General features: G+C 36.1%; 1 protein-coding gene, 2 non-coding genes and 3 pseudogenes across 12 annotated transcripts; 5 read left to right on the top strand and 1 right to left on the bottom strand.

The window, feature by feature from the left end:
- The first annotated feature begins 423 nt into the window (after positions 1 to 423).
- LOC101972538 (tyrosine-protein kinase Fer-like) lies at positions 424 to 34491 on the top strand (annotated as a pseudogene).
- Thoc2 (THO complex subunit 2) lies at positions 24621 to 148073 on the bottom strand. 10 transcript variants are annotated; one of them, XM_078034308.1, is made up of 39 exons: positions 147917 to 148073; positions 126586 to 126644; positions 120848 to 120939; positions 117669 to 117720; positions 113200 to 113270; positions 112273 to 112394; positions 111576 to 111709; positions 102538 to 102704; positions 91098 to 91190; positions 88040 to 88195; positions 86691 to 86863; positions 85282 to 85477; positions 72538 to 72579; positions 71981 to 72111; positions 71777 to 71878; positions 67428 to 67512; positions 66724 to 66817; positions 66232 to 66312; positions 64707 to 64803; positions 62994 to 63111; positions 60993 to 61172; positions 59539 to 59703; positions 54827 to 55102; positions 53476 to 53617; positions 52857 to 53014; positions 51857 to 51985; positions 51402 to 51533; positions 51131 to 51315; positions 50449 to 50627; positions 50108 to 50210; positions 49038 to 49468; positions 48779 to 48837; positions 47250 to 47366; positions 43260 to 43397; positions 42852 to 42921; positions 42609 to 42769; positions 40515 to 40591; positions 39981 to 40026; positions 24621 to 24905 (listed from the first exon to the last, which is right to left on the bottom strand). In XM_078034308.1, the coding sequence occupies exons 1-38, from the start codon at positions 147985 to 147987 to the stop codon at positions 39999 to 40001; spliced, it is 4866 nt and encodes a 1621-aa protein (XP_077890434.1). In that variant the 5' UTR covers positions 147988 to 148073; the 3' UTR covers positions 24621 to 24905; positions 39981 to 39998. The 10 variants fall into 10 exon arrangements, with proteins under 10 accessions (XP_077890434.1, XP_077890437.1, XP_021578049.1 ...); XM_078034311.1 differs by having other exon boundaries at positions 39981 to 40021; positions 40516 to 40591; XM_021722374.3 differs by lacking the exon at positions 24621 to 24905 and adding an exon at positions 31720 to 34206.
- On the top strand, positions 145035 to 145107 carry Trnaa-ugc (transfer RNA alanine (anticodon UGC)). Its single transcript has one exon. It is a non-coding gene; the product is annotated as a tRNA-Ala (tRNA).
- Positions 148074 to 150115: 2042 nt separating the features above from the next.
- LOC120891234 (small nucleolar RNA U13) lies at positions 150116 to 150227 on the top strand (annotated as a pseudogene).
- A 32615-nt stretch (positions 150228 to 182842) lies between these two features.
- Positions 182843 to 183556, top strand: LOC101974716 (ribosomal protein eL22-like; annotated as a pseudogene).
- A 14601-nt stretch (positions 183557 to 198157) lies between these two features.
- Positions 198158 to 198283, top strand: LOC120891209 (U6atac minor spliceosomal RNA). Its single transcript, XR_005735586.2, has one exon. It is a non-coding gene; the product is annotated as a U6atac minor spliceosomal RNA (small nuclear RNA).
- Positions 198284 to 243793: the final 45510 nt, after the last annotated feature.

Here is a 243793-nt window from a genome sequence, read left to right as displayed (position 1 = left end):
GAGCTTCCCCAGTGCCTGGATTACTCTAGATAAGAAGTCAGGAAACCATTCATGGGGGCCTTGGATCATATTTCTGAACAATTCCTCATATATTTTTTAAGAGTTCTTAAAGCGATGTCTTTGACTTGACAAGATACCTAATATAGGGGCCCAAGATGTTGACATGAAGGCCCTAAGAAAAACAAAAGATGTGTTTAGGGTCCAATGTCTTGTGCTTAGTGGGGGACTTCCTTGACTTGTTAGATCAAGGCCTTATACCCACATGGTGTCTCCAGAGCGGAGTTCCCTTTAACAGAGAAAACCCAGGTTCTGAATTCTGGAAGGACCAGTCCCTTATGTGAATTCACCAGGTGAACCAGGGGGAAGGAGGGTCATAAGGTATCACCAGTCCTTATGACGGTGTGTGCCTGAACTCGGGGTACCATGGTACGACAGGGACAAGGAAAGGGGGTAGAGGAGGGGGTTCCTTGCTCACCTTCAAGGAACCAACAGCACACGGAACACAAATGGAGTCTAGAACCCAAAATCCTACCTGAAACAAACGGGATGGCCAGTCCCAAGGTGTGAGGGTGCAAGAGACCACATTGACGCCAAATTATTTGTGTTCCTATGTTCCTGGTGTGGTCGATGGTCACTCGGGTGTCACTCGGGTACCTCAGCCGAAGGGGGTGGAGATGCAGTGTCAAATCAACATACGGACACTGGGAGCTGGTGAGAGAGCTGGCTGATGAGAAACCGGAGTGGACATTCAACAAGCTCAGTTGACGTTCAGCAAACTCAAGCTCATTCATTTTTGGAATGCATACAGCTATTATAGGGTTCAGGTCATGCCTGCCAATCACACATAAGCACCTTAACATCTATAAGCAAATCATCTTATGCCTAATGTAACCGCACTATGAGGAAGCACTAAATGTTGCTGTCATGATGGAAGGCAGTCTGGAAGGGTCTTTGTCCCTAAGGGAGGGGGGCTTTATGAATTGGGGGTTATATGCCCTGAAGCACTTGACTCTCAGTTTCCTGAACTGGTAGTCTGGTATCTTGGCAACGCTGACCACAAGTGCTGAGGATGTGGTTTCACAGACGGCTTGCTAGGGCAGAGCACCCCGTCCTGCAGGTGTTCCTGTCAGGCCTGTACAAGCATAGGTTTTCCTAGCACTCTGAGCTGCTCATAGCTACTAGCTGTGAACTGAAAGTTATTCCAACACCCTATTCCTTCTCATTATCCTGAATAAGATAAAGTTATAATTTTCTTTCTCCAGATTTCTCTCTCTCAGGTATTTACATCTGTATTCTCCTTTGAAAGCACCATGCACCCTTCATGAAAGCTTCCAGTCTTCCTTAAGCCAATCAATTTTCCAAGTGTTTGGGAAGAGGAACTCTTCAAGTAAATACATAGGCTCTGCTGATATCACTCAAACTTCTCTTTTGCCAAGGAGAGCTTATCCCAACAATTGGTGTCCTCAATACTACTCCACAGGGGAAAAAAAGGACAACAAAAAACCAGCTTGAATCATCTTTTCTTAAAAATTCACAACTGTTGAAATGAATTATCCAAGTTCTCACTGAGCCCTCATAGCACAGACTGTGTAGGGATAAGTTTAATATGACTACAGCAATCTTGGTCATAATCTCCATTTTGCCCTCCAAGTTACCCTTCCATATACTCCAAACCCTGTAGAATAAACAAAATGGTTAAGATAATCAGCCACCAGCCACTAACACCTAGACTGTTACTTAACTGGCACTTGACATATCACTGGAGGTTTTTGTTGTTGTTATTCATTAGTTTGTTTGTTTGTTTCCAGAAAGCCCAGATGCTTGTCAGTTGGCCATAGCTCACCTTTATCTAGCTTAGCCTCTTACCTTGATGTGTGGATATCCTCCTGTCTTATTGCTTCTTTCTTAAAGTTCCTAATAAATTGTACTCTGTGCAATCTTGGATTTGTTCTCTTTCTTCAGTCTCTTGGCAACTTTCTACTTTTGAAGACTAGTTTTCATATACCAGGTTCTCTCAAAACAAACAGTAAACTATCACCTAGGGCCAACTTGGAAATTTTTTCCTATAGATCAATACCTGGGGCCACACACCAGAGGTTCTCCACTTTGACAATATTAACATTTTGGGCTGGATCTCTCTGTTTTGAGAGACTGTTCTGTGTGTTTGGGATGTTTAGAAGCATCACAAGACTCTACCCCCTATATGCCAGTATCACAATTTCCCTTCTCAGTTATTACAAACAAAAATAGCTCTAGATTTCACAAATGTACCCTAGGTGAGGGTGAGCAAAATTGTCCCCAGCTATTTTTCTAGACAATGAAATCAGAATAATATATGGTGAGTGCAGAATAATATTCTTTATACCCCACCCCACATAATTCCAATGAGCAGCCAGAGTTGAGAGCCACTGCTTTATGTAGATCTATGAGCCTCAGCTTTGTCAGGTCTAAAATGGGGATGATGATAATATATCCTTCATAAAATTGTTATATATATCAAGTAAGATAACATGTCTGAAGATACATTGTTAAATAAATGTAACATGACATTTTTCCCCTATTGTGAAGTATTAATCCAGAGGTTGTCAAAGTGTCAAAATTCAGCTTGTCATCAGTTTTTTTTTATAACCCATGGGCTAAGAATAGTTTGCACTATGATGTGATATAGCCAGGGTGGCCCTTGCAAGAGCAGAACCGTGGTGTTTGGACTTTCAGCCTCCAAAACTATGAGTTAAAACAAGTTTTCTTTATAAAGTATCCATCTGTCTTAGTCAGTTTTTCACTGCTGTGACCAAAAGACCTGAAAAGAACGATTAGAAGAGGAAAAGTTTACTTGAGGGCTCACAATTTCAGAGGTTTCACTAGTGACTCCATTCCTCAGGGCCTGAGGTAAGTCATATGAATGTGGTAGAAGAAAGCTGCTCAGGATGTGGAACCAGGAAGCAGAGAAAAACAGACCTCCCCTAACCACAGAAAAAATATAAACCCCAAAGGCATGCCCCCAGTGACCTACCACCTCAAGCCATAACCTACCTAAGTTACCACCCGGTTAATTCTTACCACGGATCAATACACTGATAAGCTTAAACTCTCATAACCCAAACATTTCACCTCTAAACTTTCTTGCATTGTCTCACACATAAGCCTTTGGGAGACAACTAATATCTAAACCATAATACCATCCTTGGGTATTTTGTCATAATAACAGAAAATAGATTAATACACCATAAATAAAAATTTTACAGAAACAGACACACCTATTTACTTACAGATTACATATGAATGCTTTTATATTATAAATTCAGTAGTTGTGACAGAGACTTATGATTACAAAGCCTAAAATATTTACTATCTAGCCCCTTACATTAAAATTATGATATACTAGATGAATTCACTAACTGAATTAGCCATGTACTCTTTGAGTTTTGCAAGAGAATGAAGGAAGGGAAGAAGACAAAAGTGAGGCAATAAACTTCTATTTTTTGTTTTTTTTTTCAGTGGGGGGGATACCAGAGATTGAACTCAGGGGCACTAGACCACTGAGCCACATTCCCAGCTCTATTTTGTATTTTAATAGAGACAGGGTCTCTCCAAGTTGCTTAGTACCTCACCACTGCTGAGGCTGGTTTTGAACTCATGATCCTCCTATCTCAGCCGCCCCCCCCCCCAGCCACTGGGATTACAGATGTAATTACAATACTGAGCCCGGCTATTTTTTGTTTTAAACCACATAAATGAAGTTGAGATAACCATCACAATCCACTGAAAGAAAAATATGCAATTTCTTCCTCTAAATTTAATTCATTTTTGAAAAAAAACTCTATGTTCATTTCATTGACAAGACCTTTCTTAAAAACATATTTTTGGTTGTAGATGGACACAATATTTTGTTTATTTAGCTTTTTTTATGTGGTGTTGGGGATCGAACACAGTGCCTCATGCGTGGTAGGCAAGTGCTCTACCACTGAGCCACAACCCCAGCCCAACAAGATCTTTTTGACTCCTTGTCTTGGAAATTATAATACTTCATATTTGCTCGTCTGTAGGGATTCTGTTTTCTCAGAGGTCATCAAAAGCTCTGAACTTGATTTTTTTAAAAAACGTGCATATGTGATAAAGAACTTCCCCTTTATACATAGGTAGGAAGAACCAATCAAACATAAATGAATAGATAAGTAAAAGGAAGTCCAATAGAGGAAGGAGAATGGGAGAGGGGAGGCCGGACGGGAGGAGGGAAAGGGGGTGGGAATCTTGAACTGAAATTGAAGTTCTTATTCTCATGAAGGATCCTACAGGATCATGTATGAGTTTGTCAGAATGGACCCAAATACATGTATAAGTATAAAGCTGAAAAAAAAAAAGCTCTGAACTTTAACTCTTCTATTGTAACTGAAAGTGTTTTTGGCTTCATCTGGTACTTAAAGTAAATATTTTCTTCTTAATTAAAAAGAAGAAAAGTTTCTGTAGCTACTACAGAAACACCTTCTTGAAAAAGAGCTTAATAGTAGACTATCCCTACGGCATAGAAACAGTCTAGGAGTAATGAGTTTCATAGGAAGGTTGTGCAGGATTGATTAAGACAGCTGCTTTCATACACTGAAGTATTTACACATGAAATTATATGATGTTTTAGAGTTGTTTCACAATAATGGAGAACAGTGGAGAGAGATGTGAATGAAACAAGAGTGACTAAATGTTCAAATTGTTGCAGCTGAGCATTAGGTAAATATGTGCTCATTACATTATTCCTCATTTTTTATCACTTTGAGAAATTCAGCAATAGCTTTTTAATTAAGAAGAAAATATTTGCTTTAAGTACCAGATGAAGCCACAAACACTTTCAGTTAAAATGGAAATATTCTTAATTTTCTTCTAAAACAGCATTTTGATGTTCTGATTTGCTATAATTTGGGTCAAAAGGAGACAATTCTCCCAAATTCTGTACTCTTGGTTCTCAGTGCCTGACCTGATGTAGGTGCAAAATAAATATTTACTAAATGAATGAACATTAGATCTTTCATGCTGTAGGATCCTTCGTGAGAATAATAAATAGCCATGGTAGCAACAATAACTAATATTTATTGAGGATTTATTATGTAGTACTGGAAATTCATCATTATCTCATTTATTCCTCTTATAATCTTATGAATATATGCTCCACAAGGGCATGGGTTTTTAATGTTTTATTCACTATGGACCCAGTGTTTCAAACAAGACTGACCCAGTAAAATATTTGTTCATTTGTTCAATGAATGAATCTAAAGTAGGTAACTCTGCTGTACTTCTTATAGTCTAAAAAGAGTTGATTTGCCCAGATATTTAATGTTAGATTCAAATCAATATAACTCAAAAACCCCTCTTTAATTACTAGCTACACTAACATTAATTTACACTTTAAAGTCTTACCTATTTTTATAACTGTGCAAACCAATGACATACAATGGCCCTGAAATATTATATATATATATATATATATATATATATATATATATATATATATATATATATATATATATATAATGAAGATATTTTCACAAAAAGCATCAGAACTCAATAAACTTCCAGTGTTGGGAATAACTAGGGCAGGAGTAGAAGGGAACTTAAAAGTGAAAAAGGATTCCCAAAACACCTATACTTAAGATCATTGTGAAATTGTAGAGGCATTTTCATTAAAGATAGGATGAAGGAAGGAATAGCTATGCCAAAGATATCTTCTCACCACTAGCATTTATCATTATATTGAAGGTCATATACAAAGTAATAAGAAAGGAAAATAACTAATATCTGTTAGAATTGAAAAGGAAAAGACAATATCATAACTGTTTTCAGAGAAAATAAGAACCTATTAGAAAATCCACAAAAAGCTAAAAACTATCAAAACTAACAGTTTAACAATATCATTCAATAGAATACAGTATTCTTATACTTTAGAAGCTACCAATTAGAAATGCAAAATTAATTCAAACTTTTTTGAAGTCATCTACCATAACTTTAAAAACCTTATGGCATTTGTTAGTAAATATAATAAGTGTGTAAGATATTCATGAAGAAAAATAAAACACTATTGAAATCTATATGACATAGATAAATATATTAATGGGTAAAGATTATATAGCAAATTTAAATTTCCTCAGATTGACTTGCTAGCTCATTGCAATTCCAATTAAAATTCTGACTATATTTAAGAACAAAGAAGAAGGAGAGACAAAAATATTTTGGACAAGAACAAGGAATCTTGCCCTACTATATTTTAAGATTGATAAGGAATTTTCAATGTGGTATTGGTAAAACAATATACAAGAGACAGACAACTAGAACATATCAGAGAGCCAAGAAATAGTCTCATGTATATAAAGAAATTTTGTATATGGCAGAGATGGAATTAAAATTCAGTGCTTAAGAAGAAAAGATTATTCAAAAAGTAGGACAAAAATCTTTTCAGGTAGAAAATTAGAAAACTATACCATATATCACACATGAAAAATAAATTTCAGATAGCTTGAAGACCTAAAAGTAGGCTGTGGGGAGTTCTACTATCTTTATCTTTATTATCATCATCTCCATCTCCATCTCCTCCTCCATCTCCTCCTCCTCCATCATCTCCTCCTCCTCCTCCTCCTCCTCCTCCTCCTCCTCCCCTCCTCCTCCCCTCCTTCTCCTCCTCCTCCTCCTCCCCTCCTCCTCCTCCTCCTCCTCCCCTCCTCCTCCTCCTCTTTTTTCTTTTCTTTTTTTTTTTTTTGGTACTGGGGATTGAACTCAGGGGCACTCAACCACTGAGCCACATCCTCAGCCCTATTTTGTATTTTATTTAGAGACAAGGTCTCACTGAGTTGCTTAGCAGCCTTGCAGTTGCTGATGCTGGCTTTGAACTTGGGATCCTCCTGCCTCAGCCTCCCAAGCCCCTGGGATTACAGGCATGTGCCATGGTACCTGGTGAGTTGTAATACTTTTAAGAAACTAATATAAGTGACATAGGAGAGAATTTATCAATCTCAACACTAAAAGCACAAGTATTAGAGGGGAAAAATTAACATTTGACTTTATTTTCTATTGGTTCTTCTTAGGTATAATGACAGAATTAAATTTGATAAATTATGCAAGCATGGAATATATCCTATTCTAATTAACAACTCATTCGTGTGGGTGGGCATGATGGTGGGATTCAGTTAGGTATTTTTATATGTATACATAGGAAAATTGTGTTAATTTATGCTACTGTCTTTCCTATTCATATCCCACCTCCCTTCCCTTCACTCCCCTTTGTCTAATCCACTGAATTTCTCTTCTTCCTTTTATTGTGCTTTAGCTTCCACCTATCAGCAAAAACATTCAACCTTTGGTTTTTGGAATTGGCTTATTTCACTTAGCATGATAGTCTCCAGATCCATCCATTTACTGGCAAATTTCATAAAGTCATTTTTCTTTATGGCTGAGTAATACTCCATTGTATATGCTGCATTTTCTTTATCCATTCATCCACTGAAGGTCATCTACATTGGGTTTCATAGTTTCCATAGGGTTCATAGTTTACCTATTTTGAATTGTGGTGCTATAAGCATTGATGCAGGCATGTCATGGTAATATGCTGATTTAAACCTTTGGATATATGCTGAGGAGACTATATTTAAATTCAAAACTTCCAGATGACAAAATTCACAACTAAAAATTGTAAATAAGAATCACAAATAGGAGAAAATATTTGTATCATTATATATATGAATATATTTACATATGTATATATTTATATTATAGTATTGATTATATTGCTATATTAAGAGTTAGGCTATATAAAGAGTTCATTAAAACACAAGGAAAATAATAAAACAATATAAAAAATAGACAGAGAATATGTCAGGCAATTCATAAAAGAGGAAATCACAGTGACCAATAAATATACACAAAAAATGTATAGCTTCACTTGAGATCAGTGAAATGCAAAGTAAAACACGAAGATTTGTGTTACATCTGTCATTTGGCAAAATGTTTTAAATTCGATAATACCAGGTATTAATGAGAACATGAAAAAAGAGGAATCTGAGTACCTTGCTGGTAGAAAAGTAAATTTCTATAACCATAAAGGAGAACAACTTGGCAATATCAAGTAAAATTGAAGATGTGCACACCTACAATTCAATAATTCCACTTTCACCTATATGCCCCACACCTGCAGTACTCAAAAGTAAGGCCCTGGACCCATGGGGGTGGGGTTGAGATAGGCTGAATAATAAAATATCCAGGTTTTAATTACTTAGAATCTTGTGAATGTTCCCTTATATGGTAAAAAGAACTTGGTGGATGTGATTAAGTGATAGATATTGAAATGGAAAATTATCCTGGCTCAATATAAGGAATGCAACTCCTGAAGCTGGGCAAAGTAACACAACACATTCTCTCCTAAAACCTCCAGAGGGAGAGTAGCCTCTCTGACACCTCTGATTTTGGTACATTGAAACTGATTTCAGACTTCTGTCCTACAGAACCATAAGAAAATAATGTGTGTTGTTCCAAATCATTAAACTTATACAAATTTGTAACAGCAGCCTGATGAAATTAAGACAAGTGGGTAAGACCACTGGAGTTTTAATGTTGGGTAGGAGTTCTAGGACATCAAGATGGCAGGGATAGGGTATAAGAAGGATGCCACTGGAGGACAAGAGGATAAATCCCATTATCATGACAACTCCCACCCCTGAGAACTTATCACCATGACAACTCCTACCATGTGTTCAGTATTTTAAAATGGCCAATGGGAGTAAAGTGGGAAGTATTCTAATTCAGTTTTCTAAAGTTACCAATGAGGGGAAATTGGACAATATTCTAATGAGGTATCATAAGGTAACTAATGGGAGCAAATGGGGTAAGGTCTTCCACCAGGTCTGTATAGGGGAGAGAACACCTCACAGCTCAGCATATAAGGCACTAATTTCTAGAGATCAGGGCCTTGAGCTCTTCTCCCTTGCTTGGCCCATTCTGCTCTACCTAATGGATTGCTACTCTCACCTTTACCTTCAATAAATCTGTACTTTGCCTGTTACTTGAGTGTGTCTTGCTCAAGTCTTTGTTCAGGACACCAAGGACCTGGACCCCAACTGGACACCCTGACGATAATATTAGCAGAGATTAAAGCAGTGGTAGCAAATGACTCTAATAGTCATTGTGTTCCATACCATCATATCTAGTTTTATTAAAAATGCCAGTTGTACTGAAGAATGCCTTAGATAAAGCAGTGAAATTATTAACGTTATAAATATTGACCCTTGAGAACATGTGGGGTTTTTTTTTAGTATGACAAAATGGGAAGTATGCACAAAGTACTAAGGCTACATCCCAAAGTATAATAATTGTCTCAGAGACAAATATTTGCAATTTAAAAGCAACCCTTTCCATGAAACACCATTTTTAGTTAAAAGAATTACTGACAGACAAACTTTGGTTATTCAGAGTTGGGTTTTTGGCAGGCTCTTCTCTAAAATTAATAAAATGAGCCTGTCATTTCAAGAAAACAACTGACAACATTTTTTGCCAATTATAAAATTCAACTTTTCAACTAAAAGTTAGACTTTTATAAAACTTATAGCTTGAAAAGTTTCCAAAACATAAATACTCACCTAATAAAATCAGTTGTGATAGTAACCAAGAGGAATTTTTTAGTACTATATCATGAAATATGTCAATATTTGGAAGAACTGCATGACTGAGTGGAGTAATATTTTTCAAATAATCAATGCATGATGTCACAAAATCATACATGGAGTGGATGTGTAACCGATGTAATTCTGCAATATGTAGCCGGGGTAAAAATGGGAGTTCATAATCTGCTTGAATCAAATGTATGAAATATGATACATCAAGAGCTTTGTAATGTTTTGAACAACTAATAAAAAAAAAATTTGTTTAAATCATACGTGGATAAAAACTCCATTCCAGTGAGCATAAACTGATTGATTTTTCATGTATGAGAACACAAAAAAATTCATTGATATGGTTTCAGTTTCCACATTGGCGCTAAACTCCAACAAACTTCTACTTATCCAATATTGGTATAATATGAAAGAATATCCACAATTACCTGAAAAGTCTAATAAAACATTTCTGTCTTTTCCAACTACATCCATATATATATATATATATGATAAATTATTTTGTCTATTTTAAACAGAAAAACATCAATAATCAATACAGAGTGAATACAGAAGGAGATAAGAGAACTCAAATTTTTTTTCATTAAACTAAGCATCAAAGAAATTTGGAAAAAACATATCAAGTACTTCTCTCAATAATTTTTTTTTGTTTTGAAAGACAGTTATTTTATTTTAAAAAATATTTTTAGCAGTAGATGGATTGAATACCTTTTGTTTATTTATTTTAATGTGATGCTGAGATTCAAACCAGGGCCTCATATGTGCCTCTACCACTGAGCTACAACCCCAGCCCGATATAGTTATTTTCTTGAAATAATTTTTCATAAAAGTAAATAATTTTAAATAAAACATATCATATTCAATGTTAAGTGGATTTCTAATTAAATATTTTTAAATTTCTTAGGTTTAAGTTTTAATATAGATATTAATAGTTTCAACTCACATAAATGAAAGCTAATATCATTACTCAGTAATTTTTAAGAGTAAAAGCTAAAAGTCTGAGAACTGCTCTCATGAAGAAACCATCACACTTACATGCAGGAAAACATGTCTCTTGCAGCTTTGTCTGAAATGGTGAAAAACTGGAGATAATTTAAATATTCAAGATGAGGTAAATAAATACTATTATAATGTAATAATATGTAGCTGTTGAAATGAACCAAGAGGTAAAAGTATTAACATACTATAAATCACTAAAACATAGTAGGAAAGTTATAAAATTCTATGTACAGGATGAAAGACATATATACATATACAGAAAAATTATATATATTAAAATGATTGAGATGAATGCACGCTAACTTCAGGATGTAATTCCTCCAGGAATGAAGTGAATGATTAGGAAAAACTACAAATAGACATCAATTGTATCCATAATATTTTATTTCTTTAACAAAATACAAATCCAAAGCAGGGGCTGGGGCTGTAGTTCAGTGGTAGAGTGCTCACTTAGCATATATGAGGCACTGGGTTCAATCCTCAGCACCACATAAAAATAAATAAATAAAATAAAGGTATTATAAAAAAAGTTGTTTAAAACAAATCCAAAGCAAATATGACAAACTATTAACATGTGAACCTGGAGTAGTAGATACATGGGTCTGTTTCATCGAATGATTGGTTAATGCCATTCTGGAGATTGAACCCAGGGGCACTTAACCACTGAGCCAAATCCTCAGCCCTTTTTATTTTTTACTTTGAGAAAGGGTCTCTCTAAGTTGCTGAGGCTGGCCTCAAACTTACAATCCTACTGCCTCTACTTCTCTAATTCCTTCTGTTGGAATTACAGGTGTGCACCACCACACCCAGTTACATCTCTTTAATTTGTCTCCCAGGTACATTTTCACACTGCTGTCCTCTCCCAGTTCATATATTACAGTCACAAAATCTCCAAAGAGAGGAGCAAGAGTGACAAGGCAGAGGGGTTCTCACTACCATGCTCTCCTCTTCATTCTCTTTCAGAAGATTACAATCAGTTGTTGTTTATCTGTGCAATCATGAAAAGAATCTCAAATTTTATATATACATTTAAATAAATCAGGCTTTAAAATCTGGATAAGTGGCTTGAAAAGATTCTTACAAATAAATGAATTCAAAATAAGTCTGCAAATGGCAAATAACTTCGAATTGAAAAGAATTCTAAGAATAATCCAGGCACAGGCCAAAAACAAGAGCATGGAGGATCTACATTTCTCTTACTTCCAGAACAAGTCCTTCAACAACCACAATGAACAATCTAGTCAGATCATGTCAGCTCTCAGAATTGAATAATCAAGAAAAATATATGTGACTCTATCTCCTATAATATTGATGACTATCTCCCCAAACCTATTTTCTTAATAGTTCATGATCTTAATTGATGATATTGACAAGATATTTTTAAATATTGTTTATTTCATCTTTATACCATTCTAATTTATATTTTGTATATGCTTATTATAATATGCATAGTATATTAGCATAACAGTGCATGCATACAACTCACAAATATATGAAATATCTACACATATATGATTTTTTTTTTACTGTCAAGGGTTGTCTAATCAAAACTAAAATTTATTGGTCTGTACAAGTGGTGAATCTAGCTTTGGGGAGCCCTAAGTTCAACAATTGGGGGAGCCATCTTTATGAAAAAATAACACATAGTTATGAATACAAAATTAGATAAGAAGTGAACATTTAGAATGTGAAAATAAATCACAAAATATTAAAAATATTTGAAGGCTCATAACTACCACTAGCACCACAAAATCCAATAAGACAATGTAATATTTTTAAATTAAGCACCTGACATCACTATAGACTCCTGAAATTCTATAGGCAGGAAACAGACTAATAAAACATCTCAGCTGCAAGCACATGCTACCTGTCATGCAAAAGGAAGGATGGCTCTGAGGACAGAGTCTTGGGTCCAGAGGATTATTCCCAGGCCTTAAAAAAAACCTCATGTAAAGGGCTACAGTTGTGACTCAGTGGTAGAGCACGTGTGAGGGATTGGGTTCCATCCTTAGCACCACACAAAAGTAAGTAAATAAAATAAAGGTATTGTGTCCATCTACAACTAAAAAGTTTGGGGAAAAAAAACTCATGTTACTTTCCCAGCCAGATTTCAAAATTACTTAAACTAGTGACTTCCTTTCCCCTCTTATTCTCTCCTTTTCTGAGCATGAATATCTGTGTCTATCCTACCATAGTATTTTCAAGGCAGATAACTTGTGTTCTATTTTTACAAGTACATAAATGGAAATTTTTGCCTTCAGATGGCTCATACCCAGAGCCTTCCCCATATCTAATTTAGATGATGTGTATGATACTTGGCACTTTTGCATTCATAAGACCTAGATGAGATTTTGAACTTAAGTTGATGTTTTTAATGGAGTGAGATATTGGGGAACACTGGGATGGGATGAATGTATTTTGCATGTGAAAAGGGCACAAATCTTTAGATTCAGAGGTCAGATTATAGTAGATAAATAACACCCCACTCAAGATGTCCACATTCTAAACTCAGAGCCTGTGAGTATATTAATGTACAAGGCAAAAAACAAAAAGGAAACTTTGCAGATGTCATTAAGTTAAGGATCTTAAAATGGGGAGATTATCCTGTATTATCTGGGACAGCCCAATATAAGACAAAGGTCCTTATAAGAGGGAGGCAGAGCCAGGTGCAATGGAACCTACCTGTAATGCCAGCTAGTGGGGAGGCTGAGGTAAAGATTGAAAGTTCAAGGCCAGCCTGGGCAACTTAATGAGAACCCATCTCAAAATCAAAGGTTAAAAAAGGGAATAGGGATGTAGCTCAGTAGTAGAGTGCTTGCCTAGCATGTACCAGTCATAGTATCAAAAAATAAAATAAGACAGAAGCAGAAGGGTCAGAATCAGAGGAAAAAGATATGATGATGGAAGGTGGGATGTCAGAAAGAAAGATCTGACAAGGTGATGCAGCTGGCTTTGAAGATGGAGGGCAGGTGCCCCTAGAAGCAGGGAATAAAGCAAGTAATAACTTTTGTACTAGAGCATCCAAAAGGCTGCCAATACCTTGTATTCAGTCCAGTGATACTGATTTCAGACATCTGACCTACAGACCCATAAGATTGTATTGTTTTAAGCCACTGATTTTCTGGCATTTGTTATAGCAGCAATAGGAAACTAATGCAGTACCTTAAGAATATATCTTTATAGCTTAGCTACTGTGAGTTGAGCTGCTATAAACATTGATGTGGCTGCATCACTATTGGGTATATACAGAGGAATGGTATAACCAGGTCAAATGGTTGTTCCATTCTTACTTTTATCAGGAATCTCCATTCTGCTTTCCAGAGTAGTTGCACCAATTTGCAGTGCCACAAGTGTACCTTTTCCCCCGCATCCTAGCCAACACTTATTATTGCTTGTATTCTTGATTATTGTCATTCTGACTAGATTGAGATGAAATTTCAGTGTAGTTTTAATTTGCATTTCTCTAACTGCTAGAGAGATTGAACATTTTTCATTTATTTGTTGACTATTCATATTTCTTCTTCTGTGAAGTGCTTGTTCATTTTCTTTGCCCTTTTATTGATTGGGTTGTTTTGTTTTATTTTTGGTGTTAAGTTTTTAAAGTTCTTTATATATCCTGGAGATTTATCCTCTGAGGTGCAGATGGCAAAGATTTTATACCATTCTGTGGGTTCTCTCTTCATACTCTTTGTTTTCTTTGTTGTGTGTCCTTCAACAGATGAATGGATAAAGAAAATGTAGTATATATATACACAATGGAATATAACTCAGCTATAAAAAAGAATGGCTTTATGACTTTTGCCAGTAAATGGATGGATCTGGAAACTATCAGGCTAAGTGAAATATGCCAGTCCCCTAAAAACAAAGGTTGAATGTTCTGATATATGGATGCTAACACAACAAGGGGGAACAGGGGAAGAATAGAAGTTCAATGGATTAGACAGAGGGAACAAAGTGAAAGGAGATGGGGCAGGAATAGGAAAGACAGTGGAATGAACTTTACATAACTATCCTATGTTCATATATGAATACATGACCAGGGAAACTCCACATCATCTACAACCACAAGAATGGGATCCTAAATAGAGTAAGTCATTCTCCATGTATGTATAATATGTCAAAATACACTGTATTGAGAATTTCTCAATTCTCACTGATGTGGCTCAGTAGTCAAGTGCCCCTGAGTTCAGTTCCAAGTACACCACCCAAAAAAGTGTTAACACATTAAAGCTTCTGCCATTCTTCTTTTAGTTTTTGCTTTTGACTTACACAAGGGTACTTTCTGTCATATTAAAAAAGAATATGGCATATACCTAAAAAGAACAAAAAATATATCTCTATCAGGATTCAGAAATTTCTCAATTCTTTTACTGAGATATTCCAAAATATCTTTCCAAATGGCATTGTGCTTTATCAACTTTTGAATATTTTATGTCATTTGTACTTGAATTTCAATTATCCACAGTTATAGAGTACTTAAAACATCATTATATCCTTGTTGCAAGATTTTAAAAGCCTTATAACGGGCAGACTATCTTATTAGACAATAATGTCTAATATAAAATATAAAGTAGGAGGCTGAAGCGGGAGAATCACAAGTTCAAAGCCAGCCTCAGCAACTTAGGGAGGCTCTAAGCAACTCATCAAGACCCTGTCTCTAAATAAAATACAAAAAAGGGCTGGGGATGTGGCTCAGTGGTTAAGTGCCTCTGGATTCAATCGCCAGTAACAAAAAATAAATAAAATACACATGTCTTTTAGAACTTCAAGTATTATGGAGGCTGCTATTCACTTATTAAGGGAAAAAGCCACCTATCTTGCATATCTCTCAATGTCTTTAAAGAATTTATACAGCCCTTTATTCTAACCATTTTAAAAATCAAATATAAATATTTTATTGAAAACATTAGTGTCAAACTAAACTTGCTGAATATCCTAACCATTCTTAACAGCTAAATTGTCCTGCTGACAGTAAATGTTCTTCAACAGGAGTTACAACCATCAAATGGCTTGTTTCAGTGTGTTGAATAAAGTCACTGATAAATGGTTTTCACTTGGTAAAAATGCTGAAATAGGAGTAATGCCCAATAATCACCAACCAGTTGATGTTGGTCACAGACAATGTATAATAATGGGGTTGTATTTAGTGTCTGGCTTATTAATTTCCCATTTTGTTTTCTTGTTTATTCTAATAATTCTTTGTAAGCCAGTTTAAATAAATGTCACATTTGTTAATTTTGATGTTTTTCTAAGTGTTCATGTAATAATTAAATTCAGATATGTTTGATTCCCATGAAATTTCTGGGTTTTGAAGAATGCCACTTTTCATTGTAGCTTCTGAAGGGAATACACTTTCACTTAAAACTTTAATAATTGCAACTGCTATTTTTTTTTTAGCAATCTGAAATAGTATTGAAGCTCTTCGTATCTGTCTTTCAGACACTGATTTAGTTCAGTTTTGATTTTCAGGTATCTCAAGTAAACATAGCTTTTTGGTGCTTTTGGAGTCTTAATGACTTAATATATTCATCTAGTCTATTTTGTTGAAAAGAGTTTAGAAGCAAAACAATAAGCTTTTATCTTGGAATAGACTAATGAGAATCATATCACAGTTTAATTTAACCATTTATGATATAGAATCTATATTCTGTTTTATTTTCTATAAATACCACTATGATAATGATTTGGGGGAAAATGTGTCTTTCAGTAAGCAATGTTGAATAAAATTATTGTACATCATAATAGACCACAATGAAAGATTACAGTTTTGTAAAAATATTTTTTTAGTTGTAGGTGGACACAATGCCTTTATTTTTATTTATTTATTTTTATGTAGTGCTGAGGATTGAACTCAGTGCCTTACCCATGCTAAGTGAGCACTCTACCACTGAGCCACAACCCCAGCCCCAAGATCATAGTTTTTATTGAAGTCAATGAATTATAACCTACATATGTGCTTTGTTGACAATACAAATTATATTTTATTATCACTTTAATTTTCTGCTTTTTTCAATTTTTCTTATGGTATGTAGGGTGCTTATAATCTCTCCTTCTGTTGTCAGCTTAATTATCTATATTTTCTTGATTACAGTGTTTATCTTCCTTAATTTCATGATTTTTAAATTTTCAGAGTGTTTAGTTTCTATTGTGATATAATAAGAGTATTTTTGCCAGGCATGTGGCACACACCTATAATCCCAGCAGCACGAAAGGCTGACATAGGAGGATGGTGATTTCAAAGCCAACCTCAGCAACAGTGAGGGGCTAAGCAACTCAGTGAGACCCTGTCTCTAAATAAAATACAAAATAGGGCTGGGGATGTGGCTCAGTGGTCAAGTGCCCCTGAGTTCAATTCCAAGTACCCCACCCAAAGAAAGTGTTTTTAACACATTAAAGCTTCTGCCATCCTTCTTTCTTTTAGTTTTTGCTTTTGACTTACACAAGGGTACTTTCTGTCATATTCAAATTTTGATTGGTCAGTATTTCTGAATAAAGATACACAATATAAAATTCATTCACAAGAACTATTGACATGATTTTGCATCATATTGAGGTACATAATTGTGCATTGTAGATCAGAGTACTCTTACTACTCCATGTATACAGATAAATATGTATAGGTGTTTTTCTACTGGAACATTTGTTTCTTTGAGTCATTTTGCATACTATTCCACACAGAACTGCCATACTTCATTTGGACATGTATCATACTACTAAAACACACTCTGATACACTGGAATGCATAAAACATAAGACTTTATACATATAGTCATTGCTTGTAGTACTGAAGATTTGGGCCTTACAAACAGAAATTCTGATGTATTCCTTTTAATTATATTTCCATCAAAAAAGAAAATGTTTATGGTATACTTATGATCATTTATGCTACATTATTTGTTTTATTTCTGACAGACTAGAATTTATGTTTTAGTTAGACATTGATAAAAACAAACCCAAATACATATAAAACTTTATATGTCTGGTGATAGGACTTTCTAAAGGTAAGCTTCTAGCTGAGTACATTTTAAACCTTGTTTCTCCTCCATTAATCACATGTTCTCTGTGCCAGCACTATAAGTACATTTGTTATTTCTGCACAAATTTGACTACATTTGGGCAGAGTGAAGATTCCAGGAAGACAACCTTACTGTGGTAATAATCTTGCTATATAGAGAAATTATTTTGCACTAAACCCCAAAACATGTCCATCAAGTGTATTCATTAGCCAGACCCCAAAATTTCCCACAGTCCAGTCCAAGACCTATCCAATATGAGGGAAAATATGATGGATAAGTTAGAATGGAAAGAGATGGCAGTCTTAAATTATTTTTGCTAAAATATTTAACTTCTACAAGTGTTACAAAAACATATGACTATGGAAACACATTGCTAGGGCTCCTCTAGGCTCTTAGAAGGGACTCATTTGCTTCATGGTAAATTCACCTTTGGTTCACACAACAGCCAAAGCGATTTTAAAAACTATAAACTATTTGTGCCTCTCCCTTACTTTATAGCTTCTGATGACTAACCACTGTTTTTAGATTAAAATACAAGCTCTTGCCAGGCACAGTGGCACACACCTATAATTCTATCAACTTGAGGGGTTGAGGCAGGAGAACAGTAAATTAGGGCCAGCCTGGGCAACTTAGTGAGACTCTGTCTCAAAATAAAATTTAAAAAGGTCTGCAGATGGGCTGGGGTTGTGGCTCAGTAGTAAAATGCTTGCCTAGATGCAGGAGACACTAGGTTCAATCCTCAGTACCACATTAAAAAATGAAATAAAAATACTGTGTCATCTACAACTAAAAAATATTTTTAAAAAGCCTGGGAATATAGCTTAATGATAAAGACCCCTGGGTTCAATGTCACTACCAGAAAATAATTTAAATAATTTAAAATAAAATGCAAACTCCTTACCAAACCTGATCTGTTCTTTTCTGTGTCTCTAACTCTACTGCTGATATTTGCCCTGTCCATTACACATTATCCACACGACATACTCCTGTATGCTTATTAAAACCCCAATAATCCCCTCCTCTTTGTGTCAGATTCTTCCTGTATTGAGTACAAGAAAGTTTAAGAATCTGTTGGTAAAGTACACTGACTGTAAACTTTGCTCTTTCTAGTATACTTTAATCAAATAATATATAAAAGCCTGCTATCCCTTAAGCACTAACTTGTAAATTTAAAAACGAACAAAGAAAGGAACCAGAGCTTCTTGGAGAAATGGTTGGTTGATTCTAGGCATGGGGCAGGAAATATATAAAATGAGTCTGGAAATACTTGTTCACACCAGAAAACAAGGATGCCATCAATGACTAGAGAGGTCATCTCAAAAGACATAGGAGACAAACTGAAAGAATCAATGAGGTTAATAACTCTAATGCATTGAAACACATTAAATGTTTAAATCCATGAGTTAATACAAATTTCAAGTATACAATATTGGTCATTTTGGAAAAAAACAATGAATTAATTTATTATTGTGAAAACAGATAAATGCGGGGGGCAAAATCAAATATTTATCCTACCTTTCCTGTAAAACTGTACCTACCACTTGAAAAAATAATAGTTATGGGGAAGTTCCACTCATTATAAAAGTGCTCCAGCTTTTAAATGAAAAAGAAATGATAGAGTTATCATATCACCCATTTTGCAACACCTAACAAATTAATACATTTAGGTATTGATCATCAACTTCTACTAATATCACACCAAAAAAGGAACCACAAATCTAATATTCTTTGTGATAAAATGTACAACATCTCTAATGAAATATTCTTGTTTAAAAGGGGGGGGGGTGGATAGAGAGGAGAGTAAAGAGAAAGAAGGGGAGGGGGAAGAGGAAGAACAGTGATGACAAAAGAATATAGTTACTATTAGCACAAATAGCAAAATCCAAGCAGTGGACTTTCTTTGGGAAAAATAATCTAGTTTCTAAATAATTTTAATAAACTAGTAAATAATTTCAAGAAAAATAAAAAGAAATAGAAGAGAATCATAAGGTAAGAGGCTTAACAGACATATGATCCTAACTTTTAAAAACATGACTACAAGAGAAATAAAAACATATGTCCATACAAAAACCTTCCCTGTTGGTAGGACTGAAAATAAGTACAACTTGGGAAAGCAGTATGGAGATTCCTCAAAAGACTAGGAATAGAGACATCCTATGAACCAGCTATCCCACTCTTCAGTGCCTGTGTAAAATAACTAAAATCAGGACACTACAGTGATACAGGCACATCAATGATTAGATCTGTGCAATTCACAATTACCAAGTTAGGGAATCAGCCCAGCTGCCTGTCAAGAGATGAATGGATAAAGAAAATGTAGTGTGTATATATTCACAATGAAGTTTTACTGAGCCATAAAGAAGAATGAAATTGTGGCATTTGCTAGTAAATGGATGGAACTGAAGAACATTATGCTAAGTGAAATAAGCAAGACTCAGAAAGTCGAGGGTCAAATGTTTTCTCTCATATGCAGAAGCTAGAGCATAATAAGGAAAAAGAAGGGGAAGGATTAGATATCACAAAAATAGAGGAATGATCAGTGGAGTAAAGGAAAGAGATACTGGGGGAAGGTGCAAGGACAGGAAAAAGCAGCCACACAGAATGTATTTAACAAAATACACTATGTACTTATATAAATATATCAGTGAATTGCACCTTCATATATAACTATAAAGCACCACTTTAAAAAAACAATAAATAAATAGAAGGAATACCCGTAGAATAGAAGGGAACAAGAGGAGAGAGAAAGGGAAGCAAATAGGAAGCACTGGGGATTGAAATGAAGCATATTAAATTCCACGCATTTATGTCAAAATTCACCCCACTGTTTCAGTCAGCTTTTTGGCCACTGTGACCAAAAGACCAGACAAGAACAATTAGAGAAGGAAAAATTTATTTGGCTCACAGTTTCAGAGGTCTCAGTCCATAGATGGCCAACTCCATTGCTCTGGGCCCAAGATGAGGAAAAACATCATGGTGGAAGTATGTGGAGGAGGTAAGCAGCTCAGGACATGGCAATCAGGAAGCAACAAGAATTCTCCTCACCAAGGACAAAATACTAACCCCAACATCATGCCCCCAGTGACCCAGCTTCTCCAGCCACAACCTACCTACCTACAGTTACCACCCAATTATCCATAATAGTAAATTAATGCACTGATTAAAGTTCTCATAATCCAATTATTTCACCTCTAGAATTTCTTGCATTATTTTACACATGAGCTTTTGGGGGACACCTCATATCTAAACCATAATATCCACTATTGTGTATAACTACAATGCATTGATAAAAGCATTTTTAAAAATTTGAAAACTACTTGTACCTCAATGTTCACAGCAGCATTATTTAGCCCAAAATAAATATAACTTAACTGTCTATCAACTGATAAATGGATAAATAAAATGTAGCATATTCATATAATGGAATGTTATATAACAGAAAAGGAATGAAAGATGGCACATGCCTGTAACCCCAGCTACACAGGAGGTTAAGGATGATCACAGGTTTGAGGCCAGTCTGGGAAACATAGTGAGACCCTGTCTCAAAATTAAATTTGAAAAAGGGGTGGGAGTGAAGCTCAGTGGTAGAGCACTTTCCTAGCATGAGCAAGGCCTGGGTTCAATACTCAGTAAAATGAATGAATGAATGAATGAATGAGGTTGGGCGCAGTAGCACATGTCTGTAATCCCAGCAGCTTGGGAGGCTGAGGCAGGAGGATCACGAGTTAAAAATCAGCCTCAGCAAAAGCGAGGTTCTAAGCAACTCAGTGAGGCCCTGTCTCTAAATAAAATATAAAAATAGAGCTGGGAATGTGGCTCAGTGGTTGAGTGCCCCCAAGTTCAATCCCCGGCACCCCCACAAGAAAATATAAAGGAAGTACTGATCAGTGCTACAGCATGAATGAACCTTGAAAATATTATGCCAAGTAAAAGAAGCCAGTCATAAAATACTACATATTGTATGGCTTCATTTATGTGAAATGTCTAGAATAAGTAAATTATAAGAATAGAAAGTAGATTAGGGGTTGCCTACAGTGGGGAAATTGGAGAGAAATGAGAGAAAGGATCACTACAAGTAGGCGATTTCTTTTTAGGGTGATGAAAAAGTTCTAAATTGATTATGGTGAAAGTTATACAACTTCAAAGATATGTTAAAGGCCACTGAATTGTATACATCAAATGGGTTAATTGTGTATAATGTACATTATATCTTAATAAAGTTGTTTTAAAATTATGACATTTATGAAATCATCAGAAATTTGAACATTGGCTATATAAAGATATATAACTGTTGATATTTTAGTTGACAATGGTCATGAGTATTATTAAATAATCCATTTTTAGAGAAAAATACTAAATTATTTACAGCTGAAATTATGTGACATATAAGAAGTGCTTCAAAATAATTTAGGAGAAAAGTGAGAATATAGATGCAACAGATTGATCATAATAGTTTAAGTTAAGTGATGTGTACATAGAAGTTCACTATACTATTCTTCTTTTTACTTTGCTTAAAATTTTTTCATCAAATTTCATTTCAATGATTTAAAATAATACTCCAGAAGGACTGATCTTTAGTCATTGTATACAAAAGTCATCCTGTGAGTCAGACTGATGTTTTACCTAAAGGGAGAAGACAGTCTCATTGCTAATAATCCATGAAGAAAAATGAAGACTAGAAAGTCAGGCTTAGACTGACTCCTGATGTGGTAGAGTACTAATGTAACTAGTATGTAATTTGTAATCCTAGGTTGGTGAAGATTGGTTATCCACATAAACACAAACATCCGGAAGAGTCAAAGGCAAAAATCTAATAAGACACAAAATATACAAATTACTTTTTAAATTAATAAATTTAGCCATTTAAAAAATTAATAATTTCTTTTCACACTTAAACTAAAAGTAGGCCAGAGACTTGAAAAAGGTATTTGTAAAACAAATAACTTTGTAAAAAAAAACAGACCTTTTTATCCTGAATATATCAAAAACTGCTAAAATTCAACAAGGGAAAGACAACCTAACAGAAAACTGGGTAAAAGATTTCAATGGGCACTTTGTAAAAGAGAGTATTCAAATGAGTAATAAGCATATAAAAGGTACACAACTTTTTTTAATCCATTCATCTATTGAAGGGCATCTAGATTGGTTCCACAGTTTAGCTATTGTGAATTGTGCTGCTATAAACATTGATGTGGCTATGTCCCTGTAGGATGCTGTTTTTAAGTCCTTTGGGTATAGTCCAAGAAGAGGAATAGCTGGGTCAAATGGTGATTCCATTCCCAGATTTCCAAGGAATCTTCATACTGCTTTCCATATTGGCTACACCAATTTGCAGTCCCACCAGCAATGTATGAGTGTGCCCTTTCCCCTACATCCTCACCAACACTTATTGTTGGTGTCTTCATAATAGCTGCCATTCTGACTGGAGTGAGATGATATCTTAGAGTAATTTTGATTTGTATTTCTCTAATTTCTGGAGATGATGAACACTTTTTCATATATTTATTGATTGATTGTATATCCTCTTCTGAGAAGTGTCTGTTCAGGTTCTTGGCCCATTTGTTGATTAGGTTATTCATTTTTTTGTGTGTGTGTGTGCTTAGGTTTTGAGTTCTTTATATACCCTAGAGATTAGTGCTCTATCTGACATGTGAGGGGTAAAAATTTGCTCCCAGGATGTAGGCTCTCTGTCCACCTCACTGATTGTGGCATATATACACAATGGAATTTTACTCAGCAATAAAAGAGAATAAAATCATGGCATTTGCAGGTAAATGGATGGCATTGGAGAAGATAATGCTAAGTGAAGTTAGCCAATCCCCCCAAAAACAAATGGCAAATGTTTTGTTTGATATAAGGAAGCTGATTCATAGTGGGGTAGGAAGGGGGAGCATGGGAAGATTAGATGAATTCTAGACAGGACAAAAGGGTGGGGGGGGGAATAGAGGGGGCAGGGTGGAATGTGATATCATTATCCAAAGGACATGTATGAAGACACAAATTGGTGTCAACACACTTTATATACAACCAGAGATATGAAAAATTGTGCTGTATACATGTAATAAGAATTGTAATGCAGTCTGCTGTGATTTTTTTAAAAAAATCAATAAAAAGGTATACAACTCATTAGTCATCAGAGAAATATAAATTGACACATAAATACACATCCATCAGAAAGGCTAAAATGAAGAAAAAATAGAATATACTGTGTATTAACAAGGATATAGAGCAATTGGAATTGAAATATATTGCCATTAGGATATAAATTGGTGCAACCACTTTAGACAACTGTTTGACACTGTCCACTAGAGCATAATACGTATATGTATACCCTATAGTTATACAATTTCAATTCAAGGTAAGTACCCAAAAGAAATCCATGCATATACTCACCAAAAGATTTATACAATACCATTTATATCAACACTATTTGTAATAGCCAATACCTAAAAATGGCAACATACTCATCAGCAAAGAAAGAATACATACATATAACAGTGAGAATGTATGATCTATAACTTCACATAAGAGGTGAACCCCCAAAACTTAATATCGAATGAAAGAAGACAGACACAAAGAATACATACTGTATGAATGCACCTACCTAAAGTTCAAAACCAGGCAATTTCATTATAAATGATAGAATCAAGAGAGTGGTCACACTTGGCAGAGGGGGTGGGAAAGTGATATAAGAGGAGGCTTCTAGAGTTTGCAATTCCTTGTATTTTTATTGAATGATGGTTATAGCTGTGCTTATTTTTGCAAAAGTGAACAGTTATTATAATTTTTCTGTATGAAACACTTCAACTAAAATTATCAGTTTTTTAGGGTGAAAGACTTAAAATTATTATTTTTAAAAAAGATGAAACACTAAAAATAACCTAATATACAGAGTTCTACTCCTTTAGAATCTTCTAACTTTCTCCTACAGTAGTTATTCTCACTCAGTTTTAGGGACAAGGAATCTGAAAACAAACAGCTTTATTAAGGTTTAACATATATAAGATGAAATTCATCAATTGTAATGAAAGGGAATAGTTTAATGACAGAGTAAGTGCCAAGCCCTCTGACAAGCAAGATACAGACATAAACTTGACACAGTCCTTGTCATTAACAATGAAAATAAGATTAAGAGGTAAATTGGGGCTGGGGATGTGGCTCAAGCGGTAGTGCGCTCGCCTGGCATACGTGCAGCCTGGGTTCGATCCTCAGCACCACATACAAACAAAGATGTTGTGTCCGCCGAAAACTAAAAAAAAATAAATATTAAAAAAATTAAAAGGTGAAATTGATTTTTTTTTAAAAAAAGAGGTAAGTCAACAATCACTGAAAAGTTAGTGTAATCTTTCAGTAGGGCACGGTGGCAAAGGCCCAGTGGCTCAGGAAGTTGAGGCAGGAGGATAAAAAGTTCAAAGCCAGCCTCAAGAACTTAGCAAGGCCCTAAGAAAATTAGCAAGACCCCGACTCAAAATCATCATCATCATCAAAGGGCTAAGGATACGGCTCAGTGGTAAAGCACCTCTGGGTCCAGTTCCCAATACAAAAAAGAAAAAGATATTTCATACCTCACTGACTTTCATGCCTCACCAAAGTAAAGAATATTTCAGACATCTACTTATTACTTAGAGAAGGAAATTAGACTTTGAGCCAGTAGGTAGTTAGAATTTCCTTGGACATATCTCACAGGAAGCAGAGGGATATGACCCTTAAAATATTCCTAATGACTTCAACATACTAGCTTTAAAATGATTGGAAGAATGACTATATGTAAGGTCCACTTGGTTGCTATCTTCTACTGCCCCAAAATGTTCTTCTCCAAAGATTAACATATTCCTGTTCCCAGCACGTTGGAAGAACTGAATAAATAAACAGATCCTGGGAGCCTGGATCATGTAAATTACCTCGATAGTATTATTTTAATCATAAAGAGAACGCATTTAAAAAAATTAAACTCTTAGTATTTTTCAAAGTTGCTCTAAACCCACTCTTTCTCAAACTAATGACAATTACCACCAAAAGAAAAAATTACAGGAATCTTTTTCATCTTCCATCAAAATAATTATACAAATTTTAGGAAATCTTCTCTATTATTTACCCAGATTATAGAAAAGGGGTGGCAGACCTTATAATGTAGGGACCAACCTAGAAATTCATTTGCTCAGGTTCCCTGATGGAAAAACATTTCTGATTAGCTGACTAGCCATCTTCAATGTATCAATAATTTGGGTTCCAAAAAAATGTATCTGCATGTCAACTGTTTCAAATTCAGAACATATTTTCCCATATAAACAAAGGATGGTTAGTATCTCAGATCAGCTCCCAAGTCTATGACTTATAAATTGACCTCAACCATAACACTACCAGTACTAGTCTGGGTCCCAAGAGCAATAGGCTGCAGTACAGGAGAGAAAAGTCTCTTCCTTTCCATTGCTGAGCACTTCAGAAAAAAGTTTCCCAAAGGGCCAAGCCCAGGTCTTCTAATATTCCTCTCCAAATGTGTTTCTCTCTCCCACATCCCTCGTGACTACCATAACCCCTACTTTAGAGCTTGGGTTGAGGGAGAGGGAAGCAGGCTGAGCAACAGCTGACTCAGCTATGATATCTGGTATGTAAGACATGGACATCACCTCTAGAAAAACTGATATAGAGAAAGGATTCTGCCAGGCACATGCCTATAATCTCAGCAGCTTGGGAGGCCTCAGCAACTTAGCAAGGTGCTAAACAACTCTTGTGATCCTGTCTCTAAATAAAATACAAAAATAGGTCTAGGGATGTGGCTCAGTGATTGGGTGCCCCTGAGTTCAATCCCCAGTACCAGAGGAGGGGGGATTCTGTTTATGGGATATGGGCGCACAAGATGGGATTAGTCATAAAGGACAAGAGAAAAATTCTGTTACCAAAACCTGCCTGCAAGGTTGAAGCAGGACCAACAGCAAATCTAATGCTGAACCTACTAAATGATTTATCTAGCACTTTTTACACTCCTCCAGCCCAGGGACAGAATGCTTACATAAATTTCACTTGCCACCGGTACATTTTCCAGGAAAAAAAAAAATAAGAACAAAATTCAGTCTTGAACACAACTCCAATCATAGAAAAGTGAACTATCATTGATGAAAGTTAATGGAGAAGGATGTTTAAGTTGTCAGAAGCAGCTCTAAACTTCAAATCGCTTATTTTGGTAATTGATGCTTGCTGGCAATACATATCTATGTGACTGAAGGTAGTGAAGGTTGTTTAAAGAAGGCTAGGGGTCAGTGAACAACAGCAGCATGAACTAGCAAAGTTGATGAACTCTAATCCCAGGTCAGAGGCTGATGTTCTTGCTTTTAAAATATTCTTTGCTACCCATGGGTTGTGTGGGGCCTAATATACTTATCATCCACAGAAATAAGTCTCTAAATGAATCTGTCCCAAGTAAGGACAGAGATGTTGGAATTTCATGCTGGTTATACACTGTCATTCTCAAATATTATTTACTCCATTACAATCACATGAAGAAGTGTTTTTCTTGAATTCTCCAGGAATTCACCCTTAAGAGATACTGATTCAATATATCAATATGTTTAAGTGGAGGTTTCCTAAAGCTTTTCAATTAATTCTGATGCTTCCCAGTATGGAAACTAGTATAAAATATTGCCAATAATAACAAAACTGCTGTCAGTGTTTTAGGAGGTCCTATTTTTGGTGTTTTGCCTGTAATGTTAAGATTTAATTCATTAGAAAAAGGGCACATTTGAAAACTAGATGAGGAATGTAGGTCAGTTAGTATAGTTCATTTTTTTTTACAGAGCAATAGAAATGGACAAGGAAAGTCATCTTGACATAGAGGCAACGAATTTTCAATTACCTATAAGCATACCACAAGTATAATTAACAGTAGTCTTGAGGAAGCATGAATATCCAAAGGGTTAGAATTTGCATCCTGAATCTGATCCAGTCTTGGGCCAGTGCAATTCACAGATTGGCATGAAAGACTCTGTGCAGTATCAGAACTGGTCTTGATTCTAAACTCAACATTCTCTTTCCAACAATGCCAATTTAGGATTAAGCCAGACACCAGAGGACCTATGCTTTCTAGATCTAAGTAAAAGTGGACTGGCTTCCTGAAAATCCAAATCCTTCACGACGCCCTCCAATATCAACCAGTTGTAAACAACACTTCCCAAATTCTTCTTAATTTAGGTAATTCTTACCCAGTATTCATCATCCTCTTCAAATTTAACTGGTATGAATATCTTACTCATTTTACATCATTTCCTCCTTTTACCTTGTAAACATTCTGCTTTATTACTGATGTCTCTGATAAATTATCCAGGAAAGCACAAAAAGTGCCTGTATAATAGTACACATCCAGTTAAAACTCATTTCTTTGATGATGAGTACTTATCTCTGTGACAGGAGATAAGTACTATTGCATAATTCATAAAAAGTCATGAAGTCCTTAGGGCTGGGGATGTAGTTTGGTGATAGAATGCTTGCTTACCATGTGCAAGAAAGCCCTGGATTCAATCCCCAGCACTTGAAGTGGGGAAAAAAAAAAAAAACCTTTGTGAATGAAGTCCTTGAACATGGTTCAATATCACTCAGGTTAAAACAAGAAAATATTGTGAGGACAGAGGAAATAGTAGCATTTTTAAGTCTGATAACTCAAGTCCAAGGACATTTAGCTGTCATGCGACAAATAAACAGAAGTCAGCTAAGCTCGAGGCTGTCATTTTCTAGCTCCTATCCCTGAAAATGAAGGTCATTTCTTATTTGCAATCTTGTTTCTCTCAAGTTCATGTGCCCTGTGCCTAAGTGGAATCTCCTTCCCCTTTCCCTCTTCTTCCTCCATTAACTATCACCATTTAGCAAAAACATCAAAGAAATTAAGCTTTTAAAACCTAACCCATGTAAGAAATGGCAATTACAAAGCTTAAAACAGTATCAACAGTAGAAAAGCCCTATCATTTTTACATTAAGGCATATCTCCTCAGATTGCCACAAATCCCTTATTATTAATCATGCCTACTTATGTCTATAAATACAACAAAATCTGTATTCAATTAGCATGAATTAGCAACTTTTAAGCAGTTCCTCTTTTTATATTCAACTCTAGACACAAGAAAATCTCTTTGGTCCTGATGGGAAGTTAGCTCCAGAAATATTACTGTAATTTAAAAACCTTTAAAAACTTTTAAACTATGCTTCTGATGAGTGATGAGACTGAATATTAAGCAACTATTATAAGCTTTAGTCTACCTAAGAGGCAGCCTACAGATCAATACCTATAAAAATAAAAACAAAGGACAGATACAGCTTTTAAACTAATAATACTGTTTACATTAATTGTATTTTTGGAACCAAACAATAGTCATAGAAGTTTTCCAATCTTTACACACATGCTTATAAAGAATAAGGTTATCATAAATCCCAGTTTACACACTCTGTCCCTAATATTCAAAAAGAGTTTTCCTAGACCAAACCAAATAATCAAAAATCTGTTTTAGGTATTGTAGAAATATCCTTATTAGCATGAAGTGACGTGTCAGGACCACTGCAAGATATTTCCTTTTTTAAAAAAAAATTCACTGAAATAACCTGGCTTCTTCAATAATCAAAAAAAATTTCTATCAGGCCTCAGTGCCAGAAAACATCCTTTCCCACTGCAACTACCTTTTTGATTGATGGACATATCCATTGCTATAACTAACCATATTACCTTGTGTAGCCTACCAGTTTCTCAGAGCTGATTCATGTCCTAAATGTACACATTTTTGGATGTAACTTCATTTTAACTAATTTCATGCAGAAACAAAACTTCCCCATTTAAAAATACTGTACACTTTTTCATAAATCCTTTTGGAACATGGAGGGGTAGAAACTATATAACTGGCTACTAAATAAGTCTACTAGGGTTTCCACCTGTACTTAGCTTAAGTGCTTCCTTGAAATAAAAATGATCCTATATCATGGGTCAATAATAAATTGCAATAATTTGCAAGGAAAAGAAAGATGCTCTCATATCCCTATTATATAACCCAAGGTAGACTATCAACTGTCTTCCAACTTTTCACCAGCTCCAAATAGATCCAGGGTTATAAAGGTTTTAGACTTCTTTGGAACAAGACCGGGGTGGGGGGGAGGGAGAAGGGGCACAAAACATACCATCTTAGATCTTTTTTGAGAATCAGACAAAAACTATAAATCCAGGAAAGTACAAATTATCACAAAATAATATTCACTACGGGTGGGGGAGATAAATACTCCCAAGCTCAATAATAAACCTAAAGTTAAGAACACCTTTCTGGAAATGTCAAGCCTAGGTGCTCTTTAGAACTTAAAATTTTTGCATATTATACAATTTTCACGTAAAAAGTTTCAAAGATGAGTTTGAGATCAGGAATATCTCTTGGCTCACATTATTTACTCTGTACGTAAAGTAGTAAGCTCTATCTCAGCCTTGTCAACAGGTTTACTTTTCCTCAGAGCACCTCCGTTCACCTAACATACATTTATTATCTCCACTGACTAGAATGGAAGCTCCATGAGGACAGGGACTTATTTTACTCATGGTTGTTCCTCTGGTGCACAGGAGGCACTCAATATTTTTTCAATGAATTTCCTAAAGGAGATTCTACTCACTATAGTGGAATTGGCAAACTATAGCCTACATGCCAAATCTAGGCTTCCACTGGTTTTTGTAAATGAAATCACCTTTGGGACCAGAATTAATTCTTTATTCCTTTTTACCTAGAACAGAGCAAATGTTAAAAATAGCTATCATTACAGAAAAAAATACAGATTTTCTACTTCCAGCATATTTTCACACAGTTAAATCCAAAGCTATTGTGTTCCATCATCAATGCATTTATAGTAAGGCCAAAACCAAAGAGTACCTGTATTCAATAAATGGAGAACAAGTAGAAAATATTTGGATGCTAATTAGTACCAACTTTCTGATTCAAAATAATAACCATGTAATCTTTAAAATGTGAATGCAACATAGCAATTAGAAAGCTTTTCCCTTGTGTTTCAAGTGATTTTGAGGTGAACCATGGTTATTTTCTCAAAAGTCAAAAATCACTTTAATGAAATACTTTTTATGTTAGGCACATTATGGGTGCTCAACAGTGGAGTGAATAGATCACTCACAAATAATTATTCTGCATATTATCTTCCACAAATTACAATTACCTGAAAGGGGGCATCACGATTCATGCCCCTTTGTCAATTCTAAGATAGGCTCAATATTTCTTTTTTAATGTCTTTTAATATTTTTTAGTTGTCAATGGGACTTTTATTTATTTATATGTGGTGCCGAGAATCAAACCCAGTGCCTCACACATGCTAGGTAAGCACTCTACTTATCACTGAGCCACAACCCCAGCCCCTCAACATTTCTTAATTTTTTAAAAATATATATACTTTTTGTCTCTGAAAATTTTGATTTGTATAAGTATCATTGTTTCTGAAAGCTCAACATGAAGTGGATACTTCTGGGCATATGTTCAGCCCACTGCTTACTCCAAGTACACAAGTAACCAAACAAAATGTTTCGTTTTTCCATATTATAGGATAATGTTATCTGACAATAATGTAGTTTATCCACAATAAAATGGAGAAGGGCTAGGAAGCTCAATGAATTATCTTTGCTAAATTATTCTAAATAAGCAACAATATACACAATGATATACAATCATTTGAGAAAACTATTTTTTATTTAGAAAAAAAGTTTACACTGGTAGAATTCAGTAGATTAAAAAATTCTCTTTTAAAAATGTCACTGTGAAACTTTTCCAGATGAAAGTTCAGCAATACAAAGCTCCTATAGCTGTAGAATTAAAACACAATTAACTTTTGACACCCCTCCCCCAAGATTTTTGTAAATACAAGGAAAAAATGGCAAGGGACAAGTGAGCGCTATTATCTTTTTCTTTTTTAAACAGGTTTTAATGTACATGTTCTATATAAAATGATTCCTAGGCATTGCATAAAGACACTCCTTCCAATTTAAGTAATATTAAAAACAGGCCAAATAATAAATTAAAACCGAGCTTTAAAATGAGGTAAATTCAAAATGGTTCAATAATTGTTTATTTTCAGTTTCAAACAGTAAAAAGGAAGCATTTAAAATGGGGGAGGGGGGAGACTAAACTCAGGCAATATTTAGTTAACCAAAAGTGAAATTCTGTACACATGTAACCTTATTTGCTTGTTGGGAAGTGTATGCAGCACATTGTGCTAAAAATATGGAACAATCAACACTTTCAGCCATTACTGAAAATAAACATGTAGAAATTAAGCAACAAGTTAAAAATACAGTAATGCACAACTCAACAATTTTAGGTTTTCCACATGGAGCAATAAAGCAGATAACTGAATAATTTAAGGAGATGCAAATGGGCCCTCTTCATTCATAATTCTCATTCTCGGCAATCTACTCAGGAAAATAAATTTCTGGTCACAGATGAACAATTTCATTCCAATCTCACCTGAAAGAAACAAAGTGATTATATTGATAGATAAGAAAGGAAGGAAGGAAGAGAGGGTATGAGGGAAGTCAAAGGAAGAGGGAAGGAAGTAGAAGAGAGGAAGCAAGGAAGGATAGAAAGGAGGAGAGTGGGCAGGGTGGGGAAGGAAGGTAAGGAAAGGAGGAGGAAGGGAAGAAAAAAGAAGGAAGGAAAGAAGTTTAAAGAAAGAAAAGTTAGTGAGTTCCGTCAATAACAAAGACTTGAATTGAATTGCCAGAAAAGGATGAAAATATTCATGTATTTCTCATTGTCCACTCTTAGAAACCATTTGGATGGGCATACTATGTATGACTCTTTAAAAAAATACAACACTGAACAATTTGTGTATAAAGGAGTGGTAGGGGTTAGGGGAGGGGAAAAAATAGCAAGAAGTAAAACATTCCATGGGGCAAGTAATAGCTTATCAAAAATGAACAGAATACATTTACCAAAGAAAAGGAACCTATTTTACATAATTAACAAAAAAGAGGAAAATAACATCACATTTTTCACAAGGACACAATTTTAATAATGACTTATATTAAGATGCAACGTCTGCTAAATTATAAAAATTGCTTAAAAAATATATTGACTCAATTATACTCATTTCCTTTCCTTTATGTATTGACATTTTCAAATACTGCATATTGAAATAAATTCAAAACATGATCATTACAACATGTGGCAAATAACTTCATATCTGCCTAACATTTGTTCTCAAATTTTAAACTAATGCTTAACGCATTAAACTTTATTGATGAAAATACTACATTCACATATTTCATAAAACGAGAGCTAGAAGGGGCCTTAGAAAATAATCACACTTGCATGAAATGCTGACAAATAATTTACATATCATTTCTACACAGAATTCTGTTCACACCATGTATTAATCTTGACATTATCAATTATAATTGTGGATACACTGATGTTGAACTTACAATTTAATACTTAAAGTCATTGTTCCTGTTCATCAACTGATGAATAGATAAACAAAATATGATACACATTCACACAATGGAATATTATTTACCCATAAAAAGGAATGGAGTACTGATACATGCTACAACATGGATGAATCTTGAAAACATGATGCTAAGTGAAAGAACCTGGACACAAAAGGCCACAGTATTGCATGATTCCATTCATATGAAATGTCCAAAATAGGCAAATCCGTAGAAAGTACATTGTGGTTTCCAGGGGTTGGAGGAAGGGGAGAATTAAGAGTGACTGCTAACAAACATGGGGCTTCTTTTGGAAGTGAGAGAAATGTTTTGAAATTAGACAGTGGTGATGATTGCACAATATAATGAATATACTAAAAACCATTGAATTGTACACTTTAAAATGGTGAATATCTCAATTTCTTCAATTGAAAAAAAAGTAATGTTCCAATAAAGAACATCATGGTGTCCATATGACCATAATTAGTAGAATAAGAAATGGGTACTCAATCATGAAGACATCACATTAGGAGAATTACTAGGCAAGGGAAATTGTAATGACATACTTAAGGGGACATTAAAGGATAAAATTCATGTTGCTATTAAAACATGTAAAGAAGATCTTTTCCAGGAACTGAAATTAAAATTTTTACAAGAAGCCAAAATCCTCAAGTGACATAATCATCCCAACGTTGTCAAACTTATAGGAGTTCGAACACAAAGACAGCCTATCTACATCTTTAAGGAACTGGTTCCAGGACGTGGTTTCCTCTCCTTTCTGAGAAAGAAGGATGAACTAAAACTCAGTTAGTTAGTGAAATTTTCATTAGATGCTGCTTCTGGATGGCGTATCTCGAGTAAAAATTGTATGCACAGGGACCTTGCTGCAAGAAACTGCCTGGAGGTGAAAATAATGTTCTGAAAATCAGTGACTTTGGAATGTCTCATCAAGAGGATATTGGTGTATATTCATCTTCTGACTTAAAGCAGATTCCCATTAAATGGACAGCACCAGAAGCTCTTAATTATGGGAGAGATCGTTCTTAGAGTGACGCATGGAGCTTTGGCATCCTCCTCTGGGAGACCTTCAGCTTAGGGGTCTGTCCATACCCTGGAATGACAAATCAGCAAGCACAAGAGCAAGTGGAAAGAGGATACTGGATGTCAATCTCTCATCAGTGTCCAGAGAATATTACAAAATAATGCTGAAGTGCTGTGATTACAAACTTGAAAATTGCCCCTAAGTTCAATGAACTTCAGAAGAGCTAGCTATCATCAAGAAGAAAGTCACATAGCGATGAAACAGTGCCAAATTCAGTCTTTGGGACCCTATCTTCACCAGAGTTAATAGTTTTCTTCTCTTTAACATTGAATTTATATCACATTACCTGCAATATTCTTTAAAGTTTATTTTTTAAACTAACTTCTTTTTAAAAAATGTGCCATTTTAACCACTGTAAATAAGAAAGCATAGGTTCTAAATGTAAAGGGTCACAGAGATTTGTCTTTTTCACACCTAGGATTGTTGATGTTTCTCAAAAACACCGTATCCTTCAGGCTCAATTCAGTCTGCTGTCCTTCACCACAGACATCGACACTATATTGACTATGAACTGTACCACGTTTGTAGGACACATTCAAATAAAAGGTGGCCTTCTACCCCACTGAAGCAGGAATACATTTGTAAACATCATTTTACATTGGTAATTATCTGGACTTCCTAGGTTTTCCTTTTTGCTGAAATAGGTTCTGTATTAGGAAGGTTATCATTTTCCTATGTTCCACCATGCCCTCCATTAGGAAATCAGAACACTATGCATGAAAAGTCCCTTAAAGAGCACTCTCTCAAAGAGTTGAGGCAGTTGACTCTAAATGATGTTCTAAACAGTTGTGACAGAAAGAGGCAAGTTTGGAAAAGTAAGGTGGTTTGGAGAAAAGGGTAGGTGATCAAAGTGGAGAAGGCAAACAAAATCTTATCAGAGGGATGCCTTTATAAATACATGCTTATTAAGTTTATGGTCAAATACATCAAAAAGGTCCTAAGAAATGTCTCAGTAGTTCATAGATTCCTCCCTAAATAGCCATTTTGATGGCAACAAAAACATTTTAAGAGGAACTATAAAATACAAATCCACCAAAATAATACCTTACTCATGGTTAAGTGTCTTTACCTCAAAGAAGGCATCCCAGAATTGTATTCCCTGCATTTGTATTAGTGTCTGAAGCTGTCAGGATTTCATAATCCGTGTGCGTGTGTGCGTGCGTGTGTGTGTGTGTGTGTGTCTCCCCGTCCCCCACACAAAAACATACCAAGTAAAAATGCATATACAAATAAAGTCAATGTTTAAAATGTCAAGTGAACATTTATAAGGAAGAAAGAAATTATAAGGAGAAAGACTTAGGGACAGCCATACCGATTCCACTTTATACCTTCATTTGCCCTTATACTGCAACCTAAGAACTCTCGTAGCAAACAATTACTGAGATGTTCCATGTAAACAAAATGTAACAGAGTTAAAACAGGCTCTGTTGAGATGAATCTTGACTGGATCCAGGGATGCCTCTCAGAATAAATGTGTGCAGAGGACAGTAACACTCGGGCAAAGGTGGCACAGGATCCATTTGTAAGGGCTCATACCCATATTCAGATGTTTAAAAAAAAAAAAACAGTACCTTAGTGAATATTTGTCTACCTTAAGAGGAGGAGTAAGGAACAGAAAGTTCCTCCTGCCCTCAACTGTGTACTGTCTATGAATACCAGTACACAGAGCCCATATCCAGTACTTTTTAAAAGTATAAAGGATAATGCAGACAAAAATGTTTCATGTCTATCATTTCAATCTCCCAACAATAATTTCAAGCATACTTAATGATTACTACAAAATGAAATAAAAGCATAATAAATCTGCCCTCAAAACATGTTGCAACATACAAAACAACTTCTTTTTAATTAGTATGGTTTCCCCTTCTAATAAATAGTGTAAGTAAACTGAACCTACTTTTGATGGCCAAAAAATACTAAAGTGTTGCTCGTTATCAATGTTCACACTGATCCCAGAGAAAACACTACCTCTACACACAGCTTTCCATGTAAAGTGAACAGAGTATCTAAAATATCCCAAGTAATAAAGAAAACTACTTGGTTGTTTGACTAGAAGGAAAGGATACATAGCCTCTAACAAAATCACAATCTAGGAAGGTATATATTCATAGGAACCAGTGACTAGGACAAGCTCACATGTAAGCAATGGCTATCCTAACATACTCCCTACCCCAGTCCACATTATCACCATCTAGGAATAGGCCTTAGAATGGCAATACAATCTTAAAATAAGAAATCTGTGAGAGCTTAGGAAGTAAATTTCCAAGTATGGACTTAAGGTGGAGGGGATTATAAAAATCACCTGTCTATAGGGGCTATATAATGAAAACAAATGAAGTGAGATGAGTGAGGACTGACTGAGGCGAATGGTTTTAACTGTGGGCATTGGGGATGTGCAGGGTGGAAGGTCCTAGCTCTATGTGGGTTGTACCTAGGGAGATCTGATTGTTGCCATGCAGAAATCAGGACACAATGTTATCAGATGTTCTAATTCTTCAAGAAAAACTGAAATCTGGATTTGTCAAATCTTCTGATTGCTAAATTAAACTAATGTTTTTTAAAAAATTAATTTTGTGTGAGGCTAAAGAGGTAAACAGCCACAATTTGACAAGGGGCTGAGAATTTGCCAATCTTGGGTTCAGAAGATAAGAGTTTGTTTACACATATGACAATGGAGATGAGAATTTAACCAACCAAATACACTTGGCCTTGTTGGAATAGAATGTTACAGAAATATAATAAACTAAACATACAGTTGCATAGGATATGAGATGAGGATTACAAATATAAATTAAAATTGAGAAGACAAAAAATGGCTTTGCAGGACAATCTTAATAGGCAGGAATTTATTAATCTCTCTTATTTGTTTATTTATCCATTTGGGTGTTGGGGACTGAATCTCAGCACCCATTTGGGCATTTTATCACTGAGCTACCTCCCCAGGCCCTTTATTTTTATTTTGAGACAGGATCTAGCTAAGTTACTTAGGGTCTTGCTAAATTGCTAAGGTTGGCCTCAAACTTGTGATCATCAATAGGCAAGAATTTTTAAAGAGTAAGGTAGAACAAAAGGTTAAATGCAAAGCTGCTAATGTTCAAGAGACTCAATCAAGAAAGGAAAGGATATATAACCTCCAACAAAACCACAATCTAGGGAGGTAGATAAGTAACATACTTATATATGCTTATTAAATGAAATTGGACAAAAACTTTACAGGTAACAAAAGATGCAGCGAACAGGCAGAATTTGCAACTAAAAATAGCAGTCAGAACAGGAAGGCAGACTCTGAAAGGAATGTAATCGGGGTCACATTTATATATTTCTTAGTTCTAATGTGATTATTTCAATGTTTCTAAAATCAGGGTGATGGATACAAATCAATAACACTTCTCTAGCTATTCTCCTAAATTGTTCTAAAAATCAATAATGAAATCTTAAAATTAGTGACATCTTTTGTGACATATATTAGCAGCTCTCCTCTCTGTAGAATAGAAAATAAATTTAAAGTAAAGGTAGTAGATTTAGAAGCATCTTAAAGGTAGATGATGCCAATCAAAAATGATGAGATTTATGAAGGAAAGGAAAAAAAGAACCAGAAGGATTTGCCCAATAGCTGAATGAATCCAAATAGAAAGAGGCAGCCAGAAAACAAAAGACAGACAGGAAAAGGACAAATCAAGACTCTAACAAAAGTGAAGAGTTTATCCAAGAAAAAAGTATATACATAGTTGTCAGCAAGAAAACTGAAGGAGCTACATTTATCTTTACAAGAACATCTGAATCTAGAAGCTTTGCTACAAGATCAGGAGCCAAACATACAGCTTTAGCCAGCTTTTTCATGACTTTCCTCCAGAGGGATTATATAGACAGGAAAAGTACAAATTCATGGCCAGTATAAGAACAACTCAAATCTTTAGCACAATCCTCACATAAAAAATAATAATACTTAGGAACTGAATAAAAAAAGATGTATAAAAGTATGGTGAAAGTTGTAAGTGACAATGGTGGTCCCATTAAAATGAAGATCTGAGAAGTAGGATTTTTCTTTAATGGAGATCCTAGGTGAAAGCAAAATGCCAAATTAAAAGAAAGATTAAGATGGTCAGGCATGATAGCATATACCTGTAATCCCTGAAGAAAGAGTATTGCAAGTTCAAGGCCAACCTCAACAACTGGTGGGACCCTCATCAACTTAGCAAGACCCTGTCTCAAAATAAAAACATAAGGGAGCATGGTGATGCTTGCATTATAATGTCAGTGATTTGGGAGGTCAAGGCTGGAGGATTTCAAGTTTGAGGCCAGACTCAGAAACTTAGTCTAGAGTCCCTAAGCAATGTAGTGAGAGTCTACCTCAAAACAGAAAATATAAAAAATAAAATAAAATGTGCTGTGGATATAGCTCAGTGGTAAAGCAAGCCTGGGTTCAATCCCCAGTACCAAGAAATAGAAATAAAACGGACTGAGGATTTGGCTCAGTGGTAAAGCATGCCTGGGTTCAATCCTCAGTAGCAAAACAAAACAAAAGGTTAAGAATTAAAATAACAAAGTTTAAGTGTTTGAACTAAGGAAAGGAATTCTAGCCCCCTCCCCCAGCAAGGAAAACAGCTGGGGTGGAGCAGAATTGAAGGATGGGCAACAGTATTTCTTTTACAATCTTCTTAATTAAAAAAAAATTAGTAAATTTTATATTCTCTTTCAGAACTCTTGTTTATCCTGGTTTACTACTTAGATAACAAACACAAGCTAACAAAGCACAAAAGGCACACCATTATCAGGAGGTCACCAACCTGACAACCTTAAATCCCTGCTTTGCAGCCAAAATAAACATGACAAAACCCACACCCTAAAACCTTTATTCTAATACTGAACTGGCTCTCAGACATTTCTCATTTATAATTTAAACTATGAATAACCCTGGTTATCTATCTGGTTGCATTAAAAAAAATAACTGCAGCAGCCAATAACACTAGGAGCAAGGTAGACAGAACGGGTATACTTAATACCACTAAGACAGCTAAAATGGGCAATAAAAAAGCACAGTCAACAACTTCAAGAATGTCTATTTGGAACTATTAAATGTAGGGAGCAAATCACCCTACAGACTTTGATAATCCTACAGTATCACCAAAAAAGTCTGAACACTCCAAACACTAAGATACACATAATTTACTTAAAATGTTTAAAACACTTTTTACATCTCACATAAAAACTAAATGTATTACCTTGCAAACAAAGTTGTATATTTAAATTCTATAAAAGCACAGACCTTATTTTCTGACGTTGCAAAACATGGACAGTGGTAGGAAAAAAAAGGCACAAAAACTTAAAAAACCTTTGGATAACTCATTTACCTAACAAGGCAAAAAGAAGAACAGAAAACACTAAATACTTGTGTTCGAGTACTGGCTCAATTAGCTAATATCTCTGTGACCTTCTTTAATGCAAATACCACCAAGACTTACAGAGCTACAGGTATTTTTAAAAGGGAATTAATAATCCAGAAAATATGAGAATGAGTGACAAAGAGAGTGCCAGATGTTCTTAAATACATTCAATGCTTTCCCCCAGCCTAAAGTGTGGCTAATCAACAAACTTAAGATGAAATCAGCTTAAAAATAACTGCAAATCTTACTCTACATCTGTACCCAAAGACTTGGTCATTATATTTAAGTGAAAATTTCAGGTAGCTTTATCTTGCAAAATTGATTTTGTTTCTTCAATATTATCCAATCTCATTTTTATATTTCTATCTTTAAATGAAAAGAAGGTGAGAAAACACTCACCTTGGCTGAAAGTCTTCATTATCTGTGCTTGTCCGAGGACTTATGAGTAGATGACAAATTAAGGGAAAACAACTTTGGGGAGACAGTAGAAATAGCATCCCACCTTTTAATACAATTCCTCATCTTGTAGGTCTAATTGGCTCTTACCAGCCTGGTAGCCTCAAACTCTTATCAGCTCTGCTCATCTGCCACATCATTTTGCCCTTCTATTCACCATGCTCCTAGCCCAAGGCCCTCTGTTCCTTTTTTCTTTTTGGTGACAATACTGTCAGAGGGTCAATAAATTCATTGTTGGCAAAAGACACCTCAGTCACCACAGAAGTTTAAAACCAAAACAAGAACATGAAATCTCCTACTTTCAGATTTCATACATTTGAGAAGATTAACTGGAAAGTTCATTTTGAAACTAATAAATTCCACAGTATTTAGACTACATACTACAAAATGTATAATTCTAAACATGATGGGTAGGTACCAAAGCTTTCCATTAAAACTACTGAAAATTATTAATTAATATTAAGATGAAAAGGATATTGTTTCTTCTCTTCCTTTCCTCCAGAACTGTCCCTTTTCTCTTTCTTTTCTATCTTTTCTTTATCATGCCTGGATTCCTATAAGGAATGGTGAAATTAGTTGGGGAAGGGAAACCAAACACATTTAAAACAACAATCAGCTCAAAATCCCTTTTCATCACCCAATAGCCATAATGTTTCTTCAAAAAGTTAATATGACACCAAAAGCACAAGCAATAAAAGAAAAAAATACACTGGACTCAATCAAAAGTATACACTTTTATGCACCGAAGGACACATCACAAAAATAAAAAGACAGCCTACAGAATGGGAGAAAATATCTACAAACTATATCAGGGATCTAGTATATAAGATACATTAATTAAAAAAACTTGAGGCTGGGGATGTGGCTCAAGTGGTAGCGCGCTCGCCTGGCATGCGTGCAGCCCGGGTTCGATCCTCAGCACCACATACAAACAAAGATGTTGTGTCTGCCGATAACTAAAAAATAAATATTAAAAAAAATTTCTCTCTCTTAAAAAAAAAAAAAAAACTCTTGCAACTGAGCAACAAATAGACAACTCAATTTTTAAATGGCCAAAGCTTTCTGAATAGATTTCTCCAAAGAAGATATACAAATGGCTAACAAGCAAATGAAAAGACATTTATCATCATTATTCATTAAGGAAATGCAAATAAGAACCATGAGATAGGACTTCAAACCCATTAGGATGGTTATAAAAAAGGAAAAAAAAGAAAACAATAACCAGTGTTGACAAGAATGTAGAGAAATTTGCACCCTGATCACTTGCTGGAAGAAATGTAAACTCCACAGCCACTGGGAAAAACATTTTGACAATTCCTCAAAAAAGTTAAACATAAAATTATTATATAACCTAGAAATTCCATTTCTAGGTATATACAAAAGAGGATTAAATACTTTATAACAGCACACAATTACCTGTAGTAGTACCATTCATAGCTGTCAAAAGATAAAAACCACTAAAAATCCATCAACTGAAAAATGGATGAACAAATGTGGCATATTCATATGCTATGTACTCATAAAAAGAAATCAAGTAATGAAAGATGTTACAACATGGAAGAACCCCAAAAATGTCATGCTAATAAGTAAAGAAGACAGAAACAAAAGGCCATATTATTGTACAATTCCACTTATATATAATATTAAGGATAGGTAAATCCATAGAGACAGAAAGCAGATTAATAGTTGCCAGGGGCTGGGAGGAGGGAAAGTAGAGAGTGACCGCTTAACAGGTATAAGGTTCCCCTTTAGGACAACTGAAATGTTTTGGAACTAAATGGAGATGACTGTGTAACATTATCAACACACTAAATGCCACTGAACTGTATACTTAATTTTATGTTATATGAGTTTTACCTCAATTAAAAAACACATTTAAAAGGAGCAGCCTATTGTTGGAGGCAAACAGAATTAAACCGTTCAAAATCCTTTTCAATTTTTTAAAACTGCATTTGTGAACTAATAATATACTGCATATATTACGAATATATGTAATAATGCTTTGCAAACACACTTTAGTAATGACATTACTTGATGTCACATGCATGAGATTTAATTTGAATATTATCCATTAGCATATAAGAGAATATATCTTATACTTAATTTTAAAACCAAATATAAATTTCAAATGAGTTTATTATTCGGATAAAATATTATGAAATTGGTTCAAATCCCATTTAATGAAGAATTTGACACTGTAATGGTCAAGGAGAATCCATGACATTATATTTTAATCTCAGGAGTGAAGACACTAAAAGCAAAGAATTGTGGGTAGCAAAAAAAAAAAAAAATCCACAAAGAAAGCTTAAAACTCAAAGACAGAAGTAGGTGGAAGTAGAAGAGAGGAAAGGAAATTTCAAAGGTATATTAACTCTACCCTCCCAGTAATTTGGGACTGATTTGGTTCAAATTCCCAAAACACATAATTTGCCCAATGCCTTTTCTTCCCAATACCAAAAAATTTAAAAACAAAAAACATGACTTGACTAGGGTAAAAATAATCAATATTTGCCAAATTTTCAAAGAGTTTATTTTTTCAAAGTATACTGTTCCATTATATTCCTAATTTACCTTCTTGCCACCAGAAGAGATTTTATCCATCTTCTCAGATTTAAATGAATCACCACCGCCTTTTTCTTTGCCTGAAGATTTTGACTTATTTTTTTCCTTGTCTTTCTCATTTGGATAAGGAGACTCACATGGGCTTTCACTTTTGTGTTTTGAAACCCCCACTAAAATTACAAAAGAGAAATCATAAAAGCCTTTTCTGATATATTTGATGATTGCTTTGAAGGTATCAATAAATCTACCTACTTGTTCCATTTTCCTCTTTCCGCCTCTTGGTTAAGTCTGGTGGCACTTCCCGGTCATTGTTTGAGTGATCCTAAAACCAAGAATTGTGAACTACATTGATCAACAGTTTATGCTTTTATTTTAAAGCATTACTTTTATACAAGAAAGGTACAGCTAACTAGCACTGGAGAATATTTGCAGCAGTTTCACATACTTGGTAAAATGGCATGAAAGACAAGCAGAGCTGGTAGAGATTACTAGGCTGAAGATCCTTATTACTGTAGAAGATGCAAACACACTTTAGGGTGAAAATACCAATTAAAACTCAAAACAACAGACTACTATGGAACAAAGTAGTATTTTTTGAAAGGTAAACACACTACTGTACAATAACCAACTTTCCAAACTAGTTTTTAAAAAAGTACAAACCCTTTTCCGCTCTTTCCTGTCCTTTTCATCTTTTTTCTCTCTTTCTCTGGATCTTTCCCTTGACTTGTCCAAATCTTTCTTGTCCATTTCTCTCTCCTTACTCTTGGACAGTGGTGGAGGAGTATGATTAATGTAGAGCTGTTAAATTAAGGCAATATTACTAAAGATTATTAGTTTTCCAGTATTGGAATCTTTTGGGGTTTTTTGTTTGTTTGTTTGTTTATTAAATGAAAGACAAGTGGCAGTTAGACACAAAGTTAAAACTGGTCAGCTGTCTGTATTACAAGAGATAAAATAAAAGAGCATCACACAAATACAAAGGTTTTCATGTCTTGTCCTTATAAAAACAGCTACTTAAACTCAATCAGTTCATTATTGCCTTGACTGAGACTCCTTATTTAGTAAATTCACTAGCCAGAGTCCTCATCATCAATCTGTTGTAAAGACCTATAACCACAAATATTAGAGTCCATATGTGGAAAACAATGATTGGACTTTCTCTGTTGCATAAAAAAATACAAACCTCTGCACAATCATGGAAATTTTAAATTCTTACCATCCATGAATAGGCAGTCAATGATGACTGTGAGCAAAAGTATAAAAAAAACAGAGGTATGACTTTACTAGCAAGTCCTTTCTGCCTCAGTATAAACCATGTAGCAACTGTCCAAAATTATTTTTTATAAATGTAAATAAAAACTGCTGCATATTCTCTACTTCTCAAATAACCACAACTGAGTATGAAATTTGTCTAATTGGTTCTAATCAGCTCAAAAAGCCATCGTGTGATTACATTACTAAAATACTAGAAAGTAGTGAACAAATATTCTCCTCTGCTTGTTCTTTCTCTGCCAAAAGACAGAGGGGCAAGATAACAACCACACATCAAGGATATTCTAACTCTAAGTAACTGAGAGATAACCCTACTTATACAAGTTACAAATATGGAAATCCACTTTAAAATAAATATTTAAGCAACAGTCAGGAAATAGCCCAAAACCTAATCTTAGGGTATTATAACCATCCTACAAGTTTATGTTTAATTTAATACATTCAAATATTAGGCAACAGAATACCAAATACAACTCCATTACATAACTGCACAATTCCAGATGTACCTTAGAAATTAACAGAATATTGAGACAAAAGTCAAATATTTTTACATGAAGGAATTCTTTGGTATTCAAAGGAATACAAGAAAAAGGAAGACATCAGTATGAGAATTAAACACATTTTTTTTACACCAAACAATTGCAATTCAGTTGGCTGAGAAATATTGCCATAGCAATGAAGAAGTATATTTTTTAAAATTTCAAAGTTTAAAAGTTGATGATCAACTGAAATATACAAAATGCTTATTAATAACAAAGAGCAAGAGAATGATAAACAGTCATAAAAGTACTTGCCTAAAAGATACTCTTGCTGGATATGACTTAACACTTCAGGATTTTTCTAATTGTGAGGATTATTCACACCTTAGGTTAATATTATTTATTAAATGATAAAATAAAGGAAATAATTATTACTGCAATACTCAAAAAGATTTTTCTAAAAGAAGTATTGCTTATTTCTCCCCAAGAAAAGAGGGGTGTGTGTGTGTGTGTGTGTGTGTGTGTGTGTGTATACGGCTCCCTAACTCTGAATCTTTCCAGTAGTTCTCTTTACTAAAATGGTTACTCACTTTTAATTTCTTAAAATCCTACTTAGCCTTCAGACACAGCTCAATAGCCATCAGCACTGCAACCATCCCTCAACTCTGCAACTCATTTTCCAATGAACTCATTTTATTGATTGATTGACTATGACAGGTGTTCCCTATTAATTTCATGTCATTTGTTTTTATCATAATAGTTTTTGGTATGCTATCAGAGCTAGGGTGTCTTTTCTACTTTTATATACTTCCTAGTGCTAACTACACACAATGAGTGCTCAATACATTGGCCAAATAAAATTAATAAAAGAGAGATTCCCAGAGGCAAAACATACCTAAAAGCAGGGAAACAATTTTATATGCACAAGTGACATGATAACACAAAACACATATCCTCCAAACTGTCTAGAAAATGAAAGCTATCCCAGAAACGGTGAGGTTATGCATAATCAATTTTAGAGATCACTCAAGTCCAGGAAAAAATTGTATTCTAACACATTCATATGCTATTAAACTTTCTATACACATAAAAATTCAACATCAGCTACTACACATAACAGTACTTTGGATGTTTCAGCAAAGTCCAAAGGCTTAAGAGTTCATTTCAAATATGTATTGAATACCTAATTTATTGCTGAGCATCATGCTAAACACTAAAGATCTGAAAAGTGGTATGAGTCACATAATTTTAGAAGCATATTTATATGCCATTTTCAAATTTTTCTGGTTGTACGCAGAATAAGTAATTGAATATTAAGTGCCCACAAAGTTGTTATTAAAAAAAAAAAAGTGGGGAAACCGACTTGAATCACTATAATTTAAAAAATAAAAACACACTAAAGGAGCTGGGTTCCCTTTCGACTGCTGTTGAAATGGGTGCTAAGAATAGAGGAACCTTGATTTTAGTTCCCATTTTGATACTAACTAGCTGTATGCCACTGGGAAGTCTCAAGAATTTTTTTCAGCCTCTCATTTGTCAAAACGACAGTACCATCTGCCCTATTTAGCCTCACAGCACTGTTATGAGAATGAAATGAGACAAATACATGTCATCTCACATTTTATTTTCAAAAGTGTTTTACGTATGTGAGAAACCGTAATTTTCTTCATTGTTTAGAAAATTCAGTTAATTTTTAAACAGCAGATCTCAAACTGCTTCATAGTACATTTCAGTAAATAAATACAAGACTGTTAACCCATGAATTTAAAATAGCCCACACAAGCCACTGATGGTTAAGACTGGCACATACAATCCCAAACTGGTTATGAAGACCTACTATATTGCATTACATATTTAACTTAGCCAAAAAAATGGTTTTACTTTGTTGTTAAAGGTACTCATGGTAAAAGCTGATACTATTTTGATCAATATAGTATATTCTAAAAACAATGCCACATTCTTAGAGCACAAGCACATTAGCTAATCTACACTGTTAAAAAGTAGTGCTTATTTGCCCAGAATCCACAGACATTTCATTATAAAGCTATAGGTCTAAAAGCAGTTAGTAGTCATGTCAAGTGACTTTCAAAGTTCCATTTGGTCCATCAGTAAGGAATCATAATAAGCAAATAAAATAGGCAGTAAAATAGAAAAAGTAAAGGAGGGTATGAATTTATAATAAAAACAAAATGGCATGAACAATAAGCAATTCAACTATGATACTGAAAATAACTCCATAATTGTCATGATACACAAACTGTACACTATTTTTAGTAGCAGAATACCCAGAAAAGTAGAATAATAAAAATACTGACACATAAACACAAACACCAATTTGAGTATTCCCATCCAGGGGAATTATTATTTTATATTAACTGTATTTCATGATATTATGCTACAACTGCCAAAAAGATATCTCAGGAAAGGAAATATTTAAAAAATTTACAGATTGAAATGGACTCAGCTTTTTAAAAAGTTATGTGAATCCATCGAATTACCTTTTTGGTCTTCTGAGCTGTCTTTAAAAAACAGTCCAAAATAGTCTGTCAGATTCAAGAAATTAAATAACCCTATGCCGCCCCCCCCAAAAAACAGAAATTCTCCCCTCCAAAACCTTCAACTTATTTAAAATTTTGAAGCATAAAAGAATGCATAACACAGCAAGCAAGGATAGATTATAGAAATGTTGCCACATTACACATATTTAATAACAATCTCTCTAAAGGGACCATTGTCATCTGTTCTTTTAGTTTGTGATAAGAAATTCTAAATAAACAGGGTACTTTTTCCCACTGATCCTGGCTTAATAATTTACTAGTGTGAGAGTATCTACTGAAAAAAAAAAGAAGTAAAGAACTTTTTGGTTTACTTAGGCATGATGATTTTAAAAGACTCAAACCTTTGCGGAAGACTCCTTGAGTTCGATGAGACTGTCCTGTAGAAAATGAATGGAGATGACAGGTGAGCTGGCATAGTTCTCAGAACCCAGAGGAACTTTGGGAAGTATGGCTGTAACCTGGAAATAAATCAGCTACCTCTTGTGAAGATAAATTCCATGATATCATTATCAATATGAATATCAACAATAAAAAAACTATGTAATGGAATTATGTAAAAAAACTAAATTATATGCACTCGATGTAAGAAATAAAAAAATTTCATTCTTTCTGCTCAAATTTGTAAATGTCAATGCCACTTTTTTTAAATATCTCTGCACTTATGCTTTAAGTAATTTAAGAGGCTTAAGAAAGCAAAACATTTTTTTCTCCACAAAATATTTAAAATAGTGGAGGTCACTGTGGAAGAACATTAACTTATATTTTCATAGTCTTTCTTTCATTGGAAGATTTCAAACTTTACTTCACTTAAAACTCTTATACATATTTTTTAATCCTAGCTGAAAAATTTAGTGGCATTATATTACAATAAAACAAAATATATTCAACAAAAGAGTAGAGCACTGTTTTTGCAAAGCATCTATGATTGGTGAATCTCATAACTCCCACAAGAAAAAAAAAAGAGTATTTAAAAAAAAAAAGAAAGGAAGAAAGAAAAAGAAATCAATTACGGTATTCCACCACAGTGCTCTTGATGAAGAATTAATAACTTACAGTTTTAAAAGTTCAACGTACTGCAAATTCAAAGATTCCATGAAATTAGATGACTTTAGTATTAAAATTAAATATGGAGCAAGGAATGGCTACCCTGAGTCTTCAAGAAGGCTACACCCACGATTTTGTGCTGCAGTTGAATGCCTGGGGTTTCTCTTTGCTGGGTGGTAGGATTGGATGCCACATCTGCTCTTATCGTAACGCAAGGTTCAACTTGTTGGGAACCCAATGGGTATAAACAAACCTCCAAGGGAAGATACAACAGAAGCTGCATGCTCACTGAATATACACAACTACAGGAGAACTGATCACCAAGGAGACTTTAAAATGGAACTCCTTTCAAGACTCCTTCTTAGAAGGCACATCGGTATGATGCTCATCAAGAAGCTTGATGAATTCAGAGGTATCTTGTTTATCCTGTATCATCCAGGAAGTCTTCAGTGCTATATATTCTTCAATATTTATGCTGAAAAATAGGCTTCTTTCTGCTGAAAAGATTCATTTGCTTGTAGCTACCATTGCACTCCAAAAAAGCCTGCTTAAAGCAGTGAGGCACTTCTGGGTAAAATTTCTCTTGCACTTTGAAACACTACAAAATTAGTGCTAGGTCCTTGAAGTTTTAACATTTTTATAATAAAAATACTCAATAGGAAAAAATATCAGTCCACCAATACAGAAAAAATTCATTTTCTAATGCAATATAAAACCTCCAGTGGCTCCAGTGAATACTTGGCACAAGACTTGAAGGAAGTCAGGACACTGGTATTCCAAACAGGTGAGCCTAACATGGACGCTGCCTTCCTCAGGCTATACTAACCTTTACTGTGGAGGAATGTGACGGAGAAGGGTGGGTATCAATTTTGCGGCGTTTTTGTTCTGTTAGGACAAAAAGAAATGGTCAGAATAGAGTGTATTTCTAGTTTTCCAAACACTTAAAAGAAAAGGAACAACTTTTAAGATCATCATGAGTTCATCTCCCTAGCAAAATCTCTACATAACTTACCAAAACAAGGAGACAAACAAATGCACATTAAAATAACAAAAAGGTAAACAAATATAAAGAAAGGCACACTTGCCCCTTTCAGGCTCTGCAATATCTGATCGGGGAACAGGTGACTTCAAGGACCCAGAAACTGTTGTTTTTTCTCCTCCTTTAACATTTTCCTTTGATTTCATTTCCTTTGCTATATCTCTTTCTCTGGATGGCTCCTTCTCTCTTTCCCTTTCTTGAGTTGATTTTGATTCTACGATGGGAACAGTCGTCTTGAATTTCTCATCTTTAGTTTTTTCTTCCTTCTTGAATTTTTCTTTTTCTTTGTCAGACTTAGGCGTTCTTTCCTTGGTTTCTCTTGCTTTTTCATCTTTATTTGGCCGCTCTTCCTTTGGTTTTTCTTTACCATCTTTACCAAGTACCCTGGCCTCTGGAGTAGTAGCTGGAGTCTTTTCTTTTTTCTCTTTTTCTTTGTCTTTCCCTTTTTCTTTGTCATTTTCTTTAACAGCTTTGCTGCTTAAGAATAAAAGCGGATTTTAGGATAAATACTCATAAAATATATTCCATGTTTAAAATCATAATAGGGTTTCTTACTGACTTCAAAAATCCTAGAACTAAGAGGAATCCTTTGAAAAGTAAAGGACAACTTAAGTAAAAAGGAAAATATTTCTTTATCCAGTAAATAATAAGCAAATTCATGAAAGCAAATTAAAAGAACATCAGGTTCTTTCTATAGACATTCATAATCTTTGAGACTAACAAAGTAAAATCCAAAAATATATTCCACAAATCAACCAAGGGTGCTAGCATCAGGGGATGAATTATTGAGCTGGATGGATTTACTACTCTAAATTAGTGTAGGCTTTTCCTAGGTTAACTAGACTTACTCAGATTGCCCACAGCAATCACTCTATCCTAAATTTTTTTCTAACTTCACCACCTACATCTCCTTGAATATCCCAACATGGGAAACAAAACTGCTAAACCATAATTTAGATGGTGAGCACACATCATCAAAATAGAGGTATATACAAAATTTCAAAGTCCAACTTAAATGACTTTCATACTGCTCAACTACTACCCTCCTTCAATTTATGCTTAATGAGGCCAATTAAAGGAAATTTAGAATTGTGACATATGGCACTATGTTCCTACCTGTTTGAGCCACTATTTCCATTGCTTGAATTCCCTTTTGGTGTGGCACTAGAAGCTTTATTAACAGCTTTCACACCACACTGAGATCTCTCCCTTGATTTATCTGAAATAAAAATAAGGTTTTCTTTAACAAGCCCCTAAATGTAAATAAACAATTTCACAGCCAAATGATTAGAGGATAATTAGAATCAGCAGAATGATTACTTTTTGACAGTTACATATTCTCACCTAAGGAATAAAATTATAATATTAGGCTAGTACCATACTTGTCACATGATATAAAACATTCCAATATGATAAAACAAAAACTATTATTTATAAGTTTCTACAAGTAAGCATACCAGTCTCCTCAGTACTGCTTTCATCTGATTTAGATGCACTTCCTATCGATGATGAAGAAGGCCCACCACCAGGCCCATTTTGTACACTGGCCACAGCATTCCTCGGAGGGGGGTCTTTGTGATGAAACTCATTTTCAGGTATCATGTATGACTTTTTACTTTTCAACTGCCCAGAGTAGCTGAAAGTCGCACAAAGTGTTTAAATATACAAATACAAATCAAAAAGCACAAACATGGGGTTTAAAAGAATAAAATTAGCAAATTATTTGTTCAACTACTTGGTTCTAGAGAATGAAAAATATTAATTTTCAGTAATTTCTTAAAGGTGCTTTTAGAGAGTCCTAAATACTTTCTTAAAAATAACTTCAAAATAAACTAATCCTTAAACTGACTTTTTTTTTGCTCTTGAAGATCTGATAAATTCACTATGGTGTTAATATTACATTTCCTCCCATTTGAGACGTAGTATATATGACTTGTGACACTATCATCCAGTATAGACCGGAAGTTGATAATCAGAAGTGACAACTCTCACCAGCCTGTGGGAACATGAGCGCATAATCTCCCATAATCTCCTGAAGTAAGGCAGAAGATAAACTTCAACACTGTAAAACATTTTAAAGTCTTCAGAATCCTTCTGTCAGCTAGTCTCATAAATTACATTAAAGTATAATTTTGTTACCCCATAGCCAATGCATATAGATCTGGCCTCTTCTCTTTTTCTTCTTGGCAGATTTTATGCACTCTTCTTTCCAAAGCCTGACCCAGATTCAAAACTTTTGGATACCAAGGAAGTATTTTTGTTAGCACAATCAAGATATTCCTGATGTGAGTATATTCGCCCGTTTCAAGGCAATGTACCGATGCCTACAACAAACATTTTAAGATCCATTATTATTATTAAAGTACAAATACGAAGAGAAAATACTTTTTAAAAACCCATTTTTTTTTACCTTGGTTAGTTTGTAATGCCATTTATGTACAACATGCCGAAAATTTTCATAATCTAATTGATCAGCTTTATTTCCACCATCAAACCCAGTTGCCCGTAATATGGTAAGGAATCCTGGGTAGTTTCCACATTCCTAAGGAAAAACAGTTTGTCACCTTTAAAGTTACATCTGACAAAACAAAAGCTGAAACTTAAGTAGACTAGCTGAAACTCAAGTAGACTAGATCAATGATTCCACATAAAAACAGTATGAATATTTGGATAGGTAGTTTTCACAGAAACGTTTGGATTATTGCATGATCCCAATTTGAAATGCCAGTTTAAAATAGAATAAAAAGGTATGCTATTCTTTACAACTGGATCTTAAACTCAGCTTCCCTCTGAAAATTGAACAATCTAAAGATTACTGCAAGTGGTCATTCTATACATGAGTAAAACATAAGGTATTTATCATACCTTTTCATATGTGGCTCTATCACTATGCCACCTGGTCACAGTCTCTAACATGCAACAAAGAAATCTCCCATATCGACTAGCTTCATTTTCAGTACAGCTTGCAACTGTGTAAATGATGTCAGAGAAAACCTACAGGGAAAAGTAGTTAAGAAAAAAAAAAAGCCAAGGTCAAACCAGTTTAATTATTAGAACATTGTATTATAGCAAGTCATACCAGGTAAATTCAGTCAAAATGTATTTCCCCTTTTATATTCATACTTGCAGAGACTTTTGGAGAGTCTGGCTATTGAGAGATAATAGCACATTCATAAAGCAACAACAAGAAAAGAACTTTTATAAAGAAAGCTGATTTATGACAGAAAAAAAACTATCATCATTATCACATAATAACTTCTTAAAGACAGATATAAATATGACTAGGACTGGGGGACAATAAGCAGAAGCAAAACTGAAACTAAAATAGGCAGCTGACATGCTAAAATGTACATGACATTTCTAAACCACAAAATATAAGAAAAAAAGCCAGATGCAAAAATCTGTGAATATGACCACACTAAAAAGCTTCCCTGATTTTTATGTAGGAAAGAAGATGTAAAATTTTTTATTCTGTTTTGTGTTTTTTTTTTTTGAGAAATGAAGAATGGAGAAGAATCCTGTCTATGATGATAAGACATAAATTCAAATGATTTAATAGCTTAATCTTGAATGCTGTTACATACAGTTATTACTCAAAGTGCTTTTTACGTGTAGTGACTCATTTAATCATCACAACAATCTCATGAAGCAAGTGCTTTTGTCCCATCTTACAGATAAGAAAACTGAGGCACAGAGAAGTTAAATAACTTGTCAAAGATCAGACTGCAAGAAAGTAGTAGAGCTAGGATTCAAGTTCAGGCACTTGGCTCTTGAGTTCATGCTTTTAACCAAACACACAATACCTCTATAATGTTTTAGCTATCTTTGTGTGAGACTTTTTAAAGTTGCAATAAAAAGAACTTACTCGATCATAGCAAAGAAGTGTGGAAAAATTTGGAGTTTTCTGTTGATGTACCAATTCAACAAAACGAGCACAGTAAACAGCATCAATTGCTGAAAAAATACATCGAGGAAATATACACAGCTGTAGAAATTTTGTGATGGTCTCATTTTTGGTAGATTCTAAAAATAAGGGAAGAATATATTAAGTGGTAAATTTCTTCCTCAAGTGCCTCAAGGCCACTAAATATGACAACATATTAACTTTAGTGTAGAGAATGCTATAAAACCACAAGCTATTTATAGTTTGTAACCAAAAGGTCATGCCTGGGATAAGACTATCATTTTTATTCAATGTGTACATATTCTATCTACAATTTTCCCAGAAATATGATTTTTATACAGAAAAGTTGAATGATAAGCTGCTAATATTATAGTTATGAGTTAATTAATTTCACTTCAAACTAAATCAGTTCCTTCGGTGGAAATGTGAAGTTGATTCTGCATTAATGAGTAACCAAAGAATGGGATAGTGAACACTGAGTTGAAATACAAACAATACACTTCAACACCTCCAAAGTTATAAAGGTTTGTTTTTTGTAATTTAGCAGTAGCAGGGATATGTAATATTTCCAACAACTTACTTGCTAAAAGCCAGTTGTCCTTTTCCAATTTCAGTCTCTGTAGAACTCTCTGTACATGTTCCATCTGTTTCTTTTCTTCTTCAAGAAGTTTGTCCTGAAGAGCAGTACAACGCTCCTTCTCTTTTTTCTTTTTATTTGGAGGCTACAAAGTAGAAGTTAAATACTTTCTAATTATATGCACATTACCCTCCCTTTTTAATTAAAAAATTTAACAGCTAAATGTTGGCACTTTGTAATAACTTCAATACAGATGTACAGTAGATCCACTTGGATGTGTTACTTTCATCTCCATTTCATCACATCCAGAACAGTGTCAGAGTCTTAGCACACCAGGCCCCTTCCTTAACACTGATAAATTCCATCTGGGGCATGCATGGAGTTATCTTTGACTCTTCCTTCTTTATTAATATATCCCAATTATCTGCAGTATCCCACTATCTTGACCATGGTCAGTGGTCTATATCTCATAATGAATTACCCAGAAAAGTCACCTAGGGTCTCTAGCCTAATGCTTGCTCCTTTCCTTATCAAAAGTACCCGTAATACTGCTGTCATTACCTTTTTAAAGTACCATTTTTAATGATTATTACTTCCCTGCTTAGCTAAAGCAGCTCTCAATTTCATCTATTTTTATTTTTATTTTTTATTTTTGGTGGTGCTGGGGATTGAACTCAGGGCCCTGTGCATGTGAGGCAAGCACTCTATCATCTAAGCTATATCCCCAGCCCCCTCAATTTCATCTATTTTTCTATCTTTCAATGCCTTATATAATCTGGCACCATCCTTACTATATAAATTCATCACTATGCTATTTCTTCCTTTACTCGAACACTATAGAGTGGTGTCCCTTTTACCTCCATATTTCCAAGGCCTGCCTGACTCTAGACTCAGCTCTTCAAGAAAGTCTTCTCTAAAGAGTTCCCCTTCTGGAAAGTCCTACTGTTCTTGCAATTGGAGTCACATAGGTCACTTTCAGTTACCAGCACAGCCTTCAGAAGAAAAGCAAACTCAACTGCGTTTTTTTCTTAGATACTTTTCTAGTTGTCAAAGGACCTTTTTAAATATATATATATATTGCTGAGAATCGATCCCAGTGCCCCCCACATGCCAGGCAAGCGCTCTTCGACTAAGCGACAACCCAGCCTCCTCAACTGCTTTTTGATTAATCATAATTTCCATCCATTCACCAAGCCTCTGCCCCACCAATTAAGAGGTTACCATTAAACCCACTCAAGAAAATATTATCCAGCAACAAGAGCTTCAAGAATCCCGAGCTAAAACAAAATATGGAGTAACCCTGAATTAATTACCATAAAGTTATTGCACTTGAGTTGCTAGAACAAAAACATACCATTTCCTGATTGTCATCAATTGCTTTCATCTGGACTTTTAGCTTATTGACTTCTCGTTCATAGCTGGTATGTGGAACAGCAAGGTCATACATTGTCAATGACCAGAATGTGGCATAGAATTGTGGGCTGATGTCATCCCAGACTTTGGAAACATGTAAGGAGACCACTGCTTCATGGACAGGAGCCATCACCATCTCACATGACGTAATGTACTTATGAACTTTATGCTGCTGTTTACTTCCCTTTTCTGATTTTTTAAGTTCATCATATTTTGACTGGAGATAAAAAGTAAAAAAAAAATTCATACACACACAACACAATTTACAGCTTTGACTTTCATGATATAAAAACTTGTATTCCCTTTGAAAGAATCAAGATGACCATCTTAAAACTGTTGTGGAAATTCTAGTTCCTGAACATTAACACTTTAAGATAAATCATCCCTGGAAGCTGTTCCAATCTTTAGTCTCATGTTCTGCAGTTTTTCAGGAGATTTAATAAAAGCTGATCTTCTGAGTGGCTGAACAAGATATATGTACCCCCAACCATTCTCCTCACCCTACTCCATCTTACTGCTCTATCAGGGATGGAACATGCAGGACTCCTTACAGTCCATGAACATGCAGGGCTTCCAGTCCTCCTTTTGAGATGTTTGACAGAACCAAGGAGGGTTGTAACATTAGTGAAGAAGTACAATGGAACTAGTAACAGCCAACCAAAGATGTAACGTAGTATCAATGCACACAGTTTCCACCAACTGTTACAATTTGTCAATTAATAAGCCAGATCAACTCTAGGAAAAGTTGAGAAAATTTCTTTAAGACTGCTAAAGTAGGGTGACCATCTATCCTGGTTTGCCAGGGATCTAAAGGTTTATCCAGATGCAAGACTTTAGTGCTAAAACTGGGAAAGTTCAAGGCAAACCGGGACCAGCTGGTTACTCTACTGCTAAGCCAAATAAATTTTTCTATAATTAGCTGTGGTATATTGAAGTTTAAAGCATGTGATAACTAATGTTATTGCTTCTTTGGCCTGACTAATGTATGCTAACTTGGAAGAAAGTCAGAGGAAGGGCCATCCTCTTAGCTATATGAGAAAAAAATCTGTTAGTATAAGATGGACTGTATATTAGTCCATAGAGGAAATGTAAAAAAGAAAAGTAATACAAAGTAGAGTTGTTATTATCTCATGTCCATCAGTCTCTTTAGGATAAAAGAGCTCTCACCAGGAAAATTACATTTGGATTAGGCATCATTCTTAAAGTGTTAAGAAAGAACTTAAGTCTTTCAGTTTGTGCTAAACATGTAACCCAAAAATGGATGGTCAGAGGTCAAAGGTTCTATACCAGTTCTGTACTAACAGGCAAGAGGCTCAACTCCTTACAGTCCAGATGCCTTACTTCCTAAGTGCCTTGGATGCTGCTCTACCCCTAGGTTCAATGAACTAAAAGCATATCAAGTCCTTAGTACTGTTCTAGAAGTTGGAAGACTTATCTCCTGTTATCTCCATGTTAGAGAACATGCTGACAGTGAGAATATACAAGTGACAAAGCTACAAAGAAAACTAGTTATGAGTGTAAGTCTCAATTACATCAGAGACCTATGAGAATAGCAACCGGGGAACACGGGGTTTTTAAATTTATAAAGTAGATCTTATTGAAGGTAACTAATATGAATCTAGGTGAGCAGAATGACATCTGCTAAGGTCTAACAAAACACAGGATAAAACAGTGCTGAAACTACATGCATTAGATAACATAGCTAACTAATTTGAGAAAGACTAAGAACATGCACGGGGGCAAAGCTTTTCCTTCAAACCTGTGTCTCAAGATGTTTCAACAATTAAAAGTAAAAAGTATGCTACAGGTATAAGAGGGCTATTTGATAACTCCAGTCTCCCCAGTCCTCTGTTTCTGAACCTGTGACTTCTATGGCTAGGCCTCTTCCTAATCCCTATCTAGTTAGAAAAATAAGCTCGATCAGAAAAGTCAGTGGTATTTCATATTTACCTAGGATGACTATTTCTTGGTCTAGTTAAACTAACTAGCACTTGAAGCTCATATCTTCAGTAGAAAGAAGAATCAAACAGTTTTTTATATCACAAGTCACCTGGGAAACAAGATGTATGGAACAGAACTGGTAACAAATCATTATACTGTACTTCTGACTACTGTTCAAAAAGTTCTTTTCTTATTGGCCTAAAAATCTGAGCAGTGTTTGGTTGAATTATTCCCGAGAGAGACTTGTAATCACCAATTTATGGAAGGAACCCAACAGTCCTCTAATATTCATGTGCTTTCCTTCTTTCATGAAAGGCCCTTCAAAAGAAGGAGTTCACCTAAAATACAAAAGTAAGGATCCCCAGGGCAGTATGGATGACCACTCAGTGCAACCTATGTTTCAGAGAGGGGCATGAAAAAGAAGTTCTCTCTGCATGGACTATATAACCAACTTCATATACTCTTGTTTTTTTCCTTAGCCCTGAGAAGGAAATTCCACTTCTTTGATTTTCTCTCTTAAAATACACAGAAACAATATTTTACATGGGCCAGTAAATAGGTAGTTACTGGTATGAATGACCTGCTCCATTTTCTGACCAGGAAAAATTCAGACAACCAGGTATTCCTGTTTGCCAAGGTTCATTATCACCAATTAGTGTGTTCACTTCTCAGTACAGGATAGGACAAGTTAGAATTTCTGAGATTAAGCAATTCTCCCATCTCAGATCTTCAAGAAATCAGATCCCTTGTTTCTATAGCTGAGACACATCTACTGTGAGGTAGAGCAACAATTTAAGACATAACTACAGAAAGACAGCATATAATTCTTCAGATTGAGAGATTCTAAAGGGGAAGAAGAGGCCTAACCCTACTCCCTGATCCTAGTTTTCTCACTAGAGTGTATAGGACAGAAAGCATTGCATGATGCTAATAAAGTGGTAATTCAATCCAGGAACATTTAGTTAGTTATTAGAGGGAAGCGAAAAACTGCAGCAGTTGATACATAAACACTAACAGTGAATGGTCAATTACACGATCAGTTGAACCTCACATTTCTCAGCACCTTTTTTTCATACCTCTACTACACAGCTCTGTGTCCCTACTGGGAAAAAAAAAAAAGAAGGAATCTTAGTTTAAGAGAAAGGAACAAGATCTTCCCCAAAATCTTAACTGAAATTTCTATATAGTATAGATTTTAAAACAACAAAAAACAAAAAGGCCAAAATCCATGTCTACAGAAAAAATGAAGGATATGCTGGGGGTTCCATAAATTGACAAGGCCCTGAGGGGGGAAAAGTAGGTTCCCATTAGAGGTCATACTTTGCAGGTGACAGTTGAGGAAGGGCTATCTACTCTGCCCCATATCTTCACTGGAATTCCAATATAGTCACTACTGGGATGCCATGCTTGGGAAGTTTTCAGCTTATTTTTTTGGTGTGTGTTGTGGGGTGTTGCCAGGGATTAAAAACTCAGCGGCACTCAACCCCTGAGCCACATCCCCAGCCCTATTACGTATTTTATTTAGAGTCAGGGTCTGACTTGCTTACAGCCTCACTTTTGCTGAGTCTGGCTCTGAACTTTAGATCCTCCTGTCTCAGCCCCCACACCACTGGGATTACAGGCCTGTACCACCATGCTGGGCGGGCTTTGGCTTATTTTGAGGTAGTTTTTTTTAATGGTTTCATTTAAATGGAGAGAAGAAAATAACCATAAATACACCTTTCCTAGAAGCTAAACAAAAGAAAAGGCAATAATTTTTAGGCATTGGTTGTTAATTCTTCTTCCTTTCTAAGCATTATGGGTAATAGTCATCTGACAGGAATATTCTGAAAAAAAAAAAAAACACGTTTCTCTGTAGCCATTAGGAATGTTACTCAAGAGACATACTCATATTCACAAGCATCATAAACACACAGAGACACACACACAATAACAACCAAAACCAAAAAAAAAAAAAATCACACACACACAACACACTCACAAATTTCCAAGCACTTTTTAATTTACTGAATTAGAATTTGGGGCCTGAGGATGCTGAGTTTTTAAGATGCTTCTCTGGTAATTCTCATCTGGGCTTGAAAACTAGTTTGCAAGTGTCCATAAGACATCAATCAGGACAACTGTTGGAGCAGTAACAATAAAATGACTTTTGGGGGGGAGGGAGGTTACTGGGGATTGAACAAAGGGGTGCTTTTCCACTGAGCTGCATTCCAAGTCTTTTTTATTTTTATTTTTTATTTTTTTTTGTACTTTGAGACAAGGTCTCATGAAATTGCTAAGGCTGGCCTTGAATTTGCAATCCTACTGCCTCAGCCTCCTGAGTCACTGGTATTACAGGCATGCACCACTACACCCAACAGATTCATTGTTAAAGGATGTATTTTCACTTATATAAATAGAGGAAGGAGAATGGGAGAGGAGAGGGAGGGCGGAAAGGAAAATGGGGAGATCATGAACTGAAATCAAATTCCAAGCATGAATGATTTTGTCAGGACGAATCTGACTACTATATATAACTAAAATGTGCTAATAAAAATAAGCTATTAAAAAAGGATACACTTGTATTGTACACCATTTAGAAATAAATATTAACAAAAGATAATAACTCTAAAGAGACCTAATCTATATTAAACTAAAATACATTTAAAACTCAAACACTTAAGAAAGAATTTTGAATCATTCTTGAATGGTAACAAAGATACCTGTACTTACCGAAATATGATGCGCATACATTGGCCTAGACAGAAAAAATGCTGCATCATGGGGTGTATGGAATTCATTACAGAGCACATCAATTGAAGGCACTCGCTTTATATAATCTTCTGTGCTTAGATTTGATGCTAAAAACCCACCAAATTGTACCAGGGTATCATGACACTAAATTTTTAAAATGAGACAAAAAACACAGAATGTTACATTCTATAAAACCATCATAAACATTTTAAAAAATGATTAAGATATGTCATTTCAATAACATTTTGATCAACAATTAAGAATCCAAATTTTAATTGTGGGAACATGGTTGGAACTAAAGGACATTGTGTTAAATGGCATAAGCCAGGCACAGAAAGACAATTACCACATGTTCCCACTCATATGTAGAAGCTAAAAAAAGTTGATTTCATAGAAGCAGCAAGCAGAAGAGTGGTCACTAAAGACAAAGAAGGATGAGGTCAGAGGAGGAGTGATATGTTGAGGCTGAATCACAGGTACCAAACTATAGTTACATAGAATGAATAAGATCTAGTGTTGAGTAGTACACAATAGGCAAATTATAGCTTACAACAATATATTTTACAAAGAACTAGAAAAGGGGAGTTACAAGGTTTCCAACACAAAGCAATGATAAATGTTTAAGGAGATGGAAACGCTAATTGCTAATTTAGTCATTACACACTGTATATAGCTGATTATCACACTACACCCCATAAATACATAATTCTTATATGTCAATTAAATATTTTAAAAACTTAAATCTGATGCTTTCACATATATATTGGCCAAATAAATATTTTACTATTGTCAAAAAACTACAAATTTTACATCTAAAGACTACCTACAAACACAATCACAAAATCATATTACAAAGAAGATGCCAATACCCTAATAGGTTGATTAATCTAAGGCTTTAATAGTCAATTAAGTCTCTTAAGTTCCAAGCTATTATTTGGCATTTTAAATAGAATATATTTACCTAAAATTACATAATAATATGCACAGGCAAATCAAATCCAATTCCTTTGCTATTAAAAGATGAAAACTTTATAGTATACATAAATATTAAGCACTAAAACCTACAATTAGCACACTAGCAACCATATTACAAAGAAAAAATGAGATGGCATCTACTATGTTGTGATTGAATTCCAGATTTCCAGAGATAAATAAAGATAGGAAAAGAAACAACTTGAAACTACAGGAATTTAATAATAGGATATTTAACTAAAAACATTATACATATTATAACATCTCCTACAGCCATCTCTTAAATACCAAAAATGGTACAGAAATAGAGGCCCTAATTTCAGAATGCCCATTTGAACATTACCACTCTTTCCCACTCACATGACGTGCAAAATTGAAATTTTCCAAATTATGTCATGTTCTCTATTTCCCTTTATCAGGATTTAAAAATCTACATCAATACAAAAGTCACTTTAACTTACCTGGTCATAGAGCTTTCCCACAAGTTTCAAATGTTTCTCTCCGCCTTCCTGGAAGATTACCCCATTCCTCTGCTGAGCCATAAGCAAACAGAGAGGAAGAGCAAGATCATGGTCCAATAATGCATCCTTTAATCTCTGAGAGGATTTTTTAGTGTTTCTAATCTGGCCAAAATAACCACCCTGCGTAAGAGAAAATAAATTTACTGGCATACAATGCACATAGCCCATACCCTCTGACTTGATAAAGACAAAGAAGAAAGCTAAGTCATAATTTTGAAAATAAAACATTCCTACATTTGATATTCCTTCCTTTTTTCACAAATTTATTCTAATGACACCGTTATCGATCACACTGAATTAAAGATAACTGTTAATTGTATTTAAACTTCTGCATATTTTCCATTTCTTCACTTTGCAGTCCCTTGTCAATTTTTATTCAATGTGGAAAAGGTTCAATAGAGTTACTATGCATATCACTGAGGATATCACTGAGCACTGAAGATCTAGAACTTCTTTTTAGTACACATATAATACTGTCTTTTATATTGTTTTTTAAAAAATATTACTATAATTAATATATCTCAATTTTTTAAAAGGGAGGTAGTATGGTTGCTGAAAGGGGACACATATGGCTTTGACACTGGCTTTATATACTTATGTATTGTTTGAATTTGGGGGGCTTCATACCTGGGATCAAACTCAGAGACAGGGTTGCTTAGGGCCTCATTAAATGGCTGAGCTGGCTTTGAACTCACAATCCTCCTGCCTCAGCCTCCTGAGCTGCTGGAGTTATGGTTGTATACCATCACACCTGAAACATTCCTTTTTTTTTTTTTTTTTTTTAGTACAGGGGATTGAACTCAGGGACACTCAACCACTGAGCCACATTCCCAACAACCCTATTTTGTATTTTACTTAGAGACACGGTCTTACTGAGTTGTTTAGTGTCTCACTTTGGCTGAGGCTAGCTCTGAATTCACAATTCTCCTGCCTCAGCCTCCTGAGCCACTGGGATTACAGATGTGCACCACTGCACGGAGCTACTGTTTAAATTTTTGACTATGACCATGAACATAGTACTGCTACCTTATAATATATATATACCTTATATATATTCCAAAATTCATTGTATATTTTTGAAACCACAGATAGCATCAAACTATAAACATATAGCAGTTTTTTCTATACAGGCATACATATATGATAAAGTTTAATATATAAACTAGGCACTGTAAGATATTAATAGTAACTGATAAAGAATTATAAGAATATATTACAATAAAAATTATATGACATTATGTGTGGATGTTCTCTCCCTGCCTCAAAATATTTTATTGTACTGTACTTTCCTTTCTTATGATGCAATGTCTATGTGATGACATGAAGGACATAGGCATTATGATGTAGCATGAGCCTATTTAAGTGAAGTGTTACTTGAATTCAAGTACTACGGTGATCAATCTGATAATGAAGACACCTATTTATATCATCAATCTGATAACTTGAGATGGCTACTAAGTGGCTAATGGGCTGTTAGCATATACAACATATATATGCGGGACAAAGGGATGATTCACATCCCAGGTGAGAATAAGTGAGAGGCATGACTTCATCCTTCATCATGCTACTCAGAATGGAGTTCAAATTAAGACTTATAATCAATGTGTATCTGTTTTGTGTTGTAGCATTTGTTCTGGAAGCTTGTATTTACATTTTAAGTGTATCTGGTGAATGGGCTGGAGCCCTCATCTGGGCTGGAAAAAAAAAAAAAAAAAAAAGAAGCCCTCCAGTCAAAAAAAAAAAAAAAAAGACTTATAATCATTACGTATTATATTACATATATATTATATATAATAATTATATCTGCATTTTTTTATTTCATATTTTTGAACCATGATTGACTATGGATTAATTGAAACCTTGAAATACAAAACCAAAGATTAGGTTTGATCAGTGTACATTCTAAATTTTAAGTCGGTAAACAAAATTAGCAACTCTTACCTCAGCTTTTAGCTGCTCCCCACCAGTCATGGCTTCTAGTTGCTCCATTGTCATTTCCTCTGTAATTTCTATTCCTGCCATTTTTTGTACCACTTCTTTTAATATAAGCAGGTCAAAACTATTCCAAAAGTAAAAACAAATATTCGATAGTTAAAACATCCAATATGAAAGCCACACTACACTATAATTAATATACTTAGAATGCCCCAATTATTTGTACATACACATGGAGGAGAGGTTAACACGGTTTTTAAAGAACTATTCTGAAAAAATATTTTATGCATGTTTATGTTTAATTTTTTACTTGGAAATAACTTCAAACTTACACATAGGATACAAATAATTAAGAGTATAAAGCACTCTCATACCCTATACCCCAATTTCATCTACTTTTACCACTTTTACTCCTGTTTGCTTTTATCTTTTGCATTTTTTCTCTCCTTCCCGTTCTATGCACGCACAGGATTTTTGAACAATTTGAGATGAATTATTTAAATCATGGCCTTTTATTCCCTAAAATTCCTAAGAACACATTTTTTAAAAGCAGAGCAATTCTTTTATATAACCACAGCATAGTTATCAAGTTCTGTAACTCTAATACTTAATCTATTATTCATATTTCATCTTCGTAAGTGGACCCAATTTCAAAAGAGTTATCGTGCAAATTAGTATACAAGTACCAATGAAATAATTTTTCTTTAAACTGTGTTTTAATCAGATGATCACAAAAATATATTCACAGTACAGAAAACTGAGTATAGATTAAAAGATGTTTGTTCTTCTAGCCTACAGACAGTAAAATGTATAGGAATAGCTGATAAATGATCTGTTGACAAAATCCTGGGTCTACACATTCTAAAATGTTTTCACAAAGTCAAAATAAGAAATCAGTCAAGAATCACTTTAATACTTCTTTAAAACATCAGATAGAAAGCAAACAAACTAAAAGCTATCAAAAAACTTTAGGAGGGGCTAGAGTTGTGGCTCAGTGGTGGGACACTTGCCTCGCATGTGCAAGGCCCTGGGTTCAATCCTCAGCACCACATAAAAATAAAGGTATTGTGTCCAAGTACAACTAAAAAAATAATTAAAAAAAAAAAAAGCTTTAGGAAAAAATTTCAATTTCTGTGATACTAGCCAATTTACTGCTGATGATGTTTAATATATATACTAATTCACTATAAGTACTAATATTGGACCAAAATTAAATAAATTTTGGTACTTATAAAGAAGAGAACACTGTTCAAAAGTTATATAAGCCTTATGTACATCTTAAGTTCAAATTTTAAAAATAATTATACTTTAAAGATACTATACACTCCTTTAAAATAAACATGTTCCTACCAGATGCTCAATGTGGTAAATTACTGCCCAGAAGCACAATATGCTTTGTCATGAGAGGATATACAATATACCATATTAACTATTTACTCAAAAGCCTAACAGGCAGTCAAAATGGGTAAATGTATCTTTTTAGTGAGCTACATTTATAGGCAAATACTACATTTATTTCTGAAAAGGGGTGTCTCTCTTTGTATTAAATTATAATTTCTCTTCATTAAAAATTCCATATAAATAAGTGAGCAACTGTTCTACTTGAGCCTATAATCAACAAGCAGTCTTTCAGGACAGATGTCTATAATCAACAGTAGTCTTTCCAAAACCACAGATGCACTCTAATTATTTAATTTCATTTACATATGTTATGATTACCTTTTGCCTGCTTTGAGTTGATTGGCCACATACTGAAGGAGACCAGCAAGATCAATTGGATATTTACGAAAAACCGCACCACAGAAACTAGCCAGACCTATATAATTTTTTTTTTAAAAAAAGAATAAACAGTTTATAAAACAAAATGCATATTGTCATTTCTTCAACTAATTCGATTTTCAAGACAAAATGAGGTAGGAATGATTATATTGCTGATGCCACTTGTATATCTGAAAACTATAAATAAATTTTTAAAAAGTTTTTAAAGCACAGGCAACAGAATACAAATGAATAGTGATAGCTAACATTTATTGAGAGTGTGAGTGTGTGTGTGTGTAAAACAGCGTATCGAACACTTTACATAGAAAATCTCATTTAATGCTTGCAACAATTATCTTAGATTGGTATAAATGTACCGATGAGGCCAATATATGTCATGTAATTTGCTCCTGGTCACACAGTACAAAGTAGTGATTCAAACCTGATTAATGAGGACACAACAAAAATCTTGCAGATCACAGAGTAAATTTAAATGATAAAATACCCCTCTCGAAAGTTTGAGTCAAAAAAAAATTTTTTTTTTTTTGTCTAGAAACATGCTACTAGTTGTGAAGCACCAAGGAAAGAGGTAAAGTATTGCAGACCAAAATGAAGACAAAAGACCAGTTTTAACAAATAGTGCAAAAGGTTCAAGCAAAGTGCAAGAAGTTCAGATTAATGGAGCCTAGAATATTGGGAAGGGTAAAAACATGAGGCTAAAACAGTAACCTGATTCCATAAGAAAAACCTGTATGACTTATTAAATATTTTAGATGTTATAGGATAATAGGGAACCAGTGCACAATTCAGATATCAGACACATCAGGTTGAAAGAAAGAGAAGTGAGAAGGAGTGTGACCAGTTCCCTGTAAGATCAACTCCTTTAAAATAACAGTAATTTAGGGGCTGGGGTTGTGGCTCAGTGGTAAAGTGCTAGTATGCATGAGGCACTGGGTTCAATCCTCAGCAACACATAAATGTAAAATGATATTATATCTACCTATAACTTAAGAATGCTTCCCCAAACTCTATCATAGTCAATAATGGTCTCAAGTTTGGAAAATCAATAAGTATTATATAGCAAAGGACTTGGACACTGTGTACACATCTGAGTGCCTTTTTATTCTTAAGAGCCCTCGACAAATATACTCTTGTATAGAAGTTCATTGAATCAGACAAAGAGTAATGAAGGGAAGTTGGGGGAATAGGAAAGATAGTAGAATGAATTGGGCATAACTTTCCTATGTTCATATATGAATACATAACCAGTATAACTACACATCATGTTCAACCAAAAGAATGAGATCAAAATTGTAATAGGTTGCACCCCATGTATGTATAGTATGTCAAGATATACCCTATTGTCATGTATATCTAAAAACCACAAATAAATAAATTTTTAAAAAGTTTTTAAGCATAGGCAACAATACAAAACAGCAGTTATCACCAACAGTAATCTCATCTTTGAAAAAATAAAATTACTTACTCTGAAGCCAGCTTGAGATGGTTGTGTCATCATGTTTCATTCTCTCCTTTTCTGGATTAGCCAAAGCTTCAATGATACAATCTTTCATACATTAAGAAAAAAATATTTAACTACATCTCGAACAAAGACCCTTACAACAAACAAAAACTGCATCTTGAGAGAAAATAAAACTGTTTGCTTCAAGTAATTACAAATTATTGACAAATATTCATTGTAATACCAACTTTTCTTCTTTAGTCTCTTTTCTACCTTTCAACAAACAAGATAGACTCCAGCTATATCAAGATGTTTGATAAACCTAATGCCTTTATATAACACAAAGGCACTCACACAAGTGTACAGACACTCATTCTCCAGCTCACAATCTTGGTGGGCCAAACTTCAGATAATCCACCTGAATTAACCTCATTTGGTTACTAAAAGAAATTAGAATGAAAATAAATCATTCACCATTAATGGGAAATCTATGTATTCCTTCACTTGAAAGGATACAGGCCAAGACATCATAATTCAGTGACGTGAGGTATTTCAATGAATCAACTACAGGTGTTATTAAATTATCATATTTCTGTATTTGTGACAAGATCTGGAAGATAGCAACAAAAAACAGATGTCATTAACTAAACAAAAGAGAACTACTATGCCAACTAAGTGATGGCTATAATTTTCCAGTACAAACAATGCTTATAATTAAAATGTTTTCCTATCATTTTACATTTATACAAAACTTATTATTCTATCAATGCCTTAGAGAATATTTTCTTAGTCTACACTTTACAACTAAGAAATAATTCCAGGGAGTCTAAACATGGATTTTGAAAAGAGAGAGGCTAGTCTCATGTTAAATGTGTTTTTGAATCAAAGAAATGAAAGTCACAGTGTTATATCTGAATCACAATGAAATGCTATTCAAATGCTTCTAAAAGCTAAAATCAACAAATAATGTTTCTAGGAATGAAAATATGGTAAACAAGATAACAGCGTATTTATATTTGTAGTGCTATTGTGTATTACTACAAAAATAAGTCAATGTATTACATTGTGTAGTAAGTTTTCTTAGTACAACCAAATGTTTCATTTGCTTAAATTTTATCCTAAAACTACCAAACAATTATAAGATTATATCTATATCAATTTCTGTATTAAAGACAACCCAAAGAAAAATTCCTTAAAATAATATTAATCTTAAAACATACATAATCAAACAAAATGGTTGGATTGCTGTGGCTCAACTTCCCAATTTGTCTTCCAGAAGGCTTCACATTTTCCTTGGTTAAACGCCTACAGGGGGAGAAAAAGGTGGCAGGGATCATCTTAAGTAACATTACCCATCATGTTGACAGCTTTGTTATATCATGGGGTTAGGGGACTGGACAATAGTTCTTTCCCAAATATCCAATATGGATCCATGTAAACAACTGCATTTATCATATACTCTATTGTAGTAGTTAGGTTAGGGTGTCTCCCAGAGGATATCAAATGTGTAACATTTATAAAATACACATTTCCATTTTATACTAATAATCTAATAAGCAGTAAAATTTTTAATGTACTCTATAAGTATATAAAATTCTTTTTATAGAATGTCATAATCATTTTTAGATTTAGAAGTGCTCATTTATAAGCTTAGAGATTAAAATATCAAATTTGGTATAATGCAATCAAATGCCTCATGCCATCTGGCTCAGTGACCCTAAAGAAGTAATAGTCAATGTTATACTCCTTGATATGAATGTTCTCTGCTTTTCTATTCAAGTTAAACAATTTTAAAAAAATTAAATTCTACTTCTTTCCTTCCTCTCTATTTCTTCTTCTGCTTGGAAGTCTTTTACCAACATTCTGTAAACTTATATCAATAAAATTTTTACAGCTCAAAACAATTATTACACCAAAACTTAAATACTTCTGATGAAAATTTTACACAATAAATTAGAAACTTGAGAGACTTTTCACAAAATGATTATATGTGAAAGGAAAGAAGTTTTTCCTTAAAAGAATTTTACATTGTGAATTTGGTATATAAATTAGGGACTGTGATCATTCTAAAAATAACAAATGATATAATCATCTCAAGAATCTTATGACAAAACAAACCCAATAATTAAAATGATTTCATCATTGGCCATTTTCTTTTCCCATTTTCCACTGCCCAGTTTCTTGCTCCTGCTTCCAGAAAAGAGAACAGTAGTTTTAAACTTTGGCTATATTCTATTCCAGCTTCAAACTTACTACCACCTGTCTCCACCTATTTGCCAAGGCTAACCCTTCCCTACTTTTAATTCCACTCCCTTCTGCCTCCACTATGGGGAGAAGAGGGCAAACAAACAGAAATTAAAATGAATATTTACTTGATTATGCCTTACCCTCAAGCTACCATGGTATCTGGCACATAAAATATAATCAATAAGCACTTGTAGAATGAATTATTAAATGCCCTACAGCAAGTTCATGTTTTAAGCAATATTCAAACCTTGTGAGATTCTACAAGTAGGGGCTGGGGATGTGGCTCAAGTGGTAGCGCACTCGCCTGGCATGCATGAGGCACTGGGTTCGATCCTCAGCACCACATAAAAATAAAATAAATATATTGTGTCCACCTAAAAAAACTAAAAAGTAAATATTTTTTAAAAAGAAATTTTACAAGTAATAATTAATATTGTCCACTCTCAGTGTAAAAAGTTCAAACAATATCAAACTCATAATGTTCAAGCCTGGTTTACAGTTCCAATTTACAAATGCAATAATCCAAGTGTATTAAAAACTCTGCATATTTTTCTATGATAAATTATATTTTTATTCATCAATTAATTAATTCATATTAATGCCTAGTATGACATACAAAATGCTAAGTATCAGGAATACAAAGATGAATAACAGTTCCTGCTTTCGAGCTTGATATAGAGGGAAACAGATTTAAATCCATGTTTTAAATTTCTATAGTCTTAAAATTTTTCAGAACAGTACTTATATTCTATCAATAATATAAAAAGTGAGAATAAGGGATGGGGTTATAGCTCAGTAGTAGAGCACTTGCCTAGTGTGTGTGAGGTACTGGATTCAATCCTCAGCATCACATAAAAACAAACAAATAAAATAAAGGTACTGGGCTGGGGTTGTGGCTCAGTGGTACAGCACTTGCCTAGCATGTGTGAGGCACTATATTAGATCCTCAGCACCACATAAAAATAAAGGTATTGTGTTCACCTACAACTTAAAAATATATTTTTAAAAAGATGTGGTATTCCATCTACAAGTAAAAATATTTTTTTAAAGTGAGGATAATATATTTGTATTGCCTTGTGCATACATAAAATTATCTGGAAAGATAAATAAGAAACTAAACCTGAACTGTTAAATAAATAGACAGATAGATAAATAAATGAAAAGAAGGAAGGAAAGGAGGAAGGAACTAAACACTGATTACTACCCCTGCCCCTTGGGGAGTAACTGAATGAAAGGAGAATAGGATAAGAGACCTTTTATGGCATAACTTTTTTACTTTTTTAAATTGTTATATATCTATGGGGCAAAACGGGATGTTTTGATCTATTTATGCACAATAGAAAGATTCCATCAAGCTAACTAACATTCCATCACCCCACCAAGTTTTCTTTGAGTGTGTGCACATGCATGTGTGTGTATGGTGCTAATACTAAAAAATATATTCTTTTTGCAATTTTGAAATAAACATTATCATCAGCTGTGGTCACCATGCAGTTCAAGAGATCACTAAAACTTATTCCTCCAATCTAACTGAAATTTTATATTCTTTGATCAACATCTCCCCTTTCTCCATGCCTTCCCTCACCCCCACAGCTTCTGGCAGACTTTTTACTATACAGCTTTTAAAAAGAAAGAAATTGTATTCAAGGCAACATGGATGAAACTGGAGGACATTATAAGTGAAACAAGCCAGGCACAGAAAGACACTCACTATACGATCTCACTTACATGTAAACTCTATATACCTCTTTAGATTTAAGATATATATGAACATATCAACTTTAAAGAGATAATTTTTTTAAAAAAAGAAAACAATCATAGCAATGTACTTAAGTGATATGCTAGCATTATTTGCCTAAGGAATAGTGATGGCACAAATAAAAGACAATCGATGAATTTGGGTAGTATGTGCTAGGGAAAGTTTCAGAGAAGTGACACTGGAGCTCCTCTCCAAGAATGAATCACCAATGGAGAAGGGAAAGGGAGATAAGGGAAAAACCTGTACAAATATAGGAAACAAAAATATATGCAAAGGAAGTAAAGCTAAGGAGACCATGATACATTTAGGAAATACATTTAGGCTCAGTACAGCTCGAGGTAGAATCTCTTACCTCACCATGTCATAAAGCTTGACATACAACCTGCAGGCAATGGTCAGTAGGCAAAGGATTTTGAAGTAAAAGAATAATATAAGGCACTGTAATACTCCAGATCAAAGAACCAAGGTTATAGTGGTAGAGAGAGTAAATGAAATGAATTCAAGGAATTTAATAATATTTAATATTATTAAAGAATCTAATAAAGCACTTAGTTCAGTGCCTAGCACACATAGTAACAGCTCCATAAATATTAACTTTTCTTAACTGAGAAACTGTACCTGGAGAACTTTAAAGATCAGAACTCTTTCAGGAAAGCCAGGCCTAATAACTCGAATAAGAACTTGCCCAGGCAAAATAATTCACTATTTTGTCTATCCTCCCATAGCATTTCATACATAATATAAAAGAGCACCTATTAAACCATACTGTGACTCTGCATAGCTCCCAGCAGACTGTGACTAAAGACACTATCATTGAGCAAGGACATCATCACTGCATACTATTAAATCTAGTTAAACTAAAGAGTGTACAACTTTTAATTAGAATGGCCATACCACCGCATGAATTTACAAATGGAACAACAATTGATAATACTGCCTTGCTGAAAACACATACAAATACAGCAAGTGTATTTAGTATCTAAAGTGATACTAATCAGAAGTATATAAGCTTTATAATTAAACTTCAAGTAGTCTACCAAGAAGTAGAATTAACATTACTCTTACGTTTTTAATGACATAAAATAAAAGCACACAAATAAAAGAAATTTCTTGAAAGTTGGCTCCCTATGGAGATAGGAAGGTCTAATTCAATTATGCAGAACTAACAGATAAAACATCTTTATTAGAATAACTATCAGTGGAAGAAATTCTTAGAACTTTGACTACCTTGCATAAACCATCAACTGTATTATGCAAATTAAAGAAAAGCCACAGCAGGCTGTCATTTTTTAAAAGAACTCATCCTATAATATGATGCATTTAGAGAATTTTTATTAGATTTTATACATAGACAACTATGAAAACAATAACTTGGTAGTTAAAATGAGCTAAAAAAAAATCACAAAAATTCATATTCCATCTACAGTATAAATCAGCTATTCCTTTAGCAAATATTTATGTGCTTTCTCAAAACTGAGGTGCTGACATAAGCTACCTTAAACAAAGTAAATTAAATCCAGATATAGTTTAGATTAATATGAAGAAAAATAAATTAAAACTTACTTCATGATATATTTGGCTCTGTCTATTGTTTGAGCTTTAACTTTTACTAAAAGTGGGTGACTGTTATAAGTTTCATTCTTCCACTGGCCATACAGATGATATCTTAAAAAATGATGAGATGAAGAATTAGGAAAAGTTAAATACTTGGAGGTTAATACACTAGAATTACTAGTAGTTAAAAATACAAAAATAATGTGTATTTACCTATGCTGATAGGGAAATGTTTTAAACATCCCCCATAGTTCCTCAGACATACAAGCATTGCAGTCCATCAAAGAAAGAGATGGAAGTAGTACCTGGTCAGTAATGCTAAGCAAACAGCTAAGGATAACTTCCTAAGAAGAAAGGAGGAAAAAAAAAAACTATATCAATAAGAGGTCCATACCAATCCAGCTTCAAAATAATTTTTTGAAGAAATTACCATTTCTTGATTTCATAACACAATATCTAATTCCCCACCCTATCACTGTCCTTACTTGTTTTTCTCCATCCAAGATAGCAAATGGGGTGAGAGAAGGAAAGGGAGAGCAAGGGAATGAGGGACTTTTATCTCTCTCCCTTTCTCAACATGTTAATCTTCAAAGGAAAGGGATATTATTCTTAAAAAGGTAACTTTGTACAGTTGCCAAAAGCTGTACTCAGTATGTAAAGCATAAAATAATTATTTACACAGATGATTAAAGCTTATTCACAGTAAAATTTGCAATATGCTATACCTAAACAAACATTGGACACATTATTGGATTGTTCCAATCTCTTACCGTTTTCTCTTTATCTTCTTGTTTGCTTCCATCAGACTGAAACTAAAATTTAAAAAAAAATTAATAAAATACAAAGGTTGAAATTATGCAGTCACAATGTAGTTTCTAATTTGAAAAAAAATTAACTTACACATATAGCAAATTGTTTTTACCTTTTACACACTTGAAAATTCTAAATATAGCCTATTAAAAATTAACATTCTTAAATTTTATCTATATTTCTAACCTCCAAATCATTCTTGGCACATGAATCTTAAGTTTTATAAGCCAATTCTTTTCTCAACCTCCTTATTATAAACCAAAGCATCCTAAAATTGATGAAAGTATATAAAACCAAATATTAAAAAATTACAGCCCGTACAATCATTTAGTTATAATGCATTTGCATTTTCTACCCGTATTTCCTCTACAGAATTAGTTTAAAAAAATCAAACAATGACGCAACAAAAACACAAAAAGAAAATTAAACACGAAGAAATTTAAAGCTATGTTTTAATTCATGGCTACCAAAGTACTCGCTGAAAAATCAGCCCAATATTAAAAACATTGCTGATAAAGACAAAACCATTAGCTAACTTGGACTCACTGAATAAAAAACAACTTAAGTTCCTGTTATATCATAATTTGCAGATAGTCCCCTAAAGTGATATGACTGACAATGTTGACTACTCATTCAAAATGAAGCAGTAAATGGTACTTATGAGTGTTTTTTAGGGGTAAAGGGTTGGAGGAATGCGTGTAGAGGCCAAAAGGACAACTAAAGAACCTAAGGACAATCTAGATTTCTGGAAAGGATTTTAGTTCAATAGCAAGTGCAAGAAAGATAAAAGCTAGTATGTACCTAACAAAGTTCTTATTTTCTTGGTAAATAAGCATATTTTGTGTATGTATATGTTTTTGTACTTAAGCAGTTCAGTGAATGCTAACTACAGTGAAGTCTAAATACTACATTTTCACTTAACACTAGTTTGGGACCTACCATGTCTCCTTTATGGGAAAATGAATACAAACACTTCATTTTAAATTGGCAGGTCAAAAAGGTTACCCCTCACAGAAACAATTAAGTCAGCATATATCCTGTTCCCAAATAAGGAACTGGGTTACAGAGAAATGGCCTGGTAAAAACAAATTTAGATAGATGTTTTGTGTTGTTTTGTTTCAAGTATGGAGATTGTAATTGTGGTGGCATACTACATATACACTTGGAAACACAAATGAGGGTATGCCATAATTGGAAAAATTAAGTTTACAGTCTATTATGTTAAAGTTAAGCTAACCCTTTCCTAGAATACATACTATGATTCAAACAAACCTTAAACAGCTACATATAGTTTTTACCATAGAAATAAAACATTTTCTTCATTAGTAAGCTAGCCTAATTCTCTTACTAGGTAATTCATATGAGTTTATAACATCTATGTGTCAATTCTCTGGATTTCATAAGCAGGAAATTTTGAAAAAGAAACAGGGAAATAAAGTCATCTAGAAGAGCAGTAAGACATCTTCCTATGAAAGTTAATAAGAGCAAGAATGAACAAAAATAATTCAAGAGGTAAAAGCAAATAAAAGCAATTTTCTTTTGTTTGGTAAGAAGATAAATGAATTCCACTCCCTTGATGCTTTCTTTTTCTTTAAGCTTACTTTGCTTTTTAATTCAGAGTAATGTAAGATTCTCCTTTCACATAATATAATACTACAATTTTTACTGAATGCCAGGCTAAATAATGGGAGGGAGGCAAAAGAGAGGGAGTAAAAAGAAATATTTATTTATCCATTTACTAAGTGCCAGACATGAAAATTTAAAGTTGAACAGGACAAAACCCCTATATTTGAAAAGCTAACGTCACTATAAGATCAAAACTATAAGTAGTGATTTAATTTTTATGTCTGAATAAGACAGAACACTCACAAATATGTCTAGAGAGGCTATCAGCTCAATGGCCGAAAACAAGTTCCAACATCACCCTATAAAGACAGAACAGCTGGTTGGGCTGCACAGCAGTACTGGGCACAAAAAAAAAAAAAAAAAAAAAAAAAAATCACATAGATCATCCATCAAGAGGGAGGCTTTGGGAGAGTTAAGGAATAAAGGGAAAAGTTATAGATATAACTACATAAATTACATTTTTATTACTAACAATCTATTTTTTAGTACTTCTAATCCATGAACATCTCAAATACTACTTGTGATTATACTTAATCTCAGAAGAGAAAATAAAAAATACTTCAGGCCTATGACTAGATTGGACCTGAAGCTAAATTATGGCACCATTTTCACCATGCTTATTCTTCTCATTCTTATTAACTACCATTTATTGAGTATCCACTAGGTGTCATGTACTATGCTAAAAACTTCATATTTATGTATTACAACTACATTGTGAGGAAAACCTTTGCTAGGAAGAATCCAAATAAGACCTATAAAATAATTTAGAAAATGGGAAATATAATCCACAAATAAAAGTTACAGGAACATGAGCTTAACAAGCTTGTGTAAGAGATTATCAATCACCTTTCAGTTTTTGGTTCACAATTTTGCTTTTAACTCTTAAGACTTTATTAATGCTTAGAAATACACAATAATGTTGATAGTACATCATCTAAAGGTACTAATTGAAGTATTATCTTCTACCACATTTCATTTTTGGTCAATACAAATCTATATTATGATTCTAAACAATGATAACATGGTTATGTACACAGAGGATGATCATATGTGCTGGCTCTTACATTTTATTCCAGTATAAGAGCACAACATTTCAATAGAAAGAGTTGTGGTTTAGACAATAAATTACATGGTTTCCCTACCTATCACATTGGTAGAATTCAAATTGTAGTAAACAACTTTGTAAGAGTGATTTAAATATTAAAATATACCCAGAAATCCCTGCCATACAGCTCTATTTAATTTCACAAAATTGACCACCCAAAAGTAGAGCATTTTCAGTGTCCTTCATGAATGTGCTATATTTAAACGATTCTCTTTATTTAAAAATTGCTCTGGGGGCTGAGGATGTGGCTCAAGCGGTAGTGCGCTCGCCTGGCATGCGTGCGGCCTGGGTTCGATTCTCAGCACCACATACAAACAAAGATGTTGTGTCTGCCGATAACTAAAAAATAAATATTAAAAAATTTCTCTCTCTCTCTCATTCTCTCTCTCCCTCTCTCACTCTCTCTTTAAAAAAATATTTTTAAAAAATTGCTCTGTAAATCTAATTTGAAGGAAAATTAAGGTTTCTACATTGAATTTGTTTAAAGTAACATGCCGCTGTATTTTAGTTTCAATTCCCCAAAAACAAACCTTATTCTAGTGTAAGCACTACTTACTTATAAAACAGCCTTTAAAGTACCACCAGTAGGAAACTATCTATCTGTGTGGGTAAATGCAGTTCAATCCCATGTGAAGACTTTGAGAGTCTGTGTAGAAATCCATCACAGGATTATTCCAACAGAGAGCAAGGCAGTTAATAGACCAACTCTCATATTTCACAGGTTGAAAGTTGGGGAAGAGGAGAAAGATGTTAGCTCTCTGATAATTCAATCCTGCACTGCATGGCTCCCAGGACCAGGCTCACAGGTACCATCAATTGAAAATTGGAATGGCAGACATTGGAATAATAAGGAACTGACATATAAACTGAAGAAATGCAGGTAGAATTTGACAGCTTTCTCCAATGTCCTACATACAAAAATGGCCAAACCTCCACTAGGTGAGCATTAACAGAAATGTTTTCACATGTTACCTCACCTTTTCACACTTTGTTTTCTGAAAATAAATCTCAAAATTAATCTCAGAGAAAAAATTCAAAGTATTTGGGTAAAGGGACAGGGATTGAATAAATTGTCTACAACATGCATTTGGTCCACAATAAAATGTCTATTTTTCTTTCTTGTATAAAATGTGCTTTTTGCTGGGCATGGTGGTGCACACACCTGTAATCCCAGCTACTTGGGAGACTGAAACAAGAGGACCCAAAATTTGAAGCCAACCTGAGCAACCTAGTAAGACCCTGTCTCAAAATTTAAACGGGCGAATGGACTTTGTTGGGGATGTAGCAGAGTGGTAGACAACTTGCCCAACATGCATGAGGTCCCGGGAGGGAAGGAAGGAGGGGGGGAGGGGGGAAGGAGGAAGAAAGACACACATCAGAGCATATTGTATTCCTTAGCAGGGTCTCACAACAGGAGGCAGGAGGGAGAGAAGGAGGAGCCTGAGAAGCATAAGTCAAGTACATAGGCACCGGGGTCATTAGACCGAGACCTGGGCTGGGTTGTAGCTCAGTGGTGGAACGCTTGCCTCACATGCCTGAGGGCCTGGATTTGATACTCAGCACCACATAAAAATAAAGATATTGTGTCCATCTACAACTAAGAAAAAAAAAGACTGAGACCTAAAATACAGGACTGTAATATGCACCCGTAATACTAAAAGCGTATCTACAACAGTTCTTTGTATCTAGTACATCAAGTCATGCTACCAAGAAAAATTACAAGTCATATTGAAATATGAAATCAAACACAGTTGGAAAAGACAAATTGAAGAAAATCTGAAGCATTAGAACCAGACTCAGATATGGCAGGGATGTTAAAAAACAGCTTTAATTGATATGCTAAGAGATGAAGTAAAAAGCATGCAAGCTCAGATAGGCAATGTAAGCAGAGAGATGGAAATCCTATTAAAGAACCAAAAGAAAGAAATGCTACAGATCAAAAACACTAACAAAGGGCTGGGGCTGGGGCTCAACAGTAGTGCACTTGCCTGGCATATGTGAGGCACTGGGCTCATTCTCAGCACCATGTACAAATAAATAAAGGTCTATCAACAACTAAAAATATATTTTAAAAAAACACTAACAACCAGGCATGGTGGTGAATACCTATAGTCCCAGCACTCAGGTGGAAGAATCACTTGAGTCCAGGCATTGAAGAACAGCCTGAGCAATGTAGTAAGACCTCCATCTGGGGAAAGGAGCACTGTCACACAGTAAAGAATGCCTCTGAAAGCTGGGGTTGGTGGCTCACACCTGAAATCTCAGCAACTCAGGAGACTGAAGCAGAAGGATCACAAGTCTGAGGCCAATCTCAGCAGTTTAGCAAGGCCCTAAGCAACTAAACAAGACCTTGTCTCAAAATACAAAGGTTTGAAAAATCAAAGATAAAGAAAATTCCTGAAAGAAGCCAGAGAGAATATGTTACCCTTAAAAAACAAAAGTAAGCATTATATCAGATTCCTCCTCAGACAACATGTAAGCAAAAAGTAAATGAAGTAAAATATTTAAAAGTATTGAGGAACAAAAACACACCAACTTAGAATTCTAGACCTGTTTAATTACCCCTCAAAAGTGAAGGAGACAGGGACTGGGGATGTGGCTCAAGCAGCAGCGTGCTCGCCTGGCATGTGCAGGGCGCCGGGTTCGATCTCAGCACCACATAAAAATAAAGATGTTGTGTCCACTAAAAAATAAATATTAAAAATATCTCTCTCTCTCTCTCTCTCTCTCTCTCTCTCTCTCTCTCTCTTAAAAAAAAAGTGAAGGAGACAAAGACTTTCTCAGAGAAATAAAATCTCAGGGAATTTGTTGCCCTTAGACCTGCCTTGAAAGAAATGCTAAAGAAGTTCTTTACAGAGGAGAAAAATTATATAAATCAGTACTCGGATCCACACAAAGAAAAGAAGAAAAAAAAGAACAAAGACAAAGGAGTAGAAATAAGTAAAGATAAAATAAAAACCTTCCAGGCATGGGGGTGTGTACCTATAATCTCAGCAATTTGAGAGACTGAGACAGGAAGATAGCAAGCTTAAGGCAAGCATCAGCAACTTGGCAAGACCCGGTCTCAAAATTAAAAGTAAAAAGGACCGCTCAGCCTGGGTTCAATCCCCAGTACCCACCTTGAAGCCCCCCCCCAATACCCTTTATTTTTTCTTAGGTGATCTAACAGATTACTGCTCAAAATAACAACAACAACAATGCATTTCATTATACATAATTATGGTGTTCTCCCTAACCTTGGGCCCAAAATGATGGAGTCAGCCAAACACTGACTAAACCCTGAAACTCTGAGCCCCAAATAAACTTCTCCTTTAAGTTGGTCTTGCTGGGTATTTTGATCACAGCAATGTAAAGCTGACTAACACAGTGGGTAAATGGATAAATATGCTGTGGTACATTCAAACATACTACAGGGACACAGCCACCTCAATGTTTACAGCAGCACAATTCACAATAGCTAAACTGGGGAGCCAACCTAAATGCCCTTCAGTAGATGAATGGATAAAAAAAAATGTGGCATATTTACACAATGGAATTTTACTCAGCATTTAAAGAGAATAAAATCATGGCATCTGCAGGTAAATGGATGGTGTTGGAGAAGATAATGCTAAGTGAAGTTAGCCAACCCCCAAAAAACAAATGATGAATGTTTTCTCTGATATAAGGAGGCTGGCTCATAGTGGGGTAGGGAGGTGGGCAGGGGAGGAATAGATGAATTCTAGATAAAGAAGAGGGTGGGAGGGAAAGGGAGGGGCAGGGGATTAGCAAGGGCAGTGGAATGTGGTGGACATCATTATCCAAATTACATGTATGAAGACTTGAATAGCATGTCAACATACATTATATATAAACAGAGATATGAAAAATTTGTGGTATATATGTGTAATAAGAATTGTAATACAGGCCAGGGCTGTGGCTCATTGGTTGAGCACTTGCCTCACATGTGTGAGGCACTGGGTTCAATCCTCTGCACCACATACAAAAAATAAATAAAATAAAATAAAGATACTGTATTCATCTACAACTAAAAAAATATTTAAAAAAAAAAGAATTGTAATGCAAAAAAAAAGTGCATGTATAAAGGCATGAGTTGGCGGGAACATACTCTATATACAAAGATATGAAAAAATGTACTCTATGTAATAAGAATTGTAATGCATTCCGCTGTCATGTATTTAAAATCAATAAAACTTAAAAAAAAGGTTTAGAAATATAAAAAAGAAAAGGCATACTATTTGCATATAATATATACCCATCCTCCCATATAATTTAAATAACATCTAAATACTTAACATATTGAATACAACATGAACACTATGTAAATAGTTGTTATACTGTTATTATTTAGGGAATAATAACAAGACAAGAAAGTACATATTTAGTACAAACACTTTTTTATTTTCTAATTTTTTAATTCTACTTTGTTATATATGACAGCAGAATGCATTACAATTCATATATACTTATAGAGCATATTTTTCATATCTCTGGTTATACACAAAATAGTCATACCATTGCATATCTCCATACATGTACTTAGGGTAATGATGTCCACCTCATTCCACCATCTTTCCTACTCCCATGCCCCCTCCCTCTCCTTTGCTCTATTCTAGAGTTCAGCTAATCCTCCCTGCCTCCATCTCCATTATGAATCAGTATCCTTCTAACAGAAAACATTTTTCATTTGTTTTTTGGGGGGGATCGGCTAACTTCACTTAGCATTGTCTTCCCCAATTCCATCCATTTACCTGCAAATGCCATGATTTTCTTTTCTTTTAATGCTGAATAGTATTCCATTGTGTGTGTGTGTGTGTGTGGTGTGTATGTGTGTGCGTGCGTGTGTGTGTGTGTGTGTGTGTGTGTGCGTGCGTGTGTGTGTGTGTGTATCACATTTTCTTTGCCCATTCATCTACTGAAAGGCATCTAGGTTGGTTCCACAGTTTAGCTATTGTGAATTGTGCTGCTATAAACATTGATGTGGCTGTGTCCATGTAGTATGCTGTTTTTAAGTCCTCTAGGTATAGACTGAGGAGTGGAATGGCTAGGTCAAATGGTGGTTCCATTCCCAGGTTTCCAAGGATTCTCCATATTGCTTTCCATACTGGCTGCACCAATTTGCAATCCTGCCAGCAATGTTTGAGTGTGCCCTTTTTCCCCCCACATCCTTGCCATTTGTTTGTATCCTTAATAGCTGCCATTCTGACTGGAGTGAGATGATATCTTAGAGTAGTTTTGATTTGCATTTCTCTAATTGCTAGAGATGTTGAACATTATTTCATATATTTGTTGATTGATTGTATATCTTCTTCTGAGAAGGTCTGTTCAGGTCCTTGGTCCATTTACTGACTGGATTGTTTATTTTTTTGGTGTTAAGATTTTTTAGTTCTTTATATATTCTAGAGATTAGTGCTCTATCTAATGTGCATGTGGTAAAAATTTGGTCCCAAACTGCAGGCTCTCTATATTCACCTCACTGATCATTTCTTTTGCTGAGAAGAAACTTTTTAGTTTGACTCCATCCCATTTATTGATTCTTGATTTTAACTCTTGCACTATAGGAGTCTTATTAAGGAAGTCCCAGGTGGGGTGCCAAAATTTGTATCCAAAAGCTAAATCCCTGTCCCCACTACCAATTTAATAACGAGAACAAGGTTTTGAGGAAAAGGAAAAAGAAGGTTTATTGCTTTGCTAGCAAAGGAGAAACACAGGGGACTCTGGTCTCAAAGGCTGTGACTCTGCTGATCAGGAAGGACAGGGGGGTTTTAAAAAATTTTTCAAGGGTTACATTCCAGTAGGGGGTCCCAGGGATCACTGATGAGTATGCTAGTATTCACTTGTTATTTTGGGAGATATTCACTTCCCAGATCCTCAGCAGGATCCTCTTTCCTGTAGTGGGTGTGTTCAAGGGAAGTTAACTAGGGGAATCAAAGATAACACCATCTCCCTAATCTTGTTAGGGAGGGAGAGAGGGGAGAAGAGAGAAAAAAAACATTTTTTATAAATAAACCTTACAGCAATGAGGGCTACATTCAGAAGGTGAAGGGACCTCACTTTTACTTTTCAAATATTTTATATCTTGGTTGAATTATCAGATGCAAACCCACAGACAAAAGGCTGCCAGTATATGACATTCTGGAAATGGCAAAACTACAAAGATAGCAAAAAGGGCAATGTCTTACAGGGCTTAGAAGTCAAAAGGGAGGGATGGATAGGCAAAATACAAAAGGTCTTTAAGGCAGTGAAAATACTCTTTAAGATACTATAACAGTGGATGTCATTATACATTTGTTTAAATCCCCAGAATGTACAACTGAACTACAGATGTGTCGGTGTAGTTTCATCACTTTTAACAGTGAGGGACACTGATAACAAGGAGGCTATAAATATGTGAGAAAACAGGGTACATGAGAAACCTCTGTACCTTCAATTTTGCACCTAAAACTGCCCTTAAAAATATACTTTAAAAAGTGCTATGAAAAACATTTGAATATGTCAGATGGGCATGTCAAAGCTGTGGTCTACAAAGAAAGAAAATGTTAATGGTTGCAAAATTAACAAGTCTATAAAATCACCACCACCACCTTTAAATCTGAAAAAGACCAAAACTGGTTAACATATCAGAACAATTTGATCTTTGGACTCCATCATAAACATCACCAAGGTACTTGCTAGAAATAAAAATTTTCAGGTCCCATCTCAGATCCTGATGAATGTGAGCGAAACACTATACCAGAAAGTCCTATATTATATACCTCAAAATTAAGAAAGATATATGTACCTAATCAGAGAAATAGATGATTGCAAATTACTATTGTTAAGTAATAACTGGTAAAAGCCACTTTTAAAACATTCATAAGCAACCCCAAGCTATAAATGAGACTTGTTAAAGAAGTTTAACTACGAATGCATAATTTGAAAGTAAGGCAACATTCACCCTTTAGAAGCAATTTTATGTGTTGGTCATAGTGAAATACATTTTTGTGCAAAATGAACCAACATTGTCACTCAGATCACTGGAAAGATTCACTTTTCCTACCACAACCCTGGTAATGACAAAAGAAGGATTTCTTCTTACACTAGCCCTGGTGGTCAAAATAGATATATTTTTCTCCTCCTTTCTACCAAGAACAGAATAGAATGGAATGAGGTAAGGAAACAGGCACAAATGGGACAGTATGGAGAAAAGGAGGAGCACAGCAAAGGTAAAGGGGGGGAGGCAAGTATGACAGCTCTAACAATTTGTATATCTTCATATCAATAGTGTATATGTTTATATTTATTTCCACAAGTTGGATTTAGGCTTCCTGCTTTAAGTTTATGACGCTTATAGTCAAAGAATTTCAGAACAAGAGATATGAACATTAAGATTTTCAACTAAGGGTATGAGGTTGAGTAGCTCAATGGTAGAGGACTTGCCTAGCCATGTGTGAGGCACTGGGCTCAATCCTCAACACCACATAAAAATGAATAATAAAAGGTTAAAAAAGATTTTCAATTAAAAAGAACAGCATTAGTAAGGTGATAGTATAATGAGAAACCGGCTATTTACAGTCTCAAAGTATTATCTCACAAGAAATATATTAACAACAAAGGGAAAAACAATAAGTGCATAATAGAGAAACCTGGCTGCAAAGATCTTCAAAGTTAACACCAGTACAGAAACAAATTGACTTCACATGCTTCCTGATATGATGCACTGAGAAAGATCTAACATTTGTTTTTGAAGCACATACTAATTTAAAATCACTCATCCTTTTTCAGACTATAAGGATCAAGATGGTGAAAAATTGTTATACTTCCTTTTCATATGACTGTATTACACAGTAAATGATGTGTGATTATATTTAACTACTTAACAGATTTCTTTACAATACCTTTTCACAGTGTAAATTTGTGAGCATTAAAAAAATCTACTAGCCAAAAATTAAAAGCCAAGTCAAGTTGGACCTAGTGGCCCACACCTCTACTCCCAGCTACTCAGGAAGGCTGAAGCAGAGGATAGTGAGTTCGTAGCAAGTCTCTACAAACAATAACAAAAAAGTTAACAGCCAAGTCAAATATTTCAGGTGTCAATGGATTAATATATCACAGCTGTTAATCTTTCTATACACCGTTCCTGTTATCCAAAATTGAAATCAGATACAATTACCAAACAACAGAGAAATCTATATTTGTGCCTATAACAATTTCTAGATCTTCTTTTGGGTGTTTTGTTTTACAACTGAAAAGAAAGAATTTTTTTTTTAGCTTCAAGTCCTTGAGTTGGGCAAAGTTTTCTTAAGGTATAAAACATATTTTTAAATTGGAATTAACCAAAATTATATTTTTCCTTTTCAAAAGAAAACAAGATAAAAAGGGAAACCAGACTGAAGAAAAAAAAGTTCAAAATCACATATCTGATAAAGACCTTATACGCATACCACAATATACAAAGAACTCTTAGAACTCAGAAATAAAAGGACAACACAATTTAAAAACGGGCAAGTAACATACACTTTGCTAAAGATTATTACAAATGACAAATACGCTCATGAAATGATGCTCAACATCACTAGTCATGAGATGAAGATTAGAAGCAACAATGAGATACCACAACATACTCACTAGAATGACTGAAATTTAAGAGAGTGACAATACCAAGTAGTGGTAAGGAAGTCTCAGACAATTGCTTCCATGTATGCAAAATGGTATAGACACTTTGAAACAGTTTGAACAGTTTGGCAATTTCTTATGAAGTTAAACATAAACTTACTGACGTGACCCAGCAATCCCACCCCTGGTGACACAAAAATAAGTACCTCCCAAAATACTTGTACACGATTCAAAGCAGCTTTATAAAAGCCCCCAACTAGTAACAACCTAAAATCCCATCAAATGGTGAATGGATAAGCTCTGGTATGTCTATATAATGAAGTATTATTCAGCAAAAGGAACTAATGTCATATGCAACATCTTGGATGAATTTCAAAAGTATTAAGTGGAAGAAATCACATACAACTTCATTCATATGAAGTTCTAGGAAAAGCAAAAATATAGTGGGCAGGAAGCCTATCAGAGGTTGCCACGAACCAGCAATGTAAAGAGGAAACTGAAGGATAATGAAAATAAAGGAAGTAAGAGGAAACTTTCTAGATAATGAAAATATTTCACAGATTATTCTGGTGATGGTGGTGATAAACATACAACTGTATACATTTGACAAAACTCTTTGATCTATAAATTAAGATTGAAGAAACTAACTATATGTAAATTTTACCTCAAAGTGGATTTTAAAAGTTTAAAAAAAAACAGCATAAAGTCATGCCTGGGGTGGTGACTTAAAGAGCATACAAAGGAGACCTTGAGTTGCTGGTACTATTCTATTTCTTGGCTTGGGTGTTAGACACGTGTGTGAGAGTTTGGGAAAGGTCACTGAGCTATTTAGTTATTATGTGTGTTTTTTTGTATATGTTTTATTTTAATAAAAAAGTTATTTAAAAAAATTAAGGGGCGAAGAGCATAGCTCAGCAGTACAACATATGCTTAGCATGTGTGAAGCCATGAGCTCAATCTCCAACATGAAAAAATAAGTTAAAAAAATAAATAAAACAATGTGTCCTCAACAGTCTGATATTGAAAGGGCTTCATAAAAATAACAGTAATGATTCAAAACTCTAGTCAAGAAAAAGAGTAGAAGACAAGGGAAAAGAATACAAAGTAATCATTACAAGGGGATTCAAAAGGCGGCCATTTGTCAAAAGCTATTTGGAGGCACAGAGAGAGGAAGGAGGTTTGAATAATAATTTAGCTAGATTTTTTACACAGATACATGTCTGGTTAGGACACAAAGGACTTACCACAAACCTCAATAACCTTTTCTTAAATTAGGTTTACTTTATTTTTGTTCCTAGAAATGTTCGTAAATACAAATATATTCCAAACATTTTCATTCCAACATTTAGTTTTCTACCAGGAAGAAAAAAATCTTACTAACCTCCTTCATAAATGACTTGCCTATGCGCACCACTTTTGCAAATAAAATGGGATCGTGAGAAAGGTGGGGACCGAGGTAACAGAACATATTGAATACATCTCTCCTCAAATCTTCAAAAGTTTCTGCCTGCTTTGGTGCTTTCTTGTTTTGCAAAGCATTAACAGGTGAGCCTTTAGCACCTTTAGGAACGCCAACTCTTTAAAAAGAAGAGAAAAATTATAAATATATATACACACAATATCTGCCATTTTAAGTTAAAATGATCATCTAAGTAAGTGAATCTTTCCTTGCTCACATTTTCTTTCTGTATTTTAATCATGCCTAACTTTATTATACCAAATGATTCTTAACTGTAGAAAAACAAAAATAATATTAAGAATAAAATTAGAGTTCAGAGGAGAATGGTTCAAATTAACACCTTAAAAACAGAAATCAGAGAAAGACAAATCAAGTAATATTTAACTTACATCAAATGAAACTGTTTTAAATTAAACCTGGCCAGTATAAAGAATTTGGATATGAGAATGGAGAACAAAGTAGGAACACCTCAGATATAAAACTGAAACCAAAAAAGAATATAGATATAACAATACTAATTCATATCAATAAAACATACCCCAAACTAGGCCCCACTACCTAGGACTGAGTAAGGAGGAGGATATGGTACAGAAGGTTAGCTGCATAATAAGAGAATATCATAATAAAAAGGACAGCATGCCCAGAGTTCTCATCTTCTGAGTAGATGTACCACTATGGCGTCACAGAGGGTCACTCTATAAGAAAAAACCTTCACGGTCCATGGCCCAGGTGGCACTGAAGGCAGCAGCCAGTAGCTACGCATCAGTCTCAATGTTGAAACTTTTGAGGAAGGCTCTGATCTACAGGGTTAAAACCAGCACTGCTACTAATGCTGCTAAGTACCCTGCAAGTAAAGACTAGAGGACTGTGGCATAGTAACTAGGGATGATGAGAGTGGCTAGACTAGTAAATTTCCCAAATAGCAGCCTATATGCCAAGATTGGAGATAAAGCAAGCGGAGTGGCAAAGTCCTCACTCAGAGCCATTCAACCCAGGACAAATGCATATTCCGCTACATAAAACTTCAGAAATTCTCTGCCTCTCAAGAAAAGAAGAAAAGTTAATGGATAATGAAGTTTTCACTCTACAGAGCAAACCCAACCCACAAGTTTAACCTATACTTTTCATACTGCATTGCAGCACACATTCTAGAACCCCTGAACTAGATATTAGAAGTAACTCATTAACATATATCAGACTCATCACTCTGAATAGTTCATATCTATTGAGAAAATGTACTAAAATATATGCTTGGTTTGAGAAGACAATATAAATACACGGATATTTTTGGTAGTCCTAAACTATTTCTACCTGAATGATTAGTTACATACCTTCTGTAAAGAGGCTCAATAGTGATATGGATTAGCTTGCAAATAGCAAGGGCTATTAGTTTATGTGAAGCTGCATAGTACGGAGGCATCTGATCCATAATGTTCTGTGCATGCTGCCAATCGCCAATCTTTAATAAGGCTTCCAACAAACCAAGTTTTTGGTTGTCAGGCGGCTAAAAAATGAATAGGCACAACAAAGATGCTTAGAATATAGACATCGAGCCAGGTATGGGGGTGCAAGCCTGTAATCCCAGCAACTCAGAAGACTAAGCAGGAGGATCGTAAATTCAAGGTCAACAACTGAGACACTGTTTCAAAATTAAAAATAAAAAGTGATGGGGATGTAGCTCAGTGGTAGAGTCCGCCTGGGCTCCCTCTCCATTGCCAGGGGAAAAAAAAAAAAAAGAAGGGGACAGGGAAGAAAACCAGGATCTGCTTTTCTATTTAGCAAACACAGGCATTACAGTTTATAAACTTAAAATTTAGTTCTACGTAATGTTATATTGTGCCACAGGGAGCTAGAATTCATTTATCTTTGAGAATCCCTTTACGATCTGAGAGGCATTAATATATAAGCATTACAATTTGTGATTTTACATGAAATACATTTTGAAATTTTTTAAAGAGCATCCTCTTTTGGGAAGATGCCATTCAGATTTTTTGTTTTGATTGATTCTTTTCAGTTATATATAATTTAAGTATACATTTTGACATAATCACAAAAGCATGGAATACAAATTGCCCTAATTCAGTCCCAAGTACTTCCCCCTCCCCCATCTTCCCTCTCCCTCATCCCCTCCCTCTACTGTTCTTTCTGCAATATATAGTATTTTTTTTCAATGTATGTCTTGTGGGTATACTTGATGTTGGGATTCACTGTGATATATTCATGTACGTGAATACAAAAGTTTGGACAGATTCATTCCACAGTTCTTCCCTTTTCCCATCCTTCCTTCCTCCACCTTAATCCCCTTCACATCTACTCATCTTTCCTCCATCTTGAAATTCCCTCTCCCTTTCATTTTCCTCTGACTTAAAAAAACATTTCTACAAAATAATTATCTCAAAAATCAAGTTTTAGAATGACCAAAATTAAGAAATCATGCTTACATAACTTGATTAACTATTATAAGTTAAATTTTATAATTCTAAATGAACAATGCTAGTCCTTTTTTTACTAGAATAAAATCATATTCTGGGGCTGCAGTTGTGGCTCAAGCAGTAGAGCACTTGCCTAGCATGTGTGAGGAACTGGGTTCCATCCTCAGCACCACATAAAAATAAATAAATAAAATAAAGGTATTGTGTCCATCTAAAACTAAAAAAAGTTTTTTTAAAAAATTATATACCTTATCTACTTTGTCCTCTTCTTTTTCCTTTTCTTTCTCTCGCTCATCAATTTTTTCAGAAGACAACACAACCATCGTAAGTTTTCTAACGATTTGCTTAGCTTCCACAATTTCTCGTTTGTGTTCATCCATAATGCAATTATCAGCTGGAAGAAGCTAAAAATGGTTCATTAGAATTTCATAAAACAGCTAATAAAAACTATTTGCTCACATAAAAAGCAAACAATATCTAGTCTCAAAATAAATATGTAAATTTTTTGATAAATTTGATAAAAAATGTAAATAAGTAGTCTACTTATTTGTGACTGTGATTTCCTATCTAAGTTTCACTCAATTCTTGAGTTTAACAATAAATGCAAGCAAAGTGTACCTTTTAGCTACATGAATTTTATACTTTAAAATCTTTTATACTTTAAAATCAGGTAGCATTTCAAAGTTCCAAACCTTCTATCTGGTAAAGGTCCTAAATTACTACTACAACAGTGATTCTTACCATTAAATTTACTAGTTTACCCCCCAAAAAATAAGGATCTTCTCCATTAAAAATATAACATTTGGGGCTGGGGTTGTGGCTCAGTGGTAGAGCACTTGCCTAGCACTTGCAAGGCGCTGGGTTTGATCCCCAGCACCAAATAAAAATAAATGAAGTATTGTGTCCAAATATCAAAATACGTGTGTGTATACACACACACACACACACACACACACACACACACACACAACATTTTCTTTTTTAAAGATCAAACTCCAAATTAAGTACTGTATATAGATCAAATTTGGGAGAAGTGAGCTACTGTTGAATCTTTAAATGAAAATTATCAAGTACAAAAATTAATGATTAGACCTTTTTCCTTTTCTTCCCTTTGGTACTGGGGATTAAACTTAGGGTCTCACAACACACACTAGGCAAGTGCTATATCATTGGGCTATATCCCCAGCTCTTGTTTTTCATTTTCTAAGAATTTTTTTGACCTAAGTCACAAACTAGTTTGTAAATTTTTGCAAAGAGAAATTGTGTAGATCAAATCTCCATTATGAAAAAGGTTCAGGTAATCTGAAGTACAGCCACACTGTATGAGTGGAAGACAGTAATGTAAACATTAAATATAATAACTCCAACAAAGAAAAATACAATCAACAAATTATTACTTAATAGTTTCTGGCAGGTACCTATGATGAGCTACAAGAGAAGTACTACTACCCCCCAGGAATATATGATCTAATTTAATAACTAAGACTAATGCAAAGTAAACAATAAAAGGCGAAATATTAAATATTGTAGACTCCATCCTGTTATTTGGAAAAAGGGAGAGAGAAAAGTCATTATGGAATGGTGGAAAGAGGAAATCAAAGACTTTCTCTCATTCTGTGTGGCAAACACATCCTTATTGCTTCACTTATATGCCTAGCCTATATTCTTCTCTCTTACCTGGACTACAGCAACTGCCTCTAAAGGGCAAACTATATGCTTCTTATAGTTATCTCAATTACTAGTTTTCTATTTTGAGAACATGTTTTTGAGTATAATATAAAGTTAGAACTATTTTGTCTTCCTAGTGAACACAATTTTATTATGATGAAGTGATCCTTTTATCTTTTTTTAACCAGAAAGTCTCTTTTTTCTAACAATAATAATTTCTCTGATTTATTTTTCTCACTCTTTTACTTTCAATACTTTTTTATTGTTGGGTTTTGGCTGTGTCTCACATAAACAATAAACTGGTTTTTAGATCCTATTCTGACAACCTTTGCCATCTTAACAGAAACACTTGGTCTGCTTGAATTTATTGTGAAACAAATTAGTACTAAATCATCATTTTAAATCTTCCATTTGTTATACCAGACTACTATATATCCTCAAATTCTCTCTTTTCTGGCCAATTTTTCATTCTCGGTTTGTAAATCATTTCTCTTTAAATTCTAAATAATTTTAAATAAAGGTATTGTGTCCATCCAAGAGAAAAATCCAAACTCCTGGCTCGGTGCACTAAAAGCCCTTCTTATAGTTTAGGCCCTTCCTATAGTTCTCTATCCTCAATCCTTGTACATTACACCCCTAGGCTCCAACCACTCTCTCTAAGCTTCCTAAAGGATCACTTGCCTTTATACTCAGTTAATTCTACCTATAGAGCTTGTTACCTTTTAAACCTGATCAACTCCTACTCATCTATCAAGATTTTAGTTCAACATCACTAGTTTGGAAGAGTCTTCCAGCACTACCCTGCAACACACAAAGTGATCCCACAGCATTTTGTGAATATCTCCAATAGAGTACTTAATACACAATGCAAATTTTTTTATCTTCCTTGCTAGACTATGACTGTTTCCAAGGTAGAAACCAACTTTTACTACACATCATAGCCACAGTATACAAAAATGGGAAAGGAAGTTTATAAAGATACTTCAAAGTCAGGAAAAATGATGTTAGCTTTGGACTAAATTAAGTCCATAAATATCCTAATGCAAAACCTAATAAAACAATTTTTACACTGCAAACCTGGCTTTGTCTAAACTAGAGGTCTTCTATCACAATCACAGACTCTTCTAAATCTTGGATCCAGCAATAAAAGCACAATAGTAGTCACTTATTACACAGTAAAATGATAGGAAGAGTATTTTTTAAAATACTAAAAAGAAAAATAGACTAATGGAGTTCCTCATTTGTCTTGAATGCCTAAGATTAAAGCACTGCAGATAGAAGAAAGACGTACCTAGATAATTTCACATTTCCCATAATCTGTATCTAGTAGAAAAACCTAAAATCACATTGGGTCAGAACTTTGCCTTTTTCACCATGATATACAACTTGATGATGATTTAAAGAACTGAAACTTCATATCCAACCTTGATTTTTATAGACCATATAATTTCCATTGTTGGCCAAATAATTAAATGCACCACTTTATATAGTACATGCAAAGCAAAAATGTATTAGGGATTCAAAAAAAGACAACTTGCAATCCTAGAACCAAACTTGGAAGTGCTACATGGCTGCCTACTCCTCTTCCCCACCCCTGGGATGGACAACCAAATATTCTTAGCAGCCCACTTGACTTACATGTACATAAAGATCATCTAAATCAATAAGATTAAATTGCAGAAGTACTGCTGCAACTCTGTATAAAGATGATGGAGTCTCCCCATTTGGTTCCTTAAAAAACAAAAGAAAAGTTTCTACTCAGTATATAAAGCACAACAATTAAAATCAGATTTTTTATTAACCAATAATAAAAACAATTAGATTGAATAATTCAAGAATATACTTCATTGCTCTTCCTTAGCATACCAAACACTGAATTTAGGACAAAGATTATTTTGTCAGCATCCCTTTTCACATTCCAACATCTGATGAACAAAAGGGAAAACAGTTTCAAAAATAGACACCTTTTACAATGCATGCTAATATTTAAATAAAATCTAACAAGTGAGATTTTTATACTGCATAATATTTTGTCTGCATTTCTGTTTACACATACGTTTTCATAAATTGCTTTTTCAAGTAGTTCTCTCAGTAGACATGCAGATAGATAAGGCCGACAAACTTGGAAGTGCATCAGTATTTGATTTGCAATTTCCCCTTACACTTTTATTTCTTGGGTTATATATTAAGTGTAGCTGCTTTCCCACTGACTTCCCCTTTAAAACAAGTATCTACACAAATTACAGATGGATAAGTTACAGAATGGCAAAGTCAATTTCAGGCCAGCCGTGAGTCCCCTACAGAGAAACACAAGGATCTTGGAATGGTGCCCATTTTTTAAGATAATTTTTAAACTGCTAGGATCAGAGGAATAAAAAAGTGTAGTCAGAATAATAGGCAATACTGTAAATAAAATATAAATGAAAAGCAAAGAGTAACAACACACTATCCTATTATGCTACTCAGTAATGAACAGAAAACCTCTGTAGCTAAGACTCCTTCCATAGTTGTGATGGGTACTGTGAATATAAAATATGAAAATAACCAAACTAATACACTCCATTTAAAGAAGGCATTGTTACACTTTATTTTTTAAGACAGATAAGATAATCTTTGATTTAACAATAGTGTCCTGGTTTCAAAATGATTATTTAGTATCAAACATTTTATTTTTTTAGAGAGAGAGAGAGAATATGAGAGAATGAGAATGAATTTTAATATTTATTTTTTTAGTTTTCAGCAGACACAACATCTTTGTATGTGGTGCTGAGGATCAAATCCGGGCTGCACGCATGCCAGGCGAGCATGCTACCGCTTGAGCCACATCCCCAGCCCACAAACATTTTTTAATAAAAACAAATGGTGGTCAGGATATCAAAACAAACTCACAAAAACTTACTGACAACTTCCCCTCTACTACCTGACTTGAAAGCACAAGTACCACTTTAACTATTCTCTTTATCCTTGTTTATTAAACAAATTACCACAAGAAATCACAGACTCAGAGGTCAAATATCAACTCCCATACTCTGATCCCTATATTATTCCACACAATCCCAATTCTGTCCTATTTCACTTTTCCACATTCTTAAAATACTTCCATGGAATCCTCTGAAATTCATGATCACAACTCAGCAAAACACCCTATATTCTGACCTCTCCTCTAAATGTTCCCTCTACCTTGATGCTTGAATAGAGAGCTTGGCTCACTCTGAGAACACCAATGGCATAGTAACCCTCATACTATCAAGCCTGGGTTAATGTAGGAGCATTATTCCCATATTTCCAGCCAGTTCTCCCTCCATCCTCCCTAAAGCCTTTTCAGCTTTGAATTCCATATCACTCACTACCCTTCATTATAGCTATAATCTAATTTCATTCTATTGTAGTTAGAAGATACTTTGTGTGATTTCAATTAAGTATCGTTTTGGTCGGGTGTTGTGGCATACACTTGTAATCCCAGTGGCTCAGGAGGCTGAGGTAGGAGGCTCACAAGTTCAAAGCAAGTCTCAGCAACTTAGCAAAGCTCTGTCTCAAATTAAAATATAAAAAGAGCTGGGATTGGGGCTCAGTAGTTATGCACTCCTGGGCTCAAATCCCAGTAGCCACCCCCCCCAAAAAAAAAGACTTGTTTTGTAATCTGATATATGGTCTATGCTGGAGAAGATCCCATGTACGTTGAGAAAAATATATTCTGTTGTTGAGCATTCTATACATGTCTATCAGACCTTATTAGCTTATTGTTCAAATCCTTTATTTCCTTACTTTTGTCTAGTTGTCTTAACCATGAATGAAAGCAGGATATAGAAGTGTCCTATGATGATAACTTTCCTCCAATTCTATCAATGTTTTCTTCATATACTCAGGAGACCTGGTATTCAGTACATATATGTTTATACAACTATTATATCTTCATGATATGTTGTCCATTTTATCTATAAAGTCCTTCATTATCTTATAAATATTTTTGCCTTGAAGTCTGTTTTGTCTGATATTAATCAATTCATCCCAGCTTTTTTCTCAATACTGCTTACATGGAATATCTTTTTCAATACTTTCACTTTCAAATTTTGTATCTTTTTGCTATAAACTGAGTTTCTTACAGAAAACACATTGCTGGATCACACATTCTGCCAAATTCTGCTTTATATAAAACTATTTGAAACTATTTAAAGTGAGTTTTGATCTATTTACATTTAAAATAATTACTGATAAGCACAAACTTCTGGTATTTTCCTATTTATTTTCATACTTTTTTGTTCCTCATTTCCTCCATTACTGTCCTCTCTCATGTTTGATTGCATTGTGAGTATGTGCCATTTTTATTCCTTCTTTTCCTTTTCGGTTTTTTCCCCTTAGTGATTACCTTGGATATTGCAATTAATATTTAAACTCAGAACAATCTAGTTTGAATAAATACCAACTTAGCTTCAATGGTATTTTAAAAAGTCTATACATATACATCTCTCCCTCCCTCCTTCCCTCTTTAAATTGCTAGTCACAAATCACATCTTCATACAGTATGCCACTTACCAGATCAATAATTATTGTTTTATGTCTTTTTAAAAATCATACAGGGAAAAAAGAGGAGTTATAACCAAACATATAATAATACTAGCTTTTATATTTTACTTATGTAGTTACCTTTGCCAGTGTTCTTTATTTTCCACATGGCTTCAAGTTATTGTCATTTCAACATGAAAGACTGTTTAACATTTACTATAGGGCAGGTCTATTAGCAACAATATCCCTTGGCTTTAGTTATCAATATTTCTTACTTTTCAAACATAGTTTTGCAAAACAGAATTCTTGACTTAGTTTTTTCCTATATGCCATTATATTTACCTTCTAATTTCCATGGTTTCCAAAGAGAAATCAGATGTCAACTTTACTAAGGATCCCTTGCATTGATGGGTATCTCTCTTACCACTCACAATATTCATTTTTTTAAAAAAAAAAAGAGAATTTTTTTAATATTTATTTTTTAGTTCTTGGTGGACACAACATCTTTGTTTGTACGTGGTGCTGAGGATCGAAGCTGGGCCGCACGCATGCCAGGCGAGCGCGCTAAGGCTTGAGCCACATCCCCAGCCCCACAATATTCATTTTTTATCTTAGTCTTTTAAAAACTTTAATGTCTCAGTGTGGATTTTTAAGTTTATCCTGCTTGATCTTCACTGAGCTGCTTAGACGTGTAGATTTATATCTTTCATCAGATTTGGGAAGTTTTCAACCATTATTTCTTCAGATATTCTTTCTGTCCCTTTCTCTCTCTTCTTCGTCCAGGATTCCCACGATGCATATGTGGTACATCTCACGGTATCCTCTTAGGCTCAGTTAATTTTCTTCATTTTTCATCTCTTTCTGCTCCTTATACTGCATAAACTCACTTGATTTATCGAGTTGGCTGACCACTCCTTATGCCTGCTCAAATATACTGGTGAACCACTTTGGTGATTTTTCCATTTGAATTACTATACCATTCAACTCCAGAATCCGTCTTTGGTTCCTTTTCATAATTTTTATCTTTTTATTGTTATTATCTATTTGGTGAGGCAGTACTCTAGTTTTCATAAGCATGTCTGCATATACTGATTTAAATACTTTATTTGGTATGTCTGGGCTTTCCTCGGACACAGTTTCTAATAATTTCTTTTGTCTTATGAATGAGCCATACTGTCTCTCCATGCTTAATTAGTTCTTACTGAATACTAGACATGTTGAATGTTATGTGAAAACTCTAGAAATCAGATTCTCCACCCCATCCCCAAAGATTTGTTGATAGTGCTTTGCGTGGTTTATTGATGTTATTAATAGTGACTTTACTAAACTTTTTGCAAAGTCTATATTCTTTGTCATTTGTGGCCCCTGAAATCTTTCTTTTAACTTAGTATCCAACTAGTAGACTGACAATTTTCTTTAAGATCTGTAGCAAACAAATGGGGGAGGAACACTCCCAGTCTTTGAAGACTGATACAGTGTAAAGGCACTGTTTTGCCAGGCCATTTACAATTCTGCCTTAGTCTTCACATCCTGTTTGATCACAGCATACCAACCAAAGGAGAAAGCTTAGGGTCTTCTTAGGCCTTTTCTAACCATGTGTTTAGCTCTGGGCACGGCATGGCCTTCTCAACTTCCTGGTATATGCAAAAGCTTTATAAAAGTCCTTATTTTCCCATCTATCTCCTTTTCTAACTTCCCATCTATCTCCTTTTCTAACTTCTTCCCTCTCAGGCTTCTAAATCTCCCTGCTATTTGTCTCAATTTGCTCTAGGCTGCTACAGCCAATAGTTGTGCCTTCAAATTGGCAAAAGCAGCCCCAGCCATGGGAAAAAACTTAGTTAAAGGAAACAAAGGCAGGCCACCAAGCTGGTCCTTCAGGGAGCAGCCAGACAGATGGAGACCCATAAATACAATTCTTTGAACATAATACTTTGCTCCCTCTGACATTAGCAACCTGCACCAGAAGTGTGGGATTCTCTCATTACAATTACTGTTGATTTGGATATGGAGAAGAGTAGGCAGACAATTAAAATGTCATAACACTCCTTTACCCCACAGTTACAGCTTCATTCTTCAAAAGCCTTTCCCTGGATGTTATAAGATTTTTTACTAGATTTTAGAGCTCTGCAAAGTTGACAGTTTTTGCCAGTTCATTAGTTGTTTCTGTAGAGGGACACAGCTCTAGATTTCCCTACTATGTTATTTTCAGTCATATCCTGTCACTGCCATCTGAAGACCTCTGGGTTAATTCTCTTTCATTTCTGACTTTCCCTTCACTTCTGACTCACTATCACTCTAATTCTACCTTTTATTGTCATTAAGACAAGAGTCTCACTGTGTTGCCCGGCCTTGTCTTGAACTACTGGGCTCAAGTGATCCTTCTGCCTCAGTGTCCCAAGTAGCTGATTCTATAGGTATATGTTACTACACCTGATTCCCTCCTTCCTAACTTTTGGATGTTTTCATATGCAGGTATGAGCTTCTTCTACCACACTAGTCTCTCAATTCCTTTAATTCCTTCATCACTTTCAAATACCTTCTCCTTTACCGTATCCTAGCTACTCACTCTATATCCTAAACCTTAATTTCACCAATAGCTGCAATGCCAATTTCATATATCCAGCCTCAAGTGCACCCTGAATGCTGCTAACTATACTCTATTTGTCTCATCCATTCACTCAAGTACTTCCTACCTTCTCTAAACTCCAATGTCTCCCTCACCTCGCCCCACAATGACGACTTTGCTTTCCATTTCAGTAAGAAAATAATAATAAATTGGGTTTCTACAAATTCCCACAATCACACTTACCCACCTACCAACAACTGAACCTACATATGCTGCCTTCCCATCTGCTATTATAGGTGAACTCTTTTTGGTCCTATTTTAAGTCAAACCTATGCATCTACTTAAGCACTAAACTCCATTCTCTCTATCGTCTTCAAAAATAAACTGTTCCACATGGGAGGTATAGACGAAGTCTAGATAGGGCAGAGGGGCGGGAGGGGAAGGGAGGGGCACAGGGTTAGCAATGATGGAGGAATGTGATAGACATCATTATCCAAAGTACATGTTTGAAGACAGGAATTGGTGTGAACATACTTTTATACAAACAGATATGAAAAATTGTGTACCGTATGTGTAATAAGAATTGTGATGCATTCCACTATCATGTATTTTTTAAAAAAGCAATTAAATAAACAAATACATAAACTGCTCCAGAACTGGGTACAGTGGTATATACCTGTAATCCCAGCTACTGAGGAAGCTGAAGCCAGATAATCACAAGTTCAAGGCCAGCCTGGGCAGCTTAGCAAGACACTGTCTCGAAATTTAAAAAAAAAAATAAATAAATAAATAAATAAATAAATAAAGGCTGGAAGTGTAGCTCAGGGGCAGAGCAACTGCCTACAATGCAGGAGGACCAGCGTTTAATCCACAGCACCAAAAAAGGAAAGGAAGAGGAGGTGAAAGCAGGTGAAAGGAAGGACAAGGCAAAGGAAAAACTACTGCCCCAATAAGTCTCTCCTGTATCACTGACTGTCATTGTTGTTGTTTGCGATGGTTGTTTTGTTTTTGGTGGTACTAGGGATTAAACCAAGGGCCTAGCACATGCTAGGCAAGTACTCTACCACTAAGCAATACACCAGCCCTTTCTGCATTTTATTTTGAGATGGGACTTCTCCTAAGCTGCCCATGCTGGCCTCCAATTTGTGATCCTCCGTCCTCAGTCTCCCAAGTAGCTGGGCAGTTTCCCCCTTTCTACTCAATCATTCCCATATGCACACAAGTATGTTCTCACTCTCCCATTTTTGCACCCATTTCCTCTACCATCTACCACCCCATGTGTCTGCATACATTTGTAGTAACTGCTTGACAGTTGTTGATTCTGTCTCTAATTCAACTCTTCCCATTATATCTTACTACAACCCCAACTCCACCAAAATAGCTCACTGTTACCTCATAAATGATAAATCAAATAGTCAATTTTCAGTCCTTAAATGACCTATCAGAAGCATTTGACACAGTTGATCACTTCTTCCTCAAGTAAGCTTCCAAAATGCATTTTCATTGTTTTCCTCATACATTTGTTCCTTCTCCACTTTTTCTGCTGGTTCCTCTTTCTCTCAGACCCCTTAACAACTGAAGTGCCCCAGTGTTCAGTCCTTAGGTCTTTCCTCATATTTCTCTCTATATCCAAATTTTGCTGACTTCATCCAATGTCACAACTTTAAATAGCATCCATATGCTTTTGATACACATATTTCTATTTGTAGCCCAGTCCGTTCTCCTGAACACTAGATTCCATGCATCCAGTTATTGATTCAAATTCAGTGATTTACCAGATTCAAATATCAGTTATTTACACTTGGATATGGAACACATATCTCAAAAATTAACACATACACAACTGAATTCTACATTCCCACCTCCAACATTCTGAACCCATTTCACCTGAAATTTTCCGCATCTCAGTAGATAATACCATCTTTATAGCTGCTTGGTCCAAAAAAAATTTCAAAATAGTCCTCCACTCTACTTTCTCACATCCTGCATCCAATCAATCAAAAACTATTATTGCTCTATCTTCAAAATATATTTAGAATCTTATCAACATTCACTGCTACCATAATCAGTCAGATGAATCCTTTTAAAATCAACACAAATATGCACAAGCACATCCCACACACCCACTCACCATTCATATCACCACTGGAGGTTGCTACTAAAGAAACTCTTTACTCTGACAGCTGGTAATTAATGGGAAAAATTAAAGCACACGTCTGACTTTCCAGTAGAAACTGCATTTTTAAGGAAACCAAATGGCCTGAGCTGATAAAGGGCAGCTCTTCTTTGTTGAAGAATGACAGCTAATGATTATAGAGGTAAATTAGCATTAGTAAATCAGCAATTTAGAACCTCTAAGGAAAAAAAATGTGGCTCAAGAAAGGATTAACCATGGATTATAAACCATTTAACAAAAGGTTGATAAGAAACTGAATGTTCACAAGATGACATAGTATTTACCTTGCTACTGATGAGAAGGGGAATGTCACTGTATAATGGAGGCATCAGGCTGCCACCATTACTGAATCATTTAAAGATAGTCATTAGAGTTATGCAATATACAACATTATAACCATATATTTTTGTCATTAATCATTTTACTCAGTATAATCAAGCCTTTAGACTCAACTCCAAGTATATAAGAAATACAGGGACAAAGAACAAATTAATCCAACTGTGAAAAAGCAATTATATAAATCCAAAAGGTAGAGTCTTCTAGGGATTTGCCTTGTCAATATTATGCAATGCTGTGGAGTGGGGAAGAGATGAGCTCAATTAAGAAAAAAATGTAGCCTCAGCACCTAGTACCCAAGAGGTGTTCAATCAACATTTCTTAAATGAATGAATTTGGGGTAAGCATAACAGGGCTTGACCATGTTAACACTGTTTTGAACCAGAAATCAAGGGGTTGAGACACAGATGAGAGCCACAATCTCTTTTCCTGTGGCAAAACAACTCTAGCCAAACTTGCCTTTTAGTACCCTTACGCTTCGTAGCACTTCTTTCCTACTGTTCTTTGTGCTTTACCTTATCCCTATATTTCCCTTAACCCTGTAAGAGGAACAGAGATGTGCCTGCCCTTACTCTTCAAAATGATCATGTGCTTTAAAACTGCTTACATCTTCTATTACTCTTCCAAGTCAAAACATTCAGTATCACAGGTTGATATTAGAATTAAATCCCTCTTGCCAACATCATAGTAGGAAAATTTAGTTCTGCCTACAGAAGCCTGCTGTTCCAAACAATTCCCAATTGGTCAAAATATGGGTTGGTAGAAAGGAGAGGAAACATCTTCAGGAAGTCATGGAAAAGGGGTATGGTGGAGTTAGGCAAAGTACAGGTTGACCATACATGCCTGGGAGCCAATTCTCAAGGATATATTTCCTAAGCAGTTTTTGATTTTCATAGCTTTCCTTACTTTTCTTCCCATACAAAATAACTAAAATCCCTGATATTTCTTTCCCTACCTTTAGTGGCCCTGGATACAACAGATTCTCACAAGGAAAAAATAGCAATAGAAACAATTTTTCTACTGCAATTAGAATAGAAACAATGTTAACAATTAGAACAGAAACAACCTTAACAATAGAAAAAATGTTCCTAGCAACAGAAACAGTGGACCAGTATTACTTAAAGCAATATGAGACTCACTCCTTCCAATAATAGGTTATTTTTAAATCAGATATTTTTTGGATGGATACTTCTTATTAAGAAAAACAATGCCCATTATCTACAAAAAAAAAAAAAAGGATTATTTGAAAACTGTCAGGCACTTCTCCAGTATACTTCCGCTCAAAAAAAAAGCTACATAAGAATATTTTCATAAGATTTTTTTATTCTAAAACCAACCACTTAAATAACTTGATGTTATATAGTTCATCATTATTCACTGTAATATACTCTAAAATCTACAGTATCCAAAACCCTAACATATATTCTAATTAATCATGCCCAAAATTAAATGTTAGCTACCTTTTTGCCACAGAGGTTGGCTTTATGTTCTCAAACCCAAAGCAATCATGCTGCCTCTTAAAATCTGATGAAGTACTTGAAACTCTGTTTCCTTAAACTAAGAGTTTTTTCTCAGGCTCCTGACAGGAAAAGGAACACCCTGCCATTGCTAATTTTTAAACAAATGTATAGTACTCTCTTGCCCAAAACGCTGCCATGCACCTTGTTTGGGCTTGAAAGCTATATGCTTTTGAATTCTGATCTGCTTTATCTTCTGGAGCATTCTATCTCCTGGACCATTAGAGGGAATACACAAATAAAAGATAAGCAGAGACAGCAGGTGCTATATCATTCTTTTTATCCTAAACACAAGCTCCAAGAGTACGGGAATGGACCTTCCTCTTCAGCAAAGTACTACCAGTGTCTAGCAAAGCAACAGGATGTAATTAACATTCAATGAATGAGAATTTTTTGAGTAGCTGATTATCCCAGGTAAGTAGGCACATTAGCAAAGCTATACCAAAAGTACAGTGAAGGCCTTATTAAATTAAAATATTCCCTGCTCTCAAGAGAATTATCTTCATAAAACATAGAGCACACATTTACAATTAATAAACATTCACCATAGGCTAATTCCAGACATTAATAAAACATAGAATCTGCCCTATATGGCTCACAATCTGGCAAAAAAAAAAAAAAGTTTATTTGGGGCTGGTGATGTGGCTCAAGCGGTAGCGTGCTCGCCTGGCATGCGTGTGGCCCAGGTTCGATCCTCAGCACCACATACAAACAAGAATGTTGTGTCCGCCAAAAACTGAAAAATAAATATTAAAAAAAAGAAAAGTTTATTCTATGTAACCTGATGAAGTGTTAGAAATGTGTGTGTCAGGTTTTATGTGAATACATATTAAGAAATGACTAATTCTGAATAGGTAAAGTGCCAGTTAAGACTTTATAGAGCAAGTAGCACATTTATTCTTAAAGAATAAATAGGAGTTCACAAGATGAAGAAAAGAAAGAGGGTTTTCTAGTTATAAGGAACTGCATGAACAAAAGTTCATAGCAATGTCTATAACTAAATGTGGGAAATAGCTAGTCATTTGATAATGACTAGAATATCAGATTTAAGGGAAAAAAATGACTACGATAAGTCTGAGGAAAAAAGAACAGTGCCAGATTGATGAGCTTTTTCTGCTACACATATACATTTGGATTTCATCCTATAAGCAAAGATTTTTTTAAATATTTATTTTTTAGTTATAGTCGGACACAATACCTTTATTTTATTTATTTATTTTTATGTGGTGCTGAGGATCAAACCCAGGGCCTCGCACTTGCTAAGTGAGCACTCTATTGCTCAACCACAACCCCAGGCTTTTAAGCAAAGATTTTTGAACCTCAATTAAATCTTTTAAGAATATAACAGTGATAATATGAAGGATGAATTTGAAAGAAATAACCAGAGGCATAGATTAGATTGACAGCTTTTGTAGAGACTCAATGAAAAATTATGTAAGATATGCCTCACGTACTTATTCGTGTCCATAAAAAATTCCAATAGCCATTTTCTATATAATAAAATTCTAATCTGACACAACATTCAAGGCCTATGACAACTAAAGTGCACCTACCTTTCCAGAGTCATTTTCTGTCCTTTCTTTTCCCATTTTATAATCCAGGCACATTCTAGACCTGGACCATTCCTTCAATCAGTTATGTATATTCACACCACCACATCTTCACTATCACACTGTTTACCACTCCTGCGTAGAAAACTCATAACAAACTCCTACTTATTCTTTAAAGACCAGGTCAAAAAAAGGTTACATCAATAAAGTCTTCCCTGAATCCATCTTTTCTGAGACAAAATTTAATCATGCTCTCCTCTATGCTTTCATACCACATCATTCATACTACTAGGATGGTACTCATTATGATGCATCATTAGCTCTCCATTGCTTTAAATAAATCAGAGCTGAAACAAATCATTTATAAATGAAACTCAAATTATATACATAAAAGTATGAATTTAATCTGTATATACATATTTTTTTTTACCTGGTAAAACTTGAATTTGAACCCAAGAATATGACACAGTGTTTGCGGTTCACACATACTCATGTAAGATTCTAATAAAGATATAAAGAAGTCATCATGTTCGGGCCTGCATTCAAACACTTCTAAAATGACATCCAAAACTCTATTGGGATCCAGATTAAAGCATCCTGTAACAAATGAGATATACACAAATTCAAAAGTGATTATATGACATTTCTACTAAAAGCCATTAACTTTCAGGGATAACATATAGCAAGATAAAAATGGTTTCAAAAACAACTTCTTTTTAGTTTACTCCCCCTCTTCTGGAGGAAAATCTTCATAACTTCCAAAATTATAAGAACACCATGCATTTTACAGATAAGAATGTGACTTGCCCAGAATCATAGAATGGGTTAATGACAGAACTGGGTTGGAGCTTAAATCCTGTGATATTAGTCAAATAAACATGCTTCTATGTCATACTATCTCATCAGTTCTTGATTACTCAGATTAGTGAAAGAGATCCACATTACTAATTCTTAGCAAAATAGGCAAATAAAGCAATTTTGAAAAATGTTTTAGGGAAAAGTATGTAGAACACCAATATATGATTACAGTTTAGATTCATGAAATTGGACTATCATTTTTAGAATCATGAATAGTTTATCTTACATATACAACAAAGCTACAAAATATACTTGTACTACTGATTTATATTGATAGTTTTTTGTTAGCATCCTAAAGGAAAAAGTGGTAGTCTACTGATACCAAAGAGATAGAGAACACCTAGGAAATCGGGGAATGACAAAGGAGTTTAGATGACACAAGAAAAAAAGGAAGAAAACAACCAACTTAGGTAGAGCATGGGAAGGAAAGGGTGGGGCACTGACTAGGTGTCCACTGGCTACTTATCCATGCTAATCTCCTAGTGTGAACTAAAAAGGGGCAATTGGACCTGATCTTTATAAACATTCCTACCAACCTCCCTACCCTGTTTTTTAACTCTATATGAATTCAGCTTCAGCTGTTACCACAATGATATTATAGTGAAATTGTATCATATAAACATTTAAGTTATGAGAATTCAACCATCTGCACATGGCAAAAAAAGAGAAATAATGTAAATACTATAAGCAATTCTATATACCATTCCTTTCAATAAAACATATTCTTATGACCTGGAGTGAGCATGTGATATCCATGTGCTGTTCCTTCAGTTCCCACATGCTTTGTATAAAGCTGAATGGGACTCTAGTATTGTAAATTATGTATTTTTTCATTAGATATTAAGCCCCTAAATGCAAACTAACCACATCATTGGGCCAGCAAAGAAACACTGGTTTCTTCTAATAGTAAAGAACTGTGCTGGATTTAGGGAGATATGTGAGGTTAAATATTTGAAGTTATAAATTCATGATAGTCAACTGAAGGAATTTTTAAGAAAACTCTTAAACGTATTCCTGCCCAAAACCTTTTTAAAGGATCTTCAGAGTTACTTCTACTAACTCCACACTTATTTTATTAATGCCATACTAACATCTGTTTCTTAGTATCTTACCAATCACTCAGAAAACCAAATAATCCAAATACAAGTATTTTTCCCTCTTTTATGTGACACATTTAACACACTGTTTTTTTTTTCAATTTCTCACACTAAGGAAGAAAAAAAGAACAAAAATATGATATCTTACCAATAAGAGTTCCAAGTTTTTGCAAGTTATTCAAAAATGTTTTTCAAAAGCGTGGAGAAAAAACTCCTAAATATTTTGCCTCCCTCTGTACCTCCAAAATGCTGCTAATGGCAATGTAAAATGGTACAACTACTTTGCTAAACTTGCAGTTTCTTTAAAAGTTAATGTACCATATGACCCAGCTACTCCGTTCCTAGGCTACTTACCCAAGAGAAAGAAATATCTGTGTCAATACAAAGACTTGTACGCCAATGTTCATAGCAGCATTGTTTGTAATAGGAAACACTCCCAAATGTCCACAAACATGTGAATGAATAGACAAATAGTCTAATACAAGGGTAGCATGCATAGTCAAATACTGCTCGGCAATAAAAAGGAAAGAACTATTGATACAGGCACCAACACAGAAAAAATAATTATGCTAAAATAGTAATAATGCTGAATAAGCCAGATAAGAAAAAGCAAACTAATCTAAAATGACAGAAAGCAGATCTATGGTGGCCTGGGGAGAAGGAAAGGAGGAGGAATGGAAGATAATACCAAAAGATAAGAGGGTATTTGAAGGAAAAAGACGGGAATATGCACTATCTTGTTTGGGTACTGTTTTCACAGACGTGTACATCAATTATGCCTCAATGAAACTGAAAAACTACAATCAAATTGCTATAACACTGACAACAGATTGTGTAAGACCCAGTAAATTCTCCAATCTTATAACAACTTCATGTAATACAAAATCACTAGGGCTATGGCTATAGCTCAATGGCAGAGCACTTGCCTAGCAGGTGAGAGACCCTGGGTTCAATCCCCAGTGTCATGCAAGAATTTTTAAAAACAAATAATATAAAAGCACTAAAAAGGAATAACACTTTATCATGGAGAACCAAAGAGAGACTGAATAAAATTTTCAAAACCAGCTGGCCAATAGTCACACATTAAGCCACATAGACAAAACTTGTGATTAAGGAGTAGAAGAGCAAAATGTTAGATGGAAATCTTTTAAGCATTCCATTCACTTTACTTTGAAGTTTATGAACTGTGAACCAATGACATGTTCTATTTAATAGTATTCCTTCATCAAGGGTAGTCTATCAGTAATCTATGCTGTTAACCACCATTTCTTTCTAGGTTCAATTTAAGGCAGCAATATGAAAGAAGAGATATGTGTTTTTATAAATAAATAACAGATATCAGCCTTGTAGCTTTCACAAAAGAAAAACTGGAAACTACTAACCTCAAGTATTTTAAGTTAGTCCAATAAATTCTGTTTATAAAAGTAGCCAAACTGAAGGTTTAGAAAATCTTTTTTTTAATCTTAATGTGTTAGGTAACAGTTAACCTATTTCATGAATAATGAGACTCTAATAACAATAAACTTGACTATGCAAAAAATACTTTTTTATAATGGTGGCTGTGATAGGCACTCTTGTGTTAAGGCATCTTATAAAGGTTTTTCTCTACTCCAAGGATCAATAGACAAGTGATCTTGTAAGGAATCATAAGGCTAGCTCCCTACCTCTACCACCAGTTATATTAAGGAATGTGCACACGCGCGCGCACACACACACACACACACACACACACACACACACACACACACACACACAATGCCTTTGGAGGAACAATCAGGAAACCATAGAAGGGAACAAGCAGAAAAATAAACAAATGACAAACTGTAATGGCTAGGGATTCCTTAATTTATTTAAATAAATATTAACTATCCACTATGTGCCAGGTCCCTCTATCCTCAAGGAGAGTTCACACATTTTGGATGATAGATACTGAAAGAAATGCACTGCAAAACACCTGGAGTTTCCCCAAAGATGGACCAGATAGATGGTCATTATATTAGAGTGAATACAACTAGAGACAAGAAATATGATTAAACTGACAATGGTTGTTGTAGGAATAAGGTCAAATTGAAATTCTTAGCAGGACAATAATAGACCAAGATAATATTGTAAATATGACTAGGAGAGATGTTCAATTTACACATTTCAGAAAAGAAAACAAAATTACAGGCTCAATCATCATATCCCTGACAGAAGAGACCTTATGAGATTGAAAAACCATGCTTTTAACAAAAGGAAATATTTGGAATATGAAAAGAATTCCTTTAGAAACAAGCTAATAAAAATCTAGGCTTGATTATAGATCAAGGACCATAATACTCATATTTTGAAGACATTTTCAAATTAGAACGACTGTTACATGTGTACAGTTTATTCAAGACTGTCAGATACATAGTAAACAAATTGAGTCCGTACTTAAAAACATCTACTGTCTCTAGAAGTTTAGAAATACCCACTGTATATTAAATGTTGAGATAGTAAAGTATATTTTAATAATAAAATATAAGAGATATCTCATATATAAGATAATAATACTTAATGAGATATTTGTAAATATCTCTGCTAAAATTCCTATGAAATATTGTCTTTTGGGAATAGAACTGTTAAACCACCATTGTGAGCAGTATAGTACTGTCTGCACTTGTTCAATGATGTGGAGGAGGTAGGAGGGAAGCAATTGCAAACAGGTAGTATGTTAATGTGTTCATACTTGAACATTTTTAGATATCTTTTTTCTGCATGTTTTGTGCATTTTGTTTTGCTCTCTATATAGTACATATAATGGACAAATGAGTCCCAGTTTTGTAACATCTAGTCTCTAGATAGTAAAGAGGTTGCCATATATGACCAAGTAGTTAGTAAAATTAGTATATTTTGTACATTTTGTGTTGAAATTCATAGGAAAACTTGTACTCTATAAATGACTTCTGGATATGAATTTGTTCAGCCATCTGTAAATATTACATATGCCTACACTTGTCCACTGGAATGAAAGTAGAAAGAACGAAGTGAGGAGGGAAAGGTTCAAGGAAAAAATGGTTGTATTAGAAGATAACCCTGGGGCTGGGGACGTGGCTCAAGCAGTAGCGCACTTGCCTGGCATGCGTGCGGCCCGGGTTTGATCCTCAGCACCACATACAAACAAAGATGTTGTGTCCGCCAATAATTAAAAAATAAATATTAAAATTCTCTCTCTCTTAAAAAAAAAAGAAGATAACCTCATATTATAACCATTGCCATATGTGCAGTTTTACTTACCAGTGCTATGTGCATAGTAGACAAGTTCTTTTGTAAAATATCTAGTTCTAGATATTTAGAAGTGCTTGATATATTTAAAAGTAGAATAAAACTTTTTTGTTAATAGCTTTGAAAAACTGATAGGAAATACTATATTTGGAATTGTTAAATCACCTCTCAACGTTAAAAAAACTTATGCTAGACTATTTCTGCAAAATAGTGTTTGTTAAAAAAAAAGCATCTCAGGGTAAAAAAAATAAATCAAGATGCAGAAAAATATAGCTAATAAAATAAAAGTATTATTTTTTAAAAGCCTATGCTTAAAAACATTAATCACTGTTTCATAGCAGAAGGAAAAAATGACTTTTTTATTAACATACAGTCAAGAAATTTTAATAAAGCCGATTTTTAAGTAAAGCTGGCAGACAAATAACTTCCCTTTCAAAGGAATAGGAGAAAGCTGACATGATGACAATATGGGCTAAATGGACCAGTTTTCAAATTAATTCAAAGATAATTAAATACTAACTATTCTCAAAATAATTAGTCAAAGGGGTTAAGTGTACTATAATCTTCCCGAGGTGGGGGGGAACTGTTTGGCTTGGGGTATTACTTTGTTTTCAATATTTCTCTGATCATTTGACAAGAAACCAAGAGAACTGGTGAAGTTAAAAGGACAAAGACCCTATCTTTCCTAGGCGATCTACAACTTTAGACACCAAGCAACAAATGAAGGTTCTGAACTCTTAATTCTAGGAGAAAATAAGGATTAGAGCTTAGGACAACTACACCCTGGAACTGCTAACCCCAAAACCAAAGAAGAATCATTCTTAATCTCCAAAACTAAGCTCAAGTAAAGTAGCTCCACGACTAGTTTTTAGGCAGATATATCTATATATCTATATATCTATATGTCTTTATAGATATATATAGATATATGGATATATCAAGAATCAACAAGCTATGGCCTGTGGGTTAAATCCATTTGGCTGTTTTGGTAAAAAAAACTTTCACTGAAACAGTCATATTTATGTACTATCTGTGGCTACTTTCACCCTATAATGGCAGAGTGAGTAGTTGCAACAAAAAACATGACCCCAAAAAATTAAAGAAAAAAAAAACTCTTACCTCTTACAAAAAAAAAATTGCTAACTACTGATTTAGAAGGAAAGAATACCTATCAATCACTTTTTTATTGCATATATTTAGGGCATATAACAAGATGTTTTGATTTTTTGAAGGGCATCCAAAAGGGTAGTATACTTAATAGTTCAACCAAAGGAGCCCAACTCTAATATTCTTTCCTCTAATTTCTAAAAAGATGCTTTTTGCCACCCTGATGCAAGAACCACCTGACAGGATCTATATGAGACTTGGCAGATCAAGAGTCTACTAATCACTCTTGATTGCTCTTTAGTAAGTCATTCAAATTTAGTGCTATACATGAGATTGCAACCACCCTACAGATTCATAATAGTTCTGCTTCTCTGCATGCACATGCTGTAAATAAATAGCCCCAGGCTGTCAAACAAGATATAAACATTCTGCTGTGCCACAATCTTTTAGGGAGCAAACAATTGCCTTTTAGATAAAGGATAATAAATAAGGATTTCTCTATCAAACCAAGTACACTGAATATAAGTACACCTAGCTTACATTATCTCTAGTAATGTACACTGAATGTAAGTGCACCTAGCTTACACATACCTCTCCTTCATTAACAAACTGATAATGGTTAGTGAAGGAGAGCGGATATAAAATAGTTTTGTGGAAGGTATTACACCTTTCTAGATGGCTCCGAAAGAGAAACTAGTGGGAATAAACACAGATAAATCCATCTGAAGATGTTATGAAAAATAAGATGCCTTGTTAGTGTGCTGTTCTAGTCAGAAGAGATGAGGTCTAAGATGGAGTTTGCAATGAGAAGGAATCTTAACAAATTCATACACTAAAAAGCATACTCATTGGAATTAAAGTCTTGACATCAATTTTCACATCAAAAGTTCCTTTCTCAGGCAACCATGGGGAATGAGAGGTCATCTGCCACAGAGAAACAAGGACTGGGCAAGGGACATAAACTTTCTAAATTTCTCCAAGTCAGGGAAGAGATAAGAACCACTATGAACTCTGTAAGAAAGGGAGAAGGAGTAATTCATTTTCTACCCAGGATTTATTTAGCACCCACATACCAGCAGTGAGGAAAAGGTACTAAACAAACCAGACCAGAAAAAAATGCTGTCCTCATGGAGTATACATTTAGTGGGAACAAGGAGGATAAAATACATAGTACTGTTGTCCATCAGTATTTGAGAGAGGCTGTTCCAGAATACCTAAGGATATCAAAATCTACACATGCTCAAATCCCTTATATAAAACAGAACATTATCTGCATATGACCTACATATATTCTCTTGTATACTTTAAACCATCTCTAGATTACTTATAATATCTAAGACAACATAAAATATATATAATGTTCCTAATACACTGTAGGTATCACACAGTATTGTTTAGGGATTAATGTCAAGAAAAGTCTCTAGACATTTAGTACTGTTTTAATTTTTTCCCTGAATGCTTTTAACCCACAGTTAGTTTAATCTGGAGATAGAGAGGGCTGACTGTACATTATAAGGTAGTAATTGCTAAAAAGAAAAATGATCAGGGAACAACAGGAAGTATTGACAGGGGTAGTCAAGAAAGGCTACAAGAGCTGCTATTTTGAGTGCATCTAGTCTATATACTTGATGGGTTAGAGCAAAGAGGCCGCCCAATAAATCAAACTGTTTATACTCATGGAATATCCACATATGTCATGAACTTATGGTGGTAATTGTCACATTTGTTCTTCAGAGATAGTAACATATCCTGCTCTCTATGAGAGCAAATTTGAAGAAAAGTAATGTACATTTTCCAGTTAGATAAAAATACACCTTCAAGCAAATCCCTTTGAACTGTTGCCCAAAATTAACAAAGGAATAAAAAGGTATAAATTCATAAGGACCAAAAAAAAAAACCAGAAGAAATAAAAATGTCAACAGTGAAAACAAAGGACTGAGAAGCTTACATACCACAGTATTTTTATGGAGGGAATACTATCTTAAGTACATGACAAGATACAGGAAAGACAAATAATGCAACAGTACTAACAAGCTTCTCAAAAGAGATTTTAAAAACTACTGTAAGGAAAATGTAGAGCTTACCCTAGAAAGAACAGAAAAGAATAATTATAGGAGAACTTTTAAAAATGAGTCACTGCCAAACAGGTAAGCAAGAGTCCTGCCACTCTAGAAAACCACTCATCCTGATGTTAAATCAACACAGAGCAGAAGTAGCAAAGAAGGCAGAACTGCCAGAACTAGATGTATTTCAAAGAAAAAGTTGCATTACCTTCTACACTTTTTTGGTTACCAAAAGCCAAACCAAAGAACAAGGAAGACTGTAATAAGTATAATTTTATTTGTGTGCTTACAGAAAGCATTGGAGGAAGGGGATATGGATTAAACCACCAGCTTTCTTAAGCACATATAAATTGCAAAAACAAAGAACCACCAAGAAGCTGGGGGAAAGCATTCTACAAGATAAAAATCAATAAGCAGGAAATAAGACTCCTCTTGCAGGTCTCAAAACCTAACAGAGCATAGTGTTGCAAAATCTTCCCTAAAACAACACAACACCTAGGAAATAATAACAGAAAATCTTTCTGCCCTCAGAAAATCAAGATTACCCTATTTTTCTATGATTCATTCAACCTTTTTATAGAAATTAACCCTCCAAATGCTCAATGCAAATAAATAATGCTATAGAAATGTTACTTAAAAGGGAGGGAGAATAACACAGCTCTTATCTGTTACACTTTCACACATTCTGCAAGAGGCTGTTATAAAGATAATGTGCATCAAAGTCTCCTTAAAGAGATTTTTTAAAATCAAGTCCAAAAGAACCAATAGATGCCGAGGTTTCAGGAGTGCACTGAAGAAAATAAACAAAGTTTTCACATTTGTTTATTTTCTGCCCTCTATAAGATGACTGAGAAATACTTAAGAATACAGACATGCTAGAAAGAACAATAACTAATATAAACACATAAGTAACAGGTAACAAAAAGATTTTTCAGGAATACCATGTTAAATTTTATAATTACTGATAAAACACTAAAAGTATAAGCTAGACACTTCTCTTGAAATAAAAATAATTATATGTAATACAAGCCTTTTATCTTTATGGATATTATTCACTGGGTGAAAAAAACTTAACATATAGAGTGTATATATCTTACCTATTAAAGATTTGATATTTTCTAAGATTAAATCACTAGTAATATTTCCAGATAAATCTTGCCCCAATTCAGCAATCAGCTTGGCATAACCTTCATTTTCTTCTCTTAACAAATTGAATTTTTGTTGCTTATAACTGAAATCAGAGAAATATCATTAAAGAGAAAAATTGAATTTCAATTAACAAGCTTGTACAGAATAGTATATTCTTCTCATTGAATATCTCTAACTTAAAACAATCATAAAAATGGCTATTGATAGACAGTTAACCTCATTGTGTCTCTTTTAGTATAGAAAGCAACAGTAGTTCATAAAAGAACCCTAACATTACTTACATGGGGAATACCAGTAACAAAAGGAAAGAATATTACTAATACCAAGGAACAATAACAAACCATTATTTCCATTATTGATAAAGAATATATAGAATATGGTCATAGCTATGAAATTATTTTACTGCTAATAATACAAAGCATTGAGTATTATTTTAACTTTATAATGGACAAAATTAACATTGGTTTCACACATGTAAAACCCACTGCCGACTCAATAATCTTAGGCTACTTTTAGAAGGAAAAAAACACAAGACCCACGCTAATCACAAAAAAATTCTTCAAAGTATACTTAGAAACTGCTAGTATTTAAAATGAGAAAGTACATTCAGCTATTTGATCTGCAACATAAGATATATATACTTACAAAAGTTTTGTCTTGATTTTAACAGACTTTTGATTGAATTGCTGTGATTGTTTGATAAGCCCTAATGATTCCAATGTTTCTGGATCCAAGCGTTCCTTTAGAACTGTGTCTGAAACTAAATACTGTATTAAAAAATAATTAAAGAACTTTTATTCTTTAGCATTCCAACGATGCATCCACAATCTTAAATATATTAAAAATAACTTTTTTACAAGAATACAAAAAACACAAATTATAATTTGCAAAAAGGCATGGAAAGTCTAGTAAACAAAAATGACTACAAGTAATGAAATATATAGTATACAGCTCTTTCCAAAAATTTACTTAAAAATTATAAGCATGCTATTCACTGCCATCAAACAATAAGAACTACAGATGAAATTCTCATTGAGTCTGTCTTAACTGAATTTTCACTTAAGATAATACAGTACGTACTTTGGCCTCCTCTAGTTTCTACTGTAAGTCAAATTCCAACAGCAAAGACAGGATATTCTTCAAGGTCAGAGTAATGGCATTCCTACTTGGTTCCTAGACAATGATTATAACAAGTTCTAGAATTTATTATTTTTAAACTACCTCCATCTTGTCCTTGCCTAAAAAAGCGTTTATGAAAAAATTCAGTTTAAAAGCTATCTACAACCATTTCAACTTACTTTATTTATAAATGCTTACCTTTTGCTTTGTTAGGAACTTACTAGGTCAGGAATATCACTGAAAAGTTTTTCTTGTACAGTTTAAATGATTTGGTAACAAGCTTATGTCATAGAAACAGCATGTCTAATTTCATGAAACACTCAATTCCAAAACCCAAATCTCACCTTATATTGAAGTCCATAGCATGTCAATATTCTTGTCCATTAACGTGAGTAACTGTGATTATAACTTTTAAATGAAAAATTTAGAAAAGGAACTTTTTTTAAAACTTACCAAACATGCTAATACCAACTGTGTAAAATAGTCTCTCTTGCTTTTTTCTTCTAAACAATTTGTCTCAATATCTATAATGATGAAAAAGAAAGATTAAAAATTTGACTAGACTTCCTTAGCACTAAAATAAATTGCTTATTTTTTAATGACTAATTTTATTTTTGAAATTTTTTTTAGATGTTGGTGGACCTTTATTTTATTCATTTATTTATATGTGGTGCTGAGAATCAAACCCAGTACTTCACACATGCTAGGCAAATTCTCTACCACTGAGCCACAACTCCAGCCCCAAGACTAGCTAATTTTAAAATGCTTCATTCTGAATTTGGAAAAATTTAGAATCATAGTAACATGAGATATCTTTCATATGTATATGAATGCTTTCATTTCTCCTCATATTAGAGAGTGACCCTATCACCTATGATATATCCATAAAAATAGTAAGTTGGTCACACAGGAACAACCTGCTCTGGCATTAGAAGCAACATAGCTTAAAAAAATATATACTGTTTTCACAGCTGGGCACAGTGTCACAAACCTGTAATCTCAACAACTCAAAGTGGCTAAGGCAGGAGGATTGCAAATTTAAAGCTAACCTCAGCAATTTAGCAAGTCTCTAAGCACCTTAGGGAGACCCTGCCTCAAAATGAAAAGGGTGAGATCAGTAGTAAAGCACCTCTGGGTTCCATCTCCAGTCCCAAAAAATAACAATAATACTATTCTTAAAAAAGGGAAATATTCAAGTTTAATTAGCACTTCTTGGAAACACTAACAAAGGGATGATTTCCTTTATTGCAAAGTTGAACTGGGTAATGACAAAATATCTTTTAACTCGAAAGATCCTCTAACTCTCAAACCTCTGACCACAACCACCTTGCTCAAGCTAACATACTCTAAGTTACCTGGCCACCAACATTATGAAAAGACAATACTAAAAGATACTTAATATCATATTTTGAATGACAATTCTAGTCACTAAATTAAAAATTATTCATATTTATGTTTTCTTTCTACTGAAATATTTAAAACCAGGACCTCCCTGAGTTTCAACAAATTATTCAGAAAGCTTATCAAGCTAGTTCTGGATCTGAGATGTACAGAAATAAAACAATTGGTGGTAAATGCCAAGCATCAAAAATTCCAACCAGGATTGGCAGAAAGAGCAATAATCCTGAAATCAGCCTTGTTTGCCTAACTGATTACATACTATAAGCCTATCTTTGAATTTGATAACTTAGAATATTAAAAAGACACCAATTTTAGTGAAGTAATAAAAATTGGTCTCTATGTGGTCTTAAAAAAACAACAGAAGTCCTTTCACAGCTTTGCTTAGTTTACTTTCTATTGTCAAGACTGAAAATCAAAAGAAAGGGGGATTTATCATCAAACATAACCATATTTTTCTGGCCCTTTTTCATCTTTCCTTCTTCAGGAGTTGCCATTTCTCCATATCCTGGCCACTACAACTAAGCACAAAGCCAGCTCAAGAGTATTAAGGAAATGGTAAGGGTGGGGATATGGCTCAGTGGTATAAACACTTGTCCAGCATGTGTAAGGCCTTGTATGCACTCTGTTGCACCAAAGAGGGGGGATGGGGTTAGGGTGTGATCTATGCATGCAAAATGCAATACAATCTCCAATTTCTCATTAAGACTTTTTAGTCTGTTTGTATCTCTCATCAGGGAATCACTTTCCTCACACTATTAATCTGTTCTTCTGGTTCTTTCTCAATCTAGAACTTTAAGGATACTGACCTGAAAGGGCTGAAGCTAATCTGTAATCATTCTTTGAACCAATAACTACTTATCCTCTGGGGCCCTAAAGTCCATAATATTCACCCCCCAAGGTCCTTAAGATCAGAGAACCTATGAACAAATTCATTTTCTTCAAGTCAAGGCTGCTCTCCTCTCAGCCACCTAACATGATGACTATGATATCATTATCTCAAGTTCTGACCATATGAGCAAATGCTTAACAGGACCACAGTAAATTTTCTGTAAGTTCTTTTTAATTTCCCCTTCAATTTTAATAAAAAGCCCAACCATTTCCAACTCTTGTCCTCAGTATCTCAGAGGTCACATTAGCACATCAAGTTACAACAGCGTCCTGCTTTCAGGTTACTACAGCTCTCACACTCCCTTCACCTCACATGAAAGTTATTATGAGAACCTGGAAATTACAGCACCCTTAAAACTCTTAATATATTAGAAAGACAACATAGAAAAATCACTTCTCCGAACCTTATTTTCCTCATCTACATACCTACCTTACAAAAGATGCTATGAGGATTAAAATTAAATGGTTAATACAATACCTAAAACACACAAGGTGCTCCAAAAATAGCACCTACATCATCAGCATCATCGTTATCATCATCATCATTACAGATAGCTCACATTCTTATTCCTATTCTCCTACCTTGATCTGGGGTCACCCTTGGATTGTATTTTATTTTCTGCCAAGGGTTGGGGTGGGTGAGTGAGGGGGCAGGTGAGGGAAATTCTCTTTCCAACTGTGCCATCCTAATCTTGCTTGTAAAAATGGGCTGGATAAGCTAAAAGAAATTTCCCAAGAGAACCAAACATCATCTTAATGAATTCATGTTACCAATAAAAAGCAATGACTTGGGCTGGGTTTGTGGCAGTACAACGCTTGCCTAGCACATGCAAGGCACTGGGTTCAATCCTCAGCACCACGTAAAAAAATAAATAAATAAAATGAAGGTTGTGTGTGTGTGTGTGTGTGTGTGTGTGTGTATGGTGTGTGTGTGTGTATATACATATAGTGTGTGTGTATATATGTATATATACACACACACATATATATACAATGACTTGTAACAATAATTCATATCACTAAATAACTATGAAGGGAAACTATATGCTAATAAAGTTAATAAAGACATTACTAGAACAAGTAAGCTGATAATTGATTACAAACTATGCTCTTGATTTTTTTGTTTGTTTTGGTGTGGTGGTGGTAGTGGAGATTGAGCCCAAGAGGCGTTCTACCAGTGAACTACAGTACCACCCCCTTTTATCTTTTATATTTTGAGACAAGGTCTAAGTTGCTAGGGCTGGCCTCAAACTTGTAATCCTCCTGGCCTTGGTCTCCTGAGTAGCTGGGATTTCAGCAGGGCACCACGATGACCAGACACCTAACACTATTATTAAGAAACAACAGCTTTCACAAAACATCACCTACAAATCAGTCTTTCAGTCTTACAAATATATTGTAAAAAAAAATCAAAATTGAAACTTGTTTCATATTATACTTCCTTATAAACTAACAAAATATCTTTAGTACCTATTTTAAAAATTAAGTTTCAAAGGTTTTCTATTTGGCATCAATCAATCAATCCACCTGAGAGCAGGAACATGTACTTTATCTTCCAAAAAGGACAGTTTTGAGATTGAAAGAGGGCACTATCGATAATCATACCAGGAAAAATAAAACTAAAACACATGGTCGCACCATCAATGGTTTGTTCTTTTCATTTATCACTCACAGTCCACATATATTTGACCTGTTCCCAACATAACCACTATTATGAAATTTGAAACATCCCAAAGGATCTAGCACAGACATTTATATATTTGTTGAGATCAAATTCTGGACTCTCAGTGAAACATTTAATTTACCTAATTCTAGGGATTAAGATTAATGAGCTAAAATATTCATTACAGCTTGACAAACTCTCAGAGGATATCTTGTTTTACAATGATTATCATAATGTCTAGAAATGTTTCCATTTGATTCAAAGTTTTAGGAAAGCACAAAAGTGATGGGGGAAACAGTGTTCAAAGCTATTTTATTGTGAATCTAAAATTAGAAAAAAAATTGTAATCCACACTATTTTTTAAGTCTGTGCTTCCCATAGAGGGACACTACTTTTTGTTCTAAGTCAAAGAAATATTCCTTTTTTATCCTGCATGAATTCTTATTTATTCTGGACAAATAAAGAAGTTGCTATTTCCAAAGCAGGTTACTCATCCTCCAAAGTACTTTTGATTACTTAGGCTCTTTTTGCTCGTTCTAAAACTAAGAAGAATTAAAAGAGTTCAACAACAAAGTAAATATCTTGAATGTCCTAAGATTTTGACATCATTCACTGAAAACCTATTTGGCATAAATCAATTAAGTGACATTAATTATTTGGTTACTAACCTTTCAATAACTGACAAGCTAAATGTTGGAAAACTTGGCTGTTTTTACTTGAAATAATTTAGCTTAAATTTATATGAATATATGTTAAACACTCAAAAATTTTGAATTATATTTTAAAACTATAAGTGATTGTACCAACATTTGTCTCAAAATACTATATTCTCTACAAAGTAAAAAAATTGCTTTAGATTTGTAGAAACTTTTGCACACTTGTAAAATCTTTATTTTGAAAAAAACATTTTATTTAACATTAATTTATCAAACAACATACATTACAGGTGAAATAAAGATTTTATACCTACCTAATATGCAGAATACATCAGCAAGAATGGAAGGCATATCCTCACGAAATTCCTAATTTTAAAAATATATTTACAATAAATACCAGAATAATACACAACAAGTATTATGGTCTCAGAATAGCAGTACTCTTCAGTTTATTTTCTGCCAAGGGTTGGGGTGGGTGAGTGAAGGGGCAGGTGAGGGAAATTCTCTTTCCAACTGTGCCATCCTAATCTTGCTTGTAAAAATGGGCTGGATAAGCTAAAAGAAATTTCCCAAGAGAACCAAACATCATCTTAATGAATTCATGTTACCAATAAAAAGCAATGACTTGGGCTGGGGTTGTGGCTCAGCAGTAGAGTGTTCACCAAGCACGCGCAAGGTGCTGGGTTCAATCCTCAATACCACATAAAAATAAATAAATAAAATAAAGGTATTGTGTCCAACTACAACCTAAAAAAAAAAAAATTTAAAAAGATACCTGAACAAGTACCTCAGGTAAGCAATGAAATTTAGAGTACCTTATACCACCTAAAGCAGAACTGTTAAGAATGATACATTTTTTTAATCCAAACTTTAAATGTTGTTGTGCTCATGCCTGAGTCAATACTTGATCTATGCAAAAATCATAGTGATTCAAGCTGGCTCAGTGGCACACACCTGTAATCCCAGCAGCTCAGGAAGCTGAGGCAGGAGGATCACAAGGTCAAAGCCAGCCTCAGCAACTATGAGGCACTAAGCAACTCTGTGAGACCCTGTCTCTAAATAAAATACAAAGTAGGGCTAGGGATGTGGCTCAGTGGTTAAATGCACCCGAGTTCAATCCCCAGTATGAAAAAAAAATCATAATGATTCAGAACATCAAAAAATCTAAAAACAATATAAAACTAATTAACAGAACTCAAAATTCTCTGAAGATGAAAATAATTATCAAAAAATATATTTTCTTTATACACTCAAATCCTCTGCTTCTGAATGAAAAAAAAAAAAACATCAGCATTATTCTGTATTTGTCTCCTGTCTTCCTACTCCCATGCTCAATTTTAGAACCATTTGCCAACCAAGGCCATGGTTCAATTATAGCAATTATAGTTTGCTAGCACTACAGTAACTCCAAAATTAGCATATTTTCAGACACTATAATAAAGAAATTCTAAAGAAAAACAAGAAACTGCAAGGAGACACACAAAATACATTTCTGTGGCTAAGACACTGGACCCTGTGTAGTGCTATGAGAGCCAGGACAAAGATAATCAGCTGTAAAAGTATATACAAAGATATCACTAAATAATCAAAAAGAAAGGAGACACTAAGTCCAAGCACACATACGTAACACTTACTTGAACTATTTACTATTATTAAATGGGAAAATAGTTACATTCCATAAACACACTAAAACTTATATCAATGTCCAATTTACAGAATGATATCACCTTCATGGTCAACCCAATTTAGTGAAGTTTCTAAGGGCTATGAATTCTTAACTATATTTATTTGATTGCCAAGTACTAAGGCTACCTGAAGACCAAAAATGAATCAATGCAAGAATTTTCAAACATGGAATGTTGGTTGTTTAAAAACAATACCATTCCAACTGGGTGAGGTAGCACACATCTGTAATCCCAGTTACTCAGGAGGCTGAGGCAAGAGGACTGCAAGTTCAAAGCCAGCCTTAGCAATTTAGCAAGGCCCTGTCTCAAAATAAAATTTTAAAGGGGAGGGGGTGTGCTAGGGATGTTGCTCAGTGGAGGAGCATTTATCTAGCATGCACAAAGCCCTGGGTTCAACCTCTAGTATGGCAAAATAAAAAAGCAAGAGACCATTCCAACATAGATTCTGCAGGTATCAGCTGCAGACAATCTGGGTGTAAGAGAAATATCAAAGTCATACCACTCAAAACACAACAAAGAATGGGGGGGCTACGCTTAGAATTTCCTAAAGAATTGTGTACAACTACAATGCACCAATGGAAAAATGGATGGGGGGATTTCTTTATGAGTATTCCAGGAAAGCACAAAAATCATACAAAAGAGATAGTCTCCCAAAACAGAAAAAGGCTTCAGAAGCTTAAATCAACACAACAAGTGAAATTCATACTGAGACAAAAAGCTCCAGATTCTCAACTCAATATAAAAGCTGTTCTGAACTGGACAAGTATTTTTATTTGTAAAAGTCTAAAAATCAACCTAAGTAGCAACAGACTAACATGCCAATTGTAAAACTTGAATCATAGCTATTGGGTTCAATAAACCCCTCTTATACTTTGACAGCCAATCTTCCAGTTCAAATACAAACTATCATGTAAAGCATATGGTCTGAATCTTTTTTGTTTGTTTGTTTTGTTTTGTTGGCTGTAGATGGACAGAGTACTTTATTTTACTTATTCAATTTTTTAATGTGGTGCTGAGGATCGAACTCAGTGCCTCACATGTGCTAGGCAAGCACCCTACCACTGAGCCATAATCCCAGCCCATTCTGGTCTAAATCTAACTTTAATTCTAGAAATAGAAATAGCTAACTAAAGGTTTAAAAAAATCTAATATTTTCTAAAACAAACAGCAAGCAGGTGAAAACCAGAAATACATGTTAGAGCCATGGAACCATAATTTAAAATAATTTAATACTCAATTTTAAAAATAGTTAATTTTTAAACTTAACTGCAAACCAAAAACAGCTCATTATACTTTAATTAGGAGAAAATATTTTAGCCAACTTATTATTTACAGCAGCACTTTTCATTAAGGATACCTAGACTTTGTTATAGTACACTTTTTTGCTCTTCCAATTTCCCTAACATTTTCTGCATTACTTACAACCAGACAGAAAGATTAAAATACGTTTATTGCTGTCTAGCAAAAATAGCTTACCAATATTACCTTAAAAAACGAACTACTATAATTTTGAATAAAATGAAACCTAAGCTACATACACTTAAAAGATCTTTGTATCAGCTGGGCATGGTGACACACCCAGGCCTGTAATCCCAATGATTTGGGAGGCTGAGGCAGGAGGACTGCAAGTTCAAAGGCAGCCCTAAGCAATTTTAGCAAGACCCTGTCTCAAAAAAAACTTTTTTTTTAAAGGGATGGGGATGTGGCTCAGTGGCTAAGCACCCCTGGGTTCAGTCCCTGGAAAGATCTTTATATTAAACTCAAAAGGAGATATGCAACAATTAAGTTTTAAACATAGATATACTTACACTAATGTCATTAAGAACATTAGATGCCTGTTCGTGCTTTAGATTTCCTTTAATGACATGGTATGACAACTCATAGAGAGCTTGCTGGAAATCTGTTAAACACAAAAGAAATAGTTGAAGGACACATTCTTCTGAACATGATAGGCAGATTTTTGAGGGAAATCGATACATTTCCTACATCTCAGAATTACTATAAACATCAATAATAAAAAGAAAAATATACTTCTAATGTTTTTATCTAGTAGTTTATACTTTCATTTTTTACAAAAATCCAATGCTAATGTGTTCTTTTACTTATGTCTACAGACTCCACATATTTACATCAACTGTGCATATTGTTTGGTATTTTGATTCCCCTACAACACTTCTAAAAACATTTATTCATGCTACTGTAAGGGGGCAAATAGATGAGGATGGTGGGAACATGAGGTTAAGAAAATAATTCTATAAAATAAGCCCCCTGTACTAACTCCCCACAGGCTTTCTTTGCCAAAAAGCAATCTGCCTACAGCCCCACCTGGCCTGAGGGGACAGGAAATGTCACATTCCTCAACTAACTCAGGCAGGGGGCAGAAGGCCTGGCATTAAGTGTAGATAATGAAAGATGGGGGTGGAGAAAGGATGATGGCTGGTTATCACTGGGAGGCTAAAAGCTAACCACTGGGATCACACTTTCCAGATCTAACACCTCCACACCTCCAGGGATCCAATTTCCCAACACAATGGATTACACCAGTGCTGCTCCTTCTTGCCCTTAGGCACAAACAAGGAGAAAAGAGAGAAGGGGGGGGGGGGAGACTCTGGGGTCTATAACAGAGCAAGACACACCCACATCCATAAAATTTCAACAGCCCCATTTCCTGAAAAAAAAAATCTTTTGTTTTTGGAGTGGACACCTTCTGCTGGCCATCTTCAGTTCCACACACTAAAAACTTTACCTCTTTCTAACCACTAAAATCAGGAAAACAAGCACCTCTAAAAACACTTATATAAAATAAATCCTATTATTATTCCCTTTTGAGGGAAATCATAATTTCAGGGCAAAACAGCAAGCAAAAAATGAAATATTTAAAAATCTTCTCTCCTGGTATGACTACTATTTACAAAACAGGGACATGACAGATATCAAAGCATGTATCAATCTCCTTTTTACCAATAAAAACATGATTTTACAATGAAATAAATTTGTCCATTAAATCATTTGCTAAATAAATATAACTAAATTACTCCAATTCTCTATGAGAAATCATTACATATATTCTGCCTTTTTACAACTATGCCTTCATAGTGCTTATAACTATATATTAAAACAGAAAATGCCAGGCATGGTGATACGTGCCTGTAATCCCAGCAGCTCCAGGGTCTGAGTTCAAAGCCAGCCTCAGCAAAAGCGAAGCACTAAGCAACTCAGTGAGACCCTGTTGCTACATAAAATACAAAAAAGGGATGAGGATGGGCTCAGTGGTTGAATGTCCCCGAGTTCAATCCCCAGTACCAAAAAGGAAAAATTTCTACCTGTTGGTACGGTAGGAACATGACATCAATTTCATGCCTTCCATTTTCATTAATAAAACATCTTACCACACACAATATTTATTTCAAATTATCCAGACAGCTACGATTTGGGTAAGAGGTTTACTGGGGAACTGAACCCAGCCAGAGGTTTTTGTTTTGTTTTTTTTTTTTTAACTGAGAGACATCCCCAACCCTTTTTATTTCTTATTTTGAGTCAAGATCTCACTAAGTTGTTTAGAGCCTCGCTGAGTTGCTGAAGCTGGCCTTGAACTTGTGATCCTCCTGTCTTAGCCTTCAGAATCCCTGGGATTACTGGTATACACCAAGGTGCCTAGCTAAAAAATATTGTTTTAATAAAAGCAATCACTCAGAAGGACAAAACAGGTGATTATCATAAGCTACGATCCAATAAGAGTTATGTCCCCTAAAGATCATGGGGGCTCAGGGTATTCTCTTTATCACAGAGAAAAATTTAAAAAGAGATAACAAATGGGGTCATCTTGCTAACACTGATAGGACATAAAAACATTCACATTATAATCAATTAAGTAGCAAAGATAGTCCCCAATTCACAAGTTTTCTAAATGCTTATTTAAAAGTGGTTAGGAACTCCCATTGTGTTTATCTAGAGTAATAGTAAGTGATATTTTAAGTCAACCAGGCTAATCACACAAAAGCATGTAAAATCTATACTGGAGTCAAAAAGAAAGCTTTACAATGGTGGGAGAAATTTATGTTTTTTGTTTTTTAAGAGAGAGAGAGACAATTTTTTAATATTTATTTTTTAGTTTTTTGGTGGACACAACATCTATATTTTAGTTTTATGTGGTGCTGAGGATCAAACCCAGGGCCCCGCGATGACAGGTGAGCGAGTTACCACTTGAGCCACATCCCCAGCCCGGGAGAAATTTATAATTACACACAAAAAAAAAATTAACAGAACACTTTGTATGCCATTAGTGTTATGTTCTAGCCAAGAAATTGCCTACATTTTGCCCGTGTCCTGAGACTTTCTGTGGGGTTGATTTAAAAGTGGTGGACTAATTCTTAATCTGACATAAGAAATTTCTAGGCAGGATATTATTTAGGCAGTGGCATGGGTATTGCTGGAGGCTTTTAGCCAAGTTTATTGCAATATTCAGGAACACAAGGCACAACGAAAAGATTTGAAAACCCTGGACTTGAAAGGTGGGAGTAAAACTGGAGCTAAGGAAGTAACAGTTGTTAAAGATATCAGGGCCACTAAAGAATGTTAAAAACTCTGCCCAGAGACAAAAAGAAAGATGGCTTGAGGGAATCACAGGAATTAGCAAGACTACAACCATCTTAGGCTCAAGAGAGTTTAAGAAAAAAATGAATCTATGGGTAAATGGCAGAAAGATCAATAGAAGAAAGAGAGCAGAGGTGGGTAGAAGGAAGGGGAAGGAGAGGTACTGGGGTATGAATTAGAACAAGACATATTCCATGTTTGTATAATTATGTCAAAATGGATTCTACTATTGCCTGGTATAAAGGCACACACTTGTAATCCCAGCAGCTCAGATGTGCTCCAGATGGTGGACACAGAACTGCAGGACTTGTTTGCCCAACTGGATTTTGGTCTTGTTTTGGTCCCATCCCTTCTTTCTATGCCCCTCTTTTTTCTAAATAGAAATGTAACTTTGTACCTTTACATATATGACACCAATAAATTGATTTTGATTTTTTCTAAGGAGCTCACAATACAAGTCTGCCCTGAAACTAAGAGACTTTGTACTTGAACTTTTGGGCAATGCTTAAACTACATTGAGACTATAGGAACTCTTGGAAACAGACTAACTGTACTTTGCATTGTGAGATAAGTCTGTACTTCTAGGGACCAGAGGTAGAACATTATGGTTTAAGATATAAGGTGTCCCCCAAGAGCTTATGTGTAAGAACATTCAGAAGTGAACTGAATGGGTTCTGTCTCACCTAGATCCCTGAGGAATGGAGCCAACTGTCTATCAACTGAGTCGTCTGAAACCATGAGCCGCCAAATAAACATTTCCTCCTCTAAAATTGTTCCTATCTGTGTTTTTAGTCACAGCAACGAAAAAGATAACTAAAACACCACCAGTTCTTGGTTATGTCTAATTTCACTAGTACTATTCATGATTATAAGCCATCATCACATTGTTGTTTTATTGGTGAAGGTCAGGGATAATTTAGAAAAGGAACAAGCAGTGTGTACCTGAAATGAAATTAACAGCCTGCCTGAAATGAAATTAATTCAAGGGAGGGATAGAAATGAAAGGTCAAAGGGACACTACACAAACTTAATAACCCAGAACAGCAACAAAGACAATTCCAAAGAAATGGCATTCACTCAGTTTTGTGCATGGACTACCAAATGGGGACCTCAGACAGGAGCCTAACTATTGGCAGAGATCAGCCAAAATGCACATGTGTTGAAAAAGCAAACAGGGTTAAAAAAAGAGCACTCACTGGCTGTTCAGCCAATGAGGCCACATACATAACTATTTTTGGTTTCACACATGAATCAAAATAACCATAAAAATTAACAATGATCCAACAGTTATTAAAGATCCACAGTCCCACTTAAAACTGAAAGAATAGTAATGCTGTGTTATATTAACATCATGGGTTGTTTTTTTCTTTTTTGTTTTTTTTTTTTAAAGACTTTCTTATCCATCAAGGTTTCAAGCAAAAATCAAAGTTAACTGAGTAGTTAGAAAGTGATTTTAAGTGTGGGGGAGACAAAAATTAAGTATCCATGTGATTTTGTAATGCTGGGCTTGAACCCAGGGCTTCAAACATGTTAGGCAAACACTTCATCACTGAGCTACACCCCCAAGTGATTTTATGAAGAAATATTTTTATACATCCTTAATTTCTGGCAGTCAACTGACTTAAACAAGAACATGTTACCTTAACCACAAAAGTCTTTATGAGTGATCATACAATCTTTTTTTTCTTTCAGTGCTTGGGATTAACCCCGAGCCTCACGATTGCTAGGCAAGTGCTCTATTGCTAAGCTAAACTGCCAGTCCTTAATTATACAATTTTATAAGTAGGATAAACAAGTTAATAATATTGGGGGGGGGTTGTACGCTAAGGATGTTAAATCAAAAATGGCTCTTTGATTTGTTAAGAAAAATACTTTCCACTAAAGCATATAAACATTCCTTTTTTCTGGGGAGGTGGGGGGTGGGGACTGAAGTCGGGGTACTCAACCATTGAGCCACATCCCCAGCCCTATTTTGTATTTTGTTTAGAGACTGAGTTGCTTAGTGCCTTGCTTTTATTGTGGCTGGCTTTGAACTTGCAATCTTCCTGTCTCAGCCTCCCCAGCCACTGGGATTACAGGCTTGCACCACTACACCCAGGTAAATGTTCTTTAAAAAGTATATCCTGTAATGTTAAGGTAATATTTAATTTTTTATAAAAATGAAAGTAAACATTTATTGGAAAACATTCTGTCCTAATCTTCTACTCACAAAATCATAATTTAAATAAGCAAAATAAATTTTACATATTGATTTTTAAAAATAGAATGTTGGTTGTAAAAGTATTTTTTCATACTAAAAACACTGTAGGTTTTATGCTCAACAAAAGCTACATGTGAAAAATGCTTAAAACTTAATTGATACAATTGCTTTTATTCTTGCCCCTCCTTTGCCAAATCCAATACCTATTTTTAAATTAATAAATGTTTAATAGTAAAATCCTTCAAAATTCAAATCTCCATCCAATTTAATTATATAACATTTTACATAATAAATCATATTTGTGTGATATGCAGTAAACAACTCCTTTGCTTTTCATGTTTTCCATGACAACTGCCTTTAACAAGATCCCCAGGTACCACCTGAACATAATCAGCTTTAGTAAAAACACTGAACTCTGGAAATTTTCTAGTACAAACAAAAACAGTTTTTCTTTCCAGACTAGTTTTTTCTCAACTTTATGATTGGTACAGCTAACTGCTAAAATTTAACTAAATATACAAAGTCCCAATTATAAAAATTAGTTAACAGCATATGACTATAATGCAGGTCAAATACAAGATATATACTCTTACTATAATTTTAATCCTGAGTGTAATGTATTCATATAAATGCTTTACATAATGTGGACTCTTATACATTTGGTTTTCATATATAAAAATGAATGGAAAGCAGGATAGTTACAAATTTTAATCAAGCCAAAAACGACAGCTATGAAACTTTTAAAAATCTTACCTCTATAAGTAGAACTATCATGGCTTTTATTTTCACTGAGAATCCGGCATAAATGCAAACTAGAATAAAACAGAAAAAAAAATCTGTATCAATTTCCAATCCTAACACTAGAAGAGTCTTATAAATAAAGTTATATCAGTTAAAAAATATATGGAACTGGATGTGGTGGTTCACGCCTGTAATCCCAGCTACTCATGAGACTAAAGCAGGAGGATCAAAAGTTCAAGGGCAGCCTCAGCTACTTACAGAGACCCTGTCTCAAAATAAAAACAAAACAGGCAGTGGATTTAGTTCAGTGTATATAGAGTGTTGCTGGGGTGGGGTTCAATCTTCCATACTGCAGGAGAGAGAAAATAGAAAGATTAGGGCAAAAACAGCATTTGAACAAATGATAAGAAACAACTCAGTTTTCCAGAACTGAAGCAAAATCTACATCTGGGAATATAATAGTTAAGATACAGAAAACCAAAGACAAAATTTTTCAAGCACCTAAAGGATAAAAGACAAGATTATATCATCATTAGAGGACTTCACAAAGTAAAAAAATTTTAAAAAAAAAACTAAATGCCAGAGATAGTGAAGATAGAGATAGTGGAGATTCACCATGCAGAAACAAAGTATGTGCAAATGTGAATTCTATACCCAAAGAAAATAGTTCCAAAAAAAGGCAAACTAAAGACTGAACTTCAGTCAGTCACAAAGGCATACATCTATAATCCCAGAGACTCAGGCAGGATGATCAAAAGTCAAATTCTTACTATACACACATCAGATAGAGCACTAATCTCTAGGATATCTAAACACAAAAATCTTAACACCAAAAAAAAAAAATACTTCTCAGAAGATATACAATCAGTCAACAAATATATGAAAAAATGATCAACATCTCTAGCAATTAGAGAAATGCAAATCAAAACTACTCCTCTAAGATTTCATCTCACTCCAGTTAGAATGACAGCTATTAAGAATACAAACAACAATACGTGTTAGCAAGGATGTGGGGGAAAAGGCACACTCATGCATTGCTGATAGGACTGAAAATTGGTGTAGCCAGTTTGGAAAGCAGTATAGAGAATCCTTGGAAACCTGAGAATGGAGCCACCATTTGACCCAGCTATCCCACTCCTTGGTCTATACCCGAAGGACTTAAAAACAGCATACTACAGGGACACAGCCACATCAATGTTTACTGCACCACAATTCACAATAGCTAAACTGTGGAACCAACCTAGATGCCCTTCAGTAGATGAATGGATCAAGAAAATGTGTTATATATACATAATGGAATATTATTCAGCATTAAGAGAGAACAAAATCATGGCATTTGCAGGTAAATGGATGGAGTTGGAGAAGATAATGCAAAGTGAAGTTAGCCAAACCCAAAAACCAAATGCTTTCTCTGATTTAAGGCTGATGATTCATAATGTGGTGGGAGTGGGGGGCATGGGAGGATTAGATGTACTCTAGATAGGGCAAAGGAAGGTAGGGAGCATGGGGGTAGGAAAGATGGACATCATTAACTAAGTACATGTATGAAGACACAAATGGTATGACTCTACTTTGTGTACAACAAGAGATACAAAAAATTGTGCTCTATATGTGTAATATGAATTGTAATGCATTCTGCTGTCATATATAACAAATTAAAATGAAAAAAAAAGTCCAAGGCCAGCCTCAGCAACTTTGTGAGACCCTAACTCAAAATTTAAAAGAGGCTGGGAATGTAACTCAGCAGCAATATGCCCCTGGGTTTAATTTCTAGTAAAAAAAAAAAAAAAGATCAAACTTCAAAAAACCAAAATAGAGTTTACACATTAAATGAAATGCTTAAGGAACTTCCCCACTCTTTTTTTGCAGCGCTGGGTCTCACAAACAGGTCTCCAGAAAGCTAGGCAAGCACACTAACTGAACTACCAATCCACCTCCAAGCCCTAAGGATATTATTTAGGCAGGATAATAAAGATTCCAGATAGAACCTTAGAGTTACAGTAAAAAGTACATACAGGAAAAATAATAAACATATAGGTAATTCTAAATGAATGTTGTTATCATCATCATCATCATGGTATTTAAATATATACAGTATTAAGTATATATAGTTAGAAAAATAATACCAAAATATATCAAGACTAAATTAAACTTATCCCAAACACACAAGGTTCTTTCAAAGTAATTTACACCACTGTTTTCTAATTGTCTTTTTTCGTGTTTTTTTCCCCCACATTATGGGGTTAGGGATGTAGCTCAGTGGCAAAGCACATGTGCAAAGCCCTGGGTTCAATCCCTAGCACAGCAAAAAAAGGAAGTAAAATCATATAATAGTTCAAAAGAAGCATGAAAAGCATTAGACAGGGGTTGGGGATCTAGTTCAGTGGCAGAACACTTGCCTAATATGCATGATGCCTGGATTTGCTCCCCAGCACCATGAGAAAAATATATATATATAACAAAAGTCACTATTCATTCATTTTTTAATAATTTTTAAAGTCTCTTAGGTGAACAATAGAAGGGAATTTATTTAATTCAATGAAGTAGCAGTTCTGAGCATGTGCTTCAACAAACCCAATCTCTGAGTTTCTCTGGAGATCTGCAATATCAAACTTAAATTCATAATAATACCCAGACATCATTTTCTTTTATTGCTGTACAGATATTTTCATTAATAAATAACCCAAGAGCAGTGAATGGTAAGACTGCTGGGTGCCTAGGCACATACCAAGACAGTAGCACCAAACTGTCTTATTGACTTCTTCATGGTCAAGAACTCAAAGCAAATTTAAAAAAAAAAAAAAAAAAGGCCAATCTAAAGATGTCAACAGTCAGTTTATTTCAGAATTTCCTTGGGGCTGGGGATGTAATTCAGTAGTAGAGCAGTAAAGCACCTGTCTGGCATGCACAAAACCCTGGATTTGGACCCGAGTACCACAAAAGAATAAAATGAACTTGCATACAATTTAAATGTGGCTAGTGAGGCCTAGCTAGCCCTAAACTGTGTTGTTTGTTTGGGGGTTTGGGTTTTCTTTTTTCCTTTTTGTGTACCAAGATTGAACCCAGGGGTGCTGAACCAAAGAACATTCCCCAGCGCCCTCGCCACCCTTTTGAGACAGAGTCCAAGTTGCCTACGGCCTTGCTAAATTGCTAAGGGTAGCCTTAAACTCACAATCCTGCCTCAGCCTCCCCAGTCACAATTATAGGAGTACACCACCATGCCCAGCCCAAATCTAATTTTAATTTTTAATTAAGAAAAAACAAATAAATGCCCTTGATGGGACTGATGTCAGTAATAACAGACTGGGAATCCCCAAAACTTCCTCCCTCCTATTAAAACATCCATTCAACAACACAAAAAACAATTCCCTTTATGAGGAATCTAGACACCAATTGAAAGACTCCTGTACCCAAGGCAAGTACAAAATCAGTCACATTGAAGCCAGCAAGAAAGTTCTGGGGATGTTCTCACCAGAGTTGCTCCCCACCCCACCCCAGCACAGTTATCATGTGATCAGGCAAAAGCTCCGACACCTGAAGTCTCCCAAGGGAGAAAAACAGAAGACTGGACTCTATGTCCAAAGTGCTGAGCATTTCACAAGAGTAAACCAAGGGAGGAGTTTCTATCTTGCCTGTATTGGAATACAGATGGATCTTAGTAGCCTGAGCTGGGCATCACGCTATAGCTCCATAGGACCAATTGCTTCTTCCTTAGGGAAAACAGAGTGGATAACATGTCCAACATTCCATCTTTTGCTAGAACTGCAGAAGGGACTGGGCTGTGACTGACCTGAATCAGGGTGCTAACAGGATCTGGCTTACTCAAGATGCAGGGAGTGGGGGGCACTGAGAACATAAAAGGGGGCTGGTAGGCATGACACTACTTCAAAGGTGTATAATACATGAACACCAGACAGACCAAGACATCACAAACACCCCAAAACAAAAAGAAACCAGCAATTTTCTTACTATAATGTATAAACACAAATCCAGAGAAGACATACCCACAGAAAAGGTTTGAGAGGCTCCAACAATTCCTCAGCTGGACTGATAAAAGTTCTCCCCTTTATAAAGTCAGTCCATAAGGAGTATAAGGACTAGGAAAGAAAATTTGCATATTTTCAAATGTGCAAATACCAATACAAAGCTACAAGGAACATGGAGAAACAGGAAGGCATGGCCAAGGACCAAAATAAATCTGAGTTACCCAAGAAAGGATTCAAAATAACTATCATAACAATGTTCAACAAGCTCAGGAAAATGATGTATGAACAAAACAACAATTTCAACAAAGAGCAAATATTTTAAAAGAACCAGAGAGAAAGTCTGGAACTGAAGAATGCAAAAAACTGAACTAAACTGGGCGCAGTGGCGCAAACCCATAATCCCAGCAGCTCAGGAGGCTAAAACAGGGGTATCCAGAGTTCAAAGCCAACCTCAGCAACTTAGCAAAGCACTAAGCAACTCAGTGAGAGCCTGTCTCTAATAAAATACAAAACAGGGCTGGAGATGTGGCTCAATGGTTAAATGCCCCTGAGTTCAATTCCCAGAACAACAAAAAAAAAAAAAAAAAAAAAAAAAAACCTGAACTAAAAAAATCCAGTAAAGGAGTTCACCAGCAGACATTACCAAGCAGAAGAATCCATGAACTCAAAGACAGGTCAGAAATTATCCAGTCAGAGAACTGAAGTAGGAAAAAAGAGTGAAAAGAACTTAACAGACTCTGGAACAATATTAAGTAAACCAATATATGCACCATGGGAGTTGCAGAAGAATGGACCATTACTTTGGTCAAAAACTTCCCAAATATGGATAACAGATATCCAGATTCAAGAAGCTCAAAGGATCCCAAATATGATAAACGCAAAAAGGTCCACACCAAGTCATATAATCAAATTCTCAAAAGTCAAGAACAGAAGACAGATGTTAATAGTAGTATGAGAAAAGTATCAAATATGAGGTAAACTCTATTAATAATAACAGTGAATTTCCCAGCAGACATCTTGCAGGTAGAAAAGTGGGATTAAGAAAAAAATGACAACCATGAATACCATATTTGACAAAAAAAATATCATTCAAAACTGAGATTTTCTCAGATTAAAAAAAAGCTGAGGAAGTTCATCAATAGCAGACCTGCCTTACAAGAAATACTAAAGGAAGTCTTTCAAGTGGAAATGAAAAGGCTGTAAGCATTTGAAAATATAACTCACTGGTAAAGGTATAAATACAGGATACTATAACCCTGAAACATAAATGATTTTTAATTCTAGTATAGACATTGAAAGACAAAAGTACAAATAAACTAACAAATATGTTAATGGAGACACATAAAAACATGTGACTTCTGACTAATAAAATGTGAGTGAGGAAAAGGTAAAAATATAGTTTCTGTGTGTAATTGAATACAATCTATTATCAGCTTAAAACAGGTTATGATGCTTTACATAAATCCCATGGTAACCAAAAAGAAAACATCTACAGAATATACACCCCCCCAAAATGAGAATGCAATCATAGCATGTTCAGTAGAAAAAATATAAGACACAAAAGAAGACAGCCATGAGGAGAAAAAGAACTACAAGACAAAATACAACATAATGGCAACAGTAAGTCCTTTTCTGCCAATTACTAAACATAAATGGATTTAACTCCATGTCCAAAAGAAAGTGGCTAAATGGATTTTTTAAAACAATAAGATCCAACTATGTGCTATCTACAAGAAACTTATCTTAAATTTAAGGACAAAGATAACCTGAAAGCGGAAAAAAAGAATAAAGGTATTCATGCACATGGTAACCAAAATAAGAGCATGAGTAGCTATACTTAAAATAAATTTTCACTCAAAACTGTCACAGGAGATACAGACACTATATAATAGTAAATTCACAAGAAAAATAATTATAAAAAATATATACACAACTATACCAGAGAACATAAATAAATTAAACAAACATGGCCAACAAAGGGTAAAAGCAACAAAATAATAGGAAATCTCAATAATGTACAGAACATCCATCCAGACAAATGATTAGTAAGGACACAGGATTTGAATGGTACAGAACAAGTGAACCTAACACATATACAGAATATTCCCCCAACAGGAGAAAATACACTCTTTTCTAGCATACCAAAAAAGAACAAGAAAAAGAAGGAAAGAAACTTTCTCCAAGACACAGCACATTAGAGCACAAAAAAATTAACAAATTAAAGAAGTATGAAATCATAACAAGTACCTTTTCCAGCCACAATGAAATAAAACTAGTTATCAATCAATATTAGAATGAATACTGGCAAATTCACAATTATGTGAAAATTAAACAACAAAATCTTGACCAACCAATGGGTCAAAGGAAAAAAACAAAAGGGAAATAATATTTTGAGACAACTAAAAAAAGCAACATAACAAAAATTATGAGAAGCAGCAAAAGCAGTACTAAGGAGGAAGTTTGTAGCAGTAAAGGCTACATTAGGAAGAAGTTCTCAAGGACTGGGGATCTAGCTTGGTGGTAGAGCACTAGCCCACCATTCTCTGAATTCAATCCCCAGCACCACTAGAGGGTGGAGGGGATCAAATAACAACCTAATGCAAAACCTGAAGGAACTAGAAAATGACAAACTAAGCCCAAAGTTAACAAAAGGAAGGAAATACTAAAGATGAGAGCATAAACAAATGAAACTGAGAAGGGGGGCAATCAACAAATTTTTGGTGGGAGAGGGAGTATTGGTGATTGAACTCAGGGGCACTTAACCACTGAGCCACATTCCCAACCCTACTTTGCATTTTATTTAAAGGCTGGGTCTCACTGAGTTGCTTAGTGCCTCACTTTTGTTGAGGGTGGCTTTGAACATGCAATCCTCCTGGCTACTGGGATTACAGGTGTGCACCACCATGCCCAGCAATCAAAAATTTAATTTTTTGAAAGATCCAGAAAATTGGCAAATCTTCAGCTATGCAAAAAAAGAACAAAGATTCAAATCACAAATGAAAGAGGAGACATTATAACAAATTACAGAAAAAAAGATTATAAGAGACTACTATACTCTGATACCAAAATCAAACAAGAACATTAAAAGAAAAATTACAATTGTTGTGTTTTTTTCCTTTTTAATTGAATTCAGGGGCTCTCTACCACTGAGCCTCAGCCTTCCAAATCACTGGGATTATAGGCATGTGCCCAGTTTACAGTTCAGTATCTTTGATGAACACAAGACTCAAAAATCCTCAACAAAATACTAGTAAAGCAAATTCAACAGCACATTAAAGGGATCATTCATCGTGACCAAGTGATATTTACCCCAGGAATGCAAGATGGTTCAACATATGAAAATCCATCAATATAATAAACCACACTAACAGAACAAAAAATAAAATTTATGCCTGGCCTGGTGGCACACACCTGTAATCCCAGCAGCTCATGAGGCTGGGGCAGAAGGAACAAGAGTTCAAAGCCAGCCACAGCAATTTAGCAAGGTCCTAAAGAACTCAGTGAGACCCTGTCTCAAAATTTTTTTAAAAAATTAAAGACTTCTGGCTGGGGTAGAGTGCTCACTGTATGAGGCCCTGGGTTAGATCCTCAGCACCACATTAAAATAAATAAATAAAATAGAGATATTGTGCCCAACTACAACTAAAAAATAAATAAATATTAAAAAAAATTAAAGACTGAGGATGTGGCTCAGTGGTTAAAAGCCCCTGGGTTCAATCTCGGGTACTTCAAAAAATAATAAAAATTATAAAATCATCTCAATAAATGCAGAAAGTCTTTGGACAAAACAACACTTTCATGATAAAAACTAGGAACAGAAGGCCATTACCTCAACATAATAAAACCATATATGGAAAGCTTACTGTTAACACTCTATCCAATGGTGAAAAACTGAAAACTTTTCCTATAAGACCAGGAACATAACATGAATGCCCATACTCACTACTTTTATTCAACAGAGCAATTAGAAAATAAATAAAAGGCATCCAAATCAGAAAAGACAATGTAAAATTATCTCTCTTTGCAGATAGTATGATCTTCTCTGTAGAAAACCTTAAAAAGATTTTACCCAGGGGAGATGGACCCCAAATATAAAGCAGCCAGCAAACCTCCCCAACCTCAAACATAGATGGGGACGATCTGTGTTTCGTTGATATGATCATCTAGCTTCACTGTTATCCCACAACTTGGATTAGAAGATGTAATGTGGCAGGTAGAGACTTTAAACAATTATACTCAAATTGCCCTCCATAAGGTTGAGGAAAGTATCTCTCTCCTTAACACTGAAATAACACTTATGAGGAAGGCAATCTTACAAAACCGGATGGCTTTAGATGTCCTCACTGCTGCTCAAGGCGGTACTTGTGCCATTATTAAAACTGAATTTTGTGTTTACATCCCTGACAATTCTGGCAATGTGACTAATATCCTTAAAGATTTACATGCTCAGATAGAAGTCATGTCCTCGCCAACCTTGTCATGGGAACAATATCTTAGCTCCTGGTACTCTGGTACTTCCTGGTAGAAAACATTGTTAGTCTCTGTCATTGTCATTATACTTGTTGGCATATTCCTATGCTGTGGCATTTACTGTTAATTTACTTCCAGTGCTAATAACTTCTTGTTTCTCTTATAGACCACCCATCACTCAAATGGCCCACCAGCCTGTTACTTCTCAATCGGACTTCTATCATGGACCACTCAGATAGACCAGATTTTTAAAAAAGGGGACTCCAAACTGCTTGCTCAACACCACCCGCTTTCAGCTGGAAGAAGCCCCCTTTCCTTACAGTAGTAAGGAGTTCCCAAAATTAGAGGGGGGAATGAAGCCAGATTTAAAGATAGGTAGTTAATGTAGATGCCGTAAACTGGGTCTAATATCGAGTAAGATGAATAAAATGCAGGCCACTATTGAGAATGGAATCCAGGAAACCAGAGCAGCACTTGGGAAAATTGAGATGTTAATGTCCCCAAGGCCCGGAACCCATTCTAAGGAACTGTTAATGAAACAGCTCCCAGCAAACAGAGAAATGCTGATCAAAAGCTGCCCCAGGCCCTTCCTGCCCAGATTACTCCTTCAGCCCACCTGTCCCCAACCCTTTGGGCCTTCCCACCTGCATTCAATCACTGCAAGATAGAGGGAAACAAAGAACAGGAATGAGGGGAAAGCTGAAAAAAGACCTTCTTAGTTATAAAAGAGGGAAGACCTCCCCCTTCCACGGATTCCACCTTTTGGGTCCCTTTCTTCCTCTGGGGAGAAGTCTTTTCTGCTGTCCTTTAATAAAGCTTCTACTTTTCACTCTAAAAAAAAAAAAAAAAAGATTCCACCCAAACAAAAAAATATTAGAATAAAGTTGCAGGACACAAAATCAATATTCAAAAGTTATAGCAATGTATTGGTGGTGCACCCATGATCCCAACTACTCAGGAGGCTGAGGAAGGAAAAGCCCAAGTGGGAGGCCAGGCTGGGCAACTTGGCTGGGCAACTTAGCAAGACAATTGTCTCAAAATAAAAAAAATTAAAATGGGTGGGGATGTAGCTCATTGGCAGAACACTTGCTTAGCAAGCACAAGGCCCTAGATTCAATCCCCAGTACCACACACATTTTTTTTTTAAAGTTTGTGTATAATGAACCACACAAATGTCATTTTATTACTCTTTGTGTGCATGCTCAATAGGATAATCTAGACATGGGGGTCATGTGGCACATGCAGACAAAAAAACTCAAAAAATGAAAGGGGATGAAAGAATCCTCCCCCCTTGGAGACATTAAATAAATTGTTGTATACCTAAGTTTTGAATGCAACTTGTCATCTGATGTCAGGTGTGAAATTTTTATGGCATCATGTCATGACTCAGTATTTCCAATTTTGAATCATATTGTACCTTGGATTAGGGATGCTCAACCTGTATCTGATAAGGAGTTAATATCCAGCACATAAAAGAAACTTCAACAACAACAGGAAAAAAAAAAAACCAGGACTTTAAAATGGGCAAAAGGAGCTGGGCATGATAGTATACACCTGTAATCCCAGCTACTCAGGAGGCTGAGGCCAGAGGATCTCAAATTTGAAGCCAGTCTGGATTACTTAGTAAGATCCTGTCTCAATATAAAAAGGCTGGGAATATAGCTCAGTGTTTGAACGTCCCTGGGTTCAATTGCCAATACCCTCCCCCAACATATGCCCAAAGTGCAAAGAACTTATAAGATACTTCTCCAAAGACAACATAGCCAACAAGTATATTCAAAGATGCTCAACATCAATAACCATGAGAAATGCAAATTAAAAACACAATGAGATATCACCTCTCACTTGTCACAATGACCATTATTTTTACAGTAAAATAAATAAGACCTGGGGATGTAGCTCAGTAGTATAGCATTTGCCTAGCATGCATGAGACCCTGGGTTCAATCCCCAGTCCTAGGGGATAAAAAAATAGAAAATAAGTGGGCTGGGGTTGTGACTCAGTGGTAGAATGCTTGCCTAGCATTTGTGAGGCACTGGGTTCGATCCTCAGCACCACATAAAAATAAAAAAGGTATTGATTGTGTCCACCTACAACTAAAAATATATATATTAAACAAAACTTTGTTAAAAATAGAAAATAAGTGTTGGGAAGAATGTAAAGAAATTAAAACTCCTGTGCACTGCTGGTGGGAATATAAAATGAGGCATACTACAGAAAACAGTATGACAGTTACTCAAAAATACTGAAAAAGAACTACCATGTGATCCAGTAATCCCAATTCTAGGTATTTACCTGAAAGAACTGAAATCAGGATCTCAGAGACAACTGAACTCCCATGTTCACTGGAGCATTATTCACAATAATCAAGAATGTGGAAACAGATCAAGAGAAGAATGGTTAGTGTTGTTGTACATATATGCAATGATTATTCAGTCATAAAAATGGAAATCCTGCCATGTACGAAAACATGGATAAACCTTGAAGACGGTATTCTAAGTGAAATAAGCCAGTCACAGACAAACACTGAATGATTCTACCATGTAAGTATTAATATTCAAACTCATAGAAGCAAAAGGTAAAATGCTGGTTACCAGGGGCTAGGGTGGGGAAAACAGGAGTTGCTGTTTAAGGGGTATAAATTTCCAGTCTGGGAGATGAAAAAGATCTAGAGATATGCTTATACCATGCTTATAGTTAACAAACTCTACTGTTCACTTAAAAATTTTTAAGAAGGTAGATCTTATGTTACATGTTTTGTTTCTTGGTTTTTTATTGTTTTGGCCTAGGGGTATAGCTCCATGGCAGAGGTGCTCTAAGGATGCAGTGCAGTCCTCTTCCTTCCTCAGATAAATCTCCACCCTGGGACCTATGCTTGCTTGTCCAATGACTCACTGGAATGTTCTCCTTCTCTCTCCCCACTTCTCTCCCTCCTTCTTTGATCTAATCTACTTCTCAGGTGTTCTTAACCATTAACTACCTCAGATTTTATCCCTCCCAGAATCATATTTACAACTGCTTAGTGGATATTATGCATTGGATGCCTGACACAACAGATGAAAAATGACTCAACCCTTAAATCTTGGTCTTCTCCCCCAAACTGGCTGTGACACACTTTCAGTCTAAATAAATAGTAGCACTGGTTTTTAAAAAAAATCCCCAGCACCAAAAAGTTTAAAAAATTAAAAAGTTATTATTAATTCCTGAGCTCTGGCAGAGCACTTGCCTAGCATGGGTGAAGCCCCAGTTTCAATCCCCAGCACCATCACCCCCAAAAGAATCCTGAGCCCTAGGAATATGTCCTCTTTTAAAGAACAAGTCTTTTCAATAGTCTGTATAATAAAATGAGAAGTGTGCATAATTTCTGCCATGCATCAAAATACCATGTTTGTCTATAGGAAAAACATTTGTGCAACTATCTGAATTGTAAGCTGAACTATCTTGTTTTTATGGAACACCATTTTTTACTTGAAAGAATGACTAGCAATTAAACTATGGTTACTTAGACTTGGATCTTTAGCTGGTCACTTTCTCAAAAATGAACCCACGGAATCTGTCACTTCAAGGAAAACAACAGAGTACTTGTTGCCAATAATAAAATTTAAGATTTCAAACAAAAACTAGAATTTTGGAAAACTTGTTTCTGCCACCATGGGACTGATTATTTTCCAATTCATAAAGACTCTCCTGATAACTCAGTGAAGATATTAAAGAATGTGTTTGATATCATACAATGAAGTGTGCCAATATTTGGAAAAGCTGCATAATTCAGTGAATGAAAACTTCCCAACTGACCAATGCATAATGTCTCAAAATAATGAAAGCATGCATAAAAGATCCACTCCAAGTGAAAGAGAAACAAATGAGTTTTAATTTAACAAAGTACAGAAAGTTCACTAATGTGGTTTCAAATTCAATATTGCAACAAACTGTCAAGAAACTGCCACTTGGGAGGAGGGAGCAGTTACTTGGGCCCAGGAATTCCAAATCAACCTGGGAAACACAGCAAGACTATCTCAAAAAAAAAAAAAAAAGAGAGAGAAAAGTTAATGCCACTTGATAGAATTTTGACATAATATCAAAGAATAATGCATACAATTATCTGAAAGAACTAATAAAATTATCCTCCTCTTGCCAAGTACTTAAATTGTCTGAGGCAAGATTTTCTTTACATACTTCAATCACAGCAACACACAGCACCCAACCTCACAGCAAAACTCAACACCAGGTACTTAAGACTTAAAAATGAGAAGAAAAATAGCTAAGTTTCCAAAAGATTATAGAAGGATAACTTCATTTACCCTGGAGTCAAAAAAGATTGCTTAAACACAAAAAAGTACTAATCATAAAGCAAATGATGTATAAATTTGACTATATTAAGATGAATAATTCCTGTTCATCTAAAGTCACCATTTTAAGAGTAGATATTCAAGCCAAAGAATCAGAAAATTGCAACAAATGCAGTGTAATACAAAAGGTTCAAATGCAGACTATAAAAAAACCTCTACAGATCCATAAAAGAAATGAAAATAATTCAAGAGAAATATAGAGGCCCTTCACACAAAGAAACCAGAATGCCAAATGACCAAAACATATGAAAAGATGCTCAATGGAAATATAAGCTGCAATTAAAAAGAAAATATAAGCCACAATTTTAAAATACATATACGCGCGCACACACGTATACATACATGTATATCATATTGACAAAACTTTTAAAGTTTGACAGTATTGAATGTTAGTGAGAATGTGAAACAAGGTCAACTCTCATACACTGCTGGTGCCATCACACAGAGAAATAGTTTGGCAATATCTAGTAAGGCTGAAGTTAACTGTAATCTATAATTCAGCAAATCTATTCAAGTATATACTCCACAAAACCCCATGCTTGCATACACCAAGACGTGAGATTTTTTTCTATTGGCACTGCTGGTAATAGCCAAAAACTGGAAAAAACAAAAATGTACATCAAAAGCATAAGAAAAAAACACATCATTGTACAGCTTTACAATGGAATATCTTACAACTACAAAAATAAATGAAAATGCAAACATGAACGGATCCTAAAAAACTGTTGAGCAAAAGCAGCCAGATACAATAGAATACATACTTATGATTTGATTTATATCATGTTCAAGAACAATATTAAACTTACTAGGTAGTAAAACTATAAAGAAAACCAGAGAAAAAACAGAAATGTCAAGATAATGGTTACCACAGTGTTGGAAGGGTTTCATCAGGAAGGGAGATGATGTTTTTTGAATGAGTATAAGTCAAGTGCGTGTGCATTTTACAATGATTCTTCAACCTCTTCTTTTAGGTTTTATGCACTATTCTGTATTTTTGTTAAAATTCACATTTTAGAAAAAAAATATTTTTTCCTTACAAGTTTAAAGAAAATGAAACAAACCAATAAATGTACATACAAAAATTTCTTATTCTTATATCTAGCTATCCTTTTTCTAGTCGATGAAACAAATAACTTTAAGACTTACATAATCATACATCACATCTAAGGCTAAATATGATGCCACATTTACCATCATCCACAGAGAGATTATCTACTTTGCAGATTACCCATATCCTTGGAGCTCACCTCTGTGTCTTTTAACTATTTTAATACTCTATCATCAGAGTGAGCAAGGTAAGGATGTTAAAAATCAACAGAATAGGGGCTGGGGATGTGGCTCAAGCGGTAGCGTGCTCGCCTGGCATGCGTGCAGCCCGGGTTTCATCCTCAGCACCATATACAAACAAAGATGTTGTGTCCTCTAAAAAACTAAAAAAAAAAAAAAAATTCAAATTCTCTCTCTCTCTCTCTCTCTTTAAAAAAAATCAACAGAATAAAGTTTTGCTGGTCAACAATTCACATCTGTCACAAAATTATTTTCAAAACCAAAGAATAAAAAGGTCAATGGAAAGCAATTATTAAATTAAATTTGCATAAGTCTGAAAACTTCACTGTACAAGTTTTTAATAACCTCCCATTTTTAAAAAATTCAATAGCTTGTAGAAAGGATTTTGAATGTTCCTTGCAAAGAAATCATAAATGTCTGATGTGATAAATACACCAATGACCCAGATTTGATCATTATGCATCATGTATCAAAATATCATATATCCCATAAATAGTGCAATTGTTGTATCAATTCAAATAAAAATACAAACAATACTGACATAATTATATTGTTATATCATTTGCATGCATCAGTATGTAACAAAGAATCCCACTACTAGATATAAATATAATACACCACTAAAAAAAAATGGAAAAATTTTAAATGTATACACTTTTAAAAAAGAAAAAAACTCATAAGAGTACCTTATAAGTGGTAAAATAAACTGGTTTTAATTTGATCCCCAATATTTTAACCCTTTCTCTGGAAACTACACAGGCCCTCCAAGGAGTTAAGAACACTAGTTAAGCTTCTACATTCACAAAATGTTAAACTTACAACAAGTTTGTATGGAATATAAAACAAAATCAATCTTTCTTCCAGCAGGCAACATAAGAATAAAATCTGCTTCAGATTATCAGAGAATATAACCTAAAAATGTCTACCATCTAGTTCTTTTGTTGAGAGTAAATACATAAAAAAGGAATAACTGCTTCAATAAAGAAAAAATTTTAAAGTTGTTTCAATATTTACTATAAGATATTAACCCCTTATGGTTCTCAATGTCCCTATAACTCAATTCCTTTTAGAATGTAATAGTAGGAAGCTTTGTGTTTTGACAGAATTTAACAGACTCCAATAACTAATCTGTCCCTTTATACTCAGACTACAAAAATGCAAGGTCAAAAATTCCTTTTTATAGAAACAGAAATTAATCTTTAAAATGCCTTCTGGTGGCAAATACATTTGTTTCCTCACATTTTCAATAGCTTCATTTTCTACTTCTTTGAACAATCTTAATACACGTCTCTTTCAATAAGCCTTCCAATTGTTGAGGGGGGGTTGTGTCAGTGCTCCAAACTCCTACCTAATGGTGTAGTCATCATTACATAATCTGAGGATATAATTGAAATATAATTCTATATTGTCACTCACTAGGCCACAAACATATTCATGAGGATGCAGATCATAATGTCTTCAGCAATTATTAATTAGCATCTCTCTTCAAAGATTTGTTCAAATTGTGCACAGAATCATTAATAGGTTATTACAATCAATTCACTTGCATAACTATACACACAAGTATTCCTTAGCTATAGGAGAAAACAAAGTAATCACTAAGAATTTTCTCCCAATAACTACTATGGATTTATCTATGTGCTCCTTTCTCTAAGGAATCACAAATAGAAGGGCACCAAGTATCCTTAAAGAAATTATTGTTTTTCAATGCTGCATCTGTCTTACCACATCTGTCAGTTTTAGTAACCTAGCCTAAATTATGGAAAGGACACAAAATGACCTCCAATAGTTGCCCATTTTAATATGGCTTTTAAATTGATCACATTTTCTGATGCAGTCCAAATTCAAATTATTATTTTAGTTGCTAAATATATTCCAAATATCTGAGTTTACTGTACAAATTTTTTTTCTACATTTAAAAGTTTCATGCTGTTGTGAAGATACTGTCTCAGGGTGCTGAGAATAAAATTAGAATCTACTTTCCATCAAAGATCAGTGAAAAACTGAATAAAATGATAAAATGTCTTAAATTCTTCCAAGGACTTCAGAAGTATTTTGTGACTACTTCTAAATGTACATATTTAGCTTTTCACCTTATACTCCCATCTTCCAGGAAAAAGAAAATATGACATAAGCCTCACATCTCAAACTTGGCCTCACAAATAAAAGGCTGATATTCACCAGTGCTTCACTTAATTCTTAAAAAAAAAAAAAAAAAAAGAATGAAAAAGGTTCAATTTGGTTAACCAAAGTGCTACATCTATTGTTACTGAGCATGGTGCCCCCCCACCTGTAATCCCAGCTATTCAGAATGCTGAAGATCACAAGTTCAAGGGCAGCCTCCAAATTAACAATAACTTGTCTCAAAAACACAAATTTTAGGGCTGGGGATATAGCTGGGTTGGTAGAGTGCTTGCCTCACATGCGCAAGGCCCTGAGTTCAAATCTCCAGCACCACAAAAAATACAAATTTTATAAGGGCTGGGATATCACTCAGTGGTAGAGTGACCCTTGGTTCAATCCCCAGTACCACAAAATAAAAATGAATATTGAGACATAATAGTTTTATCTTGTGGAAAAATGCATTTATAAAGTAAGCAAACAACAAATGTTTAAAAGACTTGAAAGAAATTTCTGCATTTACAGTAAGGAAAAAGCACAAATATATTAATAGCATTCACTCTACCTTAATGTTTAAGCATTATGAAATATTTTTTTAACAAAGAAAGCAGTAGCCTAGATAATCTCCTAATATTGCTTCAACATTTTCTGAAAAATGTATTTCTCTTCCCAGGAAGACAGACCAAGATTTAACTTCTGAATACAGGTTGAAATGAGAAATTAAATGCCAAGTGAAAACTAAGACACCAAGAAAAGGTTGCTGAGGCTGGGGTTCAGTGGCAGAGTGCTTGCCTGTCATGTGTGGGGCACTAGGTTCGATCCTCAGCACCACATACCAAAAACAAAAAAGCAAATAAAATAAAGTCATGCTGTCCATCTCAACTACAAAAAGAAAAAAAGAAAAGGTTTCAGTAAAAGTTCCAGCTGAATTTAGAGCAACTCTTTTTTTGGAGGGAGAGCATTCAACCACCAAAACTAAAATTTCTTAGAACAATTATATCTCCCCTACTTCCTTCCAAGAAATTCACATCAGATGACATTTATTAAACATCTAAATGTACTAAGTTTTGCAATGCCTAAAATCATTTGAAAGCAGAAGAAAAAGAATGACATCTAAAACATTTGGCAATTAAATTTTAAAACTTTATTAAAACTATCAATAATCAATAAGATCTAACAAAAACTTCTAATTGGAATGTTAAATTTTTAAAGAAAAAACTCTTCAAACAGATAAATAGATGGTACTCAATGAATGAAAGCATTTCAAAATTAGACTAAATATTGATTTTGAGAGCATATAAGATAGCATTTTCAGATTAGGAACCTGGAATAGCAAATGTCCATTAAGATTGAAATGCTAAACTCACTGAGTTAATGATTTCTACAAGAAAAAGAATTCTCCACTGGATATACCAGTTACATGCAAGTTTATTACTTTAATCATGGGTAAGTCTTATGTGCCCATGAAATTATCAAAAAAAAAACTAATTCCAAAATTAGAGTGATTAAATTCATATCTTGTATATGTGCAGAATTTGAAAGGGTTTGCAATTAGATGTGAAACTTGTAAGACACAGTCTTAAGTATTACTGAAAAGAACACTTAAATTATGTTTTGGTACTCCTCCTCGGCCTTTCTGATACCCCTTGGGAAAGAACACATTAAGAGTTTAATAATTTATCATTAAAAACAATCAGTATCTCTAGAAACATAATAGGGTAGCTAGGTATGCAATGGATGTACCAGTCTAATAGACAAAATACAATTTTAATTTTCTGCATAATTACCTAACAAAGCTTATTATTCAAAGCCAAGATCTTCTATCTATAGAGTTGTCTTTCATGGGGCATAATTAAGAATTTGCCATCTTTGTTAGTTATAAAATGCCCACAAATTTCATGTTGCTTTTAACAGTATGACAATGTAGTTGACTACAACTCCCAGAATAAACTTATGCTAGTAAAATGTGACAGACAGGAAGCCCAGCATGAAGTTCCACACCTGTAATTCCAGCTACTTGGGAGGCTGAGGCAGGAGAACCACCAAGTTCAAGGTCAGCCTGCACAACTCAGTGAGACCCTGTATTCAATTTTTAAAAAAAAAATTTACATGGCCAGGATGTAACTCAGTAGTAAAGCATCCCTGAGTTCAATCCCCAGTATCATAAAAAAGAAGTGACAAAAAAGAAATGAATTAACAATCTCATGATATGCATCATATATTTTTTAAAAGATAATTTTCAGGGGCTGGGAATATAGCTCAGTTGGTAGAGCGCTTGCCTTGCATGCACAAGGCCCTGGGTTCAATCCCCAGCATCACCAAAAAAAAAAAAAAAGATAATTTTCAGTCAAGTAAAATCTCATCTGCTTGTTAAAAAGAAAACAAAATACATAAGAAACAATTTGAAATATTTGTCATAGTCCAAAAGCCAAATCCATAAGTGGATTCACTAATAATTTGGTTGCACTGTCTTTAACGTTTTCTGATGCTGTTTTTCGTTTTTTTTTAACGGACACAATACCTTTTATTTATTTTTTATGCGGTGTTGAGGATAGAACCCAGTGCCTCACACATGCCAGATGAGTGCACTACCACTGAGCCTCAACCCCAGCCCCTCCAGATGCTGTTTTATATTTAAGATACATTCTTTTCAGACAAAGGATTTTCTGGTAATGTTTACAATACTATTTGTTCTAATAAAATAAAAATGCTAACATCTATCTTTAGCAAGATAAACTCTGAAGTAGGCTATATGTAATGAAGTTTTCACAGAAGAAAAAAGAAGTCAAATAAATGAAAGTGAAGTACTGGATGGTGGTTTGTCAATTTAAAATATTTCAGTATATAACTTTAAATTATTTTCATGTAATACAGTTATAAAACTGACCATACTGATTTGGACCTACTATAATTCAAACCCCATTCCATAAGCCAAGCAATAACTTCATGCATATAAGTGCTGATAACAGTTTTAAAGTAGCTCTTTAACACAAGGAACTATGACTGTTAGCATGGATCATGTAAATACACATAAAGTGAACCCCAAATTCTACTTTAACTAGGTATTTTGACCTCTTACATCTCTTAGTCTTCTTCCAATCAATGCCAGTCAGAAGCAAGCAGAAGTTCACCTTCCAGCCCAATATTTGTCATTCTAAGTTGGAAGCAACAATAGTAAAAATGTCAAAAACAGCAGCTGGGGGCCAGGGATGTAGCTCACCGAAAAAGAATGTACAAACACCACAAAAAAATTTAAACGTGGAAGAGGACACTAAGCAATTTACAAAAATGAAAGCCCCTAAATAGATGATCTGGCTCTAAAGGTAAATAAAACAACCATGAACCAATTTATCCATTTTCAGGGGATTACCCTAAGATAGATGATGATGATGGTCTGGTTGGATTTGTTAACTAGTACATATGAGGATTTGAAAAATGTTCCTAACAGTTAAAAATGAATGTTTATCTGTCAGTCAATAAACCAATAAGCATTATAAGTATATGCTGGAGGGGGGGGGGTTAAACCAAGAGAAATATGAGACATAATCCCTATCCTTCAAAGACCTCTCAATTCATTAGAGTATAAGAGTAAATACACATGAAGAAGTCAGAGATCAATTAATTGCTAACCCGAGTGGTACAGACTTTAAGTGCAAAAGCTGTCCTGAGAAGTTTAAATATCTAAAGGCTGGAATAATATTACTTTTAATAGCCATCACTTGAGCACTTACTATAAGCCAAGTGCTTTACAAGCATTATTTAGTCTTCACAACAATCCTTTGAGTACTTATTATTCCCAATTTACTCAAGGGGAAACAAAGTGGTTAAGGAACTTACCCAAGGTCACTCAGCTAGTTAAGTGGCTAAGACGTCCGCTTATTCAGGCAATCCAATTCTAGAGCTCACACTAAGTTTCATAAAACAGTGCGGGGGGGGGGGGGGGGGCGGGGAGAGTAAGCCATAATATAGGCTGGCAACATTACAAGAGCAAGACCGGGCAACGCGTTCCTGGCGCTTGGTTCCAAGCAACAAAGTTCCAAAGATTCGTATCTTTCCTACCAGCAACAGTAAACTGGTTACTGGAATTGGGGGGACGACCAAAATGACTAACAAGAATTAATATCATACAAGGTTGACCTTTAGCTTCTAAAGCGATTCAGAAGGAAAGTAGAACTAAATTATTTGGTTTTAAATTTGTGGTTTTACTGCTTAAACAATTTTTTCGGGGGGAGGGGCGGAGCTCTGAAATTATGGGCGAGGAAATCGCCGGTATGGCAAACTACTGTTGTATTACCGAAAAGAAAAATAAGTTTTGTGACTAAAGGAAACGCGTTATCCTAGGTGCTAGAGAAGCTTGGAGAGTTGCCAGAATTAGTTACAGTCCCAGGACAAAATGGGTTTTAGGAAACGTTCAATGACAAAAGTTGAATCCAACCCGAAATAGCTCCAAGGTGAAAAGACGGAGCAAAGAAATGCCGATAGGTCTTCGGGGAAACGGCAATAGCGGCCACTCTTCCCCACGGCCCGTGGCGCTGCGCAAGGCCGGGACAGTCCAAGACACCGCTCCCCCGGAGGACCAGAGGTGCCAAACGGGGCTCTTCACGACGCCCCGGGCTTCTCGGCGGCGGGCGAAGGGGAGAGTCCGGGACGGTTCACCCTCCTCGGACTTCGTGCAAAGGAGGCGGCAGGCTCCAAACTGCGGAGTCGAACGGGCGCAAAGTGAAGAAATGGAACAGAAAAAAATGAAAAGTCTGAATCGCTCCGGCGCAGACCCATAAAAAGAAAGGAGCCAAGTGAGCTCAAGCGAAGAGGGGGACAAAAAGAGACAGAGCGGGAGCGTGGGGACCGGCAGGGACGAAACAAGAGTTCTGCTAAGAGGCCAAAGGAAGCTGACCTGCTGCGGACAGCAGGGATTTGGAGGAGGTCAAGGAAGGAGGGAGGCCGACGGCAGTTACCAGTACCGCACCTCCCAGAGTTCGAAACTCCTAGCCAACCATCCACGCCCGCCACCGGGTGGGGGAGGGGGCACATCTTCCCCCCCGACACTCACAACCTCCCACCACACTTGAGTGTATGGCCGACGCCCTGTCTCGGCCAGGCCCTGCGCCCACCTCTGGCCCGAATACTCACAATTCGCTTCTCCCTGATTTCTCCCAGTTCTTTATCCACTCTGCGGGAACCACCACAGTTGCGGCCGCCATCTTCCCCTCACTAGTAACAGAGGCCCGGATGTGTAGCACGCGAGCGAGGGGTCAAAGGGGAGTACCGCCCACGGGGAATGCCGGGAGCTGCAAGTTCGGTTTTCGATTTCCCGCCCCACCTTCCTTCCCACCCTGCGGAAGCCTGAGGCCCAGCAGCCAACCAAGTAGCAGAGACTCCTGGGCCCTTTGCAAAGTGACTACGCTGGCCGCGCCCCGCACCGTCCTCGCCTTTGCTTCCCTTTAGAACAGAACAAATGCCACACCCCGGCCGACTCGTATCCCTTACCGTCTTGCGTAATATCTACCCCAGACCACTATTTCGAACACGTATTTTTCAAGCACCCAATACGTGCTAGACACTGGGGAAAAATAAGCCACTTCGTCTACCTTCAATGAGCTCACAATCTGTGAAAGACAGGAATAGAAGTAGATAAATTACAACTCTGCTAACTGCCGAGATAAAATAAATTAATTGGGGAGGGAAGCGACCATTTATCATGTGCCAAGCAATATGCTAACACAAGGGATACAATCTATCCCTGGGAAACACAGGAGCCTTGAGTTCTGACCCCCTGCTGTGTCTGCCAACCTAGGGGGTGCAAGTATGATGAGAAACAAAATATTTACATTACATTGTCTCAAAGTATCGCTCCACAAGATACTATAACAAAGGTCAAAGTGGAATCTTTACAATGGGAAAACATGACAGACATCATCCCATGTGGTAAAAATAATTTCTCCAAGATTGATGGTGAAGTTGCAGGTAAAGCCCTTGCCTAGCATATGCAAGACCCTGGGTTTGATCCCAAAAAAGTAAATGTCCCCAAAAATAGAACAAAGGGACATCATATGACACCTGATAAGGTGCTAGGAAAAACACTAATCAAATTTTTCATATTAATCATGCCCCAAAATTACATAACCTGAATTTAAGCATGAGGAAACTCTGAGACAGACCCATGTTGAGGGACAATATACAAAATTACTGGCTTGCACTCTTCAAAGTCGTCAATGTCATGGAAGACAGATCAAGGAATTCTTCCAGATTAATAGAGACAAGAAACATGATAACTGGGGAGGGGAGGGGGGATAGTAGAGGATAGGAAAGGTAGCAGAATACAACAATTACTAATTGGGCATTATGTAAAATTGTGGATGTGTAACCAACGTGATTCTGCAATCTGCATTTGGGGTAAAATTGGGAGTTCATAACCCACTTCAATCTAATGTATGAAATATGATATGTCAAGAGCTTTGTAATGTTGTGAACAACCAATAAAAAAAATAAATAAATAAATAAATAAAATAAACATGATAACTGAATCTCCGCAAGATTTTTTTTTTTTTTTCATTTGCTGTAAAGAGCATTAGTGAGGGGCTGGGGTTGTGGCTCAGTGATAGAGCACTTGCCTCACACGTGTGAGATACTGGGCTCCATCCTCAGCACCACATAAAAATAAATAGATTTTTTTAAGAGAGCTTTAATGGGAGAACTGACCAAATTTGAATACCTGTAGATCAAGTAATAATATTATATTAGTGTTAATTGCAATGCTTGGACTGTGATTACTAAGAAAACCTTTCTTTCTTTCCCCCTACCCCCTGTGCTGGGATTGAAGGGGTGGGGCGTTGAGCCATTTTTTTCTTTTTTTCTTTTCTTTTTTTTTTTTTTTCACCAGGGATTGAACTCTGGGGCATTCGACCACTGAGCCACATCGCTAGCCCTATTTTGTATTTTTATTTTAGAGACAGGTTCTCACTGAGTTGCTTAGCACCTCACAGTTCCTGAGGCTGACTTTGAACTTGTGATCCTCCTGCCTCAGCCTCCGGAGCCACTGGGATTATAGGCGTGCACCACTGCACCTGGCATAAATCACTACACTGATAATGCAATCCTCCTGTCTCAGCCTTCAGAGTCGCTGGGATTACAGGAGTGTACCACCATGCCCTGCAAAGGAATTTCTTGTTGTAATAAACAATCTCATTGTGGCCTTGCTTAGGTGGTGCCCCCTGTAATCCTAGCTGCTAGGGAAGCTGAGGAAGGAAGATTGGAAGTTTGAGACTACTGAGATGATGGATCATTGATTTGCAATTTACTTGGAAAGGGTTCAGAGAAAAACTCAGAGGAAAGCATTTTTGGTTCAAAAGAGTGATGATTGGGTGTTCCAGCTGGTGTGTGCTAGATATGTGCATCTCTCCCTCTAAACCTTGTTAAGATGTGGCACATTGTCCAGCTGAAGTGAAAGAAAGAGGAAAAGGGGGGAAAAGAGAGCAAAACTAGTAGGATGAATAAACAAATGTGAAATGTTAACACTTTAGGAAGACTCCAGATTGAAGGAGTTAAGGAAATACTACCCCCCCAAAATACACTGATTTAGTATGCCATTACTTCAAACTGAACACATTCTAGGAACTACAAATCTAGGGAGGGGGTTTCTTTGGACTTCTTTTATTTGCCTAAAGACAGACCTTCAGAAAAATACTCAGCTGGCATGAATTCCTCTCTGTGAAAATCCTCATCAATCAGGGAAAACTAAAACTCTTGCGCTCTTCAAAATCGTGTGGGGGTGCACACTTGAGTTGCAACTCAGGAGGCTGAGACAGGAGTATTTCAAATTCAAAGCCAGCCTCAGCAACTTAGCAAGGTCCTAAGCAATTTAGCAAAATAAAAAATAAAAAGAACTGGGGATGTTGCTCAATGGTTAAGCACCCCCTGGGTTCAATCCCTGGAAAAAAAAAATTAAACTCTTGTCAGAGATAGAGGACTGGAGGTCAACACCATACCCAGATTTTGTCATAGCCTATCACCTATTCTTCTGAGGACCCATTCATCTTACCCGAAAATAATTTATTTTTCCTTAAATTACCTACATCTCCCCTATACTATCCACTATTATGAGAGTGTAAAAGCTACTAGATCTCAGTGGACATTTGGGAATTGACTTTTCTTTCATGTGATGTCCCTGTGCACATAATAAATTTATACACATTTTCTCCAATTATCTATTATCCACTTATTTCATAGACTCAATAATCAAACACTGGGAGAGTAGAGGAAAAGTTTACCCTCCCATTAGGATGAAGGACATGCAGGGATTTTCTGTTCTATTTTCAAAATAAAAAAAAATTAGAAATACATATTTGGCAGAAATTTAACAAAATAAATGAATGAAATCTTCCACACATATATTAAATCATGAACTCTAGAACTAGTATCTTCTAAATTTGGCACATTTGTCAAATGAACCAGATTCATTTGCATAAAAAAAACTGTTCAGGGGATAAACTATATTCTGAATAGGTTGGGGTATTCTAAGTTTTTTATTACTGTTTTTCACCAGCTATATCTAATCTCTTTTTAAAATATTTTTTTAGTTGTTGATACACCTTTATTTTATTCATTTTACTTATACGTGATGCTGAGAACAGGCAAGCGCTCTACCACTGAGCCACAATCCCAGCCCCTATATCCAATCTCTTAATATCTTGTCTGACTTTAAATTCTAAAGTCACCCACTAAAAAAATACATCATTCAATTTTCAATAACTTTTGCACTCTTAAAAACCTTTTGCCATTTTGAGGTGAGTCAAAGATATGAATGCCCTCTGATCTTTTCATGTTTCATTATTATGAAAAATTTCAAATATATACAAAGTTAAAAGAATGGTATTGTTAATCTTCATGGACCATCATCCTCCCTAGAAAACTCTGAAGTCATTCTTACAAGGTAGCTTTTGTAATGCAAGAAACACTGCCTTACTATTTAAGTTTACTTCTCTGATTAACCTACAACAGGGTTTTGCAACCTTGTGCTTTAACTACATTTGGCTCCAGATAATTATTTGTGTTTGTGTTGGGAGGGAGGGGGTTCCTTTGCATTGTAGGATGGTCAGCAATAACCCTAAACTCAACCCACTAGATATCAGTAGCAAACCTCCACACACCTACATGCACCATTTATTACAACCAACAATGTGTAAATGTCTCCTAGAAGGTAAAATTGCCCCCTGTTGAGAACCACCAACCTACTATATTCTGCTGTTTGGTGGCTTACCTTGCCACGCATCACAATGATTTCTCTTTCCGAACACTACCCTGTGTACAGTATACATGTTACTCAGTATGCCACAAAGATGGTATGACCTGAGTGTAATGATGCCCTTTGAGACCTACGTTTTCTCTTTTCACAGAGTCTGCAGAACTATTTTTAAATGATATGATGACTCCTTTAGGAATTACTCAGAGCTAATTGGCTTTTGCTCTATAAGAAGGCAAAAGTTTGTCTTTTGCATCCTTGTTGTTGGCTTGCATGTTCATTGCTATCAGCATTTAGCATTATCTCAGTAGCTGGGAGTATTGTTCCCTGGTAATCTCACTGGCTCCTGGGTGCTAATGTGCTAGCCAGGGATTGAGGCCTCAGGTGAAGGCCTGGGACTGAGTAGTTTCAATATTGACAGTTTGATGCATTAAATGATAGGTGATTGCAAAGCTTTTCTAAGATCCAAAGTGAAGAAAAGTTCCTTGAAATTAGCTACCTGATAGCTTCTGTATTTTAGGCTAAAAGTATTTATGCCAAGCCAATCTACTTGACTCTATCCTATCCAAACTGTTCCTTTAGTGAGAAAAACACCTTTTCATTATCTGTGTCAGGTAGTAGAGTTAGGTCTTCATTTTGGAACTGGAATCCCATAAGGAAGCAAAGGGGGAAGAGAAGGCAGAAGAGATACTGATTTAGATCCCTAGGAAATTCATCAAGGTCACAGGGCAAAGATTACCAGAGTGTGGTAACTGGGTTATGTTAGTACTACTTGTGTATTAGGCATTATTAGGATCCAGATTATAAAGATTTTTATTGTCTCCTATTTTTCATTGTTGTTCTCCCTTCAATTTCATTTTCCTCTTCTCTCCCACTTCAAACCTAAGTAGTCAGGTTCTAGAACCAAATGTCTTAACTATACTGCTGGGAATTGAATGTGTGTGTGTGTGTGTGTGTGTATGTGTGTGTGCATTTAAGTTTTGTTGGTTTTGTGTGTGTGTGTGTGTGTGTGTGTGTGTGTGTGTGTGTGTGTGTGTGTGGTTCTGGAGACAAAACTTGGGGCCTTGAACATGTTATGAAAGTGCTCTACCACTGACCTATACCCTCTCTCTCTGATGGGGTTTGAACTCTGGTTTCACTACTTAGTTGCATGACCTTAGGAAAGTTAATTACCTTCTCTATATATGGATTTTTTTCTTTATCAACTGACCCAAATAGTGTCTGTTGAGATTGAAACGGAACAAATGCTTCACATTCCTCTTTTCTGACTTCTAAATCATTTTTTCCCCAGTGCTGAAGATTGAACTTAGGGGCACTTAACCACTAAGCCATATCCCCAGCCCTTTTTTGTATTTTATTTAGAGACAGTGTTACTTTTGCTGAGGTTGGCTTTGAACTCTCGCTCCTCCAGTCTCAGCCTCCTGAGCCGCTGGGATTACAGGCATGTGCCACTGCAGCCAGCAAATCTCAGCAATTGTGATGTGACAACATCCCAGGGATTGCCATGAAACTTCTTACCATTAGTAATGAAGTCCTTGTTATGTTCTACAAGTGATCCAATTCTAGAGTTTTATCTTGAGGGTCTACTTCAGAGGATCATTTCTGGTATCAATTGTGTTACTTTGAGTAAAAAGACCCTGAGATGGATATTTGAGAGAAAGTGTTTAATTGGGGAGGTAATTCCAGAAAGCAATGGAGGGAAGGGAGATAAGGAAGAAATAGAAAACAATACAAGGTCTGTTAATGAGCAGGTTAGTGCTGTGGGCAACTGGGACTCAATTCCACTGGGACTCAATTCCACTGGGATCTCAGGAAAACTAAATAGAACATGCCTCAGTGTTTTCCACCTACAGAATAAGGAAGCTTTTGTATTTTCCTTCCATCCATATCCATCATTGTTTAAGGGTTGTTCCTATGACCCTTAAATCCCTGGCACCTCTGGCTTGATTGTACACCGGCTAAGCATACTCCATGGCCAGAATGACTTTAGGCACAGAGATGCAGGTGCTTATAGTAAGAAGCCATTGGCTTGTACCGAAACAACTAATGCCTGGGGGTATTAGGAGGAGCATCAACAGAATCAGCTGCAGGGAATAAAAGGGAATTCACTTTTTTTCCGGTACTGGGGATACAATCCAGAGCCTTGCACATACTAGGCAATTGTTCTACTACTAAATTACACCCCAGCACAACTTTTCTTTTTGGATATGTATAACCATTATCTGGTTACAGAGAGCATGTGCCTGTGCACTGGTCACCAAGGAGCAGAGAATTGGAAGATTTTCTCCTTTAGATTTCCCAGCTGTACATGCTGGGAAATTTCCCCCAAATAGCAAGGGGAATTAGATATTGGACAGCAAAAGAGGAGGAGGAAGAAGGAAGGAAGGAAGGAAGGAAGGAAGGAAGGAAGGAAGGAAGGAAGGAAGGAAGGAAGGGGGTCTGAGGATGTAGCTCAGTGGTAGAATGCTTGTCTAGCTCATGCAAGGTTGTGGGACTACAAAAAAAAGGAGAAGAGAAAGAAATATATATATATATATACATACAGCCAGGTCAAGTCTCTATAATAGTCTTTCTAATAGCCCCTTGTATTTTCACTTCCTTATCACTCAAAGATGCTTTTATCTATAAGTAACAAAATAGCTAACTACAATGGCTTTAAAATGTGATCTTATGGGTTCATTTTCTCACAGAACTGAAAGGCTGGAAATCAAGGTCTGCTGGCATTTGTTCAGCAGTTCAACAAGGTCAGTGATGATGGACTTGCAGTTCTCTTGGCCTTTCTTTCAATGTCACTAGATGACTTTTACAGCTCCACATTTAAGACAATAATAAAAACCTATGTGCTAGTTTTCTATTATTTCTGTAATGAATTACCACAAATTTAGTGGCTTGAAAGAACACAAGGACTGGTGTGATTCTACATGTACAACCAGAAGAATGAGAAGTTATACTCCATGTATATATGATATATCAAAATGCATTCTACTGTCACATATAACTAATTAGAACAAATACAAAAGAACACAAGTAAAATATCTTATAGTTCTGGATATCAAAAATCTGAAATGAGTCTCACTGGGCTAAAATCATTGTGTATGCAGGACTGTTCCTTCTGAAGGCTCTAAGAGAGGATCTATTTCCTTGCTCTATCCATCTTTTAGAAGGTGCCTGCATTCCTTGGCTGGTAGCTTCTTTCCATCTTCACAGTCAAAAATCGTATCACTCTGACTACAGTTTCTTTCTCTCCTTATCTCTGTCTATTCTCTCTTTCTGCTGGAGATTAAACCCAGGTCCTCAACCATGCTAGGCAAATGCTTTACCACTGAAATACTTCCATAGCCTTTGACTTCTGTTTCTGTCACCGCATCTTTTCTGATTCTTCTGCCCTCCATCTTCCACATTCAAGGACCCTTTTGACTATGATGGGCCCATCCAAATAATTCAAGACTATGTCCCTATTTTAAGGTTAGTTGACTATCAACCTTAATTCCCTTTGCCTTGTAATCTAATATATTCACAAATTCTGGGGATAAGGACAGACATTTTTTTTTGAGTAGGGAGGAAATTATATTGCCTACCACAACCATTTATAAAACCTCATTGGCCAAAACTGTAGCTGGAAGGGAAATGAAGAAAATGGGATTAGGAGTGGGAGTTGAGTCACTTGAACAGTGTCTTCCGTACGTTGGTAAGGCTTCTCACAGTTTGTAATTATACATTTTTTTAAAAAAATTTAGTTGTTGATAGACTTTTAAAAATTTATTTATTTATATGTGGTACTAAGAACTGAACACAGTGCCTCACAATGCCAGGCAAGTGGACTGGGATTGTAGCTCAGTGGTAGAGCGCTTGCCTAGCATGTGTGAGGCACTAGGTTCAATCCTCAGTTCCACATAAATAAATAAAGTAAAGGTATAGTGTCCATCTACAACTAAAAAAAAAAAAATTAAATAAAGTTCTCTTTAAAAAAAAAAACAAAAAAACAATGCCAGGCAAGTGCACTACCACTGAGCCACAGCCCGGCCCTGTAATTATACATTGATTGTATGATTTTTCTCCCCTTGTAGACCTTATATTCCATGAAAAAAGGAATCATGTCAATTCACCATTGTATCATCAGCATATAATACAGTACCTAACACATAGTATCCACTCAATACATTTTTAGTGCATAAAAGAATGCATGAACAGGTACACATGCACACTTACATGGGCATGCTCTTTACAGCATTTTGTAGTCATAGCTAAGAAGTGTAAACAATCTAGCCATTCATCTATAAGAAACTGATTAAATATTTGATTTTTTTCAAAATAAGTCCCTAGTGTATCTATACAATGAAATACTATGCAGCTTTTATAAACAATGAGGCAGATCTCAAATGTAGTGACATGAAAGAATATTCATGATTTATCATTAAGGGGAAACACAAGTTGTAAAATAGCATTTATTGTATGACCTTATTTGTGTAATAATAATCTGAACTTACTGCTCTGGGGAAGGAAGAAAATAAAAACCTAGAGAAAGCAAAGAATCAAATTCTTGGTTTTGAATTGTTTGAGGAACACATACCAAGCCACATTCCTTCCTCACAGTCTTTGCACTGAGTTTTCTTTCTGCCATAATACTTTCCCCTCACATATTAAAGTATTAATATGAATGATAATAATTGGTAGCTTGCACTCACTGTTCATTAAGGTCTCTGTCTAATGCTTTCTTCTTTGAGCTACCTGACTTGACCACCCTATTTAATTTTTTTTAAAGAGAGAGTGAGAGAGGAGAGAGAGTGAGAGAGAGAGAGAGAATTTTTAATATTTATTTTTTAGTTCTCGGTGGACACAACATCTTTGTTTTTTTGTATGTGGTGCTGAGGATCGAACCTGGGCCACACGCATGCCAGGCGAGCTCGCTACCGCTTGAGCCACATCCCCAGCCCGACCACCCTATTTAAAATAGCATGCCCTATCACTCTTCTAACCCTTGTTCCAATTTACTTTTATGACATTATATGTCTGTTTAATTATTTATTATATCTCTTCTCTCAAATGAAAATCTCATCCCATGAGACCAGGAATCTAGGTGATTCGAATCTGAACTGCTGGAATACCTCACTTTAAAAACTCCTTCTAACATTTAGAGCATCAGTTCTCAAAATATGATTTTCAGAACAACAGCATTGTCATCACCTGGGAACCTGTTAGAATGGTAAATTATCAAGCCCCACCCCAGATCTACTGAATTAGAAACCCTGGGAGTAGGGCCCAGCAGTCTGTGTTTTAACAAGTCCTCCTGGGGATTCTGCTGCACATTCAAGTTTGATAAACCCTGATATTGGCTTTCATTTTTAATCAGCATTTTCTCAGCTTTCTTCCTAGGCATCTTGTCCAGGAAGAAAGATGTCAGCTCTTTCTCTCCTGTTATATCATCTATAGTGCCCTTAAGAATATTCTAAATAAGAGGAATATTGAAATCCTGTGATAAACACCTTAAATTTAAATTTAATTTTTTCTTGAACTTTACTGTCTGGAAAAGGGGCTAACAAACTTTTTCTGTAAAAGGTCAGAGAGTGGGTTTTGTGAGCCACATGGTCTGTCACAACTACACACCTCTGCCATTGTAATGTGGAAGTATCCACAGATGACAAGTACGTGAACGAATGTGATTGTTTCAATAAAACTTTGAGTAGGCTGAAATTTGAATTGTTGGCAATCTGGTGGGAATGACATATATGTGTTTGTGTGTGTGTGTGTGTGTGTGTGTGTGTGTGTGTGTGTGTGAGATGTTATTTTTGCATTTCTCTGATTACATTTGTTCTCTTCTGTGAAATGCCTACCCATGTCTTTTGCCACTTTTTCTGTCTGCTAAAGAGAAATCACTACTGCACAACATCTTTGTTTATTCACTTTGTATGGAGAGTAATGAAGACTGATATATGGATATAGAGTGAGTCCTGGGCAGTGGCAAATTTCTTAGATCATTGGATAGAGGCATAGAACAATCAGTACCTGAATATCAGTGACAGGGAAGTCCAGGGAATACATGTAGATGGATCTTGGAAGTAGGCAGATCTTTGTGTCTCAAATTAATACCTGCTAGAGAGCATGTATTGCAAAGTAGATTTTCAACAACCAGGTGGATAAGAAGGACTATTTTGCAGATGTTAGCCTCACTTCCTATGCAATAGACCCATGAACAGATGGTTACCTAGACAGAATTGGAGACCATGCATGAGCCCAGCAGCATGGGCTTTACCTTTCCATGACTGATTTAGCTACTGCCACTGCTGAGTGTCCAAGAAGCCAACAGAATAGAGCAATTCTGAATCTTTGATATAGTATCAGTGACTGAAGAAACATTAGTCAACCACCTTGTGCCTGGCTAATTGCATTGGACCCTTTCCACCATGAAGGGGACAATGAGCTGTCCTGAATGGAATCAATACATACTTCAGATCTGAGTTTTCCTTGCCTACCTATACTGCCTTTGCCCAATCCTACTACCTGTTTCCCTTCACAGGTTTCACTGTCCAGTAAAAACTTCACACTCCTAACTCAGTTTCAGCTTCTGCTTCCCAAAGAATGCAATCTGCAATAACTTCTTTGCCCTAGCAAATGGGACACTCATGAAGAGGTATGCCCTAACTGGTGATTATGCAAATTATCACCAATTTGGTGACTTGAAATGGGATGCAATTGGAAGGCAAAGCTTTTGGAAATCAAGTGGCTAGAACACTGAGTCTCTATGGTGAGAATGATGATTGCAAAGGAAGTGGCTAAGGCTGTTTCTGATGACCCTAAAGAGTTCACACAGAGGGGCTGGGGTTGTGGCTCAGTGGTAGAGTGCTCGCCTAGCATGGGCAAGGCTCTGGGTTCAATCACCAGCACCACATAAAAATAATTTTTTTAAAAAAAGAGTTCACACAGAAAAGTGGAAAATTTGAAAGCCTTGAATGTACAACTCAGATCACAGTGGAAAATCAAAAGGCCTTAATGCCAGCATTAAAGTAGCCTTTATTCTCCTTCAGCTGCAAAACAGATATGCCTGAAGATCACGCTCAGGGACTGATTATAAATGTTGCAGAGGTGCAGCATCAATTAAAGGAACAGCCTTGTCAGGACTCTTAGGCCAAGTTAAGGGCACTCCTGGGAAAAGAACAGGACCCTATCACATTGGATGGGAATATCTGGGCATAAACAGATGATGCTGAGAAAAATTTAACCTCCAAGTCCCCCTGAACATTCCTTGCAAATAGAGGCAATTCTACATTCCTTGTCTAAACCTACGGGTCTTCCCCAGCATGCAAATCTTTTTTTTTTTTTTTGTATTTCTTTTTTTTTATTGGTTGTTCAAAACCTTACAAAGCTCTTGACATATCATACTTCGAACAATAGTTTCAAGTGAGTTATGAACTCCCATTTTTACCCCAAATACCCAGCATGCAAATCTTTTAGTGACTTCCACTGAAGTGGAATACTGATCCTCTTCAGGACCAACTCCCACAACACTTCATTGCTTCCACTCTCAAAAGAATTGTTAGATCTCAGCATAACCAGATGCCTAAATGCCCATAGGGAAAGGGATGTTGAAGTAGATCTCTTATGTACCACTTGCTCAGTGCTACCTTCAATGATACTCTTAGAAGGACTAGGTTGTGGGATTTTCAGTTTTAAAACCAGTACAATCCCAGGAAAATGGGAGGACAGTAAGGCATCAATAAATAAACTGGTGTAGGCTGGGGATGTGGCTCAAGCAGTAACTCGCTCGCCTGGCATTCGGGGGGTGCTGGGTTCGATCTTCAGCATCACATAAAAAATAAAATAAAGATGTTGTGTCCACTGAAAACTGAAAAATAAATATTTAAAAATTCTCTCTCTCTTTTCTATCTCTCTCTCTCTCTCTCTCTCTCTCTCTCTCAAAAAATAAAATAAAATAAAATAAAATAAACCCAAACTGGTGAGAGCAGCATCAGTATTAGTGAAAAGCTCTGTGAAATATCCTCTGTAGGCCACAGATGACGGTGAGAGATGCTTAAATGGAATTGGGCTCCCTGATATCAGTAGGAACAATAGGGTTCTAAAGGGTGATGGTACCTAATTATCAGAACTAAGATGGATGTAATTAACATAATAAAGCACAAGGATAGGATGATAATAAAAATATTTTCACCTCAATCTGTTGGAATGGGTGATTACTTATAGAATTCCCTAGCAATGAAATACATGTGACATAGAAGCAGAAAAAAAATATGGGTTTGCTGAGCAGAAATTTACAGTTTTCCTGGATTCTTGTTCTGTTCCCAGATCTACTAAGCCAGTTTGCAGGTCTGGAGCCCCTTGATTATGAAGGAGGCTGAATCTCTTCAAGAACCCTGTTAAAATGCTATCACAAATATATACTGCAAATCTTCCAAGTCTTCCTCAGACTGGAACCTGTGACCATTTATTAGAGACCATGACCAAGGGGAAAAAATATCCAGAACTTTCTGAGAGTTTTCAGATCCTAATTCTAAACTGATGTTAATTCTTGTAGACCCAGTATGCTATTTTGATTTGTCACCAGGGTGGGGATTTATGGAGTAAGTTTATAAATGAAATCTTAGTCTAGATCCATTTCAATGGGAACTTGCATCTATTTTGGCAGAATAACCACACATTAACTTTTCTTTTTCACTCATTTATTCATTTATTTACTATATTTCATAGCTTTATTAAGACATAAATCACTTTACCATATAACTCACCAATGTAATGTGTACAATTCAGTAATTTTTTTGTATATTCACAGACCTGTTAATCATCACTATAGGCAAATTTGGAACTTTATGTGACATAAAAATAAACCACTAGGTCCATTATCAATACCCCTCCTGTACTACCCAGGCTCACCAGCTATTACTAGGGCACACCTATTTTACTTTCTGTCTCTATGGATTTCCCTATTTTGGACAATTCCTAAGAATGGAATCATAAAATGCCCCACACATTATTTTTATGAATCAATGTTCCAGGGAGGGAGGGATCTTATAGGAAGAAGGAACCCCTGCAACTGTACCACCCCTTCCTCTCATCCCTGCTACTAAAGCCATACTTGAATCTCTAAGCAACTGAAGGGTTTAAAGCCAAAACCAAAAAACGTGTTTTCCTTTTTGGTACCTAGGGCATCATACATGCTAGGCAAGTGTTCTATCACTTAATTATATCTTTGCTTCCCCCCACACATGCCCCAGGCCTTTTTTGTTTGTTTGTTTGTTTAATTTTGAGATAGGGTCTGGCTAAGTTCCCCAGGCTGGCCCCAAACTTGCAATCCTCCTACCTTAGCCTCTCAAGTTATGCACCACTACAACCATAAAAACCAAGAATTTAAAAAATGGAAATATGATAACTTTAACCTTACACTCCTGTTTAACTTTCCTTGTTAGCCTATGGGAAAGCCATGTAGGTTTTGGAGAAAGATTGTGGGTTATTGTTAATTCAGCCAGATGATAACAGCACTATCACAACTGTGGTTCTCAAGATAGTATCTTTCCTGGACAAAATTAGTATAGCCTCCGGCACCTATTGCCTTAGCAAATATTATTGGCAAAGATAGTCAGATAAAAAATAAACAGTTTACCCTTCTGTTTGTAGCTCAGTGGTACAACATTAGCTTAACATGTACAAGGCACTAGGTTCAATCCCCAGCACCAAAGATCAAATAGTTTACCTTTAGTCTCTCACCTCAGAGTTATCTTAAACTGTTATTTTCCATCTTTTATTATTCCAGAAGGAACTTGATTATCTTTTGTCCCATTGACATAATTCTGATCCATTACATTTATGAAATTATGTTAATGATCTACTGAGTGGGAAAAATCAAGCATCTTAGATGCCTTATGGCCAAGGGATAGGAGACAATCTCATGAAAGGTTCTTACTATATAGATGATGTTTCTAGGGGTGGAACATGCTAAGATATCGCCTCTAAAACAGAAGTAAAGCTGCTTTTCCTTGTATCATCCACCACAAAGAAACCCCTCTTCAATGGGCCTCTTTGGATTTAGGAGGCAATATAGACCATATTTGGGCATGTTGCTTTGACCCATTTACTGAGTAACCTGTAAGGCTGCCAATTTTGAGTGGGATCTGAAGAAACAGCTCTGCAGCAAATCTGGACTACAGTGCATACTGCCCTTTTATTTGGGCCTTATGACTCAGCAAACGAATTTTGCAAGAGTCTGTGGCAGAGCTATTCCATGAAGCCCAATAGAAGTCTCACAGCACAGATCCTTAGGGGGTTGAAGTACAGCCATACTTACCTTGCTTGACAATTATTCTCCATTTTAAAGGCAGCACCTGGTTTGCTGCTAGGCCCCAGTAATTGTTGATCAATTCACACTCAAAACTGCAAGAGTAAAAGGACTTTATTTGGGGTCTTAGGAATTGCAATTCAGTGAGTCTCTGAATCAGTGTTCTGAGGAAGACAGGAAAAGTGGGAGTTTATATGTTGAGAAGGAACAGGGGCTACGTGACTGATAGAAGTAAATGAAAAGAATGTACAAACAAAATGGAAATGTCCCTAAATTGAGCCAGAAACCTCTTCATATTCATCTTTATTTTCTGAGTACAATATAAAATTTTCTGATCCTTTAGGTCATTTCAGATGCCTGTTGTCAGAATGCAGAGATGACCAAATTTCACATCCTAGGCAATACCTAGAATCATGCCAGTACACAAGTATACAGTGCTTCTTCCATAATGGCCTCCAGACTACATTTTGAGAAACTCTTTCAATGTTGCTTTTATTGTAATTTTCTTCTTTTGTTCTGTTTTGTTTTTTTGGTGGTGCTAAGAATGGAGCCTAGGACCTCACACATGCTAGGCAAGTGCTCTACCAATGAGCTACGCCCCCAGCCCAAGTAATTTTCCTTTAATTTTCACATAGTGACTAGATTTCTGAACATAGGACATCAAGAAAGTATACGACTTCAACTGGATATAAGCTGACATATCAAGAACTAGATATTAGCTGACACATTCAATCATCAAATGATCATATGTAGCAGCATTCCATTGTGGTTTTTTTGTTGTCTTGTTTTGATGTTTTTGGTGCCGGGGACTGATCCCATGGGCACTCAACCACTGAGCCACATCCTTAGCCCTATGTTGTATTTTACAGACAGGGTCTCACTGAGTTGCTTAGTGCCTCACTTTTGCTGAGGCTGTCTTTGAACTTTTGATCCTCCTGCCTCAGTCTCCTGAGCTGCTGGGATTATGACATGTGCCACCACTCTTGGATTCCATTGTTAAACAGATTGCAGACCAGATCTCTATGGCATCTGCCTGTAATCACAGCAACACTGGAGGCTGAAGCAAAAAGATCTCAAGTTTGAGCTTGGCCTCAGCAACTTAGCAAGACCCTCAGCAACTTAGTGAGATTCTGTCTTAAAGTAAAAAATAAAAAGGGCTGCGAATATAGCTCAGTGGCAAAGCATCTCTGGATTCATCCCCAGTACCAAGAAAGGAAATAGACATTACATATGAAACCAGATCCCAGAGAGGTGAGAAGTAAAAGTAAACTGAACAAGGAAGTGCCTAACACACCTAGAGTACTTACCACTGCCTCTCGATCAGTTCTCTGTGACCATTTAACAGAGCAAGAAAATGGAGGCCTATAAGTTTATTGGATGGGGCTGGGGATGTGGCTCAAGCGGTAGCACGCTCGCCTGGCATGCGTGCGGCCCGGGTTCCATCCTCAGCACCACATACCAACAAAGATGTTGTGTCCGCCGAGAACTAGAAAATAAATAATAAAAATTCTCTCTCTCTCTCTCTCTCACTCTCCTCTCTCACTCTCTCTTTAAAAAAAAAAGTTTATTGGATGGACTGCATAGTAGGCTGTCAGCTGTTAAAAGTAAGGTTCAGTTATCCTATACCCCCATTCAGGGATGGCCCTAAATACAAAGGTATAGGAAAAATCTTCCCAAGAAGTAAATTTAATTGTCTACTTTGGAGGAAGGAGAAATGGCCTATGAACTAATCTATATTGATTCATGGGCAGAGGCTAACAAGATGACTGACTAGTGAAGACTGTGGAAAAAGCAAGATATAAATTTGCTGATAAGGTGGCCTAGGAGAAAAGTATATTCATGGGCCTCTTAGAATAGACCAGGCTGTAAAGATATTTATGTTTTATGTAATTGTCTCCAACAGGTATCTATTGTAGAGGAGGCTCTCAGTAATCAGGTAGATAAGATGACCTATTCTAATGATGTTTGTCAACTTGTTTTCTAAGTTACCCTAGTGCTTGCTCAGTAGGCCCATGTATAAAATGCCCATCACAGCCAAGATGGAGCTTATATATAAACTTGACAGTAAAGTATTCCCCTCATTGAAACTGATCTGTCTACCACTGCTGTTGAATAGGCAATCTGCTTATCAGCAGAGACCAAACACTGAGACCCCCATATTGTACTATTCTTCAAGGTGATCAGATAGTCACCTGGTAGAAGACTGGTTGCACTAGACCTCTTCAATCATGGAGTAGACACTGAATGCATTCACAGGAATAGATACATATTTTGAATATGGATTTGCTTTCCATGCTTGTAATGCTTCTGCCAGCACCATCATTTAGACTTACAGAATGCCTTATCCAGCACTATGCTATCCCACCCAACATTGCCTCTAATAAAGGAACTCATTTTAGGATAAAGGAAGTATGTTAATGTCTCATCTTATCATGTATCCCATCACTAGAAAAATTTGGCTTAATATAATGATGAAATTACCTACTGAAGGCTCAATTATGGCACCAATTAGGAGACAGAACCCAGCAAGCTTGGGGTCCTGTATTTTAGAACCTAGTATGTGCTTTATTTTTTTTTAAAGAGAATCTTTTTTTTTTTTTTTTTTTGTAGATGGACACAACACAATGCCTTTATTTTTATGTGGTGCTGAGAATCGATCCCTGGTGTCGTGCACGCTAGGTAAGCACTCTACCACTGAGCCACAATCCCAGCCCATAGTATGTGCTTTAAAACATAGGCCAAGGACTGGGGCTGTAGCTCAGTGGCAGAGCACTTGCCTTGCATGCGTCAGGCACCACATGAAAGTAAACAAATAAAATAAAGGCATTCTGCCCATTTTCAACTACAAAAATATTTTAAAAACCATACGCCAATATGTCATATTATTTATTTCCATTGTAGCCAGAATGTAATAGTCCTAGCTTAAAGGGGGAGAGATAGGAATTACCCCTTTTGCTTAAAAATATTTGCTTCTCATTCCTACATCTTGGATTCAGTGGTTTAGGAAGCTCTAGTGTCCAAACACAAATGCTTCCACTAGGAAAGGTGTTAGGATTCTGATATTTTAGAAGATGATACTACTCTAAATGGTCATTTTATGCTTCTCATGTGTGTCAGTCAGCTTTTCATCACTGTAAATAAAATATCTGATCAGAACAACATAGAAGAGAAAAAGTTCATTTGGGGCTCATGGTTTCAGAGGTTCAGTCCATAGTTGGTGAACTCCCAGAGGGGCCTGAGGAAAGGCAGAACATCATGGCAGAAGAGCATAGTGGAGGAAAACTGTCAGTTTATAGAATCCAGGAGGCAGAAAGACAGGCAGGGAAGGAGCCAGGGTCAAAATAGTATCTTCAAAAGCATGTTCCCTGCCAGGCATGGTGGCGCACGCCTGTAATCCCAGCGGCTCAAGTGGCTGAGGCAGGATCTCGAGTTCAAAGTCAGCCTCAGCAATGGCAAGGCACTAAGCAACTCAGTGAGATCCTGTCTCTAAATAAAATACAAAATAGAGCTGGGGATGCAGCTCAGTGGTCGACTAAACCTGAGTTCAACTCCTAGTACCAAAAAAAAAAAAAAAAAAAAAAAAAGCATGTTCCCTGTGACCTATTTTTTCCAGCCACAATCAACAACCTCCTGTTAACAAGCAGTTAGTCCATTAAAATTATTAATCCATCAAATGGATTAATCCACCAATTAGGTTAGAGCTCTCCTAAACTGATCATTTCACCTCTGACCCTTCCTTATTTAACTAACACATGAGCTTTTTTTGGGGTGGGGGACAGTGTCCTTCTCTATAAAAGAACACCACTTGCCTACCTCTCTGTGGTCCCTGACTTCTTAATTTCTTCACCTTTTGTCCAACTACCATCTTCAGGAGGTGTGGCTCAGAGAGTAGGTGTTCTGCTCTGGTCCAGTGCTGCAAGTCACTGGGTGGAACAGTCTATTTCTGGACTTTAGTATTGGAGGACCCAGTTGCTCACAGATTATACAACATTCTCCCAACCACTTCACGCTTTCCTCTTTGCAGCTTATACAATAGTTCCAGCACTTGAAAGATGGAAATATTAAGAATCATGGAGTTAGTTTCCTGAGGTTAATGACCAAAGAAACCTTAAAGGAAGAACACCATAGATTTGAACAGCCAACTATTGACTCTAGGAATGGTGTAAAAGCAAAAGGCCTTCATGGGAACTTTTATCTGTTTTCATCTCTTCTAGAACATTGAAGTCTCTGCTTTATATTATATTGGACCCCAGATTTGACTGTGAGAGTGGTTGAGTTAAAAAATCATGGTTCTGTCTTCTACAACAACTGCTCCCATCTCAGCACATTCCTTCTATAGACAAATAATAAGAACAATTCTTAGCATAAGCCAATAAAGGAAATGCTCTCTCTTTCTCTTTCTTTTTTTTATTTCTTACATACATGACAATAGTGGAATGCATTACATTCATAATTATCCATTCACAGCACAATTTTTTGTAACTGTATATAAAGTATGTTCATGCCAAATTATGCAATTATACATTAGCTCTCTTTTTTGTATTATAATTCTTAATAACCTTTACAACACTATATATATATATATATATATATATATATATATATATATATGATATGTTGACACCAAATTCACATCTTCATACATGTATTTTGTATAATGATGACTGTCTCCTTCCACCATCCTTGCTATTCCCCTTCTCCTTCCCTTTCCCTCCCAGCCACATTAATGTTTATAGCAGCACAATTCACAATAGCTAAACTGTGGAGCCAAACTAGATGTCCTTCAGTGGATGAATGGATAAAAAGTGTGGCATTTATACACAATGGAATATTACTCAGCATTAAAAAAGAATAAGATTATGGCATTTGCAGGGAAATAGATGGCATTAGAGAAGATTATGCTAAGTGAAGTTAGCCTATTCTCAAAAAACAAATACTAAATGTTTTCTCTGATATAAGGGGGGATGACTCAAAGTGGGGTAGGGAGGAAAGCATGGGAGGAAGATTACCTCTCTCTCTCTTTCTCTGTCTCCCTCTCTCTCTCCCTTTCTCCCTCCCTCCTCTCTCTCCAATCTTGCTTTTTGCTTGCTGTGTTTGTTTTGCTTTATTTTTGTTTTCTGTACTGGATATTGGGATATTGAACCCAGGGGCATTCTACCACAGAGTTACCTCTTCGTCCCTTTTTAATTTTTCAAATTTTGAGACAAGGATCTTGCTAAGTTGTCCAGACTGGCCTTGAACTTGTGATCCCCTTGCCTCAGCCTCCCAAGTAGCTGGGATTACAGGTGTGCACCACCACACTATGAGAAAAAAAAGAATATTCACTAAATAGTTGTAAAACTTGGTGAATCTATATTTGCAGGAATCAGGTTCACAGCTGGGAATGGAGCTTGAGGGTGCTAGATAAGGGAGGAATACTAAGCTGGATGTGGGAGAGTTCATAGTTAATAACAACAACAAATAAACTCTCCCATGACTCAGGATTTAACATCCTGGCAAGGATACCTGGAGCCAGTCCTAGTATATTGCTGGAATGGATTCTTGAAACTTGGAAGCAACAATGCCTGTGTAGTAAATAAATGGATTTTTTGGAACTGTCATGACTAAGAAAAGGGTCATGACTCTCCAAAGGCTCAGAGAGGTGGGCAAATTAGAGTGGCTTACCTATATAAAACCAGAAAGTATACCAGTTGATGACATCCCCTAGGGAGGTCCAGAAGACACTTCTTTTGTTAAGGTGTTAACTGGCAATGTTGAAAAATCCCATTATAGCCATCACTATGTGTCAGGGTTCATGATAGGGGAGATTGCCATGTAATTAGCCTCCTTAGTGTCAAGGGGGATGAGAGGATTCTAAAACAGCAGAGGGGATAAGGATAGCAGTTAAGTGTCAGAGTCAAGGTGAGTGCAATAACCATAACAAACAGCAAGTATGGAATGACAAAGATGGAACTTTGACCTGCAGGAGTTTATATAGATAGTTAATAAACTACAACAGTGCTAGGAACGGGACAGATGGAAAGCTATATTAATTTGCTAGGCTGCCATAACAAAATACTACAGACAGGTATTTAAACAATAGAAAATTATTGTCTCACAGTTCTAGGGGCTAGAAGTCCTATATCAAGGGATCAACGGGGTTAGTATCTTCTGAAGCCTATCTCCTTGGCTTATAGATTCTTACTCAGTTCTCACATGGGCATCCCTTCATTTGTGTGTTGTCTGTGTCCTAATCTCCTCTGCTTATAAGGACACCAGTCATATGGGATTAGGGCCCACCTATATGACCTCATTCTATCTTAGTTTATTCTTTAAAGACTCTATCTCTAAATATAGTCACATTCTGAAGTGACTATATTTAGAGGGGTTAAAACTTCAACATATGAATGGAGGGAGGATACAATTAAGCCCCCAAGAAAAAATAAGGGCATTGCTTATAAAATTGAAAAAAAAATCTGGACTGGGGTTCAACTCAGTGGTAGAGTAGTAGACATCAGCATGAATGAAGCTCTGGATTCAATCTTCCACATTTCTCCAAATGGGGAAAAAACTGAAAAAAAAATCATGAATAGGTGAACAGTAGACTGATGTCAGTTATCATAATGGAAAAGTCATGATGATCCCTTGCCCAGTTTCCATCACTGAGCACATTCTCAGACCCAGAACTCATCAAGTGAACAAAAAGTCAGTCATAAAAACAGGCACATAGATCAATGGAACACAATAGAAGACATAAAAACAAATCCACACAGATAGAATCATCTGATCCTTGATAAAGTTGCCAAAAACATACACTGGAGAAAAGATAGCCTTTTAACCAATGGTGATGGGAAAATAGGTTATCCATATGAAGAAAAATGAATAGATCCCTATCTCTTACACTGCACAAAAGTCAACTCAAAATTTATCAAAGACCTAGGAATTAGACCAGAAATTATGCAACTCCTAGAAGGAAACATAGGGTCAACACTCCAACAATATAGGCACAAGCAAATGTTTCCTCAATAGGACTCCTAACACTCAGGCAATACTATCAAGTATTAATAAATTGGATGGTATTAAAAAGCCTTTGCACAGCAAAGGAAACAATTAAGAATGTGAAGACAGAACCTACAGAATGGGATAAAATCTTTGCTAGCTACTCTTCTGACAGAGGATTAATATCCAGAATATATAAAGAACTCAAAAAACTTAACACCAAAAACCCCCAAATCCCCAAATAACCCAAGTAATAAAAAAGCAAATGAATTAAATGACCCTTCTCAAAAGAAGAAATACAAATGGCTAAAAAATACATTAAAAAATATTCAACATGGTTAGCAATTAGGGAAATGCAAATCAAAACTACACAGAGATTTCATCTCACTCCAGTCAGAATGGCAGCAATCAAAAGTACAAAAATAGGGGCTGGGGTTGCGGCTTAGTGGTGGAGCGCTCGCCTGGCATGCACGAAGCCCTGGGTTAGATCCTCAACACCACATAAAACTAAATAAACAAAATAAAAGTACTGTGTACAACTAAAAAATAAATATTTTTTAAAAGTACAAAAATAATAAACACTGGAGAGGATGTAGAGAAAAAGGAACAATTTCACACTGTTGGTGGGATTGTAAATTAGTACAATCACTATGGAAATCAGTATGGCAGTTCCTCAAAAGATTAGGAATAGAACCACCATATGACCTAGATATACCACTCCTCTGTATTTATCCTAAATAATTAAAATCATCTTACTATAGTGTTACGTGCATACCCATACCCATGCACAATTCACAATAGCCAAATTATGGAACCAGCCTAGGTGTTCATCAACAGATGAATGGATAAAGAAACAGTGAGATTATTTATATATATAATATATATTAATGGGGTTTTATTCAGCCATAAAGAAAAATGAAATCATGTCATTTGCAGGAAAATGAATGAAACTAGAGACCATCATATGAAGTGATAAGCCAAACTCAGGAGTCATATGTTTTCTCTCATATGTGGAAGCCAGAGAGGAAAAAGTAAAAGAAAGGTGGGGGAGATCTCATGAAAATCAAAGGGAGAGCTGTAAAGGGACCAGGGGGAAGAAGAGGGGAGGGAAAGAAAAAATACTGGAGAATGATACTAGCCAAATTACATTGTTATATTCTGTGCATATATGAATATGGAATAACAAGTCTCACCATTATATACAGCTATAATGATCCAATAAAAAATATGGAAAAAAGAAACAGGCCCTCTAAAGGAAGGATCTTGCAATGCCACAGCATATTATATATATACAGTCACAATTCCAGCAATTCTTCAGGAATTGGTGAAGAATAGGTCATTTATTGGTGTGACTATATACTTGGAAAAGAGAAGTGCACATTTTTTTGGGTGGGGGAGAGGGGCTAAAACTAGAAAATCCAGAGAACCATCACAGGCCTCCTGTTAGAGTGAGATATACTGAGCCCTGGAAAGAAATGAATTCATGGGTTTTGGGGTTGTAGCTCAGTGGCAGAACACTTGCCTTGCACATGTGAGGCTCTGGGTTCAATCCTCAGCACCACATAAAAGTAAATAAAATAAAGATATTGTGTCCATCTACAACTAAAAAAAACATTTAAATGAAAGAAGGAAGGAAGGAAGAAAAGAAAAGAAAAAGAAAGAAAGAAAGAAAGAAAGAAAGAAAGAAAGAAAGAAAGAAAGAAAGAAAGAAAGAAAGAAAGAAAGAAAGGGATTCCTGGCCCAAGTTTCATAGTGACTCCAATGGATTACAGATCCACCCTGTGATCATATCTCAGGTCCCCGAGTATATTATTGCAACATACATATTCAGCAGTTGGAAGAACCCTTAAATTGCACCTTCACCTAAGGAGTAAAAGCCATTATGATAGAAATGTCTAAGTGGAAGCCCCTGAAACTCCTTCACACAGCCAAAATCATAAGCAATGCCACATCCTGACTAAAATGGCAAAGTAATGTCAGATTCCTTAGCTCCTGCACATTGAGACAACTTTGAGGTGTGTTCCATGGGTGCCTAAAAATCCCTAGTAGGACTGAGTCCCATTTGCCCACAGCTATAATCTGCTCAGTAATATATTTTGCAATGGTTTTCTTCTTTCTCATTTTTCTATTTTTCTACCATGCTTCCTATGATTTCCTCCCAGATAGACTATACACACTCAAATATTAACCCCCACATCTAATTCTGGAAAAATCCAACCTAATACATCTTTCTCTCTGATTTCCATTTATACTAAAAAAATGGAATTTTTGTTGCTGTCATCATTGTTGGTTGAAACCAAAGAAATGATTTTGCTATATGCTGCATTCTGTAATGATTTTTTTTTAATTTTGTGATGCTTAATGAAATTTATTCCAGGTCAATAAATTATATATCTAATTCATGTTTGTTTCTTTTGTAGTATAGAGGATTGAACCCAGGGCCTCACTCATGCTAAGCAAGAGCTCTACCACTGAGCTACATGCCAGCCATTTTATTTTATTATATTTCATTTTATTTTATTTTCAGGCAGGATCTCACTAAGTTGCTTAGGATGGCCTCAAACTTGTGATTCTTCAACCAGTGTAACTCTATATCATGTACAACTATAAGAATAAGAAGTTATTCATGATGTATGTATGTCAAAATAACTCTCTACTGTTACGTACATCTAAAAAGAACAAAGAAAAAATTTTAAAAAACCTTGTGATTCTTCTGCCTCATCCTATCCGTTAGCTGGATTACAAGTGTGTGCCACCATGCCTGGCTTCTAATTCATATTTTAATATCTGTGTCATATTACATAGTATGGATATACCTTTCCCTTGTTGCTAAACATTCAGGTAGCTTTCAGTTTGCCTTCATAATGAGACCAATGTGCTCATCAATTCAGAATTATAAGCATTCTTGAACAAGTGTCCTTATGAATCAGTACCTCTATTTATAGAATGAAGGATTGTTAGTTCAAAAGGTATATGTATATTTTCTTCTAAAGAATCTGCTTCAGGGGCTGGGATTGTGGCTCAGGGGTACAGTGCTCCCCTAGCACGTGCAAGGCCCTGGGTTCCATCCTCAGCACCACATAAATAAATAAATAAAACAAAGGCATTGTGTCCAACTACAAATAAAAAATAAATAAATATTTTAAAAAATAATCTACTTCATATTTCTCTCCCAAAGAGTTAGAGCAACTCAATTATCCTCCTCCATCCTTGATGGCATGTGATGTCGTTAATCCTTTAACTTTTGAATCATATGGATGGGGGCTGGGGTGTAGCCCAGTGATACAGTATCTGCCTATCATGCATGGAGGCTCTGGATTGGAGCCCCAGCACTTCAAAATAATTATTATAATAGTAATAATGAATCAAATAAATGGGAAAAGTTTCACAATGTTCCTTGATTTTTAGAAAGGAACTAGGAAGTTTGTCTACCCTTTCCTACATTCGCTGGCCATTTAGATATCCTCTTTGTAAAATGTTCATTCATATCTTTGGCCTACTTTTCAGTTAAGCTTTTATTTTACAGAAAGTCTGAGTATTAGAGATACTACTAGTATATGTATTGAAGATGTATTGAAAATATTTTCCCAAGCTATATGATGTGTCATTTGATTTTATTTATGTTTTGGAGAGAGGCATAAATGTTTTTAACCATTGTTCAGTCCAGTATGTCTTTTATATGGCTTCTGAATGTTATGTCTTACTTCAAAAGTTCTCCCTGAGCCAATATATGTTCTCATAGACTCCAATAAATATTTACTAAATTCTATTAATATTTTAAAAACATTTTATAGTAAAATTGTTCATCCAAACAAGGTTGAGAAAAGCTAGAAAGATCTGTATAGTAATGGGACAGAATTGAAGATATCAGCTATGAACTCATGTTTAGCTTAAGAGATACAGATAGTCACATATGAAATATTTATAAGTACATGTATAGACTCTGGTTAGTATAACAACATATATCTCTTTGCTGTCAGCTGAAAGGTCCTAGAAGTATGACATCCCTGCTTCAATGAGCACATATAATGCCCAGATCTTGGTTTCTAACATCATTCTCTAATAAAATGTACCAGGACTCCTTGGAGAAACGGCTGGTTCTACAAGCTGGGGCAGGAATATAGAAGATGAACTTGGAACATCTTGTAGGGCCCTACAAGTAAGGAAATGCTCAAAAAATGTTAAAACCACAACAATGAAGCTATGTAAAAGAGCATAGGAGCCAATTGAATGTATTAAATTATAACCCAAACTATAAGACAAATATCTATACTGTTATAGAAGAAAGAGCAAATTTTAAAAAATTTAAATAATTAAATGGGAGAAAAGAAACAAATATCCTATGCAAAAAGAATGTCAAGTAAGTTATGTATATATTCTGTCCTCAAGGAGGTAGATCATAACTACCCTCTACCTAGGTGTGAGCTGTGCATTGTGACACACTTCCAAAGAATAAAGTGTGAAAAACACCCTTTTTTTAAAAAAAAAGAGCAACTTTACAGTGAAGAAATCCAACAAACACTACCTCAAACAAGTGTTCAAGGATAATACCAAAAGCAATAACCTATGTTGATGGAATCATTGATATGGGACAAAATGGCATGTTGCCTGTGAGTCTTCTTTCCAAAAATCCAAAACACTAATCTAACTCTGACCTAAAAACATAAACAAACAAAAAACTGTCAAGGTCATCAAAATCAAAAAAAAGTCTGAGAAAGTCACAATTAAGAGAAATCTAAGGAGATACTACTAAATGTAATGTGTTATCCTGAATGGTATATTTTCTAAAGGAGATTAGAGAAAAACTAATAATCTGAATAAAGTGTGGAAAAGTAATAAAATAAAATTTACTATAAATTAAAATACAGGGCCAGGGTTGTGGCTTGGCGTTCAAGCACTTACCTGGCATGTGTGAGACCCTGGGTTTGATTCTCAGCACCACATAAAAATAAATAAATAAAATAAAGGTATTGTGTCCAACTACAACTAAGAAATAAATATTAATTTAAAAAATACAAATTAAAAAGTGTGAAAATGTGTCAATATTCCTTTATTTTTTTTTTGTTGCAGATGGACACAATACCTTTATTTCATTTATTTATTTTTATGTGGTGCTGAAGATCAAACCCAGAGTCTCACACATGCTAGGCAAGCACTCTACCACTGAGCCACAATCCCAGCCCATCAATATTCCTTTATTAATGTGAACAAATTATGACAAACACACTATATCAATGTTAGTTAATAAAAGCAACTGGGTGTGAGGTAACCTGGCTCTGTTTTCTTTCATGTGAATAGATAACTATGCCAACATCTATTTATCAAATCATTGAATTAAAATGCTGCTTTTGTTATATATTAATTTGTTGTGCATATTTACACTTCATTTCTGGGTAATTTTATTCCACTGGCCTGTTTTTTATTCTTGTACTAATAAAATGCTGTTTTGATTATGGTGATCTTATAATATTTTTAGTGTCTGGTAAAATATATTTGTAATTAATATCACCAAGGACCAAGTCTCCCTTAACATATAAAGACATATAATCAGTAAGAAAATGAAAAAAAAACCTAGTAGAACAATAGACAAAGAATATGATCATACAGTTTGCAAAACCATAAATACAAATGACCCTTAAACCTATAAAAACATATTCAAACTCCCTCATAATTACAAAAGTGCAAAATAATACCACACTGAATTACCTTTCTCATTTCACATGAGACCACATGTTCAATAACACATGAGAGTGGGGGGAACAGGCATTTCCGTGCATTGTTGGTGGGAGTAAAATTGTTACAATTATTTATTTATTTATTTATTTATTTATTTATTTATTTATTTATTTATGGTGCCAGGGATTGAACTCAGCGGCTCTTGACCACTGAACCACCTCCCCCGCCCTATTTTGATTTTATTTAGAGACAGGGTCTCACTGAGTTGCTTAGTACTTCTCTTTTGCTGAGGCTGGCTTTGAACTCACAATCCTCCTGCCTCAGCCTCCCAAGCCAATGGAATTACAGGCACACACCACCATACCTGACAGTTACAACTCTTAAAAGAACAATTCGACAGTCTCTACCAAAAATTTAAAATGTGAATGCCATTTCACCCAGAAATCCTATGCCTAAAAACTTGTACCCATATACTTAGGGATATACAAAGTGTATATACAATGTTATTCATTGAATATTATTTGTAATAACAGAGATTGGATAGCCACCATTAACAGGGGACTGGTAAACAACCCCTGTTAACATTGAGGTGCATCTATAAAATGAAATACTATGTGGACATAGAAGAAACAAGAAGTAAGTCCATTCTATGAATCTGAAAGTTACGTTAAGACAAAAAAAGCAACATACAGAGCAATTTGTATATTACTTGTGTAAAAAAAAATGATCCAAATATCTCTGAGAAACTGGTGACATATATAGAAGATAACTGTGTGGCTGGAGGAAGGGGTGGAAGAGAGCTTTGCCACTACATGATCCTTGGTAATTTTTAAACTTGAAAAGAATAAATAAAATTTTGATTTTTATAATAATCATAAAATTATTTCTCTAACTCAATAGGATTTTTTTACATTCCTATTTGAATTTCATTATATTTGTTATTTGGAGAAAAGCCAATTTTTTATGTCTTTCAATTTGTTCAGATTTTGTTTTATGTTCTCAAATAAGAAATTATAGTGTTCTTTGTATAAATCCCATGCATCTTCTGTTCTATTCATTCTGAGGTATTTTAAATTTTTGTCAATGTTGTGATTGGAATATTTTCCCATGGCCAATTCTAGCTGGTTATTGGTAACATAAGGAAATTCTATTGGTTTTGCTTATCATGTAGCTAACCACCTTACCAAAAACTTTTTTTTAAAAGAGAGAGAGAGAGAGAGAGAGAGAGAGAGAAGTTTTAATATTTATTTTTTAGTTTTCGGCGGACACAACATCTTTGTCTGTATGTGGTGCTGAGGATCGAACCCAGGCCGCACGCATGCCAGGCGAGCGCGCTACCACTTGAGCCACATCCCCAGCCCCACCAAAAACTTAATGTATTCATTCTGATAGTTTTGTTAAAATAGAGTCCATTGAGTTTTCTATGAATATAATAAAAATGGGATAATTTTTCAATTTTTTCATGATGTTTATTTCTTTGTATTAGTTTTGGTAAAAGCTAAACACCAGAGAGAGAGAATACATATAGGATCAAATTGTAGTTCTTTCTTACACAGTCATCTGACTTATTAGTCAGACTAATGAGATGCTCTTGTTTCACAAGGTTACTCAATGATCCATGTACTTTACCTCTTACTGTTCTTCCATCTATTGGGGTTTTGTACCCATGTGTATGGTTTAAGCTGGGTTCAGTTGTACTTATATTCTAGCCTGTAGGGAGCAGGATGGGAGAAGAATCTAGGACAAGCAATTTTTTTTTAATTTTTTATTTTTTTTATTGGTTGTTCACAACATTACAAAGCTCTTGACATATCATATTTCATACACTAGATTGAAGTGGATTATGAACTCCCAATTTTACCCCAAATGCAGATTGCAGAATCACGTTGGTTACACATCCACAATTTTACATAATGCCCAATTAGTAATTGTTGTATTCTGCTACCTTTCCTATCCCCTACTATCCCCCCTCCCCTCCCCTCCCATCTTCTCTCTCTACCCCATCTACTGTAATTCATTACTCTCCTTGTTTATTTTCCCATTCCCCTCACAACCTCTTATATGTAATTTTGTATAGCAATGAGGGTCTCCTTTCATTTCCATGCAATTTCCCTTTACTCTTCCTTTCCCTCCCATCTCATGACTCTGTTTAATGTTAGTCTTTTCTTCCTGCTCTTCCTCCTTGCTCCGTTCATAGTTGCTCTCATTATATCAAAGAAGACATTTGGTATTTGTTTTTTAGGGATTGACTAGCTTCACTAAGCATAATCTGCTCTAGTGCCATCCATTTCCCTGCAAATTCTATGATTTTGTAGGACAAGCAATTTTTAATGTAATTGAGGGGAAACAATGGACTCATCACTTCTGTGCATATCCCACTGGTGCACAGTCACATGGCTGCACTTAGCTTTAGGAGAAACCTGGAAATGTAGTCTTTCAGCATGTGGTTTAAAGCTGTTATGTTTAAGGAAGAAGTTGAGAACTTATCTGGGGGAACAACTAACCGTATGCTCTACTCCATTTTCTTGTTTTATTATTTAGACCATCCCAAACAATGTTGAATAATAGTGATGATAGCATCCTTCTCCCATTCCTGATTTTAATGAAAATGGCTTTATATTTTCATGATTTACTATAGTGTTTGCTGTCAAGTTTTGGTAAACAGGTGTTTTAGTCATACTTACTAGTTTCTTTTTTAGTTTATTCATTTATTTATTTTAGAGGACACAGGATTGAACTCAGGGCCTATGCAAATGCTAGGCAAGTGTTCTATCATTGAGCTATATATATACTCCAGCCAATTTCTTTCTTTCTTTTTATTTTTCTTGGTTTTTTTTTTTAACCAGGGATTGGACCCAGAGTACACTGAACCACATCTTTAGCCTTTTTATCATTTTTTAAAATTTTGAGACAGGGTCATAATAAGTTGCTTAGGGCCTCGATAAGTTGCTGAGGCTGGCTTTGAACTTGCAAGCCTCCTGCCTCAGTCTCCTGAATTGCTGGGATTACAGACATGCAGCACCATACATGGCCACCTTATTTCTTTTTAATCTCTATTTTACTTTGAATGTTTGTTAGGAATGAATGTTGAATTTTTAAATGCCTTTTAGGTTTCTATTGACATATGATGTGAGTTTTATGCTTTAATTGCTTTATTTCAAATTATGCTCATAAACTTCCTATATTGAATCATTTTTGCATTTCTGAAATAAACCCGATTGGTCATGGTGTTTTATCTTTGCCACAGTGCTAGATTCAATATATTAATATTTTATTTGGAATTTCTATGTGCATACTATATGCAAATACTATCTAGTTTTTATATGCGGTCATATTTAAGGCTATGCTAGCCTTACAAAATAAACAAGGGATCTTTTCATCTTTTTTCTATGGTCTGAGGACTGGTGCTAGCCTCTAAAGTGTTTGTTATCATCCACATGAAATAAATATAAAAATTGAGAGGGTTTGGAAAATTTTACGGCAATTTGACATAAGTCCAAACAGTTACCAGTACACTTATCAATGAATAATATATTCTTTTGCAATTATTTTCCTTGTTCCTATGTAAATATGTTCTTATTATATTTAATGAAATGTAATTTCTGAGAATTCTAAAATTTCAAAAACTGGAAAAATGAACTGGCACTTTACATTTTCTTATTATTTAATTTTACAAAAATATTTGTCCACCATAATAAAAGAGTTTTTAAAACTTATTCTACACAACAGATACTTTGCTAGTATGGAGTAAATGGCACTGAAATGACTTGCTTTTGAAACATTGGCTTGAACTGCTGGGTGCTTTAATCCCATCAACTCCAGAGACTGAGGCAAGATGACCAGGAAAAAAATTACCTTGAACTTAGATGCACAACCAAGTAGATCTGGTGATTTTTCCATTCTTTTCTAGGGTTATTGCTCTTTTCAGGTTTTTCTACTTGGGTCAGCTTTTGGTTTATAGTTTGCTACAGAATCATTCCTTCTGTATATGTATTCACATTTTTTACAAAGGATAGTCTCTTAAAATTCTTTAGATATCATATATCTGCACTTTTTTGTCATTTGATGAATATTTGTGCTTTTTAAATCTATTTTTCACATTATTATTATTTTCTCTCCTTTTCCCCTTCCTTCCTCATTTTCAACTCTCCTACCTTAGTCGGGCTAGCTTTGAGTTCCTTCAAAAATAGGTTTTGGGGCTGGGGTTGTGGCTCAGCAGTAGAGCGCTCACCTAGCACATGCAAGGCCCTGGGTTCAATCCTCAGCACCACATAAAAATAAATAAAATAAAATAAAGGTATTGTGTAAATCTACAACTTAAAAAAAAAAAAAGGTTTATGAAGATGGGGGATTGTCTGGCCCCGGGACTGCGTCTTAGCTGACACGGAGTCGCGGATTTGGGGTCATTCAGGCGAAGGAAAGGCGTGGCGGAGAGCTCAGCGGACTCCAAGAGACCAAGAACTGCCGGGCCGGAACTAGGGTTTTCCGGGCTTGGGAAGCCGAACCGGGCTCCATCTTCCGGCCTCGCCTTCCCGGATGCCATCTCCTCCTCCTTTGTCACCGCCTCCTGCTGGATCTGCGGTGCCTGGCCCCTCCTGGATCCGCTCCAGCCGCGGCAGCCGCTGCTGCTCGGTTCATGCTCTTGCACCAGATGTTCAAGCGAGAGATCAGGCAGTACACAGTGGTACACAGCCTCAGGACTTCAGCTGAATGCATAGCTAGAAAGGTGGCTTTCATAGGATCCGTTAACAAAAAGACTCCAGAGCTATTATCACACTCCCATACAGGACATACTTACTGTGTGTGGCTCTTGTTACTGATGCTTGCAGCCTTCGTGTCCTGTCTTCCCTGTCAATGGGCACTTTCCTGTGTGGATAGACACAGGACCTCTCCCTGTGACCTTCTTATCAATCAAAGGATTTATGGAGAACTGAAGATGAACAGTATTGATATACATTGGACATACATTATCAAAACCATACCATGTCATTAAGATGGAAACCCTTTTTTCTGTACTAGCTGGAAAACTGAGAGAATCAAAAAAGAATAATTTAGAAAACTCTATAGGAAATATTTAGTGCAGGACTGTTAATAGAAATATGATGTGAGCCATAAACATAACCTACATGTATAATTTTTTAAAAAATATTTTTAGTTGCCAATTGACCTTTACTTTATTTATTTATATGTGGTGTTGAAAATCGAACCCAGTGCCTCACACATGCCAGGCAAACATGTATAATTTTAAGTGCTCTAGTAGCCACATTTTTAAAAAAGTTAAGCAAAACACATACACACAATATGTACCACACATATACACAAAATGTCATAATTATTTGATCTAAAATTATGAAGTATTTTACATTTTTTATTCTAAAACCTTGAAATCTTGTATATACTTATATTTCCAGCACAATCCCTATCAGATTAGATGCATTTCAAGTAAGAACTGCAAATATCCAGATGTGGTGGCTCAGGCCTGTAACCCCAGTGACTGGGAGGCTGATGCAAGAGGAGCCCACCCTCAAAGCCAGCCTTAGCAATTTAGTGAGCCCTATCTCAAAATAAAAATAAGAACAACTGGATATGTAGCTCAGTGGTTAAGTGTCCCTGGGTTCAATCCTGCAGTACCAAAACACAACAAACAACAAACAAAAACAAAACAAAAACATGTACAGCAGTTTCTTCTGTTCTTGTAATCGAGGCAAAATGTTTTGAAGAATTACTCTACTGTGTCTCAGTAGAGATTTATAAATTCATTGGCTATCTAGATAAAGCATGTAGGAGTACTGCAGAACAATTGGACCACATCTAGTTTTGCAATTACTTGAAGAAATACCATAATACAATATGTGACGTATATTGTTACTAAATGCTATTATGGAACTCCATAATATTGAAACGATTATGAGCTTTTCCTTTTTGATTTATGTGCAGTCATGCCAGTGTAGAAATAGGCAGGAATACCTAGTGAGTAGAGCAGCTGGAGCACTTTTCCACCATTAAAGCTCTGGATCTTCAGGAATGCTACTGTGTATCCTCATCTGTTGTCCATGAACCCAGCCCAGCCCTGCCCTTCCTGAAATACTGTCCCTGATTTGGGGAAACACAAAAACCTCAAACTAACAGAATGTCCTCATTTTCTAGAAGGAGTAGCCTTTTAAAATTTTTGATTCGTTAAAAATGTCTATCTTGTTTAGGGCAGTAGAAGGAAATAGTTTGATTTCAAGTTTCCACCAGGGCAGGCAGCCCTTTGAATGCTACTTGTTTTTGCATAATATATCATTTAACAGATCCTAAATGTTCACGCTAAACATTTATGCATATATATTCTACTTGCAGAACAATTTTGCAAATTGCACACTGACAAAAAATGTAGAAGTTTTAATAGATTGAGTTTACTTTTTTTTTGTTTTGTTTTGTTTTAAACAGCATCTCACTAAGTTTCCCAAGCTGGCTTCAAACTCAAAACCCTCCCACCTCCCTCCTAAATATCTGAGATTACAGACATGAGTCACCACACCTGGCTTGAATTTATTTATATTTTAAAGGTAGATTTGGAGGTTTGGCTTTAACAATTTATTTTATTTTTTTTAAGAGAGAGAGAATTTTAATATTTATTTTTTTACTTTTCGGCAGACACAATATCTTTGTTGGTATGTGGTGCTGAGGATCCAACCTGGGCTGCACGCATGCCAGGTGAGCGCGCTACCGCTTGAGCCACATCCCCAGCCCTTTTTTTTTTTTTTTTTTTGAGGCAGACACAGAGAGGTGCCACTCAAATCTTACTGTTCAGTTGCAAGAAGTGTGGTTAGCTGTTAGTGCCACAAGTTGCTTTGTTTTTTGATGCCTAAGGCTAATGAAGGAGCAAGGGGAGGCACTGGTATGTAGCCTTTTTCCGCTTAATGCAGAACTCTTTTGATGGATAATCTTTGCTCCAGATAGGCTGCCAGAGACTATCATGTCTGCATGCAATCTTGTAACTCTCCCCTCTCTTGTTTTTCACAAATATTACTCTTTTAAAAAATATTTATTTTTTTAGTTGTAATTGGACACAATACCTTTATTTTACTTATTTATTTTTATGTGGTGCTGAGGATTGAACCCAGGGCCTCGCATATGCTAGGCAAGTGCTCTACCACTGAGCCACAACCCCAGCCTTACAAATATTACTCTTCTATAAATCTTTTTTATCTTAACCATTCACTGTTTCCCAGAGACTCCAACCTGTGACAAGTTTCTAATTCAGAAATTTTGTATTCTATCTTTCATTAATTCCCTGTTTATATTTTCTTTTTTTAATATTTCTTTTTTTAATTTTGGGTGGATATAACATCTTTATTTTTATGTGGTGCTGAGGATCGAACCCAGCGCCCCGCGCATGCCAGGCGAGCACGTTACCACTTGAGCCACCTCCCCAGTCTTATATTTTCTTTTTTTAATATTTATTTTTTAATTGTAGTTGGACACAATATCTTTATTTTATTTTTTAATTTTTTTATGTGGTGCTGAGGATCGAACTCAGGGCCCACATGTGCTAGGCACGCGCTCTACTGCTGAGCCACAATCCCAGTCTCCCTGTTTATATTTTCTTTTGGATGATTTTTTTTAAATACTTAGTTTACATATTTTCATTGTTTTCTTTTTATATAACAAAAGCATATGCTACAATAAGGCACTGCAAGCTGCTAGACTTAAATGCTTTTAGGACAGTCACTACTTTCCAATTCCCCACAGACCCTGCATCTTCCAATTACATCTAGCCACTGCCTATATCTGCATCACCTACATAGGTCCTGAACACATTTGTGATTTCTGATTTAAAGCTATGCATTTTCTTCTAAAGAAAACTTTAGCTCTGATCATGTGGCCAGCTGTCAAGATGGCACCACAGAAAGACAGAGAACCACCTGGAAGTTTAATTTGGACCTTACTCATCCCATAGAAGATGGGATTTTTTTTTTTTAAAGAGAGAGGGAGAGAGATAGAGAGATAGATAGAGAGAATTTTTAATATTTATTTTTTAGTTCTCGGCAGACACAACATCTTTGTTGGTATGTGGTGCTGAGGATCGAATCCGGGCCGCACGCATGCCAGGCGAGCATGCTACCGCTTGAGCCACATCTCCAGCCCAGAAGATGGGATTTTTGATTTTGGAAATTTTGAACAGTTTCTGTGGGAGAAGGTTAAAGTCAATGGGAAAACTGGAAATCTTGGGAGTGTTGTTCACATTGAACACTTCAATTATAAAATCACAGTTGTTTCTGAGAAACAGTTCTCTAAGAGGTATTTGAAATATCTTACCAAGAAATACCTTAAGAAGAAAGGTATTTCGTGTGATTGCATCTGGCAAGAAAATTTAACAAACTTCATTATTTCCAGATTAGTCAAGATGAAAATGGATCAGAGTCTGAGGACTAACTGGGCTCCCTTTTTAGGGCTTTACTTTTTAATAAAACAAATGAAGTGTACATGAAAAAGAAACATCTAAAGATGGGACTATCAGTGAATAAAAACAATTGTTCTCAAAAAACCTAAGTGCCAGCCACAGTGATGCACAACTATAATATAAGTCAGGATGCTGAGGCAGGAGGATTTCAAGTTCAAAGCCAGTGACTTAGCAAGACCCTATCTCAAAATACAGCGAGAGAACGAGAGAGAGAGAGAGAGAGAGAGAGAGAGAGAGAGAGAGAGAGACACACTCAGGTAATCATGTTTTGGGATAATGCAGTCACTTTGTTACTTCCAAAAATGTTGTAGCTTCTGTTTTCATTTTTTCTTTTATCTATGAATATTTAAGAGAATGTTCCTCTTAAATTTCCAAGTAGTAAAAATATTTTGACAATCTTTCATTATTTTCAATTTTACTGGCTTATAATGAGAAAGCATAAACTCTAAAATTCTGATTCTTTAAATTTATGAGCCTCTAAGAAAAAGAACACAATTGATAGGAATTCGAAAATAATTTATATTTTAAATATTTATAGACATATATATGGTAGTACATTGAACTTGTTGGTTATATTAGTCAAATCATCTCTTCTGTAAATTTTTTGTCTAATTGATACCTCAAATTCTAAATGAGGAATATTATAATCTTTCATTATGATGGTTGTTTATATCAAATCTTGTGTAAGAGTTTTTACATTAAATGTAAATGTTCTCTAATAATTTAATACATAAAAATTTATGATTCATCTCTTCATTGAGTATTGAAGCAGTTATGCCCCTTCCTTTGATCTTTATTTTTTTGTTGTTGTTGTTGGTTGTTCAAAACATTACATTGTTCTTGATATATCATTTTTCACATTTTGATTCAAGTGGGTTATGAACTCCCATTTTACCCCGTATACAGCTTGCAGAATCACAGCAGTTACACTTCCATTGATTTACATATTGATATACTCATGTCTGTTGCATTCTGCTGCCTTTCCTATCCTCTACTATCCCCCCTCCCCTCCCCTCCCCTCCCCTCTTCTCTCTCTACCCCCACTACTGTAATTCATTCCTCCCCCTTGTATTATTCCTTTGATCTTTATTTAATGCTTTTGATGTTGAGTTCCACTTTTTCCTAATTAAACTTAGCAATGTAAGTAACACACATTCATGATCTCACCATTTCAGTATTTTAGGTAACTGAGCATGGCCTAACTGGGTCTTTTCTTCAGAATGTCTCATAAGATTGCACTCAAAGTGTCTACTCAGGGTTTTACAGTGCAATCAAGGTGTCCTGGGGCTCTGGTCTCATCTCAAGGTTCAACTAAGACAGAATGCACTCCCAACCTCACTTACATTGTTGTTGGCAGAATTCAGTTCCTTGCTGGCTTTTGGACTAAGGGCCTTGGTTCCTTGCCAGGCAGCCTGCTGTATCAGAGTAATGATACAGGAAGAGCCAGAGAGAGCATACAAACAAGACACAGAAACTAGTCTTTTGTAACCTAATTGTGAAGGTGCTTTCCATTAATTTGGCCAAAGTACATTTTTTTTTACAAGCAAGTGACTTGGTCCTACACACACAAGAGGAAGGATTTACACAAAGAAGTGAACATCAGGAGGTAGGGATCATTGGGAACCATTTCACAAGCCACCTACCACAGATGGTTATAGGATTTTTAGTATAGGATTTTTGTAGATGAAGTCTAATCTTAATTTGTTTCCTTTTATATGTATATTAGAATCCAACAAAATACAAAACATCTCTGTGTATTTAAAATAGACCAAATGTGATATTCCAGGGAATATATTACACAAATAATGGAAGAACTGATAAACCAAACCGGACAATGAGGGACATCCTAGAGACTAGCTATCGTCGGAAGTTACTACTATCCCTAGACTGGAAGGTCAAACAAAGTAAATGGTGTTACTGGAGCCCAAGGATTAGGGTTACGCAGTGGAAGCTGCAACCACTATCAGAGATGTTAAGACAGAGAAGAAGGTGGAGAAATACTTTGGTTTCTCCCTGCCCCCTGCCTTCAGCCTTCCACCAGTGCCTCCTACTGGCCAAAGCCTGCTAGAAACCAGAATGTGTTCTGTTTAAAATTTGTGAGATCTTCTCTTTATCCTTGGAATTCAAGGCTTTCACAAGGAAAAGTTTGGGTATGGGTCTTTTTTTCACTATCATTATCATTCGTGAGACTCAGTAAACACTTTCAATTTATAAATCAAAATTTTTCTTAAACTCAGGGAAATTTTCTTCTATTATTTATTTTCTTCCTTTTCTTAAGTTCACTTTGCCTTTCTGGAATCCTATTATTTTTATGAAAAACGTTATGGACCTGTTCTTTAAGTCTTTTAACCCTCAGAATTTCTACTTATTTATATTTTGCAAAATGTATTGAAGATATTTCTTCTACTTTATCTTCAAGATTACTAATTTGGTTTTTAGTTAGTGCTCATCTTCTTTTTCAGATTATTACAATATTAAATTTTTAAATTTTAAAATCATGTTTTTTAGTTCTACAATGTCTTTTTTTGCTCCAATTGCTCACTCTTAAAAGCTCTCATTATTTTTTTGTAATAGTTCATTATTTTATAAACATGTATATGACACAGTATGTCAAGTTCTATCTGAAACATTTTACAAATATTAACTTGTTTATTCATTTAATAATTCTCTCTGAATTGTCCTGTAGTTCCCCATCAAAAGAAGCCACCTATCTAGTTGTGTGAATTAGTCATCCTACTTATAATTAATAGAGCCCTAATGGTCATTTTCCTTTGTCTGCTCTTTGATTTTGACTTCTTAGCAAGTAGGTCAGATTATTAAGTTCTCCTAAGCAGTGATAAACCAGTTTTTGCTCTTCTGGGTCAAAAGTAAATTCTATAAAAGAGCCATTATGCCTTTGCTGAGATGCAGGGAGGAAACCTCTTTGCACCACATTTTCCTGAGGCTAAGTGGCAATCTCTTCCAATCATAGTGGCTGAAAGCAACTCGGTCCAGCAAAGTAGATGACAATGATGGGCCTCAAGGAAATCTACTTTGAGTAGAGTTTTGTGCACAGTGAGAGATAGGGATTTTGTTTCATTCTACTACATATCACTTTCCAGTTTTCCCAGCACCATTTGTTAAATAGGCTATCTTTTCTCCAATGTATATTTATGGCTCCTTTGTCTAATTTGAGATAACTGAATTTATGTGGGCATGCCTTTGTATCTTCTATTCTGTTCTATTGTTCTTCATGTCTGTTTTGTGCCAATACCATGTCATTTTTATTAACATAGCTCTATAGTATAATTTAAGGTCTGGTATTGTGATGTCTCCTATATCACTTTTCTGGCTAAGGATCTCTTTGGCTATTCAGGGCCTCTTTTTTTTTTATAAATATATATTTTGAATATCTTTATTTTATTTACTTATTTTTATGTGGTGCTGAGGATCGAACCGAGGGCCCTGCACATGCTAGACAAGCACTCTACCAGTGAGCCACAACCCCAGCCCCAGGGCCTCTTATTTTTCCAAATGAATTTCATGATTGCTTTTTCTATTTCTATGGATAACATCATTGGAACTTTAACAGGAATTGCACTGAATCTGTACAGCAATTTTGGTAGTATGGCCATTTTGACAATATAAATTTTCCCTATCTAAGAACATGGGGGACCTTTCCATTTTCTGAGGTCTTCTTCAATTTTTTCCTTTAGTGTTCTATAGTTTTCATTGTAGAGATGACCAACATTTTAATGATAAATTCCTTGAAGCAAGGGTGGCAAATTCAAAGAGAAGGGTCAAGAAGGTAAGTATATGAAGAAAGGCCCAGGAGTAAGGGCATAAGCATTCACTGAATAAGTGGTAAGGACTGGTATGAATTCCAGAAGGCAGGCTACTCATCTCTAGTCTACACTGCAGTAGGTAAATTCAGTCTGATCCAGAGCCTACATTTTAACCATAATGTCAGGCAACCAGCATTTAGTGCTGGACCTGTACTGATACCACCATTCATCATACAGTAAAAAGGCCACAATAAGACATGAAATGACACTACCATTCTTGGGTACTTATAAAAACCACAAGGAAATTTAAGGTCTAGTATTGTGATTCCTCCTATATCACTTTTCTCGCTAAGGATCTCTTTGGTATGCTGGGCCTCTTATTTTTCCAAATGAATTTCATGACTGATTTTTCTATTTCTATGGAGAACATCATTGGAACTTTAACAGGAATTAAATTAATATTGACAATATTAACTTTCCCTATCTAAGAACATGAGGGATCTGTTTTTAGCACCATAATAAGATTCATGTCAACTTTCACTATATCAAGCAAAAACATTTGTCTAAACCAGGGCCATCATTATATCATCATTTAGTTTACCAGGAGCTAATCTCTAATATAATCATGACCTATATTCAAACCAATATTTTACACTCTATGAGAAACCATTGACCAAGAAGAAAGAATAGGGTTGGGGACAAGTTTCAGTGGTAAAGTGCTTGCCTGCTATGTGCAAGATCTTGAGTTTCATCCCCAGCACTACTAAAAAAAATGGTATGTATTCTCCCAATATCAAGACAAAACTGTGGCAATAACTTTTCTCAGGTAGCCACAATATAGACTCTCCCAAAATCAGGACCTTAACATACACTACCAATTCACCCCTGATGATTCTAAAGTCCATGTCCATAACACTACTTAGCATGTCATGAGACAGTCTCTACTCAGATATGCCACACAATTCAGTACAACAGGGGAGCCCTAGACCATATAAGGGTTTAATTTATGTCAAAACTCAGTGAAATAGAAGATAGCCCAGGCACTGCTCAGAACTGATGTCTCTTAGCATTACTGAACACACCATGAGAAATTCAGTGTTCAAGAAGGAACCCATACCAATATCACCACTCAGCCCCCTGATCAGCTCAGAGTCTTCATCCATTCCATTTACTCAGAGACTCAAAAGGCAGGTCTTATCCAGAACATGGCACAAGTATACCCCATTCTTCAGCATACCTAAAAACAAGTCTCACACTTCTCTGTGTACCATGAAACGTATCACACTTCACACACCAGGGGATAGGTCCTGATCTATTACTTATTCAACACATCAACAAATTAGCCCATTCCAGGAGCAGTTCAACAGAACATGATGAAAAAAGAATTCATTAAAATTAAAATATTGATTCAAAGGATAGTTTGACAAAGATTAGTTTCAGGTATTAGTATTCCATGTATTAGTCAATTTTGAGGAAATCCCTTGTACAAATTTAAAGAAAAACAGACAAAGGGACAGAAAATGTTTAACATTATTTCATGATAACACAGAAATAGTCAATAAGTGAAAATCCAATGCTAAAACTTTACAATCAATCCATCATTTCTATTTTGTGGGCTTTTTAATGATTATTCAAAGGTTTACCATACACATTTAACTTATCAATATCAACTTCAAATTTATACTAGCTTAGTTGCAATGATATATAGAAATGATACTTGTACAGAACTGGGATCCTAATTAGAATAAGTTATACTCTATAATATTTCAAAATACATTCTACTGTCATGTTTATTTAAAAAGAACACATTTATAAAAAAAGAAAAAGAAAAAGAAATACAAAGGAAACTCCACTCACAATCCCCTACACAGTTAGTAAGGCTGTAGGGGGGAGATTGGGCACATAAGTTCCCTGTTTTCTGGGCCAGTGTGAATGTGCATGGCTATATTAAGAAGGCTATTTGGGATCTATCCTCTTAAAGGAATCCATCTTTTCCATGTGTCTTCATTGCTGACAAAATAACTAATAAAATAAATGTCAGAATATGCAGTTTCTCCACCTGAGATTTACAAGCATTCCCCCTCTTGACATAATGGCAAGGAAACAAATGAACAAAAGACATGCCATCCTAATTCATTCCAGCCTTACTCTGCATGATGCCCTCACCTGCAGGGTTATTTACTGATTTAGATAGCTGTATTCTGTACTATGAACTGCTCTGAATGATAGGAATGAATTAAAGTATAGACTAAGTAGCTGTTAATATAGAGACACTCCTGCCACCTCCAAAAATGGCTTTAAAAAAGCAGTTTATTCTCTCCCACTTTATAGTTCACAAGTATGTAATTCTAATCTGGAAGGATTGGCCTTCCAATGTCAAGAAGTGGTTTCATTTCTGCATGATGCTTTTGCTAGCTCTCAGCTGGTGAGAAAAGAATGGGGCCAAGAAAGCAAGACCTGAAAATTGGACACATCACTTCTACTTATGCTTAGAACTTAGTTTTAGCCACCCCTGGCTGCAAGGAAGGATGGGTAATGTTTTAGAGTGTGTAAAATGTTTTAAAAAATCTATTACTATGGGAAAAAGAGTAAATGTATTTTGGGAAACAATTGTAGTATGTCACGGTTTTTAGAAAGGCCATAGCAAAATGATCACTGTCCAGAAACATCCACTCAGTAGATGAACTACAGCTGGCTGCATGGGGCTCCAATTCTTGGTTTTTGACCAAGGAAATGTGCACCTGATGCTCCCACAAGCCCAGAGGGCAGGAGCCAAGAAAATGTGTTCAGAGCCTCTCTTACTCTATGCAGAGAGAAATATTTCCCTTTCCTCAATGGAAAGACAACTTCCTTCCAGGAACACAGGGAGGAAGACGGAAGGAGACAAGTGAAGCAGGTTTGATAAAGCTGTCAGCACAGTATTGTTGTTATTTCTTCAGAAGATTTAAGAGTGTTGTTTCCACTTGTAAAAATATCCATGTTACATGCTATTACATAATTGTTATATTTTCACCTTGTTACTCCATAATTATTACGTTATTATAATGTAATATATAGCAGTTATTTCACATTTGGTTAAAATTTTGTAATGTGAAAGATGCTTTTGCTTAATATTGGTGAATTTTTTATTATTTTCACATAACAGTAGACAAGAGGAAACAATGCCAGACAAGTTTTTGCTTTTTTTGGATAAGTATATATTTGGTAGTTGCTGAATATTTCTGGAAAAAAAAATTCTGCTAAATGTGGTCAGCATTTTGGCTTAAGTTTTTATTTGTTTAAGGTCTAATAATTCTCAGGATTTAAGATTAAAATCATTTTAATGAGTGTAAAAAAAGAAATGTTACTCTGTATGTCTCTATTTCATTTCCCTCTTTGTGTGATATTGTTGTTATACATATTATATCACTTAATGTTACAAACTCAGCAGTACATTTTTATGATTAGTACTTTATCCTCTGTAGTTATTTCCTTAGCCCAATATAGCTTTGCTCCCCGCACTTCCTTTGTGTTGTAACTGACAAATATATTATTCATATATATATACATATATGACAGTTCTGTATGTCATAGACCCAACTCTCTTTCTCTCTCCCTCTCTTTTCTCTGTGTATTATATGTGTGAGTGTGTGTGTCTCACACACACACACACACACACATACACACACACACAATTTTTTTGTCTTTTTTGTGTGGTACTAGGAATGGAACCCCAGGCCTCACACATGCTAGACAAACACTACCACTAAGCTACATCCCCAGCACTACAATACCTTGTTAAAACAGTTCAGAAAAGAAAAAAAGCTGTACATTTATAATGTCATTATAATTGAATAATTACCTTTACTACTGTGTGTGTGTGTGTGTGTGTGTGTGTATTTGAATTACTTTCTGGGATCATTTGCCTTCAGTCTAAAGAATTTCCTTCAATATTTCTCATAAGGCATGTCTGCTAACAACAAATTCTCTGTTTTTGTTTATTTGAGAAAGTCTCTATTTTGCCTTCATTTTTTAAAGATAGCTTTGCTGTATATAAGATTCTTGGTTGAAAATTTTATTAGTATTTTGATTATGTGATCTCAATGCTTTCTGGCCTCTAATATTTCTGGTAAGAAATCAGCTATTAATCTTATTGGAGTTCCCTTGTAAGTAGTGAGACATTTTTTTTTCTTGCTGCTTTCAAGATTTTCTCTTTGTCTTCAATGTTTTGTTGTTTTATTTTGGCATAGTTTGGTTTGTTTGCTTGTTTGTGGCACTGGAGATTAAATCTAGCAGCATTCTATCACTTAGCTGCATACCCTCTTCTCTTATTTTTTTGAGACAGAGTCTCACTAAGTTGCCTAGGCTGGCCTCAAACTTGTGATCCTTTTGTCTCAGTCTCCTAAGCAGCTGGGATCAGTCATGTGCCACGATGCCCAGCAAAGTTAAACATTCTTAGATGGCATTTTATGGACCTCTTTGTCTTTACCATACTTGAGATTCATTGAAAGTGTACAAAAATCAATTTTCAATCAAATAATTTTCAGTCAGTTCATTTAAATAACTCATTTCATCTAATTTACTTTTGTTAGCTTATTTAAAAACTAATGTTCCATGTAACATAACTCATACAGAAACATATTAAGTACAAAATAAAAATTCTGAGGGATCTCAAGTATAGGCAGTGGTACAGAGCTTACCTAGCATGCACAAGGCCCTGAGCTCAATCCCCCACACCATGAAATAAATAAATGAATACATAAATAAAAATTCTGCCCCACCTTTTGTTACTGTAAATCCTTAGCAGTAGCTATGGATAACAATTTGATGTGTATCTTTCCAGACTTTTTCCAATGAATATTTTATCTATGGATATGTAATTGATTTGTTAAGTATTTTGAACTTGGTGGAGTATAAATAGAAAATAGCTTTGTCTCCAACCATTCCATTCAGTGTCTTTCCCCACTCCTAGTTCAGACCTCACTTCCACAGCTTTTCCCTCTCCTTTCTCTTACACCTGTTTCTGGGTCCTCTGGGGTAAGGTGGGGATGAGGCATTAGAGGAAAAAGGCCAAGAGTTTTGTTTTTGTTTTTTGTATTTTACTCATTTTACCCTTGTTTTGTAGCTCTTTCCTGGCTGGTAGATGCTGGTCCTTGATACACTCTGGATAGTAGATATTCCAAATACTTGCTCTTGGAGGGTCATACATATGTGGATTCTACAGATACTGCCTAAAATTCTCTATACTGCACAATGTGCACAATGGGTTCTCTTGCTGATTTTTTTCAATCTCTTTCAGTTCCTTTTCCTGAAAGTAAACCCCATGGTCTCTTACACCCTTGCCTCAGGAGGCTGCCCACTTGAGCCAGGTAACTTAACAACAGCTGGATTCTAGTTATATTCTTAGGCAACTACTTGTCCCTTGGGAAACTAAAACATCCTCACCAGGCCTAGCCATGGACATATAAACTACCCCACTTCTGGCTTCTTTCCTCACTCATAAGCTAGTCTAACAAGAACTTCCACCTGCAACATTCTCTAGGAGAGAACTGGGAACATATTCTTTCTTTACATCTGGTCCCAAATTGCATGGAACAAATGCCAAGTTCTCAAAACTTTTTTTCACCACCTTCCACTCTGGTGACACTATCAAAGTAGGTCTATGTGGCAAGAATAGAGGAGAAGTGCTAGAATCTCCTCTCAAAAAAAAAAAATTGACTATTTAGGTACAAAGAATGAAGGTAGCGGACAGTTTCCGGCTGCATTATTTTCAGGACCTAGGCATCCCTAAGCATGAACTAGTACTAGAATCTATTCATTTTATGCCCAACATGTGCCTTGTCAGTCAATCTTTGCTCTGGAGCTCACCATTGGGTTGGCTGAAACTTTACTGGGTATTTATTGCAGCTTCAGTCTCTCTCTCTCTCTCTCTCTCTCTCTCTCTCTCTCTCTCTCTCTCTCTCTCTCTCTCTCTCTCCCAATTTTATGTGTCTAACAACCTTTTCCTTCACAGGTGTCATGTCTACATTATAATCTTCAGGTTCTCTCTGCCCAATTATGTTACCTCCTCCCTTTTTTCACGAGTACCAAATCCACATCATGGTCTGGGGCTTTTCTGGCTCAATATATTTTCCCCTTTATCTTTAACAGGTATTACCTACTCAATAAGCATCTCACACTCCTAACTCACTCTTAGCATCTGCTTCCCAAAGAACTTAAACTGTCACAGCCTCCATATTTCTACAGATCAGCAGCCACCCCATGTTTTGAGGGGTTCATTGGATCCTCCACACCTGAATAGGAAAACCGCCACACTTACTACCTTAGGCTGTCATTAATTGCATATGTCATTGGGTTTGTATTTCAATGAACTTGCCTCAGATTTCTGGTCTTGTCTTCACTTGGATTTCTTAGGATAGTAAGGATGATGACTGAAGAGACAATTCTGTATTTTACTGCATGCTGAAGGGTGTGCCTTTCAGTTCTTTGGTCCATTCTTTAGAAGGTAGAGTTATCTTCAGCTTTGAACTTTAGCCAAAATTTCAAAACAGGAACTTTCTCATTCAAATTTTACACATATGCACAGACTCATTATATATGAACATAGATATATTAATATATAATGATGTTTACAAAATGAAATTATACTATTTTATTTCTTTTTATTGGTTATTTTTAGTTTTACATAGAAATAGAACATACTGAAATAATTATATAAAAGCATGGAATATAATTTGTTCTTAGTATTAGGAAATTTAGGTCGGATTCATTCCACTGACTTTTCCTATCCCATCCCTCCTCCCTTATCTTCATTCACCTTTTTCTACCCCTCTGATCTTACTTCTATTATTTTTAATGTACCTCCTTGTTTTGGATTAGCTTCCACATATCAGAGATAACATTCAACCTTTGACTTTTAGGGTCTGGCTTATTTCACTTATGATAGTCTCCAGTTCTATCCATTAACCAGAAAATACCATAAAACCATTTTTCTTTGTAACTAAGTAATAATAATAATCCAATGTGTGCATTTACCACATTTTCTTTATCCATTCATTTGTCAAAGGGCACTGAGGTTGGCTCCATAGCTTATCTGTTGTGAATTGAGCTGCTGTAAGCATTGATGTAGTTGAATCACTGTAGTATGCTGATTTTTTTGAAATTGTATTTTGCTGGTTCTTTTTAGTTATACATGACAGTAGAATTCATTTTGATATAATTGTATAAGCATGCTTATACAATTATATAGGACTCCATTGTCATGGATGTACACAATGGTAGGATTCACTGGTGTGCTTATATGTACATAAGAAAATTGTTTCAGATTCATTCTACTGTCTTTCCTTTTCACATCCCTCCAACCTTCTCTTCATTCACCTTTATCTAATCTACTGAATATCTATTCTTCCCTTCTTCCCCCCTTATTGTGGGTGAGCTTCCACCTATCAGAGAGAACATTTGACCTTTTGTTTTATGGAATTAGCTTATTTCACTTAGCATGATAGTCTCCAGATCCATCCATTTACTTGCAAATGTCATAAAGTCTTTCTTCTTTATGGCCAAGTAACACTCCATTGTGTATATATACAACATTTTCTTTATCTATTCTTCCCTTGAAGGGCATCTAGGTTGGTTTCATAGCTTAACTAGTCTGTATTGAGCTTCTATAAACATTGAAGTGGCTGTGTAACTTAATATGCTGATTTTAACTCTTTTGGATATAAACTGAGGAGTGAGATAACTGGGTCAAATGGTGGTTCCATTCTAAATTTTCTGAGGAATCTCCATACTGCTTTCCAGAGTGATTGCATCAATTTGCAGTCCCAACAGCAATGTATGAGTGTACCTCTTCCCCCACATCCTTGCCAACATTTGTTGTTAGTTGTATTCTTTTTTTAAAAAAATATATGCTTATTTTAATTAGATATATCTGACAACATTGATTGTACACAATTGCAGCACAACTTTGTTTTTTGGGTTTTGGTTTTGTTGTTGTTGTTTGTTTATTTTTTGTTTTGTTTTGTTTTGGTTTTGGTACCAGGGATTGAACTCAGGGGCACTCAACCACTGAGCTACATCCCCAGCCCTATTTTATATTTTATTTAGAGACAAGGTCTCACTGAGTTGCTTAGCTCCTCACTTTTTGCTGAGGTTGGCTTTGAACTTGAGATCCTCCTGTCTCAGCCTCCCAAGCCATTGGGATTACAGGCATGAGCCACCATGCCCGGCTTATATTCTTGATAATGCCATTCTGACTGGAGTGAGATGAAATCTCAGTATAGTCTTAATTTGCATTTTTCTAATTGCTAGAGATGTTAAACATTTTTTCATATATTTGTTGGCCATTTATATTTCTTCTTTGAGAAATGTATATTTATTTCCTTTGCCCATCTATTGATTGGGTTGTGTGGTTTTTTTGGGGTGTTAAATTTTTGAGCTCTATGTATAACCTGTTTATTAATGCCCTATCTGAGGAGCAGGTTACAAAGATTATCTTCCATTTTGTAGGCTTTCTCTTCACACTCTTGATGGTTTTGCTGTCAAGAAGTTTTTTAATTTGATGACATCCCATTTATTGATTTTTTTTAACTTCTTGTGTTTTACGGGTCTTGTTAAGGAAGTCAGTTGAGCTGACATGTTGGAGTGTTGGGCCAACATTTTCTTCTAGCAGGTGTAGGGTTTCTGGTCTAATTCCTAGGTATTTGAGTTGAGTTTTTTGTAGGCAGGGTGAGAGATGGGTGTTAAATTTCATTGCACTACATGCAAATATCTAGTGTTCATAGCACCATTTGTTAAAGAGGCTATCTTTTCTCCAATAATTGTTTTTGGCACCTTTGTCTAGTATGAGATAACTATATTTATGTGGGTTTGTCTCTGTATCTTCTATTCTATTCCATTGGTCTTCCTGCCTGTGTTGATGCTAATACCATGCTGTTTTTATTACTGTAGCTCTGTAGGATAATTTAAGATCTGGTATTGTGATGCCTCCTGCTTCACTTTTCCCACTAAGGATTGCTTTGGCTATTCTGAACATCTTATTGTTCCAAAGAATTCTATTTCTATGAAGAACATTATTGGAATTTTCATAGGAATTGCATTGAATCTATATATTGCATTTGGTAGTATGGCCATGTTGGCAATATTAATTCTGCCTATCAAAGAACATGGTCTTTGCTCCTCTTCCTCCTCCTCCCTCCTCCTGCTCTTCCTCCTCCTCCTCTTTTCCTCCTCCTCCTCCTTCTTCTTTTTAAATAATTTGTAAATACTTTTTTAGTTGTTGATGGATCTTTATTTTAATTATTTATATGTGGTGCTGAGAATTGAACTCAGTGCCTCACACATGCTAGGCAAGTGCTCCACCACTGAGCTACAGCTCCAGCCCATTCTTCTTCTTCTTCTCTTCCTCTTCATTCTCCTCCTGCTTCTTCTCCTCCTCCATCTTGTTCTCCTTCTTCTTCTCCTCTTCCTCTTCATTCTCCTCCTCCTTCTTCTCCTCCTCCATCTTGTTCTCCTTCTTGTAGATGGACAGAATGCCTTTATTTTATGTATTTATTTTTATGTGGCACTGAGGATTGAACCCAATGCTTCACATGTGATAGGCAACCACTCTATTACTGAACTGCAACCCCAGCCTGATCTTTCCATCTTCTAAGGTCTTTCACCTCTTTTGTTAGATTGATTCCCAAGGTGTTTTTTTTAGGCTATTGTGAATGAGATGTTTTATTTTTTCTAATTTCTCTTTTAGCTGATTCATTATTGGAGTGTAGAAACTCAATTGATTTCTGGATGTTAATTTTATATCCTGCTACTTTGCTAAATTCATTTATGAGTTCTATAAGTTTTCTGGTAGAGTTTTGGGTCTTCTAAATATAGAATCATGTCAGCAAACAGAGACAGTTTGAGTTCTTCTTTTCTTATTTGTAACCCTTTAATTTCTTCCTTTTGCCTAATTGTTCTGACTAGAGTTTCAAGGACTATGTTGAATAGAAGTGGTGAAACTGGACATTTGTTTGTATTTTTAGAGGGAATGCTTTTAGTTTTTCTCCATTTAAAATGATGTTGACCTTGGGTTTGTCATATATAGCTTTTACAATGTTGAGTTATTTTCTGTAGCTTTTCCAGTGCTTCAAACATGAATGGATACTATATTTTGTCAAATCCTTTTTCTGCATTTTTTGTACTGGGGATTGAACCTAAGGGCCTTTAACCACTGAACCATATCTCCAGCCCTTTTATTTTATTTAGAGACAGGGTCTCACTAATTGCTTAGGCCCTTGCTAAGTTGCTGAGCCTGATTTTGAACTTGCAATTCTCCTGCCCCAGCCACCTGAGCCTCTGGTATTATAGGCATGCAGCACCATGCCCAGCTGCTTTTCTGCATACATTGAGATAATCATGTGATTCTTGTCTTTAAGTCTATTTATGTGATGAATTTCATTTGTTGTTTTCTGTATGTTGAAACCATCTTGCATTCTTGGGATAAAACCCACTTGATCATGGTGCACTATCTTTTTAACATGTTTTTCATGTGATTTGCCAATATTTTATTGATAATTTTTACATCTATGTTCATCAAATATATTAGTCTGAAGATTTCTTTTCTTCATGTGTCTTTGTCTGGTTTTGATATTGGGGTGATACTAGCTTTATAGAATGAGTTTGGTGGAGTTCCCACCTTTTCTATTTCATGGAATCATTTGAGGAGGATCAGTATTAGTTATTTTTTAAAGGTCTTGTAGAACTTGGCTGCGAATCCATCCAGTCCTGGGCTTTTCCTTGTTGACTTTTGAGGACATCTTCAATTTCATTACTTGAAATTTATCTGTTCATATTTTCTATGCCTTCCTGGTTCAATTTAGGTAGGACATATATCTCTAAGAATTTTTCAATGTATTCAAGATTTAGAGGATAATTTGTCAAAATGGTTTCTAACTATCCTCTATATTTCTGTATTGTCTGTGGTGATATTTCCTTTTTCATAATGAACTTTAATAATTTGAGTTTTGTGTTGTATGAAAGGAGAGAAGGTTAGCACTCCCCTTGACAAGGATGGAAGAGGCCCTTGGGCCTGACAACACGCATACGGTTAAGGCATTGCCACCTACTTCGTGGCATCTAACCATCGTTTTTTAAAATTTATTCACCAATACTCAGCACCTGTGGATACATACTGGTTAGAGAGAATATAAATGGAAAAAACATTTCATAACCACATGTTTCTTAAACACTACTGATTTTTGGAGAATTCATTGTGCCCAGAAACCCTAAAAAGTTAAATAATATTTTGAAAACTTATTCAGATTTTAAATTCATTGAACATCTGAAAACTCATACCAGTAGTGAACATTGAACAGATTTTGTCCAAAATGTATGCCTTATATAAAAATGAATCATTTATAATAAACACTTTGACAAATGGGAAAAAAATAAAAATAATAATAATAATTTGAGTTTTCCTCTCTTTCTTTTAGGTAGCTTGGCTAAGAGTTTATCAATTTTGTTTATTTAAAAAAAACAACTTTTTGTTTCATTGATTTTTTGAATTGTTTTTTAATCTCAGTTTCATTGATTGTGGCTCTGATTTTCATTTTTTCCTGTCTTCTACTGTTTTTATTGATTCATTCTTTTTCTAGGGTCTTGAGATGTAATGTTAGATTATTTACTTGGTCTTTTTTTAATGTATGATCTCTTAGAACTGCTTTCATAGTGTCCCAGGGATTTTCATGTCATATCACTATTCTCATTTACCTCTAAGTATTTATTTATTTCACCTCTGATTACTTCTGCTATCCATTCATCATTCAATAGTAAGTTATTTAGTCTCCAGGTGATAGAGTTGTTTCTATTTTTATCTTATCATTGATTTATAATTTTATTCCATTATGATCTGATGGAATACAGTTATTATCTCTATTTTTTTGTATTTTCTAAAAGTTGCTTTGTGGACTAAGAGATGGTCTAGCTTAGAAAATGTTCCATGTGCTGCTGGAAAGAAAGTGTATTCTGTCATTGATGGATGAAATATTCTATATATGTCTGTTAGGCCTAAATTATTAATTGTATTTTTTTAGTTCTGTAGCTTGCTTATTAAATTTTTGTTCAGGAGATATATCTAGTGATTAGAGAAGCATTTTAAAGACACCCAGTATTATTGCGTTGTGGTGTATTTCATTCTTGACATTGAGAAGGGTTTATTTTATGTAAGTATTTATGATCATTATATCTTATTGATCCATAATTCCCTTAAGCAGTATGAAATGACCTTCTTTGTCTCTTCTGATTAATTTTGACTTAAAGCCCACTTTATCTGGTATGAGAAAAGTAACCTCTGCTTGTTTACAGTATCCATGTGAATGCAATATTTTTTCCCATCCTTTCACCTTAAGTCTGTGGATGTCTTTGTCTGTGAGGTGAGTCTCTGGAAGACAGTATACTGTTGGGTCTTCTTTTTAAATCCAATCTGCTTATGTCTTTTGATTGATGGCTTTTTACCATTTACATTCAATTTTATTTTTGAGATGACTTTTATTTTCTGGCATTTTGATTTATTTCTACTTTTTAAGTTGAATTCAATTATCCTTTGAGTAACTATTCTTCTAGTGTAGTTACTCCCTCTGCTGGTTTTCATTTTTATTCTCCATTTCTTCTTCATGAAATATTTTATTGAGTATATAGTACAGGACTGCTAGTTGTGAAATCTTTTAACTTTTGTTTATCTTCAATTCTGAAGTCTAATTTTGCTGGGTATAATATTTTTACTTGACATTCATTTTCTTTCAGAACTTGGTATATATTATTCCAAACCCCTCCTTGCTTTGGGGTCTGGGTTGAGAAATCAGATAAAATTCAGATTTGTTTACCTCTAAATGTGACCAGTTGTTTTTCTCTGGCATCTTTTAAAATCCTATCCTTGTTCTATATATTAGGCATTTTCATAATAATGTGTCTTGGAGTGGATTTGTTGTGATTTTGTATATTTGGAGTCCTGTGTGCCTCCTGTATTTGATTTTGCATTCCATTTATAAGGTTTGGAAATTTTTCTATTATTTCATTGAATAGATTTTGCATTCCTGATATGTGTACTTTATAGCCTTCATCTATTCAAATGAATCTTAAATTTGGCCTATTCATATTATCCCATATTTCTTGTATATTCTGTTCACGGTTTCTTAATATCTTTTCTTTATGGTTGATTTTATTTTCAAGATTATATGGTTTGTCTTCAAGGCCTGAAAATCCATCCTTGAATTGGTCTCATTTATTGGTGATGCTTGCCATTAAATTTTTAATTTTATATTTTTATTTCTTCACTTCAAGGATTTCCATTTGATTCTTTTTCAGAATCTCTCTTTATTAAAGTGATCTTTCGCTTCTTGTATTTTCTCTCTGATTTCACTCTTTACATCATCTTTTAGCTCAAAGAATAGATTAATTACAAATTTTCTAAATTCTTCTCTGACATTTTCTCTTTTATGGTGTCAATGAAGTCTGCTGTTGAAGTATTAAGGATTGTTTTTGATGGTTTCTTTCCTTGATTTTTCATATTGTTTGTATGTCTACCCATCTATCATTACAGCTCTGACTTTTAAGTGAAGGACTACTATGTGAGCTTTTTCTTAAGAGCCTTGTGTTGGGTGGATATATAGATTATGATATTTTAATTTGATATGTGACCTCTGCTGATCCCAATATCAGCTCCACTTTAAGAAATAGCACTGAGCCTTATTGATGTAATCACTTCTGAGGCAAGCTTCATAATATTCAACCTGCAATTGTTCTCTGAAGTTCCTCAATTTCAGGTAAAAACCTATAATAAAGTTATGGAACAAGTAAAAAATAGTAACTAAATTTAGTAAATTTACTATAACTTTAATTGAATGCTAAGAGGAGTGAGGAAGAAATTTAGGCAAATGTTTGAGGGGAAGGAAAGGAAGGGAAGGGAAGGGAAGGGAAGGGAAGGGAAGGGAAGGGAAGGGAAGGGAAGGGAAGGGAAGGGAAGGGAAGGGAAGGGAAGGGAAGGGAAGGGAAGGGAAGAGAAGGAAAAGGAGGTAAAAGCTATAAAACAGTTTTTTACACCAAGATAGAAAGGAAAACTAGAGAATGAATGTTATCTGAGGTAGTAGCAGATAGTGCAAGAGGATTAGTGGGGGTAAGAGAAGTAGGTATAAAACTAATGCTAGGAAAACAAAGATAAGAAGATTGATTCTAATTAATGCTTTAAACCATTAGATGACATACATTCATATAAATTAGAGATACAGTGTTGGCTATTGGGTTCACAATTATCATTCAAGTTAAGGAGTTATTTATATGGTCAAAGTTGACATTAGAGTTGTTTATAGTCTCAGAGGGTGCAGTGTCATGAGTTGGTTGATTCTAATGTCACAGAAGTTCAAGATGCAGACTATGAAGAGCTCCTATGTTTGTTGTGGGTCACCAGTGTACTTGTTCCCCTCTGCTAGATTCTTTTCACAGTAGTGAAGATCCTAGTAGTTGTCTCTGTGTGCACGGACACTGGTTGTGGGTTTCCTGCAGAAGTTCTGTGGTGCAGGAGTATTCCCCCCTGCTGCCTTTGCTCTCTGAGGTGCTATAGTGAAGGGTCTCTATATCTGGACTCTAGTTTCTGCTGTCACATGTTGTGAATGTTGAGTGTTGATTCCTTCTGCTTGATAAGTCTGGTGCAAGATCCTGCAAGTATCCAAATAATGCCCTGTCACTTGCCAGTTGCAATCATGGTTCAGGCTTTGCACCTACTAAGTCTGGTATCTAGCCTTTTCTGCTGCATAGACTGTGACAATCACCAAGTGGGTCTGTATGTTACTGGATATTCAGGCAGCTTCCATCTAGTATGGGCCCGAGATCCTGGGGACTGTCCCTAGTCTTCCCATGGTGCCTCCCCCCAGTGTCCATAATTGGTGTATAGCGAATCAATTTTCCTTTATTTGAGGCCAAAGCTGCTTCCTTGTAGCCTCTGTCTTAGTCAAGAGAGCCTGTGTAAGTAGAGCTTTTCACCCTTGCCTCAGTTGCAGAGGCTGAGCAGGACTAGGTGCACTTCTTCAGCCCAGGACCCCACCAGCCCACTGCATTCCTCTTGTTTGCAGTGAGAGGGAAGGGGAGGGGGTTTCTAAAATTTATGGTTCTTCTAGAAATTCTTTCTGGTCAGATCTTAAGAGGGCCCACTTCAGGGAGCTTCTCTCTCTAGTTTAATTCCTAGCTTTCTGGGCATGGGAAGATGCCATGCTGATTTAAGAGGTTGACTGGTTGGGTGCAGGCTCCACAAATGGCTGTGGGGGTCCCTGTTCAGCTTTTCATGATTTGATTTTAAGCAGTTTGTGCTGTTTTAAGGAGCCATCTGCCTTTTAAATGTTGTTTGTCTTTCCAACAGTTTTTAAGTGGGTGAGCATAAGAGATATATCTGCTTCCCCACTTTCTCTCTCTGATGCCCCTCCCCTCTTATCCACAGGTTCAAATTAGAGCACTCAGTTCTGTTTTCTTCTCTGGTAATCCACCTTCCAGTCTCTCCAGATCTCACACTATATATTCCCAATTCTTAGAGCATTTATTTTGTTATCCACCTCTCAATTCTGCTTTTATTCACTGCCTCCTTTCTACATTGTAAGGAGATCTGGACTTGCTGCCTAGCTTGATCCCACCATCTTCTCTGCTTTTGATATTTACTTTATTTCTGTATTTTATTTTTTAAAAACCTTACAATACACAGATTGGATAACAGCATAATGGTTAATTTCATGTGTCCAGTTGAAGAGTTTAGCGTTTGTGGGCTGGGGATGTGGCTCGAGCGGTTGCGCGCTCGCCTGGCATGCGTGCGGCCCCAGTTCGATCCTCAGCACCACATACCAACAAAGATGTTGTGTCCGCCGAGAACTAAAAAATAAATATTAAAAAATTCTCTCTCTCTCTCCCTCTCTCTCTTACAAAAAGAGTTTAGCATTTGAATGTGAGCAAAGAAAATATGCCTTCACAAATGTGGATAGGCATCATCTACTCCATTGAGGGCCTGGATGAAACAAACAGGTGAGCTGGGTGCAGTCGTGCATACCTGTAGTAGTCCTAGATACTTGGAACACTGAGACAGGAGGATCACTTGAGCACATAAGTTCAAGACCAACCTGGGTAACATAGTAGTGAGAGCCCACCTCAACATCAACAACAACAAATTCTCATTTTCTTTGTCCACTTTTCCATTGGTCATTCCGTTGGTTCTTTTTTTTTTTTTTGCATTAAATAAAGTTGTGGTTTCATATGTAGTACAAATATTTATGCTCAATTTGGTTATTTTTATTTTTATTTATGGTATTTTATGCTGTGCAGGATTTATTTTTTTCTTATTTCCATGTAGGTAAATTTATGTCTAAATTGCTTTTAGACCTTCTTGGCTTTGTGTCATGCTTAGAAAAATCCTCACTAGTTTTCTGTTATATTACTTCTATGATTCTATTAGTTATATCCTTGATTCATTTATATTTATTTTGGAATAAGGAATGAGGTAGCAAATCATTTCTATTTTTTCAAATGGCTAGCCAATTTTAGAGACAACTTTATTGGGCAATGTTATATTTTCCCTAATGGTTTCAAAATTCTACTTTTACCAAAATCTAAATTGTCATATATACTTAGTTTATTGTTTCTTACTATTTTTTCGTGGCTGGAGGATTAAATTCAGGGGCATTTTACCACTGAGCTACCTCTCCAGCTCTTGTTATTTTATATTTTAAGACAAAGTCTCACTAAATTGCTGAGGGCCTTACTCAGTTGCTGAAGCTGGCCTTAGTTGTGATCCTCCTGCCTTAGCTTCTCAAGTCACTAGAATTACAGATGTGCATCACCATGCCCAGCATTTGTTTCCTACTCTTTCAATTGTCATATCATACTTTTAAAATTATTATCACATTTTAATATTTTTAAATATGCAGTAGAGCTAGACTTTCCTTTATTAAACTTATTTTTATAAACTTCCTAGATATTCTTGCATATATTTAATTAGATAAATCTTTAAGATCATTTTTCCAGGGAGTTGGGGCTGTAGCTCAGTGGCAGAGTGACTGCCTTGCACATGTAAGGCACTGGGTTTGATCCTCAGCACCACATAAAAATAAATAAACAAAGTAAAGATATTGTGTCCATCTATAACTAAAAAATATTTTTAAAAAATTATTTTGCCAGCTATCCAAAAAGTACTATGGAATTCTAAAGTCAGTATTGGAATAAATTTATAATTTGATTTAGGAATAATTAATAGCCTTGCAAAGTTCAATCCCTTGCTTTGTCTCTAGATTAGTTTTAATGTCCCCAAGATAGGTATTATACTCTTGCTTTCTTTCTTCATTAAATTTGTTGTTATTGTTGCTATTTGATACTGGGGATGTGCTTAACCTAAGCCACATCACCAGCCTTTTTTATTTTATTTTTTTTTTTTTTGAGACAGAGTCTCACTAAGTTGCTTAAGACCTTGCTAAGTTGCTGAGGCTATCCTTGAACTTAAAGTAATCCTGCCTCTGCCTCCTGAGGAACTGAGATTATAAGCATGCTCGAATACACCCAGCTAAATTTTGTTTTAGTGTGTGTTAGTGTGCTAGTCAGTTTTCCATTAATATAACAAATACTTGAGCTAATCAACTTAAAATAAGGAAAAGTTTATTTTGGTTGACAGTTTCAGAGGTTTCAATTCACGGTTGATTGTTCTTCTTACTTTTGTTTCTGGAGCTAAGCAGTACATCATGGCAGGAACATGTAGTAGAGGAAATGGCTCACTTCCTGGCAACTGGGAAATGAAAGAGAGAAAGGATCCACATCCTAAAGTTTCTACTACCTTCCAATAATACCAAGCTATGGGCTTAGTCTTTAACACATGGGCCTTTGGGGGACATTCAAGATCCAAACCATAATAAACGGGTGTCAAAAATTCTGAAATGTTTTTTGATCAAGTTGTTTTCAATAACAAGTACTAATTTTAAAGACTACTAAATAAAAAAAACACACACAGAAATCCATATAGTCAGGATGAACCCAACTATTGTGTACAACTATAAGGCTCTAAAAAAATAAATAAAATAAGTCAGGCATAGTGGTTCATGCTTGTAATCTCAGTGGCTCAGGAACCTGAGGCAGGAGTATCATGAGTATAATGACATTGAAGAAGCCTTCAAAAGCCTACCAAAAAACAACAGCCCAGGACCAGATGGATTCTCAAGTTGATTCCTACTAGACCTTCAAAGAAGAACTAACACTAATACTCCTCAAATTATTCCATGAAATATAAAAGGAGGGAACACTTCCAAACTCATTCTATGAAGCTATTATCACCAAAACTAGAAAAACAGACAACCAGAAAAGACACATCAGATCAATATCCCTCATGAACACAGAGCAAAAATTCTCAATTAAATACTGGCAAATCACATACAAAAACATATTTAAGAGATAGTGCATGGGGCTGAGGTTGTAGCTCAGCGGTAGAGCACTTGCCTTGTATGTGTGAAGCACTAGATTCGATTCTGAGCATCACATATAAATAAATGAATAAAATAAAAGTCCATCAACATCTAAAAATAAATTTTAAAAAATAGTGCACCATGACCAAGTTGGGTTCATGTCAGGGATGCAAGGTTGGTTCAACATACAGAAATCAATAAACATAATTTATCACATCAACAGACTTAAAGACAAGAATCACATGATTATCTCAATAGATTCAGAAAAGGCATTTGACAAGATACAGCACATACTCATGTTCAAAACACTAGAAAAACTTGCTCCATTAATTGAAGAATTGATAAAAGTTGTGGAAACTTCTTAATGGAATAATGGTTTCTGATGTGTATATGGTCTTTATAGTAACAACACAATATCAATCCAGCTATCTTTAATACACAATAATACTTTTATCTATGTACTCGAAAAGTTTCCCCCACCTATACTAAAGAAAGAGCCTATAATATATAGACAGATCAATTGTTATATTTACTTGCATAAGGTCTTTTCTTATTTAGTGAGATCTGGGGATACCACAGAAATGGTTCAGTCTATCACAGCTCCCATGGAGTTTGTCCAGTCACCAGATATAAAAGAGATTCTATTCAGTGGATCAGAATCAAAATGGTACATTGATCCACTTGAGTCATCATGTGCTCCCTATTGTACAATACTGCCAGGCCTGCAGGAATGCAGCAGACCCTTTTTATTGTGAATAATTTTCTTTATATTATTTTATTTCTTTACATTGGATGTGAGGAAGACAAAGTAGCTTAGTAAAAGTAATAAAATCAGTACAATCACTAACGTTCATTTGGATATATTATTTTGTAGTGTAGATGAAGATTACTAATTGATTTCAATCTTCTCAGAGGGTGCTGCTCTTTAATGAAAAGAAAAATTATAGCTTATGGTGTTTTTTTTCCTACTTCGCTTTCTATAACCAATCAGTGTTTTAATGTTTGTGTATCTTATAAAATTCAAATGTGATTTGTTATTGAATTCTGTTTCCAGTATCAGTATGTATATAAATATGATAGTATAGTCTTTTTTCATATATGAGTTTAAATAAAATAGTATTTTAAAAAATAAAACAGCATGTTACTGGCACAAAAATAGACATGTAGACAATGGTACAGAATAGAAGGCACAGAGAAAACCTACATGAATACAGTTACCTCATTCTAGACAAAGGTGCCCAAAACATACATTGGAGAAAAGATAGCCTCTTCAACAAATGGTGCTGGGAAAACTGGAAATCCATATTTGACAACATGAAATTAAACCCCTATCTCTCACTCTGCACAAAACTCAACTCAAATTTTTCAAGGATCCATGCATTAAACAAGAGAGATCCAATGCCTACCAGAAGAAAAAGTAGACCCAAATCTCCATCATGTTGGCTTAGTAACCAACTTCCTCAACAAGACTCCTAAAGTGTAAGAAGTAAAATCAAGAATCAATAAATGGGATGGTATCAAACTAAAAAGCTTCCATACAGCAAAGGAAACAATCAAGAATGTGAAGAGAGAGAGCCACCTGCACCTCAGACAGAGTATTAACCTCCAAAACATACAAAGAACTCAAAAAACTTAATATGCACACACACACACACAAAATCCAATCTATATATGAGCAAAGGAACTGAACAGACACTTCACAGAAGAAGAAATACAAATGGACAAAAAATATATGAAAAATGTTCAACGTCTTTAGCAATTAGAGAAATGCAAATTAAAACTATACTGAAATTTCATCTCACTCCAGTCAGAATGTCAATTATCAAGAATACAACTAGCAACAAATGTTGGCAAGGATGTGGGGAAAAAAGGAAATTCATACATTGCTGTTGGGACTGCAAATTGATGCAACCACTCTGGAAAGCAGTATGAAGATTCCTCAGAAAACTTGGAATGGAACCACCATTTGATTCAGCTATCCCACTCTTCAGTTATACTCAAAGGACTTAAAATCAACATACTACAGTGACAGCCACATCAATGTTTATAGCAGCTCAATTCACAATAGTTGAACTATGGAACCAACCTATGTGCCTTTCAAAAGATGAATGAATAAAGAAAATGTGGTACATATACAAAATGGATTATTACTCAGCCATAAAGAAGAATAAAATTATGTCATTTACTATTTTCCTCAGTATATAGCCAAAGGATTTAAAATTGCCATTCTACAGTGATGTAGCCACATCAATGTTTATAGCAGCTCAACTCGCAATAGTTAACATATGGAGCCAACCTAAGTATCCCTCAACAGATGAATGGATAAAGAGAATGTAGTATATAAACACAATGAAGTATTACTCACCCTGTATCTAAATAAAATATAAAAAAGGTCTGGGGATGTGGCTCAGTGGTTGAGTGCCCCTGAGTTCAATCCCCGGTAACCCCCCAAAAAATAGAAATAAAAAGATAATAAAGAAAATAATAAGCAACATTATGTCAATGAACATGAAGTTTTAGATGAAATGGATAGTTGCCTAGAGTTTTATCATTTATTTTGGAATACCAATTTTGTATCTAGCAACCTTGTTAAACTCTCTAGTTAATCATGATAATTTACTGTACTTTCTTTTCCTTTTTTTTTAAATTTTTAGAGACAGATTATCACTATGTTGCCCAGGCTTATCTCAAATTCCTGGGCTCAAACAATCCTCCTGCCTTAGCCTCCTGAATAGCTGGGACTATATATGCACACCACCATTCCAGACTCTACATCAATTTATTTTTAGGTTAAATTGAGCTTATGTTCTTAGGATAAATTCAATTACTTATTACTCTTTTATGTGTTGCTAGATTCAGCTTACTAATATTTGTCCAATATTTTGTTAACTGTTCAAGATACAGATTAACTTGTAGCTTTTCTTTCTTAAACTTTTTTTGAGATTTAATATCCAGATTATGATAGACTCATAAAATGGAGAGGGCACCCTTTGTGACCTTAAGCTAGGCAATTATTTCTTAGATATAGCATCAGAAGAACAAGTGACAAAAAAATTGGGCTTCATCAGAATTTAAATTTTTGTAATACATAAATAACCATCACAATACACAGACTGGAAGAAAATATTTGCAAATTATATATATGACAAAGATATATATACAGAACGATATATTAAATAATCTTAAAATTCAATAGCAAACACAAAGACACATGAGTGATCAATATGCTCAACATTAAGGAAATGAAAATCAAAACCATAATGAGATACCATTTCATACCCACTGGAGGGCTATAATAAAAAAGACAATAAGTGTTGGTGAGGATATGAAGAAATGGGAAACCCCGTTTTTGCTACCAGCAATGTAAAATAGAACAATTATTTTTTAAAAACAATTTGTCCATTTCTCAAAATGCTAACCATACAATTCCCATATAGACCCAGTAATGTTACCCCTAGGTATACATACCTAGACATTTCAGTGGCAGAGCACGTATATGTGATCCCTGAGTCCAATTCCCAGCACTTCTCCCCAAATAACCCTACATAACAGCCAAACAGTGGAAACAAACCACCTATCAATTAGTTGATGAATGGATGAAGCAAATATTATATATTCATATAATGAAATATTATTCAGTCATGAAAAGCAATCAAATACTGATACAACATGGATGAATCTTGAAGATATTATACTAAGTGAAAGAAACCAATCATAAAGGACCATATATATGATTTTATCTATATGAAATATCAAGGAGGAATTTTGAGGAAGAGAAGGGATTTCTGCAGGGTACTGTCAATAGTAGAACATAACAACACATACTGTGCACACTTGAAAAGACAAAGTCCCACAATGAGCAAGTGAATAAACAAGAACAGGTTTGAGACCTACTGGATTAGAGCAATGACTCAGAATGAAAAGGAAGGAGCCTAAAAATTGCACAGGACAAGAGGAAGCAGGAAAACATGAAGCAGTAACCATTAGAGGAGAAGCATCACAGAATCAGAAGATCAAATGACCCCTCTCCTCAAAAGCACCATTTATTAAAGAAATTGTACTTTATTATATCAACAGAAGAGGGTGCTCTTTAACTAACAAAGCAAATAAAGCATCCAACCATTTCTTCACACAGAATAAACTGTTACTGCTAAACTAGGGAAATTCGATGTACTTTAGAATGATTAGAAAAAGGAGAACAACATTTGCAAAGTTCCTATAAAGGGAGAAAAAAAAAGCAAGCATCAAAATTTTTCAGCTTATAAAACTAATCATCCCTGGGCTAGGGTTGTGGCTCAGTAGTAGAGTGCTCATCTAGCATGTGCGAGGCCCTGGGTTCTATCCTCAGCACCACATGAAAATAAAATAAAGGTATTGTGTTCAACTACTTCTAAAAAATAAATGTTTTTTTTAAAAAAACTAATCATCCTTGAATAAAAGAACCAGAAAGCAGAGAAAAACACAAATTAAATATAATTAAACAAGTAATTACCAATATGAAAGAATAAAACAGATCCAAAATTCAAAATTTCACATTAGAAACAAAAAGGAAAAGTGAGTGCTGACTGGACTCAAGAAAGATATTGAGCCAGGCACCATGGCACACGACTGTAATCTCAGCAGCTCGGGAGGCTGAGGATCATGAGTTCAAAGCCAGCCTAAGCAAAAGTGAGGCCCTAAGCAAACCAGTGAGACCCTGTCTCTAAATAAAATACAAAACAGGGTCAGGGATGTGGCTCAGTGGTTGAGTGGCTCTGAGTTCAATCCCCAGTATCAAAAAATATATATATATATATTGAAAAAAAAAAAAGAAAATCATCTCAGAAAAGAAGTTACAAGATACTTAAAAAAAGAATTGATATAATTTAAAAATACAGTATGAGTTAGAAAGAACAGGCACAAAAAAATTTTCGAAGGCCACAGAACCAAAATAAAATACAAGAGTAAAGAGGAAAATGAAAGTGATAGGTATAATATATCTGGAATCCTTTGAGAAGAAGAAAAAGCAAACAAAGGAACTGAACTAATATTTAAAATACAATTTAAACAAAACTTAATGGAAATAAAAGAACACCTAATTCTACATATTTAAAGATCCCATTGTGTATTTGAAAACATTTACTGTCAATTCTGATAAAAACCTAGTCAAACAGATATTGATGATATAGGAAAAACCATTGTGAATCTATAGGGAAGAAAACCCTAAGTGACCTACAAGAAAAGAAAAACTGGTGGCATCAAACTACTGGAAAGGGGCTGGGGATGTGGCTCAAGCGGTAGCGCGCTCGCCTGGCATGCGTGTGGCCCGGGTTCGATCCTCAGCACCACATACCAACAAAGATGTTGTGTCCGCCGAGAACTAAAAAAAATAAATAAATGTTAAAATTCTCTCTCTCTCTCTCTCTCTCTCCTCTTTCACTCTCTCTTAAAAAAAAACTACTGGAAAGAATTATAGAAATAAGGTAACACTGGAGACACATTTTAAAGAAACTCAAACAAAAAAATTAATGTTTGAGCTCAAAATTCCCATTTAAAAATTTCAAGATCTGGGCTGGGGATGTGGCTCAAGCGGTAGCGCGCTCGCCTGGCATGCGTGTGGCCCAGGTTCGATCCTCAGCACCACATACCAACAAAGATGTTGTGTCCGCCGAGAACTAAAGAATAAATATTAAAAATTCAAAAAAAAAAATTTCAAGATCTCAGGAAGTTTTGTATTCAATTGCTCTTCCTGAGGATTCTACTAGGGGTCAATTTTCATCCAACTAAAAATAGATACTCAGAATTGAATATGTTTCATTATAAATCTAAATTTAAACCAAATAAAAGGTTAAGTTGGAGAACATAGACAAAATAGAAATACAACTAAAAATACAAAGAAGAAATGTTGCATAAGCTTCATGATTGCTGCATAGGTAAAAGGTAGGAGCCAAAAGATATCATTTAAACTAGCAAACCACAGGGCTAGGGGAATAGCTCAGTACTAAAGCACATGTGTGAGTCCCTGGGATTGATCCCCAGCAAGGCAAAAATAAAAACAAACAAGATAAAAAACTACTGAATCAAATAGTAGAAACCTGGGTACGGAAAATGTGGACTACGAACTAAAATCCTTAAGTATTCTAGTATAGATGACCTCATCTATCCTAGTTGATAGTGAAAAACCCGCCTCTACCTCAGGGCAAAGCCTATCCAAGGAAGGGACATGACCTTTGTCCTTGGAAAGACCCACAGAGCACTCCTAGGCACATTCCCACCCTACTAAGTTGTTTATCTACAAATAATAGGAGAGACCTGCTGCACCAGGTGTCCCTGACTCAGTCAGGCTACGTGGGGAGCCATAGCAACCCCTAGCAGTCACCAATCAGCATGAGACAGGGAAAATACCTGGGATGCCAGATGACCCCCAAGTAGTTTATGGTGGTTGATAACAAGTTGGGAAACCATGTAGTTCAGCACGTACACCCCTCATGGCCTAAACCAATCAGTTCAAACGAATCCCCCTCTTGTACTAGCCAATCACCCCTACCCAACCTGTTCCCGCCAGTGAATGTGCTAATCATGTTTTAGAGTTGTTATTTGATTTTCCCGCGGTGTGTGATGATTTGCTAAGAGATGCTATGATGTATGTGGGGTCCCTGCCTTCCCCAAAGAGTGTATAAAACTGCTGCAAACCCTAGGCTCGGGGCCTCTCAGCGTCACCAGTTGCTGTGTGTGCGCGTGGAGGACCAAGCTAGCTCGCAATAAACACCTCTTTGCTACTTACATTGATCTTGGTCTCTGGTGATCTTTTGGGGGTCCCGAATTCGAGCATAACAATAGCTTCCCTTAAGCCTGTGCTCCAACCCTCGTGGGAGCTTATAAACATTTCATGTTTCAGAAAGGCTCCATCTCTCTCTCTCTCTCTCTCTCTCTCTCTCTCTCTCTCTCTCTCTCTCTCTCTCTCTCTCACACACACACACACACACACACACACACACACACACAGCATGCCAGTCCAGGCCACTCATTACATAATGCCTTTTGGTTCTGTTTTGTAATCTAATGGCGACGATCTCTCTCACATTCTCAGCCCACACAAAAATATTTTACCTTCCTGCTGGGCCGGCTGCCCCACTTTTAACCAGGGAATGCAGCTCCTCTTCAGCTTGCCAAAGGGCTTCCAGGGCAGCTTTATTTACACAGATTTACACAACACATTTGTTTGTCTGTAGAGGCAGCATCCCTGCCTTCAGTCAGAGACAGATACTGAAAGATTTTTTTTTCTATTTCAGTAAATTATAGAAATTTAAATATTTTTAAAGATATAAATTGTAATAGTTTGCTTCAGGGTTTTATTCAATTGCTTGCTACTCAAGCCATACAAGAGCAGACAGGAGGTAGTTTAGAAAAAAATATATATGAAAGATGACACTGGCTTTTTGTTTCAGGTCTATTTTTATCATGTTAAGGCATTAACCATCTGTCTCGATTTTACTAAGGTTTTAAAAAATGGTATCATAAATAAACATTGAATTCTTCCAGATACCTTTTTTTTGGCATATATTAAGAGGATGATATAGTTTCCGACCTTACATCTATTAATTAAATAAATATTATAGGAGTTGGGGTGTACCTGTGGTAGAGCATATGTTTACCATGTACAAGGCCCTGATTTCAATCCCCCACAACAAAATAAATATTATATTAGTATATTTCACCATACTGAACTATTCCTCACATTTCTTAAATGAATCCCACTGGCCATGGTTAATGCATTAATGCATGATTAATTCATTAAGTATTTTATTGATGCAGTCAATAAAATGAAAAACTGAATTTCCTTAAGATTAAGGGGAAAAAATCTCTCAGGGGGGTAAGGTAGCTCTCAGTCTTATAGAATTAACAGATGTACCAGAAAATTGGGAGTTAAAATGTGGACCAGTCTTTAAGTCTATAAAATTAAGATAATACATCAAGAGATGGAAGGTTGATCCTACCTGCTCAGGAGGCTGAGGCAGGAGGATTGTGAATTCAAAGCCAGCCTCAGCAATTTATTGAGGCCCTAAACAACTCAGTGAGACCCTGTCTCTAAATAAAATATTTTAAAAATGGGCTGAGGATGTGTCTTAATGTTTAAGCACCTCTAGCTTTAATCCCCAGTACCAATAAAATAAATAAATAAAAAGATAGTAGGTTAGGTTGAGAAAGCAGCTCAGCTTTTGAGATTGTGTGGTCTGCAGAAATGCCAAGAATCCAGAGCCAGACAAAGCAAAATCACCAAGACAAGACCACTGAGACAGGACAATATTCTGTCCCATTGTGAAAATAATATTAGGGATTCTCTGAGATAATAAGGGGAAATATTCCAGATGTTGAGGAGCAAAAGCATGCATATAATGAGCACTGAAATAATACATAGTTACCTTTACCTTTTTAGTAGTGTGAAACATGCACCCCAAGGTAGAGACTTAAGATAGTAATGAGACATGTGTCACATGAAGAGACATGATAAACAGGAGCACAGGCAAAACAAAAAACCATGTTATATGAGATGACAACAAGACACTGGGACCCTGTCTACCCTACAGATGTCATAAAAGCTGTACACCTTTGTTCTTTGCTCTAGCACTTGGTCAGGGCTGGGTTTCCCTTCTAGCTTGAGCAAAAAGTCCGATAAAGTCTAGCACATGTATTCACACTCAATTTGATTGCCTATGGTATCATTTTTAAGGTTTTCACAGCAATATTTTTTAAGTGATATTTCATCAAATGTGTTTTAAACAATTGTTTTATTTAACTGGTTTTTTTCCTACCTAATCACCTCTAATAGAACAGAGCTTGATCCATACACCATAACCCTGAGTACTGGTCCTTGTTCACTCCAGGAATCCTTCAGGAACCCTTGCATAGCCCACTGTCCCTAAGTATTGTAGCCAGAAAGTTAGGAGAGTCTTTCTTCCTGATTCAGGACCCATATATAGACTGTCGCTTCCCAAATCACTAAGCAGACAATCCTCCAAGCAGACAATATCTAATCAAGGAAGATCCAGGGTCCTAACACGTTTCAGTACACAGGGAAATAGATCCCACTTAGCCTATATCATCATGTCTCACTACTAAACACTTGGGGTCACTCCAGGTGAACTAGGCTGCAAGAAATAATCACACAGAGACAGAGAAATACCTTTTTCTTTGGGTCCTGTGACAGCTCTTCCGACCTTATGGATCCATGTAAAGAGAGAGAGAGAGAGAGAGAGAGAGAGAGAGCGCAAGCATGTGCTAAACCCTTTTATGGGGGAGAAGCCATTCATTGAGGCAAGGGGTCAGGTTTCAGGGAGTTGAGTCTAGCTTCCTCATATCTGCCATCTGCAGATTGACTGACTTCTAGGGAGGATATACCCATCTCATGAGCTGAATGGGGATCATGGCAGAGCAAGCAAAAGCCCAGAGCAAGGCCCGCCCAAACAGAGGGGCCACATCGGTTCAGTCCACTTTGTGCGCTCAACGCTCATAGTTCACACACACACAGCCCATGGCTGGCTTGTCACATCTCCACAGTCTCATCGCTCAACGCTAAGGGGCACTCACTTCCTATGTGGCAGCTCCTAACATATATCAGAAATTGCAGGCTGGGGCTGTAGCTCTGTGGCAGAACGCTTGCCTAGCATGTGTGAGGCACTGGGTTCGATCCTCAGCACCACATAAAAATAAATAAACAAAGTGTTTTAAAAAACAAAAACATTTCAAAGTAGTATCCTTCAGGTCAGATCTATCATGCATACTTTTGGCCCACACATGTTTTCTTTTTCTTTGTTTCCTTCCTTCTTTCCTTCCTTCATTCTTCCCCTGTCCCTCCCTTCTTTCTTTCCTCCCTCTTTGCCTCCCTTTCATTCCTTTTTTGTGTGTGTGTATAGTACTGAAAGGGAACCCAGGACATCATACATACTAAGCAAGTGCTCTACCACTCATCTGCACTCACAGACCTTTTAAATTTTATTTTGAGACACAGTCTTTCTAAGTTGCTAAGGCTGACCTCAAACTTGCCATCCTCCCATCTCAGCCTCCTAAGTAGCTGGTGAGGGCCTTCTGGCTATAATCACAACATGGCAGATGGTGTCATGGTAGGAGTGCATACATTACAGGTGCACACCACCACACCATTCCTTTTAAATTAAAACTTAAAAATTGGACTATTTCTTATTTAAATAAATAAATAAACAAGAATAAAATGGACTATTTTGTCTTTAAGAACAATCTGGACTTTTAAAATAAATATCTTTTAAAAATTGGAAAATCTGGCAATACTAAACTGCTTGCTTGTACATCTTAGATCAGAGTAGCAGCTGCTTTTACTCCCTTTAATCACATCCCTGGATTAGCTACCATGTGTCATTGTGCTTATATTATTTATTTTTCTCTCATATTAAAGAACATTTTCTGAACTCATGTTTTCATGAGGGATGTTTCAGGAAAAATGGGAAATCATTGATTTCTTTATAAAAATAATTGATATTCTCCCACAGTTAAATGTGTAAATACCCAGACTATAGTATTCATTTATTTACCAGCAGGCATCCTAGTTAGTGACCCCCACTGCTCAGCAAATATATGACAGTTCCTTCCAAGAATATAGCCGTAGCTGGGCGACATGGCACACGCCTGTAATCCTAATGGCTCGGGAGCTGAGGCAGGAGGATCATGAGTTCAAAGCCAGCCTCAGCAAAAGCAAGGTGCTAAGCAACTCAGTGAGTTCCTGTCTCTAAATAAAATACAAAATAGGGCTGGGGAGGTGGCTCAGTGGTTGAGTGCCCCTGAGTTCAATCCCCAGTACCAAAAAAAAAAAAAAGAATATAGACATATATGGCTAGAAAGCTGTTGGCCTAATTTCTGAACCCATACCCAGTCAAAGCAAAAACAGTATCCCCACAAATGGTGGCCATATAGATGACCCCAATCCACTACTTAGTAGTCTCTAAAACAAGATTTTCATAGGCCATATACTATGGTTTGCATAGGATTTGATTGTGTCCCCCAAAGGTTAATGTGCTGGAAGCTGGCTCCCTTGAGTGATATTATTGAGAGATGGTGGAACTTAAAGAGATAGGGCTTAGTAGATGGTAATTAAGCCACAGGGGTACTACCTTAGAAGGAATTAGTGCTGGTGTAGTGGAGTGGATTAGTTCTTGTAATAAAGGGTTATTATAGGGCTGGGGAAGTAGCTCAGTGGTACAGTACTTGCTTAGAATGTGCAAGGACCTGAGTTGTATCTGCAGCACCACAAAAGAGAGAGGGAGAGAGGGGGTGGTTTGTTATAAAGTACATTTGACTTCCTTAGTTCTCTGTCTTCCTGTCTTACCATATGATCACTCCCTTTTGTATGCACTCCTACCATGACACCATCTGCCATGTTGTGATTATAGCCAGAAGGCCCTCACCATAATGAGCAAATGCCAATGCTACACTCTCAGATGTCCAAAACTGTGAGCTAAATAAATCTCTTTTCTGTATAAAGTATGTTACTTCTGGCATTTTATTATAGCAACACAAAATGGTCTAAGGCACAATGATATGTAAGTATGCTGCTATTTGGCAAATCAGAAGATAATACCTGCAAAACAAAAACCTATGTTCACCCTACTACTCATAATGCATGATAAAGTCTGCACTAGACTGCTTATTTTTAGTGTGTGAAAATTGACCCTTCATAGTTCAATAAATAAATCCAGAATCATATTTGCTTATGAGTTATTAAACCATGATGTACATATAGTCACTGGTTTTACTGATGACTATTTTGCCCTAAACTAAGTGGCAATGTGAAAGTGAGGTTTAATCTAAATCCATGAGCTTACTTTTAAGTAAGCTAAGTGATGATATGCACATAGACCTGTAGCGACCCCTTGCCCGCAAGGAAGACACAACTCAGGAATCTTCTTTCAGCAGTTTATTCAGGCCTTTAATTATGTGTCTCTGGAAGCTTCTCTTTACTATTACTACTACTACTACTACTACTACTACTACTGCTACTTCTACTTCTACTTCTACTACTACCCTACCACTACTCCTTCACCCGAGCGACCCAGCCTTGATAAAGCACATCAAGCCCCAATGCACAACTGCCACGTGGATCTTTCTCATAGGGTGTTTTACAGCTACGCGCCAACTCTCCCAAAACAAGGAGTTGTTTATCACAGGCCACGGCGCTTATCAGCGCCATCTTGTAATGGCGGTCACAGTTCACAGAAACGGCTCACCACATAGACCCTGTTCTAGGCATTTGTTTTGTAATATACTATTGGCTATAATTTGCACATGGTTCCTGGGCTTTGAAGGGAGCATCGCCGATGGGACTACCTTTGAATGTAGATCTTATATGATGAGAATTGGTATATCAATCAAGTTAGGCTAGGTAATGTTGAATTTTAAAAATCATTGTATGTAATATTCTATTGGATGAATATGCCATGATTTAACTAAATCCTACTGTCGAATAAAATTTTCTGTAGACGTAATTATTTACATGTCCTAAGGTACATAAGAATGCATTTTTGTTGCATGTATAACTAAGTGTGGAATTGCTCAATTATTAAATATGCATATCTTCAACTTTAGCATATAATACCAAATAATTCTAACATGTTCACAACAATTTACACTCCACTATTTTTCCATGTTCTTGCCAGCCAATATTAGTGTCAGATTTTTAATTTTCACCAATTAAGTACACTATGCTTTCAATTTGCATTTCCCTGATTACTAATGTGATTAAGCTACTTTTTATATGTTTACTACCTATTTAGATTTATAGTTTTATGAGGTGGCAGATCAAGTTTCTAGCTTATTTTTCTATTTTATTGCTAATCAAATTCATCAATATTTTCTTTTATGGTTATGCTTTATGTATCTTTTTAAAGGAATATTTACTTACTCCCCTATTTTGTCTTTATTACCTTCCAGAACTAGTATTGTTTAGTTTTTTTTTCATTCATTCATATATTTAATCCACCTGGCATTAATTTTGTGCATAGTATAATGCTGTGACCTGCATGGCCATTAATTCAGGTTCCTGGACCAGGCAGTCAGGAGATGGAGAAAAGAAACAGACACACAAAGAGAGAAAAAGCTGGGTCTCGATGATTAACTCCTCCTTGGTAGGGAAATAGTGACACACCACAAGCTCAGCACATTTATTATATATGTATAAACATCAAAAGGATTTATTATGAGAAAGTTTCTTCAAAGTAACTGGAACCAAGATCATGAGTATGAGTAGTCGGATTATGATCGTAAGCTTGCACCCACGACTTTCTATCAAGCAGCTGGTTTCTGAGCCTCAAGGTCAAGAACTGAATAGCAGGTCTGTGGATGGCACAAAATCTCTTATTGAGTAGGGTGTCACCACAGCAACTAGGCAGTTTCAAATTGATGCCTTTGCACTGAGAGTTCCCAAGAGAGGCATCCCCTCTGTCACAGGACAGTTCAAGACCCATAATTCAGGCCGCTCTCTACAGTATGAGGTAAGGGTCAAATTTCATTTTTTTTTTCCTGCTATAGATAGACAATTGTACCAGTAGTGTTTGTCAAGAAGATAATTTTTTCCCTCCTGCTCTGTACTATCATCTTTGTTACACAGCGTAAATGCATTCAATAGTCTGTTTCTGGGTTCTCCAAGTGCTGCTCCACTTGTTTATTTATCTTTCCTTAGACTTAACATCACACTGTATAAATCAATATAGCTTTACAATAAGTTCTTTTGTGGTGCTGGGGATTGAACCCAGGGCCTTGTGCATATGAGGTAAGCACTCTACCAACTGAGCTATATTCCCAGCCCCCATAATAAGTTTTGATATCTGATAGAGAAATTGCTCTCACCTTGTCCTTCAAAGTCTTAGCTATCTCTGGCTCTGTGAAGAGAGACAGAGATTCAGCTTGTCCAGTTTCACAAAGAAAACCCTGCTAGGAATCTCTGCGTTTTGGTGTGATATCTTTCTTTTAATTAATTTTTTAAAATAAATGACAGTAGAATGCATTACAATTCTTATTACACATATAGAGCACAATTTTTTATATCTCTGTATATAAAGTATGTTGACACCAATTTGTGTCTTCATACATGTACTTTGGATAATGATGTCCATCACATGCCACCATTCTTGCTAACCCCCTGCCCCCTCCCTTCTCCTCCCACCCCTCTGCCCTATCTAGAGTTCATCTATTCCTCCCATGCTCCCCCTCCCTACCCCACTATGAGTCAGTCACCTTATATCAGAGAAAACATTCGACATTTGTTTTTCTGGGGTTGTCTAATTTAGCATTATCTTCTCCAACGCCATCCATTTACCTGCAAATGCCATGGTGGCAGAACGCTTGCCTAGCATGGGTGAGGCACTGGGTTCCATCCTCAGCACCACATAAAAATAAATAAATAAAAAATAAAGGTATGGTGTGATGTCTTGAGCCACTTCCCTTTGTACACTCTTCTGCTATGATGTTCTGCCTCACCTGGAGCCCTGAGGAAAGGAGCCAGCTCTCTATGGACTCAAATCTCTGAAACCGTGAGCTCCGAAATAAACGAGAGAGAGAGAGAGAGAGAGAGAGAGAGAGAGAGAGAGAGAGAGAGAGAGAGAGAGAGGTGTGGAGGGAGAGAAAGCCTTGCTAGGATTTTAAATGTAATTCTAATGACTCTATAGATCATTTGGCTTTTTAAGACATCATTCAGTCTCTCAATCTATGGAAATAATTTATTTCTTCATTTATTTAGGTCTGCTTTAATTGTTTCTTAATTTTTATATTTTTATCCATAGAGTATGTAAACATCTGTCTGTTATTTGTTTCAGGATTTTTCCAACATTTATTATGATTTTTGTCAAATATACAAAAGAGATAAAATAATTTTATGTGAATCCAATACACCTCCCATCCAGATTTCATCATTAACATATATATTTTACTATATTTATCATGATCTATCCATCTATCTATCCCTCTATGCATCTACTAATTCTCGATATTTGGGGTGTATTTTGAAGCAAATTTCAGGCATCAGTACAGTTGCCCCTAGGCTCTTCAACACGCTATTCTGTTTTTAACTTCCATTTTAATAAGCCTTTGTTGCCCTTATGTGGAAATAAAATTAAATACTGTATAAAGTCCTATCCAAAATCCTGGTGGAACTGTCTCATTAATCCTACTCATTGATCTGCACATATTTTCCAAATGTTTGCATACATGGTAATCTTATATGCAAATAATAAAAATTCTGGTTTATGCTTTCAAAATATTATTATACTATTTTTGCCCTTACTGTAGTGCATGAAGCTACCACTACAATGGTGAGGAAAAATAGTGGTGATAGAAATCATCTTTGTCATGTTCATGGTCTCAAACGAAAAGCTTTCAACTGTTTGCCATTAAATATGATACTAGCGGGGCTGGGGCTGTGGCTCAGTGGCAGAGTGCTTGCCTATCACATGTGAGGCACTGGGTTCGATCCTCAGCACCACATAAAAATAAACAAATAAAATATAGGTATGCTGTCCATCTACAACTACAAAATTTTTTTAAAAAAAATTAAAATATGATACTAGCCATAATTTTTTAAAGATCTTTATCAAATTAAGGACAGTCTTTTATATCTGTATTTTGCTATTAGTTTTTTATCATGAATGGATACTAAATTTTATAAAATGTTTTTCTACACCTTCTGAGTTTACCATACAGTTTTCTATTTTAATATGTTAACATGGCCTATTTAAACAATTGATTCTCTAATGTTAAAATATACTTGCATTCCTGGAAATAAATCTACCTTATTCAGGATATATTATTCTTTTCACATATTGCTAGATATGATTTGTTAAAATTGATTTAAGATTTTTGCATCTATGTAAATGAGATTGGTATATCATTTGCCTTTATCAAACTGTCTTTCTTGACAGTTCTGACATCAAGAGTATAGAAGCCTCATAAATTGAATTAAAAACTATCCTATCTATTTCTAATCTCTGGAAGAGATTGGAACTATTTGTTCTTCAAGTGTTTAGTATAACTCAACTATAAAAATATCTAGATCTGGAGCTTTAATTTTATTTGAGTTTTCTATTTTGTTATGCATTAATTTTGGTAAGTTGTGTTTTCAGGGAATTTATCCATTTTACTAAGAAGAGTTAGTATCAAGGCCATAAACAAGTTAGCTCAGCAACTTATCAAGGTCCTAAACAAGTTAGCAAGACCTTGTCTCAACTCTCCTTTGAAATATAAATTTAAAAGGTAGTTTTTAACCATCAAATGATTTGAGCATGGTGGTGCACACCTATAGTCCCAGCTAGTCAGGAGGCTGAGGCAGAAAGATCACAAGTTCAAAGCTAGCCTCAGCAACTAGCCTAAGCAACTTAGTGAAACCCTGTCTCAAATTGAAAGTTTTGGGGACATAGCTCATTGGTACCCCAGGATCCAAAACATCAAATGAGCAATTTATTGGTTTAAGATCCAGAAAAGTGGAACACTGTGGTGCATACCTATAATTGTAGGTGCACAGGAGGCTGAGACAGAAGGATTGTAATTTCTTTTTTTTCCACATATTTTATTGGTGCATTATAGTTGTATAAAATGGTTGGTTTGGTTGTTACATATCTATACATGCACACAATTTAACAATATAGTTTGGCCAATAACACTCCCCAGCATTTCCTCCTTCCCTCCCCCACTCCTACTCCCTGGTCCCTTTCTTCTACTGATCTCCCTTTGATTTTCATGAGATCCGCAGCCCTCCCCCCTTTCTTTTTTTTTAAGGATGGCAATTTCTAGACCAGCCTCTGCAACTGAACAAGACCCCACTTCAAAATAAAAAAAAAGGAAAAAGAAAGAAAGAAAAAGGGCTGGGTCTGTAGCTCAGTGGAAGGGTGCCCCTGAGTTCAATCCCTAGTATCAGGGGGAAAAAATTCCAAGAGATAATATTGAGTTGGTCATAATATCCTCCTATTATTTAATTATCTCCTGGAGTATGAATCACTAAATTGCCCATTTGATGGTTTTAGACATACCTTTTCATATGTTTTGTTCACATTTTTAACTTCTCTTTTGAAGAAGGGTTGGTTTGAATTACCTGGTCTGCTTGAGTCTGATGTAGAAGACTTTAAGCAGTTCTTAAGGTTTCACTTGAGTGATTCAAAGCTGTACAAAGTCAGACTGGTAGAAAGATCAGGAGTGGCACCTTGGGCACTCCTTGCTTCCTAATTCAGGGATTTCTAGATATTTTATTATCATGGTATTCATAGAAATGAATCTTTTAAGCTACACTGTCAAGCATCTCATGTTCAAGCAACTCATGGCCAGAGATGATCAACCTGTGGGCTTTGAGACATCAGGTGCTGCAGGGCAGTCATGAGGACTGAGAGGACAATGTCCCAGGACCCCTATAACTCAGAGTGGACATACTTATGTGAAGTGGCACATAATTCCTCCTTAACTCTTCCCTTCTTTCTCCTCCCCAGTTCATAGCTCTCCCTTTTGAAGCTGTTCCCCATTCAGGGGTCATTCCTCCATACCCACCCTCACTCTCTGTCCTTGATATGTATGCCATCTCAGACAGGACAATGAACTCCTCACTTCCCAATCTTTTCTTGAGTCCTACAGAATCAGCCATTCTTGCTTCTATTAGTTATTAGTGTATTTCTCTCATACCAAGATGTTCTGACAATGCAGGGTAGGGAGGGGTGAGTTTTGTCCCACTGCTTCTACTCTAATTCAAAGCTGTTTTATTTTACCTGAAAGTACCTCAAAATCAAACACACCTCTCCTGTGCTTCACAGAGAGCCTTTGAAACATAGCAGCCTTCAGCATACTAACAGGGGATCTCTCAGGTGAGGGTTTATATCTACAAATAGCTTTATCTATAGCAACAAACTCCTATGCAGCACCTGCATCTCACAGAGTTCACATGCATTACACACATCACACAGTGAGCTGGCAGACAGAACTTACTCAGACCTCAGCCCATGCCCACAGAATGGCTTGGAACATACAGACATCTAAGGTTCCCAGGTGAACCCTATACCCATTCCTACTGACTCTTCAAATAAGCGTGATTCATGGTCCACATCAGAACCAATACAGGTACCATCAGGGCATAGTCTCCCACTCAGGCCTTCTATATGAAAAAATGGACGAGGAGAAAGTCAAACCTCAGGCCCAAATACATACTCTCGCTCTAACAACAAACCGCATGATGGTCCCCATTAGGAATTAGAGCCAAAGCACAATCCACTGCCCAGCACAAATAAATTCACAAATAAACCCTGTTCTACAGAGGTCAAGGATCAGTACAGAATGTGATAGCACAAGAAGACTCATTTGGGCCATCATTCATCATACAAGAAATCCTCACTCAGATTAGGCCTGTGTGTAATGCCCACTAATCAGTACCAAAGCTTGTTTTTCTATGGACCCGTTGGGAATGGGATACATAGATCCTACCTGCTTCCATAAACACTCCTCCAGTAGGACCTCGAACACTGCTCCCGTCTCTTCCTCCTTTTTAACACCCCTCCCAGCATCTTGGGAGATTGAGGGAGGAGGATCACAAGTTCAAGGCCAGGCTCAGCAACTTCTCAAGGCCCTAAACAAGTTAGCAAGACCCTGTCTCAAAATAAAAATAAAAAGGGCCAGGGATGTGACTCCGTGGTAAAGCACCCCTGGGTTCAGTCCCCAGTACTGAACAAAAAGAGACCTCCCTGGACCTGGGGATATAGCTCAGTTGCTAGATTGTTTGCCTCACATGCGCAAGGCCCTGGGTTCAATCCCCAGCAGCACACAACAAAAAGAAAGAGACTTCCTTAATAGCCCCCTACTTCGCACAACTTGCAGGTGGGCTGTGAGCCTCTGCTCAGGTTTCCCCTTCCCAAGAAGTCTTGGGCCATCCCTCCCATAGCACCCAGACTTGCCCATCACAGTGTGACCACATGCTCCTGGGGGCCCACTTGTTCCCCTCCAGATCTTAGGTCCTCAGGGCAAGGATCCTGTCACTCACCTCCCAGGCTCCCAGGACCAGGGCATTCATTGGACCTGGCTCTGAGCCACAGCTCCAAAAAACTGGGTGCCATTCAAGCTGGAAGCCCAGGGAACAGCGGGACCTGCACTTGGGGTTCCCATGCACAGGCAAGACGGCACATTCAGGCCTCGCTCATTGCTCCAGAAAAGCCCTGGCAGAAGGCAGCAGGGGCTGTCAAATGAGGTCTGCTCCCAGCCAGTGGCAGCAAGGGCCACCTCTAATAGCCCCCAGAGGGCTCGGTAAATGCGTGTTGAATCAGCTTAGAAGCGTCCATGCAGACTTAGGCATCCTGAGAGGCATGAAGGGCCCTTGAATTCCTGCTGTTCCTGAGGATAATTTGGCAGGCAGAAGACAGGGAGGCTGCAGGGGTGGCTTGCAGGGAGAAGCCCTCAGCTGCTGCAGGACTGGCAGTGATGGCCCTACAATTTCAAGTCAAGTGATGACTTCTGGACAGGGAGGGGAGCCAGCCCCTCCCTGCAGGCCTAGCCAGGAGGACTGTCTGCTCTCTCTTGTGGATGATGCATGTTCCATCCAGGGAAGAGGGCCGGCTGCAGGGCAGCAACCATGCCAGCTTTCCTGGGACTGGAGAATTCCCCAGAGAGCCAGACTTTCCAATGTAAAAATCAAGACCTTCCTGGGCACGATGGGACAGTTTTGGTCCCTCTAGGTGGGCATGCCAGTCCTAGGCAGGGCTCCCTCCGTTCCCTTCTCCTGTAGAGCAGGGGAAGTTTAGGAAGCCTTACTCTGAGTTGCAGCCCAGCAAGATGCAGCCAGTGGGTTTATTGACCTGCACTCAGTTCTAATGAAGGGCTGCTTGGAGGTGGAATGGGTTGAGCCAATTTCTGGAGGATTCACTCTAAAGGGGTTTTGTGTTATCTCTGGTTTGGGGGCATTAATTGGCAGGTATACTCATAAAGGCCAGAGACTGAATTGAGACCATTCTTTGAGGTCTTGAACTATGGTTTCGTGTAGCTCAAGAATGTCTTGGGGAGTCCCTAATCTTTTTTTTTTTTTTTTTGTATATGGCCACAATACTTTTATTTTTGTTTATTTATTTTTGTGTGATGCTAAGGATCGAACCCAGTGCTTCACATGTGCTAGTCAAGCGCTCTACCACTGAGCCACAATCCCAGCCCAGATTCCCTGATCTTAGGATGCTTACATACTAGGGACTGAATTTGGCATGGGTATATGCTCAGACCTGTGTTAAATCAGTGTCAGAGGGAGCGGGGAGGTATTTGCATCCTGGTCTCAGAAAAGCCTGCCCCCACAGCAGAGACAGGATCTTGCATGTGAGGGCAGCTCTTTCACTATGTCTAGCTGAGGATTGGGTATAAACTCTGGTCTGGCCATGAACTGGTCTGGGAAGTACTCTCTGTAGGCAGGTATTTGGGTCATATCTCTAGCAGTAATGTTGTACTATGATGTCATTGCTGGTAATGTCTACTGAGATAAATGCGAGAGATTAGGGGACAGATCATGACTATCCCCTGGCACAGTGGTAAGTGGTGGATTTTTACCTGGCCCTTGCTAGACAGTGGTCTTCTCAAGATGTGTGTCTGGCCCCTACCTAATGGCTGACTCATGCTATTATCTATGATAGAATTTATGTGAGCTGTGCATCCTAAATTCGGAGCAAGGTTTGAGTGCCCTAGTTAGAGGCTCCCCATGTGTTAACAAAGATAGCAAATGTTCTCAAGTAGTGATGGTGCAACTAAAGAGAGCCTCTCAGTGCGGAACTCTTGGGGTGATGCAACTGGAACATCACAAGCAGAATCTGATTAGCTGGAGATGTGGCCCTGAGCGTGTATTAAGGAAACAAAATCTTTCTTTCTTTCTTTCGAGATGAGATGTCAGTATGTTGCTTAGGCTAGCCTTGAATCCTTGGGCTCAAGAAGTCCTCCTGCCTCAGCCTCTTATGTGCTGAGACTACAGGTACGCCTGACATCTGCCTCAAAATTTCTTTCTTTCTTTCTTTTTTTAAAAATAGCAGCTTTTTTTAAGAGAGAGAGAATTTTTTAAGATTTATTTTTCAGTTTTTGACGAACACAACATCTTTGTTGGTATGTGGTGCTGAGGATCGAACCTGGGCCGCACGCATGCCAGGCGAGCACGCTACCGCTTGAGCCACATCTCCAGCTCTCTTTCTTTCTTTTTGATACCAGGGATTGAACCCAGAGGTACATTTCCACTGAGCTATATCCCCAGCCCTTTCTATTTTTTTTTTTTATTTTGAGACAGGGTCTCAGTAAGTTGCTAAGACTGGCCTTGAATTTTTGATTCTCTTGCCTCAGCCTCCTGAGTACTTGTATTACAGGCAAGCACCACTGTACCCAGCAAAATCTCTCTCTCTCTCTCTCTCTCTCTCTCTCTCTCTCTCTCTCTCTCTCTCTCTCTCTCTCTCTCTCTCTTTTGGAAGGGGTGCACAATATAGCATTTCTTAAGGAGTATAGGAATGTGTGCCACTTATTCCATATAGTCTAGGCCACCTTCCTTCCTTCCTTCCTTCCTTCCTTCCTTCCTTCCTTCCTTCCTTCCTTCCTTCCTTTCTTTCTTTCTTTCTTTCTTTCTTTCTTACCAGGGATTGAACCCAGGGGCACTTAACCCTGAGCTACATCCCCAGAACTTTTTAATTTGTTATTTGGAGACAGGGTCTTGCTGAGTTGCTTAAGGCCTTCCCAATTTCTGAGGCTGCCTTTGGACTTGCAATCCTCCTGCATCAGCCTCCCCAGCCACTGGGATTATAGGTATTCACCACTGGGCCCGGCTAGGCTTCCACTATTCTAAGAGGTAAGTGGAACATCCAAGCATTTGAAATGCCAAGACAAAAGATTGGCATGCTGCAGTTGATGGGCTTGCTGCATGGTTTTATGAATAAAGTTTTAGTGAAACACAACAATGTTCATTTGTTTATGTATTGCCTATGCTGCTTTCTTCACTATGATATCAGTGTTGAGTATTTGGGACAGGGACTATATGACCTGCAAAGCCTGAAATGTTACTATCTGGTCTTTCCTAGAAAAAGTTTGCTAATTCTTGTGCCAAAGGACTGCTCTAATTTGTTCAACTAACTGGGAGAATAACATAGCATCAAATAACATAAAATTCAGTCGTGGTCATAACAACCCTTTGACATAGGTTAATGTTCTCATCTTGTTTTAAACATGAGGAAATTGAGATACAGACAGGTGAAGTGACACAGCCAGTAAGTTCCAGAATCAAGATCTAGGTCTGTGACTGTGGCTCAGTGGTAAAGTGCTCACCTGGCATACATGAGGCACTGGGTTTGATCCTTACCACCACATGAAAATAAAATAAAGGTATTGTGTCCACCTACAACTAAAAAAATAAGTGCTTACAAAAAAAAAAAGAAGAAGAAAAGATCTAATCCAGGCAAGCTGGCTCTGCAGACTGGCTCCTACTTATTACAGGGAACCATCTCCCTTGTAGAGGAAGGCTAGGGATGCTGACTTCATATCACCTTCATTCAGCTAGTGTCATCATGATTCCAGAATCCCAGCAGATCTCAGCTTGTCACTGGACTGAACACCACTTAAAACCTTGCAGACAGATGATTATATTATTCTTTACATTCTGTATGCTTTGCTTGGTAATATCTGGGATGTTTGCCTCTCGTCACCTGTACTTTCCACACATGGAAAAGTACAGAGAGCTTTGTGTAATGGTGCGCACCTGTAATCCCAAGTATTTGGGAGGCCGAGGCAGGAGGATCCTAAGTTTGAGGCCAGCCTTGGCAACTTAGCAAGTCCCTGTCTCAAAGTAAAAAAAATTTTTTAAAAAGTTGGGATTTAGTTCAGTGGTAGAGCATCCTTAGGTTCAACCCCTCATACCATGAAAAAAGAAAAAAAGTACAAAGAATTTCTTAGTTAATATCCCACTAATCACTATTGTTAAATTCTGGCATATCCTTATTATCTGTTTCAGAATTTCATTTAGTAAGAAATAAATAAGGGCTGGGGATGTGGCTCAATGGTAGAACACTTCTAGCATGCATTATGCTGGGTGTTCAAACATCAGCACTTTTTTAAAAAAAAAAAAGGAAGAAAGAAGAAGAAACAAATTTTTTGCAGGGGTACCTGAGATTGAACTCTGGGCACTTGACCGCTGAGTCACATCCCCAGCCCTATTTTGTATTTCATTTAGAGACAGGGTCTCACTGAGTTGCTTAGTGCCTCACTTTTTCTAGGCTGGCTTTGAATTCGTGATCCTCCTGTCTCAGCTGCTGGGATTACAGGTGTGAATCGCTGTGCCTGGCTAGAAATAAAATATTGAATCTCCCTCTGCACTTCCCTCTGTACTTCCCTTCTCACTCTAGAGGTAACCACTATTTTCAAATTAGAGTTTATCTCCCCACCCCCCGACCCCCCCCAAAAAAAGAGTTTCTCTTTCTCACACATGCTAGGACTCTGAAGTAGCCTGCTATTTTTTTTTCTTTTAAAATTTTCTTTTTAAAAAAATTATTTATTTTTATTTGTTCTTTTTAGGTATACATGGCCGTAGAGTTTATTTTTACATATTATACATTCATGGAGTATAACTTATTTTAATTAGAATCCCTTTCTTGTCTTTTAAAAATTTCATCACCCACCCAGGGCAAGAAATTCTAGTTCTTCAACTTCATGTCATCTCCCCAATCATTTTCATCCCTTCTCTGATGAGGTATACTTTGAACTTGGTTGTTTGGAGTTCAGTGTCTTTGCTCTTGGCGATCTTAATCTATTCATGAGTGTGGTTGCCATGCAAGAGATGGAGATGGAAATAAATAGAACCAGAGTTACGATTGAGCTATTAATCTACCACAAATGAGTGCTTTTTTTTTTTTTTTTTGGTGCCAGGGATTGAACCCAGGGATGTTCCACCACTGAGCCACATCTCCAATCCTTTTTAAAAAAATTAGTTGTTTTTTTTTTTAGTTTTAGGTGGACACAATATCTTTATTCTATTTTTATGTGGTGCTGAGGACCGAACCCAGGGCCTCACACATGCTAGGCAAGTGCTCTACCACTGAGCCACAACCCTAGCCACCCCCCCAGTTCTCTTTTTTAAAACTTTTTTAGTTGTCAATGGACCTTTATTTTATTTATTTATATGTGGTGCTTAGGATCAAACCCAGGGCCTCACACATGCCAGGCAAGCGCTCTACCACTGAGCCACCACTCCAGCCACCCCCCAGTCCCTTTTTATATTTTATTTAGAGACAGGGTCTTGCTAAATTGCTTAGGGTTCACTGAATTGCTGAGGTTGGCTTTGAACTTGAGATCCACCTGCCTCAGCCTCCTGAGCCAGTAGGATAACAGGCATGAGTCATTGTGCCTGGCACCAAACAAGTGCTTTCCACCTCACTCTGTGACATCCAATTACCACTCATAGGGTCAAAGCAAATATAGTAGGAACAATTGTTATGAGAGTCTTTGTTCAATTCATGTTGCAGAATGAATACTGAGCTGGGCACAGTTACCCAGAGAAGATAAAAACATCTTAGTCAAAGTGATGAGGGTAGAAGGAAGCCAGAAGTCACAAGTAAGAAGCAGTGACAAGCATTAATTTCCAAGGATGATCTTCAGTTTTACATAAGAAATTAGTTAAGAGGTTACAAGATGATAAGGTTAGTATCTGGCCAGAAAATACACTGTAAAATAGATTGAGGTAAACAAGTCAAGGACTGGGCTGAACTAAAAAAAGAGAAAAGGATAACAGAGGACTGTGTTGCATATCCTTTATTGGTTCACTACCCTAGATTGACTCTGTGCTCTGAGAGGCTGACCTGTATATACTACATCTCTGAGCTCCATTGCCTATGGCTTCCAGTTGAGCTGAGCCCAGGGGAGAAATGGCAAGAATTTGCAGAAATAGCTGGGTGTGGTGGCACATACCTGTAATCCCAGCAACTCAGGAGACTGAGGCAGGAGGATCACCAGTTCAAAAACAGCCTCAGCAATTTAGCAAGGCCTTAAGCAACTTAGTGTTCCTGGGTGCAGTTCCTGATTACCCCTCCCCCCCAAAAAAGAAAGAAAACGAAAGAAAGGAAGAAAGAATTTGTAGGAAAAGGCTTATTCACTGGCTATTCCTCTCAACTGAAGGTCATAGTTACTCTAATAGCCTTTTCACATGTCACTTGCTGTCCCTCAAGCCAGGTTCAAGAAACCACTCCCTTCCTTTGCTGACTCAGGTAGAAGGGTGTTAACAGCCTCCTACTTTGTTAGTCCCACATTCTGCAATTATCTTCTGTGGCTTTTCTACATCCTACCCAAAATTTGTAAATAGTTGCTTTATTAGATGCTTCTTTAAAAAATAAGTGTGCTATATGTTCCTGCTGGATAGTAACTGATATAGGGTTCCTTCTTGTGTTGCTGAGAAAATTTCTAGAAAATGAATTCTATTACTTCTACTAGTGACAAGTCATTAACTTTCAATTCAAGAAGGAGATATATAGAAAGACTAAATAACAATGCTGTGAAAACTCAAAATGGACGCATCCAAACTTCCTCTAAAAATTATATCCATAGGACTGAGTTATAGCTCTGGGGTAGAGTGTGTTTAGTATGTGCAAGGGCCTGGATTCAACTCCTAGTCCCCCCTTCCCCCACCAAAAAAAAAAATAGATAAAAAGAAATCACATCCAGGAACATTGAGTCCTAAGACCAGGAATTTCTGTCTTTTTCTTTCTTTCTTTCTTTCTTTTTTAAGAGAGAGAGAGAGAGAGAGAGAATTTATAATATTTATTTTTTTTAAGTTCTCGGCAGACACAACATCTTTGTTGGTATGTGGTGCTGAGGATCGAACCTGGGCCGCACACATGCCAGACCAGCAGGCTGCCGCTTGAGCCACATCCCCAGCCCAGGAATTTCTAATATACTTTTGTTTTTTATTTATTTTGGGGGTACTAGGGATTGAACTCAGGGGCACTTGACCACTGAGTCACATCTCCAGCCCTACTTTGTATTTTATTTAGAGACAGGGTGTCACTGAGTTGTTTAGTGCCTTGCAGTTGCTGGCTTTGAACTCTGTGATCCTCCTGCCTCAGCTTCCTGAGCTGCTGGGATTATAGGCGTGCACCACCACGCCTGGCTGAAAAGAAAGGCAGGCTCATCTGGTATTTGAACTTGGGACCTGTCACAACCAAAGCTAGAACAATGAGCCATCACTCTAATATCAGTTTAAAATGTTGAGTTTTACAAAGGTGATCTTTGACATGTTTACTTGTGTAATTTCTGTCTCCTTTACTATACTATGAGAACAGAGACTTACCTATTTTATTCACTGATGTATCCTCAGGGATCAGAACACTGTCTCTCAAACAGTAGATACTCAGCAAATATTTTTTTATTTAATGAATGGATGAAAAAAATTATAAGCAGTAGTAACAATTAACCATCATGGATTACTTATGAGTCACTCTCTTAATTATAGGCAGACGTAATGACTCAGGCACACTTTTGGATATCTTTCTCAGAAGATCATGTGACCTCTTTGTGGCTTAAAATCATATCATTTTGTGAAGGTGGTGTGGGAGTGTTCAAGGTGTCTACTCAATTACAGAGATAAGAGAAGATGGTAAATTTCAACATAGCCCACACCAAATTGTTTGGACTTTAGGAAACTCTCAACATACTCAGAGCTGAGGAATCCAGGGTACATGCTTCTTCGAGGGTGTGCCTGTAATATCAAAGTTTCTGAAGGGAAGAAGAAACAATATCAAGAGACCTATAAAAGTTGTTAGTAGGTGTACCTGCAGAAATCCTTAGCATAACTGAACCCTTCTCTAAACTATCACCCAGGAAATAACCCTCATCAGAAATCTTCTGTGAGGTATTCATTTTTGGAAGCTTCTGGTCAATCAACAAACATTCATAACACACACAAAGGCATTCTCCCACACCCAGGCCTTGGCAATGATGAATAAGACAAAATCCATGTCTGTGATTGCTCACAGACTAGTGGAGTCATGATCACAATATAATATAATTACACTTGTGAAGGTATTAATATTTTGTTTTATTTTTTAACATTTTATTTGCAAACAATTTCAAATTTACATTAAGAGTGCCAGAATAAGAATAATATAAAGGAGGCCAGGCCAAGTGCAGTGGAGCACACCTGTAATCCCAGCAGCTCAGGGGGCTGAGGAAGGAGGATCACTAATTTGAGCCCAGCCTCAGAAACTTAGCAAAACCTGTCTCAAAATAAAATATAGAAAAGTTTGGTGATATGGCTCAATGGTTAAGTGCCCCTGGGTTTAATACCTGATATAAAAAAAATAGTATAAAGGACCCTTGTGTACACTTGGGGTGTACTAGGGATCAAACTCAGAGGGGCTTTGCCACTAAGCCCATCCCTGGCCCTTTTATTTTTTATTTTGGGACAGGATCTTGCCAAGTTGCTTAGGACATTACTAAGCTGGTGAGGCTGTCCTCAAACTTCCCATCCTCCTGCCCCAGTCTCCTTAGTCACTGGGATTACAGGTGTGCATCATGGTGCCAAGCCCATTTATTAATTTTTTATCCCATGAGATTTATCATTTGTGTGTTTTCTCTAGGTATCTATATGTTTTCTCTCAACTATTGGAGTGTATCATATGTCATGGCCATTCCCCCCAAATATTCCAATGTATATTTCCTAAAGAATATGGTAAAAGGAGATATGTGTGGTAGTGCATTCCTATAAGCCCAGTAACTTGGGAAGCTGAGATAGGAGGATTCCAGGTTTGAGGCCCGCCTCAGCAATGCAGTGAGACCCTATCTCAAAATAAAAATAAAAAGAGTTGGGGATGCAGCTTAGTGGTAAAGTGACCCTGGGATCAATCACCAGTACACACACACACACACACACACACACACACACACACATAGTAAAATAGAGTTGAAATAATAATCTAGAATATATATAATATTAATATTATTATAGTTGCTATATTATATTTCCTTTTATTATATAAACATATAATATATGATATATATTCAATAGTATATTTAAGTTTTTATAGATGTTCCACATCTGGGATGATGGGACAAAATGGATTAAACAATAGCCTCCCATTACCTCTTCTCCCTAGCCCTTGGTAACCACCTTTCTCCTTTCTCCACAAATTTGACTATTTTAGGTACCTCATTTAAGTGGAATCATGCAAAGCTTGCCTTTTGTTTGTTTGTGTGTGTGTGTGTGTGTGTGTGTGTGTGTGTGTGTGTGTGGTTATTTCACTTTTCACAATGCCTTCAAAGTTCATCCGTGTTGTGGCATGAGTCAGAATTTCCTTACTTTGTAAGGCTGAGTTAATATCCCATTGTATGTATTTAAAGGTATGTTTTCTGGACTGGAAGCTTCCATGGCTGATGTTGAGTCCTTGCAGGGTATCATATCTGGAGGAATATAATGTTCACCTGTCATTCATTGACAATGTTAGTTTTTTGGACCAATTACTTTATTTTTAAAATTTGTTCTTTTTATATATACATGACAGTAGAGTGTATTTTGACATATTATACACACAGAGTATAACTTATTCTAATTAGGATTTCATTCTTGTGATCGTACATGATGTGAAATTTCTCTGGTTGTGTATTCAGGCAATGTTAATTTTGATTACCTGTTCAAAAGATTGTCAAATTTCTCTGTAGTGAAATTACTATTTTTCTCTTCTTTGAAAGCAATAAGCGATTCTACAAGGAACCACCTTAAAGCAATGCAAATATCCTTGTCCTCATAAAAAAAATTCTTCCTGGATTTAGTATTCTGTGATAATTGTTGCCTGATCCAATCTGTTTTCTGTTGAAAATAATTGGCATTTTATTCAAATTTGTGACTTAAAAAATTAAGTACTTACTAAGATACTTACAAAACTGATTTTCCTACTGTAGAATTATACTTCATCAATCATTTGGCATTTGATGTTCCACTTTAAGCAAGAAACCTCTCTTCTCCCTTACTGATTGATTGTCAGTTTATACTATGGATTTATATTTTTCATTGATTTATAATTCATCACTGTAGTCAAATATTTTGGTGTTCAAATATTCCCAAAATTGGGCAATGAGGGAGGCTCCTTAAAGCTGGCTCCTGCATACTTATGACATACCCTCACTGGTTTGTTTCTGTTGTTGCTGCAACTATTTGGTTGGTTTATTTTATTGATTGATTGATTGGTTTGTATCAGGTATTGAACTCATGGGTGCTTAACCACTGAGCCACATCCCCAGACCTTTTTATGTTTTTATTTTGAGGCAGGGATTTGCTAAGTTGCTAAGGGTCTCTCTAAGTTGCTGAGGCTGGCTTTGAACTTGAAATCCTCCTTCCTCAGCCTCCGGAGCCTCTGGGATTACAGATATGCACCACAGTGCCCAGCTACTGCAGCACTTTTGTTTTTGTTTTTATTTTCATATTACACGTATAGAGCACAATTTTTCAAGTCACTGATTATACACAAAGTATTTTCACACCATTCATGTCTTCATACATGTACTTAGGGTAATGATGTCTAACTCATTCCACCATCATTCCTACCCTCTTGCTCCCTCCTTTCCTCTCCCTCCCCTTTACCCTATCTAGAGTTTGTCTAGTCCTCCCATGCTTCCCCCATCGCCATTATGAGTCAGTATCCTCATATCAAAGAAAACATTCGGCCTTTGGTTTTTTGGATTGGCTAACTTCACTTAACATTATATTCTCCAACTCTATCCATTTACCTGCAAATGCCATGATTTTATTTTCTTTTAATGTTAAAATAATATCCCATTGTGTATATATACCACAGTTTCTTTATTCATTCATCTACTGAAGGGCATCTAGGTTGGCTCCACAGTTTAGCTATTGTGAATTGTGCTGCTATGAACATTGATGTGGCTGTGTCCATGTAGTATGCTGTTGTTAAGTCCTTTGGGTATAGACCGAGGACAGAGATAGCTGGTCAAATGGTGGTTCCATTCCTAGATTTCCAAGGAATCTCCATACTTACTGCAGCAGTTTTTTGAGACAGGGTCTTCCTACACTGTTCCACATGTGGAACTCATATGCTCAAGATATGCTCCTGCTTCAGCCTCCTAAGTAGCTGGTACTACAGGCATGCACCACTGCAGAAGACTTTCCCTCACTGTTCTTAGAGCACTTCCTGACTTGATGGCATTGAAAGATGATTCAGGTTGATTTTCTCTCTACACTGTCCCAGGCCTGAAACTGGTGCCTTGTTTCCTTTTAATGGAGAAATAGTATTAGAGATCAAGATCTGAGCATTAGTCATGCTCATTGCTACTGGGATTTCATTGTCTCTCAGCCTTTTCAGTAGCCAGAGTTAGCAAATATATGCACATATGTATACATACACATGAACATGTAAACATGTATACACACATATATGTACATATTTCAGAAATCACAAATTCACATTGTTACTTCCAATATACCCTCACAGGGTTCTCTCCTACCCTTCTCCATTTCATATTTATATATCCCTTCCTCCACAGTGAGAACCCCACCAACTACATCAACACAATTACTCATTTGCTCAATCCTGTGATACATCCAACATAGCTTCAGATGTGCATGCATGAATATGTAACAACAAAGCCCAATATTATGTATAATTATAAGCATCAATTTTTAAAAACCCAGGTGTAGTGGAGCACTCCTATAATTCCAGTGATGGAAGGCTGAGGCAAGAGGATCACAAGTTCAAGGCCAGCCTGGACAACTTATCAATACTCTCTCAAAATAAAAAAAGTGAAGGTCTGGGGATGTAGCTCAATAGTAGAATGCCCCTGGATTCAGTGCCCAATAATGAATAAAAACAAAAGAATTAGTAAGACTTGGGTAGTGATTACATATAAAAGATGGAGAAGAAAGAAGAACCCATGAGGTCTTTCCAGTTTTTGACTTGGAAGATGGGGTAAGCAGAAGTGCCACTCGGTAAGGTAGGGAATGTGACAGAAGTAAGTTTAAGGAAAAATAAAATAAGTTCAGTTTGGGACATATTGAGTTAGGGTTGGCAAAAGGATATCCAAATAGAACTTTTCATTAAGAAGTTTTGTGATACTCTTAGTGACATTTGGACAGGCCTCCTTTTTCTGATTTCCTTTTGCCTTTTGCAATCAAGATTAAATCAGGAATCTTGGGTAGAATATGTGCTTCACCATGTTATATGTCTGGGAATCCCTAGGAGGTTTTTTTTTCTTTATTTTATTTTTATTTATATATGACAGCAGAAGGCATTACAATTCTTATTACACATATACAGCACAATTTTTCATATCTCTGGTCGTCTATAAAGTATGTTGACACCAATTCGTGTCTTCATACATGTATTTTGAATAATAATGATCATCACGTTCCACCATCATTTCTAGCCCCATGCCCCCTCCCTTCCCATCCTAGGAGGTGTTTCTAATATACTCATGAACCTGTCAGCTCTACTTAGGATGCAGTATCCACTATTCTCCAACCTGCTTCAGTCCCCTCATTGGTTTCCATTGCTTAATAAAATACCTTAGCATCTCATTCTTGCCACAGCTGCCAGTGTCCATTGTCAAAGTTTAATTTTTAGCCAGCCAGTTACAGTGATGCAGACCTATAATCTCAACTATTCAGGAGACTGAGGCAGGATGATCTCAAGTTTGGGGCCAGCTTCAGCAAATTAGTGAGGCCCTGTCTCAAAATAGAAGGGACTGGGCTGGGAATGTAGCTCAGTGGTAGAGTGCTTGCCTAATATGCCTGAGGCTCTAGATTCTATCAACAATAGTGCAGCATGCACAAAGATAAAAGAAAGGACTGGGGAATGTAGCTCCCTGGCAAAGCATCCCAGGGTTTAAAGCCCAGTACTGAAAACAATATTTTTAGAATATTAAAAATGTAACTCATATAAAATATAAAGGGAGAACCTATAAAAATCGTAGCTAATTCGGGTGGGGGGAATGTGTAGCTCAGTGGTATAGTTTGCCCAGCAGGTACAAGGCCCTGAGTTTGATATCCAGCACTGAAAAAAAATAAAAAAATTAAAAAAACATATTTAACTCATTAATGAGAGAGCTGCAGTGTGGTAAGCTGGTCAGGGGAAAATTTGAAAGACAATGTATTCATTGTATACATGTATGGAAATTATCACACTGTGCCCCATAAATATGTACAATTAAAATAATAATAATTTGCTTTGGAGGAGAAGTTAAGAAGAGGGGAGGAGAAAAAGAAATGAAGCTTCTGCAAGTTCATCTTTAGCAGCATGGACCTTGACCTGCTGCTGACCATGTAGTAGAGCAGCTGCTGCAACATACAGGGCCTCAGGAGCAGGTGACTGGTCTGTGGTAGAAGCAACCCTGAAGCAACCCTGCATGGAGCGAAGAACAAGGCACCGTCCCTGGAGAAATTTGAGATGGTGAAGACGCACCTGTGGGACTTGAGCCCTTTGGTAGCTGGTAGGCAACATGGTCCAGGTGTATAATGGCAAGACATCCAACTAGGTGGAGATTAAACCTGAGATTGTCAGCCACTACCTGGGCAAGTTGTCCATCACCTACAAGCCAGTAAAGCCCCACAAGCCAGCATGGGGGCCACCTCCCGTTCCCTCCATATCCTGCTCAAGTAGCCTGCTTGGCCAATATAGATAAAAGGACACCTGTCTCTAAATTAATTGATTAATTTAAAAAGAAAGTGTATATAGATACAGCAATAAAGTGTTCTAGAATAAAATTCCTAAATTAAATACAACTTAGGGAAATATAACTGTTACTTTTGGGACTGTCTTTTACTGGCCAGAAAATATTCACATCAAACAAAAGCCTGCAAGTCAAATAAGATGCATTTCCCTAGAAGAGTAAATAATCTTTGGATAGGCTTATTAGACAGTACTCCACTATGACATGGAGGGACATCCTTTTGCCTTATTTACAAGTTTTGAATAATTTTTCTTACCTCCACATAACAACATCTACAAGGTGTGCCCTCCTTAAATTGCATACTTTGAAGTGTCAGAGAAGTGCTCTCTCCCACACTATCACAGTTCAGCTGTGAACCAAATCAATCACACTTTGCCATCAGCCTGTCTGTCCTTAGGGCTCAAATATATGTCTCCGAGGCTAGGCAGGGAAATCAGTATCCATGAAAAATAAGGTACCATCCTCTTCATTTTCATCTCTCCCCAGGTGCCAATTCAAACATCTTTTATACAGGTGCCCTATGCAATTTGATATTGATGCAAATAAATATCTGTGAGTTGCCTGCCCCTCCAAGTCATGACACATGCCCAGACATGGTTGAATTCCAGCCATGGGAACAATTAACACAAACCAGGAGACAGAGTAGTTATCTTCTTAGGTAATTCTTGTCATTCCAGGAGGTAATTGAGGATACCATACAACTGGTTTGGGAACAATGCAGGGCCATTGCCAAGTCCAAAGGCAGCACCCAGTATTCACATTAACCTACTAAAAACCAAAATGGCACCTCAATTTATCACTCTTTCTGGTTGGATAAGATTATTCGTTTTCATGAAGTCTGGATTTGACAGTACCTTGGACCCCTCAGACTAAACATCGAGTCAGAGGCAAGTACAAGTAGATAGTGATTCTGTATCATACTCTTTGTTTAGGATCTGATAGTCCTTAGCAAAGTCTGGATGCCTCATCTTGTTTTTTCCAAAAAAATCTCTAGAGCCTTGTTAGAAAGAATCAGTGCCTCTTGCATATTTACAGGTTTGTGTTTGTCTATTTTTCCAGGATCTATGGCTTACCTGAGTGGGTGGAGAGCCCAAATTTTAATGGAAATGGCACTGTTCAACTATAATTCTAAGGCAGCTCCTTGGCCTGCCTCTATGAGTCAGGGTCCTGACAGGAAACACATGAAACACTGAAAGGACTTATCTGAGGTGAGTTGAATGAGAATGTAGGCAGGAATAAGGGAAGCAATAAGGGATGACAAAGTCTTCAGAGACTACTAATAGAGGAATTCATTACCACCACTTATCCAAAAGTGTCAAGGAGAGGAAAGTAATACTAACACTTGCTGAGAGATGGAGTTGTGGAAGAGAGATGCCTATTAGTCATTTTGGCCAGTGAGGAATCCTGCCCCTTCTGGAACCCTGGCTGGGCAGGAAGGGAACAGAGAGAATAAATACCCTGACTTTTCTGTCTTCCCACCCTCATGCCCATGCTTGTCACTTGTCACTGTCCAAATCCATCTAGAAGCCAGTGGACAAGGGAGTTCATGTAATAAAACCATGGCAGGATTTGCTTCCTGGGGCACAGTGCAAGGGAGAGAAAGGTGAAGAGTAGATTTTGGAGGTAAGGGCTTGCTGTCACACCCTATCAGGTACATATTGGGCTCTACAGGAGAAGGGAACGGAGGGAGCCCTGCCTAGGACTGGCATGCCCACCTAGAGGGACCAAAACTGTCCCATCGTGCCCAGGAAGGTCTTGATTTTTACATTGGAAAGTCTGGCTCTCTGGGGAATTCTCCAGTCCCAGGAAAGCTGGCATGGTTGCTGCCCTGCAGCCGGCCCTCTTCCCTGGATGGAACATGCATCATCCACAAGAGAGAGCAGACAGTCCTCCTGGCTAGGCCTGCAGGGAGGGGCTGGCTCCCCTCCCTGTCCAGAAGTCATCACTTGACTTGAAATTGTAGGGCCATCACTGCCAGTCCTGCAGCAGCTGAGGGCTTCTCCCTGCAAGCCACCCCTGCAGCCTCCCTGTCTTCTGCCTGCCAAATTATCCTCAGGAACAGCAGGAATTCAAGGGCCCTTCATGCCTCTCAGGATGCCTAAGTCTGCATGGACGCTTCTAAGCTGATTCAACACGCATTTACCGAGCCCTCTGGGGGCTATTAGAGGTGGCCCTTGCTGCCACTGGCTGGGAGCAGACCTCATTTGACAGCCCCTGCTGCCTTCTGCCAGGGCTTTTCTGGAGCAATGAGCGAGGCCTGAATGTGCCGTCTTGCCTGTGCATGGGAACCCCAAGTGCAGGTCCCGCTGTTCCCTGGGCTTCCAGCTTGAATGGCACCCAGTTTTTTGGAGCTGTGGCTCAGAGCCAGGTCCAATGAATGCCCTGGTCCTGGGAGCCTGGGAGGTGAGTGACAGGATCCTTGCCCTGAGGACCTAAGATCTGGAGGGGAACAAGTGGGCCCCCAGGAGCATGTGGTCACACTGTGATGGGCAAGTCTGGGTGCTATGGGAGGGATGGCCCAAGACTTCTTGGGAAGGGGAAACCTGAGCAGAGGCTCACAGCCCACCTGCAAGTTGTGCGAAGTAGGGGGCTATTAAGGAAGTCTTTGAAGGCCCTGAAGGCCCAGAGAACAGCATTCATGGGGGCACAGAACAACAGAAGTGGTGTTCAGAAGAGGGAAGAGATAGGAGCAGAGTCCGAAGATCTGAGAGAAGAGAGTTTCATGGAGGCAGGTGGGAACCATGTGTCCCATCCCCAACAGCTCCAGTATGTGAGGGCTGAAAAAGCAGTCTTTGGGTATGGCAATTGGTAATCTCAAGGGAGGGGTTTATAGGCCTCCTGATGACAGAAGCCAGCTCACCAGGTAGAGTGGTGAATGGGAAATAAAAAAGTAGAGAGAAGGGCTTCAGACTGCTCTTAAATGAGCTTGACTCTGACCTGAATAGAAATAGAAAGAGGGTTTAGGATGGAAGAACTGTGGCAGGTTGTAAGAGAAAAGTTAAGGGAGGCTACAGTACAAAAGGAATAAGTGAAGAATGGAGAGACAAAAGAGGGTTCTGTTTGGGGGCTTGGTCCAGGTCTGATTCATGGCGGTAAGACTCAAGGTCACAGGTTGAACCAATTCTTTTTCAGTATTCTGAGCAGCTGAGAACAGTGGGGCCCTATTTTGAGAAAATAGCCCTGGCTGTCTCAAAGGCTGCTTGAGTGGAAGCATGTGTACAGATCCTGGTCTAAGTAAGTATATTCCTGTGCCTTGTTGGGTAGGGGTACAGGGAGGTTGCTGTCCTGCAAGGAGTTATTTTAGCTGTTGGAACCATTTTTATGTTCTGTTCTGCTAAGTAATGGCATGGGTTATGACTAAGGCTGAATCGTAGTTTGATGAGGACTGATCTATGTCCAAGTTTGGGGAGGCCCTTCTCATAGAGTCTTGAGTAATGTCCCAGATATGACTCACAGTTCTTGACATGCCTGATAGCAGTGTATGGACTGAGCCCTATAACCTCTGAGGTTGCATTGTCTGTACTAAGTGATCACTTGTTTAGGTTCTGTCCTAGGGAGGAGTCTATTCTTAGGGAGCAAATCAGCAATCTGATCATCCCAACTATCCAGGGATTTGCTGAATAGAGATATTTTCATGGGCTATGGTTTTGGTGAGGACTGTTTTTGTTCATTATATTGTGTAAGCCCTGGTTTGGTGTGGGCTATCTCTACATGTGTGAAGCATTGGTAGGAGAAGGAAAGAATGGCCTTTCCCTGGACAAATGCTGCCTTTATTTGTTTATTTTTGTGACACTGGGAATTGAACCCAGGGGAGATTAACCACTAAGCTGAGTCCCCAGCCCTTTTTATTCTTTTGCAACAGGTTCTCACCAAGTTGTTTCAGGCTCAATAAGTTGATGAGGCTGGCTTTGAACTTGCAGTCCTCCTGCCTCAGCCTCCCAAGTCATTTGGATTACAGATATGCACCACCACACCTAGCCAGATTACAATTTTGATATGTACATTTTAATAGGTATAAACCCCTATCCAAGTGGGAGCTGTTTCCTGACTGGCTAAGTGCAAGTATAGTCATCAGTCTTTATCAGGAACGACTTCCTTGTATGGAATTCAGTGGTGACATATATAACTCCTTTTCTGTATAATGTTTTTTTCTCTTGGTTGGCTAAGAAGTGATCTACAATATAGCCTCATTAGGAAAGGTCTACTGTGATGAGTGATGGAAGGGTTCTGGACTATTGATCTTCATATGAGGTTCCAGCTGGCTTATGGAATATATGTCCATAAGCTGGAATGATGGAATATATGTCCCTGGTCTCTGCTTTGCACATTTATTCTATAGAATACTGAGATTTGGAGAAAGTACAGAAGGGTCTCTGGTCCTTGTAGTAACCTTCCCATCAGATGCTGGCCTTGCTAAAGAGTGGTATGGCTATTGTTCTTGTTGGAATCCAAATCTATCCTTTGGTATAATGTTTGTATGAATGTGAGTTCTGACCAACTTGCAATCCTCCTGCCTTAGCCTCCCAAGCCACTGGGATAACAGGCATGTGCCACCATGCCCAACATATATTGAAGTTTAATGGATTTTTGCTCTCACAGGATATGGCTGTCTCCACATGTTTTGAGAAACAAAATGTGTACATATGTGTATGAGCTTTTACTTAGACTTGTTGAGTAGTGGTAGGGATACTACATGAGCTGCCTGACATTGTATTAACTAGAGATAGAATACAGTGCCACGGTGGCTCTAAAAAGTTGAATGGCATTTTCTGCATTGGCCTTGGTCTGAGTTTGGGAGAGGATAAGCTTTGTTTTTTTTTTTTATTATTTTGTCTTTTTCTTTTTGTTTTGGCAGTGCTGGATTGAACCCAGGGCCTCATACTTGCTAGGCAAGCACTTTATTACTGAACTACATCCCCAGCCCCAGCCTTGTAGGTTTTGAAGCAGTTATATAGCTATAGGCCAGCTCAGGAAGGGGCCAAATTCTAATGTTTTGAGTGGTGGCAGGATATAGGTCCCTGTCTAGGTGAGGGCTACACTTTCCATCAGCAGTAAAACCAAGCTGCTCTCTTCCACACCCTGAACAGCATAACCCACTCCTCAATAGAGCAGGCCCATCCTGAAGCAACTATGGTTTCCACACACAACACTTTCCTCTGCCTACATCACTAGCTTACTTGCAACCTGGGGAATCCTCCCAAACATTTGCTCTGCCCAGATCCTAAGAAATCTGGACAGCAAACAAATAGCGATGAACCTTCCCTTCTCTGCTTCTTCAACTCTTTGCCTTTCTTCTTGAGCTTCTCTTATCAGTGTCCCCTGCCATCCCCAGTGGTGGTCTTGGAAGCTCTTACTGTCCTGATCATACCAGTTCTCAAGAGAGTGCATTTCCCTTAGGTACTAGATTGAATAGAGAGCCTTAAAATTCATGTCCACCTGGAACCTATAAATGTGACCTTATTTGGAAATAAGGTCTTTGCAGATATATCAAATAAGGATAAGTTGAT

This window comes from Ictidomys tridecemlineatus, chromosome X (genome assembly GCF_052094955.1).
Source record: "Ictidomys tridecemlineatus isolate mIctTri1 chromosome X, mIctTri1.hap1, whole genome shotgun sequence".
Taxonomy (NCBI): Eukaryota; Metazoa; Chordata; class Mammalia; order Rodentia; family Sciuridae; genus Ictidomys; species Ictidomys tridecemlineatus.
Note: the sequence above shows the minus strand (reverse complement) of the source record. Positions and strands in the feature narration are given on the sequence as shown.

Bases quoted from the DNA above. Each gene is read 5' to 3' on its own strand.
- Thoc2 (XM_078034308.1), bottom strand. From the start codon at position 147,987: ATGGCGGCCGCAACTGTGGTGGTTCCCGCAGAGTGGATAAAGAACTGG. The intron at 85,478-86,690 runs GTATGTAACTAA...TTCTTTTTAAAG, and splicing joins ATTGAGCCTCTTTACAGAAG to AGTTGGCGTTCCTAAAGGTG. The intron at 51,986-52,856 runs GTAAGTTCTTTT...TTTTCCCTGTAG, and splicing joins CACTTCTTTGCTATGATCGA to GTTTTCTCTGACATCATTTA.